This window comes from Notamacropus eugenii, chromosome 3 (genome assembly GCF_028372415.1).
Source record: "Notamacropus eugenii isolate mMacEug1 chromosome 3, mMacEug1.pri_v2, whole genome shotgun sequence".
In the NCBI taxonomy this organism is placed as follows: Eukaryota; Metazoa; Chordata; class Mammalia; order Diprotodontia; family Macropodidae; genus Notamacropus; species Notamacropus eugenii.
Genome location: NC_092874.1, coordinates 134,361,716 through 134,650,073, shown reverse-complemented (window position 1 = coordinate 134,650,073; position 288,358 = coordinate 134,361,716). Strand labels below are relative to the sequence as shown.

General features: G+C 36.7%; 5 protein-coding genes and 2 pseudogenes across 21 annotated transcripts; 3 read left to right on the top strand and 4 right to left on the bottom strand.

Moving 5' to 3' along the window:
- Nucleotides 1-67,753: 67,753 nt before the first annotated feature.
- LSM8 (LSM8 homolog, U6 small nuclear RNA associated) lies at nt 67,754-73,082 on the top strand. 2 transcript variants are annotated; one of them, XR_011976879.1, is made up of 4 exons: nt 67,754-68,653; nt 69,180-69,220; nt 70,857-70,984; nt 72,827-73,082. XR_011976879.1 is itself a non-coding variant. In XM_072652949.1 (4 exons), the coding sequence occupies exons 1-4, from the start codon at nt 68,144-68,146 to the stop codon at nt 72,915-72,917; spliced, it is 291 nt and encodes a 96-aa protein (XP_072509050.1). In that variant the 5' UTR covers nt 67,910-68,143; the 3' UTR covers nt 72,918-73,082. The 2 variants fall into 2 exon arrangements, 1 of the variants encoding a protein (XP_072509050.1); XM_072652949.1 differs by having other exon boundaries at nt 67,910-68,174.
- Nucleotides 73,083-90,818: 17,736 nt separating this feature from the next.
- Nucleotides 90,819-169,406, bottom strand: LOC140533323 (ankyrin repeat domain-containing protein 26-like). 12 transcript variants are annotated; one of them, XR_011976875.1, is made up of 31 exons: nt 169,336-169,406; nt 167,355-167,391; nt 164,315-164,387; nt 156,786-156,846; nt 156,490-156,692; nt 153,618-153,750; nt 152,910-152,971; nt 150,229-150,325; nt 146,321-146,349; nt 146,146-146,227; nt 145,996-146,040; nt 143,224-143,499; nt 141,238-141,314; nt 134,737-135,849; nt 132,013-132,242; nt 128,462-128,632; nt 126,433-126,466; nt 125,724-125,862; nt 123,869-124,082; nt 122,936-123,119; nt 120,970-121,113; nt 118,341-119,297; nt 115,991-116,143; nt 112,903-113,015; nt 110,881-111,010; nt 108,517-108,807; nt 107,482-107,699; nt 105,936-106,164; nt 101,885-102,023; nt 92,315-92,360; nt 91,593-91,672 (listed from the first exon to the last, which is right to left on the bottom strand). XR_011976875.1 is itself a non-coding variant. In XM_072652925.1 (30 exons), the coding sequence occupies exons 3-30, from the start codon at nt 164,345-164,347 to the stop codon at nt 91,566-91,568; spliced, it is 5,571 nt and encodes a 1,856-aa protein (XP_072509026.1). In that variant the 5' UTR covers nt 164,348-164,387; nt 167,355-167,391; nt 169,336-169,406; the 3' UTR covers nt 90,819-91,565. The 12 variants fall into 12 exon arrangements, 10 of the variants coding, with proteins under 10 accessions (XP_072509026.1, XP_072509029.1, XP_072509028.1 ...); XM_072652925.1 differs by lacking the exon at nt 101,885-102,023 and having other exon boundaries at nt 90,819-91,672; XM_072652928.1 differs by lacking the exon at nt 101,885-102,023 and having other exon boundaries at nt 90,819-91,672; nt 128,462-128,629.
- Nucleotides 169,407-169,457: 51 nt separating this feature from the next.
- LOC140533324 (ankyrin repeat domain-containing protein 26-like) lies at nt 169,458-266,408 on the top strand. 5 transcript variants are annotated; one of them, XM_072652937.1, is made up of 25 exons: nt 169,460-169,902; nt 176,627-176,741; nt 176,907-177,080; nt 178,585-178,691; nt 193,830-193,967; nt 194,881-195,011; nt 215,625-215,701; nt 223,373-224,476; nt 225,626-225,858; nt 226,044-226,094; nt 227,476-227,646; nt 229,936-229,969; nt 230,513-230,651; nt 232,683-232,896; nt 233,738-233,921; nt 243,167-243,310; nt 245,076-246,032; nt 248,434-248,583; nt 251,840-251,952; nt 253,903-254,032; nt 256,091-256,381; nt 256,805-257,022; nt 258,403-258,625; nt 265,513-265,558; nt 266,250-266,408. In XM_072652937.1, exons 1-25 carry the CDS (start codon nt 169,664-169,666, stop codon nt 266,264-266,266), a joined length of 5,400 nt encoding a protein of 1,799 aa, XP_072509038.1. In that variant the 5' UTR covers nt 169,460-169,663; the 3' UTR covers nt 266,267-266,408. The 5 variants fall into 5 exon arrangements, 4 of the variants coding, with proteins under 4 accessions (XP_072509040.1, XP_072509041.1, XP_072509039.1 ...); XM_072652938.1 differs by lacking the exon at nt 258,403-258,625 and having other exon boundaries at nt 169,459-169,902; XR_011976877.1 differs by lacking the exons at nt 251,840-251,952; nt 253,903-254,032; nt 258,403-258,625 and having other exon boundaries at nt 169,458-169,902; nt 256,091-256,277.
- On the bottom strand, nt 201,008-201,481 carry LOC140533329 (ubiquitin-ribosomal protein eS31 fusion protein-like; annotated as a pseudogene).
- On the bottom strand, nt 208,738-210,751 carry LOC140533326 (hsp90 co-chaperone Cdc37). The gene has a single exon (XM_072652947.1). It carries the CDS (start codon nt 210,669-210,671, stop codon nt 209,745-209,747), a length of 927 nt encoding a protein of 308 aa, XP_072509048.1. The 5' UTR covers nt 210,672-210,751; the 3' UTR covers nt 208,738-209,744.
- LOC140533327 (pleckstrin homology domain-containing family A member 3) lies at nt 211,379-213,182 on the bottom strand. The gene has a single exon (XM_072652948.1). It carries the CDS (start codon nt 212,829-212,831, stop codon nt 211,932-211,934), a length of 900 nt encoding a protein of 299 aa, XP_072509049.1. The 5' UTR covers nt 212,832-213,182; the 3' UTR covers nt 211,379-211,931.
- Nucleotides 234,724-243,157, top strand: LOC140533328 (probable RNA-binding protein 23 pseudogene; annotated as a pseudogene).
- Nucleotides 266,409-288,358: the final 21,950 nt, after the last annotated feature.

The following is a 288,358-nucleotide window of genomic DNA, read 5'->3' as shown; positions in this document are numbered from 1 at the left end:
AGAACAACAACTGGGAGCTTTCACAGCCCAGAGACAGTAAGAGCATTGGATACCAGGTGAGAAAGAAATTATAGGGCACCCCTTTGTGAGTCCTGGTCAGAGAACCAGGCACCATTTGGCATCTCTACTGCCCATTACCCAATTTACAGCTGCAATTCTGGGATAAAAAGGAGTGCTTACAGTTATAGGGGAGCAGGGTCCCTAGATCCTAGCTCCTAGTTGCAGTTCCAGGCAAAGAAGAGTGTTAGTGCTTGTGTATCACAAGGGAGAAAACTCCCTTCCTAGGTAAAAACTAGAATGCAGACTGGGAGTACAGTGACCACATCTCTCACCAGATTACACCACCTTGGAAGCACCAAAAATTTATAAACTCCCCAAATTAACCATGAACACAAAAAAGGTGAAAAATCCTGATGCTTAGGATAGTGATATACCCCCTATCCCAGAGGTAAGAAGAACCAACTCTTACATAAAATTCAAAGTCAAGAAAAAGGTTGGGAAAATGAACAAGCAACACAAAAAGAACCTGAGCATAAAATCTAGTAAAGTGACAGGGAAGCTCAAGACACAAACTCAGAAGAAGACAACTATGTGTAAACATCTACAAGCAAAAATCTTAAAGAAAAATGTACATTGAACACAATCCCAACAAGAATTCCTAGAAGACCTTAAGAGACAAAACAAGAACAACAAAAAAGGGATTATAAATATCAAATAAGAGTAGCAAAAGAGAAATAGGGAAAAGAAATAAGAGGAATGCAAAAGAAGTGTAAAAAGAGAATGAACAGCTTGACAAAAGAGGCAGAAAAATATACTGAAGGAAATAATACCTTAAAAACCAAAATTTTCCAGATGAAAAAAGAGGTACAAAACTTCATGAATGAAAATAACTTATTAAAAAGTAGACTTAGCCAAATGGAAAAAGAGATACAAAAGCTTTGTGAAGAAAATAATTCCTTAAAAATCAGAACCGAGCAAGTGAAAGCTGAGGACTCCGTGAGACATCAAGAAACTATAAAACAATGTCAAAAGAATGAAAAAGTAGAAGAAAAAGTAAGCTATCACATTGGGGAAAACAAGTGCTCTGGAAAATAGATTGAGGAGAGATAATTTAAGAATTACTGGAATACCTAAAAGTCAAGATTTTTAAAAAAATTTCTAGGAAAACTGCCTAGATATCTTAGAACCAGCAGAAAAACAGAAATTGAAAGAACTCACCAATCATCTTGAAAGAGATCCCAAAATGAAAACTCCCAGGAATATTGTAGCCAAATTCCAGAGCTCACAGGTCAAGGAGAAACTATTACAAACATCCAGATAGAAATAATTCAAATACAGTGTAGTGACACGGGATCACAAAAGATCTAGAATTTACTATGATAAAGGAAAAGAGGCCTTTGAATATGATATTTTGGAAGACAAAGGAGCTAGAATTATAACCAAGAATAACCTCCCTTACCTTTCAAAAGAGAGGTAGATTTGAAAACTGCAGCATAGAGATGTCAATTAAATTTATAGGAGCTGAAGAGATCATCAACTGAAGTAGTATAGAGAGAGAAGAGAAGAGAAGAGAAGAGAAGAGAAGAGAAGAGAAGAGAAGAGAAGAGAAGAGAAGAGAAGAGAAGAGAAGAGAAGAGAAGAGGGCCCAGGATAGAACCCAGAGGGTCATATATATAGTTAGAATGAGTGATGTGGAAGAGGATACAGCAAAGGAAACAGGGATAGAGCAGTCAGATAGCTAGGCAGAGAACCAGAAGAGAAGAAAGCATCAAAGAGGACAGCGTAATCAACAATGTCATGGAGAAAGAGTACTGAGAAAAGGTCATTGAATTTGACAACTAACAGATCATTTGTAACTTTGGAGAAAGTAATGATAAGACCTAGAGGCAGATTATAAGGGGTTAAGAAGAGAGTAAGAAGATAGAAAGCAGAGGCACCTATTTTAAGCCTTTTCAAGGAGTTTATCTACAAAGGGCAAAAGAGATATAGAATTATAGTTAGTGGAGGTGGAAGGATTAAAGTAAGGATTCTACCTTAAGCTTTAAAGCTTTTCAGATGCACCCTCCCTCTTCCATCCAGTTGTTAAACACTTACCAACACTTCCTTGAATGCACCACATCTTCACCATCTCATAATTTATACAAGAAGTAGGGAGCAAAAGACTTCATTGTGCTTATTGTTTATGGATTATAAAAAAAATGATTCAATAGCACAAAAGATCACTTTTACAGGCTTTATAATAAAGTGTCTTTATAACTTTATAACAAGGTGTTTCCTGTTTATACAACAAGATCATTCCAGATTTCTAGAAAAATAAAACGAGAAATAATTCTGGTTCTTTGATAAGATATAAAATAGTTCTCTGATAATTGTTTATCTTTGTTTATCGAAATTGTTAAAGCTTTTAAAATTGTTTATTATTGTATAAATTTTTCTCCTAGTACTATTTCATTCTCAATCATTTTACACAAATAATCAATTATCAATTATATTACTGATTTTCATATTGATAAATCAATCAATATTAATAAATCAATTTGATATTGATAAATCAATTATAATATTAATGTTCTATTTCAGCTCACTTTATGCTACATTAGTCTTACTGTCTGTTTTTGAAATTATTTGTTTTCTAATTTCTTACAGCACAACACTATTACATTCATATGCCACAATTTGTCTAGCTATTTCCTAGTGGATGGGTATTCCCTTATATTCCAGTTTTTTCCTTCTCCATAGTGGGTACCTAATTTATTCCACTGAGCAACCACTTTATTCTTTTATCCAGAACTGAATTGTTCTGATGATTGCCATTTTATAATATAGTTTGAAATCTAGTAATGCTGGGTTGCCTTCCCCATTCCTCCCTTTTTTTTTGTTTCATATCTTGTGTTTGTATTCATAGTACCTTACACACAGTAGATACTTAATAGGTGTTTGTTAATTGGTTGAAAAGTATTTATCAGGTGGAATAAAAGTCCAAACAAATGAGGTTCTCTCACCCTTTCCCTTCCAACTTGTGTCTTCCCTAAAGTCTATGACTTTGATAGATCTATAACTTCATTTATATGGATTTTTTCTTGACCAGATATATATTTTTGTCAATCAATCAACAAGAATTTATTTTTAATGTAATAAATTTATTTAATTTTAGTTTTTAACATTCACTTCCTTAAGATTTTGAGTTTTAAGCTGTTTCTCCCTCGCTTCTCCTGCAAGAAGGCATACGGTCTGATATAGGCTCTACTTATATATTCATATTTAACATATTTTCACATTAATCATGATGTAAAGAAGTATTAGAAATAATGGAAGGAATCATGAGAAAGAAGAAACAAAACAACAAAATAAAAAGAGAGCAAATAGTATGCTTTCATCTGCATTCAGACTCCAAAGTTCTTTCTCTGGATGTAGGTAGCATTTTCCACCGTAAGTCCTTTTTGCCCTTTTTAAAAAAATTGATTCCCTTGATGTTCTTGATGGATGGAAAAAATATCTCACCCTGACCTTTTATTGATCATGTACAAAATTATTTTAAAGTTGTTTGGAGGGGAATGTTGGATGAGTTTGGTTAACATGTTCCCTCTATTCTGTCATCTTGACTCTACCCTCAAAATTTTCTCTTCATTTCGTATAGCACAATAGTATTCCATTACATTCATTTACCACAGTTTGTCCACTCATCCTCCAGGTGATGGACATCTCCTTGGTTTCTGGTTCCTTAGCACCACAAGAAGAGCTGCTATGTATGTATAGATCTTTTTCCTCTTTCTCTTATTTCTTTGAGGCATAGGCTCACCCTTGGTATAGTTGGGTCGAAGAGTATATACAGTTCCTTTATTGTGACTTTGGGGTATAGTTCCAAATTGCTTTCCAGAATGGCTAGAACAATTTACATCTCCACCAACAGTGCATCAATGTACCAGTTTTCTCATAGCCCTCCTCTACATTTGTCATCAGACATCTCTGATTGCTAAAAAGTTTGTCTTACATTGACTCAAAATATGCTCCTCTGTTACTAATCTTAATTCTTTCCTCTGAGCTCAGATAGGATAAGTCTAACCTTACATGAAAATCCACCAAATATTTGAAGATAATTATCATGTTCTCAATCTTCTTTTTTCTAGTTCCCTCAACCAACATAACACAAGTTTGATTCACCTCACCAGTTGCCCTTACTGGTTGCCCTCTTCTAAAGATGATATTATGATCCAATTGTTCACTCAGTAAGCATTTATTAAGAGTGTCCCATGTTCCAGGAACTTTGTTAGATACTAAGAACACAAATGAAAAATAAAATCATATCTCACCTAAAATATGTTACTCTAATGAGTGACATTAATGAACATAATTTTCCATCCAAGGTCTGACCAAAGCAGACTATAGCAAAAATAACACTTCCCTTACTCTGGATTCTATAACACTTTTATTAATGTAGGCCGTAAGTTCTCTGAAAGAATACAATCTCCTATTCTGATATATAAACTGGAATTTTTTTCACCTAGGGAAAAACAGTTAAGCATAGATGGGAAGGGGCTATCACAGGTCCTCTCCACAACAAAGGGTTGGGACCTAAGGATAAGCACCATGTTGACAGATTCTGGAGGAAATGCTTGCACCAATGGTGAAGCTTTGGCGATGAGATTGTAGGGATGGTGGTATGGAAGGCTAATGATGTACAGTGGCCACAGGGTAAAAATGTGTTATTCTGGAGAGGAAGAAAACCTCAGGGAAAGGTTTTGTCACTCTCACCCTGACCTTGGCATCTTCAAACAAAAACTCATTCACCTCAGGCTAATTTAGTCTTAGTTCAAATTAAGTTTGCGCTTTGTTCAAATTTCTAAATCTTTCCCCCCCATTAACTGTTATCCAATTACATCTCCTGTGCTACTACTGATGGGTTTCTGAAGCTAAATGCATGACTTTTATACCCATCCCTTATTTTACATCTTAGAATATAATCAATTTCCATTTGGATTCTAGATGTTCCAAATCCTAGCTCCTTTGAAATTCAGAGAAAGAAAAGGTTATCAAGGTTCTAATAAGGCATGTGCATTTTAGGGCTATTTAGTTAGAGTCAGGCAAAATTATGGTGTCCTGAGTACAGTAAAAAATTCCAAAAGCCCTGAAATAAACAAAGTAAATATATTTTTAAAAGCAATCCCTATATCTGACAGGGATAAATAATATAACACATCAGTGCATTTAAATAATATTTTTTTCCTAGGAAAATAGGTGAAAGAGGGAACTAAAAGAGCATATAGGCTTCTGATAACCTTTAAGTAAAACTATACTTCATTTGCAACTGTAATCTAGATAATCAGAAATCCTTTTGTTCAATTAATAATTAAATATCAGATGTTGAAACAATTCACACAAAATATATTCTTTTTCTTTATACAAGTATTCAATAACACCTTGTAAAAATAAGATCTGTTTATCTGACTGTTATTCTGAGCTTAATTTAAAAATGAAAACAAAACAGAAAATGGATCATTCAGTATTTATAATACAAAAATATATAATTGTATACATTTTCTCATTTCTGGAATACATCTAATAAGTATTAATATAATATAAGGTATTTTGAAATGAATACTAATATATAATATAAAATGTGAATCATTGAAATTGCATTGCAATTGAAACAGCCTAGCTATTTTATTTTTAGGTAAGTAGGTGCTTGCTATTTGCAAAGCTGATTGGTACCTTTGAACATCTAGAACCTCTAATGTAAGAAATACAGGAGTCTTTCATAAATATTTCTAGCTAAGTCCCAAATTGAACTGACGGTTGAACTTCTTAACACTCTCTTCTGGGCTGTCAAGAGACTATTGTTGCAATATATTAATATTAATGCCTATATTCATAATTAAGCAAGTGCTAAATTTTAGTTTAAGGTTAATGAAAATAAAGATGCATTTTTTTTTTCCATCCAGGTTCATGGACCACCTAAAATTTATCCATGAACCCTTTGGGTGTCCATGGACCTGAGGTTAAGAATACCTGATCTAGGAAGTGTAAAGGGGCGTCAGGCCTATGATTCATCTGAAAAATTATTACACATTGCATGTACATGGGGGTGGGATTTATAGTTCATTTTTAGATGGTTTCAAAGACATACAAGGCTTCTTAATCTGAAGTACTTGACCTTGCTTTTAACATATTTTGATAACTGTGTGTAAATACAATTGGTTTGCTTTATAGCCCTTTATGTATCTTATTTTATGTATTTAAAAACATTATTCTAAGGAGTTCAAAGATTTTACCAGATTGACAGAGGTGACTACGACACACAGAAAAGATTAGAATCCCAAATCTCTAGACTAGTTTTAGTCAAAGAGGGCTGCTTACTGCTCGTGAACATACAAGCAAAAGTGTTCTTAACTCAAAATCTGGGAGACTCCTCAGTAGCTTGGCACTTATGATGAGGCAGCAAGGGCTGTTAACTTAAGCCTCTCTGATGCTATTTTGGGAGTTTTCTTCTCCTTGCACTTAGATCCTGAGGGAAGGACCTAGATTTGAGGAAGTTGAAAAATTGGAAGGATTTTTTTTTGTCTCCTCAGCTATCAAGAACAAAAGAGGGGGGAAATGACCAACAGAGGTACACACTCCACCTAGCTCTCACTGGGTGCTGAAGGCTCTGGGGGTTTTTGGGGGTGTGGGGGTTGACAGTGGTAAATTACATACCTCCATTTTAAGGGACAGCCTACTGCTAGAACTGTTCCTTTGTATCAGAATCCAAAGCGGAAATTCATCGTCAGTTTCACTCCCAGTGAAATCTTAAAAATCTTCAAACTGTTTTGCCTCTAGAAAGCTGTTACACTTGGCTGTCAAAATCATTTGTGTTACAGAGGAATGTCTTTTCAGAACTGAAAAAAGAATTAATGGCACAACTGGAAGGAAGGGAATTTCAATATATCCATGCCATCTGTATTCATGTTCTGGTATCCTAATACATGGGTGATGGCACTTTCACTTTACCAACTAGTGGGAATGCTGTGGAAGTATAACTGCCTAACATCCAGTGCAGCTAATTTACTATGGCAAATATGAGAGGGTCCTTTAGGCCTATATATATAGCCTTGTCCCTAAACTAGTGCAAATGCATAGTGGACACAAGGGAAGCCAAATGAGCAGGGCCACACAACCCGCCTATCCTCAGCCCTGAGAAAAAAAAACAAAACTATTCTGCTATTTTAAAAATTATTTTCCATTCCTTCCCTCTATTTCTCCTCAACAATCAATTCAGGAAGGAAGATTTATTGGAAAAGATTAAAGTAGTCTTGAACATGGCCCCAAGAATGATCACTTGTATGTTGAATGAAGAACTTGTCCTAATTCTTTACAACCTCTGTTTTTGTTGCTCTGTATTATTAACTAACTTTACCCTGTTGGAGAGGCAGGTTTGTGTACTCAATTGAACTAAATGTAGTTGCCCCAATATAGCTTCTATGTACTTGAGGAGTGTCTGTGCTAGTCGAGAAAACTGCTCTGGTTTTCTGAGACTAGTCTCTCTGTCTGCTCAATACATGTCTCCTATTTTTAACTAAAATCATTTCCATTTTCTGGAATTTTATATACCTGGAACCTCCATGAAATTATTTCCTATGCATATGCAACCTCTCTAATTGGAAACTCTTTAAACAGGCCTTCACAGAGGTAGAAAATCCATCTGTTCACCTAAACAAAAAAATCCAAAATATGAGTCTCTCTCAAAACTCTCTCTCTCTCTTTCCATCTGTATATCTATTATCTACATATGTGTATATAACTGTATATATACATGGATGTATGTATATATACATTTATTTATACAACTTGGTATATGTATGTATGTGTCTATACACGCACATATTTGGGAGAGAACATTCTTGTTTTTAGTTTAATGTAAAGGAAAGGGATGGAAATCTTCAGAAGAAAAGGAAAATATTATAACATCTGGACCCTCTGGAACAGAGAATGAATTTATCATGAGAATTTCTAGAGTGGGTTAAAAACTCATTAAGAGACATGAATAAAGATCTGGAACCTAGGATGATAGATATACTATCTTTCAAAGATGAGTTTTAAAAGACAAAAATGAGAAACGACATTTTAAAATGGATATAAAAAAATCCTAATAAAGCAAAGAAATGTTAAAGGTAAACAGGCACAAGTGGAAGACAAAAATGAAAGGATACCAAAACAAATAGAGTAAAACTTAAAAAAGCAGTAACAGCTCAAGTGGAATATTTCGATTCTCTACAAACCAAAGAAATAGAACTAGAGGACCACTTGATGAAACAATCTGGAAATTTTAGCTTGCCAAGAAAAATTTCAGAGATACAATGAGTCTGAGCATCAGAATGATCTAGCATTAGAAAAAGTAAAGAATAGTCAATATCAATACACAAACACATGGGGATTATAGTAGATATTTCTTTTTAAAGTTGGCAGTAAATATAGGATTTTTATGTGTTAAACACTAAGCATAGAAATGTAAGAATATTGTCCTTATCTTAAAAAAAAAAATTCATGTAAAATCAAGATTTGGCATTAATTTTATGGCAAAATACTAGAACCTATAAGACTGAAACAAGGATACCGTTATTACTCTCACTATTTATTGTAGTCCTCAAATGTTGTCTATAATAATTACAAGGAAAACAAATTAAAGGAATAAACAAACAAGACAAGATAATCCCTTTTTGCAAATATGAAGCCCAGTCTTTCACACAATGCTTTACTTAGAATATCTTAGAGAATTTACAACAATTTTTAAGTCATTTCAGAAGAAAAGAATTCCTAATAATGAATCCAGAAAATATCATCATGTCTGTATATTAAAAATCTAGGAGTTAACATACCAAGTAAAGCATAACATTCATATAAAGCTGTAAAACATTTTTTAGAGAAATAAAAGAAAAGCAAAATAAATGGAAAGTCAATGTTCATGATTAGGTTATGCCAATCGGGCTAGCAAAAATTGCGATATTGCTGAAATTACTTTGCATGTTTCACATTCAAGAATAAGGAGGTGACAGTATCACTGTATTCTTCCCTAGTCAGGCTATATCTGGAATAGTATATCCAGCTCTGCATGGGATATTTTAGGAAGTTTGTTGATAAGCTGGAGAGTGGCAAGAGGAAGGCAGGCAGGATAATGAAGAACCCAAATGCATGCCACGCGAGGAACAGTAATGAAGACGTATTGAACCTGGAGAAGAGACCTAGTGGAACATAATAACTCTCTTCAAGTAATTTAAGTAATATCACTTGGAGGAAGGGTCGGCTTTGTTCTAATTGTCCCCAAATGACAGAGGTGGGAGCAACAAAAAGAAGTACAAAGGGCAAATTTAGGCTTAATTTAAAGAAAAAGCTCCTAATACTTAAAGATGTAACAGTAGCATGGGTTGCCTCAGGGGGTACTAGGTGTCCTCTCACTAAAGATCTTCCAGAAAAGACTGAAAGACCACATTTTAAGTATGTTGAAGACAGGATATTTTTTCAAGCATGAATTGAACCAGATGATCTTTGAGATCTTTGCACTGTCAGGTTTCTTTACGCATGACTCATTTTGCTATTTTAACAGGAACAACTGGTTTGACCAATATTTTGTATTTACCAGATTGAGCCAAGAGTGCCACTGATAAACCTGAGCTAGGATATAGAATCACTAGCACAACACTCGTAGAATCATAGATTTAGAGCTGGAAAGAAATGAAAGGCTCTCTTGTCCAGCTCTCTTTTTGATATTTGAGGAATTTAAGTCAAGAAAAGTTGTGACTTGCTCAGGAATATACAGCTAAGCATCTAAGGAAGGATTTGAACTCAAGTCTTCCTGACTCCAAGTCCAGTATTTTATCCACAATGCCTTTCATAAAAACAAACAAAACCCCAAACTGTTGCCATAGATGTCTTAAGTACATGGACAGATGTCTTTTTCTCTGTATATTAATGATTCCCTAGTAATTTATGTTCTCTAAATATACTTCCTGTTTATGGGGGAAAAGTTAGCATTTCAATTTTCAAAAGGTCAAATATAAACCTTCTAAACCTTTTGAAGAGGACATTTAGAAATTTGTTTCCTTATTTCTCCTTGCTTCTTTTTCTTCTTCCCTCCTCATCCTCATCACCCCTTCCATGAAAATCCACACAAATTTAGGCTAAAGTCTCAAACTTCAAACATAACTTCTGATAAAAAAGCCTCTGTGTGGGATTCCTGCATCCTAGGAGTCCAGCATTCACAATCATTAGCTTAAGGGCTTTATTCTGAAATTACTTTCCATTACAAAGGGATGCACTTTACTTTCCAAGGGCAGATAACTTGACCTTAATATTCTCAACTTCAAAAATTCTTTTGGACTTCTCACTGTCCTATTTATCTACTCACAGTCCTATTTACTTTTTCTAGGCACTCAAGCGAAGTTTCTAAATTGGGAACCTATGCAGAAAAATATCTATTTTTTACTGTCTGTCTCACCTTATATTATTAATAAAGAACTCTACAGTGTGACTTCCACAAGAAAAAGCAGGTGACTAATTCCTGTCACAAGGCTTCAGGGTGCAAAAGCAAATAAGTTCTTGTGTTTGAATTTAACTCCCCAGTTAATTTTGACCACTCAAAATAACTTCCGTATTAGGGACCTATCTTCACAGAAGAGGCAGTGTAGGACACTGGAGGGAGCACTGAATTCAGAATCAGAGGTCCTACCTGAGTTACCTCAGACAATTCACTTAACTTCCCTAGGCCTTGCTTTCCTATGTGTAAAATAAAGTTAGACTAAATGGCCTCTGAGCTTCTGTCCACCTCTAGATCTATGAGCCAATGATAATTGTCTTTACAAGAAGAGATTAGAAGAAACAAATGTTTAATTATTTAAAAAATATTTTTATCTACTAAAAAATCCAGTAGAATCATGGACTCTAAAAGTTTTAAGGAAATCAGTATCTGAAGGAACCTCGGAGACTCTCTAGTCCATACCTCACCTAATGAGAAACTCCCTATTCTACATTTCACCTCATTTCATTTGAAGATTATTCTAGTTGTTAGGAAGTTCTTCCTTACATTGAATCATGATATTCCCCTTTGAATGCTCTCCCTCCTCTGCTCTGACTACTGACCTCTCTGACTTCCTTTAAGTCCCAACTAAGAGCCTTCCCTAATGCCTCTTAATTTAAGGGCTTTCTCTCTTTTCATTATTTTCTATTTATCCTTTCTATAGCTTGCTTTGTATATATTTGTTTGTATGTTGTCTTCCCTACTGGATTATAAGTTCCTTGAGGGCAGGTACTGTCTTTTGCCTCTTTTTGTATCCCTAGCACTAGCACAGTGTATGGCATATAGAAGGCACTTAATAAAAAAGTGATTATTAAATTGAATTTGATGTCTTTGTTTTTCCCTCTAGAGCCAAGAAGAATAAATCTGTTCCCAATGACAATCCTTCAAACATTTGAAGATTGTAATTATGTTCCCCCAAGCCTTTTTAAAAAACTGTTGACATTATGCCCCAAACTAACAACATTTTCCAAAAAGAGGGAGAAAACCACTAAAGCCATTAAATCTGATTAGAATACCAAGTTCTCATGTTGTGGCAGCCTCTCAGATTTTTCTATAGAAAATAAAGCAGGAAGTTTGAATCTTTGAATAGAAGCTTAATCACAAATAGCTTTACCCATTCCATAAGCCATTAGACATATTGTTTAAAGTCAGACTAAAGGTGTTCTGTAGGTCAGATCTGTTTAATGTACTTATTAGATCCCCAAGGACAGACAACAATAAGAAGAATATTTTATTCAATCTTTTTTTTTCAGAGGTTGAGTTTCAGCAGAGAAGACATGACTGTTTACTCAAATAAATGAGATTCTACATTTATCCCTATTGAATTTCAGATTATTAGACTCAGGCCTCATCCCAGCTCACTGGGAACTTTTTAGATTCTAATTCTGTTATCCAAGATATTTGTCATTCCTCTCAGCTTCATGAAGAAAAGAGAGAGAGCAACTGAGAAAAGGTGAGATGACAGGAAGTTTCAACCTGATAAGCCAGAGATAACATAAGAGGAAGAGGCATGAAATTACTGGTGATATATTTTGCCCAAATCCCCTCCCCCATTCCTCTTTTAAAGATAAAAACTTTGTACAGATCTCATTTACATTGGAAGGGGGAGGGAAAGGAATAATCATCCACCAAGCACCTACGGTGTACCAGGTACTGTGCTAAGCACTTCATAAATACACAGATATTTGAAAAGCACTTAGCCTTAATAATAATTTCATTCATTAAAAAGCGGGGAAGAAATGACAAAGGGAATTTGTATTTTGCACCTAAATGTAACTCATAAGGAGTAAGGAATACTTGATGAAGAAATAAGAAATATTCAAATTAATCCAATTCAATAACAAATTACCATGTATATTTATAATGTGCAAGGCACAATGCTAAATTCTAGGGTCACAAACACAAAAAGAAAATTATCCCCACACTCCAGAAGTTTACAATTTTCCAAACAATAATCAAATAAATGAATGCTCAGGTCATCTTAGAATTTATGCAAGAAAAGCAAAGGGAAGTCAAGAAGAATATGACACCTCAAATTTTGGGTGAGCAGATTTCAAGGTATTCAGCAAAAGGATGGGTAAGACAATATGGACTACAGGTGAAATAAGCCAAAAGGGGGTAAGAATGTCAAGAATAAAAATCTGAAGGCAGGGTCAGAAATATAATGATAAGAATGTTAGCTCCATGAGAGCAGGAATTATTCCATTTTTGCATTTGTATTCCTGGCACATGTTGGGCACTTCATCAGTGCTTATTTAATTGTTGTTGTGTTCCTCCTTCATTGCTGAAGAAGACCATGCCAGTAGAGAAATGATGACATGACTTGCACTTGACTTTGTTTTGAGTGAGGGAGGGCTGTATGGGTCACCAGCCTCACTTCTTCTCCAGAGCCATCTGAACCCAGTGACCAGATATTCATCAGGATAACTGAAGATGACCCAGGATGAGGCAACTGGGGTTAAATGACTTGCCCAAGGTCACACAGCTAGTGAGTGTCAAGTGTTTGAGGCGAGATTTGAACTCAGGTCCTCCTGATTCTTGCACTGATGCTGTATCCACTGCCCCACCTAGCTGCCCTGCTTATTTAATTAAATTTAAGAAGAACTAGTGAACACTTTAATGTGGATACATAAGAAATACATGGACCAAATCAGATTTTAAAGATATGCAGACAAGTTGGAGGCAAGAGCAGAAAACAGAGGATGACCTCGAAAAACTGGGATAGTCCTGTATGTGAAGATAGTGATGAGTAATAAGGATAATCGAAAGAGCTTTTTTGCTGTATTGGTAGGAAAATAGACCTAGAGCTAAAAGGGCCATTTAATCTGACTCCATTATTTTATAAATGAGGAAACTGAGGCCCAAACAGGTTTAATGAGTTTTTCAAGGTCACATAGGTAGACAGAGGTAGATAGAATGTTGAGCCTGAGTCCCTTGACTCTATAGTCAATGCTGTGTCCAAACCTTCTTTTATTTTTAAGACTTAGTGTTGCTGAGTTTTCCCTTACTTAAGTATGGAAGTCACACTTGGGCTCTGTCCTCCCTATCGAATTTACTGTACTAGTTCCTATATAGATCCTGAAGGGAGATTCAAAAACAGAAGTAAAATTCACTTATTTCTCAAAAAACCTCAAAGATCTCTCTGTCTATCTCTCTGTCTCTGTCTCTCCATGCCCCCCCCCCCCCCAAATCAGGGGAAAAAAAATCTTAGGTCACTTCCTGATCATGTCCTACTAAAGAAAGCCCCTTTTCCTGAATTTAATATTCTCTTTACTACCTCCAACTATTTGTATAGGATATAACCTAGGATTTCAATTTCTCCTTATTTTTGCTTCTTAAAATCCTAAGTTTCATTGAAAATTTAACCCATGCACCAGCTCCTATGGAAAGTCTTTCCTTATTCCCATGGTGGTTAAGACTTGATCCTCAAATCCTTATAGATGAACTTTTTTTGTTAACATGTTGTATTTCCCCAATATAAATAGAAGTCTTTGAGGTCAGTGACTATTTCCATGTTGTTTCTGTATCCCCAGCATCTAGCACAGCGTCTTATCCATAGAAGGCATTTAATAAATGATTGATGAATTGTGGTAACATGGAAAGATTTGGAGCCAGAGGACCTTAGTTCAAATCCTAGCTCTCCTAGTGTAACAGTAAGCACCCCAACATACCCGGGTGGGGGGAGTTTGTTATCACAGATTCTTTGATATGCTTTTCTAAAAAGAAGGGCTACTTTTGAGGGGGTTAACAATCTCTCTTAATCAAATACACCATTTTTCATCATATAGAATCTCACTCACTTAGTTCAGGAAATCAACAGACAGCACTTCCAAACTGTCTGACTGACATAAGCAATACATATATCACAAATCAACAGGCAAGTCCAACTGTCTGACCATAGCTGCCAGAGAGGGAAGCACCAACAACTGGGTTTTCAAAGCCAGGGGGCTCTTTAGCAACATCTCAGAGTCTTGTCTGGCACATAAAGCTTCTTCTACAAACTAAGCCCCAAAGTAAAACCTCACCCTCAGAATGTTTATACCTTTTTTAAAGCCAGAGGGCATCCCAACCTTAAGAACTAGTGCCTCATTAACAAAAGGTGTGAGCCTTCCTACAAATCTTCCTTAATCAAACTCCCTTTAATGAGTGGCCCATTAATGGGTGGGAAAGACATTTAATCACATTGACAATATAAATACATATATTGGTTCTAGTTGGGGTGTAGGGTTTGTTAAGGAAGGACCAGGAACTTTGGTATGGTGGCTTCTGACACCATAAAAGAAACATTTTATGTAGACCTAGAGACCCTTATCATCAATATGCCAAAAGAAGACAAGTTTATGATTCTGGGTGACTTTAGTGTTAGAGTTGGCTCAGACTATCAGACTTGGAAGGGAGTCCTAGGGAGGAATGGAGTTGGAAACAGCAATAGCAATGGTCATTTACTGCTGAAGGCTTGTGCATCACATGAACTTCTCATCACCAACGCTATTTTCCATCTACCTAAACGCAATAAAACTTCATGGATGCACCCTTGCAGCAAACATTGGCATCTAATAGACTAGGTGATTGTAAGGAGAAGAGACAGACAAGATGTGAGAGTGACAAAGGCAATGTGTAGTACAGAGTGCTGGACTGATCATAGACTTATCCTTTCCAAGCTAAATATTTGCATTCATCAAAAGCACCACCCCCAAGGCAAAATTGACTACCAGAAGAATTAATGTCAACAAATTAGAATTCTTCTCTGAGCTTGACCAGTTTGTTACTGACTTGGAGGGAAAGTTGAGCCAACACACAGCTGGCAACAGTGGGCAGCTTTCAGAAATTTGGTGTACAGCACTGCATTTGCTCATCTGGGTCAGAACGCTCATAAACACCAAGACTGGTTTGATGAAAATGATGGGGAAATTCAAAAGCTTCTAAATGAAAAATGAGAACTCCACATGATTTACCAGCAGGATAGTTCATTCAACTCTAAGAAGGCAGCATTTAATTCCATCAAAGCAAAGTACAAGTAAAGTTTAGAGAGATGTAGGATTCCTGGCTCAGTAAGAAGGCAGATGAAATTCAATTTTATGCTGATAGTAACAATCCAAAGTGTTTTTATGATTCACTGAAAGCTATTTATGGACCAAAAACCTATGGTGCATCACAAGGACTCAGTGCTGATGGAGCTATGCTGATTAGTGATAAGGACATGATCCTAGAGAGATGGGCTGAACACTTCCATAGTGTTCTCAACAGACCATCATCAATCAATGCTGAGGACATTGACCATTTACCTCAGGTTGAAGTCAATCCCTCCTTAGCTGAGCTTCCAACTGAAGAAGAGGTTTTGAGGGCCATTAGGCTCCTTTCATATGGCAAAGCACCTGGTACTGATTCTATTCCAGTTGAGATTTATAAGGTGGGGGGACCATTGCTCATACAAAAGCAGGTTGAAATCTGCCAGGTTATATGGCAAGAGGAGCTTATCCCCCAGGAGTTCAAGGATGCCTCCATTATCCATCTCTATAAAGGCAAAGGTAATAGATTGTCCTGAGACAATCACATGGGGGTCTCTCTCTTAGTCACTGCTATCAAAATTCTTGCTAGAGTCCTCCTTAATAAATTGATTCTTCACCTGGAAGATAGTCATATACCTGAGAGCCAGTGTGGCTTCAGAAAGGGCTGAGGAACAGTCAATATGGTGTTTGCTGCTTGACAACTCCAGGAGAAATGCCAGGAGCAGAACAGATGTCTGTATACATCGTTTGTAGATATGACCAAGGCCTTTGACAGTGTTAGTCATGAGGACTTATGGAAAATTATGTCAAAATATGGTTGCCCAGAGAAGTTCATCAGTATTGTATGTCAATTCCATGATGGCATGTTTGTCCAGGTTCTGGATAGTGGACGATGTTCTCATGCCTTCCCAGTCACCAATGGAGTGAAACAGGGCTGTGTGCTTGCTCCCTTGCTTTTTAGCATGATGTTTTCAGCCATGTAGTCAAATGCTTTCAGTGAGGATGAACATGGCATCAAGGTCAACTACCATCCTGATGGCAAGTTCTTCAATTTGAAAAGGCAACAAGCCAAAACCAAAGTGGAGGGAGTATTGGTGCATGATTTTCTGTTTACAGATGATTGTGCACTTAATGCAGCCTCTGAAGCTGAGACATAACAAAGTATGGATCAGTTCTCTGTGCTAATTTTGGCCTAATAATTAACACCAAGAAAACAGAGGTGCTCCATCAGTCACCACCATACCATTCATATGTGGAACCATCAGCTACAACAAATGGAGAAGTTTTGAATGCTGTGGATAAGTCCACTTACCTTGGTAGTGTACTTTCCAGGGATGTACACATTGACAATGAGGTTGATGCATACATTGCCAGACCTAGCTCAGTGTTTGGGAGGCTGCAAAGAAACATTTGGGAAAGAAGAGGTATTAGAATGACTACCAAACTGAAGATCTACAGAGACGTTGTGCTGACCTCATTGTTGTTTGCCTGTGAAACATAGACAGCCTACCAGCACCATGCCAGGAAACTGAATTGCTTCCATTTGAATGGTCTTAGGAAGACTCTGAGGATCACCTGGCAGGATAAGATACCAGACACTGAAGTCCTTGCTTGAACTGAACTGCCAAGCATTCAAGTTATGCTTCAGAGAGCACAACTCCAATAAGCCGGCCACGTTGTTCGAATGCAAAATGTATGCTTGCCAAAAGGACTATTTATGGAAAACTCACATGGGACAAGCAATCACATGGTTATCAGAAGAAGCAATTCAAGGACACTCTCAAGGTCTCTCTTAAGAACTTTGGATTTGGCATTCTTAATGAAAAGACCACAGCTGAAAAGAAAATTTGACTTTCAAACACAAGAATGAAGAGAAGCATGAAAAGGTAAACAGCAAAGAGAAGTCATAAGGGACTTATTAAAGTTGAACTGTTTACATTCCTACATGGAAAGAAAATATTTGTAACTCTTGAAACTTTTCAGTATCTGGGTAGTGGGTGGGATTACACACACACACACACACACACACACACACACGCACGCACATACACAGAGACAGAGAGCACAGAGTGAATTGAATAGGATGGGATCATATCTTAAAAAAATGAAATTAAGTGGTGAGAGAGAAATATATCGGGAGGAGAAAGGGAGAAAGGGAATAGGGCAAATTATCTCTATAAAAGAGGCAAGCAAAAGACTTTTTAGTGGAGGGATAAAAAAGGGAGGTGAGAGAAAAACATGAAGTTTACTCTCATCACATTCCACTAAAGGAAGGAATAAAATGCACACTCATTTTGGTATGAAAACCTATCTTACAATACAGGAAAATGGGGGATAAGGGGATAAGCAGGGTGGGGGGGATGATGGAAGGGAGGGCAATGGGAGGAGGGAGCAATTTGAAGTCAACACTCTTGGGGAGGAACAGGATCAAAAGAGAGAATAGAAGCAATGGGGGGCAGGATAGGATGGAGGGAAATATAGTTAGTCTTATGCAACACAACTATTATGGAAGTCATTTGCAAAACTATGCAGATATGGCCTATATTGAATTGCTTGCCTTTCAAAGGGAATGGGTGGGGAGGGAGGGATGAAGAGAAGTTGGAACTCAAAGTATTAGGAACTGTAGAGTACTGTTCTTGCTACTAAGAAATAAGAAATACAGGTAAAGGGATATAAAAAGTTATCTGGCCCTATAGGACAAAAGAGAAGATAGGGACAGGGGAAGGGAGGGATGACAGAAGAGAGGGCAGATTGGTGATAGGGGCAATTAGAATGCTTGGTGTTTTGGGTTGGGGGGAGGGGACAAATGGGGAGAAAATTTGGAACCCAAAATTTTGTGAAAATGAATGTTAAAAGTTAAATAAATTAATAAAAAAATAAAAAGAAAAAAAAGAAAAGAACTTTGGATTCGAATGTGTGACATGGGAGACACTGGCACAGGATTGCTCAGCATGGCATGCCCACAACAAAAAGGGTGCTGTGCTCTATGAACAAAACAGAATTGAGGCAGCACAAAGTAAACATAGGAGTACCCACCCCAAATATTCACAAAAAGTACCTGTGCCCAACCTGTAGTAGAGCATTCCAAGCTCATATTGGTCTAATCAGTCAGTCGTACACATTGAAACTTCACTTTATCATGGTGATATCATTTTAGTCATCTTTGAGAATGAAGGACAACAACCAACCAACCAACCAACTGCTTCTAGTAAAAGAAACTCTTGTTTCTGAACTTTACTCCTAGTAAAGACTTGGTTGATAAAGGCAAGATTCAATCAGAGGCACTTGATTATACTAAAACAAAAAAAAGCAAAAGATCCTACTTTGCTTGCCCTTATACCTACTTATGGTTTGTGTTTCCCTGGGCAAGTCATTTCTCCCATTAGAACATGTTTCCTCTATGAAATGAGGAGGTTGGAATCCATGACCTCCAAAGTCTCTTCCAGATCAAAATCTTTGGATTGCATTGAATACAATAAAAGATGTTTCAGATGTTTCTTTTTATTTTTCACTCCCCCTTACTTAACTCATCCAAAGATCCATGACTAAGGGATTGGAGTTATTTTATCTGTTATTTTCTTAGGAAGTATAGAGCCAAGGGCTTAAAACTGGGTTATATCTATGGTCATAGGCAGTTAAATCCAGAAAAGTAACCTAAATTTTATCCCCAAAGGGATTTATTTTCTCATTCCCTACTCTGTAGCCCAAATATACTAGTTTCAGAAATATTTTATAGGTAGGTCAATTTTCTCAATTTCCTTAACAAGCCTGTGACTGTCCCAGATGTATCTGAATTAAAAATATTAATGCCATCAGTGTATGCTATCACAAAGGACTTCATTCCAGAAAACAATTTCTTGACCAGTAACTGAAAAGCAAGTGATTCCTTAATACTCAAAACAACCCACCAAAATTATACTTTCTTTTAGCTGTCTTTGCCCTACTAAAGTACCATCTAGTTGTCAATACTCTTTGAATAGTTTTACTGCTATCTTCTTAATAAAGCCCCACAGTTTCATAAAAATAATAACTTCTCAGGTATAATAATCTAATTTGGCAATAGCACTGATTTTCCTGCAATCCTTTTCTCTGTCTTGGGCACCAAAATCACTAATGACATATCAGAAATGCGATTATGATTTGGGAAAAATCTGGATTTCAATAAACTATCTACTAATGTTTGCAATGGCTTTGTTATTTTCCTGAAATGTAGGTACTTAGAATGAGAGTGTGGGGTCCCCATATCTATTTCATGAAAGCCTGAGTCTGGTTTTCTTAGTTTTCCCTGACAAATATTTTGTAAAAAGATAAAAATGTCTTTCCCATCCTTTGCCCTCTCCTAGGGACTGCTTGGCAGCTAGATGGCACAGTGAACAGAGTGCCCAGGTCTGGAATCAGGAAGACTCATCTTCCTGAGTTCAAATATGGCCACAAACACTTATTAGCTGTGTATCACTTAACTCTGTTTGCCTTTGTTTCCTCATCTGTAAAATGAATTGGAGAAGAAAATGGCAAAGCACTCCAGTATCTTTGCCAAGAAAGCCCCAAATGAGGTCACAAAGAGTCAGATAAGACTGAAATGACTGAACAACAACAAAGGGACTGCTTAATTTTGTCGGAGTAGTTTTCCTTCTTTGCCTCTATATGTAAAGGAGATGTTATTATTCATTTTAGATACTAGTTCCCAGAATCCATGACCATAAACCATCTCCTAGTTCCCAGGCTCATAGTCTATAAACATCTCCACCATGCTTGCACATCATTATATAATGATAAATAATATAAACATTTGAGTTAAGTTGTAGACAGCATCCTGTGCCTGTGCTATGCTGAATCACCATGCTATTGCTAAAGTTAATGTGAACTTGTGAGGTTATTGCTGGCAAACTGCCTTCTTTGTGTGATTCTCTATAAATCAAGTAAGCATTGGTCAGTAAGTGGGGAATGAAAGCTGGAGGCTTAGGGGGGATTTGTGGAATGTGTGTGCTTGTCTCCATTGGCCCCCATCGAGACTTAAGGGATGCTCTAGGAATTGGTGCTCTTACTCTTATTCTCACCCACCCCTGTAAGAAGAGTGATTAGGGGATCCTGAAGGGGTGGGTGCTCCCATCATCAGTAACTCTCTTGAGAAGAATAAAGCAAATAATCCTGGATTATGTCTCCATTGTTGTCCTTCTGACTGCCTAGCTCAAGAGTGAAACTGCTAGAGGCTGGAGCCCCAAAACTTTTGTCTAACAGGTTCTTAAATCATGTCTAATCCCACACTATTGTCCTCCTCTCCTAGACAGAATATTACTGAATAGAAAACTTTCTCCTGTCTATCAACAACAGGACCATCCATTCACCATTACTGTAAGATTTAGGGAATAACAATAACATACTGTTGCACCTGTAACCTACTTTGGGGCTCATTCCTACTTACCGCCATATGTGGTGTTTAGAATTGAAAATAATGTGTAGTGACCACTCAAAGAGAAGGGAGTATTTTCTTTAAAATATTTTTTTCTTTTAAAGAAAAAGGGCAGAGAAAAATATAGAATAACTAATGAGTTTTTTTAAGGCAAAGAAAATAAGAGATACATCCTGGGAACTATGAGGAGTAATAAATGAATGAATACATTCTGCAAGAAGGAGCACAGAGAAGAATACATGCTGGGAACTGAGGAAAATGGGAAAGAAACCTGGAGAGCAGGAAAAACAGAGTTAGTGACATTGACTGGGAGTAAGAGAACGAGAGGCAAGGAATCCTTGGGTAAAGTGCACCACAGGTAAAAGACCCAGTTGAATAGTAGGGAACCACAGCCTGGAGTCAGACTGAAGAGTGAAAAGGGAACTAAATATACTGCAAGGAATATGTGCATTTGCTTTGATGGACTATGCATATTTATTTCATGGATCCTGTTTTTATTTCTCTCCTTTGAAAACAAAAGCATATCTAATCTCACGTTCTTGCCCTCATCCTCTTCTAAGCAAAATATTACCAGAACAGAAAACTTTCCTGATTTTCTCCTGACTTGGGGTTGGGGAGGATTTGGGAAGGAGAGGAGAGCTAGCAATAATATTGGGAGGAGGAGGAGAAAGAAAGGAGGTCATTTAAACTTTTTTTTTAATGAAAAGAACAGAAAGAAGGTTAGAGGGAAACAGACCATTAAGACAACTTCAAAAATTAACATGGCCAATTTATTTTACACTTTTCTTATAAGCAAGTTGTATATAATAGAGATTTATGTTAACCTTTTCTGTTCTTCATTGTACAGAGTAATATTTTTGTGTTCATGAAATTCTGAATAAAAAAGAAAATGTGAGAAATAAAAATACAATTACAATAAGTAGTAATTAAATTAGAGAAGAGAAGGAATGTTTGGGTATTTTTTTTAAAGAAGTAAATAGCAATTCAAGTATGGGACTATGATCAGTGAGTTTTAGGGGAAAGTAGAAAACAGAGAGAGCAGAGAATTTTAAAAGAAAATTATAAATGGCAAGCTGTTGTGGAAAATGCAAAATGCAAAAAAAAAGATAATTTTCAAAAATGATCGGTATGACAAGTATTCATCAGTGATGTCTGGCTATGCAAAATGCTATTTATGAGAGATAGACATACTTGTAACCCACAGGTCCAATATTAATGTAAATTAATGAAGAAGGAAAGCATGACTGATTTTAATCCAGTAGGGAGCCAGACAGTAGAGCTGTTCTGTTCTTGGTCTATATCTGTGGCTCTCTTCCATGCTGTCAAAGTGTCTGCAGCTTATCACCCCTCATCACCACATGTGATGTCTATCACCACTTCTGTTATCGCTACCAGCATGACTACTAAACTCTGCTACTCCTCTCCTGGTTTTTTTTTCTTTGACTTTTTATTTTTGTTTCTTTCTTTTGTTTTGTTGCTTCTCCCATGGTCCTTGGTTTTTATGTCAAAAGACTGGCTTTTCATGGATCTTGAATCTCAGAGTGTTTCTCTTAATCCTGCTTGGTAAGCCAACCTAATATATAATGTTAAGTGTTGTCTCCAGATCTCCTTATTAAAAGACACACACACAACAGACTAGGGATTGAGGAGAAATCAGAATGCAGAATGTTATCTTTTAGAATAATAATAGTCTAGTTGTTTTTTGATGCTGTTGGGTTCTCAGGAACAATTTCTTCACTGTTAAAAGTATTTCTTTTTCAGCTTCTTTCTGATTTCAGAATAATTCAAGATACTTGAAGATGGCAGAAGGCTGACCACAAATAACTATGTTTTTATTGTATATGAAAGTAGTTAATCAATAAATACTCAGAAGCTAAATATCAAACAGGAAGGAGAAAGCCCTGTTCTACCTCTGAAAAAGGAAAATTACTGTTTTCTAGTTGGAGCAAAGGATCATCACAAAGGACACCTGCCACTAACATGTACATGAATGTACAGAAAATATGGTGCCTGTCTTTTTGGCTTCTGGCAACCATGTGAAGCAAACAGCCAGTGGCTTTATTTCAAAAAGAATAAGAGAAACTGGGTACTTAATGAGAGTTGGATACCAGCTAACAATAAAAAACGCAAGGCCCTTAAACTCTTTTGCAGAAGAAAGATTTTTCAAAACTGAAAGAACTGATTGTATTGATTCTGGTACTACAAACAAACTCCACACAAACCAACAAAGATTTGAAGTAAATACATTTGGCACTTGAAGGAAGGCTCATAGAATTAGAGTTAAAAGGAACTTCAGAAATCACCAAGTCCTATTCCTTCCTGTTACAAATGAAGAAACTAAGACTCATAGAGGTTAAAGGATATGCCCAAGGTCTAACTGCAAAATGCTGTCTCTCAATTAAATTATGCAGTAATTGCTAAAGGTTATTATTAGGACTGAAAAGATCATCACTGAGTTCTTCTACAAATATTGGAATCCTTAAGACTCTGTCTTGCTCTAGGGCACAGCATATACTTTTAACCCTTATTTGAATACAATAGAATGCCAAAAAACCAGTTCAGAAGGCATGAAACTCTGTCCTGGGATCATCATAATCCAGTTGTGCTATTGTGTGAACCTACTTTATTAATCTAAGTCCTGGGATATGTAACAGCAAGCAAAGAAGGATCTTTGTGGTTTTTCTGGATTGAGTTTTAACCATTCAGATATGTGCATGTGGGCTCTAGCCAATCAGATACTGAGTAGAACTGTATATAAAGAGACAGCTGGTGTTGAGAAAGCAGACATGAAGAGAGCTGGCATTGAAGGGGTGAGCCAACCTTGAGAACAAAAGGGCTGAGAGTGGAGAAGAGACCTCTGGGAGCTGGGAGAGGAGACTTCGGAGAGTGGAGATACATCTATGAGAAGGAGGTTTAGCCCCTTTTGAGAGCTGTTAAAGTGAACTGAACTGGTAACACAGAGCCTCTACACTTTGGAAGTGAATTGAGATGATGGTGATGGCGTGTGTATTAATATTGTTGTTGGTCTGTGAAGCTTTGTTTTCCCAGAGGCAGAAACCGCAAAGTGGAACAGTTTCCCTGAGCTGAGACATGGAATAGGAGCAGAGGGCTGCCTACCGGTGAATCCAGGAGAGAGTCAGGAGTGGTCAGCCCACAGAGGAAGAGTCATGGGACTTGGAAGTCAACCTCAAGTTAACACGAAAGAGGACTTTACTTGGACACTTGGTATTGATTAAGGAGATTGTTCTTACTGTGACCTAGGGTGGATAGTGTGGTATGTTGAAAAAGGACTTTACTTGGATATTTGGTATTGATTAAGGATATTGTTATGAATGTTAAGCTTTATTTTATTGAACAATGTTTAGTTTGTTGCTGAATACAGAGTTCCTTATATTATGCATTTAGACCGTTGAAATTATTCATGGCAGTAGTCCTCAGATGTGTGGCTGTGATTGGTGTTACATGACATTATTCCCACTCTCCTCTGAATTCTATTTTCTGTTTGTTTCCTCATGTCTGAATGGATACTGGAACTGTGACCCGTGTCAGTGCAATCATATTCCATCCTTGTCTCTACCATTTGACCTGGTTTGGACTTCAAGCAAATAAATACACTTTGCATTTACCTCTATACCAACCCTGCTGCTTGTCTGTGACTTTAACAGTCAAACACTCAACACTAGCCTACCTAATTCCACTCAGAAACTTGCTTGTGCTTATCAGTTCAGTCAGTCCATAAACTCTGCCTTTGATTTTCCTGGTAACCACCTGGCCCTCTTTTGTGGAAAGGAGGTTAGAAAAAAGGATTAAGGTCAGTGGTTCTGGTGAATAAGATGGTTATAACAACAGAGCTAGCTATTCTATCCTTTTTCTGCTTTTACTTTTTCTCTACAAAGGAGAATAAAATTTAGACTAGAATATAAGAACAAAAATAATGAAGAGAGAATTGAAACCCAACTTAAATTAGAAGGTCGCAAAAGAATATCTAGATGAAGTCAAATCTCCAGGCCCAAATAAACTGTGTCAGAAGGAACTGAGGCAATTTTCAGATGCAATTAACTATCTCTGTGATCTTAGAAAAATCTATGGAAAAAATCTAGAATGAATGAGTAAAGGAATGGTTGTCATTACCTAGAAAAGGAGGCAATGATCATCACGATATCTTCAGTAAGAACAAATGCCGATTAAACCTATTTCATTCACTGACAGGGTTCCTACGTTGGTAGATTAATGGAAAACTGTAGACATACATATACCTGAAATATATACTTGTATTTCAGTCAAGTCATTTTATAGTTTCTTGTGATTCTTTTGTGGACAAGATGAAGCAATGTAGGCTAGACAATGATACTGTTAGGTAGACTTTGAACTGAATAAACTAATGGACCTGAAGTGTGGATTAATGGAACAATGTCAACCTGGAGAAAGTTCTATAGAAAATTGTCATAGGAATCTGTTCTTGTCCTTTTATACATTTCAATCTATTTCTGTTATCATGATTGAGATGAAGGCAGCATGGTACAAAAGAAAGACCACTATCTCTGTAATCAGAAAACCTAGGTCCAATTTTACTTCTCGTGCTTACTACTTGTGTGATCTTGGTGAAATAATTTCCTTGGGTCTCTATATCTTCATCTGTAAAGTGCAAATGGAGGAGGAAATATTTCACTTTGAAAGCTAGGATGTTTGTGATTGGCTTTTAAATGTTTTCAATGAATAAAGGAATATATTTAAAGGGCTCATGATAATTGTAATTATATTAATAACTTTAGAACTTCTGCCATTTGTGCTGATAAAAACCAAGGGAAAAGACCAAGTAAAGATGATGGTATTAAATGATATATTTTAAGCTTCATTCAAGTTCATTTAAATACCCAAGTTTTGGATAAGTTTTAATAACAAGCTTTGGATATGTTTCAGTAATTGTCTTTGGATATCATTAGTAATTGTTGCTAAGGTCTCAAGTTGAATTGAGGTTTACACATATAGAAATGTTTTAGTCATCAAGAAACTTTTAAATTACTATTCCTGGGGGTACATACATTTGGAAAAGAGAAGGAAAATACTTGTATTTCTCAAGACGGTCAGAAATACAGCCCCATGTCAAATCACTCAGTAGGTCTTTATACTTGTTTTTGTTCAGTCACTCAGCTGTTGTCAGTTCCTTGTGACCCCATGAACCATAGCCCATCAGGCCCTTCTATCCTCCACTATCTCTCAATGTCTATCCAGGATCATGAGCATTATTTCCGTGATATTCCATATCCTTTGACATCTCCTTTTCCTTTTGCCTTCAATCTTCCCCAACATAGGGTCTTTTCCAATGAGTTCCATCTTCTCATCATGTGGCCAAAGTACTCAAGCTGTAGTATTTGACCTTTCAGTGAATAGCCTGAATTAATTTCTTTTAAGTACTGACTGATTTGATCTCCTTGCTGTCCAAGAGACTTTCAAAAGTCTTCTCCAGTACCACCATTAGAAAATCTTAAAGAACTTAGCTTTAGGAAAAGTTTTGTCTCAATTTATTAAAGCCTGTACATTAAATGACTTTGTTGTCAATAGCATTTCAGTATGTGCAACATGGTTAAATGGATGTGAAGGTGAAAAAAGTCTGCAATGTAGTCTAATTGCTTGGTTAAAAGCAGCTTTTAAATTAGGACAACACTGGAGAATTACTACTAATAAATAATAGATTTTAATATTGTAACTAAATTTTTATTAAAGCTTCAAATAATTTCTAAAAGAATCATTTTGTATCTATTTTATGAGCTTTTCTAAAATGGGAGAATTATTTTGTCCTTAAAAATTTTTTTCTTTTCTTTCTATTTTTTTCTTTTATTCTTTTACTTCTTTTTTTTAAAAGATTCTTCCTCTACCCTGTGTATAGAAGTATCCACATCATGTATAAGACTCAGGTAAAGATAAGCAGAACAAGTGGTAAAATTATCTAAATTTTCATATAGGTTATACATAGCCTAATTTGATGTTATTCCAATAGCTCTAATGTTTATAAGACCAATTCCATAAGATTTGAATTGACTTTCATCACATGAACTAATTACCAGAAGGCCAATGTGATTATGTTTTTGTCAGATCTCATTAATTATACTGTCTTATTGTTAGCAGGTTTTAAGTAGCATTACCTAGGAAACTTCCATAAGTGACATTGACACTGAAAAGTAGATCTACTGGGAGGAATGTCTGTCCAAAATCTTCCAGGGAAGAAGGCCCATTCTAGGTACTGTTAACAACTCACATCTCAGTTAAAGACACTATGATGTTGATTCAAAGGTCCATGTTTCTGAGTCTAACTGGACCAGACTTTATACTTTGTGGACAGTGGTCAAGGACAGATTCCTTTTGAAACAGAATTTCAAAGAGAAAATGTTTCCCAGAAGCAGACAACTTCATGAGACAGATAGCTAAACCCAAGACAACAGAGTGAAACAAGCTCCTGTTTTAATGGATGCAAACCAAATACTGCACATACATGTTTGCTCAGCACGTGAATTACATTGGGGAGTTAGGAAAGGATCTAGAGGAGATTAAATATGAAGGGATATGTGGCTGGCATATTTGGGGTTTGCTATATATAATACTAAAGATTGTTATTATATTCCTTTAGTTTCACTGTTGTATTCAGTGTTTCCTAATACTTCCTAATTCCTAATCTACCCATAGAAATACTTGTCAGAAAACTTATATTAAGGCATTCAGAGAGATGATCAATGAGATGTATAAGAACATTGAGTGACCTACTTCCAAAAGTAAGACCAGTGAGAAGAGAACTTCTTGCTTAACTTTCTTACTTCCCATTAGTTAAAATGACAAGTCACATAACCAGCTAGAACCTGCAGAATCAAGCTGAGACATCAAACCATAGCTCTGGTGTTAAGTGATTAGCTTGCAAATTCCAGCTATACCCCCAGTGTTTACTGTCTGATGTCCTGTTTTATTTGATACAGATCTTGCCTTCTACCATGTATTCTCTGATGTGTAAATCATTACCTTCCCCTTCTACTTTTTTGTAACTTATCCTGAACCCATCCTTCTATACAAATGAAACTTATATAAGGTTGCTAAAACTATTACTCAGAGCTCACTGATTTTTGAATTTAGTGAGTTTATGTTTTAAGTACATTAAACTACTTATAATCACACCTCAGCATTATCAATGATTATAACCATCAGCAGTATCTATCCATGGATTCTTAGACAATTTCTGTTGCATTAGTAATATATTTAAAAACTTAAAATTTGAAATTTTTAGTGTATCATTTGCACAAGTACAGAAAGGGGAAGTTAAAACTGGGTAACAGTTCCTGTGAAAAAGATCAAGATATTACAAATTTCACATGAGTAGGTTTTATGACATAATATTAGAAAAATGAATGCAATTTTGGACTTCATTCCTATATGTATTGTATCCAGAGTGATGGAAGGTATAGTTTAACTTGATTCTGCCCTGACCTCACACACCTAGATATTGTACTGAGTTCCAGGAAACACATTTGAGGTATGACATTGAAAAGCTATTGAGTGTTCTGAGGTGAAGCACACTGAGAAGACAGGAGATGAAAAGACAATTAAAGAAATTCGGAACATATAATCTCAAAAAAAAGTCAGAAGAACTGAAAGGTGTCTTCAAGGATTTAAAGTGCTTTTCTGTGGAAAGGGGAATAGAGAAGAGAAATAAGAGCAGTGGAAAGAAGCTTTAGAGAAGTAGCTTTTAACTTAATATAATTTTTTAAAACTTGATGATAATTAGGATTAAGATTATAATAGGATACTTCAAAATGTAATGAATTGCTCCTAACTAAAAGTCTTTAAGAAGAGGGCAGAGGACTACTTCTTGTAGATTCAGCTCAAGAAACTTTGAGTAAGCACCTACTGTTAGAAGAATAAAACGCTAGAAATTAGGAGAGATACAGGATTTCAGATGCCTCTGTCCTCAAGGACTGTATTGTTTCTGTCTTTGTATTCCTAGCACCTAGCACCTTGTATTACACATATTCAGAACTTAGTAAAGGTTTGATAATTAAATTGAATGAATAGCTTCTATGTTTCATTGAAACTGTGAATTTGTATTAGCACCTAGGTTAACACAAGGCCCTGCACATAATAGATGGCTAATAAATGTTTGGAGAATTAAACTACAAAAATTGGCCTCCTGGACATAATCTTAATCTCTAGCCTATTCCATTCTAGACCTTCCAAACATAATCTCTAACCTATTTATCCATTCTACGTATTTTATTAGGCAGATTTCTGATCCTTCCTGATCTATCCTACTGTTATGAAACAATTAATATATAGGCATGTGCATTTCTTTAAACATTGCTTCACATTGTCTGTTACCCATTGTGTGTGTCTCTACAAATTTAAATAAATTATTCTAGTTCAAAAATCTATTGATTCTGACAAACAAATAAAGTTCTAGATTCTAATTCCTATGGTTTCTTAGAGAGGTTTAATTTGCATAAAACAATCACTACAATAAGGTATCAAAATAGCGCAGAAATTGCCTAAATAAATTTGGCATTCTATGTCAACCAGTGAGATGTGAGAACCATGAGCAATACCAGTTTTATATCCCCAGTACTTAGCATAGTGCCTAGCAGTGGGTGTTTTAAAAAAAATGTTCATTATAACTGCTTCTGAAAACAAGCAGTTTGCAAAACATTATAGAGGAGGAGAATGAATATTAAAAGAATATCACCTTAAAAAGCAGTTGAAAAAAAAATGAGCCTGCCGAAAGTTTGATATAAGTCCCACATAAGCTGGATAGATCATCCTGAGAATATTTATATAAAAAGTGTAAGGAGCATAACAAATAAATGCAGAACGGCACAGATTTGCTAGCAATCTTATGCCAATGTGTGTTCATCATGAGCATGAAATGGTAATGGAGAGCCTATGGAATCACAACATTTTGTCCAATGAGGAAATGGAAATGGCAATAAAGAAAACAAAATTGGGATGTGAAATTGGTCCTGAATAAATCCCAATAGAGAAAAATCTATATTGTAAATAACATAGTTGTAAAGGTACATGTTGTATAAAAGAAAGATTACAAAATAATGAAAAAGACATAGGTGATATTATTACCCACAAAGACAATAGGAAAACACCAGGAACTACATAATCATGTTCCTACATTCTCATCTCTATAAAATCTTTTAGAATGGTTTCTGCATGTATTTAGAATCTTCTTCATGAAAATATGAGAAATAGGTGGACTTTTACAAACAATTTTCTATAGTAGAAATCTATATATAAACTACATCTTTACTGGCATACAAATGCCTGACGCATAAAAAACACAAGATTTTGTCAATTATCTTAAAAATTGACTCAAAATGAAACACCACTCTAAAAACTCTTTTCCCTTAAATTGTAGAAAGCTACTTGTGCACATGTTAAGATACTGTAAGAGTCTGTAATAAATGCAACCCCAGAAATAACTTTAATCTGCCATAATTTATCACTATCAAAAAAGGAATAAATTTTATATCTAATGTTATTTCATTATGGGTTTATAAAAAAAAGCAAAAGTGTATAGGAAAGCCTGATATATTCCCACTCAGAGAGCTTTACTTATGGGATGACTAACCTTTGGAATCAAGAAGCAGTAGCATCCACACAAGAGCAGAGGCATCCACCTAGAATGCAGAAGGAATAAGTTTCTGGATTTCCAAATACAAATCTATAAAGTCACATCAAATTTCATAATCGGTAAAGCTATTTTTCCTATAAGGTTCTGAATAATTAACTTATATGCACAAATATTTTTCAACTACTGAAATATTCCAAAAGAAAGTTTGTTTTTAAATAACCCAGACTGCTCTTCCCTCAAGTAAATCCAAATTTCTAGGATTTTAATGTAAACACATTGTGATTTTTGAAAATCAGATATGAGTTTGTAATACATAGAGTATATATTATGTGTATACATATATATAGATATGCATATACACATTTTATTTGTATGCATACATATATACATGTATGTATATGTGTGTGTACCCATACAATCTCCAACTGTTTAAAGTTTGGCACTTTTCTTCCCTGTCTGGGAAACATTCTGGGGACAAAAGAAAAAGCAGAAGCAGCTGTATGTGGGAGATTTCAGAGAGAAGCAGGTGCTTGTTATTTTCAAGGTCTATTTAAGAGCATCAGAAAATGGTTTGGTATGTTCATGGAGTGGAGTGATAATGGCCTGGAAATGATGAAGGGAAAAACATGGACTGAGAAGTACATGTAGTCAGAGGGACTTCCTTGAACTGGAAGGACAGTAGTTCTTTAAAGAACTAAAATGAGATTATCAGGACCAGAAGGATTTATCTTAAGGTGTTCACTTTGGCAGTCTGCTTTCCATCTCATTCTTGCTGCCTGAACAACAAGACACACCACCTCTGCACATCTCTGACCCACTGTTCTTGACTTCTCATCCATCAGCCAGAAGACCTCGACTGGTGCCTCAAGGTCACTATTGCTCTTCCTGGTTCCAAACAGCTTCCTCAAATCAGTCTTCTGCTTCCTTCTCCAATAACTGTTGGCAAGTTGCTAGATTCCCAAAAACTTGACCCGCAAACTTTCCAGCTTCACATTATAATTGGCTCTTCAGATAGACAAAACTAGATCTGTGTTATCTTCTCCTAGTACCTTGAGTTTCTAATTCTGTTGGTTAGCTCTTTCAACCTTGTCTTCCTTAGAGCTCTGCTTGGCATCATGACATCTGGGTCCCATAAGAAAAAGAGAAAATCCCTTCTGAAGAAATTATCCCAAAGGAGTCAAGAACAGTCTTCAGAAGTGCTCAGTACTTAGTGGTGTTGACTAATTAGATAGTTCTAGTCATAAAGTTTTGGCAATATTGGTTAAATGTACAGTTATTGACCTGTGGTCAATTAGTTAAATAACAAGTTTGATGAAATTGGCTGGTCATTCAGCCACGCTCACTAGCAAATAGTTAATTAATTAATAACCAAATCATTTTGTGTACATAGAAACAGCTTGCCTGTATCCCCTAAACAGCTCATCTTCCTGACAGTCTCTAATATCATTATCACTGTTGCTTCAGAGTGCAACATCTCCATGTGTACACTTTGGGGAAAGAGAAAAGGAAGAGAGTGGGCAGGGAGAATCAATTTCCATTTACATTTTTAGTCATTATTTGAAAGACCACAGTATTTATTACCAGTCCATATTTATGTGTAACAAAATGTTCTTGCTAGTAGGACAGCACAGCTGAATGTCTCTAATCCACATTGACTTGTTCAGATACTTTTATGTGGGGTTTGAATATTATTAATATGCTTGAAGCCAAATGTACCAGATGTCTAAATTCTCAATTTTTTTTCCTTTTTTTTCCTAACAATCTCCTGCTTCATAAACTAATTTGCAAGATGTGTAGATATTTATAACACTTTGGAAAAACTTAATGATAAGAACTCATTAATAAACTTCAGTTTCTAGAGCTAGAAGTACCCTTAGAAATATAATTCAATTAATGCTTTCATTTTGTAGATAGGTAAACTGAGATTCAGAGTACTAAGGTGAAAGCTACCCCTTCAAAACCACATACCTAACTGGAGGTACAAGTAAAATTGCAACAAAAACTTCCTGACTAGATAAGTGTCCTTTCCATTATTCCAAACTGGTTTCTCTAAAGCCTCATTAAATGTTTAACAATTCCATATATGCTAAGGAATCTTCTATGACCAGCGTAAATATGATCTAATTAGTAAACCTTCTTACACTAGACATTCAGTAGGTTAAGTTAAAGTTTTTAAATGTAATAGACACAGATGTATTCTGTTCTTTTTCTAAGATGATAACCTTGCAGATCACAGAAAATCAGAGTGGCTATTATGGAAGGTAAATTAATTTTTCTTCAACAGGTGAGTAGCCTGACAACCTAGGTTATATCAGATTGCCTGTTCAACCAATCAGTTTAATAATGTGACTACTGACCCACAAATTATGAACCATATTAACACAGCTTTGGTTCTTTTGGTAACATTGAGACAACTAGCATATAATAAAACATAATACTAAAATCTGCATTCAAGAATAACATGGGATGGAGTAGGGGGAAAACCCACCAGACACATATATTCTAATTTAAAGAAAAACTGGAAATGTTAACTCAGATTCAACCACATTCATTCCCACATTTATGTATTAACGTAATAAGATATTCTTATCTTTTCATAGCCAGGACTCAGGCAGGAGCAACACAGACAGATCAAAAGATAAGGGAAAATCAGAACTTTAAATCCATATAGACATGCATGTCAATAAAAATAGTTATTTGTATACTTTAAGGTTAAATAAGTGGGCATTGTAAACTTTAAAGTGTTGTGCAAATAGAAGCTATTATTATCAACATATCTGATAATGGACAAAGCTAAAGCTAAAACTCCCTCTGTCACACACACTTGCACATAGATAAATGTGACAGTTCATCATCCCAGCTCTCAAAATACAGTGTACTCTCTTGTGTTTTCTCAAGCCACGTTTAATATAGTCAAGTAAATTACATTCTATTACTGTGACAATGTATTATTTTGTGACAACTCTAGTCCTGCTCTGATTGAACAAATCTTAATGTAGCTGCTAGCCCAACCCCTTGGATAAATTTTCAAGGAAGTCTATAGAAAACAAAACAAAACAAAACACCATGATATACTTGTATGGAAAGTGCCTAAGGAAACTTTCTTAAAGAATGAGGCCAGTATTTCATGACCACTTGATTATCTATTTCGGGAAATTCTCGAAAAGAATTTTCAGTGTACTTTAAGAGCTATCATTAAACCATTTATTGCTAAGGAGGTGTTGAGTTTCAAAACAATTTCTAAAACCAAAATAATACCATTCTTTTGGAAAGTAAAAAAAAATATTTAAAACAGCATATTCCATATAAGCTGTCTTGTAAGATGTGCTAACACATTTAAGAGGTAATATTAAAGGAAAGGAAAACTAATAAAAAATTAAGTGGTTTCTGAAGAAAGGTAAAAGGATATATGTTACAGCATATCTGAAGCTAAACCAGCATTCATGAGGAAGAGAAGCAATAGGAACAGAAGCTTTACAAATAGCTTCTAGCCATTGAGTCAATTCAGCTTGCCATTTCTGGAAAGGCAATTTGTGAACCATCCTCTCCCTCCATGTCACTAGAATTTAATCAACACTAAAAAATAAATATTGCATTCTTGAATCTAAACACTAGAATGTGACCTTAGGAAGACAGAACAACTGTACATCTTATACATGATAAAGGGTAAGGGAATATGGGCCGGATCTATTATTTCACTGGTGTTAAGAAAACACCCTCTTCCAATGCAGATTGACACCTCACTACTTTGAATCTTAAGAGAGCTGCCTAGATATCTAAGTTATTTGACTTGCCCATGGTCACACAGTCAACATATTTTAGAGGGGGTACTTTTATCTACAGTTTCATGGCTCAGAGGTCAGCTCTCTATCTATTGTTCCATCCTGCCCCTCAACGTATTTTATAACATCCTTTCCAAAAATAACCTTTTTTTATATTTTATTTGAGAAAAACACTGAGTTAAAGTCAAAGGAAAAATGCCGTTTTGAACATTAGGGGAGGCCTACCAAAATTATCATGTAACTAATTTAAAGGGAGAAGAAACTGCTTTTGACTGATATGATTGCTCATATTTTTAGGGGGAAATGCATAGTAGAGAGCTGACCTTGTAGCCGGGAAGACCTGATTCTTTACTGACTGTGTGATCCTAAGCAGTCATTTCTCTTTTTAGTGCTCTAATCTTTCAGCTTTCTAAGTCCATAAATTGTGGATAGGGTACTACATAGATAGGGACAGTCTCTTACCTAGGAATTCCCTAAATCAATGAAATCATAGATGCTGCGGTTAGGAAATGGTTTGCTCCTTTTCTTTTGCCTGCGTTCTTTCCCTTGGACTTCCAAACTGATGAGGGAGACAAATGGAGAGAGGATTTCTCCTTCATCCCTCTGTCACCATTCCTGATGTAGAAGTTTGAAAATCGGAGGGACCTAAGTCAATTTGAGAAGGGAGATTTTTTTTTTTTTGCCTCCACCTCCTGGCTGTTTTCTTCTATCTTACTCTTTCACTTTCCTTTCTGAGTACAGTTAAGAGATTAGCAATCCTGAAAATGGGGATTACAAAATTTGTGAGTCTAGCATGAACTTCAGGAGAGTTTCAGTCACTGAATAGCTGACTTTGGACCTGTTTACATGGCCCTCAATGGGCCTTGTTTCTCATGCCCTTGACTAGGTTCCTAGAAACTTTCCCATGACCCAGATGGTCCAGAGTTTATGAGGCACTTACTAAAGGACAAAATAAAGAGCAAGAATGCCAAAATACATTAATTTTGTGAAGTTTTTTTATTCATCTCAATTCACTTGATCTATTCTCTAAGTTCTAGAGCAGATACAGTAAACAGGTTAATATTCACTGAAGACTTTTTTCTTCAATAATTAATGTGTTGGAATGTCTCGAACTACGAAACAGGCAATCGCTTGAAAGCTAGAATTGGCCCTAATACCATACCTAAATTCCATGTTCATTCCTCTTGATGTATCTCTTTCCAGCCTTTAAATCAGAATTAACTCTGATAATGGAATCCATCCCTTTCTTCTCATTAATTCTCTAAAAACTCACACGAAATGAGACCTCTTTTTCTGACATAAAGCTGTGACCTCAGGCCACAGATAACAAGATTAAATATTTCAGTCTTATTAGGCAAAGCCTATGTCATTTTCATTGTCTTTATCAGAAACATTTATTCAGTGACTACTAACATCCAGTACTGTGCTAGACACCATAGAAAAGGTAATTTACAATTCAAAATGAATGAAAGAAGGGAAGAGAACAAGCATTTATTAAGAACACACTATGCTTCAGGCACTGTCCTAAGAACTTTGTAAATAATCTCATGTGACCTTCACAACAACCCTGGGGGGTAGCTGCTATTATTAACCCCATTTTAGAGTTGATTAAACCGAGGGAGTCAGAGATTCAAGTGGTTTGTCCTGGATCATACAGCTAGTAAGTATTTGAGGCAGAATTTGAACTCAGGTCTATCCGATTCTAGACACTGCCCCACCTGGTTGCCTCACAGCATTTAAAATACACAGTAATCCATTCCCTCTCCTCCCTTCCTTCCTCCAAAACTCTCTATCTCTCAAGGATGGGCCAACAGTTGGTCCCAGGCCAAACCCCACTTAGTCATTTTTTGGTCTTTGATTGATTCAGCATGAAGGTAAATGGGAATTGTTTCTGTTTTGTCCAGAAACCCTGATAGTCTTCCCCTCCCAGTTTGATTTTTTTCTGGACTAGGTTAAAGACCATTCTTTGCCTCATTTTTTTCCTAGCCATAATAATTGAATCAATTCAAACTGAAACCTGCTAAAGACTTTAGCTTTTAAAAGTCAAAGATCTATCATGGCATCTGGGAATATCTCCATTCTTTCTGATGTGTATCTGACCACTGGACCCAGATGGCTCTGGAGGAGAAAGTCAGGCTGGTGACTTTGTACAGCCCTCCCTCAATTAAATCCAATTCACGTGCATGTCATGGCATCACCTCCATGATGTCATGGTCCTCTTAAGGACAGACCACAACAATCCTTCCTCTCCCAAATTGCCACCTGCTAATCAGTTATAGACTTGGAAATTTGCATTCAAATGCAAGATTGGAAAAAAGGTAAAGAAATTGTTGCAGGCATTTTGTGCAAATTAGATGAGAAAATGATATGACAAGTGGCCATAAAACAGGCCAGGGCTTCTTTATACTGGTAAAAAAAAAGTAAAGGTTTCTTATGGTAAGAAGTCATAGGATGTTAGGGCCTTAGGAAAAGACTGGCATGATCCAAGGGATGGAAAAATAAAATGACTTTGATAACTGCTGAGAATTAACTATAAAACAAGGTACCAAAGAAAAGTTTGCAATAGCCTAACCCAATAGATTGGCAATTTTGTGAAGGTGAATCAGATGCATGAACAAAATTCCTATCTATAACAAAAGCAAAGTTCAAATCTGGAAAGCACATCAAGCTTACAGCTCATTTAACATTAAACCTAGGTCTAGAATTCAAGCCTTTACCATACAGTACTACCCCAAGAGAAGTACAGCATTTGGGGGTACAACTACAGTCTATTCTGTCACATACAGGAGGTAGGGAAAGAGTTGAGATCAGTACTGTCTTAAACTCTTATTTCCCAAAATTTCCTATAGAAAATGGTTAGAATATTTCAAATTCTCTTAGACACACTTCTAGTGAGAGTTATCTTAGAGAACCTTGTTCAGGTATGTAGCATACACCTGAACATGAATTAAAGTTTCATCATAGGCTTAAACTTTTCAGTAAGATGACATCAGGGCAGGTACCAATCATTATACACAACCCAACTCTTCCCTGCTCCCAATCGGTGTTCCCAGAAGATCTGTACACAAACCAAATAAAAGGGAAAGGTCATTCAACTGCAGACACATTTTCCAAAATTGCAGCCAGCTCATACACACTGGTAATGGTAATTGTCCATACCCTCATTATTTCAGATGAATGTCACTCCCATATACTATAAATGGTGAAGCAAACACCATTAGAAATATGTAAAATATATTTTAATGATAGAAGAATGTGTGTTTTTCAAAATTGGATATCATCATGTGGAAAACAAGCTCTTGTTATTAAAATTCAATGAAATTAGTTAACATCTTTTGAATGACTAACTTTGTTTCTAATTTAGCATCACAAGACTACATGTTCTAAATCCAGATATATCCTAGAATATATTTTTTTTAACATACTGCATTTACATAATTGAGTAAACCTTGTCTTTGACTCTAACTTAGACTGATAAATTAAGGAAGGGTGAATATTAAGATGCCCAAAAGTGTTGGTATAGAAACACAAAATCTCTTATTTCACTTGAAAATAGTGATATGATTTGAACATGAAAGAAAAAGAAGCATTTATCTTAAATATGTGACACATGTACAGGAAAAATTTCAAAGAGAATTACCACACCACCCTTTTCTTGCAAGTTTTTATCTTGAAAATACTTCTACTTTTCTAGTTAGGCAAGAAATTAGCTAATGTAACAAACTTCATATGCTCTCATAGAAATGAGTGGATAGATATGGGTACAGGTTCCAAGCTGCTACTTCAGTTAATTCAGAGCAGATTCTTCTAGGAGTTCTGTACTACAAGGTCTAGAAATCTCTTTGTTTTAAAATTGGTGTGCATACAGAATACTGAGACCTAAAATGATTTATATTCCATTATTAGCATTGATTTGTTTTTCCACTGCAGTCTAAAGGACTTCAAAAGTAATATGCTAAATGTAGTCTTTTGCTTCCTACAATAATTCTGATTTTCACTGTCTGACTTCTTAGGGTACAGTAAAGACACAATGAAGAGTTTGGGGCTACTGGGGGCCCAGTGGGTAGAATGCTAGGCCTGGAGTTGGGAAGACTCATCTTCCTGATTTGGTCTCAAGATTTGTCCTCAGACACTTACTAGCTATGTAAAGCTGGGCAAGTCACTTAACTTTAGCTATCTCATCTGTAAAATGAGCTGGAGAAGGAAACAGCAAACCACTCCAGGATATTTGCCAAGAAAACCCCAAATAGGGTCCCCCAAAGCTAGACATGACGAAATGACTGAACAACGACAGTTGCTCTCTTCCTACTGTCTATGATTACCTGCTTGAACAGTGACAGATACTTAGGATTTTTGGGTAGCCACTAGAAACCCATACTCATAAAGCATCAGAATGGATCACCTGAATAAATTCATTCTCATAGATATTTGTTACATGCCAATAAAGTATAAAAATATTTCACAAGTTACGATCCAGGGGCACTTTGGGGTCCCCAAGACCCTGTCCATGAGGTCAAAATTATTTTCCTAATAATACTAAAATATTTTTCATTTACTAATATGGTAACTATTGATAGGCATAACTCACAGAAAAGCTCATGGGGAGGCTTCACATGCAAGATTGAGAGAGTCAAGCCTCTTGAGGAAACTTTCCTGCTGGTCCAAGGGATAGGGCGCCTGAATTTTCTCCAAAAGTATACCTATACCCTGGCCAAGGATTTGAGTTGAGCCAGAAATGGAGACAATTGAAACTGCGACCAAGCAATGTCCAGCAAAGAAACCCCTCCCACTGATGAGTAGAGATTGCAAAAAGATTCCTTGATAGAGATGGTATATCATGAGCAAATCACTAAAAGACATCAAGGATCCTGTAGAATTAGAGGTATAAATTGGCCCCTCTTGTACAACGTTTATATTGGTGAGATCTATTTCCCCACTGATGGTGTATAGATATTTATGGGAGAATATGGCCTAGGATTACATGTAGAATATCCTATGACAAATCTCATCATTTGATTTCAATAAATGCCTCTGATTTGGATTGAATGCATCCTCTAGCTGACTGGAGAAAAAAGAAGACTCATTAGCAGGGGCTCATGATTTGTTTTCAGTGGATGTGGATATAGAGAACTTTTAATGTGGGGTAGTCATCCTCAAGGGGACCTCTCCTACAAGTCAGGAATGGCCTGGATACTACATGTAAAATGAGAAGTTTAGAATAGACAGTGCCTATGGTCCTTTTCAGCTCTAAATCCTATGATCTTAAGCTGTGGGAGTCATTTGCAAATCAAATCTGTATAGGTAGATCATCAACTAATGAGAGTCAAAACTGAAAACAAATTAGAAGGAAAGCGCAAAAGTAAGAAACTTTGCATGCTATTAAAATAGCTCAACCTATCCTGGTGACATGATATCATGTGGAGATACATGATGGCCAATGACAAAATGGCTTAATATATAAATTTATTTGAGCATTATGTCCATACAAACCAGGAAGAAGGTAGTAGAGAGGGAAATGAACAAATATTAATAGACTGTACAAAACTATTTTATTCTTAATATTCTTTGCTTACATTTTCAGCACTCTATCAGCATTACTCCAAAGGAAGAAGCTCAAGAGAGAAAACCCTTTTGTATTTTCCTTTGTTTTATAGATTGCCAAGGGTCAAACATTTTATTATCAAGTGACCAAGTTAGTGGTAATGGACCAGTCTATGTTTGGTTAGTTTTACACAATTGATAAGCATTACTACAGTGGAATCTCATATCCTCTATGGTATGACTGTGAATATGCTTCTGTTATAGAAAAGTACTTCTTAAAGTCTTCCTGTTCTCTTCATTTTCATCAAATAGACCTTTAGTACACATGGAAATGGATCTCAAGACTTTTGATAGAGATGGGAAAGTAGGGACATGGGTCTTTAACTTAATTATATTAAAGATATACCCTGGATTGCCTTTGTTAAGTTCTAAGGTCCATTATTTTTTCTAAGAACTTTTCTGTCTCTATAAAATATTTGAGGATAATCTACACACATATTGAGGGTATCCCTGATGAAGGTCTGAGGAGGGACTAGTCAGGCTTTTGCGAATGACAGTTGAAAAAAAGACCATATCTTTAGTCAAACAGTTTCCCTAAAAGGTAAAGAGTATATAAGACCCCACTGAGTTTACTGTTTGACTACTTTAAAAAAGTTTCTGATTTAGAACCAAGTGTCACCCAAGAGTTCTCCTCCAACATGGTATATCCCATGCACACGTTAAAATCATGAGATTAAATTAGAACGATATATAAGCAAAAGAAGAAGGGTCTTTCACGTGATCTATTTTGACATCCAAACAATGTCAAGAAGTCTAAAAGAAGGACCTCAGCATGTTGGCTGGATCCTCTTGCAATGGTAAAGGAATTCGAAGATCTTCCCTGCCCCTTAATCAGCCCATGTGACCTACTTTGAGCTCTGGTCCAACCCAAGCTTGAGTCCCATGAAGCTCATAGTGGGAGGAACTTGCTGGATGGGTGGAGTAGGAAGACAGAGTGAGGCAGAGCTGAGAGAGAGCGCACAGGAAAAGCAGAGCAGAAAGGCTAGTATGAGTGAGAGAGGAAGTGATTTTATCTAAGGAAGTTTGTTTGTGGGGAGGCCTAATTGAGTGAAGGCTTGGGCTGTGGGAAGGGCTATGCTCCCTGCATTGATAATGTGTATTGATTTCTTTGTTACTAATGATGGATTTGGCTTTCTGGTATCTGAATAAATATTTTGGTTTCATCGTTGAGTAAGAGAGTTTATATTTTCCGAAATTACCCTGGAAATACACATGCATATCCAATAGTGGCTACTGTGGGTATCTCATTGGCATTACATCCCTGTGGAAAATTTATGGGAGAACAGCTCAAGAGGTACACAGTATGAGAAGGCATAGGTGTGCTATAATCTGCACTGTTGGAGGGGAGGACATACATTTATAAACTCAGAGATCTGCTCAATTATGTAATAGATGAATTACACAAAAGCACATCATGTATATAAAGCACAAACAGTCTTTGATTTTTAGGTTAAAATAATAAAGATTCCTTGGTAGCTATAATCACAGGAAACTAATCATTTTATTATCAGTATCAGGTAAAATATAAATTCTTTGTGACAGTCCTCTGTCATAAGGGAGACCATAATGCGAAGATGTAGGGTTCCCCTGTTGACTCTCACTTTCCTCACCTGGGCTCACAGTGCCATTTTTCCCTAGTGTAGGTATGGCATCAATAAGCTAAGTCCTTTTGGGGGGATATAGTTTGTGTCTAAGGGAAGGCCTGTGGGTCAGCCAGAGATATTGGTGAAAATATACCCTTAATAAGTTTGGATTCTCAGAATAATGTGTAAAGCAATGAGAATAAGTTCAACGTAAGGCTTTATTGAAAATAGTGGGCAGGGGAGAGAAAAAAATGCATCTGATATACAAATCAGACACATACATAGCATACAACTTACATGAGGTCAGTGCCGTGTTGGGGAGAAGAGAGACATGGGTCCATTCATCAAGGAGGGCACGTGTTCCTGCTAGTAAAGAAGGTGTGCTCTAAAGCTGTGCTTGTTTGCATATATTTGCATATCAGGAGTCAGGGAAAAATATTATTTTGGAAGTTATCAGAAAGAAAAACAAGCTGATGATAGACAAAATATATTTCAGGCACATAGCTGCACATAGCTTTGAAAAATATTATTGTCAATATTTTTCCATGAGTATGTTCTATAAGCTAACAGCTTCACCTAAGGGGAGACTGTCATGGTGGTCTCAAGACCACCAGGACCAATCTTATAACATAGAGGTTCTACATTATCATAGAAAATATTCCAGGCAAAGCCCAAATGGGTGAGAGTCCCTATAAATGGAGAAGTCTTTTAGACGTTCATTTTTGTGGATGACAATGTAATAAACACACTAAGCCCTTGAGCACTAATAGTACCTTCTCAATGAGATCCATGACCTCTCAAGAGACATCCCTATATAAGGAATGCAAACCATGACATATTGCTACAAGCATACCACTGAGTAATCCCACTAGTACCACAATCAAGATCTATACTGCAGACGAACAATTAGTTAGATTTGGAACTGAAAAGAAAGAAGAGAATAGGACAGATTACATTAAATTAAAAACATAGAACTTTCAATTATCCCAAATTCTCTGATACAGACTCATATTTCTAACACTAATTTCTTCCTAATGGTGATTTATGCCTGTGAAAATTATTAAACAAGAATTGGTAAACAAGTATTGAATTTGTATGTTTTCCCATGTCACTATTTCTATATTATATGGCTTTGCTAGAAAAAAAAAGTTTTTAAAGTAAAATTAGGTATGTATAGAGAGATAAATGGAAAGAGATTGAATTCTTAAATGTAGCAAAAGTTGTTTTAAAGGAAATAAATTAGATGGCACTGCAGTCATCAAAGAATCCAAATTGCATGAATCAAAGATAACAGGGAGACCCATGTTATAGACATAAAGTAGATCAAAGCATATTGCTTATAATAATGTATCAAAAGTAGCATAAAAGATATTGCCTAAGAATTGTATAAAATGTGACAGACTGCTCAGATTGTAAGAGCAGGGGATAGCCATTAACCCAAGTTCTACATTGATGCACTTAGAAAATGACTAGTACTAAAAATGCTTTCAATATATTGGGTAAAATCAAATATGGAGGATCCATCAAAGGACACAAATAAAGAATGACACATGAATGAGAAAGTCTGGACAGTTTGTAATCTACCCTGTTGAAAAAAGCACTCAGAATGAGATCAAAGATTCATTAAAGTATTAAAGCATCTCCTTTCAAAAGAAACATGAAGTCTGAAATATTCTTCTGAAGACACTCTTGAGTAGACCACTGCTACCACTTGTACCTTTATACTTAGTATAAAGTACTATGAGTTGACATTCACTCTATTTCAGAATGCTATTTTGTGAAAACAATCTTATTCTACAAAATTGCTTTTGATTCCAACATTGCTTTGCACAAGCTGTATTGATTTAATGAAACTCACTGCCAAGAATGTCTTTTTATCTACTTCATTTCTATGGCAGATCTGTGATTTCTCATTTAACATTCTAGTGCTAAAGTTATAATGCAAATCATCCTCTCCTTTCGTGTCATGCTACCCTCATGAAAATCTCATTAAATGAGTTATTATGTGAAAAAATAAAAATGTTCTAGGAGGTTGAATAATTTAAGACACTCATCTTATTTTGTAACAATATAACATGATGACTTGAAATTTTCTCCTTTAAGTTCTTGGATTTTAAACACAAACGAAAACTGAGGCATCTTCTACAATTTAATTGAAATATAAATACAGATTTAGAAACTTAATGCTGTACAGTCTTGCCATCACCAGGATGCCATTTTCCCTTATCTCCTCTTTGTTCTCCAAGTCTGTCTTAGAACTGATCAGGGTTGATTGGGCAGAGGAAAGACACCACTACTATGGTCACTGTTAACCAATGTTTTTTCATCCATTGATCCCTCTCTTGGGAGGGACCACCTGGAACCCATAAAGGTTTCCTCTCTACTCACATGGCTTAGATAAGACGGAAATCATCAATACTTTTCCTTCCAGTGCAATAGAGGACCATCAGGAAATACCATCTATCATACTATTGCCTTTAACGGTCCTCTAGGCTAGAGGTGTCAAACTTGTGGCCTCCAAAACTCCCAGCATTAGCAGTTTCCTGAATCAATATGCCACAGGGATCCATTTATATTTGAGCTAATGCTACTGCTCTGAGCCTTACCATTTACCCTTCTTCTATATCCTGAAAATTCCCAGAATTTGTCACAAGACAAACCCTAACCCTGCTATTAAGAGAATCCCTGGTTCTTGCCATCTGTCAGTTTTCCAGGCCTTTCCACTTCCCTTGAAGTTGTACCTTTTTGTGTGTGTATTGTCTCCCTCAAATAAAGTTTGAGCTCCTTGAGATCTGGGAGTGTCTTCCCTTTTCCCCAATACTTAGGACAGTACTTGACACATAGCAATAAATCCTCTTTCATTCATCCATTCATACATATAGATATCATTGCTCAAGAGACATAGTTAGGACTAGTCTTCCACCACTCTACTCATAATTTTGCTTAATTTTTTTAGACACTGCCTTTTATTGGAATTCTGTCCCTTGTGTGAGACACCTTGTTGGCCATGTCTATGGGTGACTACATGTTTGTTTTTAAATTTTTGACACAGACATTCTCCAATAAAAATCCAAACCCCTTGAAATACATCTCCTCACCAGAGTTAAGTTAATACTAACAGAAAGAAAGAATATATCCTTTAATTTTGAACTTAAAGCACTATAACTGACCAAGATTTTGCTGCCATTCCATATCAACTTTGCTATAACTATGAATATTCTTCTAGCTTTGCTTTCTTTATTGTGCATCATTTAATATAAATTCTATATTTCTAGGAATTCTACATATTTTTAATTTTGCATGTGCGTGTAGATTTTTATTTTTTTATTATTTGTTTTTAGACTACAACATTCATTTCCACAAAATTTGGAGTTCCAATTTTTCTCCCCATCTCTCCCCTCCCCCTACCCCATAACACCTAGTATTCTGATTACCCTTTCCCTCAATAAGACCTCCCTTCTATCACACCCCACCCTTTCCTTATCCCCATCTTCTCTCTTTTCTTGTAGGGCAAAATAGATTTCTATACCCCATTACTTGTATTTCTTATTTCCCAGTTATATGCAACAACAATTCTAAACATTCATTCCTAAACCATTGTGTTTCAACTTCTCTCCCTTCCTCACTCCCCACCCATCCCCACTGAGAATGCAAGCAATTCAATACAGGCTATATATGTGTCATTTTGCAAAAGACTTCCATAAGAGTTATGTTGTGTAAGACTAACTATATTTCCCTCCATCCTACCCTGTTCCCCATTTATTCTATTCTCTCATTTGACCTTGTCCCTTCCCAGAAGTGTTCACTTCTAATTACTCGCTTCTCTCATTTTCCCTCCTTACTATCATCCCCCTCATCTCACTTGTCCACCTTCTCCCCTACTTTTCTGCAGTGTAAAATAGATTTTCATACCAAATTTAGTGAGCATGTTATTCCCTCCTTAAACCATATGTGAAGAGAGTAAGCTTCACTTTTCCCCTCTCACTTCCTCCCTTTTCTCCTCCATTGAAAAAGATTTTTCTTATCTCTGTTATGAGTGATAATTTGCCCCATTCCATTTCTCCCTTTCTCCTCCCAATATAGTCCTCTCCTCCCTTAATTTTATTTTTTTAAAGATATCATCCCTTCTGATTCAACTCAACATGTGCTCTTTGTCTATATGTGTGTACGTGTGTGTGTGCATGTGTGTGTGTGTGTGTGTGTGTGTGTGTATGTGTAATCCCTCTACCTATCCAAATACTGAGAAAAGTCTCAAGAGTTACAAATATTATCTTTCCATGTAGGGATGTAAATAGTTCAGCTTTAGGAAGTCCTTTATGATTTTTCTTTCCTGTTTACCTTTTCATGATTCTCTTGATTATTATGTTTGAAAGTCAAATTTTCTTCTCAGCTCTGGTGTTTTCATCAAGAATGCTTGAAAGGCCTCTATATCAATGAATGATCATTTTTTCCCTTGAAGTATTATACTCAGTTTTGCTGGGTAGGTGATTCTTGGTTTTAATCCCATTTCCTTTGACTTCTGGAAGATCCCATTCCAAGCCCTTCAATTCCTTCATGTAGAAGCTGCCAGATCCTGTGTTATCCTGATTGTATTTCCACAATTAGAATTGTTTCTTTCTAGCTGCTTGCAATATTTTCTCCTTGACCTGGGAACTCTGAAATTTGGTCACAGTATTCCTAGGAGTTTCTCTTTTTCAGTTCTCTTTCAAGAGGTGATTGGTGGATGCTTTCAATATTTATTTTGCCCTCTGGTTCTAGAATATTAGGTCAGTTTTTCTTGATAATGTCATGAAAGCTAATGTCTATGCTCTTTTTTGATCATGGCTTTCAAGTAGTCCCATAATTTTTAAATTGTCTCTCCTGGATCTATTTTCCAGGTCAGTTGTTTTTCCAATGAGATATTTCACATTATCTTCTATTTTTTCATTCTTTTGGTTTTGTTTCATAATCTCTTCGTTTATTGTTAAGTCATTAACAATAGCCTTAGCCCCACTCTCATTTTTAAAGGACAGTTTTCTTCAGTGAGCTTTTGAACCTCCTTTTCCATTTGGCTAATTCTGCTTTTTAAAGCCTTCTTCTCTTCATTGGCTTTTTGGACCTCTTTTTCCAATTGAATTAGCCTATTTTTAAAGGTGTTATTTTCTTCAGCATTTTTGGAGGTCTCCTTTAGCAGGCTGTTGACTTGCTTTTCAAGCTCTTCCATGGCCTGAGCCCATTGCATATTCATTTTGGAGGTATTGGATGCATTAGTCTTGACTTCCTCTGACAGTATCCATTGTTCTTCCTCATCTGAAAGGATGGAAGGAAATACCTGTTTACCAAGAAAGTAACCTTCTATGGTCTTATTTTTTCCCCCTGTTTTTGGGCATTTTCCCAGCCAGTTACTTGACTTCTGAATCCTTTGTCAAGAGGAGGAGTGCTCCTCCTCACCCCAGGACCATGCTCAGGACTGAGATTCAGGTCAGTTGCTCAATTCCCCCAGGGGTTTTAGGCTGAGTGCTTCAGAAATGGATACTGCAGCTGCTGCTACTGCTGCTGCTGCTTCTGCTGCTGCTGCTGCTGCTGCTGCTGCTGCTGCTGCCACCACTGCCACCTGGGTCAGTGCTGGGGGGAACACTGCTCCACTCTCTCCCAGTTGGAAAAGCCCTCTCACTGACCTCTGAAGCTCTCTTTGGCCCTTGTGGGTTGAGGGATCTGTGACCCTCCCTACTTGGGATTCTGTCCTAGAGGCCTGTTCTGGTCTTGTTCCTTCTGATGCCTCATGGCCAGGGCTGGGCTCTGCTCCACATCCTGTGGGATAGACCTTTCCTGTCAGCCTCTCAGGTTACCTTTGACTGGAAATCTCTTTCACTCTGTTGTCCTGTGACTTCTGCTGCTCTAGAATTCGTTGAGAGTTATTTTTTACAGGTATTTTATGTGCTGTGGGGGAAGAGCTAGAATATGTGTGTCTTTCTACTTGGCTATCTTGGTTCCACCCCTCAATATTTATAATTTCTTATGGCACAGTTAATATTCATTACATTGATTACATAATTTATTCAGCCATTCTCCAACTTTTGAGTGAATATTTTCTCTCCAGCTATTTGTCATCACAAGTAATCATGCTATGAATGACTGAATAAATTATATCAGTATATAGTCATCCCTTCCACGTCAGACTTTCCCCATCATGGTTTCAATATGTCTCAGGTTGGCATAAGAATGCAACAGGAATTTTGAGGGAGTTTTGCAGAAGCTGCAGACAACACACAAAGGCCAGCAGATAATGCAGAAAAAGTTTAGAAACACACAAATGCATAAATATATAGTATTATACAAAATCAATACATTTTTTTTTAAACCACAATAAATTAGATTTCTCCTCTGGTACAAAGGGAGGGTCAAATAATTTTACACAGATTTTCCAGATCCCAGGGGCACTGTATCCCTGACTCACATGACAACTATAATGGAATATTAATTATGCCATAAGAAACATATACGTATGTGTGTGTGTGTTTCCTTTCTTCCTTTCAATATATTTTTGAGATATATCCTAGAATCCCTGCATCTAAGGTTATAAACAACTTATAATTTTTGTGTGTAATTTCAATTTGTTTTCCAAAATGTCTGAGCCAGTTCATAGTTTCACCAACTCAATTAGTATTCCTGTGTTTCCAAAGCTCTACCAACAGTGTTTTCCCACACTTCAGCATCTTTTTTAAGTTGTGTATGAAAAGGTCCCTCAGAGTTGTTTAATTTGCATTTATCTACTTATTTAGTGGTTTTAAAATATTTTTCATGTTATTGATTTGTTTTTTTTTTTAAAGCTATTTGTTCATACCCTTTTCTTGCTTCTCTACTTAGGAACAACTCATGGGGATTAGCATGGTTCAAAGGAAAACTACATGAATGTGGAATCATGGATTATTACTTTATGAGCATGAGCAAGTCACTTAACATCTTTGGTTTTAGTTTTCTCATCTGTAAAAATGAGGGGGTTGGATTAGATTATAAATTCCTTTTCTGCTCTACATCTGTTCCAAAGATTTGTGTCAATTCCATATAGATTTCACATATCAAATCTTCATCACAAATATTTAATGTGAATATGTTTATGTTTTATTCTGATCCTGGCTGCACTGATTTGTTTTTGCAAAAGCTTTTAAATTTTGTATAATTTTTGTCTTTTGTTTTTCACAGTCTCCTATTATGTGTCTAGTCATGAATTATTCCCCTACTTGTAAGTCTGAAATATTTAATTTCCCATTCACCTCTATTTTTTTCTGAAGTGTTCTTAAAACTTTTCAGAGCATTTATCAGTTTCTCATGGTATAAGAAAAAGATGCTCATATGAACAGATACATTTTTAATATAGATTCTTTCCAATTTTGCCAGTAGTCCTTGTTATAAGGTCCCTTCTCCAGTCATTTATAATAGTAAATTATGCTTTTTCATGTATATTTTTCTAAATCTTGCTCATTTAGTGTATTTTACTATTTTAAATACAAATCAAGCAGTTTTGAGAATTACTGAATTGCAATCAAGCTTAAATCTGGTAGCACTAAGCACTTCTCCTTGGTATTTTTTTCATAATCCTTGATATTCTGGATGTTTTTATTAAAAAATCTTGTTATTTTATCTAATTCTATACAATCTATTTGCTAACTTGATTAGGATATCAACATGTCTGTAAATTAGTTAGTATTATCATTTTTACTTCTGCTAGTATGATCCAGAAAAGAAAACTGTGTATCTCTCAAATTTTCTACATCTTTTATTTATGTATTGGCTTTGCAGGTTATTCATACAAATCTTGCTACTTGGATAGTTTCAGATGTTTAAACTATGTGCCTTCATTAAATGGAATTTTGCTTTCTAGATCTTCCTCCTTGACTTCATTAATAATATATAGATGACATATATTGATTTAATTTATAGACTGCACTTTAATTGAAGAAACTGAGTGGCAAGCCAGATGGCAGTGCTTCATCTTTAATCATCTGACAATCCAGATAAAGAACTATGAATATAGATTGAAGCATACTATTTCACTTTTGTTCTTATTCTTTCACAAAATGACTAATGTGGAAATGTGTTTAACATGACTGTACATGTATAACCTATATCAGATTGCTTGCCATCTTGGGAAGAGGGGATGGGAGAGAAGGAGGGAGAAAGATTTGGAATTCAAAATGTTACAAAAATGAATGTTGAAAATTATCTTTACATGTAATTGAAAAAAAAAATACTATCATGGCAAAAAAAAAAAAAAAAGACCTGAGTTTAAATTCACTCTCAGAAACTTATTGGCTCTGTGATCTTGGGCAAATTACTTAGCCTCTAACTGTCTCAGCCTCTTCCTCTGTAAAATAGCGATAATAATGGCACCTACCTCCCAAAGTTGTTGTAAGGATTAGATGATATAATAATTATAATGTGCTTAGCAGAGTGCCTGACACATAGCAATTGCTATATGTTAGCTTTCATCCTATCTATCATGCAAGCTATTCAACCATTGGTTACCTTTCTTGCATTGCTTTTGTATGTTATGTTTTTGTTGCAAAGACACTGCTAAGTTTAGGTTTTCTTAAAAGAAATATTTAGAAGGTCATGTGTTAAATAAAATTCCATACTTTTGCTATAGGATTATTCTAAACTATATAGGATATGTTATTAAGTGATAGCCATTTTCTCTTACTCTCTGACACATCTTATTCCAATCCTTTCTCATTACGATTGTGTTGTGCTATATAATTCTAATGAATTTCTTGGCATATGAGTTATCTCATCCTGATCACCTGTAATGTTTTTGTTTGGATATCTGGGAGCTCTACAGCTTGACCGTTATGATTCTGTTTGAGCTAAATCTTGAGTTTCCCTCTGATGATTATGTGTGGATTCCATCCATCTGAATGTTGCCTAAACAGTGGAATAAAAAGGAAGAGATAAAAAGATGATTATTTTCACTAACTTCTCCTCTATAATACCACTACAGTCACATCAGGGCAGTCAGGCAAGTGTCTAGAAAAAAAAAAAGGTTTCATTGTTCTTGAGCTTTATTTAGCCACTTCAAATTCAAAACCACCTGACAGACTCAGAAAAATTATATTCTGTGTAGAAATGTGCATGGTTCACATTCACTGAGAGGCATTTGGAACTGTACTAAACATAATCAAAGAATAAATCCAGAAAAAAAGAACAAGATTGAATTAGGAGTGAACATTAGAGAAATAGTAGAGAACTTCTGGAAGATAATAATATTGATAATATCCCAGAAGTTTTGCTACAAATGGGTTAACTTCAATAACAACTACAAAATAGATTAAAATCTACAGGGATTTGTAGTTTTAGGTTGGTTAGGTGGCTGAGTATGTGCTGAGAAGGCAAACAGGTAAGAAGCAACAGAAGAGTGCCCTGGCTTTTAATCCATTAGCCAAGGCAAAAATTGATGACTTGCAACTTTCTAATGCATTCATTAATTTAGTGTGTGATAAAAGATGCGTAAAAATTACTATATTTACATAATTTCTTCTCTTTGTAGTTACTATCATACAGATAAATCATAGGATGAATATGGGAGAACTAACTGCAACTGCAGCATTCTTTCTCATCCTACTTTGGGAAGGGAATTGCCCAAGGAAAGAAATATGTGAGTGACTATGTACAATTTCAAATTATGATCATTATGCTTCTAATCTACTGTATTTTATATCCTATGATCAAGGATATCCACCCTATTCTAAATCCACTTAACTATACTAAAACCTAGTCTTTTTCTCTCCATCTTTCCATAAAATTTACAAAAAAGACACTGGCGAATGCTTTGCTAAATCTAGGTAAACTTATCTGTGGCACCCCTCTGATCTCCAGACTAGGAATCATTTCAAAACAGGAAATGAGATAAGTCTGATACAATTTGTTCCTGATAAAAGCCATGCTATCTAACTCTTTGTAACTGCTACTTTCTTTTGTCAAATGATCAGTGGCCATCTATTTAATAATCTGTTCTAGAATTTTGCTAGGAATCAGTTAAGTTCATTGACCTATGGTCCACATACCCTGTCATCTTTAATTTTTGTCTTTCCCTTTTTTTTTTTATTTAACTTTTAACATTTATTTTCACAAAATTTGGGGTTACAAATTTTCTCCCCTTTTATCCCCTCCCCCCCCAAACCCAAGCATTCTAATTGCCCCTGTGACCAATCTGCTCTCCCCTCTATCCTCCCTCCCTGCCCTTGTCTCCGTCTTCTCTTTTGTCCTGTAGGGCCACATTGCTTTCTTGACCCCTTAACCTGTATTTCTTATTTCCCAGTGGTAAAAACATTACATTTGATCCTAACACTTTGAGTTCCAACATCTTTAGCTCCCTCCCTCTCCACCCCTTCCCCTTGGAAGACAAGCAATTCAATATAGGCCAAATCTGTGTAGTTTTGCAAATGATTTCCATACTAGTTGTGTTGTATAGGACTAACTATATTTCCCTCCATCCTATCCTGTCCCCCATTACTTCTATTCTCTTATGATCCTTTCCCTCCCCATGAGTGTCGACCTCTGATTGCATTCTCCTCCCCATGCCCTCCCCTCCATCCTCCCCCCCACCCTGCTTGTGCCCCTGTCCCCCCCCTCCTGTATTATGAGATAGGTTTTCCTATCAAAATGAGTGTGCATTTTATTCTTTCCTTTAGTGGAATGTGATGAGAGTAGACCTCATGTTTTTCTCTTGCCTCCCCTCTTTATCCCTCCACTAATAAGTCTTTTGCTTGCCTCTTTTATGAGAGATAATTTACCCCATTCAACTTCTCCCTTTCTCCTCCCAATATTTCTCTCTCACTGCTTGATTTCATTTTTTAAGATATGATCCCATCCTCTTCAATTCACTCTGTGCACTCTGTCTCTATGTATGTGTGCGTGTGTGCATGTGTGTGTGTGTGTACTCCCACCCAGTACCCAGATACTGAAATGTTTCAAGAGTTACAAATATTGTCTTTCCATGTAGGAATGTAAACAGTTCAACTTTAGTAAGTCCCTTATGACTTCTCTTTGCTGTTCACCTTTTCATGGTTCTCTTCATTCTTGTGTTAGAAAGTCAAATTTTCTTTTCAGCTCTGGTCTTTTCATCAAGAAAATTTGAAAACCCTCTATTTCATTGAAAGACCATTTTTTCTCCTGAAGTATTATGCTCAGTTTTGCTGGATAGGTGATTCTTGGTTTTAGTCCTAGTTCCTTTGACTTCTGGAATATCCTATTCCATTCCCTTCGATCCCTTAATGTAGAGGGTGCTAGATCTTGTGTTATCCTGATTGTATTTCCACAATACTTGAATTGTTTCTTTCTAGCTGCTTGCAATATTTTCTCTTTCACCTGGGAATTCTGGGATTTGGCCACAATGCTCCTAGGAGTTTCTCTTTTTGGATCTCTTTCATGCGGTGTTCTGTGGATTCCTTGAATATTTATTTTGCCCTCTGGTTCTAGAATCTCAGGGCAGTTTTCTTTGATAATTTCATGGAAGATGATGTCTAGGCTCTTCTTTTGATCATGGTTTTCAGGTAGTCCCAGAATTTTTACATTGTCTCTCCTGATTCTATTTTCCAGGTCAATTGTTTTTCCAATAAGATATTTCACATTATCTTCCATTTTTCGAATCTTCTCGCTATGTTCTGTGATATCTGTCTTTCTCATAAAGTCCCTAGCATCCATCTGTACCATTCCAGTTTTGAAAGATCTATTTTCTTCAGTGAGCTTTTGAATCTCCTTTTCCATTTGGCTAATTCTGCTTTTGAAAGCATTCTTCTCCTCATTGGCCTTTTGAACCTCTTTTGCCAATTGAGTTAGGCTAGTTTTCAAGGTGTTAATTTCTTCAACATTTTTTTGGTTCTCCTTTAGCAGGGAGCTGATCTGCTTTTCATGCTTCTCTTTCATCCCTCTCATTTCTCTTCCCAGTTTTTCCTCCACCTCTCTAACTTGATTTTCAAAATTCTTTTTGAGCTCTTCCATGGCCTGAGCCCATTGGGTGGGCTGGGACACAGAAGCCTTGATTTCTGTGTCTTTGCCTGATGGTAAACATTGTTCTTCCTCGTCAGAAAGGAAGGGAGGAAGTATCTTTTCTCCGAGAAAGTACCCTTCAATAGTTTTATTTCTTTTCCCTTTTCTGGGCATTCTCCCCAGCCAGTGGCTTGACCTCTGAATATTCTCCTCACACCCACCTCGCCTCCTGGTCCTCCCAGCCAGCGTTTGGGGACTGAGATTCAAATGCTGCTTCCCGCCTTAGGGCTTTTGGCGGGGGCAGGGCTGCTATTCAGTGTGAGAATTAAGTTCAGATGGTCAGGTCAGGGCAGGGCCGCCTCTCAGGCTCAGTTCCCTCAGGGGGTTTATGCACAGACCTTCCACAATGGATCCAGGCTCCCGCCCGCTTTGGGAGCCCCTGTCTGCAGCCGCCTCTCAGCTTCTATCTCCCGGGGGGGCCCGAGCCATGGGGGTAGCCCACTCCCCTCTCGACCCACCAAAGAGACTCTCTCACCGACCCTCGTCACCTGTGGGTGGGGGAGCTTGTGCCGCCGCTGGAGGTCCCTTCCCTGAAGCCTGCTCAGATCTGTACCTCTCGGAGCTGCGGCCGCCGCAGGTCTGGGCTGGGCTCCGCGTCTGCAGCGCGACGGACCTCCCAGTCCCCGCGCCCAGTCCGCAGCAAGAAGGACCCCCCGCGAGAGGTTTGCAGGTCTCTCCGGAACAGAAATCTCCCTCGCTCCAATATTCCGTGGCCTCTGGGTGCAGAATTCACGGTGAGCTGGTCCCCTCTAGCCATTCTGTGGGTTGTGGGTTCGGAGCTATGTGTATGTGCGTCTTTCTACTCCGCCATCTTCAATTTTTGTCTTTCTCCAATCCTATGATACTTCTGTTTTCTAGGACCTTTCAAAAATGACCAATAGTAGCTTAGCCAGAACATCAGCCTCTTCCTTTAGTCCTCATTAGAGCTTGGTGAATTGAATTTATCAAAGGGTATCAGCTCCCTAGCAGAGATGTTTGTTTTGTCTTTTCTAGTACACAGATCATTCTCCTTCTCAATGAAGTCAGAAGTGAAGTGGAGTGAGAAGCTCTTGCCTTCTTTTTACTACTCTATCATTTTGCTTACCCCAAGCAGCTATGCTGTCTTCCTTAATCCTTCTCCTAAAACCAAGATAAAGAAAATCCTATTTGCCTTAGCTTTCTTTGCCAGCCTCAATACATGATGAACAGCTTAATGTTGTTTTAATTGGAATGAACCCCAATTTTATATTCATCTTCCAGTACTTACCCTTGCATCCAGAATCTTTACATATCTTTTAAAAAATTAACTGAACAAGTTCCCTCCTGTGCATCTATATTGCTCTTTTTAGACTATTCTTCCTTTTCTTCCTCATCAGAGTTGCTTTTTTTAAAATTTTCATTATTAAGACCTCCAATCCCTCCTGAACTGAAATCTGCTACAAAGATTTTAGGCATGAAAGATGTAGGAAGGTTGGTATCTAGAAGAAGAAAAGGAAGTCCATTCAGGCAAGGTATCAAGCAAAACAAGAGTCCATGAAAGTTGTCTGAGAATTTTAAGGCATGGGCAACTTTCTTTGGGCAACCAGTCCTACTACTGATTTTTAGAGTCCTCCTAACATCCCTTCTGCTCCTGATACATCTATTTTAAACCATATGTTCTCTATCATTTGACTCATTCAGGAAATATACAAAGCATTCCATTAGTGATATAAGAGATTCATAATACTCCTTAATTGTGGTTGGCCTCCATAACCTCCACCAGAATTACTATTTGCTCTGCTTTTTTTTTTTTTTAAATAGAAAAGTAGTGAGAGTACCTACATTTTCATGGTTTCTTAAAGGAGAAATCTGTGATTGTTCCTGAACAATTTGTGGAATGTCCTCTATCAACACAGAGCAATGTGTGTAAAGGAGATAAATATCTCTTATCTTTTTACTTAGATAAAAGATGCTGACATCAGCACTAACAGAACTTGGTACACTCAAGAATTGGTTTGGGCATAGAGAAGTAATATTTCAGATTTGTGAATTTTATCCTATTAGCTTTTTCCCCCCAAAAGGCCATTTAAAAATCTATAAAGAATTAAGAGTTTGAAGTACCATTGAGTGGATAACCATGACTATATTATTTCAGAATCCCTTAGAATACACTTCAGATTACATATTTTAACTATATTTGTTTTATCAGAGAAGTATGCTAACAGTTTTCTGGTTTCATCATTTCAGATATATTTTTAGAATTTAAATGCTATACAGCTTTTAGGAAATCATCCATTATATTTACAATAAATGTCAGTCATACGGCACTGTTTGGTTAGACTGAAAATTGTACCATCCATATAAATGTGACATTATACACATGTTAAAACATGTCATCTCTTATTCTTTGATTTTATTATAATTTGAACTGCCAAGAAATAGAATAAGTTTTTATGAATGAAAACAATGTAATTTGAAATAGAAATATTTAGATGAATCTGTAGTCCTATCCATGTTTATATTTCTTCTTTCTGTACAGAACTTAAACCCACCACTCTGTGTTTCTTGTCTATCTTCCATAAATCTTCAAAAAGGATTCACTCAATATATTCACGGTCTTCCTATGGTACGTTTACTATTCAAGGGTACCATTAAATCATCCTAGGGCTATACATTGCCCTAGGTACCTGTTTGAATAGCTTCCTTTTCCAGGTGTAAAGACTAGCATTCTTGTGCTTGTTATAGTACTAAACAACCAGAAAAGTTGCTGCTGCCAGGTACATATGATAAAGTTAGGGATATAGTAAAGAAGAAAGCATAGTTCCCCACAATAAAGCTCTTTGGTCTTGCCCTAGGTTTGGTTTTGTCTCGCTAATCAGGGAAACGACTTTTAGCACCCATGCAGCTCCCACACCACGGGCCATAGGCTAAAAAAGAAATGCTCTTAAATGGAAGTTAAAGGAATTTTCCTGTACCAAGTCAGAGGATTGAATTAAGCCAGCAATTTCCAGTTGGTAACAGGGAAAAAAATAGTTCTTTATTTTAACTTGGAGACTTTTTCTGTTTTTTGCTACTTGCCTGCCTTGGTGTGGTGGCTCATAGTCCTCACTTATATATGAAGAGGTCAACTTACCATCTCATCCTCTTCTCAGAGAGAAGCTTACTAATGTTTATGATTCAGCAGATGGTAGAAAGGCCCTGAAAAAACCTGAAGACCAACAGATAGTAGCAGAAAATAGCACAGTTACCACAAGACAGGCAAGAATGCCCAGTAGCACTGAATGGGCAAGTTGACCAGACCATGAAGGTGCACTGGCCACATGTACCCCTACCATATGCCTTGGCCATGGTTATGCACTATTCAAACATAAATCTAGTATACATCTCTCTTAACTCATTTTCCCTGACCATACATGTTCCCTATATGTTATCTATGTGTCCTCTTTTAGTAGTTGTGAGTGTACGTGAGGGATGTTGTCTTATTACTTAATTTGCTATTCTGTGTGATTAAATTCTTTCTTTTATTTTGAACTGTATCCTTCCTGATTGACAGTAAAAGAAACACTTTGAGGAGTAAGGTAATAATTTTGAGTGGATCTTTATCATTATGACATGAAAACACCAGGGAACAGGCAGGTTTTTTTTTCAGATGCCATTCTACAGCAAACTATTTTTATAATTATAAAAAGTACAAAGAGTGATTTGAAACTGGGGTAGTGTTCTCAGGGTGCTAGGAGGGGTGGGAAGGATTGTGGGTGGCGGAAATGTGTGCAGAAGCTACACAGATGTTATCACTGATATCTTTTACATTACTTCATATGCAAGTCTTCACTGGTCATATGCTACAACTTACGTATATACACCATACCCACCATGCAGTTTTCCATCCTTCTTTGGGTCACCTGCAATTTTTATCGGTACATCAAGCTTATGAAGTTTAGGACAACTGAACACAGAAAAAAATTTCCCAAATGTAATCCAACTTGATGTCTTCCTGCTACTCAATTCTAACCCCCATTTACCATACATTTACAGAATCTGTCCATGGGTAGAGAATCCTTTTATAGTTGCCATTTGACTCTGAGAAAGGATATCCTTCCTCATACAGGCAAACACATAAAGTGAATGTCTTCCTGTTTGCTTTGCATGATGTTAATTCTCAGCAGGTTGCTAAACAGAGTTTAATAGTTTGAGTGGTCTTTTTTTTTCATCTATCACAAAAGCTAGCTTGATTTTAACATATGTGTGGGAGACAGCTTCTTTGAGGACACTGGAAACTGCATTTTGGTCTACTGAGCAAAGTATTACTTTTTAAAAAAATAACAGATAGTAGCAAGATCTCACATTCTCCATATCTCAGTCATTTATACAACTGAAAAGATGGTTTACTATGGAATATCACCTGCAAATTTTGTCTATTCCCTATTATGTTTATATACATATATATAATATATATAATAAAACAGGCCATTTTCCTAAAGATTTAAATTAGATAAGGTGTGTGTGCATGCATATATATGTATACATATGTGTGTATATATGTATGTATATATATATATGTTAGCAGTTGCTGTTGTCTTTTTTCATCTTTATATATGATCTTTTCTATTCTTAAGTTCTTAAGTAACCCCTGAGTACTTGTAATGCCTCTAGCCTGGATTTTTTCTGTTTATATCAAATGTTCTTCACCATTTAGCTAGGGCTACTTCCTTACTTAGTATCATGGGTATCTCAATGGTAGAGTTCAAATATCACAATTCCATCATAGTTGCTAATGAGAATATTTTATAATAGAAGTCCACCTCATAGATCATCTCTCTGATGCTAGTCTGTCCTCATTCTGTTTTGAATATCATTGCCAGAGTAATCTTCCCATAATAGTGATTTCATCTTTCTTTCCCTAAGAACTTCTGAGGGTTTCCTAGCACCCATATACATCATCTAAGCTCATTTTTTTTTTTGCCTGGCTTTCAAGAACCTCTATAATCAGGTCCCGTTCTAGTGACATATCATAAAGTTTCCACACATTAAATTACTAACATAATGCTTATTTCTACAACTATGACTTTGCTTTTTCAGTTTCTCCCACCCAGAATAGTTTCTCCAAATCTTTGAGTTCTGCTTACTAATGGACTGAACTCTATAGAACATGTTTATTACCATTAAATAACTTGGAAAATACTTGGTAGATTAGGAAAGGCATTGACAACAAATGATAATTTGAACTTGTTTCTCTATAAAATAATACAGGGTAGAGTAAAATCACTTGTTAAAGCCAAGGATGGGCAAAGCATTTGAGAAAATATAATAAAATTATAGGTTTTGATCCAGAGAACCTCAGAGTTCAAGCATTTAATTTTTTAAAAATGAAAATAAAATTTTATTGATGTTTTCTTTTACATCATCATAGTATCAGTTCACAAGCTAGACTACAAAGTTGTAAACATGAAAAAATTTAGTACTGGAGAAGAAACTGAGACTTAGTAGAACAGATTAGGTATACAACATATCATAACAAAGCATAGTAACCTAGTGTTTGATCAACCCAAACGTCCTAGCTGTTGGGGAAGAACTCACTACAACAAAACTATTAGAAAAACTATAAAGGAGTCTGGCAGAAACTAGCCATAGGCCAGTGGATTTATAATGCATTTTTGCTTATTATTAATATAATTTTGCTTCTTAATGAAAAGCTTGATTAGGAAGATTTATAGGCCTACACCTTTTGTTAATTTTCTAATGAGGCACTGGTTTTCAAGGGTTGTGATGTCCTCTGGCTCTGAAAAATGAGTAAGTACTCTGAGGTGGAAGTTTTACTCTGGGGCTTAGTTTTTGAAAGAAGGTTTGTGTGCCAGAATGAGACTCTGGAAAACTGTTAAGCAGCCCCTTGGCTTTGAATGCCCAGATGTTGGTGCTTCTCTCTCTGGTAACCATGTATGTATGGTTGAACAGTTATCTGTCTACTGATCTGTGACATATGCATTGCTTATGTCAGGCAGCTGGAAGCCCTATTTGTTGATCTTTATTTCTCTGTATTTTCTCTGAAGTTCAGGTTGCTGACTTTTTCCCCTGAACTAAGTGAATGATATATGTGCTTGATTAAAGTGATTGTTGACCCCTAGAAAGTTGCTTTCCTTTTAGACATGCAGATCTAAGAACCTGTGATAACAGGCCCTGCTGTGTACGTCAGGGTCCTTGCTTTTACAGCCAACATCTCACATTGTATGCCAAGATAAATTCAAAATATGTGCATGATTTAAAAATAAACAGTGATATCATAAGCAAATTAGTATAGTAGGGAAGAAATTATCTGTCAAATCTATAAATGGAGAAGAGTTCGTGACAAAATAAAATATAAAAAGGATCAAAGGAGATAAAATGGATCATTTTGATTACATAAAATTTAAAAGATTTTGCACAAACAAAACTAATGCATTAAAATTAGAAAAAAGACAGGAAAAATTTCTGTGGCAAGGTACAAAGGTCTCATTTCTAAAATAATAGTGAACTGAGACAAATTTTTAAGAATAAGAGCCATTCCCTAATTGATAAATGGCCAAAGGATATGAATAGGCAGTTTTCAGAGGAAGAAATTGGAGGAAGAGACTATTAAGAGACAAATGAAAAAACACTCTAGAAGAGCAGAGCCAAGATGGAGCAGCAAAGGTGCCAAATAATGTTGAGATAATACCTCAAAATGAATTCTGGAGCAGCAGAACCAACACAACATTGGGTGAAATACTTTTCTAGCCCAAGATAATTTAGAAGGGTGGCAGAAAAGGTCTATTTCACCGGGGTGAGAGCGGAGCACAGTTCAATGTAGGCAGCACCCTCCCAAGACAGCAACAGGTCTTAGGGGTGACTGACTTGGCAGTGGCTTCTGGAGTTCTCAGATAACAGACAACAAGGGAGTCAGACAACTGGTCAGAAGGAGATAATAGGGGACTTTACAGGCACTAGAACTGGGACTCTGTTGCACTGCTTATATGTGGTTCCAGATCACAGTCCCAAGGCAAAGAGAAGCCCTAACAGGAGTGGGGTCTCTGGTCACAATTTCAGTCGAAAAGAATACATGTGGTCTCTCAGAGACCAGAGCATAGGACAAGAGAGCAGTGACCACATCTCTCCTTAGATTATGTACAACGGAAGAACTGAAAATGTACAGGCCCCCCAGAACTAGATCTGAAAATAGCAGCAAAAAACAAAACAAAACAAAAAAACAAACCATGAAGCTTGGGACAGTATCTCTTCCACCCTGGGAGCAGAGCCCAACTTTAAAATAAAGTTAGAAGTCAAGAAATAGACTGAAAAACTGAGCAAACACAACAAAAAAAGAACATGACCATAGAAAGTTACTGTGGAGACAGGGAAGATCAAAACACAAACTCAGAAGAAACAATTTCAAAACATGAGGCTACATGCGAAGCCTCAGAGAAAAATATGAATTGGTCTCAAGCCCAAAATGAATTACTAGAAGAACTCAAAAAGGACTTTAAAAATCAAATAAGGGAGGTAGAGGAAAAAGAAATGAGTTATGTAAGAAAATCACGAAAAAAGAATCGAGCTTGGTAAAAGGGACAAAAAATATTGAAGATAATACTTTGAAAAACAGACTAGGCAAAATGTTAAAAGAGACACAAAAATCCATTGAAGAAAAGAACTTCTTAAAAAAGCAGAATTGGCCAAATGAAAAAAGATATACACAAATTCACTGAAGAGAACTGATTAAAACATCAGAATTGGCCAAATGGCAAAAGATGTACAAAAATTCACTGAAGAAAATAATTCCTGAACAATTAAAATTGGAAAAGGAAAAGTAATGATTCCATAAGACATCAATAAACAATGAAATAAAATCAAAAGAATGAAAAAGCAGAGAAAATGCAAAATATCTCATTAGAAAAACAACTGACCTGGAAAACAGATGCAGGAAAGCCAATTTAGGAATTATTGGACTACCTAAAAATCGTGATTTTAAAAAAAAAGAGTATAAACATCATATTTCAAGAGATTAGCAAGGAAAATTGTCCTGACATAATTGAACTGGAGGGTAAAATAGAAATGGAAAGTATCCACTGATTGTGTCCTGAAAGACATCCCAAAATGAAAACTCCAAGAAATATTATAGCTAAATTCCAAAGCACCCAGGTTCAGAAGAAAATATTGCAAGCAGCTAAAAAGAAACAATTCAAATATCATGGAGACATAATCAAGATAACACAAGATTTAGCAGTCTCTATATCAAAGGATAAGAGGGCTTGGAATATGATATTCCAAAGGGCAAAGGAACTAGGATTACAACCAAGAATCACCTACTCAGCAAAGATGAGTATAATCCCTCAGTGATAAAAATGGACATTTAATGAGACTAACAACTTTCAAACACTGGTGATGAAAAAACCAGAACTGAATAGTAAATCTGACTTTTTAAATACAAGACTGAAGAGAAGCATATAAAGATAAATAGGAAAGAGAAATTATAAGGAATTTTAAAAAGTTAAACTATATTCCTACATGAGAATATAAGAACTTTATCATTATTAAGGAAATTAGAAGGAGTACACATCCACAGAGAGCATAGCTGCGAGGTGACTATGATGTGATGATATCCAAAAAGAAAAATAATAATTAAGGGTTGAGAAATAGGGATACACAGGGAGAAGAGGCAAGGGAAAAGTAGAATGTAAACTATCTTGCATAAAAGAGACACAAAAGAACTTTTACAGCGGAAAGGAAGATTGGGGTGAGGTGGGGATTGGCAATGCTTGAATCTTAATCTCATTGGAATTGGCTCAAAGAAGGAATAACATACACACTCAATTTGGTATAGTAGGGAAGTAGGGGAGGAGGGGGTAAAGAGAAGATAGGGGACTGATAGAAGGAAGGGCAGATTGGAGGAGGCAGTGGTTAGAAGCAAAACAATTTTGAGGAGGGGCAGGATGAAAGAAGAGAGAGAAAAAGATAAATGGGGCAAAAGGGAGAATAGAGGTAAATACACAGTTAGTAATCATAACTGTGAATGAGAATGAGAAAAACTCATCCATAAAATGGAAGTAGATAGCAGAGTGGATTAAAAACCAGAATCCTAGAATATGTTATTTACAAGAAACACACTTGAAACAGGGGGAAATACACAGAGCAAAGACAAAAGGCTAGAGGAGAACCTATTTCTTCCTTGCCTTTCCCTTTCCTTCTTTTCTCAGCTTTTCTTTCTTTTGCTTTCTTGTTCTTTTTCTTTGGAATGTTTTTTTTGCTTCTGTCTCTTGTACAATATTCCTCAGGCACTCTACTAGATCTAATTACTTAAATCTATTTATTACTTCCACTTCAAATTCATAAGGGATGTTAGAGACAGTCTTAAAATATTATGGAATACTATTATGCTAAAAAAATGATAAGTAAGATGGTTTCAGAAAAACCTGGAAGATTTACATGAACTCATGCAGAGTGAAGTGAGCAAAATCAGAAGAACATTATACACTGTAATAGCAATATTAAGGAAGATTTATCTGTGAAAAGATTTAGCTACTCTGATCAAGGCAATGATCTAGGACAATTCCAAATGATGCATGACGAAAAATGCTATACACCTCCAGAGAGAAAACTGATAAACTCTGAATGCAGCAGATTGAAGCACACTTTTTTAAACTTTATTTTTCTTGGTTTTTCTTTTGCAACATGGCTAATATGGAAAAATGTTTTGCATGACTTCATATGTATAATCAATATCATATTACTTGCCTTCTTAATGAAAGAGGAAGGGAGGAAGGGAGAAAGAGAGTTTGAAACTTAAAATGTATTTTAAAATTTTACATGGAAAAATGTTAGCTAAAGCAATAAGATAAAAAACAAAGTCAAAAGAATTCAAGTTGGCAATAAGGAAATAAAACTATCTTTCTTTGCAGATGATATGATGGTATACTTAGAGAATCCTAGAAAATCTACAAAAAACTAGCTGAAACAATTAGCTTTAACAAAGTCGCATTAGATAAAATAAACCCAAGCAGGAAGTAAAATGGACAATTTTTATTCCATGAAATTGAAAATGTTTTGCACAAGCAAAATCAATGCAGCCAAATTTTGATGGAAAACAGGAAACTGGCAGGGGGGAAGGGGGTACAGAGAGGGAATTACGGTTTCTCTGATAAAGGAGTCATTTCTCAAAAATATAGGGAACTGAGACAAATTTATAAAATAAGAGTCATTCTCCAGTTGATACATGGACAAATTACATGAACAGACAGTTTTCAGAAGAAGAAATCAAAGTCATCGATACTCACATAAAAATTCTCTAAATCAGTATTGGTAAGAGAAATACACATTAAAACAACTTTGAGGTACCACCTCACACCTAACAGGATAGGACAGGAAAGGAAAGTAACAAATTCTGGAGGAGATGGGGGGCAGGGGCAGGAAGGGACACTAAAGCATGTTGGTAGAATTGTGACCTAACCTAATCATTCTGGAGAACAATTTAGAATTACCCCCAAAGGGCTATATAACACAGCATACTCTTTTAGCCAGCAATACCGCTACTAGGTATGGATTCCCGAAGAGATTAAATAAAGGGGAAAAGTTCTTGTGTATACAAACATTATTACAGGAACTCTTTCTGTGGTGGCAAAGAACTAGAAATTGAGGAAATGCATTGGGGAATGGCTTAACAAGTTATGATATATCATTTTGACGGAATATTATTGTGCTATAACAAAGGACAAGCACAATGCTTTCAGAGAAACCTGGGAAGACTTATAAGAACTCATATAAAGTGCGATGAGCAGAACCAGGAGAACTCTGTACATAGTAACAGCAATAGTGTAACAATGATCAGCTATGAAAAACTTTTCTACTGGGATCAAGACAGTGATCCAAGACAATTCCGAAGAGTCATAATGAAAAATGCTATTTACTACTAGAGAGAGAACTGATGAACACTGAGTACAGATTGAAGTATACTTTTTTAAAGTTAATTTATTTTAGTTTTCAACATCCACTTCCATAAGTTTTAAATTTACTCCCCTCCTCCCTTCCCCCATCCACAAGACAGCATGCAATCTGATACAGGCTCTATGCATATATTCCTATTAAAAACATTTTCACATAAGTCATGTTATATAGAAGAATTAGAACAAATGGGAGGAACCATGAGAATGAAAAAAACAAAACAAAGCAAGAAAATAGCCTGCTTCACTCTGCATTCAGACTTCATATTTCTTTCTCTGGATGTAGATGGCATTTTCCATCATAATTGCTGCAAAATTACAAAGGACAAGCATGGTCCAAAAGAAAGGATATGAGAAAACACTCTTAGCCCACCTCTTTGGAGTGGTGGCTAGTCCATGAGTGTGGTACCTGGAACATATTTTCACAATTTGTCAACGTATTGATCAGTTTTGATGATTTCTCTTTTTTCCATCTCATAAAAATGACATTTGTTATATGGGATGGCTCTCTGGAAGACAGAAGGAGACATTGGGGAAATTTTCGTGATGTAAATAAACATCAATAAAAATTTACTTTAAAAAAGAAGAAGGTAATCTATAAGAAAGACATGCCCTAAGTATAATTGTTCATAAAGTAATTATTCTTGTGGTTATATAAAGAAGTGTGCCTGCAGAAAACATCATCTGCATGGATATCTGAGGATTATCTGTTAAGAAGAGACCCAGATGTTTTAGAACAAAATCCTGGGGCACAATCAAGAGTTGGAGGGGAGTGAGACATAGACGACAATCCAGTAAAGAAGTAATCAGATAGGAAAGAGAACCTAGGGAGATTATCATAAAAATGGGGAAAAGAGATTTTGGAACAGCTTCTGTGGGGAGTGTCAGAGAGAATCAATTAATGATGAGTAAAAAGATTGTATTGCTGTAGGTGAGGGCCCAGTTGAGATCAGATAATTTATATCTGCATTGAACTCGGTCTACATAGTTGAATGACTTTCTCCAGCAGCAGATGAAAAGAAGCAAAGGAGGGAGATGGTGGGAATAATCAAGGGCTGAGGTTTAGCAAGACAGAGGCAACAACAGGATAAAAGGATAAGAGATTCAAGAATAGAGGACAGTAGAGGACAAAGTAGGAAGAGAGAAAAATGAAACCACAGTGCCCTGGAAAACTAGGTGGGAATGAAAGGACTGGAGATCATGGTGAAAACAAAAAATGGGATTAGGAAGATCATAGAGTCTGGAGTTGATCAAGACATCTTAGAGGCCACCTAGTCTCAACCACCTCATTTTGCAGATAAAGAACTATGGACCAGAGAAGTAAAGTAATTTGCCCCAATTTTACACAGATAAAAGTAGCTGAAATGAGCTTGGACCATATCATTCATGTTCCATACTTATTTAAATGCCTTTCTTCTCTATAATGCAGAAGTACAGAATTTGAAAATTTGAAGGAACTTCAGCAGCCATCTAGTGCAATCCATACCTGAAAGAAATCCCATTATAAAATATTGAACAAGTATTTTAAAGACCTCTAAGAAAAGAGAATATTTCCTTATATCAAGTTTAAGTCTGACTGCAACTTTTTAAATTGTGTTAACCATAAGGGAGCATAGTATGCCAGTCTGACCAGGGCAGAGTGGGGAAGAACTACCATTTCCTCATCCCTGGAAGTTATTCCTTTGATGCAGCCCAAAAGCATTTTTTCCTTTTTCTGGCTGCAACCACACTATGGTGACACTGACTCAAATTTCCAGATCTTTTTCAGTCAGACAACCTGCTCTTTAACCATACTTCACCTGCCTTGTACTTGAACTTGTAATCTCTATTGGGGAAGAACTTTTATTTTTCTTTATCCCCTTCAGTTCCTTCTGAACCTTACTGTGCTTTACACAAAGCTGGTTCTCAATAAGTACATGGAGAAAGAATGCTAACTAATAATATACTGTCTCTGGGAAGCCAGCTCTCATAACTGGGTTACATGGCATTGTAGCAAAGGCAGCTAGAGGGCATAAAATACAACCAGACTCTAATTCTGGGTCTCCACTAGTTTACTTTGTAGTTCTGGTCAAGTTTGCTTTACTCTGTCCATTCTTTCAACTGTAAAAGGGGCAAGCTGCATAGAAAAAATGAAGAAAATTAGGAGGTAGGTTATGGAAGAGGGTGCTGGATTCCAAAGTCAGCTGAACCCTTGTCTTTGCCATTTTACTGTCTGTAACGCTGGGCAAATCACTTGACCTCAATTTCTCATCATCTCTAAAACTGAAGGGCTGGACCCAGATTTCTTCTAATATCCCAGTTCTAATCTACTAATCATTGTTTTTGAACGTATGTTGCAAGTATCAGTTACCACCCACATGGTGAAGTAGATGGAGCGCCAAGGACGGAGTCAAGAAGACTCATGTGAGTTCAAATCCAGCCTCAGATAACGAGTTATGCAACCCTGGTTACCTTAGTTCGTTTTCTGTAAATGAGCTGGAGAAAGAAATGGCAAATCACTGCAGTGCCTGTGCCAAGAAAACCCCAAATGGGGCCAGGAAGAGGCGACCATACGGCAATGTCTTTCCCCCTCCAGTAAGACAGTACACTGACTGTAACGCATTAGAATCTGAGGAAGATTGTGCCCGTTTGGTGACACTTTGCATTTCTGCTGCGGGGCGGGGGGAGGACCACAGTCCCTGCAACTCAAGCGTCACATCTGTGCGGTGATGGAGACGGAAAGGGAGGCGGGAGGAAAATCTGCGGTCAGATAAAGCCTGAGACACTGACGGTGCGAGCTGCCCGGGGTCGCGCGGGTAGAGATGGGCACAGGAGCGCCCACCTCCCTGGGCCGCCTGCCCGGGGTCGCGCGGGCAGAGATGGGCACAGGAGCGCCCACCTCCCTGGGCCGCCTGCCCGGGGTCGCGCGGGCAGAGATGGGCACAGGAGCGCCCACCTCCCTGGGCCGCCTGCCCGGGGTCGCGCGGGCAGAGATGGGCACAGGAGCGCCCACCTCCCTGGGCCGCCTGCCCGGGGTCGCGCGGGCAGAGATGGGCCTAGGAGCGCCCACCTCCCTGGGCCGCCTGCCCGGGGTCGCGCGGGCAGAGATGGGCCTAGGAGCGCCCACCTCCCTGGGCCGCCTGCCCGGGGTCGCGCGGGCAGAGATGGGCACAGGAACGCCCACCTCCCTGGGCTGCCAGGGCGAGATGAGATGCAGATGCCATTTGTAAAGTGCTTTGCAAAGCTTAAAGCGTTAGCTTATTAAATTCCTATACCCTTCATGCTTTCTGTGAATAAACCTCTATGCCTTTCATACTTGTAATGCGATGAAAATCTCACTGCTGTTTTCTTTCCTTCCAACTAACTTTTCCTCAAAGCTCCCCCCGTCTCCATTTATTTCGGCTCTCTTCGTTTTACTCCGCCCTCTCCCGCTCCACGTGATCCCCAGGGAACCGAGGCATCCTGGGAGGACACGCAAAGGACGCCTGCGCACGAATCGCTCTCTGCTCCTTGGAGAGGCAAAGGAAGGGAGAAGGCGGGGCGGGTGCCGCGGTAGCCTTTACTCTCGCGATCCTTGCTTCCTTGCCGACGGAAAGCGTCCGGGTGTTTGCAGTTCTTCCGGGCCGTGTTCCTTTTTCCCTTCTCTGTTCTTCTCGGCGCTTGGCGCAGACTCCGGAGCGCGCGGCCCGACCATCATGACGTCGGCTTTGGAAAACTACATCAACCGTATCCTTGAGCTGCCGCCGGGGCGGCGGCTTTGCGCCCCCTCTTCGCGTTCCCCCGCCATGGTTGTGCGGGGCATCCGGAGCGGCGCAGTGTTTTCTGGCCTAGGGAGCGGAGCGGGCCTTGGCGCGGCCGGCCGGGAAGGGGAGGAGCGAGAGATCCTGGCCCGCCTGCTGGGACTCGGGAATCCTGCGCGGGCGAAGCTGTGCTCGCCTTCGGGGCCCGTGCGGCCCGACCCTCTTCGGGGCAGATCTTAATTGTGGTTCTTTACTTCTTAGCAGCCCCCCGCTCCCTCGCCCCCCCAAAAAGGAACAACTTTTCATGGGCCGAGCGGCCATCTCCCTCCTCCCGCCAGCCCCCTCCGTGGCCTTGGCAGCAGCGAGCCGAGCTAGATGCGAATGTTTGGGTGCGGGCCTGGGTACCTCTGGCAGAAAGAAGAAGGAGATCACGTCTAAATTAAAACCAGAAAAAGCCCATTCAAGGTTTCAATCTTTCATTCTTATTGCCTGGTGGGTGCCAGAGTAGAGCATATGGCTTGTGCTTGGGAATCTGCATTTACTGGTAACTTCTGTGGGCTTTCATCGCTAGTTGTAGAGGGAGTTAGGTGAGGAAAGTTGTTTGTAAGGTGGCACAGGGCCAAAAGTTGGAAAAAATACCCTGTAAGAGTAGTTAAACTTTGTAGCTGTTTTAGGGCAGAACACTCGAATCACATAATTGAAAGAGTGATTTTTTTTCCCCAAAGAAAAGCCAAAGGTATGATTGAAATTCTTGTAAGCACTGTTGTTTTCTGGTTTGGTTTGTTGGGTTTTTTTTCTAATGGTATGTTTTTATAGAGTTTTCAGACCTTCAGATCCACCTTTTATATAGGAAATTTGGCATATCTGTGTTCACCCGCTGTGACAGTAATATTTCAGATTTTCTGTCAAATTCAGGTTTTTTTTATCAGGGCTTAAGATTACAGCATTTGGACTTTCCTAAAGAAATACTTCCTTAATCCTGTTTTATCAGGTACTGTGGCTGTAATTACATCTGATGGCAGAATGATTGTGGTAAGTGTTCAGTTCTACACTATTCTGTCATCCCAGAGTGTTTTATTTGTTCAATACCTGTGTCACCATGAGATGGTGTGATATTTTTACATTTACTGCATCAGCTGAGCATTATGGATACAGTGTTGGTCTTGGTATTAGAAAGACCCAGATCCAAACCCTTCTCCCTGACTCTTTTATCTGTTGGACCATAGACAAGTGGCTCTCCAAACCTCAGTTTTCTTATGTGTAAAAGGAGATAATGTATATAAAAGGCTTTCTAAACCTTTAAGTCCTATATTAATGTCAGCTGTTAGACTTTTCTCATAGACTGTTTAACTTATACAACACTTGCCTTCAGCATTCCTCTCACTCTATTCTTAACCTTCTGCAATCTGACTTCCAACCTTATCCAAGTGAAATTGCCCTCTCCAAAATAGCATTTAGGCATGTTCTTTGTGTTCAAAGGAGCTCCAAGTTTATTGAGAATTACAGACTTGACAAATAAATTTCAATACCAGGCTTCTCTTGTGAAATATTTTTTTTTATTTTGCTTACTGACTTTGTTTATTAAATTTTTCCTATATTACTATGTGGATGAAGTAATATAATTTTTTTATGAAAGCCCAAGATAAAAATATTTCTTTGTTAATTTTAGCAAAATTAAAGGAAAAGTATATTTTCTGGAAAATTTTACACACAAAGAACACATAAAACAGCTTAAGCCCATCTTTGGAAATATAGTTCATGTTACTTGCTACATTCAAACATGCCTAAATGCTATTTTAAAAAAGTTATACATGTCCCAATAGGCTCTTTTTTTGTTTGTGATAAGCTAGTCAATAGGTGAATTGGTTGCTAGTTAGTTTTTATTTTTTAAAGCATGATTTCTGCAAACCCTAGATTTAGTTTTCTTCTTTTGGCATTGCTTTAAAACTGAATATACAGAAAATTAATAATAAATTGAAACATTTAACAAGAGCCACGTAAATTTAAATTTCCTCAGAAATTCTGCCAACTCTTTTTTGCTCTTATTTTTTTTGTTTTATTTTTTTTTGCTCTTATTTTAAAATTAAGTTTATTCCATGAAACCTTCTCATCAGGCTCCACTTATTTTATAAAACACAGTACATTTTTCCTTTGAGAAATTATAATTAATCCAGTCCTTTTTTAAAAAGCTTACTATATCATATTTTTATTTGGGTTCATTAGGTTACCTTTAGAATATAAATTCCTTATATTCAGGGACTTTTATCTTTATATCCCTAGCTACTCCACATCATCTTGCACAGAATGAATATTTATCAAACTTAATGGAATATTAGCTCTTGAAAGGTGCAGTGACTGTGTATTGTCCTTCTGTACACTCACAGTAACCAACACAAAAAATATTTTATATATTTTTATATAGCTCTTACATCAGAGCTTTCTGTAGACAGTTGGTACTCATGTATTTTTTTTTCCTTAATAAAGAGTTTTATAACCTGAAATAATGGCAGTTATAGAGGATTTTTTTGTTTTTATTTTTTAGTGTTAGAAAGACTTTTTAATGTGTCTTATTTGCATTTGAGGGACTAGTTTTCTAGAATTACTGTATATTATATACTGAACTTACAAATTGAGATGACTTAAAAACATTTCATTATTCTTTTCGCAGGGAACACTGAAAGGTTTTGATCAGACCATCAATTTGATTTTGGATGAAAGTCATGAACGGGTGTTTAGCTCTTCTCAGGGAGTAGAACAAGTGGTATTAGGATTATACATTGTAAGAGGTGATAATGTGTAAGTATGCATTTTTTTTTAATCTGGGCAAACTCAAGCTATAAGTGTACACAGTAGATAATTTAATAATATATATTAATGTAGAGGTTTGCTTTTGTTTTTCCCCCCTAAAGGGTAATTCTCTATTAAAAGGGATCCCATAGTGAGCCATTTGTACAGTGAATAATAACTGGGTTTTCATACATTTTTCCTGTTTAAGATGAATAAGAGCTGGACTTGGTGGAGTAGTCCTGTAATCCTGGTGCTGGAGAGGCACCTGAGCTGCAGTAGGGTGTCTGCATTGAGTCCAACACTAACATGGGCTAAGTCTCTTAGAGTGGGTTCCATCAGGCTGCTTCTGGCAGTCAGGTCATGCAGTGGAAAGAGAGCTGGACCTGGGGTCATGAAGACTTGAGTTCAAATCCAGCCTCAGTGTCCCACAACCAGGAAATAAATGATGCAGGATTCAGACTTCTACATGAATCCAAATGCAACACTGTTTACTCAGCCACCCAGATGCCATTTTTTGAGGGATAAAACATATCTGCCCTTTCCCTGTTTTTGTAGCACCTCTCCCATATTCCGTGATCATCAGTTCTAAGCAACTCAGAAACCGCTTCTGCCAGTGCTTTAGGTACCTTGCCATTTGGTATTCTTTGTGTGGACCATTGCATACTTTTTAATACCTCCTTGTTTTGCCTAATTTTAAATTCTATTTTAATCATTTTGTTTTAACCTTCCCATTATTCTCCTTGGGTGAAAAAAGGAAGCAAAATAAATTGAGTAGTTCAGCCTTCTTATTGTTGTCTGCCAGCATACCCTTCTACTCCTAGCAGTGCCTTATGCTTTCTGTTATACTTGCCTCAAAAGATAAAAACAATTTTAAAATCCCTTGTAGGCATTCTTGGCTTTAATTTCCAGCTTTACCTCTTTCTGGCCTTTAGTATTGCTGACACTATTCTTACACAACTATACCTATTTTGTTCATCTTCAGTTACTTTCCTTTGCTCCCATTTTCTTTACAAGTCTTTTAAAAGTCTAATTTGGTTGTTAATTTGCTTTTATTCTTTAGATAACTCCTCTAATCTTTAATGGACAAATTCTGTAAGATAAATTCATAAGAAAGCTGTAAGCAAACTGCTAAAATAGAGATAGAAGGGATCCATTCTGTTTTCATTTTCAAAACTGAATTCTTAGGAGCTTATTAGGTATATGTATCCTGAGGTATACATTAGGCTAGTGGCCCTCACCTTCCCTGTAGTTTCACATACATTCCATGTAAGAATTATATCAATAAAACAGGAAAAAATGAGTGCCTCTGTAAATAATATTATAAATGAGGCTTATTAAAATATTATTTTTTGCACTATTTTGTCATCATTATTGAAATTATTCTGAAAGTCACTTTAGTTACCTATTAATTGTTGTAAAAACAGCAATGTTTTTTAATTTTTGTGGAATCTTTGAATCTGAAGTGGGGGGCTAATTTTTTTTGTTATATCACTTCAATATGTATGATACCTGTAGGGTTTGATACAACATCTGCCATCATAGTCTGGTTGGTTTTCTTTAATAATTACCTTATTTGAAATATCTGTTCTGTGTGGGAAAGAATTTGATTTTAAATTATAGGTAAGATCCTTATTTTTAGTTCACAGTTACTACTACAGCATGATTCCCGTTTCTTTAGGTATAAAAATTATTTTATAAAAATACTAAAATTGTTCTAAACCTCATCATCTCCTTTTCCTTCTCAACTGTTTCTGTTTTGAAAGAATTCAGTATTTTTAGAAATTGTCCCCAAATTCTAAAATGTTTTTACATTTTTATGTATTCTCTTTTTTTCCTTACATTTCATTACAGTGCAGTCATTGGAGAAATTGATGAAGAGACAGACTCTGCACTTGATTTGGGAAATATTCGAGCTGAACCTCTAAACTCAGTAGCACATTGATAAACTATATACTTTGGACTTTTGTAAAGTTTTTGCCTGTACAGATCTACTTATTCTGAGAGTAATGTGCAGAATTTTTACAAATTGTGATAACTATCTACGTTTCTACTCATTTTGTGAGTGTTGTAGTTTAATATGTAAATTAAAATATTTCTACATTTTGCATCTTATTGTAAAAATTTTTTTATGTATTTTACAAACATTTAGTAGTGACTAATATTCATAATTTTGGAAATATAATAAACAAATGGTAATTTTAACATTTAACAGTATAGGGAAGGTTATAAACATAAATTTATGCATTACTTATCATACATATTAATGTTAGTGAGTAATGAAAAATTGTCCCTAAGTGAGGAAACATCTACCTAGAGTTCTTCAAATTAAATTTCTCACTGCTAGTGGCATTGGTTTATTTTTGCAGCTGCTGTTTTTTGATAGTTCCTATAGCTTCCTATTGCAGTGGTGAATCAGTCTGGGTTTAATTGAAAGGGAAAATGATGATGGGAGAGAGAAGATTCTCACTTAGATCAGATATAGGGAGTTGAAAGGTATGAATGAGTATGAGGGAGAAGTTACAAGAATTAGAAAGTTTGATATGAATAATTTGCCTGAAGTATATTTTAAATATGGCCTTACTTTGTTTAAATTATCTTGATGTTGATAAAATTGGATCCAATAATTAGCAATTATCATTTTATAAATGTCAGTAAATGAAAATTTGTTTATATCTAGTCAAAGCTTGCTGTCATTGAATAACTTGTAAACAGTTTTCTCCAACACATTGAATGTCAACAGATTATTCAAAGAGTAGTTAATTTTCTACATAAGTGCTTTTGTAATTTATGTGAAAATTAATCATTTGAAGTATAGAAAATCTCCACGTTATAAATGGATTGTGATGCAGAAGTTCTCTTAGTGATATGAAGCTTTAAATAGCTTTTCTCCTAGAAATAATGGATGATACGAGAAGTAGGTTATATTCCTAGATTAGGAATAAAGGGTTGAAATTTATCAGTGGGAAAATAGAACAATATTACATTGTATCTTCAAGAAAAGTCTTGGGGAAGAGCCAAGATGGCGGAATAACAGCACAGGCTTTCTAGAGGTCTCCCCACAAGCCCAGCCAAATACCTGTAAAAAATGGCTCTAAACAAATTCTGGAGCTGCAGAACCCACAGAAAGACTGAGTGAAGCAAATCTCCAGCCCAAGACAGCCTGGGAGGTCATCAGGAAGTGTCTGTCACACTAGGCTAGGAGCAGGGTACAGTCCACTGTGGACCGCGCCACCAGAGAGGGGACCTGAGCAGGCCGTGGGGGGACTGAATCTCTCACACCTGTGGCAGTTTCCAGACTTCATGACCTCAAAACGCTGAGGACAAATTGGAAGGTCAGTGGAAAAAACTTGTGGGACCTGTGTGGGAGAGTAGAGTGATTGGGCCTCAGCCCCAGGGCGGCAAAGGTAGGGAGGGGGCAAAGGAACCCATGGCAGCCACAGCAAGGGCAGGTTCAGCTGCAGCCAGTATTTCTGGAGCTTTAGGCCCACAGATTGTGAGGGGATCAAGCCACTGACAGTATAACACCGACACCCACTGGAAGCAAAGAACTACTTTCACAAAGAGCTCAAAAGTCAAGTAAATGTCTGGAGAAATGAGCAAAAACCAGAAAAAGAGTCAGACTATAGAGTCTTAACTTTGGTGACAAGGAAGACCAAAACATGCAAACAGAAAACAGCAAAGTCAAAGCTCCTCCACCATCCAAAGCCTCCAAGAAAAATGTGAATTGGTCTCAGGCCTTGGAAGAACTCAAAAAGAATTTTGAAAGTCAAGTAAGAGAAGTAGAGGAAAAATTGTGAAGAGAAATGAGTGATGCAAGAAAATCATGGAAAATAAGTCAACTGCTTACTAAAGGAGATTTAAAAAAAATGTTGAAGAAAGTAACACTCCAAAAAATAGAGCAACCCAAATGACAAAAGAGATCCAAAAAGCCAATGAGGAGAAGAATGTCCTGAAAAGCAGAATTGGACAGATGGAAAAGGAGCTCCAAAAGCTCACTGAAGAAAATAATTCCTTAAAGATCAGAGTGGACCAGATGGAAGCTCATGACTTTATGAAAAATCTAGAAATTATAAAAACCAAAGGAATGAAAAAATAGCAGACTGTGAAATATCTCACTGGAAAAACAACTAACCTGGAAAATAGATCCAGAAGAGACAATTTAAAAATTACTAGACTATCTAAAAGCCATGATCAAAAAAAGAGCCTCAACATCATCTTTAAGAAACTATGAAGGAAAACTACCCTGATGTTCTAGAACTAGAGGATAAAATAGATATTGAAAGAATCCACTGATCACCTCCTGAAAGAGATCCCCAAAGGAAAACTCCTAGGAATATTATAGTCAAATTCCAGAGCTCCCAGGTCAAGGAGAAAAATATTACAAGCAGCCAGAAAGAAACAATTCAAGTATTGTGGAAATACAATCAGGATAACACAAGATCTAGCAGCTTCTGCATTAAGGGATTGCAGGGCTGTGAGTATGATGTGCCAGAGGTCAAAGGGCCTAGGATTAAAATAAAGAATCACCTACCCAGCAAAACTGAGTATAATACTTCAGGGGAAAAAATGGGGATTCAGTTCAAGCATTTTTGTTGAAATGACCAGAGCTAAATAGAAAATTTGATTTTCAAACATAAGAATCAAGAGAAGGTAAACAAGAAAGAGAAATCATAAGGGACTTATTAAAGTTGAGCTGTTTACATTCCTACATGGAAAGATCATATTTGTAACTCATGAGACTTTTCTCATTATTAGGGTAGTTGGAGGAATTATTTATATATATATATATATATATATATGTATGTATGTATATATATATACATACATACATATACAGAAGGCACAGGGTGAATTGAATAGGAAGGTATGATATCTAAAAATAGAATTAAGGGGTGAGGAATATATTGGGAGGAGAAAGGGAGAAATAGAATGGGGCAAATTTTCTCACATGAAAGGCAAGAAAAAGCTTTGTCAATGGAGGTGAAGGGGGGGAGGTGAGGAAAAAAAGAACCTTACTCATCACATTTGGGTCTTCATGACTCATACTCAATTTGGTATAAAAATCTATGTTGCACTACAGGGAAGTAGGTGGGAAGGGAATCAGAAGGGTATGAGGGAGATGATAGAACGAAGGGCAAATGGGAGGAGGTGGTAATTAGAAGTAAACACTTTTGAGGAGGGCCAGGGTCAAAAGAGAAAATAGAATAAATGGGCAGAATAGGATAGAGGGAAATATGGTCTTTTACATGACTTATGGAAGTCTTACTACACATGTATAACATAACATTGAATTGCTTGCCTTCTCAGTGGGGATGGGTGGGAAGGGAAGAAGGGAGAAAAATTGGAACTCAAAAGTTTTAAAAACAAATGTTCAAAATTGTTTTTAAATGCAACTGGGAAATAAGATATATAGGCAATGGGGTATAGAAATCTATCTTCCCTCACAAGAAACTAGAGGAGATAGGGATAAAGAAGGGAGGGGTGTGATAGTAGGGAGGGCAGATTGGGGGAAGGGATAATCAAAGTGCATGCTGCCTTGGGTGGGCAGAGAGGAGAGATGGGGAGAAAATTTGGAACTCAAAATCTTGGGGAAGTGAATGTTGAAAACTAAAAATAAATAATTTTAAAAAAGAAAAGTCTTGGACGTGAAGTATCAACAACTTGGACATTTTCAAGAGCTTTAGAAGAACATGGTAACAATGATTGTGTAATTTTGCTTTTCCAAACCTTTTGATGCAGGTGTGTTTATATTCATTTGTTCTTCAAGGATCTGTAATTTTTCTGTATTCAAATAACATCCAGTTGCTGGGACTTGTGCTTAACCTAGGTGTATCGTGACCAATTTGGTTCTGCTGTTCCTGTATTATGTTCCTCCCCAACTTGGTTAGGAACTGCTGAAGCTTGCACTTTGCCTCCAGAGGGTCTGAGGGATTGGACCAACCTCCACAACAAAATAAGGCTTTGGAGTACATAACAGCAAGAGCTCTGGCCTGCTTTATAGGTTCTTAGATCTGCTTTTCTAAAAGAAAAGCAATTTTTGAAGGGTCAACAATCTACTTTAATCAAGATCATACATCATTCACTTAGTTCAAGGGAAAAAAGTCAGCACCCTGAACTTCAGAGAACATTCAGAGAAATAAAGACCAACAGACAGAGCTTCCACCTGTCTGACCATAAGCAATACATACATACCAGAGAGAAAAGCACCAACATCTTGGTTTTCGAAGCTGAGGGGCTCCTTAATGGCTTCCCAGAGTCTCATCTGGCATATAAACCTTCCAAAAACTAAACCACAAAATAAAGCTGCACTTCAGAATATTTATATACTTTTCAGAGCTATGGGGCATGACCCTCTGACCTAGTGCCTCAATAGAAATTGACAAAGGGTATTGAGGCCTATTAATGTGCATAGAAGATCTTTTAACTCCTCCCCCCACCCACCTTTAACCTTAAATTACCATTCAGAGCAAGGCTTGTAATATACTTGACACAGCAATAACTTTGTGGATCACAAATGGAACAAAGAGGATACAGGTTTTTACTGATATATATATATATATATAAAGGAAATGAAGAAAGTGTCAAAGGGGATATATATATTTACTAAAGAAAATTTTCAATATTATGAACTGATCTGTGAGCACTGAGAGAGAATAGTAGAGAACATACATTATTCTCCTTAAGAAAGGAGATGCTAGAGGAACCTTGTGATTCATGTAAGGAGCTGTCCACTCAGGACAGGTTGGTCTCTGTGGAGCAATCATAGTGACCATGATGAGAGATTGCGTGTCAGAGCTTGGTGCTCATGGCTGAGGTCAGGTTACGCCTTTTAATGCCTTGAGAACTGCCCTCAAGATAATTGCAAACTAAAATGGAGCCAAGCAACAAAGAAATAAAGGGAATTGTGACTTTAATAAATTGCATGGTGCTGGCCAAATGTTATATATTAATTAGGTGAGGGTGAGGTGTGCAAAGTTATCAAAGAATTGCAAAAATGTAAACATTCATAGTTGTTAGCAGCTTAACTAACAGTAGACCTAAAGCAACATCAGTAAATTTACCTATCATTGGTAGGAGCAGGGAACCTCTCTCTCAAAGTAAGATTGGACTGAAGACTGTGGAAATTTTAATTACTGAAATGCTTTCTAGAATGTCTGGTGTCTAATTCTGTTGTTCAGTTGTTCCAGACTCTTCATGACTTCATTTGGTGTTTTCTTGGTAAAGATACTGGAGTTGTTTACCATTTGCTTCTCTAGCTCATTTTACAGATGAAGAACTGAAGTGAACAAAGTTAAGTGACTTGCCCAGAGTTACATTGCTAGTAGGTGTCTAAAACCAGATTTGAACTCAGGAAGATAGTTCTACACATCTGTTAATGCTTGTAAGCTTACTAATTAGAATGTTGTATTTACAGATACCAGCATTGATTTGTGAAGTAGTGTGTTAACATTTCTTGCTAAAGGTAATATATACATATATAATAGGATATTTGTAAGTTGAGGCAAATTTCTCAAAATTAAAATCTTGAGAAGTTTCTGTTCCTTCACCCTCAAACCCTGTGAAGTTCAGCATTAATATGTACTGGTCTAAGGGAAAGTTGAAATTCCCTTAAGTGAAGTCTCTATTGTTCTCCCTTGAGAAATAACCTTAAGGTCTTTTTTTACTTTTGGCATTGGTTAGGTTATGTAGAGAAGGGGAAAATTAAAGTAACCTCTTTACTATCAATCAACATTTATTTGGAATCTATTAGGTGCCAGGTCTCATGCAAAGATCTAGGGATGCAAAAAAAGGTAAAAGACAGTCCCTGTCCAATGAAGGAGATAGCAAACAAGCTATAAATAGGAAATAAAAGAGGGAAGGCACTAGAATTAAGAAGAGTTGGGAAAGGCTTTCCATAAAAGGGATGACTTGAGTTAGGACTTGAAGGTAGTAGTAGTGGTAGTAGTAGTAGATTTTGATTGTTTTCCCTTTAACCTATGCAACTTCACAATTTTGCCTCTCATAACCTAAGCTACTGGGAAGATCTCTGATTCCAAAATTATGATAATGTGCACTTCTGTTCAAGTATAAAGTTTATGGCAACCTTACTGTTTTCTTTTTTTCACTGTTCTTGACAACTTTATTCTTAAAGATAATCAGCTTTTGCATCCTAATCCAAAAGGAGGGTGACACCCTACAGCACTCTGCCACACCCCATTCTCACCATCCTGTTCAGCCAGTGACTGACCTAGAAGCCCTTAGAAATAGGAAAACTGAAACCTCTCACGTAGACCATCTGCAAAATAGAAATAACTTAGATCAATTTCACATGGTTGTTGTGAGGTTCAAATGAAGTCATGTAAAGCATATTTATACTTGAAAGTACTAAGGCACCTAACTTCTTAAATGTTTTCTATATTACCAATTAAAACTTCTGTGTCCCAGATGCATGAAATATGCCATCAAGGCTAACAACCAGGTGCAAGTTAGATTCTTAATTTTGTGTATATTTGGGAGGAGGTAGGAAAGGACATGGAGAGGAGTGAGATGATACATACATCTCTGGTAAAATGGTGAGTATATAGTGCAGCCCCTTTAATGAACTCTCCTAAAATAAACCCTTATTTTGCAGTTACAAAAGGGCCAAAATCAACCTCTGTGCTTTGTGACTCAAGATTGAAAAAGGAGAAACATACTATATAACTCAAATTATATTCATTTCAAATAGATCTATTTTTCTGGAATATTTTTCTTAAAACTAAAATGTGGGTATCTTGACAATTAAATATTAAGATAAAAAAATCTCATTTTCTGACTAAAGTGATGCCATCTTAAATATTGTAATTACAATCCTTTGAAGTTGTAGTAATTTGATGTGTTAATTAGTTTTACTTGCTAATAATAGGATTTTGGCCAAATCTGCTATGGAATTTCCTTGGACTAAATGATGTTTAAATACAAATGAGCTGGTAGTAGGGTCAGACAACAGATAGTTTCCTAGGGTGCAACATGTAGGAGGGAGGAATATTTTTAATATTACACTTAGACTATAACTGGTACAGGTTCATTTATTTTGTGATCTGTAAGGTCTTGTCATTAGAGCAGCACTTCTCTAAGCAGCACTTCTCTAAGGGTGGTCCAGGAACCCTTGCAGTGTCCCTGAGACCCTTTCAGGTCAAGAGATCACAACTATTTGAATAATGATACTGCTTTAATTTCTAATATGATAGGAATAGCTATAAACCTATATTAACAAAAATTTTTGGAAAGGTCACAGTTTTTAAGAGTGTAAAAAATGGTCTTGAGACCAAAAAGTCTAAGGACTGATGTGTTCTGAATATCTCTTTCCATCCCACCCCCTCAAAGAGCAGTAATGGCAACTTTAACAGACGATCATAGCAGTGACAGCTTGTGTAAGACCTGACAGAGGAGCTGAAGCTGTTCCTGAGCCCCAAACTGTGATCTAGAGAAGGGGAGATTTTGAATTCACTGGGCAGCATGACTTCATGTTCTTGCTAGAGAAGGGAGATTTTCCAGGCAGCAACAGTTTTGGTAGTTGTTTCATTTGGAACTCAAAGTTCAAGAGTTCATGAATTTGAAAGTTCAAACTTCCAAAGAATACTGGTGTATGTGCACAGGTCTGACAAGAAGGGAGGACTTGAGGAGACCTTTCCCTCTGGGAAAAAGGGATTCATCAAAATGATGAGATGTTGCCTTGATGGCATCTTCAAGTTGTGTGTGGAGGATGACTTTAATAGGTCATTTGAGTGCTTTATATTTCCATACTTGTTAACAGACTCTTGTAAGTGCTCATGCAGTATTTTATGCATTTTCTATGGGTGGTTTCCAAAAGGGCTGTACATTATTTATGTACACTGAAAGTATGTATGGGAATTGGGGTCCATGATTCACATTTGGAGAACAACCTGTATCTAAACTTTATTTTGAAAAAAATCCTGGATTATGTTTAATAGAGGGCAAAGAGCCAAAGAAAGAAACTGATCCTTTGAGATCAGGTCCCTTGTATTAGATCTGTATTATATTAGGCTAGAGTCCTTCGGGAATTCCTGAGCCAAAGGTTATAGATGGATCTGTGATTTTGTGGATATAATTTTAGTCCTTGGAGCTTAATATATCTTTAATTAGGGTTTGTTATTTCCTTTATGATGCATATTGTAACCTCCTCTCATTTCTTATCAATGTCTTGCCATAAAACTCCTCCCCAGGAGGTCCATCCAACATGAATCTTCCTCTACCTCTCTCTCTTGACAGTATAGATTCCAGTAGAACAAAGAATTATTCTTTAGTTCTTCTTTGCTCCTGTCATATGATGTCAACATCACTATCTTGCAAATGGTACAATGTATTACTCAAAGCTAGAGGGATTAAACAGTTTTTTTACTACAATATTCCAGCACTTTCGGGGAGAAGCAATTATCCAGGCAGTTTAAAATCAGTCTATAGGATAAAAACAAAATCTAAGGCTGAAAAGAATGGTAAAAGCAGTCAACAAAGAGGTTTCTGCCAAAATCTCAAAGATTGATTTTACAATCATGAAGGTGCCATGGATGGGCACCAGATAACTCCACCTGGAAGCAGTGTTAATTCCAACTGTCCCAGGACTGTCCCACAATTTCTTCACAACAGTCCCAGCTAGTGTTGTGACATGTCTCTAGTTCCATCAATCTCCTTGCTTACAACAGTACCATTTTATTTCCACTCCTATATCTCTGAATTAACCATACATGGTAGGACAGAGTCAAATGATTAGTACAGACAGCAATTGTTCGTTTTTCATTTCCTTTTATTTTTTTTAGAAATGAAATCTATTGTTTTGAGGAAACAAAAATTTATGGCAATTGATCACTTCCTTCTTATTCAAGGAGTTCTTACTCAAGAAGAAGAAAACTTGTTTTTCATTTTCAAAGACAATGGGGTCATGACTTACAGGATTTGGATTTAAGTGGGGCAAAGTTTCACAAAATTGTCAACCTCTCTCTTCCAGAGTCATCAAAGTCCAGTGGCAAGAAAAAAGTCAAGATGACTAGAGATGGCCCTGGATGCAGTGGATTACCTTGCCAATGGTCAATGGTGGGAGAAGTTAGTGGGCTAGAGATGAGGCATCATGGAGTTGGTGAGACTTAAACTGAATCTGTAAGCAGAAAGTAGAATTGAGCTAAGTGGAGATGGGTGTCATTTTATTTTTTTTCCTGAGAATTTTCTTTAACTATTAAATCTTTCCTAGCCCCAAATATTGTAAGAATACAGCAAATAGAACTGCAAACACAACACAGTCTACATTTCCATAGTTAAGAAATGTTGAAGAAAAATCAAATTCAGAGTTATTTTTAGTTCTAATTCCTGTCTACTTTCTTCTTTTCTTTTTTAATAGTATCTTATTATTTTTCCAATTATATGCAAAGGTAGTTTTTCAGTATCCATTTTTGTAAAATTGAATTCCAAATTTTTCTGTCTCTTCCCTTCCCTCCCTTCTCTCCAAGAAAGCAAGCAATCTGATATATGTTTTACATGAACAGTCATGTTTAACATTTCACATTTGTCATGCTGTGAAAAAAAAGAATCAGAACAAAAGAGAAAAACCACAAGAAAGTTAAAAACAGAAAGTGAAAATGATATGCCTCAATCTGCATTCAGATTCCATAGTTCTTTCTCTAGATGTGGTTAGCATTTTCCATCACAAGTCTTTTGGAATTGTCTTGGATCATAGTATTGCTGAGAAGCTATCATAGCTAATCATTGCACAGCGTTGCTGTTTCTAATGTTCTACTGGTTCTGCTCACTTCACTCAGCATCAGTTCATGTAAGTTTTTCCAGGTTTTTCTGAAATCTACTTCCTCATCATTTCTTATAGCACAATAGTATTCCATTACATTCCTATACCACAGCTTGTTTGGGTATTCTCTCAGTTTCCAATTCTTGGCCACCAGAAAAAGATTAGCTTTAAATATTATTGTATCTCTGGGTCCTTTTCCCTTTTCTATGATCTCTTTAGAATACAGACCTAGTAGTGGTATTGCTGGATGAAAGTTTTATAGTCCTCTGGGCATAGTTCCAAATTGATTTTCAGAATGGCTGAATCAGTTCACAACTCCATCAACGATGCATTAGTATTCCAATTTTCCCATATCTTCTCCAACATTTATCATTTTCTATTTCTGTCCGATGTGACAGGTGTGAGGTGATTCCTCAGAGTTGCTTTAATTTGCATTTCTCTAATAGTGACTTAGAGCATTTTTTCATATGATTAGAGATAACCTTCATTTCTTCCTCTGAAAACTGCCTGTTCATATCCTTTGACTATTTATCAATTGGGGAATGACTTCTAGTCTAACAAATTTGACTCAGTTCTCTATATATATTCTAGAAATGAGGCTTTTATAAAGAACAGTGGCTGTAAAAAAATGTTTCCCAGTTTTTTGCTTTGATGAGTGCCATTTTTAAGGATATAGTATGGGACTGGAGGAATGAATGAACCAAGGCTTTAAACTTTGCTGGCATTCTTACATTCTGATGACAGTATCAGCAAGTGCTACCAGTCCTTATTATTGTCAGTGGATGTGTTTTGCTTTGGTTGAACAGGAAAGAAATGCTCTACACTTCAGGATGGTGGTGTTTAGGGATGATGGCTTTGTCAGCACTTCCACATCTTGTGTACTAATACACTACCATGCCTGGAACAATTTATCTGTAATTGTCTACCCTGTGTGCCATGAGATAAGTAATGAAAATGCAACCAATAGCTTTAACCAAGTTCATACCTCTTAATACTTCTTAAGCAATAGAGATCTCCTCAACTGTCAGTTTAAAAGTTGAGCCATTTTGAATGGAGCCACTCTCTGAGTATAAACAAAGGATCTAGGTAGCCACTAGGGAACAGACTATCAGAGAGCACATTTATATTCTCTGTGCAGGGCTAGATGGAGACAGTGATTGTTGTTGAACCACATGAATTCTAATTGGTCTGTAAAGTAGAAGTCCTGCCAGGGAATACCAATTAACCCTGCATCTTCTCTTAGAAAAAGTGCAGTGGGGATGATGATCCTGAAAACTCTGGATGAACTTTCTTTGAGTGTCACTTGGGAGAAAGCGTTTTGTAAATAGTTAAGGGATATATAACCTGAGTGTAGTGTAATGCTTTAGTAAACTGAGATATTATGACTGAGTAATTGGTCTCTGGGTTTCTGTGGCTAATGAGAGGCAGAATATTCTAGGGGATATTGTGCTCAAATCCCACCCCTGACACATACCAACCGGATAGCCTTTACCTAATCCTCAGTTTCCTCATCTATAAAATGATGAGCTAGGGTTTGATGACTTCTAAGGTCCCTTCCAGCTCTAAATCTATGATCCTGTGATGACAATATTGCATAAACTCATCATCCCCCTCTAAGAATAGACTCCTAACCTTCATCTTAGAGGTTCCTGTAAGAGTCTTTCATAGTGATGCTCACAAGATTACCTCTTTTCTTAGCCAGTGTCCCTGCAAGGTGATCATCTGGCAAGTCTTTCAGGACAGTTAGAACTGCCCTCATGCAAATAAAAGCTGTTCATGTTCATTTTACCAACAGAGAACCTGGGAGTCTGTCCTGCTCACAACCAAGGAGTAGGCTTTCCTGTGGTTTCTTATAGTTCTCTTTGGGGGTGGTCCTAATTTGTTTGCCACATAATTTGATTGGTAGTCCATTAGATGAGCTTCTGATAAAGTTGTTTATAATATTTTACCATTGGTGGTCTGTCCTATCAAAAGGTCTCCATATACTTATCAGTCGTCTATAAGCACATATATGACGATCATAACATACAATTGCTTATGAGATTGATAAAAAACAAAAGGAAATTTTAAAGAAATTAAAATTAATAAAATTAAAACTTAATATAATTCTTCCATAAAATGGAGTCAGTTACGCCAAGCTGACAAACTTATTTCTGTTCTCTTTTTTAAGGTAATAAAATTACTCTCCATGCTTCTTAAGAGTTTGTTTTCTGTTTCCCTTTTCTTTATAATTTTCTAAGAAATATGATTTTCTAAGATAAATATGATTTATCATTGTATTGCTGTTCTATGTTGCATTACCCAATTGCATCAGAGAAAAGACAATGGGGAAATTATCTGGGGCTAGAAATGGGGGAAAAGTGGGAGAAGGCTGAAGTATAAGGGAGGGGAAAGAGAGATTTCATAACTGGTATATACTGACCAGGGCAATTTCTCCTAGTGTGGCTTCCAGCCAAACAAAAGAAAATTGATTCATTTTTTGTTAATTTCCAGAGCAGGGAGAAAAAACAAAGAAACTATTAACCAGGCTCCTTCTAGACAATCAATCAGTTATGTTGTCATTGTGTGCATGTGTGTGTGTGTGTGTGTTTGAGGGATGTGGCAGGAAAGAAGGGAAAGACTGTAACTGAGATTGGAATGGAAATCATCATCATAGTCATTTTTGTCTTCCTATTATTTTCTTATGGCATGTTGAAAGAATACCAAGTCCTCCAGAGCTGATTGTTGTTATGTTTGTCCTTTGTTGCTGATGACCATTGCCATCAGAGAAATGATAACATGACTTGCACTTGACTTTGTTTTGAGTGAGGGAGGGCTGTGTAGGTCACTGGCCTTACTTCTCCAGAACCATCTGAATCCAGTGACCAGATATTCATCAGGATGACTGGAGATGCAATGGGAGACCTTGGTCCCTTTAGGATAAGGTTCATTCAGGTACTCACTTAGGGTAAGGTAATGCCCATTAGGTGAATAGGATTGTTTAAGAAGTAGTCAGGTGATGACTCCTTTAATGAGGCAAAGAAAAATAACTATGTGAGGCTGGGAGGGAAACAGCAACAGTTACTATTGATAATCACTCTTAAGCCAGGAGGTTCAGAAAATAGCCTTTAAGTGGAGGTTGGTCAGGGACCTAGTGTCCAATCTATGAACTTTGGAGTGCAGTAGGTTTGAGGTTTTGGGAGAGGGGAAAAGAGAGGGGAGGGGACAGGAGAGGAGGGGAGGGGCAGGAGAGGAGAGGAGAGGAGAGGAGGGGAGGGAAAAGGAGGGGAGGAGAGGGAAGGGGAGAGGAAGAAATCTAGTCAGTAAATCCCAAGTTAACGGGCATCCTCTGCCCATCCCAATTTACCTTCCTTTGCAGAGGAGAACGAAGGGGATGGGGAGACAGACAGGAGAGGAGGAGCTGAGTTACTCAGCTAGCTGGGTCCCATCAGGCAGCTGCATCTACTGAAATTGTTGTGGTTTGTCCTTTGTTGCTGAGTGAAGCCATTCTCTCATGGCACATTAAAAGAATACCAAATCCACCAGAACTGATACTAGTAATGGAAGGGGCACCTCATTGAATCCATGGAAAACTCTGATGTTTACAATTGTTTCCAGATCCTTCGACTTGAAAGGCAATGAGGCCTATAGAGGTCTGTGAAAAGCACAATTAACAAGCTCTAAGGAAGAACCCTTCACATGGATGAAAGAGAAAACATTTCAAGTAGCAGTAGGCCAGGTCAAGTCAGAATTCTGAAGGTAACCAAATTCTAGGGCTAGGACAGTCAAAAAATGCTTTTATAACAATAGTCCTGAGATGAAGGTAAACAGTCTAAGAAAATGAGTGAAATACACAAGGGAGGGATGGGTAGTGTCAAAACGAGGCTCAAGAATTTCTCTAAGTTACTTTCTATGACAGTTGGATGCTCCCCCCAATCTTCAATATACTGGAGCATGGGGTGTTACTATTTTATTTATATTATGGGATACATGTTATATAGCTTTGGCATCAGAGTTGCCTCCTCTCTTTCTGGCAGGCTTTTCTATCACCAATCTCCATGACTGTACTATCAATTTTCCTATGTCTCCTCAGGTTTTTTTTTTCTTTTTGTATTCCATCTTGGATTATCTTTGTGCTGTCTCTGAAGCCTTCTCTAATAAGCCAAAACGTAGTGTTCCCTCTCTCCCTCTTTATCTTCTTCCTGAGTGGAGGGATCATCCTCTATTTATAGCATACGTAACTAATGAGTGCCAATAGCGAGAAGATAATATAGCAAATACTCTGTAGGGGAGAACCTGTTCCTTTGCCTGTACCTTCTGGGTACCAAAGTGAGCCAGTTGCCCATGCCTTTTAGTCATGTACAGGTTCCTTGAAACCTTGTCTTTAATCCAATTTAGCTGCATCCTCTCCTTCCTCCCTAGCCTCTGTTGATGGACTAAGATGTTAGCAATAAGCAGCAGACTCTTATAGGTGTTAGTATAATCTTCTCTAGCAAGCACAAAATTAAAAAAAAAAATCTAAAAGTAAGTTCCTCCTCATCTTAAATAAGATTCCTAATTGATTTAGCAGTTGGATATCCATAATCAGTAAGCCTGTCTATCTTTTTAATTCAGGTCAATAAGCATCTATTAAGAATGTACTGTTGGGGCAACAGTCTGGAAGACCTGAGTTCAAATCTAGTCCCAGACACTTACTAGTTGTGTGATCTTAGGCAAGACACTTAACCTCTGTTTGCCTTAATCTACTGGAGGAGGAAATGACAAAGTATTTAAGTATATTTGCTTAGAAAACACAATAACAGTATGGTCTGCAGGGTCACAAAGACTGAACAACACTATAACAAAGTAGCTGAGCTAGGTGAGAAAGATGGATGACGAGGAAAAATACACCTACCCTCAAGGAGCTAACTATACATATTTTTCCCCCATTGGATCATAGATCTAGAGTTGGAAGGGACTGCAGAAGAATTTTAGTCCAACATTTAATTTTATAGATAAGAAAATTGAGTCCCAAGGAGCTTATGATTTGCCTAAGGTCACACAAGTAGTAAGTGTCAGAAGCAGGAGTTCTCTGAGTTCAAGGACAGGGTTCTTTTTACTACTGGAGAAACATCATGGTGTATCGGAAAGATTTTTGAATGATAAAGCATGCTGACTACATCTTGTCAGAAATCTAGTGAACTAGTGGAACAGAATGACATATAACAGCAAGCACCCTGGTACACCCAGGATGACCTGGTAGCACAGGTTCTTGGATCTGCTTTTCTCAAAGGAAAACAACTTTTAAGGGGTCAAAAATCTTCTTTAACTACTTCACTAGTTTAGGGGAAAAGTTAGTACCCTGAACATCAGAGAAATTACAAGCAGAGAAATTTGCATAAAGACCAACAGGCAGGGTTCTGACTGCTTGAATCAAAGCAATACTGCTATATACTTTTATACATACCACTGGATCAAGACAGCCTTTACATCTGAGTAGTTGAGGAGTCTGAACATATGGCCACTCAGAGTCTCGACCAGGGAATCAAACAGTTTTTCTCGTAAGTGAACCCCCAAAGTAAAATACCAACTCAGAGTATTTATATACTTCTCAGAACCTGAAGGCATTACAACCCTCATGACTCAATGCCTAATCAATTTAGTACCAAAAGGTGTGCAAGCCTTTCTACAAGCAAGCCTCCCCCTAAGCAAATTCCTCCTTAGGCAAGTCCCTCCCAATGGGCTCCCCATAAGGTCTATTAATGGGCAGGGAAGATCTTATTACCTGATTAATATTACACATGTATTTTCAGGTAAGACCAAAGGGTAATTTTGTTTTGCTTGACTACATAGTTGTTTTGGGGTGAGGAGAATAATGAGTACTGAAAGTGATTTCAAGATGGATAAAAAAGAATATAATGAAACTTTTAAAAATATGTATCAATTAACCCCTCCCCTCCAATTATGAACAATGACTATACAACGATTCCAAAAAATCAATGATGAGACATAATATCCACTGCCTGACATAGAGGTGGTAGCTTTAGGGGGCAGGATGAGAGATATATACAAGACATTTCAAAATTCTTAGTGCAGTTTTAAACTTAAATAACTTTAGAAGGAGAAATGCTAAAAAAACTCAAAAACTTTACAAAACCAACATTGAAAAGATTATTTTTATATATCAATATATTTTTAAAAATTAAACATAATCACTGTCAATGTAAAAACTTCCACATGCTGCTACAGAGTAGCAGGACTGCAAGTGTAAAGGGTTGCATTTGTAATCCTAGTCTTTAGATCATCCTAAGAATGAGGTTTTGATTGATATATGAATTTTGATGTGATCACAAACAAAATAATCTAACGGCGACAGGTCAGATGAAAGAAGTGGCTAAGCAAGAGGACTTCCTCTACTGACTGATCCATCAGTTTTGGGAAGTGTCATCTAAAACTTTAGCACTAGAAATACATATTGGCAGTGTGCCCTGTCTTGTGAAAATTAAAACTGCTTCTTCAAAAACTAAGTTTAAACATTTAAATAAACTTCCAAATTATGGTTTTTTAAAAAAATACATTTGTAGCATTCACATTCGAATTTTATTAAAGCTTAAAGTGGCACTAAAACTTTTGAGACACCCTATATTTTTGTAAACAGCCCATGAGAAAGTTTGTTTTATTTGACTATGCCTATTTGTTACAAGAAATTTTTCCTTTTCTTTTTACCAGTGAGGTAGGGATAGGAGGGTGATAAAACAGATTTCTGTTAATTAAGAATAAAGAGGTCGAGGGGAACTACAGATGTGGAAATTTTGCACATACTTTTAGATGAGGTCAGCACATTTTTGGTTTTGTTTCACTTGGTTTTACTTTATTACAAGGGACCTCTAAATATGAAAATGTAATAAAACATCAATAATACTTTAAAAAGAAAAAATATATATTTCAAAAGCTATATGCAATATTCAATTTAACACATGTCTTTTTTTATTTATATGTGGAATGTTGATATTAATAATATTTATAATTTAAAAAATGTAGAATTTGGGAGTTAAAGAACTTAACTTCAAATCTCAGTTCTTACCCTCACTACCTCTGTAGCCTTTTAAGTGGATAGAGAGTTGGGTATGGAGTCAGAAAGACCCGAGTTCAAAGGTGGCCTCAGAGATTTATTAGCTGTATAACCCTGGGTAAGTTACTTAACTCTATTTGCCTCAGTTTCCCCATCTGAAAAATGAACCAGAGAAGGAAATGGCAAACTACTCCAGTATCTGTGCCAAAAGCAAATGGGGCCATACAGAGTTGGACATGACTGAATAATAACAAGCCTTGGGTAATCCATTTAACCTGTCTGGGCCTCAGTTCCTTATCAGTAAAGTAAGGGCGCTGAACTAGATCAGGGGTCCACAGACCTCCAAGGTATCTGTGGATAGATGTGGCAGATTCTATGAACTTTGATGCGAAAAGCATTGTTTATATATTCACCTACCTTTTCTTTCCTTTGTGTTGTATTCGCTTAAAAATGTTATTTGGAGAAGTCTATAGGCTTCACCAGCCTTTCAAATGGTCTGGTCATGAACTTCTAGACCAGACGACCTTTAGAGGCTTTCCAGTTTCATACCTATGATCTCTTTTCACAGTGTCTTCAGTTCTATTCTATTTGTTCCCTTTGTTAAAACACTTTGAATTCTTTTTTCCCATATTGTGCTGTACCTTTCTGATTACACTTTATACTCTAACTTAGGATAGATGATCTTTTTCTCTCTACAAGACTGTTTGATCCCGCAGGACAAGGAGAACACATCATATTTATGTAGCTATCTCTTTCGGGGAGAGACAGAGTGCCTCTCACAAAAAAGGTAAACATCAAGTGTTTCTTAGATAATTACCTGGACTGAAGTGGCATACAGGGGATGTGTCTGTGCATGCATGTGTATGCACAAGTGCATGTGCATGTCTCTGTGTATACATCTGCACAGATACTTGGCCAAGACCCATGATTTCATCACTGTAGGAAACCCCTGATGTAGAAATTTCTTCTGTGGATAGTTTAATTCAAGAGTGGACAAACTATGATAACCTTGGTATTGTTTGGCTAGAGAGTCAAGAATGTTTTACAATAAATACATTAAGACTTTATTTAAAAAGGTAAAAATCATTCTTAGTTTGCAGTACAAAAATAAGCAGCAGCCAGATTTGACTCTCAAGTAGTGGTGTGTCCATCCCTGCCGAGTCTTAAGAAAGAAATGCATACGGTAAAATTAAGACTTGAATGAACCTAGGTTTTGTGATTAGAGACTTCACAAAGAAAAGCACTATTATCATAAAACTTGCAAGCTAAAAGATATATTTGATTCATTTAAAGTTGGAAAACAAAAGTTTAAGCACTGTAATTTTAAATAACATAAAATACAATTTAAAATACAGTCTATAAATTTCATGGCACGGTTACAGATATATTAAAATTCAAATACTGACAGTAGAAATAATAGCAATATATCAAATAATTCTATCTAAATTTACTAAATGCTTAGGTCTACACACAATGATATTAAATGGAAAATACAGTACAACCTTCAAAGATAGATAACTAAAAAAATTACAATCAATTAGGGGCTTTGAGATTCCTTGCAATAACTAACAATTTGGGGGGCAATGTTACAAAATTTAAAGAAATAAATTTTTACTAAAGAACTATACAGATATATTTACATATGCATATATACACATAATACATATTAAAACTTATGACACAACGCATTTTCTAACACAAATTTTTTCACATTTATATATTTAATGGAAAACTATTAAGTATTGTGTAAACATAGTTCAATTCATAAATGAACACTACTTCTTCCTTTAAAGCATGTAATTCTTCTTTAAAACCTCTAAGTATTCCTGAGTTGCTAGGGAAACAGGATCCTGATTCAGATTTGGCATTCTTGAGGATTCATTAGTAAATCCAGCTGGGGGCAAAAGAAGGAAAAAAATTACATATATATGTGTGCGTAATTTTTTAATTTCACTTGGAATTTATGATTCATCATGTTAAGGAATTCTGGGTGTGAAAAGCATGCAAAGGGTCATTGGTACAACTGAGTTTTAGAGTTTCCTGAGCACTTCGAAGTTAAGTGACTTGCCCATGGTCTCATGGGCAGTATGTATCATAGGGAGGACTCCAACTCAAGTTTTCTTGGAAGTCACCTACCATAACAGGCTTGTTTTAGAGCTCAGATTAGGTAATGTATGCAAAATGCTTCACAAAATTTAAAGTGCTATATAAATGCAAGTCATTCTTATTACACTTAAGATGGATGTTGGTTGTAGAGTAACTCATCAAATTGTTCATGTAATGTTTCTTTTTCATCCTCTGCAGAAGAAGCTGGCATATAAACTGCAATTGTATTTATGTTCATGGTGATCTGTTTATTTATACTCACATTATGCTCTATTTCCTAATTAATTATGTTTGTTTTTGCCTCTGGGCTCACCATGCCAATTATTTGATTTGTCTGTTTGAGTAAAATGTCAACCACACTTCCATTTACCTGCAGCTTCAAGTATAGCATCAAATTATAACATTTTATTTATGAACAATTTGGACATACCTTCATCAAGTTCCCTGGCTATACTTTTTTTCAACTCCTGTCGCATCTGAAATAACATTAAAATAATGTTCAGAACAATGAAGTAAATAAAGGAACTTGAGATAATATACAGAACTCAAAAAATCTTTTAAAAAATTGCAGACATCCAAAAAAATTACTAGTCAACTTGGACACTAGTTAAGTTTGACTTAATCAATAGAAAACATATTAGTATACTAAAACAATACTGTTATTGTATATTGTATATTGTATAAGGACATATCGCAATTAATTATATACAAAGACATATGTGAACTTTGTTAGCATAGTTGTCATGTCTCAGGTTTTGAATATATTTTTATTCTACTCTAAAAAAATCTTTCCCTTTTTGTTTCCATTTTTATTAATATAGCATTTTTCTTTAAAAATAAAATCAATTTCATATCCTATATTTTAAAATAATTAATTTCAAATATTAATATTTTATTTCATTAAGCTACTGACAGTCTAAACATAAAATGAACATCAATTTACAGTGAGCAAAACAGAAAAGAAAGTGTCTGGAAATGATTAAATACAATACAAAAATTCCAAGGATGGTCAAAGGGTATAAAGTGAAAACAGCTCCTACATATTCTGTTACAATTGAAATATTTCTTAATTCAGAAAGAAACTGATTTCATTTGATTTTCTAAATCCATGCTTTGTGGTTATGTAGATTTAAGTAAGAAAGCTAAGAGAATACTGCTTCCTACTGTAACTTGTAAAGAAAGAAGGAAAGACACTGGTTCAGTCCTTTAATTCTTATAACAACTTCACAGAATGGGGAAGAGAAGATGTACTGAGAGAGCACTCTTGATAACGATTAGAGTTGTATGGCTTCCTTTTCAGAAGACAGATGAAACAGGACGGTATAGACGGGAGGTTAATGTTGCAACATATACATAAGGCATGTGAGGCTAGCATAACCATAGCATCCTTATCCTATTTAAATTTACACTCAAGTAAAGATATTTCTCACCAAATTTGTAACACTAAATGCACAAAAGAGAACCCAGCAAACAACTGAGCAAACTGTCTGTTATTGTTCATGATGACAATATAGGAAACTTCTTCTGTCCTGGCAGTGAACTTGGAGGTAAGAGAGGAGGAGTTTGGATCTATTTCCCAGGTTCTCAATTAGATCTTTCTTAAATATTTCTTCGATAGTATCATTATTAGAAGAGGTCTTAGGTAATGAAAAACTTGACATTGGACTAAACCTTTAACTAAAAGATTTTAAGTGGCACAATAAAGATATGCCATGAAAAAGAAAATAAAGTCGATATATTTTTAAGGGAAGATAAATGTTCACTATCATTTATAAAAAACCTCTTTTCATCTGTTTAACATATATGTAAAATATCTTGATGTTTCTCTATATAAGAAAAAGACACACATATATCATACATATTATGTAGAGGGTGTGATCAGCGGGAGCCTAAACTTGACATGGTTGAAAGATAAAGGTTTTGTTCTGAATTTGAAGATGTATCTAATCTATATGGAGTGAATGTTACCAATGAAACTAGGTTTAGCATTATGGTAACATCTTCTTGGGAGGGAATGGTATTTGCTTTAGGTGCCCACTGACACCATACTGAGGAAGCCCAAAGTTCAGGGCATGGATCAGATTCACGCTAGTGAGGTCTCAACCAATCATCATTGTGGTACCAACAGGCCACTAAGTAGTCAGGAAAAAGACATTCCTTATTTTCCAGATATCAGCAGTATCCCAAATACGGTGTCCATGGCCATATTCACACTGTCTTTGGGGGTATAGCTTCAAAGTCAGAACAAATGTCTAACTAAATCTATCAGGTGAATAAGGCTCTTCTGGTGATCTCTCTTTTCCTCTCCTTCTCTGTGTATACATGCACATATGTTTATACTACATATATATGCATGTAAGTATGCATTCAAAGGCATTTGGTGGACAGAGAATGAGAGTTGAACTCAGGTCTTCCTGCCTTCAAATCTAGCAATAATATATTCTTTCTCCACTTATATATGCATATATACATGCATATGTTATGTATTTCCAATTCAAGACTTTATGTTGGTTTAATTAGAAAAAGACTTCAATTATAGAAACTTATGATAATTGTAGTTTCTATGGTTTGATAGCGGAAGTATAATGATAAGACTCCATATGAGGTCACTGAGGCTAAGTGGTCCTAAGGCCCTTAAATTACAAGGGCAGATACTGTCACTTACTCTTCTGACCCTGGGTCAATAGTGAATGATCACAGCTTCTGACTGGAAAATGCTCCTGGCTATGTGCAGCAGTCTGAGTTACTCCTTTCTTTTACTGCCTCTCATAGTCAGTTCAGACCTTCTCCCAATTTCTAGTCCCAACAAAGAAACTCTCTCTTCCCATGCGTCACTCAAACCAGGTATCAATAAATGATCCCAACAACTTCACCACATCTGGGTCTTACTTAGGAATACCCCCTCCCGTCTTTGGCACTGATTACCTCTTCTACACCAAGACCATTTTTAGGGTATCTAATTTCCCTCCTTGTATCCCAGCTCTGACATCTCCCTCTCTTGGGTTGTGGGAAAATTTCTTGCTGTTTGAGGATGGATCTCTGTCTCCCTCTATTGCCACAGAAGGTATCTGTGGGTATGCTTTGTTTCCCTAGGCTTGCTGTGGTACATAGTAATAAAGTTCCTGTTTATATCAGCTTCCTGATCCCCAATTTCCTGTAAAGAGTCAAACTCAGGTCTTCATTTTTACCCAAACTGTGACACCAAATAATGCAAAATTTCATCACATATATAAACTGTTTGCAATAAAAATATTTTTTAAAAAGGTACAGTTTTCAAAAGTGTATAAATAAAAAGCCTTTCTTTTATTACTACAAATATAATAAAGTGACTTTGCAACTTGATAGTTGTATAACCTTGGGCAAGCCTAAGCTATGAACCACAGTTTTCTCATATGTAAAATGGGAATAATACCTGTACTAATACCTTACAGGGTATGCTAAGGATAACACAAGATAATATATGTCAATTATTTTGCTAACTATACAGAACTACCTACAAAGACTTGATTTCTATAGACTCTCAGACAACTCACACAATTTCAGTTTTAGACTTGAGCAGTTATCATACTGACACCCTGACCATTCTTAATCTATTATTATATTTCTCAATAAGGCTGGTAGTATACAAGGGTAGGTTACATCATAACCCATGGCTCTCATTTTGAGAAGGCCTCCTATTCCTATTTCCAAATAGCTTCTCTACTAGACTTTCATGGATGTCTGAAATTCTGTTTCATATTCATTCCTCTGAGTCACGGTAAACATTAAATCAGCATAAGCCTTGAACACTTCAGCATGAATTAGATGACTAAATACTTTACAATATAAAAGGGCTGAGAGCCTGAGATGATACATGGCAGGAGAAGCAATGTGGTGTGGTGGAAAGAACACTGGACTTGGAGTCAGGGGAGTTGTACTTTAAAGTCGTGCAGCTGACCCTTCTTCCTCTCAAGTGGTTTCACCTCTTCTTGCTCACAGCCTCTGTGAATCTATAGCTATAGCTGATCTATATTTGTTCTAGTCAAAATTCCACAGAGAAGCCATGAGCAAGTCACTTAGCCCCTCTCACCCTCAGTCTCCTCATCTGTAAAAGGTATAATAATAGCACTTTATATTCTGTGAGGATCAAGTGAGATGATATGTGTAAAGAAATTTGTAAACTTTAAATTGCTATATAAGGATCAGCTAAAAATAATAGCTTTGTTGTTATTACTTTAATAAAAGTCCAGGGCAGGTATGGGTAGGGTATCTAATAGTGTAGCTGTGAGTGGCTAGCACCAGCATGATGGTCCCTGGGACCATTATGGGTGCATACAAGAAAGGGGAAAGCAGAACAAAGGGAGGTAAGAAGGTACCAACTACAAAGCAATTTGGCATGGGGCTAACCCCGTCTATTGGGGGAAGTTAGAACATAGTTTTTGTCTGAAATTCTGTGACTTTTTGATCTTCCACCAAGTCAAAATCTATTATTAGAAAAGATACTGTTATTATTCTTTTTCTTAGCACATACTCTGAAGAGTGTAGGCTTTGGTTGTTTATAATTAAATATTTTGAAAAACTAAATTTCTAAAAAATATGGTTTATCATTGAAAACTTTTCTGGAAACTACCACCTCTCAGAAAGTTTCATAAGACCTTACTTCTTTAAATAAATCACAGATGAGAGAATGTACTCCATCAATGACTCTTATCTAATATTTTTAGGACTAGCACAGATATATTTGAAAATCCGTATAATCGTTACTACACAGGGTCTTCTGAAGATCATTTCAAAATGCAAAACATTCTTAGCTTTTACAGAGATCTACAAAGTAACTATAAAAATAGACGTGAAATGATTATTACCTTTAAAGGCATTTTATACCTACATCACAAAAGAATGCAGTAACAAATTTATCCAGCATCAGCATACAGAAACAGAGCTAGAAGGGAACTTTAAAGGTCACCTAGTCATATCATTTTGTAGATGAAAAAAATCAGACCAAGGTAAATCAATCAATCAATCAACAAGAATTTAAAAGAGCTTACTGTCTGCTAGGCATTAGGGGCTAGAAGTATAAATACAATAAAAAATGAAACAAAACTGAAATGATCCCTACTCATAAAGTGTCTAATTAGTAAGGTGAGCACTTAATAATGTTTGCTGCCCAAAAGGTTTATATTCTAATAGGAAAACAATAAATACCTAAATAAATATATACATAACATAAAGAGAACAATTACAAAGTACAGTTGCCCCTTCCACATCACAGACCTTAGGGGTGTGGTGACCCTGCAATCTAGGAAATCTGCATAAAATTTTTTGACCCTCCCCTCATACCAGAGAAGATGCCTGAATTTTTTCTTTTTCTTTTATGGGCTGTGTTTACGGTACCTTATTGTAAAATCTGGGTTAAGTATTTGGTCATAGGCTCTGTGTCATCTGCTGGCCTTTGTGAGTCATCTGCGGCTTCCACAAAATTCCCCCCAAAATTCCTATTTAATTTCATATGCTGTGATCCTCAATTTAAAGAAACTGTGATGGGGAAAATCATGATGGGGAAGGGCTAACTGTAGTAAAACTCAAGATACTAGTTCAAAGTTACACAGGTAATAAGTAGCAGAGACCTAGTCTGGATATGTTTTCAACATCAGGAAATGCCCTGATCTTGCTTGGTGAATTTTCCAGATACTTCAGGATTATACTTCCAGATACTTTCAAACTTGGAAGATTAATACTTTACATTCCCCATTTGGTATCTCCCAGTCACAACTGTTTGTCTGGACTGGCCTACACCTTCAAAGGAATTTGATGTTCCGGTCTTTTAGTTTCTAGTTAAGAAGGGACCTATGTGCGTGGACCTATACTGAACCAACCCCCTGAGGTAGCTAAGCAGTCAGTCTTTGAGCAGATGAGCCTCACCATGCTTTACTTCAAAAAAAGTATAAATAGAAGATATGGAGTTTGTTCCATTTATTTTTTCTTAAATTAAAGCTAACAGGATACTGTTTACAATCCGTCATCTTCAATGTGTAAAACTCTAGGAGTGATCACAGGTTATGAGTTATGAGTTATCACAGGTCAGCACTTCCTGACAAATTAAACATGCATCAGTCAAGGTCAGAAGTGGTCTTTTGGTTCTGCTTAGGATTCTGTGCATCCCCACTTCTGGACCCAAAATCCTTTGCAGAGAGCAGTATGACCCTCATGAGCAATTTGTGGAAATTGTTGTCATACTATGTTATGGAAATCTGTCTGCTGGAACTGCCCCAATTGGCTATTGAAGTTGTTGAATCAGGTCACATCACAGAAAGATCTTTACTAAATGGAAGAACTGAACTGAATATCCTTTTGCTAAACATTTTCAGGACAGGGAGCTTGGCCCTTCTGTGGAAGTGGTAATGAGTATGAATATGTTTTCGGGTCAGAGAATGGTTTAAGGCTCAGTCACTGCTAAGGGCTGTGATGATCACAGAAATGGTAGAGGTGCTCAATACCACAGGTAGAAGCAGGATCCGGATCAGTCTAACATTGTGGCAAGTAAGGAAGGCTTTCTGAGACAGAAGGCACCAGGAGCTGATATGGGACATTTTTTGGATGTCTGCTCGCGATAGTGGCTAATTTTTCCAACTTGCAAGGAGAAGTACTTCTGTGAGACCTCACTGTGACACGGAGATGATTCTGGGATCTTGAACGGTTATGCCCATGGAGTACACTATCTCCAGGTTCTACCACAAATCTAAAACCTTCAAGTATTCTGGAAAAGACTGAAGCTGCTGTTGGGCAACGATCTGGCTTCAACACACTTTTTCTGACTTAACTGTATATTTTTTCCTTTCACACACCCTTAAATTCCAAGCCAACTGGCCTACCTGCTATTCCTTATGGAAGACACCCCTTCTCCGGTCACCTCGCCTGGGCCTTTCAGAATCCCCAGTGTCCTCTGAAGGCTCAGCTAAGGGCACACAAGTCCTATCTTGTTCTTCCCTGTACAACTATCTTACTTTGTAGGTACCTGTATTCACTTTGTATTTACTTAGATTCAGACAGGCAGGTTTTTTTTTTTTGTTTTGTTTTGTTTTGACCACAATGGAATGCAAGTTCCTTCAAAGTAGATAATGGTTTGTCCTTTTTTCTCCCCAGTGTAAGCTCAGTATCTGCTATAGAGTAGTTGCTTAATAAATGTTTAATAAATGAATGCCAAAGAATGACCAACTGAGTAAAGTACATAGGGGCCCCTTGTCAGTAGGTTGGCCACTGACAGGTGGAATGAACTCTTAGGCTAACCCATGAAACAAAGAAAAGAAAAAACATAAATGGCTTTTACTCTTCCTGAATGGCACACCCTTCCTCCAAAAAAAAAGGGAGATGGTGCTAAGAATCAATCCTAGTTTTTAGTTGTTTTATAAACATTAACTTAAATGTGGGTAATTTAAATGTCCAGTGACCAAAGAATGTCATGCTATTGGAAGAAATCCATTACATCTACACTGATGAGACTGAAATAAGCTGAAGACAAAACAAAGTTGTAGTTAAACTGAAAGATGGCTTAGAAGTATAGATCAAGTTGAGTTCACTATGTGCTCAAAGGCAACAAGAACCACTGTTCCACATGATATCTGACCATCTCATATAGCAATGTTTATGATAAGTAGCTATAAAAAGACCACCGTGAAGATAATTGTAGCCTCTGTGCCAAGATGTGGTGAAAAGAGCAAAGCAGTGACAATCTCTGAGAAACAAAGTGTTTCTTAACTAAGTCAAAATTAGTTTGATGCTTAGTGACTTTAAAACAAAGATGGGAACAAGAAGGGACTCCAGAAAGCATGCTGGAAAACACAGCCCATCTGTGAGAAATGAAAGAGAACAAAGGCTTTTAAGATGACTTAGAATCTATGTCTATCTATGTGTCTCTCCTGAATATTTTCTTCTTGAAGATTTAGAAGGCAAATGCCAAAAAAAAAAAACCCAAACAAACCCCCAAACAGTAATAACGGCAACAAAACACCCAACTCAAAAACCAAACAAAAACTAAATTGTTATTAAAAGACAAGAACTGATTGGTTTCTGCTTTGGGAGTATCAGAAAAAGCTGAGCGCAGTCTGAATATTGACTAGTTTTTAAAAAGTAATAAAAATAAGTATCAAGTCATAACTGACCAAAATGAGAAGTTATTTTCGTTTATAATTTTGATCTGACCTTTAAGTTGAGATGTTGATACCAAAAGATCAGAAATGGAAAAAAGCCAAGGTGTTAAACTTTTGTGGGACCATGGTGATAATCAAGGTCAATTGATAAAAAAGAGGTGCCTCAATGAAGAGGTTGAAAGAACCAAGCTTTAGCTAGCCAGCATATACTTAAGTTTCTTATTGAAGCTGGGAGACATGGAAGACAACGTGGTTTCAAATATAAATTCACTTGAAAAACACTGAGGAAGATTCATACAACTGAGAAAAGGAAAAACATAATTATAAGAAGCTTATTTATGAAACCCAATTGGGGTTCCTGCAGAGGCAGCAAGACATCAGGGATAAGATGCTGGACTCAGAGTCAGGAAGATCTGGATTCAAATCCTACTGGAGATATTTCCTAGTTCTGTGACCTTGGACAAGTCACTTAACTTCTCTGTGACCTGGTTTTCTCATCTGAAAAATGGGGGTTAAGGGAGAAGCGACTTGATGTAAAGTCTGTTCCAGCTCTAAATCTATGATTCTACGACTTCATGAATATTTACAAATGAAACTGATGGAAGATAACACTAGAAAATGAACACATTTGTCAAGATTTCTGCAACAATCAATTTTTTATAATCATTCAGTCACGCCACCACAACTGGATTTTAGCGTCTTAGTTCCCAATAACAGAATGCAGAAATGGCACTGAAAAATACATCAGAAAGAGTAGTTGAACCAGATCAAGTACGAAGAAATCTTTCCTTGTGTCAATATAATTAAGAAAGCATTTAGGGGCCATTTTATAAGATTTTCCAGTAAAGGAGAAGATAATAGAAGACTGAACAAAATGGCAGACAATATGGTTGCACCCAAGAAAGTTCACTGAAAGGAAGATGATTACTACTGATGCATATGAACACTTATTAAACTTTATAAGAGCTTTATAAGAATATGAAATAGACATATCACTGTATCCTTGTTTAGAAGCTACTATATCAATGAAATTACAGGTCCAAGTCTATCTCATCAAATTTCTGATGCTTCTAAAGAACTACTACTACTGAAGACTTCTTCTCTTTTTATGTCATTTATGGAATTTGTCACTAATGTAAATTCTCTTTTGTTCATTAAGATGACTTCTTTCCCACATTATGGTTTTTTTGCAGTTTCTCTCTACTAAGGTCTCTCAGTAGAGAAGTAAAGCATAGCCCATGCCTGAAGGCTTTCTCCCTTTCCAAATATTACAAGCCCTGCTCTACAGAATATGTGTGGATGCTTTCCTACATTCACTGCATTAAGAAAAGGGAGTAAACTTCCACAAATAATTTTCTGCAGCAGACTACATCTTTACAAAAAAACAAGTAACTAAAAGATGTAGATAATACAAAATCCCATGGCTTGTTGATTCAAAGTAGCATTTGATTCAGTAGACCAAAGACCAGTCTTAATGAGAATCTTCCTCCAGTAAGGAGTCAATCAATCAATAAGTATTTATTAAGTGAATATCCTGTGTCAGGCATTGTGCTAAACACTGGGAATTCAGAGAAAGGCTAAAGGAGTCTGTGTCCTCAAGGAGCTCACAATCTAATGGAATCTTTTGTTCAAATGCTAAGTTACATTTCTCAATAAATGCAAAAACAAAAACTGTAATGTGCTTTCAATGATCATTAGCTGCCTTTGAGCATAAACACTCATCTTCTAGTGATACTGAGTACTTATAAATCTTGGAACACAATAATCTATGAAAAATTAAAGTTATGGGTGACTGAAAAAGCAGTGGTGGGTGATACTAGGTGCATGACATTTCCAATAAGAAATTATGAGCACAAGCTTTGCAATGTACATACCTGAGGAGATATATGCTCAGAATAGGTGATTAACAAGGGAGAGTTAATGGCATATCTGAAGGTGGCACTAGTACCCACAAAATGTAAAAAGACCTCTAAGAAGGCCTCCAGCATGTGACATCACTCCTCAGAAGAGGATCTAAAGTAGAACATGGGCAAGAGTTACCAGAAAGAATAGACAGGAATGAACCTATATTGATGAGCCTGCAGATCTGCTGACATATCTTTTAAACATTCAACTTAAAAATTAACCATTTTGATAGAAATCTTTCTAAAATTTATAATGTGATCTTTTGCCTTAGTGAAAGAGATAGCACAATTTAATGTTCCCTTGGTGATTATGAAGATTAGTCTAATACAATTCTATAATACAGATATATGCTATCAGGATCTATTGAGGCATAAAGGGCTATTTGGGTATTTCTGCTATCTCCTCCTTTGCTGTCACTTCTAGCTTTTTGGTCAATATGCTCTTCTTCTCAGTTCTATTATGCAATCCTCTGTAGTTTAGGAAAAATCAAATACTGCCAGGGGTACCAGTTAATCGCAGAACCTCAAAATGACAGAATATCAGAGCTGAACAGCATCTCAGTAGTTGTTTAGTCCAATCTATAACCTAAAAGGAATTCCTGCTACAATATGTGGCATCTAAGTGGCTTAATGTACAGAGTGCTGGACCTGGAGTCAGGAAGACTCGTCTTCCTGAGATTGATCTTATTTCAGGCATTTATTAGCTATGTGACTCTGGGTAAATTAGTTAACCCTGTCTGCCTCAATTTCCTTATTTGTAAAATGAGCTGGAAAAGGAAATGGCAAACCTCTCCAGTATCTTTGCCAAGAAAACCCCAAATGGGGTCACAAAGAGTCAGACAAAAATAAAAATGACTAAACAACAAAAGTACAATACACCTAACATAACAGTCATCAAACTTTTGAATGAAGTTCTCACATGAGGGGAAATACATTACTTCCTAAGGCAGCCCACTCCATTTATGGACGGCCCCAATCGTGACAAAGATTTTCCTGACATCAAACCTAAGTCTACCTGTTTAAAATGTCCACTGCTCCAGGCTCTATACCAACAAGTCTGTTCCCTTTCCCACACAGCATTCACTGTATTAATACGATTTCTCTCTAATGTGATTCTTCAGTGCTAGTCATTGGCAGCTGAAGCTTTCTTCACAAATACCACATGAAAACTGCTTCACTCCATTACGAATTCTCTTCCTGTGAAATAAGTTATGAGACTGCTTTTTCCATATTTATACTTTGAGTGTTTCCCTGTAGTAAGAATTCTCTGCTGTTTAAATTAGGTATTCCCTTTAGCTGGAAGATTCCCCCACAGTGCTGTTATATAAGGAAAGCACTATCTAAATGTGGGCTGTTATTCACATCCTCCAGTAAGAAAAGTATTCCCAAAGTTAAGGTCAATATAAGTAATCCTTAAAAACCTCTAGGGTTAAAGTTAATTCTCATTTCTGCCAACGGAAACACCAGTTTAGGACAATGTGGATATCTATGACAAACAAGAAAGAGTGGGTAAGAAGTGAAGCTAATGGTGCCAGAAAAGAGGACTCCCTACTTTGTTGAAAAGATAAAACAATTTTCTCTTTGTAAATTGTAAAAAAAAACTTACCAGGCTGACAGTTGTGTAGAAGAGAAGTGCTTAATGGATTATTTATCACTATATTAGGTTTCCCTCGTGTACAGCTTCTTTGAAAATACTGTCATTGGTTTGTAAAACTCTAGATCTTACATTTAATCTGTAACAGTGTCATCATGAAAATTGAATATTGGGGACCCTAAGTTTATTTTAGTTTTGAAAATTCAACAGCCAGAATATAAGCAGGCAACAACAAACAAACAAGAAGAAGGAGGAGGAAGAGGAGAAGGAAAAGAAGAAGAGGAGGAGGAAGGAGAAGGAGAAGAGGGGCCACTTTGACTCTTAATTTTTAAAATTTTGTTTTTTCCTGAAATTGAGACAATTTGGATTTAAAATGCAAAGTGGCTTACTGGATAGACAGGGTCTCAGAACCAGAAAGGTGTCGAGTGCCATCTCTGACATATACTTGTTGAGAATCTCTAGATAAGTTATACAAAACACTCTTTGGTGGTCACCTCCCTAATACTACAGGTTACAAACCAGCCACTGGTCTGAACTGGTAGAGGAAGTTCCTAACTAGGAGCTCCCTATATGGATGAAATCATAGGCCAGATTAGAAATAAAATAAATGCTATGATGGATGCATAAACAATTTTAAAAAAATGAATGCAGACATGAAATATTGCAGAGTACTTGAATACAAATGCACTGCCATCTATTCAACTATAAAATTTCAACTGGGCACATGCCAGGTAGAAAACATCGTGTATTGCGCCCCAAGCAATGCAAAACAAGGGGAGAAACAGTCCTCGACTCCAAGGAGTTAACAATGTATTTTAAAGGCTACTGATTCCTGAAATACTGGCCTTAAAAGTAACAATGAATAGTAGGGTTTGAGGTTCTATGTTGGAAATAATGTTTCATCATCTTTTGAGACAACTGTCATTGAAGTATTTTGCATTCAGTACCGAGCAATATGTTCTAATTAAATTTTTATATTTCTTAAGACTACAGAATGATAGATGTCATGTACTCAGGATGCATTTAATGCCAGATGGTGAGAAGATGCAGGTGATTTATCCAAATGTAACAAAATGAAGTGTTATCTGCTCTAACCATTTCTATATCATATGCTTGATTTAATACACTCAGTTTTCTTTTAAAATGCATTAATATGGAGTGATGCTTTTTTTAAAAATCAGATATTAGACTAAAGTGGTCCAAGCCACAAACAGAGAGCCAATAAGAACATTAAACAATATTGACTACACACTTTTGCACAGATCTAGTGGCAGAGAAGAGAAGGGAGAAATAGTAGATTGTTGTTCAAGGAGCTGAAGAAGTAAGAACATATATAGATCTTACACCAAAAGATTCAGTGAAACAAAAGAAGTCATGAAGATGAGCTAATTACCAAAGGGAAAGAGTGAATATAATGCCTGTATCTGTACAGGTAAAAACAAAGTGGTTAACTGAGAGTCGATAAGGAGACTTTCACATGGATTACTTTACTCAAAATTGCAAAACAATCTGTTTTTAAAATGAATATTTAAATTAAAGGCTTCATAGGGAAGACCTGCTTATTAACTAACATTCATATTTCTTTATCATATCAATATCACTCAAATGCTAACAAGATATTGACCCCAAAAGCTTAATCCTTTCATCTTTACCAAGTGATCAATTCATTTAATATATACATTTTTGAGGGCACTTTAGCAGTGTCTTTAAAAACATCTAAACCTTTACTGAACTTAACGTTGACTTCATTATATTTACTGTGTTAGTGCTGGGAGGTCCTCAGAAATGGGCATATTTCTAAGGTGGGAGAAAGATGCCCAACATTATAGAATCTCTTGAGGTTATAACCCTAGTTTAAGAAAATCTTTATACAAGTATGAACTAACAAACTAAATTAGGAGATAGTTATTCATATTACACGAGTTTGCTTTGCAAAAGATTTCTCTAAAAAATGGGGTGTATTTTTTAGTTTATACTGGTGTTTTAAAAAATTCTGAAAAAAAACCAGAAAGAACCACAGAAAGACTATACGTTAAGCATTAAGATATCATTACTATGGAAAATAAATCAAAGGAGATAAAGGCTCTCTTAAAATACTGGTTGGTGAGAAAATAGTATTCAATTTAAAGAATCCTTATATGAATGTCACTTGTCAAGGGTAGAAAATTGTGTAAAACCACATATGACTTTATCTAAGAAGTTAACGGACTGGTACATATGACAGCTGTGGATCTAAAAAAAACATTTAAAAACTCATTAGCCAGCATTTTAAATTATCATTAGGTAAAAGGATCACTTTCATTTTAATAGATCACAAAAATCAATATGACACATTCAAAAACACTTAAGCAGGAAATTTCACTAAGATGAATATTATTTACATCATATATTTAGCATAAAGGCAGAAAAAAATTCTAAATGACTAACCTTTGCCAAGTAGCCCTCCACTCCACTTTTTGAAGATGGTATATTTCCAGTAGAATATGCTAAGTTTCCTCTCGGAATAAGACCTCTACTGAGGACCATACTGGTATTAACATTCCCAACATGTGGTTGCCCCAGAACTGGACTTGCAGTAAAACTGGTGATTAAAATTTTATTCTTTTCTTTTTCATTCAGGAGTCGGTGACTCACCTCAGCTAGCCTCTCATTAGTTCTGTGAACATTTCAAAGCACAAAAATGGTTAGCATTTTTCTTAAATGGTGTTTTTTATTAATGTTATCATAACTGACTTTTTAAAGAGTAGTTTCATAACTCTGAAAACAATGAAAGTATTTGGGTTATTAAAGTTTTTGCATAATTGAGTTACTTCCATTAAGGTCCTTTTCCAGTAAATGGTATAAAGAAAGTGAGTAAAGAAAAAGTTTTTCAGACTGTCCTGTGAAAATTCAAAACAAAACAAACCACAAAAGATACTTGTAAATCTGGGTTTCCTTACTAATCTTATCATTAAGGAAGCCATTAAAAGAACTTGTATTCTATAAATTTATACTGGAAATCAGTAGTTGTTTTAAGGGCATCAAATATGGGTGATTATCCCAAGTGGTGCTTTTGCAGTCTTTCCCCCAGGACTCAGCCAGTTCATAATACCTATCCACCACTGTCACCAAGACATAAAACAAGAAAGACTGCCCCTTTTTTCTTTAACAGATAATATATTTTGCCTATCCAAGACTCCAATCTAAACCCTTCTGTAATATTCCTTTTCCTTTCCCCTCCAATATTTTCCTCATTAAGCTTTCACCTGTATAGAAAACTGAAGGGATTGGACAGTAGGGGAACTGAGGGGTCTAGTTTGACTTGCTGTGCATCAACAGGATGGCCCTGAGTCCTTCTGTTCTGGTTGTCACCATTAGGAGAAGATAACTTACAATGTTTATATATTGCTATGATTCTGTTACATATTTTCAAAAACACATTTAACATGGTCATTTGTTCAAATGAAAATGTTATTCTAAATTTCAAAATATTTAACTTCATCCTGGAAGGACTAATCTGTAGCAGATAATAAAAAAAAATAATATGACATATCAGTAAGACACATTTGAAAAGAAATAATTTTCACAGGATCACAGATTGAAGACTGAAAGGGATCTCAGAAGCCACCTAACCAAACATTCTTCTCTTGAAAATGAGCAAACAGAGGCCCCCCAGAGGTTAAGTGACTTGCTCAAGGTGATAGAATAGGTAAGCATCAGAAGCAAGATTTGAAATCAGGTCCTCTGCCTCTACAGCCAGCCAGAGTACTATCTCTCCAATGTACCACCCTGCATTCCTTTGTACCTTGTTAACATTTTAAAAAATATTTGCTTAAGCAATATGTATCAAAGTATAATCTCTACAGTTAACCTCATTTCCCAATGAAGTCATAGATTTGTCCATTAAGGATTTGTTAACTTCAAAATGGACAACTTTAAAAGCCATCAGATAAGTTTAAGTACCACTTTCTTAAGTGTCTGTATTTGGGCTTACCTGTCTAATTTGTTTGACAATGATTTTCTGATTTTTAATTCTTCAGAATAAAGCTTTCTGTATCTCCCTAGCTCTGCCTCAGCAGAGTCTTGACGTGACTTTTTCATTTTGGAGAGTTCAGATTCCAGATCGCTAATTCTTTGTTCCATTTGGTTTCTTATTGAAGTATTGTTATTTTCTCTCAATTGTTCTAAGTTCTCTTGGGATGCTGCATGTATCTAAACCAAATGGGAAACAAAGAATTAAGTTAATTAAAAAAAATGCCCAACTGTATCCAGAAAATTATAAGATATTTGTAACCATATTCTGTTAGATTTCATTTTAATTTCAGTCAGTGATTCAGGAAACAATTCTGAATTTGTAATATTAAATTCTAACTTTGGAAGTACTCATTGTCAAGGACAGCTGAATTAAATTTGAACTTAAAAAAAAACCCACCATCACTACCACTATTTCTATTGGATGTTAGTTCACTAGTTCTTATTCTAGGGCTAATATTAGGATCATTATAAAAACAACAGGTATAATTCTAAAAAACTTTTTTAACTCCAGAATCTCCCAGAATGTTTTGATCTAATGAAAATATTTGTTGAATTAATTAAAAACTCAACCTTAAATTTTTTTCTAATTATGTCAATTATTTTTTAAAAGCTCAATTGATATGGATAGAACATTTGCTCTGGAGTCAGGAGGACCTGCTTTGAAATCTGGTCTCAGACACTCCACACTTACTAGCTATGTGACCCTGGTGTCAAGTTACTTAATTCCAAATGCCTCAGAAAAAAACCTCCACCTCCTCACCCTGCCCAAAACCCACCACAACTGACAGTATATATTGTTATTTTCACTTATTATTTCAAAGGCTATTATTCTTTTTTTATAGTGATACCCAGCTTGTGGAGACCCATAGAAAAGAAGGCAGGGGGAAAAACACATTTTTAAAAATTATTCTGGATTTAGAACAGGGAAAAATATCCTATAAACCTTCATTCACATGGAAATTTTTAAAAGTACAGTACTGGTAAATAAAGTAACCTGTAAGAAGAGGTTGACTTCTTTTAGTTTTTCAACAATCTCCAGCCGTGCTCGTTTGTCAATCTCGAGTTTATATTGTTCTATTTCACTTCGTTCTAGCTTAGTAATTTCCAAATGATGCCTAAGATTAGCTACTTCTTCTTCCAGTTCTTTTTTATTCCCTTCCAGCTTGTCACATTTCTTTTCCAAGATTTTCATAGAAAATAATTCTTCTTGAAGACTTTGATTAATTGATTCCAACTGTCTATATTGTGAAGATGCTGCTTCCAATTGCTGTGTAAGGTCTTCAATCTGTATAAAATAACAGTAGCAAATTACACAAATAAAATAAAGGTCTTTCAAAGTAAATACTAATTTGAAATATTAAGATTAAATTATTATAAATTCAGTTGTAATTAAATGTATCATTATCCTTATATTACAGTTATAAAATGAATTTCCTGAAATGATCATTTAGGTAAATAGACAAATCAAAAACAAAGTTAAGGACAAAACAAAGTGAAAGGACAAACCATGAAATTATATTACTAGCTCTAATATTTAGTACTTGATCCCATACTGTCTTCTGTGTTCTCTAATTTTTTCATGTGTCTTTTCTGCCCAGCTTTAATACAGTAAGCAGATATCAATAAAATTCATAGCAGATAGATATCAACAAATCCTTCTTAAGTTATACTATACTGAAAACAACAAATCTTAAAAGGAATTTGGAAAGAAATGAGATTCCTTTTTCTCATCCTAATCAGAACACTGATTCTATGAAGATAAACTTTACTAAGAAAGCAAGTAAAAAAAAAAAAAAACCAAACTTATGCCAATTTGAATGTGACATGGTGAGATACTCAGTTACAGAGCCAGAGAAAATCAAGTCTTTCTCACCTACAAACTCAGGTGACAGTCCCCAGGGCATACACCACATTTACCAGAGATCCTAATTCTACTCTGTAACAGCCCTCTTCCTGCTCCCCAAGTGCCTCAACAGAACAAACCAACAAGCTGAGCAGGACTTCCAACTCTTTTCCTTCAGACCCAGGAGTTAGATGACTGACTGGAACAAGTAATAATACAAAAGTGTGACACCACTGAGTTCCAAAGGATAAAACCTCAATAAATGTTAAGAAGTTGATTCTTTCTGATAAATATTGATGAGAACTGCAAGACAGCAGACATCATCTGGGAAGATTAATGATAGTAAGATAAGATGTTTCTAAGGAGCCATTTGTCATTATAGAAGAAAAATAGGACTACTACTAGTTAGCAATTACATAGCACTTTAAGGTTTGCCAGCATCACCTCATTTGAACACTTAACGATGTTTTTCATCTATCTCTTTAGGACTTTCCTCCAACTTGTGGTGTAAGGTGTTAAGAGTTGGGGAAATGTCTTAATATCGTAAATGCTAGAATCTTAAAAAAAGAAAAGTAGTAGCTACAGATGAATTGGTCAATTTATTATTATTTCAGCAAGGGGAAAAAATCTTTGATTCCTTAAAATAGAAAAGCAACGTATAGGGCATACTGCAGTAAAATGATTTTCACCCACTTAATGGTGGAATGAAGTGAACATCTAGATATCTAAGTACTAGAGTCCTTCCCTCTCTTAAACCAACTAAACTCCTGTTTTTACAGAGAAAATTCTTAACTTTTAGCCATGTATTATATATTATGAAGTCTCTTAACATTAGCAGTGATCACCTTGCAAACTGTTGCTTTATTTGTTGTCATTTTTAAGTCTCTTAAAGAGCTACTGCTTTTCAAATTGCTTCTGCCTATTAGACGTCCTTTCTGGGGGATGGTTTTCATCTTCGGGATTACAGAAGCAGAGTGTCAGAGGGAGCTCAGAGGTTCTAAGATTCCCTGCAAATACTGACCCAAAAAGATTTTCTTCCATTTGATTTCTTCAAACAACCTATTTTGAGATCACTCTGTGACAACAAACCTAAATCTGTGTCTTTGCAACATCCATTCATAAGTAAAACAAGTCCAGTATTTCTCCCACCTGACAATGCTTTTAAATTCTTGAGAAGTGTTTTTTTTTCTTCTGAGAACTGTTCTTAATACAATAAATTTAGACATATTGTATTTTATATGAATTCTATAATGGAACTAGAGGAAATACACAAATTTATACAGAAAGTCACTGGAGTACAGAAGTTTTAGGGAGATATAAAGTCCCCAAGCTTGTGTACTGAGTTCCTAAAAGTAGCAAGAACTGCATGATGAGAACTCGAAAGTGTTGCCTTTTAAGAACGGGGACTTTACATCTTCTCATTGGTGTTGGTGTTTAATGACCTGCTACATGTATCACCATTTCAAAAGGAATATAAAGATGAGACATTTTACATTTTCTAATATAAAGGATTACCTTATTTTTTAACCTACTAATTTGCCTATCCATGTCAGAATGTGTTTGCTTCAGTTCCCCCTCATACACAGTATCTCCTTTTTCATATTCTCTTAATTTCTTTTGCGTTGTTTTCAACAGCTTTTCAAATCTGTGAGAATGAACAAAGTAATTAAATCAAACTTCAGCTCAAGTATTACAAATTTAAAAAGTATTATTTTTAACTCATTGCTTTAAATTATTTTCAATCATAGAAAAGAAAATAGATATAAGAGGAGTTATAGAGGTCACCCAACACAAAGTCGACAATATCTTGTTAAAAGTCTCACTAATCATTTCATCTCTATTCAAAAGGATGTATATTCATTGTCAGCTCTTCAATAATATTGTAGAATATTGTAAAATATTCTCCTTCTGGATACACTTTAATATTTGTAGAAAGGGAGATGCCTTCCAGTAATGTAATCCAAATTTAAATGAAAAGTAAATTTATTTTGAACAAAGTTTTAAGGTGATTTTTGTACTGTTATTTTAATCACAGATCTGTATGAATTAGCTCATGAAGTATTTAAAGGCCCTAGCCCACAAAACATCTATGGTATCATTTTATGTTATTAGAATACAACGTTGCATTTAAAATGTTCCTTTAGTGGATGTAAACATAGGTAGTCCCTAAATTGATAAGTCAATTGGATCTCAAAAGCTACTTTATAAATTGACCAGATGGCACAGAGAATGTGTTTTCCCCCACTTACAGCTGGTACTCTAAAAAGTAGTTCAAAAGGAACCCACAAAAACCTAATTAAACCATAACACAGATGAATTACATGATGATTTGGAGACTCTCCCCTGCCACTGAAAGGACAGCCTCTAGCCTCGACAGTGTTGGCCTCTCACAATATTTGATTAAAATTCATCAATTGGAATTCAATTAAAATTTAATTAGAAAGCATTAAATGCTTACCCCTAATGGTTGTTATAGAATACAAAATTTAGACAGACAATCATACAATTAGAATAAATGACATACATGTTAGATAATTCTGATATACAACAAACTATAAGAGCTTTAGGGGAATAAAACAGAAATTTCGATGTGAAGTCTGATGGTGATGGTCATTCATTACTAACGAGAGAGATCAGACTAGGCCCCAAAGAGAAGCTGCATTTGGGTGAGGATGAGTGCCGAGGCCATAGGTAAACATCACAGGCACAGGGCAAGGACGGCAAGGACATGCTTTGAAGGATACAGAATAGTCCAGTTTAATAGGAGTTTAAGTTGTAGAAGAGGAACTAATATAATTTAAGTGTTTAAAGGAAGGACACTGCCACATTGTGAAAGGCCTTCAATTGTAGGCCAAGAAATTTTGTAGGGTCTAGCTCAAAATCATACCCTTACTGGAATCTTGCTGATTCCACAACGTGAGAAGAGGCCTTTTCCTCCTTCAGTCTCTGACTGCATTTTCTTTAGACCATTCTTAAGTACTTAACACATTCCTATTTGCACATATTATTTGAGTGTATGCATTATCTCTTTTACTAGACTGTAATCACCTTCAAAGCAGGGACTGCAATTAATGATTTCTGTAGCTCTGGGGACTAGCACAGTATTTTTATACAAAACAGATGTTTAATAATATTATTTGATAAAAGAATAAGTGAATAATGAAGGAAATAAATTAGTATGAAGAATACAGAGACCTGTGTTACAGAAATAATGTACATGCCAAAATAGTATACTTAACAAGAGACTGTCAAATGCTGTATAGCATAATTCTGGAAAACATACTTTAAAGTACAGGTACTATATAGGATTTTACTATAACTTCAAAGATGCAGGTCAGACGGTTTGATTTTCAGCAATAATTACAGTCAATGAAATGAAAATGAAAAAGACAAAACTCTAGGTCACTTAGAATTAAATATGCTGTAATTATTCAAGTGTTAATGCATACCATGAATTTATACTTAGGACTTAACAAAATAGTTAAACCTTTGATTACGTAATGTTTGGTTGAAACAGCCAACAAAAAGGTGTCTTACCCACTGAGGTCTTTCTGTAATTCTTCATTTTTCTTTATTTCTTGCTCTAGGCGACTTTCCAGAGATTGCTTTAATTCAATGAGTTTCTTTAATTTTTCCCTTTCAGTATTAAGCTTTGAAAACATTTTTACAAAGAAAATTATTACAAGAACTGAACTGGCATTTCCAGATCCAAGTGTAAATATCAGTTAAATGTAGTTTATAAGATCAAAACAAATAGGGAGAGATTGGAAAATGACTGATTTTACTTAAAATGACATAGCTTTCCTCTGATTTCACTACCAACTATTTCTTTTTTGAAATTAAGATAAATAAAAGTAATGAGTTAGTACATCATTTTAGAAATGAGGAATCTAAGGTCTGAAAAACAAAAACCAAATCTGTCAAAAGTCCAAAGGACTGAGCCAAGACTTAAAACCTTGGAAAAGTCACCTGCAAATGCAGGTTTTTAATAATTTATATTTATTATATTAATATATATTATATATGCTAATATATAATATATGACTAATTTAGCTAACTGGGAATTGTTCTTCCAGTAGAGGTGCTAAGTCAGCAAATCTGCTTAGAGTATTTTTTGTGTTGGGAAGAACAGGACTGGATTAATACCATCTGCTCTCACCTCCAACTACAGTGATCGCTCCCTTTTATAAATACTTCCATGTCTACCATTCACTTAGTAGCTGTTTATATGCTACTCTGTATTATAAGGGAACTTCCTCTATTTTGCACTGGTTTCCTAGTGAAACTGAAAATTCTTCAAGGTGAGAGGGCATGTCTTACACACAGTCTTAGTAACCTGGTCAGAACCTATCACAGGGTAATTCACATAGCTGATGAAATGTTGAACCAGGAAGAAACAGCAATTTGAATTCATTCTTATATAGTGAAAACTTAGTTACTTGCAATGTCAGGGAAATTAGGGAAGAAATGGTGCCAGTTTGCCCTGAATGCCAATTAAGTGAGCTAATGCATCTTGCAAAAGATGGACTCTAACTTATTATTACTTCCTTGCTATACCTTCTAGGGCTCAGTTCCCACCTAGTTTCTTGACTGCAGCCTGAAGCCAAAAGCTTTTGAAAATTAGTATTTTAATCAATATGGCCCAAAAATAATGTGAGGGAAATAAAGAGAATGAGTGATAGGGGAGTTAATTGGGAAACAAAACTCATTTCATCCCAATACTGATTTAAAAGACATTTTCATAAGACTGAGATTGGCCCTCATGATAATTTCTTAGTTAAAACAATTATACTGAAGTTAATCGGTAAGAGAACTCTTTTGCAACATTAGGGGGTGCTTGTCCAAGAGTGAGAGGCAATGATTATTTATATATAATTGACAATGGCTTTTACTTTCTGGAACACAGAAACAAGCGTTTATTAAGTGCCTACTATGTGCCAGGCACTATGTTAAGAGCTTTAAAATTATTATCTCATTTGATTCTCACAACAACCTTGGGAGGTAGGTGCTATTATAATTCCCATTTTACAGCCGAAGAAACTGAGAAAGATTAAGTGACTTGCCTAGGATCACAGAGATTGTGTATGAGGCCACATCTGAAGTCAGGTATTTCTAACCCCAAGCACAAACTTCTATCCATATTTCCACCAAGCAGCCTCTAAGCAGAGAAAATTTCATCATCAAAAACTCTATGGTTGGCTGCTTTGGCACAGATTTCCATTACTTTACCACAGAATCGTTACTAGGTTGAAAACGTATTTTGAAGGATATCAGAAGTACCATTTCTACAGCTTTTGGCTGGTATAATGATGAATACCATAATATAAATATGGGAAAGCAGCCCAGAAAGGAGGAATTCATTTTATAGTATTGAAAGGAACACTTCAGGAGAATATGGTTTTGAAACTATTCTATGCTTAACTTCCCCTTCATTCTAATAATAATAATGATAATAAAATAATTTTATGATGAAGTTCTATTTTGCCATTGGGGGACTCTGGAAAATAGAAAATTTATGAAAAATCAGAATAGAAAGAAACTCAAAGTTGTTTAGTTCAAATATTACTTTGGATTAATTTTAATATTAGCTAAATTTTCAACTCATAGAAAAGTCAACAAAAAGCTTTCCTTTAGCATCTACTACTACTATTACTACTACTACTGAAATAATAACTATTACTTCTACTACCAACATGCTGTGAAAAGGAAGTTTTATGGAAGATAAAGTAGTATAAATAATTCCTGTCCTCACGGAATTACCATCTAGTTAGGGAAACAAGACTTAGATACAGAAAATGATAGTGTGACAACAGATATAAATGCCATAAGGCAAGAAATATATAGTTAAATACTAAATTATATAGTATCAGATGAAAGGGGGAAATCAGAAGATTGTGAAATCAGTAGGTCTGAAAAGTAAAAAAAAAATCATATGGCAAAAGAATCATACTTTTGGAATTCAAAATTGGAATTCAAAAGAACCTTAGAAGTGAAGGTGGTATTTGAGAAGCAGGGTGCTGAAGAATGGATATGTTTTGTATAGGTAGCACAGATAGGGAAGTATAACTAAGCAAGAAGAAGAGCATGACTGAAGGTACAGAAATGGAAATCAATATGGTAAGATCAGTTTGAATAAATTAGAGGATAATAATGAGATTATCCACCTAATTACTTTAATTCTCATTTTCACTTTGCATGCACAATTTATACACTTTCAAATTGTGAAGCAATATCATTTTCCTTTCATTTAAGAAGTAGTTTGAATAAAAGCAAGCAAATAACTTCTACTTCACAGAGCTATTTGGGGGATTAAATGAGATAATGAACGTAAAGGGCTTTGTAACCATAAAGTATGATAGAAATGATTTAGATATTATTTTTACTTAGAAAAATACTTCATTCTTTGTGTGAGGACAGATAAGCAAAATTATCAACCACCCAAAGAGTGAATATAATTATCCCAATTTAAGAGAATAAATGGTAGAGGTTATAAGTCTGGTTCTAAGTCAGTTTAAACGACAAGCAGAGGGTTCAGGAAATATATAAAAAAGGCAAAAAAAGAAATGTTACAATGTAAACACTTTCCATTAATCAGGGACAAATTCCTGATTTTTTGCATACATACTTTACTTTTAGTTTGATCTATTTCCTTCTGTAGTTGTTTTTTTTTATCTTCTAAATCATTTCGATAAACTGATGTAACCTCTAGTGATGCTTCTGTCATGGATTGTTTTTTCAGGGAATCAGCAAGTTCTTGTTGAAGCTTTCTTACTGTAGCCTGATAGAAATATGTCCAAATTATTTCTATTACAGATTCCATAAGTCAATATTAGCTTATATAAAGTAAATATACCTTCAAAATTAATTGACAAATATTTTCACACATAAATAATTTCGTGAACATGTTAATAGTTATAGATTTAGAACTAGAAAAAGTCTCAGGAACTATTTAATACAGCCACCTCATTTTGCAGATAAGAAATCTAAGCCCCAAAGAGTTAAATGAGTTATTCAAAGTCATAACGGCAGTTATTAATAGAGAAAATGATTTCAACTTAGCTCCTGAGACTACAAAGCTCTTTTGACAATATTACCCACCTTCCATTCAGAACGGATCAAATGCTATCTTTCTATTTGCTAAGCATTCTTCTCATAAAGCAATGCATTCAGCCTGATTTCCCCATTCCAACTTTTTGAGAATTCTACCACCTCCAAAGGCACACAGGAGATGAAATTTCTTAGGTGCAATTCACAAGTAAGTGGGGGAATAGGATAGAGAAGAATGTATAGCTTTCTATACTTGATAAGAACTTTAGGGGTTTTCCCTTTCATTTTTCAGAAAAGTTAACAACTTTATTTCTGTGCACCTGCCCTTGTAAGAATGAGGATATCTGTAAGAGAAAGTTGCATTTTCCTTCCACTCCAGGGGAAACCCTGGAGAATGCACTGATATGCTTGTCAGGCTTGGTAAAGGTATCTGAAGTGATTGATTTGCTTTGCTTAAAGCAAAAAAACCCAACAAAAGCCCAATAAAACAACTCAGCTACTATTCACATCTTCAACTGTTTGCCAAGCCTTCAAAGCAGTTTCTTTTTCTTCTATCACAGGAGTTACACTCTTGGTTGCAATCAATTGACAAAAGGAGAAATTACAGAAAATATAGTAGTTCTCCTACTTATGTATACACAGTATGGTGCGAGGTCACAGCTAATGGGTAATTTCTTTTCATTTCATGCTCTAACCTAGCAGGAATACCTATATATGTGTACATGTACATATAACATAATATTGTGCATATTACTAATAGGAAATAAGCCTAAAAAGCAAAAAAAAAATTTTCTCTCTTATCAGATAAGATTAAGTGTCTTATAAAAATAAATTTAAATAAAGTCTAGTAAACTTTATAAAGGAAATATAAGCTAAAAGAAGTCAATGTAAAATTGTAAAATGAAAAATTGGCATAATTAATTGCATTCCTACAAATAAACTAAGTTCCAGCATGAAATGACTAGATTTAACACATGATCATATACACTAAAAATAAATAGCTAAAAATTTTTTATATGAAATTGTTACCCAACACAATATTTGGTAGTCCTGCCACCCACTGCATATATGAAAATCACTGGTAATGAAAACTGCTATTAGACTGTAAAAAACTATTCATCATCAACAAATAAAAGACAGTGATCCCCAAAACTGTAATTTTGAACATAAAGCAAGACATGTTGGCAAAACAATGAAAAAATACCAAGAAAAAAATATATAGTGAGGAAGCAAAAAAGCATTTTTTTAAAATGACACTATTACTACACAAAAAATTAATGCTTAATGCACAATCAGAATCTCTTTGAATAACATTACTGTCTTAAATTTTAAAGGAAGGCAGTTGCTAGACTTTGGAATTTCATTAAAAATATGATCCAGTTTCTAAAATTCTAAATTTGTAAAATTAGTTCAAAGTAATATGAATTAAAACCAGTCAGGCTGATAAAGATATTTAAAAGATTATAAAAAGGGTAACTATCATATCCCACAGGATCTCAATTCAGATGTCTCATTTGAATTGTCAGACTATTACTAGCACAATTTTTTAGGACTTATCTTAAGTTTTAGCATTACAAATAATTTATTCCATTGCAGTATTAAAATGGAATATTAGGCATATTATTAGAATTACCAGTATTTATTTGCACGTGATTAACTCTTGTCTATGTTTATTAAACCAAAACTCTGCCTTTAAAATTTCATGAGCGAGATAATATTTTTAAGCAAAGTGAATCATCTTATTTAAAAGATGGATGTCATGCTGATTTTTATCATGTAATTGTTTCCTCATTCTCCTCTTACATGTCAGTTTTACAATGAGAGTTAATAACATCATCTACCTGCTGAAAATTCAAATTCCCAATTTATCTTTGATTTTCATTTCAAAAGGTTAAATGCTTATCAAATGATATTATTTAAAAACCTACCTCTCTTTCTGCTTTCTCATTTTCATATTTACACATCTGCTCTCTTAAGCGTTCACATTCACTGATTAACTCTTTATTTCTCTCTTCTACCATAAGAACTTGTTTTTCGGTATCAGCACGAAGCTTATTGAAGAGATCAATAAACTCTCCCTGGGCATCACTCAATACCTTTTCCTTAATGATGCCTTTGTTTTGGACATCTTCAAGCTGTTGTTGAAGCAACATATTTTCACTCTGGATTTGGGCTAATCTTTCTTGGATAGATTCATGTTTGACAATATATTTGTTCAGTTTTTCCTTTTCCAGTTGATTTGTGTGTTCAAGTTCCTTTGCTTTATATTGGGCCTGGTTTAATTCTCTCTGTGTGCTTTCTAAAATTAGTGTCTTTTCTCTAAGGGAGTCACGTACATGGTATAGCTCATTTTCTAAACCATTGGCTTTACTTTCAGCTTTAGAGAGCTCTTGAGAAAGAACACCATTGTTCTCTCTTAGACGAGACAAGTCATGATTTAGTTTGTCCTGTAAACGAAGCCACTCATCTCGTTCTCGCTGAAAGGTATGTTCAAGGTCTAGTTTTGATGTCTGACTTCGTTCATGATCACGAACAGCAGAAGTTAGACGGGAACGATAGGATTCTATTTCTGTCTCTAGTCGGTCTCTGTTTTGTTTTGCATTCTCCAATTTAGAGTTCAGCATTGCGTTTTCAGTTGTCAGAACGTTTACTTGTCCACTGTACTGGAATATTGTTTTTGTCAATGCTTCTTCACTCAGTTTTAATTCCTTTTGAAGATCATCAATCTTTTCTTTTAAAACTTCATTTTCTTCTGCATATCGATTTTCTTTTTCCTGATCCGCAAATTTTGCTGTGTCTAGTTCCAGTTTGAGCATGGCAACTTCTTCCTGTAGGGTTTCATTTTTATGCAGGAGATATTTTTCTTTTTCATGACTATTAGGAACCTAAATACAATAAACAGAAAAAAAAATTGCTACTCAAAATAAAATCATGCATTCTGATGCTTCCTTAGTAATAACAAATAACCCCCAAGAAGCATACTGTATTGGAAGAAAAAAGTAAATTGAGGGAGTTTCACTTATTTCATATCTCTGTCTTCAAAACAGATGGGCATTTCACTATATGATATAGTGAATATGATACAGAATACATTTTACAAACCCTGTATTTTTAGGCCCCCACATCTGTCTGCCTTTCAGCATTTGCTGCATCCTTTATGATAAAAATAACAATACCTAATATTTATGGAGGCCTTTTAAAATCTGCTAAGTACTTTTGATAGAGTATCCTACCTAAGCCTTGCAACATCCCTTATGAGGGAAATACTCATGTTATTCTCCCCATTATACAGATTAGGATCTAGGTTAGGAGAAGTTATTAAACAACTTGCTCATTATCATACCTAGTAAGTGTTAGAAGCAGTATTTGAAACCAGGACTCTTCAGACTCTAAATCTAGCACTCTTTTCCAACAGAAAATTTCCTCTTAGATGTTGAACCTAAGCAGTTGTCGCACATTTGGAGTCACTGTGCTGGTAACATTATCTTAGCTGCAGAACAATGAAGTGATTAGTCTTAAAATTTCTTAGTTTATGTCTTGAGGACAATCTGTTCTCTTATAGATCTGTAGCACTTTCATAGCATCACTGATTTAGAACTTTTAGAGGTTATCTAGTCCAAACCTCATCATTTTAGGGATGGGAAAATTGACATCCAGAATATGGTCAGCAGATGGTAACTCAACCCTAATCATCAAATTTTAAAGGAATAATGAAAGTGTCATTGAGGCCAAAATGTAAAAAGTAGTTGCTGTACCCCCATCACAGTAAAACTGGTTTAAAAGCACTGTGCCCATTCCAGCAGCCCTATTCCATGAAATCCTTTCTCTAAAGCCAGGAGGAGGGTATGAATAGGGAGCAGCTGAGTTAAATGAAGCACTTCTGTGCCCTGGAACCAAAGGACTACTATGTGTCAAAAACCAACAAAAAATTCTAAATTTGGCATTTGACAAACTTAAATTTCTATCATGCTGAGCAATGATGAATATGAATGAATGAATCCTTGTAATGAATAGAGCCTTATGTCAGAAATCTAACTGAAAGTTATTCTTGTTGCAAATACTTTTAATCCATCTCTTTCATGGCACATGAGTAAGACAACAATGTGAAATAGACCAAACTATTAACATATCTTTTGTAACCCTTTCTCTCTACCCTGGAAATGCAAACAGATGAAATCACTTAATCAAGGAAGAAAAGTGGTTCGGGTTTGAGGTGTCATCTACCTGGTTGCATTCCTTTCTCCTGCTAACCTAGGAGTTAGTGACCCTGATGAGCTGCCCCTTTCTGATGTCCAGAAAGGGCAGAGGCACTACTGAGAACCAGGCATTTTTTCAGTAGAAGTACCCTTGGGTCTCTGGAGCAATCATTCCACTCAAAGAAAAGAAACAACCATGCAAAACTAACAAGCTGTGCTGATTGTGGTCACCATGTGTGTCCCTACTTGTCTGCTGAGACAGATGGACATGACTGAGGATGACAGATATGTCCAAAAACGAATAACAAAAATTCTGACTTTTAAATATACAATTAGATTTGGAAATAACCAAAGTGAATACCTCAGAAGCCTGAATCATCACCGAAGCTGCTGCTTCCATTTCTTTCTGCTTCCAAAGAAGATTATTCTGAATTCCAGCTTGCAAAGCTCTGGCCCTCAGCTCCTGGGAAAGTTGTCTTTGAGTGTCATTTCGCTCTTCTTCAACCTGGGGACAACAATTTCATAAAATTTCTAATTGTCTTTCTTCCTTCAAAAGTCAGCAAAAACATTTACCTTTAACTGGAATACAGAATCTGAAAAAGGATGGAAAATAGTTGAAAAACAATTAAGAAAAGTAGGCTACTGAAAATAAAAAGCAACAAGAAGGATAGCATTTCAGACTTGTAATGGAACCTCAACAACTCTTCAATCTAATTCATATCCATTGTTATGTTTCTAACTCTTCCAAGTCTCAGCTTCAAATCTTTACAGGTGAGGGAGCCACCATTTCTCAAGGCAACTCATTCTATTTATGGATGGTTCTATTGGTTAGCAATTTTTTCCTGACATTAACCCTAAAAAATGTACATTTTTGCAATTCTGATCCATTGCTCTTAGCTCTGTCCCACAGGCTGGAGCTGAGTAAGCTTCATCTTTCCTCCACATGACTGTCCTTCAGAAACCTGAAGACCTAAGGTTAAACATCTCCAGTTCCTTTCACTGATCCTCAAATGTCATGAACTCAAGGTCCTTCCTCATCCTGTGTGCTGTCCTACCATGATTCTGTAGTAACCACATATGAACCAAAGATTACACATGAGGTCTGATCAGGTCTAAGTACAGAGGCACTTTTACCTCCTTGGTTTTGGAAGCTAGGCTTCTCTGAATGGGATCCAAAAATAACAACACTGACTTAAATTAAGTGCACTATGGTTCCTACATCTTTTCAGACAAAATGCCATCTAATTATACTTCCCTCAGCTTATACCTGTGAAACTAATTTTTTGTACGCAGGAATAAATCTTTACATTCATTTTTCCTGAATTTCATCTTATTAGGAGATTTAGTTCAGTGCTCTGACCTATTAAGACTTTGCCTTTCTTCCATTTAGATAGGCTTAAATAATTTCAATTGTTTAAGTAAAAGCTGAAGATGCTAGAGAACAACAAACTTTTCTGAAAGGCTGAAGGATGTGCGGTAAATTGGAATATAACAAACAGAGAAAGGGATTGAATCTGCAATTTCACTGACCTAGAGCATTTTCAGCTAAGGAAATGCCTCTACCAATGCAGAGGAGTTCTCTGGAACTCACAGTCTTAGAGAGTTGCCTTACAGCGTTGCCTTACAGCAGGGGCATCAAATAGATTTCCCCCAGTATGGTGTTCTATGGGCAGCTTTTAGAGAGCTGGACACCTCTGGCTGGGGTCATGTGAAATGACTTGCCGAGGGTCACAGAGTGAAGATGTGTTCATGGTAATACTTGAGCCAAGTCTTCCTAGATTAGAGGTCAGTTCTATCCACTACAGCAGGTGTGGGGAACCTGTGGCCTCAAGGCCACTTGTGGCCTTCTAGGTACTTGGGTTTGTTCTTTTGATTAAGTCCAAGTTTTATAGAACGATTCTTTTTATTAAGGAGATTTGTTCTGGGAAGTTTGGATTCAGTCAAAGGACTGCACCGGAAGACCTAGGGGGCCACATGTGGCCTTGAGGCTGCAAGTTCCCTACATCTGTACTACACCATACTGATTCTCTACTGTGCGACATACTTTAAAAAGTACTAGCATCATCTTACCTTTTTCATAGCCATATAGCCTATAGTTTTACATTCAAATACTAAAATAAGGAAAACTTTTTCTTTACTGTTCTTTATATCTTTATGAATACCTATTTATGAATGATTGAACCCAACTTACTTATATTAGACAAATGCCATATCCCGTTTTTAGGATGAAAAAGATTTTACAGTAATCACCTCCTCACTCCCAGGGAATTCAGAAATATTCTTAACAAAGAAAAGATGGAAATACTGGCTTTTAAATTCCAATTTACCTGTTTTAGATGATTTCTTACTGTCTTCAGCTCAAGGTCCAGAGTTCTGAGAGTGAATTCAAGCTGCTGCTTTAGCTCTACTTCTTCACTACATTGTTCTTCTTTTCTCCTTAATTGCTCTCTAATTTTTTCAAACAGCATTTCTGCAGTCACTCGCTTTTCTTCCTCTTGCTTCAGTGTAAACCTAGATTAAAATGGCTTGTTTTTCAGTAGAAATAAGGAGTATAATGCCCTTTAAGTATATTCATCTGGATGTCTAAAGGATAAGAACATTAATTTAGAGGGAACTGGATCCATGTAGGGAACTCACCATCAAAAACTCCCTCTACTGACACAGATTGGTCCCTGCTCTACAATTTTAAGCCTTAGAGAATTACCTGTGACACTGAGGCAATATAAGTTGCACAGGTTCACACAGTCAGGATGTGTCAGAAATGAGATATGAAACCATTTCTCGATCCAGGCTACTCCAAGGATTAAACTCTATCAAAAATGTATCCTATATGAGGAAATAACTTTTTCAAAATTTCTGAGTTTTGATACATCTGAAATTTTTAGGTAAAAAAGTTTAGAGGGGGGTGTAGATAAAATTCCTGACTAAAACTAGGTGTGGGAATGATTTCTGCATTTCCCTCATCCATTTTCCCATTACTATTAATTATCCAGAATTGATTTTTCATTTTTCATTTTCATTTCATAATCTCATTTTTGGGAAAAAAAAATGTAATTGTAAGTAATGTGGTATAGTTTTGGAAATTCACTAGAAATGAATCTTTCACAGATGTCCAAAGAGTAAAAAGGATTAAGTAGTGCTCATTAATATTACTTTAAAGATGTATCATTTTTGCCTTCCCAACCTCAACTACTCTGTCACATTTCTTCAACATAAGAGAAATGCTTTCAAGTTTTTATTAAAACTCATGAGTTCCATACCTGAGGCTAGACAGTTCTCTGTCTGATTCTGCTTTTTGATGCTCTAACTGGGATTTCTTTTCCCTTGTTTCCAACAATTCTTTCTGTAATCCAGTAATCTTGTTTTCTAAACTCTTAACTTTTCTGGCAAGTAGAGTACAATGTCCTTTTTTAAGTTCTACTGATCGTTCATATCTAAGAACTGCATCTTGAATTTTCAAAAGGCTAACAGGATCTGTGCAGAGAAAAACACAAGTAAATAAAAATAGGAGTATTTTAAGATCTAAGAACAGTAGCAGAATACTTGTAATTCAGATATTCTGGCAATGACAAGATAGTATCCCACATATAAATCCAAAGAATATGCCAAATATTATTTTGTCAAAAGATTTACATTGAATTTTAAAATAACATTTCCCTTAAAAGAATCTTTAATTTACTTTATTAAAAAAACATGAAACCTCAGAATTCTTCACAATATAGAAAAATATATGTGAAAAGTAAACATTCTGATGTGTACTCTGGGTGGGACAAGTAATAAAATGGATATCTATATATTAATATCTATGTTACAAATATATTGATTTTATAAGTATTTTATTCTAAAGTTATATTCAAACATCGCTTCTTTTTTTGAGAATTATAATATAAACCTATATGTAACAATTATACAAAGACTTCCATCTCCATTTACTTATTGGCCAGACTTCCAGTAACTTTAACCAAAATATAACTGAGACATCAGAAGAAAGTGAAAAAAAAAAAATCTTCTGATCACTAAGGAAAATAGCTGCAACGCAACCTAGGCACTTTATTCGGTAGAGACACATAGGCAAATTTAGACCTAATCCAGAGTCAGAAATGTGTATTATATCAAGTTTATATCAAGTTATTTAACAGACTTGGTTATTGGGTTTCCCTTGGCAATATGGTTATTCTTTCAATGAAGAAGTTCACTGCCTGATATCTTTATGCATCTAGTTACATTAATCTCTTCAATGGTTCTGTATTGTCAATTGAGCTAATAAAATTGATACACCTTTTCTTAGAATTCAATATAAGTAACTCAGATTAAGTAATATAGCAAATACAGTAATACAGCTCACGACAATTCTATGAAGTAAGGTATTTTATAGATTAAGAAACTAAGCTCCAAATTTAAGGCATTTGCCTATAGATACAAAGCCAGGCCCTCTACAATTATGTAATCCTCTACCTTTCCATACTTACTTCTTACTGCTATATATTGTCCAGTAAAACTGGGTTTTTCAACTGTCATTTTTCTGCCTCTTTGCTCACAGCTCCTATGGTTGAAATGCTCACTTCAGATCCCTATACTCCCAAGATCTACACCTAAGTTCATACCCATCCTTTAAAACTCAACTCAAATGGTACCTTCATATATAGGTTATTTGGATTCTTGACAGATCAATTAATGTTCTTTTCTACTTTGAACCTCATATAGCAATATGACTGTGCTTCTCAAGTATTTATGTAATTTTTAATATTACAGCTATCTATATGGGCTGTATCCCCCTAGAAGATTGCACACTCAATAAGGACAAGGACTGCATCTTGTCTACACTTGTATTTTGCACACAGTAGATACTTAGTAATTCTTTCTGAATTGAAATAAATAGTACGTCATCTACTGTAGCTGAAAAATTCATCACCTTGCAACCAACATGATCCTTTGGCAAGGCTGGTCAGAGATTAGGCTCCAATGTTTGAGACTCCCAGAACCCAAAGTCACCTCTATTTTACTATGAGTCAATGGGATAGGACTTTGGTGATTATCTTCTTGTACACACACACACATATCTTTGGTTTCTGTTTAACACTAGTATTCTGTTAGGAAATTTAAAAATATTCTTACCTTTGCATTTAACACTAAGTTGTTCAATCAATAACAAAACATTCTTATAGTTTAAGGGAGGTAAATCATAATCTTCTGTAGCTGCATCAGATGACTGAGTGAGGTCATCAACATCATCTGAATCAGTCTCTACTTTATCCTATAAAATACATAACAGCAGGATAAAATAATAAAAACTTAAAAATAATAACAATGGCTACCATTTGTGCATCACTTTATAGTTTTCACAACACTTTATACACATTATCTCATGGCATCCTTACAACTACTTTGTGAGATGAGCATTACTCATAATTATCTTATAAATGAGGAAACAGGCTAAGAGAGCTTAGGTGACTTGTCCAGGATCATACAGCTAGCTAGGAGCCCAAGGATGGATTCAAACTCTCATCTTCATGACTCCATCTACTATGCCACTAACTACTAGAAGTTGAATTATTTAGGAACGTTATGAAAATTATCATAAATAGTCACAATATCCCTTATAGATGATAACTAGTCTTCATTTTATTTAGGGAGGGAAATCAGGGAAAATTCAGCAATATCATTAGTTTCCTAGCATTTACAGTGGGCACATTTCATTAGGAGACTATTTCTACAAGTATCCATTTTCAAATTAAAGACTCCTATACTATAAAGATCCTATCTGTTCACTGAAACATGCAATATCTTCTAAACCAATTTATATTTCTGGCATTTTTTACAGTACCTTATTCTTTTTATTCCATATTTTCTTTGCAGGCCTAAAAAACAAATAATTCTTCTTAGTGTGAATATAAATAGATAAAATATACATAAAGTTTGTTATCATTGTAACTGTTTGATTTAATATTTACCTACTTGAAAATCATATGCTTTTTCATGTTTCAAGCCAGTTACATAAGAAACAGTAAAACAATAGTATTCAATCTGTAGCCATAATTTATAACATATGCTTAACTTTCCCTCTTGATAAGTTTTTAAAAGAAACAAAAAACTTCTTATGTAACATCTGAATTTTTTCCCATAAATAAAAAGTTTGAGGGATTACTTTCAAAGTAAATGTCAGCCAAAAACCTTAACCTGTGATATAGTAACAATTTATTTTTTTCAACTGTTCATATGCCAAAGTCTCTATTATTAAGATTCTAAAATAACATGAATTTGGGAAGAATATTATAATGACTGCTGGTAGGAAGTGAGTTATCAACAAATAATAAATTATGCCCATAATTTTTGACTGTATTCTAAATTTTAGAAAATATTATATATAGTAACTCACATAATTATAATTTTAAAATTCAAGTTATATGTACATATGTTCTATTTACTATATTGTAAGTTCCAAGGGGTCAGAGACTGTCTTATTCACCATTCTGTCTTTCCCAGGACATGGCATAAGGCTCTTCACATTGTATGTGATTAGTGTTTTTTAAACAAGTTTACCAGCACACTGGATGGACCCTTGTGGAAGAAATAGGAGAGGATGTGGACATCACTCTGACAGGGTGAGGAGCCACAACCTTCCCCTCTAGAAGAAGTACCCATATTCATGAGGCCATACACAAATCCTCCGTAGTACTGAAATATCAAACCTCAATATGATGGAATAATATAGTAAAATTCAGAGATAAAAATTCTATGAAAGAATGATTGGGTCTTTCTAGGAATTTAAAAAATAACAAGATATACAAACATCAGTGACCGAACCAGAGAATATTCTATAAATTAGAATTAGACAAAAAGCAGAAGTAAGTAAAATCTGGGTTTAGGGGAAGAAACTGGTTTCTATTGCTTCCCAGGGGCTTAATCAACTCTTAAATTCACACAATCCGAAGTTAAACAGTATACCGTGTACCCCACAATCTACAGCTAAGTAGTTCCATGAAGTATGATCTGTTTCAGGGAAGACTAAGGTAACAGCAATCATTAGCAGAGCACTCTGCTACACAAGAGGAAAATAATACATTTATTGAATAACTACAGTTCATATTTCTACAGCACTTTACAAAGAACTTTCCTTACAACAATCCTATTGATAAGGCAAGTATTATCACGCCGTTCTACCAATGTGCGGTACGTCCCAGCTCCCACTGCTAATGCTGGCAGTGTGGTACAGTGGAAAGTGGACTGAATCTGGAGTCAGAAAACACAGGTTCAAAGCCTGACTCTGCCTCTTTTTACTTGTGTGATCTTAGGCAAACCACTAATCTTTTCTGAGTCCACTTTCCTCATCTCTAAAATAAGGAGGCTGGACTAGATGATCCCTACAGTGCCTTCCAACTCTAAATCTATGCTATGACAGCAGTAGAGTAGGAACTTGAACCCTTATCTTCTGACTCCAAGTTTGGTATTCCTTCCACTAGTGCTTCGGCATGGTGAAAACAACTTTCTTATTGACTAAAGTCCATCCTGCTGTGTTCTGTCACCACAATGAGAAAATGGAGTGCATTATCACTGGGACTGTTTTGCTATGCTGGGGAAAACAAGGACTTCAACTGGGCAACAGTGGGAAATAGTGTGCTCTGTATATCGAAGGGAGTCTGGGCCTCCCAGCTTTACCATAACAGCTAGCTTTTCTGGCATTTGGAATATAGTTGCCACCAGTGAAAGTGCTATTCTGCATATGTCTCAGCCATCAGGCATCCAGAAAGAATAGTCAACTGTCAGGACAAGGATTAACAGGACATCAGTCTTCTACAACTATAACAATACACATTGCTAATATTTTTCCATGAGAAAATACAGTAGCATTTTACCTTTCTTCATCATGATCTGCTTCACTTAAATTGCTGTCTTCAGGACCACGAAGTAGGACATCAATTGAGGCATTCACCTTTTCACAAGATGAATTAATACCAGGATCCTCTGAAATCCATTTATCCTTTGGAGACGTTTTTACTTCTTTCTTTTGCATGACAGAATCACTGCTAAAAAAAAAAATTCCATTGAGGGATAATCAAAATGTTCTTTATTGAAAACTGATAAGATAACAATGGGGGAAATTAAGTGAAAAGGAAACAATAGGGAAATTATTATTCCTTCTCTTTAACACTTACTATGTAGTGCTTCCAGATGACCCTTTCTTAAATATGACTTTGAGAATATTCCCCAGATGACAAAGCTTTAATAGCAACCCTCTTTTGTAGTGCATCATATCTGAACTATCTGGCTGTGAAGTTATATTCAGGACTATCTTGTTTATCTAACAAAGGTTCTCAACTCTACTTTTCAAAATACAAGGTAGATTCGAGTCAGATTTGTATCTTCTCTAGTCTAGGAATAAGCTCTGCTCCAAACCTCCATTTAATACATTTCCTTCACTTAAAATGTTCCCCATTTCGTGCCTATACTTGGGCTAAAAGATAACAAATGCAAAAAACCCCAAAACTGAGAAGTTCTGAATAGACAATTTGGGTGCAAAATATCTGAGAGTCTGATAGAAGGTAGGTTTGAAATGAGCCAAGAATGCTAGGAGAAAATCCAAAAAATTTAATATGACTGTGGGTTGAAATCTAAGAGATACAGAATCCAGAAGGTGGGAGTTGATAAATTTCCTTATACTATGCCCTGGTCAGAATATATTTGCAGAACCTTGCTCAAATTCGAAGAAATTTGTTCATGTCTGGGAGACATATTTTAGGAAAGACAGTAAGAACTAAGAATATGTCCAGAGGAGAAAAAACAGGATGGAGAAGGAGGAAGATTATGTCAAATAAAGTGCTGCTTAAGACATTATAGAAGTTTATCCTAGAGAAGAGAACATGAGGAGCTGGAAGGATAGGGAGTGGTGTATGTATTCAGATATATGAAGGGCTATCAAGTTTAACTGATCCCCCAAAGGGTAGGACTAGGGGCACAAAAGCACATTTAGGATCAATACATGAAAAAAGCCAAACTCCTAAACAACTACTTATTTAAAGAGGAATGGACTGCCTTAGGTGTTAGGGCATTCCGCTGTGTGTGTTTGTGTATGTATGTCTACATGTGCACCCACACAAACCAGTGAACAATTAGGCATCACAGATGTGTGAAGACAGTTCTTTAAGGATTCCAGCTTTAATGGACCTCACAAATGTGCCGGGTGCTCTGTTGACAAAGCCCTTAGGTACCTTCACTGTCCCACTCTGACAAAATATCAAAGAAGGATTTTACTGGAGAAAAGCAAATAAACATCTGACAAATTTTATAATCATTCTTGTTTCAATTCGTTCCAGCCCCTGATCTTCTTCACAGATTTCAGAATTTGATTAGAATGTTCCCTTGCAAATTAGCCTGCCTCAATTAATTATGTCAAAACTTTTCCAAAGAACGGTCATTTCTCTAGCGCTTTAGAATTATTTCTCTCTCCCACTGCTAAACATGTAGCCTCAGTGAGGTCAGTTAGTCAATGGCAAAAACGGTCCCAGATACACCAAAATATTCATAGCAACACTTTTTGCAGTAGCAGATAACTGGGAATGGTTTACTGGGGAATGGCTAAACAGACTGTGATCAAGTAACATAATGGAACACTACTGTGTGTGGTTGGAAATGAAGACCATATAGAAGCATGACAATATTTACATGAATGAACGCAAAATAAAGGACAACTGGGCCAGCAACATCAATTACGACAGCAATAATGTAAATATTAAAGCAATAAAACAAGTGAGAATGAATGCTGCGGCATGACAATGACTAAGCTTGGTCTGGATGAGAAAGCACCTCCTTCCCTTTACGCAGGTGGAAAACTATCAGTGTACAACACTGCATGCAATGTTGACGTGGTGGTTAGCTCTGCGGAACTCCATTGTCCTTTTCATTTTTTGTTTTAAGGCATGTTTCTCTGGAAGGGTGAGGAGAGATGTATTGGGAAAAGAGGCTGATACAAAAACAGAAGATGACAATTAAAACAAAAGTATACTTCCTCTCAGCTGCCCATGGCTTGACCGTCTCTCACGAGTGAGTTAACGTTAACTTTTCGCTAATCAAGGGAAAAGTAGACAACATTCTGTTTTTGCCATGGAGGTCACAATGAAGAGACTGGCATCGAGGCAGGGAAAGACGCCCTTTTCAGTGCCTGTCAAATAGGTTATGCTTGTATAAATCTTGTCTTCTTGAACTTATATAATTTTTGCTCCTGCAATTCATTATCCTACAATATGCTGAAATTATTTGTTATCAAGTTCATGAAAGTAAATCTGAACTTACTTTTCTACATTCTCTACTTTCTAAATGTCAATCCAGAACACTTCCAGATTCAGGCTAGTACAATCCCATCTTGAAATGTGAGTCCACATCACCACATTCCTGTCAGGTTGCCATCTATCATCTCATGGTCCTATGAAGTTTTTTTCTTTGTGGAATAGCAAGTAGCAGTTATCCACTTTCTGCTCTTCCTCAGCCTGTCCAGAACCCATCTGAGCAGTAGAGGGACTTATAGAACAAGTGCTATATGGCTGCTTCTCTCTACTTTTTTGCCAGTTCCCCCTTTTTCTTCCCCTATCCTGGAAGGTACTAAATCTCTTTCTCCTGACCCTCTACTATTCCCCTCCACCCACTCCCCACATGGTGGTGGGTTGGTGGGTGGTTCTTTTTATATTTTGCATATCCTCAAATAAAAGTGTGAACGTCTTGAAAGTCTAGGTTGATTTTTTTTAATTTGTATTTTCAGTGCTTGGCACATGATAAGCATTTAAATTCATTCAATTATTTTTGTAAGGAAAGCTTCATTTCTTTCAACTTAATATTTTTTTTCTAATTACATGTATAACATTCACTTTTATAAGAATAACAATTCCAATTGTTTTTCTCCCCTCACCTTCCCAAGATTGCAAGCAATCTGAGATAGGCCATACATGTACAAAACACATTTCCACATCAGCCACGTTGTAAAAGAAGAAACTGAGTTATTTTTGAACACTTCTAATGATGGAGAACTTTCTACCTACTAAGACAGCCGATCTCATTTTTTGGTAGCCATAAGCATATTTTAATATCTTATTAAGCCTTATTATTTATACATTTGAAAGCTATCTTGATTTACTCCTTGCCACCCATATTTTATATAACAAGTTATTCTTCTGAATCTCATCAAAGGCTACCTACCCTCCTTCAAAAGATGCTGATGTGACAGTCCTAGAATAAAAGAAACTGAAAGCAAAAGAGAAATATATATTCACAGGACTTGAATTTCTTTCTTGGAAAAAAAAAAAAACAAGACTGAAGTTGATGCACATTGAATCTGACTCCAGATTTTTTGAGCTAATTGAACTTAACCATTAATATCTGATGATAATATTCCTATTACATATTTTGACAAACTTACCCCTTTAAAAGATGGAGCACAGGTGCTGAACTTTGCTTGGAAGAAATGCTCATTATTGGAATTTCTGCTGCAGGGATTTTATTTTCCTCATCATTACTATGTTGATTGCTCTCTATAGAAAATAACTCATTAACTTTGCCAATCTTTCTATTTTCAGTTAATTTATCACCATCAGTTTCCTCCAATGTTTCCATTTCATTGTGTTGATGTTTTTTCTTTTCCTCTTCAACCTAAAAGGAAAGCTTAGCAGTTAGTATAATTCTCATTTTATTTAAAAAATTATATGTTTTCTTAGATAAGTGCTATACCTGTGTTTTAAATAGTATAAGGAGCTCTTAAAAGAGAAAACTCCCTCTACCAATGCTGGTCCGAGCCTTCTTGGCAACTTATAATTGTAGAGAGTTGTCTAGAACCCTGAGACGTTAAATGACTTGCCTATAACATACGTCAGAGGTTGGATTTGAACTAAGTCTTCCTGGCTCACTATCCATTAAGCCATTCTGCCTCTCAAACTCCTACTTTTATATTGAAATATACACCTAAATATCCACATTATTTTCAATTATTTTTATTTTGGAAACAAAAATTGTCATAAAGTTTTTTGTAAATTTTGTTTGAAAGAAGACAAATTACTCAACTTTCAAAATGATAGCTCAATTCCTATCTCATTATGTTCTCCTTTTTTCATGTTCTTTTCTCATTTCCCTTCTTTAACAAGCAGACAAAGGCAAAAAGATACAGTAACACACACTTTCAGACTCATTTTCAGCCTTTCCACCTTGACCCCACAACGAACAGACAGACCAAGCTGAGGATTGACATAATTACCCTTCATAATTTTTCACCATACAATGGAATTCAGGGAGTATAAAAACAAAATAAAACTGGAGGCAGCCACTGAAATATTGGATCAACACACATAACAACATAGGAAATTGAACAGAGTAGGATTTAAGCAGCATGACTGCTGCTACATTCTGGAAAATCAATGTTGTTCACTGTGCCCATTCACAGAAGCACAATCTTTTTTAGATTTGGAAAAAATCTTAGTCTGGTGCTATCATTTGATAGATGAGGATCCTGAAGCACAGCAACATTAAGTAACATGGTCAAAATCATACTGATAAATTAGTAGAAGAATCCAGTACAGTGCGTGGGGGTCCCCACAGCTGATTCAGAATGAAGTGCACTATTTAGTACTTAAAAAATATAGGAGAAGTAGCATTGAGCTTGTTGTCAGAAACTTTAGGGTTAAATACCAATTTGGTCCATTTCCTGAAGTCATTTAAACATTCTGAGCTTCAACTTCCTGGTCTGTAAATATGGGTCACACCTACTTCGTAGGAATAGTAATGAAGATCAATGAGATAATGTCTAGAAGATATTTTTGTAATCTGAGAGTTAATAAAATGCAAATTATTGTTGTTATTTTTGGACAGGACCTATGATTTCATCAGTGTAGGTAACTCCAGATATGGAAACTCTTTGTAGAAACGCACATCAGTCCCTGCTTCTAATCTCAGGATTGACTGGTAAGGTAAGCTGACTTACCCAGGCTAATACAGCAAGTGTGAGTCAGAAGTAGGACCTGAACCCAGATCTAACAATGAGTTTAGCGTTCTATCTACTATCCTCTGCTATAGCTTGAGTTATTACTGTAAAAGCATAATTATAAGGCAGACATGTGAATGTATAGATGAGCCAAGAGACCTATTCATAAGATTTAACCTCCCCCAATCCTAAAATTTCCTCATCCAAAACAATAATGGGGTTTGACTGGATGAATGCCAATGCTCCTTCCAAAAAATAAAACTCAATAATTAAACAAACTGTGCCAGTCTGATAGTATCTAAAGTCAGTCAATGTTTGAGTATATCAGGAGCCAGTGTTATGCCATTATTTTTCCATTCTTTGCTGACATTTTATATTATCTCTATGTGCTAAAATGATAAATATCTATAGCAAATGAAAATATTTTAAAAATAATTAAATTCAAAAAGACAGACATTGAACTTGTAGTCAGAAAGTCTAGGTTTAAGTCCCAACTCTGTCATTTAATTGTGGAACAAATAGAGAAATACTGTATTAATGTCTTTTTGAAAATTGATACAAACTGAATTAGCAAAAATGTTTGTTTCATTTTGTTTTGATGCAAAAAAATTAAAGTCTAAGAATTTTAGTAAAGTCAGTAAAGATGAACATAGCAGATCACAATAAAAGTATTAGTTCAATCAGGGGGATTTGTCAGAAATTTCTTAATGTTGGTCTCTGTTTTCAATATTTTAAGATACAACATCTTATAATTGGCTAAGAAAATAAAAATATTCATAGAAAGAAAAATTATTTCAAATGTAAAATATTACAGGCACTTGCATAAAAGAGAACTTTTACTACATTTCTTTAAGGCCTGTGCCTTAACTATCTTTAGGCTTGTCCTTGTTCTTTTGGCCACATAGTCTAATACTCCAATTTGCATGTCTGCTTTAGAAAGTTTGTTATTTACATGCAAAATAGTTTGGAACCTGATGGAGTTACTTAGATGATCAAAATAAAGACAATAAAAAAGGTTTTCTGGATATTTTCCTTAATTCAGTTTTAAATTTACCCTTAATAAATAGCAAGCATTTAAACACAGTGTTTTCATCACGAGAAATCAAAAAAAAAAAAATGGATGATTGAAGAGAAAAAATAAATAGAACGTAGAGTGGCAACAAGTGAATCTACCTCTTTCTGTAGTTGTATTTTTTCTTTCTCCAAAGCCAGGAATTCTACTTGCAATATTCCTAACTCATTTTTAAATCTTTGCATATCTTGATTTAATTCTTTATCCAGGTGCATTTTTGGCATTTTGTCACTACATGGAAGGGAATGTCTCCAATGTCTTTGCTCGTTTGTAGAGTTATTGGCATTGTGATCACTATTCTGGAATAAGCTTTCTCTTTGTTTTGTCTTCCAATTAAGTTTTGTTGCAGTAGTAAGTTTGGGTTTCTTTTCTTGGATGATTGATTTCATATCATCAGAGCAAGTATGCCAGACACCAAAATGGTTTCCCAGAACACTTGATTGTAACAAATGTCCTGAACCTGCTCTCAAATTTGGGGTATTTCTGTTCAGACTTCCTGCCAGTTGCATACCAAATGCTCCATCTTCCTTCATTTCATTTACTGCTATTTGTGAGTTGGCTATTTTTGTATTTTCTGCATCATACGCAACATCCTCTTCATTTAAATTGCAAGTACATTCAATTTCTGGCTTATTATCATTCTCAAGCTGTAGGCTGCTACTTTCTGAGCATAGATTAGAAGATGACTGAAGAACATTTTCTTGGAAAGTGAGCTTTAAATTCTGTAAAACAGCATTTTCCAGACTGTATTCCCTTTGTTCAGGAAACGGCTGAACTCCTACATTGAGAGGGCCTCCATATTTCTCCACTGCCTCAGTATCACTTGAGTTATTTGCTATATTAGGGGATGCTTCCTGTAATTGTTCTGATTCCTTTTCAAAGCCATCTTGTGGTTCTTCTTCATGTAGTTTCTCTGGAGGCTGAGCAACAATTTTGTTCTTTTCAGAAATTTCACCAAACATCTGCTTTAACTCAGTTGTAATGATTTTAAAATTCTTTTTGACTTCCATTTTCTCCTTTGCAACCCACATTTTTTCATACCTTTCTTCCCAATTTGAATCTTCATGTAAATACACATCGCTACTATGAGATTCCTTATTGGGTTCCAGTCTTTGAGACATTCTTTTCAAAGAAAGTGGAAAATTAAGTGGCTTTACTGGTTTCTTAGGTGCTGCTTGTTCTGGCATGTTAGCTGTTTCTAAAGTAACGTTATCCTTGGGTAATGAAATATGCAAGAAAAAAAGTAAAGAATAAACAATTGTTAAAATTAACCTTTTAAGCTTAAGATCTTACCTAGTCCCAAATCACTGTGTTTTAAAGGAATGTTAAAAAATTATTTAAACTTTCCCAAAATGATAGAACAAATAAAATTTCAAAATAACTTTTATCTAGGGTATTTTGGATTAGGTAAGTGTATTGTTATGCATGTGCCATACTGTATTGCTAACAAAACAAACAGGAACAATTTCCCATTTCATATCGTATGCTTTTTATGGTCTTATAGTAAAATACTTTTCAAAATCAGTTAAAAAGATACAATTTTAAATAGTTAAAATTAAACACATGTTCTGCCTAATGAAAAAACCTAACCAAATAAAATAAAAACTTGGGATGGAACAGAAAACTCACCTCACTATTCCTTTTAAGTAGTGAGATTCTTTACTACACTTTTTTATTTGCCTGTTTTAAATTTCTCCAATTATAGGTTAATTATAGGTGTAAAAATAGTTAAGTCTAAAAACTAGGACATGTCTACAGGTAATCAGAATGTGATTTAAAATAATTCTATTGTCTTGTGATATACCTGTATGGAGTGTCCACTTCTGAGTACAGTAATAAAAACCACATCTCTGATTATTTTAGTAACTAGAGTGCAGGAATTAGCAAGAGCAGGGAAATGGTTTTTGTATATAATTCAGAACAAGAAAAAAGAAATGACAACAATATACAGCTCAGATTCATCAACATTATTAATGGGAATTATGGGTAGGAAATGACTGCTTCAAAACAGCCAAGTAAGACATGATTCTCTGAGCCCAGTACAGGTAAGAACCATGGATCCAACTCTAAAAGTAAGATTCTCCAAATGTTCAGATGTACTGGAATTATAGTCCCATAATTAGTTTGGGATGAACCACAGTACTGACAGTCTACACACAGACAGTCTAGGACAAATTATATAAAAAATGTTTACGCGATAGAATCACATTCTATTATTGACACATGCCCACAATCAACTGTTTTTGTTACTCAGTCACAGTCAACTCTTTGTGACCCCAGTTGGGGTTTTCTTGGTAAAGATACTAGAGTGGTTTGCCATTTCCTTGTCCAGCTCATTTTACAGATGAGGAAACTGAATCAAAGAGGGTTAAGTAATTTGACCAGGGTAATACAACTAGTAATTCCCTGAAGACAAATTTGAACTCAGGAATATTCCTGAGTTCCTGAATTTTTCTGACTCCAGGCCTGGGACTCTACCCACTTTGACATTTAGTTGTCCATACCAAAATCAACTACTTTACATTATCTACAATATCATTTCCCCAAAACTGGACATTTTAAAAGCCATAATTTAAACAAGATGGCAACATTTTATTCAACTAATTTTCACTATATTCCAAATTCACAGATTCACTAAATCTCTAAGTCAGAAGGAAATTAGTTCATTAGCTCTGGAAAGAAATCTCATCTACAATATCCCTAATAAGCTGACAGTCAGCTTCCAGCTGGGCATATCCAGTGGTAGTGAAGGAATCCTAATAAAGCTACCCCCAGCCCCAATATTCTAACTTCCTTATAGGCCCCCCTTCACAGCAGGTCCACTACCCCTCCCAAGCCACTTATCTCCCCGCCCCATCCAACATACATCCTAACTTCTTCATCTATGCTTCACTGCTCACTAGAACAACAGGTGTGTCCATAAACTCATAGTTCTCACAGAAACAGTAGGTGTGGGAACCTAGCAACTGCTCCTACCTAGGTACTGCCTCCAGACCCATTCCTCATATTTCCCATAGAAACAGCAGGTGTGTCCATGTACTTAACCACAACTACATCCATCTAGTCTCAGACAGGACCACAATAGTCATTCAGAAAGCAGCAGCACCAGAATGCCAAAGCAGGATGTGGACCCCAAAACAATAGAAGGGACTTTCCCCAAGTAGGCACCTGAACAATAAAGGTAAAGAACTGACCTAGAATAAAATTGTCATAGAAAGGCTTATTATAATATCATTATCATAATGCATTGTGGGTAACTGCATGCATATTTCCACTGTGGCTGAGAGCCCTCCTCTATTGCCTAATCTCTTAACAAATGCTATCTAGCTTTTTAATATTCATAATTTCTGTTACATAATTGAATCTTTACTCTATAAAAATTCAACCTTCCTTCTCTGAAGCTGCTGGTTCCTCTTGGAACTTAGCCTGCTTCATGAAAGGCATCAATCTCAATAAATGCCTATACTTGGATTAGAGGTAGTCTGACTGAATTCTTTGAGATGGTTCTACCACAACACATCATGGAACCCTAACAGTTTTTGATGTCTCAAAGTCAACCTCAATAGTAGGGTACATATCATCTTCTAAAGCAGTTATGTTCTTTATTGCTCTGTTAACTACTGACAGAGAAAGCTATTGTTTTAATGAAGATAAAGTGACAGAATTATAATCATAACCACTACTGCATATCATAGCTACCCCTTGAACTGAAAATCTAAGCATTCTACTGACTTGCTGATGACTGTGGTACTATTTGGGTAATCCTCAGATTAAAGTTCTATAATTCAAATGAAGATAATTCATAAATGACAAATTTAGGATTATTAGGAAATCACATTGGAAGGGTGATTTCAATAGTTGTTTATAGGGCAGTGATATAATGAAGAAAGCTGTGTAGGCTAGGCAGAGTATAGTATTGAGGGCTCTGGTGACTGTGTGACCTGATTCATCTTTCACCCCATTCTTGCTGCTAGTGGGGAATATAACAACTAAGTGAAACATGATAAGAAGACTCTAAGATCAGATTCTCGCTTGCACAGCACATCTGAAACATGGGCTTTGGAACTCTTATTTCTGTTAAAGAAGACATTGCCAGGAGGCTCGAGAGTATGGGGCACCCAAAATCATCCTCACTGAGTTTAAGAAATATGATTAGGATGAGCATCTTAGGGCACTGAAACTAATTTGGATACAGGGTTAAAGAAGAGTTTTCTTAATTCTTTGAGTAGTTAGTTACAGTTTATCAAGGAGTTTCCATGGGACTAGAAAAAGGTAAATTGTCATGATTCCTGGTAAATTCTAGCCTGAATTATCAAAGTAAGAGTTTGCAAATACTTCAAAAGAACAGTGTCAAGGCAGGGATAATTAAGAATTGATATGAGTTCATTAAAAACAAGTTATAAATAACATACACATTCAACTGGGTATCTTACCCTACAGGAAAGTAAGGGGGAAAGGGATAAGGTAGGGTGGAGGGGATAATAGAAGGGAGGGCAGATTGAGGAAGAGGGTAGTCAGAAGCAAACACTTTTCAAAAGGGACAGGCTCAAAGTTGAAAACAGAATAAGGGGGGGAGGTATAGGATGGAGGGAAATAGAAGTAGTCTTTGACAACATGACTACTATGGAAGTGTTTTGCATAACTACACAGGTATAACCTATATTGAATTGCTTGCCCTCTCAATAAGGGTGGGTGGGAAGGGAATAAGGAAGAGAATTTGGAACTCAAAGTTTTAAAAACAAATGTTAACAAGCACTTTTACATGCAACTGGGAAATAAGATATATAGGCAATGGGGTATAGAAATCTACATTGCCCTACAAGAAAAGCAAGGGGAAAGGAGATTGGGGGGGGGGGGGTGATAAAAGAGAGGGCAGACTGGGGGAAAGCAAAATCAGAATGTATGCTGTGTAGAGGTGAAGGGGAGGGGACAGATGGGGAGGAAACTTGGAACTCAAAATTTTATGGAAATGAATGTTGAAAACCAAAAATAAATAACATCATTAAGAAACAAGTTATGCTAGTAGTAGACTACAGAATAAAAGACGAGTCAAGGAATGTCAAAGACACAGTGTGCCTGGATTTCAACAAGTATTTGAAAAAGGTTCTCACAAAATCTTTGTAGACTACATGAGAAACATGGATGGCATTAAAGGAAAATTAGGTAAGTTTGGAGCAGCTTCATTGGGAAGACCCAAGGAATACTAATTTAATCTTGAGAGCAGTCAATAGCTTTATCTTCAGTCTTGTTCTATTCAACATTTTAAACTGATAGTCAGGAGGAAGTGATACATGGAAAACTTACTATCAGTTTTGTACATGCTATGGAATTGGGCAAGGCTGCCAATAAAATAAGTCACAGAACTGAAATTCCAAAGGATTTTGATAGATTGGAACAATAGGCTGGTGCTAAGAAGACACAGTTTAAAGGGGATAAATGTAAAACCTGGACTTGGATTTAAAATAAAAACTACATATGTAAACAACAGGAGAAACAGTTTTTTAAAGTTCTTGAGAAGACCTAGAAGTATTTGTTAGCAGGCCATAAGTTAAATAAAAGTTTAATACTATATGGTTATCAAAAGGGATAATGCAATCTTTGTCAACAGCAAAAGTAGTATAGCATCCTTAGGGAGAAATGTGACAATCCTCTGCTCTGAAAAACTGTAATGCCTTCAGAAGAACCAAAAGAGAGCTTAGAAGTCATCCATGATTCATATCACAGGAAAGTGTGTTAAGCAACTGGAGATATCTAGTCTGTAGGAAAGAAGATTTAAGGGATGCTGGGAAAATAGTCATCAAATATTTAGGGGATTAGAATGCAAAAGGACTTGACTTGTTCAACTTTAATCTTTAAGTCAGAACCAAGAACCCACAGCAGATATTATAGGAAGGTGAATTATGGCTCAATCTAAGGAAAACATCCCCAACAATTAGGACTGTTCAAACAGACAATGGGCTGCTTCATGTGAGTGGTAAGTTTTTAGTCACAGAAGATCTTCAATGACTTTTGGCAGGGGTATTACAAGCAGGATTGGTTATCTGGGTTAAGGATAGGTTAATTTTGATCATCAATGCTAAGATTTTATTAGTATAGCATTTTAATGCTATATAACCTTATAAAACACTGATAGAATATAATGTACTTGTCCAAAATGATATACGTTCCCAGATATTGACATTCCAGGTTAATATCTTGCCACTGGTGACTAATAATTTTAGCCTGGCTATAAGAAAGAAATCAGGACTCAGATACTCTTTCACATGCATCCATGGTAATTGTTATTGCCATTATTTTGTCTACTAAGGGCAAAATAATTATATGATCAATCGTCTAAATTAACTTCCTTATCATGTAAGAAATTTATAAAAATGACAGCAATAAAAAGTATACAGGGACTCTTCCTTTACTCTATTGCTACACAACCAGTAATGAAGTTTTGCTATTGGTCCCTGTACTTGCAAAGAAAATTTCAACTCCTGAAATCAGACAAAAATGCATTTAGAAATAAACAAAGTTCCGAAAAACTTCCAATAAAACTAGCATGAAAGGTACTTTTACTGAAGTAAAATATCAAAAATTTAAATATAATTTTTACATACCTCTTCTGGGTCACTTTTATCAAAACTTTCTTGGCTTTCCTCTGATGATCCTTTAAATTCCAATTCTTGTGTTAAATCTACATTAATATTCAAGTAAAAATTTATTTTCCTTAGAATTACTTTTCTTATATGAATGAAATCCCCCCATTAATGGTAATGGCAGTTATGACAGCTATAACTCAACTATTGAAATCCACTTTAAAATAAGGCATAAGATGTAAGAAATTTCTATTTTAATAACTGTACATTTAGCTGATTATCTTGTAATATCAATCTACTGCTACATTTTAAGTTTCTTCTGAGATGCTCATTTCATACCAGATCACAAGAAGCTGTGAAGATTGATTTATATCTTTAATCTAGATGAAACTGTTACAATTGAAAATGAAACTGAGAGAAAATGCCCTGTGCATGACCAATTTATTAGTTAGGCTAGCAGTAACCAGTAAATCGGGTCATTTGTCTTTCTCCATTATCAAAGACAATGAAGTAGGGATTACTAGCTTTCATAGAGTTTGGGGAAGTACAAGAGAATAATACAGAGTTAGGTAGTGGGAAAACAATGAGATAGGTTATGGAGTGAACAGCATCCTGGGAATTGAGGACAACATGACTGACCGGAAATTGGTAATGAACAATTAGCAACAAACCCTTCTCTCCTGTGACTAAGAAATGTTCTTACAAGGTTAGACACAATGGACCAGATTTCTCTGCAGAACAAGTCAGACGTCCTTGAAGGACAGCTTGGTGGTATATAGATACTAGACCAGACTCCCTGGGGCTCACATGTCTCCTTCATGGGTAACAGATTTCCTTGACACAAGAATAGTTAAGTGATTAACAAGAGAACTGAATTTCTAAATTTAACTCATGACAGGGCAGATGAATTTCTGAACTAAAGTCAGAGACAAAGAATCATGACAACCAGTCAGAGGACAAAATCAATTAAACAAAGACAAACTCAATCCGATTATTTCAAAAAATCCAGAGAGCACAAAACCTAAATCTTAATATGTAAAACCACTGGCCAGGATTGTATTAAAAGATGTAGGGAAAAAAAGTCCTTTTCCTTGATGACATACTGCATAGGGAAGCAAAAGTAAATGAGATCTGTATCATTTAGTAACTCTACAAGCTACTTAGATTAAGCCAAGAAACATGAAAACAAGATATGCAGGTAATACTCCAGCAGTTAATTTGAAAGTTACTTTAAGACTTTCAGTTTCCTCAGAGCTAGGTTAAGTATGATTACAGGGAGAGAAATTCATGGAGGTGAAATTGGTTAACAGAAAATTGATTAACAGAACTTTTAAAGATCAGGAAGAGATGACTGTATATGCCACAGGTCAAACAAATCTACTGAAGCAAAACCAACATAAACAGTTAAACTTAAATATGACACAATTATCTTAATTTACAGAGCTTCCAATAATAGTATTAAAAAAAATTCCGATATAGTAATTGCATTCCATTCAAACCAATGCCAAGGAAACAATTACTGGGAAGCATCAACTAATCAGGTAACTTAATACTATGGAAACGTTAAATCAATTACATTTAGCTTTGGGGAAAATAGCTATAAATAATCCAAAAGGACAGGAAAAAAACCCTTCATATGTGGATTTTACATATAAATATAAACCTACAGAAGCCTAATGGTTTTAGGATTTGAAACACTAAAAAAAAGAAGTAGGAAATCATAGTTAATTAGAGAGGAGAAGCACATAAGCCTAAACTTCCCCCTTTCAGTGCTTTTGGGAATATAATATACTGATTAGAGGAGAAAATAGAAATACTTCTTTAAAAGACACCTACTAGATTCTAGATTGCATGAGAAGAGGAAAAACAGGCAGTGAATTTTGTCAATATGTGACTTTATCATTTATTTTGCTTACCTATACTAATAAGGATTGGAATGTAACACAATGAGCAAATAATCTACCTAGGGAAAATTCAGAACGTTAACTCTACATGCTTCTTCATTACCTTCCTCTTTTTTTAGAGGGCACTGTGGTTCACACTGCTTCTGGGGGGCTGGTTTTTCTCCCAGAATCACAACCTTAAACCCAGTCTCAAGGCCACTTCCAGTTCCAACTACTTCATCTTCTTTGAAAGCAATCTTTCCGAACTCTGTGGATCCTGACTGATTTTTGGTCACTGGCAGTGACTGGCAAGGGTAATTCCCAGTAAAATTCAAATCCTTGGAACTTCCATAACTTTCATTTTTCTGAGAAGTACTGGTAGAATCCCAATCAGATGCATCTGAAAAGGAAATATTAGAGTTAAATAGTACATCAGATTTATCTACCTGACATATTATTTAATTTTTTTCATGAGATGTCACTCAAGTCACTACCTAGCTTTATGACTTTATTTTTTTTCCTTATGCATCCTATATTTTATAGCTTAGGTAACATGAAGGAAAAAAAACAACTGTTTTCTTTCTTTCATTCAGCCTACCTTCTTTTTCTTGGATTATCAGCTCTTACTCCCTCATCAAAATCTATCTCAGACTACACTCCTCAATATGTATGTAGTCCCAAAGATTTTATTAGTAAGATCCTTGCTTTTCTTTTGTGATAACCTTTTAAAAACTTGTACATCTGACTTTTCAATTAATTTAGCGTTAGGAAACAGACTCTGAACCTGTGATCTTTAACCTGTGATTTTATTTACAGAGAACTCTCAGGTGAGAAAATCCCCCTCTAATAATGTAGGCTGGTACTTTCTCTGCAACTTATAGCTGGCTAGGCCACTTAGAGGTTAAGTGACTTTCCCAGGGTCACCTGACCAGTATGTATCAGAGATGAGACTTTTTGAAACTATGTCTTTTTGGCTTTGAGGCCAACACTCTATACACCATGCTAAAATATTTTTGCAAAGAAAAAGCTTACAATTAGAATCACTTCAGTGCCTGTATTTTTTTTAAAAGCAAAGAACACCCATTTGTTCTGAGCATAATTGCATCATTTTAAAAAATGTGAACTACTTTAATTTGACTAGAAGATAGCTAGATAGTTAGAATAACCTAACTTCTTGAAGATTAATCTTTAGCATGAAAGGGACAGCTCATAAAGTTTAAATATCCCCTTTTGAAGTATGACAACTACTTTTATAGTAGTTTCAAAAAGTGCAACTAAAGGACAATGATGTATGAAAGGGATAAACACCAGAATATACAATAAATGTTTAATTTTCTGGGTCTCTAATTACTAGAGTTATTTATATTCACTCGTCAAACCCTTTCATTTGGCTTTGGGCCTAAAACTGTACTGAAAACTGCTTACTCCCCAATTATCAATGATAACTGATAAATCTGGTAGCCTCTTCTCAGTCTTCATCTTTCCTGACCTTACATAGCCTTAGATATTGCTGAAGTCCCTTGCCTTAAGGATAATCGCTTTTGATTGTATTTGTTGGTGATCTCATCCTCTCTCATGATTTCATTGGAAAGTGGTAAGACCAAGTCTTACCAGACTATCTTCACCTTTTGACAGGGTTACTAGACTGAATGACCAGGGGATTATAATCATTACACTTCACCTAAATTTCAGCAAAGCTCATATCATCTTTGTGGACAAAAATGACAAACACAAGTAAAAACACAAGACAGAAGAAGTACAGAGAAATGTTTGTCAGAATTTGTTGGATTTTGTCTGATTATAGCTCAATATGAGACAATATAGTGGCCATAAGAGTTAGACCAATTTCACATTTTATTAAAAGAGAAACAATGTTCAGAGGAAGGGAGATGTTAGTCTGGCTGACCTCTGCCTTGGTTAGACCACACCTAAATACTGTGCTTAGTTTCAGACACCATATTTTAGGACTGGCTCCTGGACCTCTTATGTTGTGTGTCCTCCTGAACCTTCAAATTCAACATGAACAAGCCTGAACTCATCATTTCCTTTCCATCCCTCCTCTACCTCTGAAGTCATAAAAGCTCTAATATTTCTTATCTGTTAGAGATAGGCTATCTTCTCAGTCATCTTTGACACTACTCATCCAAATACATATGCGTGTGGGCATAGACACATACATATCCAAAAGTTGCTAAGTCCCTTTGATTCTACCTCCATAAAATCTATCATCCTCCCCCTTTTTTCATGAACAAATCCACACTCCTACTTCACAAACTCATCAACTTTTACCTGGATTTTTGCAATATATTACTAACTGGTCTTCTTATTTCTGTTTCCAACCTTCTCTGGTCCATTCTGCACAAAGCCATCAAGTAATCTTCTGAAGGTACTTACCTAGGTCATTCTCTTGCTCTAAAGGTTTCTGTGGTACTCTATTGCTTCAGTTCAGCGGGCATTACAGCTATGAAACCTTGTTTATACAATCGTTACCCTCTGTCATGCTGTCTTCCTCCTCAATTTTCCCAAGAGCACTTTTATCTCTCTCCCTTACCTCCTTTACTCCAGACCTAACATATTTATCTGTTTACATGTTGTGTCCCTTCATAGAAAATAAATTCCCTGAAGCAAAAAAAAGTTTGTTTTCATCATTGTATTCTACAGTAAAACAGTAAAACAGCAGACACTTAACATGCACATGATACATAACAGTTACTTAATGTATGTTAACTTGAATTGGGAGAATACATACATAACTGGATTTATGCACCTTAATGCAATATAGAAAAAAGTGAGTAAGTAAAAACCTGAAGACAACAGGTTACATCTTTTATCAGGTATGACTTTAAAAAATTAACTTATTTTCATACTCTTAAAGAAGGAGAAAAAAGGAAAATACCATCAATGTCATCTGCATCATCTAAACCAAATTCTTCCATTAAATCTGCAATACAAGTGGGGAGGAAGAGAAGAAAAAAGAAATATGAATATTAAAAATTCTTTAAAATATACTCCTTTTCTTCCTAAATTATGTAATTATGAAACTTACTTGAGTTTTGATTTCCCTGAACTCCTTTTTCTACTTCTCGGTTTGTGAAATAGTCTTTCATTTCAATAGTGGGTTGGATGGGCTATGAAACAAGATAATTAAAAATAACAAGATAGTTATATTTAAAGTATTCAGTAAATATTGCATAATAAATTAAAAGTAGCGATGTCATTACCTTCAAATTAGGATGTCTCACAAGATAATCTGAAAAATGAATACCAGGTTTCTTATCAACAGTATTTAAACAATGTAATTCAATCACAACTTCATGGAAAATAAATAGGCTTGTTGGATCCCTTTATAGGATTTAAAGAATGAATGTTTTAATTTGGTATATTTCTTATTATGGCATTTGCATGACAGTAATTGAAATCAGTTGTTAGAACTTAAGTAAAACAAGAATATAGTTTTGGTAGAACATGCAATTTACATTTCAAACAGATCAGATTTCAAGGGGCTCAAATACATATGTGTACATATACCAATACATAAGCATGCTCATCAATGACACACATAAAAGTTATCCTTTATAAGAGATAGATAATCAAGCTGTACAGGAGGTTAATTAGAAAGTGATGCTCTCATGCAACAGCATATCTTCCAAGCAAGGAGTGTGATTAATGCAATTACACTACAAATGCCCCTAGTGTGGATGATTCCTTAATTAGTTATATAATCTGCAGAATCAGGCAATATGCAAACATTAAAGATAAAACAGAATTTAAAATAATCTGTAAACCATATTCTTATCGCAGAACTAAAGAGCTAGAAACAAATGTTCTGAACACATCCACTTAGATGTGTGCTTGTAGAATAATAGTTAATAATGCATTTTCACTTCTTTGCATATCCACACTGCCTACTGGTATGCCTATACTTCCTGTAGCCATTAGTTTATCAATCTTAAAGTTTCTTGATTCATTTATGAAAAAGGTATGTTAAATAAATCTAAGAGATAATACACAAAACCTTTTTATTTTCAGTTATTTTAGAAAAGCAAAATTGTCTTCATCATCTCAATTACTAATTCAATGTTATTAACACACACAAAACCATTTCAACATGTAATTTAACATTAATGGAAAACAAAGCTATTTACATACTGACGATAAATTTCAGAAAATAAAATGTGAAGTTCTGAAAGCATTGTGTATTTTATAATACTGAATTAGTTTACTACGTGTCAATCCTAAAAAGTGTTAAGAAATTGTTTACTGTGCAAAGTTATAAAATTAGGATTACTATATATCAGTCCACAAAAGTATTAAGAAATTGATGAAATTTTAAAATAGGTACTTCCAAAACAGCACCAAGCACATTGCTTTACCTCTTGTTTATTCCATATGCATCAGTAATATAAGCATTATAATTAATATCTGTGTAAATGTTTGTACTCACTCAACTAGGATAAAAAGGATACGAATTATCCTCCTGTATAGAAAGAGGTTAGACAAACTGCCTACTATGTCTCTAACCTTAGTTCTCTTTTTCTTTATACAGGCAGAGGAAGAAAACACTCCAACTAATACTGACAACTGGAACACGTGTTTAATCTCTAGGAGAGAGGGACAGCCTATGCTGCTAGAGGTAAGCAATGCTTGTCCTTATGTGTATATTCTGTGTGGGCAGCATTCGAAGCCTGGCAATAAGGTGATGGTTTCTGTTTCTTGCTTTTTTGCCTCAGAAATGAATGAAGAAGACTATATATAACTCAGACAAGGTGGGGAGGGGAAGTGGCCTCCATCTGTATCTGTTTCCAGAGCATCTTGACCATAGTCTAGACCAATGAACTTATGGGTCCTTGGGGTAAGTGAACATTTACGTAGCATTCTTTTTGTTACTATTTAACATTTGTTCTAAGTTTCCTTTTATGAAAAGTTCAGAAAGAACAATGGCTGTTGGATCTAAGTTTAATAAACCTTGGGATGGATTACAGTGTCATGTATGTAGTAGTAGGTGCTCTGTAACATCAGTTGATAATGTTTATAATAAGTATACCTTAAAAAAAAAACCAAAAATCAATATATTGGGAAATAACTGTCAGGAAGACTAGTAAAATCTAGGAAAGTTTCCTGGAGTTTACACCTGAGAAAGTTTCTGAAGGAACAGGGAGATTTCAACAGATGTCCTGGATGGACACAGAGCAGGACAATATACAGAATATCTAATAGAACAGTTTGGCTTAAAATTGAAAGTGAAGATGAGCAAAATGAATTAAAACTGATTAGAGTCCTACTATCAAGGGACTTAGAAGCCAGCACTCCTTCATCTCCTAAATGTTTCTGGTAGGTGAGTTTTTCTGCTGAGCTATTGGAATTTTGTTTTTAATTTGTATTTTATTCTATGGTGTAATGTTAATATAAAGTTAATAGTGGATGGCGGAAAGAATTAAAGAACTTCCCCACCCATTAATAGGCCTCAATACCTTTTGTAAACTTCTATAGAGGCACTGGGTCAAAGGGTCATGCCCTCCAGCTCTGAAAAGTGTATAAATACTCTGAGGTGAGGTTTTCTTTGGGGCTTATTCGTTGGAAGTGTCTGCTTGGCCAGATGAGATTCTGGCTACCCACTAAGTAGCCCCTAGCTCTGAAAGCCCAGATGTTGGTGCTTATCTCTCTGGTAACTATGTATGTATATAATGGTCAGACAGTTGGATTTGTCTGTTGATCTGCGATGTATGTATTGTGTATGGTCAGAGTTGGAAGCCCTGTCTGATGGTCTTTATTTCTCTGTTTCTATTTTCTCTGAAGTTCAAGGTGCTGACCTTTACCCTTGAAATAAGAGAATGATATATGTGCTTGATTAAAGCAGATTGCTGACTTCTGCAAAAGTTGCTTTCCTTTTAGAAAAGCAGAGCTAAGAACCTGTACAGCAGGCCCTCCTGTGCATGCTAGGGTCCTTGTGGTTACATATGGCCACCTCATTTTAACATCCATACACTATGTAACTAAATGCCAACATGCAGGAATATAAGCCAAAAGTTTCCAAGAATGAAGAGTGCAAAAAATACAATCTATTCTTGAAAACATGAATTTATCTGTGTAAAGTAAGTATTAAGAACTCCTGGTACTGACTGAGACCCTCATGCCCTACCTAGCAATTTAAATTTATGAAAGCAACAGAGTCTTTGGTTGTTTTCTTTTCCTTGCTCCAATGCAGCCATATTCTACTATCTATATTTCTGACTTCCTGTTGCCTACTCTTTTTGCTTCTGTCACCATTTGCTGCCATCTGCCTATGGAATCTCCTGCCTAAAGTTACAAATGTCTGAATGTAAAAATCCTTTAATAAGCAGATAATTAAGATTTTTAAAAATGAAATTTATAACACATTTTCTTCACTTTGCATTTTATCTGATAGACACAGAGTAAATAACTGAAGGTTTCAGAGCTGGGGCAGGAGAAACACCAGTGGAATTTAAGATGCAACATGGATGGAAAGCTGGTCCTAGAATGAAGAAGGCTTGAACCTGAGTGCCCCCTCTCTGATTTTGATATTGGCTATGTCGTTATTAACAAATCACTTATCCTTTCAGTGCTTTAGTCAATTCTCTAAGACTCTTAGTTTCAGAGAAGGTGCTAACCTGCACTGGTAAAGGGAGTTACCTCAAACCAAAAGAATACAGGTCTAGTCTATCACTAAAAAGAATTGTGTGACATGGGCTTATATCACAGGGAAGACATTTGTATAACCAACTCATTAAACTGAATTGGAGCTCGTTCTGTTTCCTAAAACTAGCAGGCAAAGGCTGGACAATTATTAACGGAGGCAATTACTAGGGCCAATCTGTCACTCCATTTCAAACATACCTATTTCTCCTCTCTCCTTTCCACTGAACTCTTCCCTTCTCCTTCTAATACCTCTCCTTCGCCATTTTTCTCCTATTATATTCCTTCTTTATGTTCTCTTTTTCTGATTTTGTTCAGGTAAGCCTTCAGTGATACTGCTTAGTCCTGTTGGTGGCAATAGGACTTCATGCACTTTCTTCTCTTCTACATATTTGATGAGTCTTTTCCCACCTACCCACTCCCAGATGCCACTTTTTTTAAAAAAAATAAACCTAACTGTATAATATAATCTTACCTTCACATTGTCCCATTGAAATACTGTCTTTTATTGTCTTATTTGTGGCTGCAGGTATATATCTGGCAGATTCTTTGGGGAGACTTTCAGTGGCACACTTATCAAATGGAAAGACCAACAACATTGTTAGCAAGCTCACTGTAGAAAGAAGCACTGAATGCTTTCTGCTGGCAAATTGTGAAGTTTCCACTTAGAAAGAAATGAGAGTTCTACAGAAAATAAAATGTTTTATAAAACATTTTCTTCAAAATAACAACCTTATGCTTACAATTTTCAAGTTTATTATTCTGTCTTTTGTCTTGAGATGAGATAGCACTGATAAATGTTGTGGTGAAGGCTGTAGTACACTTTTGCATACAGAAATGGCTTACTTGTAGCTAATGATAACATTTTAAGTCAGGATATTATTGCTATGACAGTTATATTTTATAGTACATTTAAAATACTATTTTCCATATGCTAACAATATGGGAGAAGAAAATAACATTTGGGGCCAAATGTACACTATATAATCCCCTTAGAAAAGGTGGCACATTTGGTAGAGGTCCTAGGCTTGAAGTCAGGAAGATTCAATGTGTGACTGTTTGCCTCAGTTTCCTTGTCTGTAAAATGAGCTGGAAAAGGAAATGCTAAACCACTGTAGTACTTTTGACAAGAAAACACCAAATGGGGTCAGGAAAAGTCAGGCACTACTGAAATTACACACATCTATGGCATTTATGACAAAATGACAGAAAATTTTAGCGTAATCACACCAGCCATATCTACAGTACTCAACAATTCATTGTTGATAGTAAAGTATTGAATACAGGTGCCACCTTCTCTAGAGGTCTCCCACACTTGGATTATGCTTTTTTCTCTTCATTTAATTTCCTGGTCTCATGCTGGATGTCTAATACATATGATAGCCTCTGGTGCATCTTGATTTTTTTAATTTCTCTGGTACCTGGTAATAACAGTCTCCACTCAACATTTTACATAAGCATACTCACTGGCCTTTTCTTGTCTTCACACTTCATGCCTCTGCCTTTGATTATTTCCAACATAAAGCTGAGAGTTAATCCCTTCAACTCTGCCTATCTGAATTATAAGAGAGATTCTTGGGTGACCCAGATTTCTGACCCCCTTTTGCCAGAAGACAAAACCATCTGATTTTACTCTCAAGTTCCTAAAATTCTAGCAATTTATGAGACAAGTCCGTTTAAATGTTTCCTGAGAACTAACAAATTAAAAAATTACCTTAGTCTGTCATCAAATAAGCCCCCCACCCCTTTCTAACTTCCTTGTCTCTATTAGTGATCTACATTTTCTCAGGTCTTCAGTCTTAAAAATTCTTTGCTCTCCGTAGCCAAGTAATCACTACATACTGCGGAATCTTTCTCTAAAATAAACAAGTTATTCTTCAACCTTTCGTATTTCTAAAATCATTCCAATTTATTTCACTACTTTCCACCTATTGAAATGACATCTTTTGACTATAACACACCTCTGCTTCAGTTAATCTTCCGCACTGATCACCAAAAGCTTTCTTAAAACACAAAATTTCAAAACATCATTATACTGCACAAGAAGTGATAACGGCTCCCTAATGCAAATCATATCCCAAATTCTAAAGCTATCATTCAAGGCCTCAACTCGCACTATCTTATTTATGGAAAATAGTTTATGTTACTATCTCTTATAGCTAAACCTCCTTCTTTACATTCCTTGCAATCATCTTTACTTCTCTCTACCTATCCTCTCTTGAAATATTTTCCTCCTTCCTCTCTGCCAATCAAAATTGGAACCTACCATTAAGCTCTAATTATCATCTTTGTCATGAAGATTTTCCTGATTAACCACCACTTACTCTGTCATTCCCCTTTCTGTATTGCAAGTTGCGTAGAAATCTGATAAAAGATGGCCATATAAATCACCTCATATGTGCCTATTTTCCATCCCATCACTTAAAGTAAAGCTACTCATGTTGTAGAGAAGCAGAACTGTATATTAAGTCTTTGTCTAAAGTCTCTTACTTTACTGAAATATATCTTAATACCTAGAATATCATATGGTACTGTGGCATTTGTTCACTGAATGATTGACTGGCTAAATGAATGACTAACATTTTGAAATTGGTAAGATATTAAGGGGGAGAGTGGAAAGTTAGGACCATTGTGAGACCACAGGCAAGTTACCTGACTTCTCTGGAGTTCAGCTTCGTCAGGGGTTAAATGAGTATTTGGACTAGACAATTTTTTCAAATTAATAATTAATTAATTTTTCGTTTTCAACATTCACTTCCATAAGTTTTTGAGTGTTAAATTTTCTCGCCCTTCTTCTCCTCCCCCCTCCCCAAAATGGCATGCAGCCTGATATAGCCTCTACTTACACATTCATATTAAACATATTTTCACATTTTTTATGATGTAAAGAAGAATTAGAATTAATGGGAAGAACCGCAAGAAAGAAGAAACAAAGCAAAACAATAAAAGAAAAGGAGAACAAACAATGTGCTTCCATCTGCATTCAGACTCCAAAGTTCTTTGGATTAGCTTATTTGTAAGGTTCCTTACACCTATAAAATTCTGATTCTAATTCCACCTAGGCAATTGCAATGATTAGTAAATAAGTAAATCTGAAACATAATTTTAAAGGTGACAATCAATACTGAAGTTTCAAAATAACTTAAGAGAAGATACCTCTGAATCCCAAAGTGATTCTGCTTCTTTTTCCTCTTCCAGTCCTAAAGCTGACATCATATCTATAAAACACAGGCAAAACCTCCCCATGTAAATAATTAGAATGTGCTACTAAGAACATGAAAACTGTTAAAATATATCTATTTATAATTGCTTCAGCAAAAATTAAATGAAAATAACAACAGAAAAAATCCAGGAGACAAAAACAGAACAAGAGTTGGATTTAGGCATTATGGGCAAAGGAGGGTCCTTCAAAGCAAGAAGTTTTAGGGTCTAAGAGGTAATTTTATACAAGATCATATAACAAAATTCTTTTCTAAAATATATTTAATATTCTGGGTAAAAACAAGAAAGACCATTTATATTTAACACACCCTGGACTTAGGTCAATACCCAATAAATGTATAGGTTTATAATGGCATTTTATAAAAAGAAAATTTTGTAAGCATATTCTACAACTTGAGGGGTAGCACAGCACAGTGGATATGAGACCAGTTTTGGAATTAGGAAGACCTGGGTTCAAGTCCCATTTCTGATATACTGGCTATGTGATCAGGAGCAAGACACTGACTGAACTTCTTAATGCCCTAGGCTACTGGGTAAGACTAGAAGCTGTGGAACAATTGCCAATCTGCATTGGTAGAAATTTCCTCATTGGAAATTTCCTACAATCATGAAATCACGGGTCCTATCAAAACAATAACTTACCTTTTCTGACAGCACAATTCACTGATGTACTGTGAGCCTGAACTTCATTGGAAAGATACGGCGTTTCAGGAAGTTTTTGTTCTCTAGTACCACCATCTTCCTTTGCTTCCTCCTCTAATTCTGTTGAGTCTTCCTATAATTAATGAGAATGAAATATACAATGTCCCCAAAACTTTTCTTTAATCTATTGCTAGCATGAATGTGAATCTATTTAACCCACAATAATTGCCTGATGTTGATGGCCCTAACAGTCAAATCATGCAAAGAATTAAATTTTTCCACTTATTTTAGACAGTTAATTTAAAGAATAGAATAGAAATATCTAATTTGTAGAATTATATATGCTGATGAATGTTTTAATTCTTACTTTAACAAATTCAAGTATTAGAAACTGTGAAAAATAGTAGAATAAAAAGTTCTTATGCGCAAGTACTAATATAGAAGGAAAGATAAGATACCCTCTGATTGGAGGAAAGAGCCATGAACTCCAATACCTCCAATATAGGAGGGAGCCCATCGCAGATGACTCCTCATTTCTCCCCACAACTTTAGGATTTCTCCACTAGACCCTAGGAATTTTAGGTTCAGGAAGATCTCATCATCCTGCAAAATTCCATCTACCTAATCCCTAACTAATGCCCCCATGACTGGAAGAAGAGCCAGGAACTCCAAAGCCTCCATTGAAGGACGGGGCACAGCACAGGTATTTCATTTCCCACTCTGCTACGCTACTTGGGAGTTCTCTAACTTCTCCCCCATGTCCCAGCATCAGGTAACTTCTCCAACCCCCAAATTATGGATTTCCTTTGTTGTTATGTGCTGTCTTCCTCAGTTAGACTGTAAGATCTCTGAAAGCAGGGACTGTCAGTCTTTTTTTATATTTATCTCCCTGGCCCTTAGCACACTGTCAGGAATGTAGCAGTTATTTAATGAATGTTTACTAAGATATAAATATGAGAGAAAGAAGAATCTGTGAAATGTATTAGTAAATTACAAGGAGCTAAAAGACTTTAGAAGGACCAGTGAAAGTTTTTTTATAGGTGGTATTGTTTGATTTGGGCCTCGAAAGATAGCTACTACTTCAGGTAGCAAAAAACATTTTCAACAGTGTAAGGAAAGGTGTTGAGGGAGGCAAAGATCAAGGTACATTCAGGAAATGATGGGTAATCTAGCTTGACTGAAACAGAGGTACATGAAGAGGAAGTAGATTTAACTTGAGTTTCATTTAAAATATGAATATTCCAAATACTTCAAGTAGATTGATTAATAAAACTGTCAGTTTTAAACTGACTTTTTCAATAGCTATGAAAAACTAAATTTATTTATGGATGACTTAGATTCACAATTAAATTGTACAGTACATGATGGCAGGTACTGAGTCTTCCTTGTTTCTGAATTCCATATAACAGAATGCCTTACAAAGAATAAAATTTTAAAATGTGCAATAAATTGTTGTATTAGAATTTGATATTATGACTGATATTAAAATATAAAGGAGAAATTGAAAATGAAATTTTGGAATATGAGATTGCAACATTTTTTTGTCCTGCTTCTGTATAATGTCACAATGCCATGTGAGCTAATAATATATGGAAGAGCAATCAAAGTTTTGGAAATGAGATTTATTTTTAAAAAAGGTTAGAATACGTAGGAATATAGTAAGATTATTATTCAAATTCTGATTCATATTCCTTTGCCATATGTTAATTGTTACCTTAAATAACCAGTGTCCATCTGAAGAGCAAAGGGAGGTAAGCTTAAAATTGGTCACAAATAAAAAAGGATATTCCATTTCAGGATTTTCCAACTCTTAACATATAAAATTATAAAGGTCTGATTAAAATATTCTGGAGTCATTTTTCCTGAGTGCTGTAAAAATAGAATGTTAGGGATGTTACATACACACTCTAAATAAGAGCAAATATCCTTACTGCTAGAACCTTTCAAAGTTCCTTCTCTTTTTATAATTCTATTCTTAGTGGAAACTTTTTTTAGCTTATGATGAACTAAAAATTCCATTTTCATTCATTTTATGTATTTAAGTAAAATATGTGGTAGATACTTAGTTTTTTAAAGTTGTTGCAGCCTCAAATATTTTTTCACCTATTTGTCTCATTCTGTTTTATCCATGAGAATGGAAGAACTAAATTTTAGAACTTTAAAATTAAGGGATTGAATGGACTAGGTAAGCTGTAAGGTTCATTCTAGATCTAAATCTTGCACTTCTAAGCAAAACAGTTTGTTGATTAAACAAAATATTTGGTCATGTTTTACCTTAAGAGAAGTGGAATATAAGTTTGCATCTAAGTGTTCATAAATATCCATCAAAATTGGCATAGGAAATTCTGTAGGAATGTTCAGTATTTGCTTTTCCTCACCTATTTTAACATTTAGCTTCATTTCTTTCATATTTACTAGTATGAAGAGATTCTGCTGGTTACTCAAACCCTCTTTTTCTTTCACGTTTTCAAGATTTTCCTTATCTTCACTTTCTCCTTTATCCTCTGTACCTCCATGTTCTTATCCTTCCTCTCCAACTATTACTTCTTGGCTATACTGACTGAATTCCTCCTCCTCATCTTCCTCACTTTCTTCCACCTCTGCTACTTCATCTTCATAATCTTCTCATCATCCTTCATCTTGGCTGCTTTCTAATCCTTCTTCTTCCTGATAGTTCACTCATGAACTGTCTGGACCCATCAGCATTTTATCTTCAATATGTAAATTTCCCTGAGTTTTCCTTTGATGTGACTGTTGAGGACGTCCATTTCAAGAATCCTTGCCATCTTCATGAAGTTGGGATAAGTGTGGGAGGAAACGACAGAGGGTGAACAAATATGGAAAGGACAGGAACCATAGCCAATATAATTACCTTATTAATGTCAAGAAGAGTAGTCATCTCCTGGGAAAACCTTGAAAAGGAGCCAAGTGAGGGATGGACAGAATGAGGGGAGCTCTGGGCTCGTGATGAAGGCTTAGGAAGGGTATCTGTCATATCTTCTTTTTCACTCTCTGATTGACTGTGCCCAAGAAAAGCTCTATGTTCTGTATTAACAGTGCTACTCTTTTCATCTACTATATTAAAACAAATAAAGAATACGTGAACAAATCTATCATTTCAAGGTAAATAATTATAATATGAGAGTGTAAATTCCTCAAATAGCTTACATTTTTTCCTTATTTGCTGAGAAGCATTTGCTATCTTGATTAAGTTTGACTTGGGTAGTTTCTGTCAAAAAAAAAAAAAAAAAGATCATAAGAATAATGTGGCAATTTCTAAAAAATATTGACATTTAGTAGCCCACATTTCTCAGAGGTTTACTATTGTAACGTATATAATCTGATTATTATATAAAAAATAAAGCCTTCTGGAGTATTTTATTCACCAAAAACCAATACACCAAGAAGTGTACTTTTACTCTTCAACAATTTGTCATAGCACTGAAATACACTAGGTTTTAGGAATTAGTATTTCAATGGATCACCCAAATCACTAATTATAACCAAGAAAATTAAAGTCTCTTAGTTTTTTGTTTTAGCTTTTTAATGTGTTTTGGAATAGTAAAAAATTAATCTGAGCTACTTCTTTTGTCAAAACTAAAGACGGGAAGAGACACCTGAATAAAGGTCTCAAGATTGGGGAAACTAGGGAAATGTTGGTGTGAGGCTCACTTTTTCTAGGTCTGGTTGCTAGGTTCACTGTTTGACACTTTCAGCCAGAAGAAATCAAAATTTCCTGCTAGCAGAATGCCACTATATTGAAAAATACAGGCTATAATAATTATAGTTCACACAACATTTTGAGTGCCCTCATTGTACTACTGAGAAAAAGCTGAGATCTTGAGTTCAGGTCATATTTTCTTCTAAGGATTAGAACTCCTGAATATATACTGAATATCAACTGCAACTTGTGTTGTATGGTTTAAACTTTTTTGTGTTGTATGCATGTACTTGGAAGGACTTGGCTTTACCCTCTAGAAACTATCGGGGTCTAGGAAAAACCATGAAGGTGATGGTGGATACATTATTATGTACTGTTATTCTGTACTACAAAGAATGAAGTATTATATACACCTGACAAAAAAAAAAACCCTTAAACAAGAGATTCTTTACATTTTTTTGTTTGTATCATAGGCCTCTTTGGCAGTCTAGTCAAACCTAAGGACCACTATTCAAAGAATTGTTTTTAAGTGCATGAAATAAAATATGTAAGTTTAAACAGGAAACCAATTAAAAAATTATGCAACCATTCTGACTAGGACCATAACAAATTTATGTTATATAACCTCAATTGGATATTTACTGCTTCTAGGCAATCCTAGCATACCTCCCTTAACAATTCATTATCCTACTCGCCACAGCTGCTCTTCCACACCTTTCCAACCCCTCTCAAACCTTTCATGGTTCCCTCTTCCGCCATAATTTCAGTTGAGAAAGCTGCTCCATATTTTACAGAAAAAATGCTATCTGACATGAGCTCCCTCTTCTACATCTCTTATCACTCAGATGCCTTCTGCCACTATCTCCTTCACCCCTATGTCACATGATGAAGTGGCCTTATACCTTACCAAGGCTGAGTTCTCTACTTGTTCAGGTGATTCCCGTCCATTCCCATCTCCTCTAACAGATTTACCATCTTTCTCATACTGACTCTCATTTATTTTTTAATCCCTACCATCTACTAGGTCATTCCCTACTACCTACAAATATGTCCATGTCTCCCACATCCTGAAAAAATCCTCACTAGATCCTTTCATCCTTGCTATCATAAGTCATTGCCACCACATCATGCTGCCTCCTTACCACAAGCTGACAGAAATGTACACATCATGTACCAAGGAAGAGACATAATCAAAATGAAATTGGAACACAATATTTACAAAATAAAGAAATATGAGTCACAAACTTAATATTATCTACCAAATAAAACTCAGTATGTTCTATAAAGTAGGAGGTGGATATTTGAACAAAAATAATGGACAGAGCACCTAGCCTACTGTCAGAGAGATCTGAGTCTAATCTCTGCCTTAGACCTTTACTACCTGTGTGACTCTGGGGGCAAGTCACTTAACCACTGTTTGGCTCAGTTTCCTCATTTACAAAATGGGGATAATAAAAGTACATACCTCACAGGGTTGTTACTTGAATCAAAGAAGATAATGACTGTAATATGCTTAGTACAGCAACTGACACATGGTAAGTGCTATATAAAAGTTAGCTATTATTATTATTAACTACATAGAGACCCTTATTAATACTGCCTATTCACTTAGAAAAAATGTCAATTCATTCAACTCATATTCTTATGTTTAAGATATTCCACTAAATTCAATGGGAGATAAAAGAGATGTTCCATTCTCAAGGAGCTATGAAATATTTACACCAAGAGGTATAATATAAAACAGTGTGATAAATATGGGAAATGTGATGCAACTTAAGGTGTTAATGGACATCAAAAGAGGGAGAGTTACTTCCACATATGAAGAGATAAAGAAATGGGATGAAGGAAAATTTCATGAAACAAGTAGCATTTGACCTAGACCTGAAAGCATACATGAATTCATGATCTACAGTGTCAAAATGGTAATGGCAGAGAAAGAACTAACTATATGAGTAGTCTGGGAGGTTGGAGAGTAGAAGGCATAATCAGAGAAGAGTAGTAAAACTTCTACAGTACTTAGGATTTCTTTAGACAAGCAGTAGAAAGTAAGGTTTTAGACTTATACCTCATTCCAGACACTATAATAAATTCTAACTATATTATTAATTTAAATATTTAAAATTAAGAGCTGTAATAAATAGAATAAAAATTTTATCAACAATGGAGGATATCTTTTATAAAACAGAAGAACTATCAGAGACAAAATCAACAGATTTGATTATAAAAAGATGTGTTTAACCAAAAAAAAGATGTTTCTAAAATTAAAAGAACAGAAAAAGGATGGAAAGCATCTTTAAAAAGTACACAGATTAAGTTGGATAATGACAAAATGTAACATATTATAGTCAATCCTTAACATTTACACGTTTTAACTTTTGCAACTTCAAGCATTTGCATGATTTAATTAGTAACCTCACTTTCAATTTCACATGGACAACCTCATACACAGTAGAGAAAAAGTGAGAGGCACAATGATGCAAGTTTGTGGAGTAGCTGGTATCCGTTAGGCACTTCACTGGTCTTGTTTAATCTACCTTTGTAGATTAAAGAATTTTACAAGCTTTAGTTTGTACAGTTTCATTGTTTGCCTTTAAAACTGAAGTTTTGTGACAAACACCAAAGACAGCTTCAAAAGTCAGTAAGAAAGCTCTTTGACCTGGGTGAGAAGGGAGCCAGGTCTGGCCTCAGTCCCAGCCCCACGGTGGCAGCAGTCACTGCAGCAGCAGCACCCACTTTTGGAACCCTCGACCTAAGGATCCTGGGGAAATTGAGCAGCCTATCTGGGTCTCAGTTCTGAGTGGCAGTCCTGAGATGAAGAGGAGAACTGGCATGGTGGAAGCTCATGGTGGCTGTGGAGAGGGAAGCCTACTCTCAGTCCCAGGGCACAAAAGAGTGCTTGTGGTTGCTCACAGACTAGAGTGCAGGCCAGGAAAGGAGTAAACTCCTCTCCCATGACTGTGCCACCTTGCAGGAACTGAGAACTTACAGGTCCTTGAGTATACCTTCCACTTGACAAAGGACTCAAAAGTCAAGTAACTAGGTGGGGAAAATGCCCAAAAAAGAGAAAAAAATAAGACTACAGAAGGTTACTTTCTTAGTGAATATGTATTTTCTTCCATCCTTTTGGATGAAGAAGAACAAAGTACACCATCAGAGGAAGACATAAAAGCCAAGGCTTCTACATCCAAAAAATATGCAATTGTCTCAGGCCATGGAAGAGCTCAAAAAGGATTTTGAAAATCAAATAAGAGGAGTGTAGGAAAGATTGAGAAGAGAAATAAGAGCAATGCAAGAAAATCATGAAAAGAGAGCCAACAGCTTGCTAAAGGAGACACAAAAAAAATGCTGAAGAAAATAACCTTTAAAAACAGACTAACACAAACGGCAAAACAGGTCCAAAAAGCCAATGAGGAGAAGAATCCTTTAAGAAGCGGAAAGAGCCAAATGGAAAAGGAAGTTCAAAAGCTTACTGAACAAAATTAGAATGAAGCAGATGGGAGCTAATAACTTTATGAGAAACCAAGAAATTACAAAACAATACCAAAAGAATGAAAAAATAGAAGACAATGTGAAATATCTCTTTGGAAAAACAACTGACCTGGAAAACAGATCCAGGAGAGATAATTTTAAAATTATGGGTCTACCTGAAAACCATGATGAAAAAAAGAATCTAGACATCATCTTCCAAGAAATTATCAAGGAAAACTGCCCTGATATTCTAGACCCAGAAGGTAAAATAGAAATGGAAAGAATTCACCAATCACCTCCTGAAAGAGATCCCAAAAGGAAAACTCCTAAGAATAGGGTAGCCAAATTCCAGAGTTCCTAGGTCAAGGAGAAAGTATTACAAGCAGTCAGAAAGAAACAATTCAAGTATTGTGGAAATACAATCAGGATAACACAAGATTTAGCAGCTTCTACACTAAGGGATCAAAGGGCTTGGAATATGATATTCCAGAGGTCAAAGGAGATAGAATTAAAACCAAGAATCACCTACCCAGCAAAACTGAGTATAATACTTCAGGGGAAAAAACAGAATTTCAATGAAATACAGGACTTCCAAGCACTCTTGTTGAAAAGACCAGAGCTGAATAGAAAATCTGATTTTCAAATACAAGAATCAAGAGAAACATGAAAAGGTAAACAGGAAAGAGAAGCCTTAAGGAACACATTAAAGTTGAACTGTTTACACTCCTACATAGAAAGATGCTATTTGTAACTCATGAGTCCTTTGTCAGTATTAGTGCAGTTAGAAGGAACATATATATATACATGTATATATATATATGTAGGTATGTATATGTATGCATGAATGTGTATGTTATATATGTGTTGGCATGTATATGTGTGTACACATACATACATATATGTATATACACAGAGGGCACAGGGTGAGCTAAGTATGAAGGCAGAATATCTAAAAAAATAAAATTTTCTGTTGAATGGAATGTGATAGGAGTAAGGGAAAGGGAGGGATAGAAGGCAGCAAATCATCTCATGTGTGTGTTCCTCCTTTGTTGCTGAAGAATACCATGTCAATAGAGAAATGATGACATGACTTGCACTTGACTTTGTTTTGAGTGAGGGAGGGCTGTGCAGGTCACCAGCCTCACTTGTCTTCCAGAGCCATCTGAATCCAGTGACCAGATATTCATCAGGATGACTGGAGATGACCCAGGATGAGGCAATTGGGATTAAGTAATTTGCCCAAAGTCACACAGCTAGTGAGTGTCAACTGTCTGAGGTGAGATTTAAACTCAGGTCTTCCTGACTCCTGCACTGGTGCTCTATCCACTGTACTACTTAGCTGACCCAAATCATCTCACATAAAAGAGAGAAGAAAGAACTTTTACAATAGAAAGGAAGAAGGGGGAGATGAAAGGAAATAACTGAGCTTTACTCTCATGAGATTTAGCTTAAGGAAGGAATAACACATACTCAATTGGATATGGAAATCTATTTTACCCTGCAGGAAGGCAAGGGGAAAGAGGACAGGAGAGGGAAGATAACAGAAGGGACAGCAAACTGGGGACAGGGATAATCAGAAGCAAACACTATTGTGGGAAGACAAGTCAAGGGAGATAATGGAATAAATGACGGGCAGGATAGGACAGAGGGAAATGTGATTAGTCTTTTACAACATAAATATTATGGAAGTGCTTGGCATTGTTATACATGTATGACCTATATTGAATTGCTTGTTTTCTCAATGAGGGTAAGTAGGGAGGGAGGGAGAGAATATGGAACCCAAAGCTTTAAGAATGAGTGTTAAAAATTGTTTTAGCATGCAACTGGAAATTAAGCTACATAGATGTATAGAAATCTATTCTGCCCTCCAGGAATACAGAGGTGAAGAAGGGTGGGTAATAGAAACTCTGGAGGAAGGGGGTAGATGGGGTATATGCTGTCCTGGGGTGGGGAATGGGGAGAGATGGGGAGAAAAGTTTGAATTCAAATTCTTGTGGAAGTGAATGTTAAGAATCGAAATAAACTACATATTAAAAAAAAAGAAATTGAAGAGAAAAAAATTCAAGTTTTGTGTTACAATTATGCTCCCCAAATTTAGTGCAAGTCTCATGAGGTCTTTCAAACAAGAACATTATATAAATATATCTCATTATCATAAAGAACTTTAAGTAGATTAGGACACACAGAAATGGAAATTTTTTTAAAGACAAATTCTAAACACAACCTTTACAAATCATACTACAATAAAATTGGACAAGATTTTATAGCTTCAAAAAGAAACTTATTCAGAATTTGGTATGTGTCAGACAGGGTGGGAATACCAATATAAGCAACAGGAAAGGCAGTCAGTCCCTCCTCTCCAGGAGTTGAGATTCTAATGAGAAAACAGTATGTAAAAAGAAGGCTGAAAAGGGGCAAAGGAAAGGTATCCACCTGGAGGGGTATGGCAGAAAATTAGTCTAAAGAGTAGTGGGCTAAACTAGATTAGAAATGGCATTTTCAGCAATCTCTAGTGGTTATGGGAATGTAACCCCTATTCCCATACGTGTGTCCAATATATACACAAAGTATATACATTCAAGCTTTTGAGTTTTGTGGCATTTTCTAGGAATGTTACCTCCACAAAACTGAAGACTGACTATATCTGATACATATCTCTAAATCTGGTAAAGTACCTCCAAATGAAGCAATGGCTGAATAAAAATATTAATTAATTCATGAAAAATGTTCCAATTTCCCAATAATCAGGAAAATGTAAATCAACACAAGTTTACTATATCCACTAGAATGTCAAAAACTGCAAAAACTGTAAATTGGTGGAGTTGTGAGAAATTCTAATACACCACTGGTGGAACTGCACATTAGCACAAATATTTGAGAGGAAAACATACAAGAGTCATACAAGTGATCATATCTTTTGATTTCATTGCTATGATTCCACTGCTATGAATTCATCCTAAAAAGAGCACACGAAGGAAAAACAGACCTAGCTGTACAAAAATAGTCAGAGCTGCTCTTTTTGTAATAGTTAAAAAATTGGAAGCAATCTCTACACTCGGCATTATATAACAGATCGTGGATTTAGAATTAGAAGAGATCTAAAATATCATCGAAGAAACAAGGACTTCCCCAAGGTCATATATTTAAGAGTGGCATTGATGGGATATGAAGCCAGCTCCTATGCCTCCAAATCAAATACTCTTTCCAGTGTGCAGATGAATACAAAGCTTAGAAGGAAATATGGAAAGTGATAGCAATATCAGCAGACAATAAATTGTACACACATTGATTTTACCTAAATTTACCTAAATTTTCAGTAAAGTAACAAACTAGAGGTGGAGAAACTTGAAAGAAATCTAAAGCCTGACAGAAAACAAAAACCTTTTTACTTTTAACTTATTTGGCTCCGAATGCATTGATGTTAAATATGAAGGATATTGCTTAAAATTTTACTTTTTGTTTCTTTTTGTTGATGGTTATTATGCTTACAATAAATTTTTTTTACAAAGCAAAGCACTCACCAAACTGAAATTTAACGCTAGGAAATAATTCCATAAAGAAACTTTACCTTAGTACTAAAATCTATTTCTTCTTCATCCATGGTTGGCCAAGAATAATCAGTTCCAGGTTTGTCAGAATGTCTTTAAAAAACACACACAGACACAAGAATGAGTAGCTTTATTTCCAGAAGAGAATCATCAAAAAGGCTTTTTAGTTGCTGTCAGTGCTTTACCACCAAATGATATATTACAAAGGATTAGATTACTTAATAGAGAAGGGTATTTAAACTATTCCTACTTCAAAATTCAATTTGGCAGACAAGAAAATGTTACAGAAGCCACCAATTGGTTTATCCTCCATATTAATCTCACTTCCTATTTTTATACTCCTCTAACATTGACAGATTAACACAATGGGACATTACAAATCACACAATCACCAAAAAACTGCAATGTACTTGGAGAACGTCATTACTCTCTGTACCTTTCTTAGTAGTTTCTGACAAACACTTTCACAGCGAGTCTCTCATTTTTCTTGAAGTTACCGTCTGCAGATTTCAACTCTAGATAAGACATGTATTTATTGTTCTTTGGTTGTTTCAGTCATGTCTGACTCTTTATGACTCCGCTGCAGTTTTCTTAGCAAAGGTACTAGAATAGTTTGCTATTTCCTTCCCCAAGTCATTTTTTACAGATACGGAAACTGATTTGTCCAGGGCCACCATGCTAGTAAATGTCTAAGGCAAGATTTGACCTCATTAAAGATGAGTCTTCCTGATTCCAAGTTCAGTGCCCTACTCACAGTGTCACCTAGCTGCCTTCTAGATATGTGAGTAGGTTATATATTCCAATCTCATAAAGGTACTTATTACAAGAGCAACTATTCCTGGATGTAATATAATCGCTGATGAATCTAGTCAGATAATATTATAGAAGAGAATAGAAACCATTTGCAGAGCAAATTAAGTACTCATGATGTCTTTTTGCTTGGGATGTCCATCTGCTTATCTACTACCAATTAATTCGCATCACTTTTCCCATTAATGCAGGTGATTAAAAATTTTATCTGGTTCCCCATAAGTGCAAGAGGTAAAATTGTTAGTGTTTACCTTTCTAGCTGGTAGCACTTACAACTGCTTTCAGGGAGTTTTAACTCCAGGGTTCTTACTCTACTCACCTTTTGAGGAGTTGGGGTGGGGGTGTGGATTCAAGGAGGGTCAGGTGTATGACTTATGATTTCACTGGTGCAGGGAACGTCCAGGGAGGAAATAACATAGATTAGCAACTGTTCTGTGTCAGAGAGCTGCCCAGGAACACTGAAGGATTTAATGACTTGGTTAGGTCCCCAAAACAACTATGTGACAAAGGGGGAACTTGAACCCAGTTTATCCTCACTCCCAGACCTACTCCCTATCCACTACTTCCAATGCACTCATCTCAGCTCCTTAGGATTTGTTAATACCAAGACAGCTTTTTATTCTTTTTTAGCTCTTCTTGATTTTTTGATAAGCATGCCCAATTTCCTTTTTCGTCTTCAACTTGCCAATTTGTTTTAATTACTTGGTCTTGTCTTTTTAAATCCTTCTTCTACTTCTCCTTCAGTATGATTCCATCTCCACCTCCTGCTCATAACCTTCACATTGTCTTCTTTATATCCTCTTCCACCTCTTCATATCCTTCTCCTTTTTTCACTTTCTTTTCCTTCTTAAGGTGGAGACTTTCTCCTTCAGTTCAAGTCACTTCAATTTCTCAAGTCCTCCTGAAATTCTTCATATTATTAACTTTCAATATCTGATGTTTTTCAAAATTGTAAAGGGTTGCCAATCATCCTCACAATTCCTTCTCCTGAAGTTCAGGTCCTGCTCCTGCTCCCTTTTTCACACAATCTCCTTTGGACAAAAGAAGAAAGGCTCCAAATATTCAGCTTCTCTGTGTCACATGACTCTTCCCACCAACCTCCTGGCACACTCATTCTCTTCCCCTTTGCCTATTGGAAGTTCTTTTTTTCTTTATTTTTTCGAAAACTCTGTACAATTTCTCGGAATACTTTATTCTACTTCATCATCTGGAGAGTGGTAAGGCTTTTCTCCAGTCTTTTTCACCTTCTTATACATTAAGACTAACTTTTGTCACTGGCAGCAACTCAAAGAAAGCACAAAATCTGCAGGTTACTCACTGCAAAATAACTTGTGCTGTGTCAAGACGAACTCACTGAAAATGAAATAGTTAGTCCTTAGTTGCTCCAGTTAGTGGTCTTTACAGCTAATGCATGACCATGTCTATGTGCCTCCCTGGCAGCTCCAGGGAAATGATGTCCTTTTGACAGGCTTGCCAATTCTTCTCAGATACAATGCCAGTTTGCCTGGATATCTCAAATTGGGAAATGGAATGTTCTTTCAAAGTCTCAATGTGAGAAGCAGCTTTCTATCACTGTTGTTCACAAGTGCACCAAGCAGAAGCCACTTCCATCTTCTTTCTATTGTTTCTCTCCTTCTTGCTGAGAAATTTCTATTACCACTTCCTGTCTAACTTAGGACCCTGTCCCCAGTAACTAATCCCCACTCCTGGCTGAAAACCCCTGAGCACTTAGATAAATTTCCACAAGTATAAGAAGATACACATTTGTAGATATGCCTTAAAAGGCTTATTAGGAAACCATCCCAGGTAGCTAATACATACTGTGGCCATATGGAAGAACACAACTTGGTCATTCTTCATCCATCTAACTACAATTTATTAATAGCTCTCTTAGGGGACTGTGGATAGGGAGTAGGTCTGGGAGTAAAAATATACTAGACTTAAATTCTTCTTTTGTCACATACTGGTTTTATGAGCCCAAGCACGTCACTTAATCTCTCACTGTTCCCAGGCAACTCTCTTAACACACAACAGTCACCAATATGCTTAATACATAAATACACTAAGATGATGTTTAATAAACATAATTCTATACAACATAATAAAGTAAAAACGAGTTAATGTGATGGTTGGAATTGGTTAAATCAAAGATATGTTATTCTGGGGGGTGCTTGGATAGAAACACCCATTGGAGGATGGTCCATGTGAACTAATTAATTAAAAGAAATATTAACCTGCTATGAAGCTTACCTGCTTATAGATTCTCCTAGGGAACTTTGTGACTCTACTGGAGAAAGAAGTAAAAGGCCATTAAAACATAAATACCAGTATGTGACATTAATATTAAAAGTATAATTTATGAAGCTTTACCACAATGTGTTTTTTGAGACATGACAAGGATCCATTATACAAATGGAATTATTCTAAAGATAAGTGTCTTAAGTATCAAGGCTCTGAGGGTAGAAAGAGGTCTTCCTCAAGTATCATATCTTTCAGCGATTTGTTTACATCAGCCACTACACCAGCATACTCTTTCATACTGACATCATAACATCACTATGATATTATAGCTTTAATTACAGGACATTATAGGATTAATCTGGGCTTTTTTATGTAGGTAGATTAAGAAACATTATCTTTGTTTCATCTTTCTCTCCACATACTTCACAGATGGAATGTTTAGAACTATAGTACTGCCACATTTAGCGTGACACAGCATGACCTGCTTGGTCTATTCCATAAGTTAGGGCAGATCTAGAGATTGCTCTGTTTAGTATGACATAACACATTTCTTGCTCTTCTCCATGGGCAAGATTTGCAGAAATAATATACCTTGCATAGACCTCTACAATCCCTAGAAGGAAGAGGCTGATGAGTTGCAAACCAATATATTTTTTCTTCTCAAGCCTTTCTGGGGAGTGATGCTAAAAACAAAAACAAAAAACTAATGTTGTAGAATGTATGCCTGTTATTTCTTCCGAGCTTCTCCCTCAAAATAAAATAAAGATACTCAGATGGGCCATGAAACAAGTACTTTTTTTCTATCAACCTATCACACTAGTCTAAGGAAAGCAATTAAGAAGTGACCATTTGCCCATTCCACTGGATGCACTATTTTATTACGTGATTCATAACCATTCTCAAACCTTTCTCCAATCCATCCAACAAGAAGCTGCCAGATATGTTCAACCAGATATGAGATTTTAACTGTATGGAACTCATAGAAAGAAAAATTACCTCCACTGACAGAGACAGGCAATTTTGCTGTAATTATAGTCTTAAGAGTTAGTAACTTAAGGCAGTGAAAGGTTAAGCAACTGTGAAGAGTCAACCACCCAGTGGGCACCAGAAATGGGTTTCAAACCCATGACTTCTCACTGTAAAGACCAGCTCTCCATCCTGTCTTTCGAACTTGCTAAGACCTGAAGCAGCGTTCACGTTGTCTACACAAACTGAGAACTGAGGGGATGATGAATTTTAGAGTAAGGCATCAGTATAGCGCACAATACATACCCAGTACCTAGTAACTATCTTATTATTACTTTTTCATTGTTTCTCCCCATTAAAATGTAATTAAGGCAAAAATGCTACGCCATCCTGCAAGATAAAACGGTCTTTCCTAAAGTGGAGCGTGAGAAAAAGTAAGCTAAATTCCTACAGAACGAAGTCTCTAGTTCTCCTCCCTCTTAGGGATGATCAGGAAAAATTTCACCAAGGTGGATTTAAAAAGCGTAGAGCTTTAATCCACTCAAAGCTGGAGAGCTGGCACCTGGCCCCCAAGCTCCTTTCCTACCGCAGACAAGACACGAGGAGGTGAAATTCACAGCCAAGTAGGAGAACCACGCTTCGTGGGCTTGGAGGCTGCTCCCTCTCCTGAGCCTCCCGTGGGGCAGGACATCAAGCGACCTGAGGGCAAGAGCTAGACTCTCATGCAACCTACGCGACGTCAGGATTGCACACAACTCTAGTACAGTTCGCTGTTGCACGGTCACACAGAAAACAGAATAAAGGTCCGAGGAGGTGCAGGTTCCTAGTCCTCCCCTTTCTGTGGCACGTAAGCAATTCACTTGAACTAGAAACAGACAAAACAAGACAATTCGCAAAGCTATCTGATTGGCTTATCTCTTTATACATATTATGGAGTGGAATGGTAATAGTAATACGTTATATAATCAATATGAACACGAGTAGAATTAACTTAATCTAATAAAGAACGACAGAAGAAAATTACCAGGAAGCCACCATCGCGATCTCGAGCTTTGGACTCCTCCCACAGAGAGCTAACTGACCTGGCACATGCGCACTGGCCCGTGCGTGCCTACCGCGGGGCCCATGCGCGTGACCCGGGCGATCAGCAAACGCATGCGCAGTTCCGTCTTGTCGCCGCGGGCGCGTTGCTAGGGTACAACGATTTCGAGGGCTGAACGGTTGATAACCGTTGCCCGATCCCGAGTTCCTTCACCTTCTGCCTCCACAGTTGCCTTTTACTGAAGCAGAGGCGAGAGCCCTGAGAAGGCTGAGAGGGCAAGGGAGAACCCCTCGCTCTGAAGGCCGCCAGAATGAAAAAGATTTTCAACTTCGGCAGCAGGAGAGAGCTGTCCCCAGGTCGGTCCTCTTTCTCCCCCCATCCCCGGAGGGACAGCGGGGTCCGACCCTTCGGCCCCCAAGCCGGATACGTCGTCAAAATGAAGGAGCTCGGGAAGATCCACAAAGCTGCCGCGATCGGGGACGTGGCGAAGGTGCAGCAGCTGCTGCTGCTCGGCCTGGCAAGCGTGGACGATCTGGATAAGGAGAACCGGTGAGAGGGCGGCGGGGGAGAGAGAAGGGAAGCCCCCTCCCCCCAGGGGCAGCCTAAGGCATCCCCCTCCCCCGCCTTCCCTCCACGTGGGTACCTCGGCTAGCCCTTGGGCAGAGCTCTTCCCCTCAGCACCTGGGACAGGGCAAGGACGGGCTCAGCCTCCTGGAGATTGGATCCCAAGTCCTGACCACTGGCGTCTTCTCACCATCCTGCCTGCCTGTTTTTAATGTAGGGGAAACTCCTTAATTCTACTTTTAGCCAGCGCCCGGCTGACTTACTCTTTCTAAATGCCAAGGTGGGAGCACATTCCCCCTCTTCTAGTGAAATGTTTCTTGGAGTCTTTCAGTTGTGCCCGATTCTCCGTCAAGGCGTTTGGGGGATGCTCTTGGCACAAATACTGGAGTGGTTTGCCGTTTCTTTCTCCAGCTTCTTTTACAGATAAGTAAATTGAGGTAAACATGATCAAGTGACTTGCCCAGGGCCACAAAACTAAGTATCTGAGGGCGGATTTGAACTCAGGGAGATGAGTTTTCCTGACTCCAGGCCCAGCACTCCTATCCATTGGGGCACCCAGCTGCCCCATTTGGTGAAATATGGCCATGATGTGTGGAGTGTAAAAGCATCAAGGCAGAAAATTAATTTCTGCCTTCATTAAGCATTTTCTGTATATGTCAGGCACCCAGCTAAACACATCAGATATAAAGAAATGGAGGAGGGGAGTGGGGATTGTCCCTACATTCTAGGAGGTAATCAGCAAGTGAGACTGAGAAGGAGAGGATGAGATACATAGGAAGAGAACCAGGAAAGAGTAGTGCTACAAAACCTAGAGGGAAAGGAATATCAAGGAGAAGAGGGTCCTAGTTTGAAAGGCTTCAGAGAAGTCAAGAAAGATGGGAATTGAGAAAATGGTGTTCCATTCCACCGTTAAGAGAGCATTGGAAGAGTTTGGAAGCTCTTAGCATTTAGGCAGAAAAGACATGAGACATGTGGGATGATAATGGGGACAGATTGATCAAGTGAAGTTTTTTGGGAATGGAGGAGAAGATGGGCACATTTGTAGGCAAGCACTGAAGTAGCCAGTAGGCAGGGAAAGAGTGAAGATAAGTGAGAATAGGAATGATAGAAGGGACAAACTTGAAGTAGATAAGATAGAATGATATCACTTGTACATGTAGAGGAGTTTCTTTGGCAAGGAGAAGGACCACCTCTTCATCTGAGATGGGTAAAGGAGGAGATAGTGGCAGAAGGCATTTGGATGAGGTTAGATGAGGAGGGGGGAACAGGGAGGTCCCAGGTTATGGTCTCAACTTTTTCACTAAACTATAAGCAAGATTTTTAGCTGAGAAGGTGCAGAGTGAACCACAGGAGGTTTGAGGAATAAGAAAAAGGTTTGGAAGAGCTGCTGTAGTAGGGAGATAGATATAAAAGGACTGCCTTGTAGCAGCAAGAGCCCATTTGAGATTATATAACATAAATTTGTAGTGAACCTAGTTCCATGATTTTCTCCACCTTTATTGAGTAGTATGTGGTTAGGAGCAATGGCAGTACATGGTAGGAGTGATTCAAGGTTGAGGGATGGCAGGAAAGAATTGACTAGATGATAAGAGGGGCAAGGGACTCAAGGGAAGACAGTGTAGACTTGAAAAAAGCATATTGAATGGTTCACCAAGGAGTCCAGATGGAGAAAGGAGAGTGTAGCTACAGGAGTTATGGCCTAAGATTAGAGGTCTTGGTGTAGATGAAAAACAGTTTAGGTTTGCAAAGCAGAGGAAGAGGTAGAATGACAATAGACTGATCAGATTAAGAGAAATTAAGAATGTGCAAGTATGGCAGTGGTGCATTTCTGGGTAATCAAAGGTGCAACCATCTTTGGAATTGGCTGAGATAGGATGGAGAAGTGGATCATAGGAAAAGAGAAAGTTGGGGAACTGTGAAGTATGAGAGCTTTAGCATGTATATTGAAATATTATGCAGTGGAGAGGAGAGAAAGATTGTAAGATAACATAGGTGAAAACAATTTTGTATAAACAAGATACATACAAGATACACTGGGAGTAGTCCCAGAGGGAAAGCACTAGTTTTTTTTTTATTTATTTTTTCTGTCTTTCCCTTTTTTTTTTTTTTACAATTTTTTTATTAATTAACTAATTTTATTTATTTTCTGTGTTCTACAATAGCTACCATATAACTTAGATTATTATTTTCCCCTCCCTCCCCCTTGTCTCTCCTCTCCCTTCCCAAGACAGCATACAGTTTTGTATAGGTTCTACACATACATTCCTATTAAATACATTTTCACTATAGTCGTGCTGTGTTTAAGAATTAAAATGAGTAGGAGAAATCATCTAGCAAACCAAAATGCAATACACACACACACACACACACACACACACACACACACACACACAAAATGACCTGCTACATTCTATGATAGAATTCCATAGCTCTTTCTCTGGATGTGGAAGGCATTTTGCCTTAGAAGACCACTGGGAATTTTTTTAAGTCCTTGTATTGCAGTGAAGTTCCAAGTCTACCAGAAAAACCTCTCGCACACTTTGCTGTGGTCATTGCTGTGCACAAAGTTCTCCTGGTTCTGTTCCTTTTGCTCAGTATCAGATTATGTAAGTCTTGTCAGGCCTCTCTGAAGTTTTCCTGTTCATCATTTCTTATAGCACAATAGTATTCCATTAAATTCATATACCATAATTTATTCAGCCATTCCCCAATTGATGGGCATCCCCTTGATTTCCAGTTTTTGACAACTACAAAGAGTGCTGCTATAAATATTTTTGTATATGTGGGACCCTTTCATTTTTATGATCTCTTGGGTATACAATCCTAGAAGCCTATTGCTGGCTCAAAGGGTATGCACATTTTTGTAGCCTTTAGGCATAGTTCCAAATTGCTCCCCAGAATGGTTGGATCAACTCATAGCTCCACTAACAGTGTATTAGTGTTCCAACTCTCCCATATCCTCGCCAACATTTATCATCTTCCTGTTCTGTCGTGTTTGCCAATCTAATAGGTGTGATGTGGTACCTCAGAGTTGTTTTGATTTGCATTTCTCTAATCAAAAGTGATTTAGAGCATTTTTTCATATGCCTATAGATATCTTTAATTTCTTCCTCTGAAAATTGCCTGTTCATATCCTTTGACCATTTATCAATTGGGGAATGACTTGTATTTTTGTACATTTGACTCAGTTCTCTATATATTCTAGAAATGAGGCCTTTATCCCAGAGATTAGCTGTAAAAATTACTTCCCAATATACTACATCCCTCCGAATTTTGGTTGTATTGGGTTTGGTTGTGCAAAAACTTTTTAGTTTAATGTAATCAAAATTATCCATCTTGTACTTCATAATGCTTTCTATCTCTTCTTTAGTCAGAAATTCTTCCCTTCTCCATAAATCTGATAAATACACTATTTCTTGCTCTACCAGTTTGTCCATGGTATCAATCTTTATACCTGGATCGTGTACTCATTTGGATTTTATTCTTGTGTATGGTGTCAGGCATTGGTCTATGCCTAGTTTCCGCTGCACTTTTATCCAGTTTTCCCAGCAAGTTTTGTCAAGTAGTGAGTTCTTATCCCAGAAGCTGGAGTCCTTGGGTTTATCAAACAGTAGATTGCTATCTTCATTGACTACTGTGTCTTGAGTACCTAGCATATTCCACTTGTCTACCCTTCTGTTTTTTAGCCAGTACCAAATGGTTTTGATAATTGCTGTTTTATAATGCAATTTGAGATCTGGTAGCACTAGACCACCTTCCCTAGTATTTCTTTTCATTAGTCCCCTTGATATTCTGGACCTTTTGTTCTTCCAGGTGATTTTTTATACTATTTTTTTCCAGCTCTAGAAAATAATTATCTGATAGTTTAATTGGTATGGTACTAAATGAATAAATTAATTTAGGTAGAATTGTCATTTTTATTATATTGGCTCAACCTATCAACAGCAACTGATGTTTTTCCTCTTACTTAGATCTGACTTTATTTGTGTGAAAAGTGTCTTATAGTTGTGTTCATATAGTCCCTGGGTTTGTTTTGGCAGGTAAACTCCCAAATATTTTATAGTGTCTACCCTAGCCTTAAATGGAATTTCTCTTTCTATCTCTTGCTGTTGGGCTTTGTTACTAATATATAGAAATGCAGAAAATTTGTGTGGGTTTATTTTGTAACCTGCAACTTCACCAAAGTTGTTCATTATTTCAAGCAGTTTTTTACTTGATTCTCTAGAATTTTCTAAGTATATTATCATATCTGCAAAGAGTGATAACTTAGCTTCTTCTTTGCCTATTCTAATTCTTTCGATTTCTTTTTCTTTTCTTATTGCTACAGCTAACATTTCTGGTACCATATTGAATAATAGTGGTGATAATGGACATCCTTGTTTCACCCCTTATCTTATTGGAAATGCATCTAGCTTATCCCCTTTGCATATAATGCTTGCTGAAGGTTCTAGGTAGATACTGCTTATTATTTTATGGAAAGTTCCATTTATTCCTATGCTCTCCAGCGTTGTCAATAGGAATGGGTGTTGTGTTTTGTCAGAAGCTTTTTCTGCATCTATTGAGATAATCGTGTAGTTTCTGTTAGTTTTGTTGTTGATATGATCAATAATGCTTATAGTTTTCCTAATATTGAACCAGCCTCACTTGGCTCCGCCCGCCCCACCCCCCCCACCCCCAAACACTAGTTTTAAGAGAGATCTAGAAAGACTTCTTGTATATGGAGAGACTTTGGTGAGACTTGAAGGAAGCCAGGAGATGAAAGCGAGGAGGGACAGCATTCCAATCATGGAGATAGCCAGTAAAGACACTTTGTGTCAGGAGATGGAGTGCTATGTGTGAGGAACAGTTGGTCAATAGATATTAAGTGTCTGCTATGTAAGTGACACTGTGCTAAGAGATGAAGATATAAAGTTCCTTTCACAATCTCCATAATCAAAGGCTTCATGTCATCTCCCCCATTTTCTAAAAACTTTTTTCTTCAAGCATTAGCATCCAATATTTTTAAGAGATACAAAAGTATTATTCAATATTGTTTTTCTCTTTTATTTAATTAGTAATTTAAGATAATATTGTCTTGTCAAAAAAAATTTTCAACTGTGGATAGAGTGCTGGGCCTTGAAGGTCAAGAAGGCCTGAATTAAAATTCAACCTCAAACACTTTCTAGTTGTGTGGATCTGAGCAAGTTACTTAATCCCTGTTTGTCTCCATTTCCTCAACTATGAAATAAGGTTAATAATAGCACCTACTTCCCAAGGTTATCACAATGATCAAATGAGATAATATTTGTAAAGTGCTTAGTACAGTGTGTGGGACATAGCAGACACTTACTAGATGCTAGTTTCCTTCTTTCTCAGATTTCATCCAGTCATATCATCATTGCAGCTGGGAGGATGGGGAAGGAAGAAATCTCTCACCTCTACCCACCTGAGGCAATCTGGAAGAAGGCACGAGGGAAAAGACCAAAAGAGAGTCCTGAAGAGTGTGAAAAAATGAAAACTATACATATATGAATATCGAGATCTACATTACTTCAGGAATACATGATTTTATTGGTGTGGATATTCCCTCCACCAATACATATCATGACCTCCTTACGACTTGGTAGATGGTTAGCCAGGGATAATAGATTGCTGGGCCTGGAGTCAGGAAGACTCATCTTTGTAAGTTCAGATCTGGTCTCTGACACTTACTAGCTTTGTGACCCTGGATAAATCACTCAATCCTATTTGCCTTTGTTTCTCCATCAGTAAAATGAACTGGAAAAGGAAATGGTAAACCACTCCAATATCCTTGCCAAGAATACCTCAGATGGGGTCATGAAGAGTCGAACATGATTGAAAAGACTGAACAATACAGCTGGTCTTTTAGATTTGCTGTTGATAAACAATTCATCCTCCTTTGACCAACCTTGTGATATCTTTATGAGCTTAATTAGATTGGTCCATGGACAGCAGATATACTAGGTTCTTATTTCAAACCTTGGCAGCATGGTAGAACTACCAAAACTTGCAATCTTCTGGGATAGCCTGTAGCAACACAGAGCTCCTTCACCTGTCTAATGCTGCATTGCAGTAAGGCTTAAGTGGAGAATGCACACACATGTGCACATGTGTTTATGCAAATATACAATATATAAATATGTAAATGTTTTTCTGAGGCAGCTGCTTTACTCAATATTTTGTAATTATGGATACTTTTAGTGGAAAGAAGTTGTTATTAGGCTTAATAGCCAGGCACAGTGATGCATACCTGTGGTCCCAGCTACCAGTGAGGCTGAGGCTGGCTGATCTTTTGAACTCAGGAATTCTGAGCTGCAGTGGGCTACGCTAGGGGGGTATATGCACATAGGTGCATCAGTGTGGTGAGTCCCAAAATACAGGAGGCCTTCAAGTTACCTAAGGAGAGGTGAAGCAGCTGAGGTCAGAAACAGCAAAATTCCCATGCCAGTTTCTAGTGAAATCTTCCTTTACCTGCTATTATTCTGTCTCTGACAGTTTGTCCATCATATCCAGCAATAAAAGCTAGTACATATTTTATATTTTTTTTCAGGTGGCAATAGTGGCCACATATTAATTTTGACAGTGATTTCACTTAAGGAATAAAAATAATAATACATTTTATGTTAGAGATCTCACTAAGTAGTAACTGAAGAATTTTGATTGTTGTAGTACATTATCAGGCAATCATATAGTTTTCTCATTTCCATAGGACACCTTTACACCTAGCCTGTGCACATGGATTTCCAGATGTTGTGTCTCTCTTAGTAGAGAGAAAATGCAAATTAAACCTTCGTGACAGTGACAGTCTAACTCCTTTAATTAAGGTATGCACTAGTTAACCATGCTGGTCTATGTAATGCATTTTGATTTCTCTCTTTGATTAAGAAAATATGGTTTACTAACTTATTTAAATATCACTGATGATGTTTTAGTATACTGAATTTTATTTTGGAGTATTTACTGTCTCTTTTGCTCTATTTTATTGACAGTCAGTACAATGTCAACAGGAGGAGTGTGCAGTTATCCTGCTCGAACATGGGGCTGATTCTACTCTTGTGGACACCAACAACAATACCGCACTTCACTATGCAGCCTCTGGACTGAACATAGCCATAGCAGCAAAGCTGCTTAGACATAAAATGGATATTGAAGCAAAAAACAAGGTAGAAGCTTACCTCTTGTATAATAGTGTTTTATGAGCTAAAATGTATAATCAGGCAGAGTTCAATTCACATATTTTATAATTCATATATTCTTGGAACCATTTCTTTAATGCAAATAACTTAAAATGATTCTAAAGTCAAAGTTCATTGGCCTTTAGAATTTTCTAATGGTGGAGGGTGGAGGGGAGATGAGTAGGAGATTCACATTGTAACTCCTAATGAGGCAACTCCCTCTAGACCAGGGCCTGCTCTATGATTTAATCTTATAGTGGGGATTCTTAACCTGGAATACATTAACTTTAATAAAGCAACAATAAATTTATAGTTATTTCAATGTAATTGGCATCCTTTGCATTCCATATATTTTGGGAATTTGAAAACATTATTCAGGAAAAGAGTCCATGACACAAAAAAAAAGTTAAGAAATCCCATCTTAGGGAGTGACCTGGAATACTGAAATGTTAATTAAGTGACTTCCTGTAGTCACCCAGCCAGTATGTGTGGGTCAGCAACAGGCCTTGCTTCTAGGTCTTACTGACTTTGAGGCTAGCTCTCCATTCCATTGTAGATGTCTCCCCAGAATTTTCTTTGTACGATATATTAGATCTGCTTCCCAGAATGCAATATTTGCCTACAATGTCTTTCTACATTTAGACATTTACTTTGATAACACAGTGTTAATTTGTCATGTAAAAATGCCATAATTTTTTTTATCTTTTTTAACATTTGTTCCTACTAAGTATAAAACTATATAGGCACAGAATTTTCATAACAAATTCTTAAGTGGATTTGTTTTTTTTTCTATTTCCTAAAAAGTATATCTTTTCCTTTCTAGAGTTACTGCATAACTCCTGATTTTTAAGAAAAAGGTTTTACTCTTAGTCACTGCCACTTGAGAGAGAAAAAACATGAACTAGGAGCATTGGAAAGAGATGGAAAATGCCAGGAGAATGACTTTCTTCCAGGTTTAACCACTTCTAGGCAAGATTTTCTTGAGTTTTGAGGTTGGCTATTAAACTTAACGTGAATGGGTAAAGAGACCTACTCAACTTTAAAACTGACCAGGGTATGGCCTTAGCTTGGCAGAGTACTGAGGAAATAAGGCTGGCTGCATGCAGACAAATAATTGATCATGACATGAAGATAGCAAGAAAGGAAGATTCTCCTGAAATAATATGAAAGTCTCTTGCAAATCCTGGTTTTCTTTGTTCTGACCACAAATTAATACCTGGAAGGAATTCCAGCGGCTATCTAGTTTCATTCTCTCATTTTATATATGAGGAAACTAAGGCCTAGAGAAGTGAAATAATTTGCTTATGATCACAGAGGAATTAACAGAAGTAGGGTATATGCCCCATTCTTCTCACTCCAAAGTTCCATTTTGCCATACTTCCTTTAGATGCCATTAGAAGTTCACAGACTTTTCAGAAAATGCCTTCAGCTGAATTGGAATATACATAGAATTCTTGCATACTGTAACTATATCTTTAATATGATTTTACAGGAAGGCTATACACCACTTTTGCTTGCAATTACAGAAAATAACCAAGATATGGTAGAATTTTTCTTAAAGAATGGAGCAAATGTGAATGCCTCGGATAGGTTTCAAAGGTACGGTAATTAAAGCTTGAAATAAAACAAAAAAAGAGAAACATTTCTAGAAGAATAAGAGCAACAAATCATATTACACTTAGTGAACAGCAATAATTGAAATTGATTATCATTGTGAAAGGCTGAAAATGTCCACAAATATTCAATACAAAAAGATAAGATATTATTTATGACTCTGCAGCAGAGATGCAGTTCATGTGGGCATGTCTTCCACTGTTAATGAGTGATTTTTATCTAAAGTTATCCCATAGAAGTTTTATACTCTAGTGATTAAGTTGATTCTCTTTATGAAATAATGTTCATGCCACCCATGTGAATTGTAGTGTGTTTTCTCCCCCTTCTTCTTTTGTTTTTCCTTAAGAATATGAACCTTGACCAGAACAATAATAATATGATGAAATACTTTCATCTTCTTATTGTGGATACTTGTGCCACTGATTCAGATTTTATTCCTTCCTTACCTTCTTGATTTTTATCCTTGTCATTCCATAAGTTCTTCATAGAATATCTAGGAAATGCACTGGTTCTCTTAATATTTGAGGACCAGTGTAGCCAAAATGCTCTCTGGCTTTTATTTTCAATACAAGATTAGCCCACCTCTTTTTCTGTCCATACATGTCTTTGATAATGTCTCTCATACCACTTACTATATCAATGTCATTATTGCCTGAACCTCCTTATACTGACCATGTATTTCCATGGTGTTTTGACTATCAAATTTTGATCCCTCTGAGATCATGTTTTGGTTTATTGGATTTTTGAATTTTAAAAATCACTATGGCTACATAGCATTCCTGAGCGAATATTGGTTTTTATAAAATGAGCTTTTGTGGCAGTGGAGTCACTGGAAGTGCTGTTTCTCAAATGAGATCCAGTTAGATCTCCTTTTCCCAATAATTATGAGCCCAGTGAACTGCTGTTTTTCAGTATCCATACAAGCAGTGTGTTTATGTATATCTCTATACATATAAACACATTTACAAAGATGTAGGTAGACCAATTAGATGGGGCTGCCCTTTGACCTCCATGGAATCTAGGAAATATTTATTTTTCATCCACTATTTCAGCGTAGATTCTTAGACCAATCTCTTTTGACATCAAGGAATCTTCTTAATGTTCTAAGGCTTGATACAGTTAGCACAATGTCATCCACAAATAAGAGCATTTGGGAACCTTTGCCATAATATACAATCTCTGTTCTCTTTGGATTTTGTGTAGGATATCCTACATAGCATTGGCAAACACCTTAGGTGAGCAAATGCCTCACTATTTACATCTAGCTTAATGCTGATACTCATTTATTGGACACAGTTTTCCCTTTGGGTAGTATGGGTCATGGAGTCTTGTATGATTTTAAAATTTACATGGAAGTAACTGGTTTGATATCACCACAATTAAAAAAAAAAACAGAACTGATATTATCCTAAAAGACAAAAATGACTTATTAACATTGTTAGAATAATTTCTGAATTAGTTGTCTATGTTCATTCAGATCATTGACTAGCCGGAATAAAGGTCAAAATTAATACAAATGAGAAAAAAGATAAAGATGAAAAACATACAGTGGTTACAACAATTGTTGCCTCTTATGAATATACAAGGTATCAACTGCCCAATATGAGAAATGGACATATCAATCGTCCATTTTACAATCATGAGTTAAGCACTGCTATATGGTAAGCACTTTGTTAGGGAGTAGACATATGTAATTTCTCAGAAGTTTAATTAATACAAAACAGTTGCCCCAACGAGAAGACCAGAAATGAAATCAGAGGAGAAACATGATCTCTGTCAGAAAGAGAACTATTATGGCTAAAGATTAACTCAGGTTTAGAATACAGTTTGCAAAAAATGAAAGAGAAAGAGGATAGCAAATGAAGACCAGTGACAATGAACAGATAGGGAATAGAACAGAACTTTGTGAATCTTTCTGTTTCCACTAACACCAAGAGTGGAAGGTGTGAATTCGTTCGGCTCAGTGTCTGCTTCTCTTCCCTGGCAGGCAAGGGCAATGGTACTTACAAGTCTGATTCAGGAGGAGTGGCTAGACCTGAGCACATGCCTATAGAAAAAAATCTATGACAAATTATATACAATTATAAAGGTCCTTCAGAATCATTTTTAAGGATAATTGAAAGAAGGAAAGATTCCAATCAAATGGGAAAAATCAGTTCCTAATGAAATAAAAATATACAAATTTTGAAGAGTAATAGATTAGGTTTTTCATTGAGTTGAGATTTCAAAAGATGAGTGGTATTTTTTTGAGTCTTCATTTCTGAATGTTAACTTTTTTTATAGAATTTTTCTCACATGTCAACTTAATTTTTAGCATTCCATTTTACAGGATTTTGAGTTCCAGATTTTTCTCCCTCCACTCCTTTGCCTTTCCTCTTCTAAAATTGATAAGTAGTTTGCTATGGATTATGCATGCCCTACCAGGTAACTATATTTCCATATTAGTCATAGCCAATGTCAAATAATTTTTGGTAATTTGGTTAGTATGGCACTGAATAAGTAAATTAGTTTAGGCAGAATTGTAATTTTTATCATGTTGGTCTAGCCTACCCATGGGCAATTGATATTTCCCCCATTTTTTAGGTCTGACTTTATTTGTATAAAAAATGTTTTATAAGTGTGTTCATACGGTTCCTGGGTATGGTAGACTCCAAAGCATTTAGTATTGTTGCAGTTATTTTGAATGGGATTTCTCTTTCTGTCTCTTGCTACTGGGTTTTTTTGATCTTACAGAGTATTGTTGATGATTTATGTGGGTTTATCTTATATCCTGCAACTTTGCTAAAGTTGTTAATTATTTCAAGTAGTTTTTTAGTTGATTCTCTTGGATTCTGTAAGTGTACCATCATATCAGGTGCAAAGAGTGATAAATTTGTTTCCCCACTGCCTATGCTAATTCACTTCAATTCCATTTTCTTCTATAGCTAATATCTCTAGTACACTATTGAATAATAATGTTGGTAATGGGCATCCTTGCTTCACTTCAAACTTACTGACAAGGCTTCTAGTTTATCCCCATTAGAGATAATGCTTGCTGATGGTTTTGGATAGATACTCCTTATCATTTTAAGGAATGATCTCTTTATTCCTATGTTCTCCAGGGTTTTAAAAATGAATGTGGTCTGTATTTCATCAAAAGCTTTTTCAGCATCTATTTAGATATTCATATGATTACTACTGGTTTTGTTGCTGATATGATCAATTGCATTGATAGTTTTCATAATACTGCACCAACTTTTCATTCCTGGTATAAATCCCATCTGGTCATAGTTACATTATCCTTGTGCTCTTTTGTTGTAATTGCCTTGATAGTATTTTGTTCAAAAGTTTTGCATTGATATTCATTAGGGAAATTGGTCTATAATTTTATTTCTCTGTTTTAGCTCCTCCTGGTTTAGGTATCAGCATCATATTTATGTCATAAATGGAATTTGGTAGGACTCCTTTACCAATTTTTCCAAGTAGTTTATATAGTATTGCAACTAATTGTTCTTTGAATGTTTGGTTAACTTCACTTGTGAACCCATTTGACTCTTGGGATTTTTTTCTTGGGGAGTTTATTAATGATTTGTTCAGTTTCTTTTCCTAAAGTGGGCTTATTTGGCATTCTGTTTCCTGAACTATTAATCTGAGTAATTTATATTTTCATAAATATGAGTTGATTTAGCTCAGATTGTCAGATTTATTGGCATATAATTGGGCAAACTCTTTCCTAATGATTACTTTAATTTCTTCATTGGTGATGAATTAATTTCATCTTTTCCTTTTTGATAGTTTTAATCTGGTTTTCTTTCTTTTTAAAAAAATCAAATTAACAAATGACTTACCTGTCTTATTGTTTTTTTCATTGTTTATTTTATTTTTCATAAAACCAGATCTTTGATTTATTTATTAGCTCAATAGTTTTTTAAATTACTTTTAATCTTATTAATCTCACCTTCAATTTTCAGAGTCTGGGATTTGGTACTCAATTGGGAATTTTTATTTTGTTCTTTTTCTATTTTGTTGATGTAAAAAGTTAGAGTAATGACTTTTCCTTGAAGTATTGCTTTTGCTGTACCCCTTAAATTTTGGCATGTTGTCTTATAGGTCTCATTCCTTTTAATGAAATTATCGATTGTTTCTATGATTTGTTCTTTGACACACTTATGCTTTAGAATTAGATTATTTTGTTTCCAGTTAACTTTAATCTCTGTTTCCATTGCCCTTTATTAAATGTGATTTTTTATTGCATTATGATCACAAAAAATATATTTAATATTTCTTCCTTTCTACTTTTGATTTTGAGGTTTTTATGGTCAGCTTTTTGTGTATGTGCTATGTGCCCCTGAGAAAAGGGTATATTCTTTTGTCTTTCTATTCAGTTTTCTCCAAAGGGCTGCCATATATTACTATTTTAATAATCTATTTACCTCCTTAGTTTCTTTAGTGTTTATTTTTGGTTGGATTAATCATGTTCTGAGAGGAGATAATGGAGGTCCCCCACAAGTATAGTTTTACTGTCTGTTTCTTCCTCTAACTCACCTAACTTCTTTAAGAATTTTGATTCTATATCACCTGGTTCATACATATTTATTATTGATATTGCTTCGTTGTCTATGGTATCTTTTAAGAAGATATAATTTCCTTCCTTATCTCTTCTTTTTAACACCAACTTTGTATCAATAGGAAGGCTATAGCTACATCTACATATCAATAGCATATACATATGCAAACCATCCCCACACAGAAGCATGAGGAATTATAATATTTAAATACCCAATTCAAAATAAAGCATGTTTTAGTTATTACCTAATAATTAAAATATTTAAACCATACACATGATGATATTTCATTGTTCATCCTTTAGGAAAGCCAATTTAACTCAACATTACATAATAAAAATAAATTATGAGCACATAATAGGGGTCTTCAAATATTTTAAGGTTGAACAGAAAATGATTAGCATATTTTGCTTGTCCCAAGTGGGCAGACCTCAGATACAATGAAAAGTTAAGGTAGATAAATTGAATGAGTTCGTTGACGCAATGCCATTAAGAGCATGTTGAATTATCATGCAACAGAGCTATTATACAAGGTTGTCCAAGAAACCTTAGTGCTGTTTTAAGCTTTAATAGTTTCATAAATATACATGCCACAAACTTACAAAAAACATTTGAAAAGTTAATAATTTATAATTTAAAATATTGATGCTTATTAAAATTCAATATAACCACCATCTTATGTTATATATTGTTCTAGTCATTTTTCAACCTTTGTGAAAACTTTCATTAGCTGCTGCTTAGTCTCATACTAAGAGAATCACATTTGTAATCCTTGCCGTAAGATCATCCAAATAATAAGGTTTTGATGCATATACAACAGTTTTGATATAACTCCACAAAAAAAGTCTAATGGAGACAGATCTGGTGACTGAGATGGCCATTCAAGAGGACCTCCTCTACCAATCCACTGATCTGAGAAACTGTCATCCAGAAACTTGTGTAGGCATCACATGGTAGCAGGATGGCCCGTCATGTTGGAAGATGGTGCTATTTAACAGATGTAACCTCTGCAGCTCAGGAATGAAAAAATTCTGAAGCATTACTAAGTAGGATTCTCCACTGCCTGTAGACTCTTCAAAAAAGAAAGGACCAATAATGCACACCTTCCTGATGGCACACCAAACATTAACTTTTGGGGAATCTGTCTTGTATTTACAGACTTCCTGAGGCTTTTTTGTGCCCCAAATACAGCAATTATGACGGTTAATTATGCCACTTATGTGGAAAGTGGCAGCATCCGAAAAGGTCAATTTGTCCAGAAGGTCATTGGAATTTTCCATTTTTGATTTCATTAGTTGACAGAAGTTTAACCTTACATAGCCAGGGCATGGCCCCTTTAATGAGGCCAAAAAGGAAGACATCAGGCTGGGAGGGAAACAGCAACAGTTACTGTTGATAATCACTCTAAAGCTAGGAGGGTTCCAGAAGAGCCCTTATGCAAGGGCCCATTGGCGTCCCAGCTTCAGAGTGCAGTAGGTTTAAGGTTTTGGGAAACGACAGGAGAGGACAGGAAAGGACAGGACAGGATAGGACAAGACGGGACAGGAAAGGAAAGGAAAAGAAAAGAGAAAGGAAAGGAGCCAGTAAAACCCAAGTCAACTGGACATCTTTTGGCCATCCAAATTTACCTTCCTTTGGAGAGAAGAAGGGGAGGGGAGGCAGACAGGAGAGGAGGAGCTGAGTTACACAGCTAGCTGGGTCCCCATTCAGCCAACTGCGTCTGCTCACAGGATTGTGTTCATCCTTCGTTGCCGAAGAAGATCATGCCATCAGAGAAAAGATGACACGACCTGCACGTGACTTTGTTCTGAGTGGGGGAGGGCTGTGCAGGTCACCAGCTTCACTTCTCCTCCAGAGCCACCTGAATCCAGTGACCAGATATTCATCAGGATTATCATCCTGATGGTCTTCTTCGGTGACAAAGGTTGAACACAACTTTGCCCAGCAATTTTCTTGCAGCATCTGAATAGTTGTAACTTTGTAAGCATACTTGTGTGACCTCACAGTTAGTATCCTATGCACAGTGGTCTTTGGAATGTTCAATTCAGCAGATACCCAGCGCACTGATTTTTGGGGATTCTGTTCAAATTTCAGTTTTCATTTAATGTTCTCAATTTCACAGTTTCTTCACTTGCTCTACCTTTCCCAGACCTAGGCTTGTCGTGAATTGAGCCAGTTTCCTTGAATTTTTTCATCCAGTTGTTAGTTAAATTTCTGTGGGGAACTTCCCTCTTATAAAGGGAGGCAAATTTTCTTTTTACAGCTGTTGTGGACTTGAGTTCAGCTAACCAAAGAACACAGTTGGTTTTTTCTTCAATGTATGCCATCTTCAATCTGAGGGACTTTGCTACAGGGCTGGCTCGCTGACAGATGTGCGATTCGGCCAGTAGCAGCAACTACTTTGCATTATGGGCCTGGGAGAGGCGGGCGTGCAGCTCCCTCCCTTGGCCACCCTGCCTCCCAGCCGGTGGCCAGGCCCCTTATCTCTTTTAATTAGGTCTGCTTTTGCTTTTAATTTTTCTGAAATCGGGGGCCGAGCCAAGATGGTGGAGTGAAAGCAACGACTCACCTAAGCTCCTGGACAAACTCCTCTGGATATCTCTGAAAGGAGAATCTGACCAGACTTTGGAGGTATAGAATCCAGTGGGTGACAGACTTTGACAGATTCAGAGCCCAGGTTGGACTGGAAGGTCCACGGGAAGGATCTGTTCTGTGGGGGTAAGCCCCCAGCGCACAGCGCAGCGTGGTCAGCACAGCGGGGCGGAAGGGACCTGAGAAGCCCGAGAGTGGCGGGCGAAACCAGCGGAGCAGGAGACAAGCCAAACCGAGCCGGTGAGAGCCGCTGAGCACCAGATATCAGCGCAGCAGCCCTTGAAACCTTCAGCCTGAAGACTAAACTTCGGTAAGTCACCTACTTGAACTTCCGGGAGCCAGGATGGCGGAGTGATCAGTAAATGCTCTCTCCTCCCCGCTGATGACTGTGAAAGAACCATAAAATACTTCCCCAGATAAATCCTGGATCAGCGGGAACAGCAGAAGGGGGCAAATAGTCTCATAACACCAGAGGCTAGAAAAATAGCAAAGGGGGATTCTTCCTACTGTGGCAGAGGCGATCTGGAAGGACAGATGACCCAGGGCAGAGAAAATTCGCACTGAGACCCAGGCAAGCCTCAGCACCAGGAGACAAGCCCCAGGAGGGGTGGGAACACGCATTAGCTTCTAGGCGCGCCCCAGCCCTCCAGGGGAAAAGGGAAGACAATAGGGAAGCTGGGATCACCATCCCCTGACCTTGCCTTTGCCTCAGGTCAGCTGAGGAGATCTCCTGAGACCGGACCACCCCTCCCACACACCTAACAAGCTAACCCCAGGGTTGATCTGGGAAACAAAAAACAAAAGCCTGCTTTTAGCCTAGACACACATCAGCTCAACTTAAAGATCTGTACCTTCTGACTGAAAGAACCAGAAGCTACAACACTCAGCCAACATCATGAATAGGAAAAAGCAGAAGAAAAGTGAAAAAACCATAGAATCTTTCTATGGGGATAAGGACCAAAACACAAACACCAAAGAGGTCAGAGCTGAGACTGTACTTCCATCTGAAACCTCAGAAGGGACTATGAATTTCTCGCAAGCACAACTAGATTACCTGGAACATCTGAAGAAGAAAATAAAAGAAAAACTGGCCAATGATTTTAAAATTATGAAAAAAGAATTCACTGATGAGAACATCACTCTGAAAAGGAAAATTGAACAAATGGAAAAGGAAGTTCAAAAATTAACTGGAGAGAATAATTCCCTAAAAGGAAGAGTTAATCAAATGGAAAAGGAAACCCAAAACCTAACTGGGAAAATTGATCAGATGGAAAAGGAAACACAAAACCTAACTGGGAAAACTGGTCGAATGGAAAAAGAAGTACAAAAATTAAATGGAGAAAATAGCTCCTTAAAGGGAAAAATTGGTCAGATGGAAAAGGAGATGCAAAAGCTAACTGAAGAAAACAATACGATGAAGTTTAGAATTGGGCAAGTAGAAACTAATGACTCAATGAGGCAACAAGAATCAGTCAAACAAAATCTAAAGAATGAAAAGATAGAAGAAAATGTAAAATATTTAACTGGAAAAACAACTGACCTGGAAAATAGATCCAGGAGAGAAAATTTAAGATTTATTGGCCTGCCAGAAACCCATGATGAAGAAAAGAATCTGGACAATATCTTCCAGGAAATCATCAAGGAAAACTGCCCAAAAGTACTAGACTCAGAGGGCAAAACTGTCATCGAAAGAATCCACCGTTCCCCTCCCGAAAGGGATCCCGAACTCAAAACCCCAAGAAATATCGTTGCCAAATTCCAGAGCTATCAAGTGAAGGAGAAAATACTACAAGCAGCCAGAAAGAAACAATTCAAATATCAAGGACATACAGTCAGGATCACACAGGACCTTGCAGCTTCTACATTAAAAGATCGAAAGAATTGGAACCCAATATTCCGTAAGGGAAAGGAGTTGGGACTTCAACCAAGGATCAACTACCCAGCAAAGTTCAGCATAACATTTTAGGCAAGGAGAAAGTCATTCAATGAAATAAGGGATTTCCAGAGCTTCCTGACCAAAACACCAGAACTCAATAGACAATTTGATCTTCAAATGCAGGTCTCCAGAGAATCATAAAAAGGTAAACAGAGGGGAAAAAACAAAAACAAAAACTTGCTACTCAATTAGGGCAAACTGTTTACCTCCCTATAAGGGAAGATGATACCTGTTAATCTTGAGAACTGTGCAGCTATTATGATAAAAGGGATATATGTAGAGGGAACGGGCATAAAGTAAATGATGTCATGTCAAAAATATGATTTAAGTATGAGAAGGGATTGTAATAGGAGGTGTGAAAAGGGGGAAGCAGAAAATGGCAAATTATATCACAGGAAGAAGTACAAAACTATAGTAGAGGGAAGGAGGGGAGGGAAATGAGCATTGTTTGAGAGGTACTGTCATCTGATTTGTTCAAAGGAGGGAACAATAATCTTAAGTAGATAATCCTAACTAGCTCTATAGGTAGTAGGAGGGGAAGGGGGAAGAAAGGGGAGGGTGGCTAAAAGGGAGGAAAGAAGCAATAAGAGTAAAGGAGAGTAAAAGGGAGGGGGGCTAAAAGAAGGAGGGGAAGGCTGCAGGAGGAGAGGGAGAAAAGTGAATACTATTGAGGAGGGGAAGGGAGACGGGAGAGCTAAAAGCACAAATGGTGGGAAAGAGGTTGGAGGGAAATACACAGATTGTAATCATAACTGTGAATGTGAATGGAATGAACTCTCCCATAAAACGGAGACAGATAGCAGAATGGATTAAAAGCCATAATCCAACAATATGCTGCTTACAAGAAACACATCTGAAACGGGGGGATACACATAGGATAAAGGTCAAAGGATGGAGCAGAATATATTGTGCTTCAGCTGATGTAAGAAAGGCAGGAGTAGCAATCCTAATCTCAGACAAAGCAAAAGCAGAAATAGATCTAATCAAAAGGGATAAGGATGGAAACTATATCCTGCTAAAAGGCACCATAGACAATGAAGCAATATCATTACTAAACATGTATGCTCCAAGTGGTATAGCATCCAGATTCTTAGAGGAGAGGTTGGGGGAGTTGAAGGAAGAAATTGATAGCAAATCTATACTAGTGGGGGACCTCAACCTCCCCCTCTCTGAACTTGATAAATCCAACCTCAAAATAAACAAAGAGATTAAGGAGGTAAATAAAACTCTGGATAAGGTAGATATGATAGATCTTTGGAGAAAATTAAATGGGAATAGAAAGGAATATACCTTTTTCTCAGCGGTACATGGAACATTTACAAAAATTGACCATGTACTAGGACATAAAAATCTCACAATCCAGTGCAGAAAGGTAGAGATAATCAATGCATCCTTTTCAGATCATAATGCATTAAAAATTACATGTAATAAAAGGCCATGGAAAGAGAAACCAAAAATCAATTGGAAACTAAATAATCTAATTCTAAAGAAGGGTTGGGTTAAAGAAGAAATCATAGAAACAATCAACAATTTCATTCGAGAGAATGACAATAGTGAGACAACATACCAAAACTTATGGGATACTGCAAAAGCAGTTATTAGGGGAAGTTTTATATCTTTGAATGCTTACATAAATAAAATAGAGAAAGAGGAGATCAATGACTTAGGCTTGCAGTTGAAAAAGCTAGAAAAAGAACAAATTGAAAATCCCCAAGTAAATACCAAATTAGAAATACTGAAAACCAAAGGAGAGATTAATAAAATTCAAATTAAGAAAACTATTGAATTAATAAATAAAACCAATAGTTGGTTTTATGAAAAAACTAATAAAATTGATAAACCTTTGGTCAATATGATTTAAAAAAAGAAAGAAGAAAATCAAATTGCTAATATTAAAAATGAAAGGGGTGAACTCACCTCCAATGAGGAGGAAATTAAAATAATAATTAGAAACTACTTTGCCCAACTTTATGCCCACAAATTCGATAATCTAAACGAGATGGATGAATATTTTAAAAAATACAAATTGCCCAGATTAACAGAAGAGGAAGTTGAATACTTAAACAACCCCATCTCAGAAAAAGAAATTGAACAAGCCATCAATGAACTCCCTAGGAAAAAATCTCCAGGGCCAGATGGATTCACAAGTGAATTCTATCAAACATTTAAAGAACAGTTAATTCCAATACTACATACACTATTTTTGAAAATTGGGGAAGAAGGAGTCCTCCCAAATTCTTTCTATGATACAAATATGGTTTTGATACCCAAACCAGGAAGAGACAAAACAGAGAAAGAAAATTATAGACCAATTTCCCTAATGAATATAGATGCAAAAATTTTAAATAAGATTTTAGCAAAACGAATACAGCATCTTATCACGAGATTAATACATTATGATCAGGTAGGATTCATACCAGGACTACAGGGCTGGTTCAATATTAGGAAAACTATTAGCATTATCGATCACATCAACAACAAAGCTAACAAAAACCACATGATTATCTCAATAGATTCAGAAAAAGCTTTTGACAAAATACAACACCCATTCCTACTAAAAACACTGGAGAATGTAGGAATAAAGGGAACTTTCCATAAAATAATAAGCAGTATCTATCTAAAACCTTCAGCAAGCATTATATGCAATGGGGATAAGCTAGATGCATTCCCAATAAGATCAGGGGTGAAACAAGGTTGTCCATTATCACCACTATTATTCAATATGGTACTAGAAATGTTAGCTGTAGCAATTAGACAAGATAAAGATATTTAAGGAATAAGAATAGCCAAAGAAGAAACTAAGTTATCACTCTTTGCAGATGATATGATGATTAACCTAGAGAATCCCAGAGATTCAAATAAAAAATTACTTGAATTAATAAACAACTTTGGCAAAGTTGCTAGTTACAAAATAAACCCACACAAATCTTCTGCGTTCCTATATATTAGCAACAAAGTCCAACAGCAAGAGATAGAAAGAGAAATCCCATTTAAAGCTAGGGTAGACACTATAAAATACTTAGGAGTCTACCTGCCAAAACAAACCCAGGGATTATATGAACACAATTACATGACACTTTTTGCACAAATAAAGTCAGATTTAAGTAAGTGGAGAAACGTTAGTTGCTCATGGGTAGGCCGTGCCAATATAATAAAAATGACAATTCTACCTAAATTAATATACTTATTTAGTGCCATACCAATTAAACTATCAGACAATTACTTTCTAGAGCTGGATAAAATAACATCAAAATTCATTTGGAAAAACAAAAGGTCCAGAATATCAAAGGGACTAATGAAAAGAAATGCTTGGGAAGGTGGCCTAGCGCTACCAGACCTCAAACTCTACTATAAAGCAGCAATTATCAAAACCACTTGGTATTGGCTAAGAAACAGAGAGGTAGACAAGTGGAATAGACTTGGCACTCACGACACAGTAGGCAAGGAATACAGCAACCTTCTGTTTGATAAACCCAAGGACCCCAGCTTCTGGGATAAGAACTCATTGTTTGACAAAAATTGCTGGGAAAACTGGATAACAGTGTGGTGGAAATTAGGCATAGACCCATACCTGACACCGTATACAGGAATAAAGTCCAAATGGGTACATGATTTAGGTATAAAGATTGATACCATGAATAAACTGGAGAAGCAAGGAATAGTGTATTTATCAGATCTATGGAGAAGGGAAGAATTCTTTACTAAAGGAGAGATAGAAAGCATTATGAAATGCAAAATGGATAACTTTGATTACATTAAACTGAGAAGTTTTTGCACAACCATACCCAATGCAACCAAAATCCGGAGGGATGTAGTAAATTGGTAAAGAATTTTTACAGCTAAGCTCGGGGATAAAGGCCTCATTTCTAGAATATATAGAGAACTGACTCAAATGTATAATCATACAAGTCATTCCCCTATTGATAAATGGTCAAAGGATATGAACAGGCAATTTTCAGTGGAAGAAATTAAAGCTATCTATAATCATATGAAAAAATGCTCTAAATCACTATTGATTAGAGAGATGCAAATCAAAACAACTCTGAGGTACCACATCACACCTATAAGATTGGCAAACATGACAGAACAAGAAAATGATACATGCTGGAGAGGATGTGGGAGAGTTGGAACACTAATTCATTGTTGGTAGAGCTGCGAGCGCATCCAACCATTCTGGAGAGCAATTTGGAACTATGCCCAAAGGGCTACAAAAATGTGCATACCCTTTGACCCAGCAATATCGCTACTAGGACTATATCCCCAAGAGATCATAAAAATGGGAAAGGGTCCCACATGTACAAAAATATTTATAGCAGCACTCTATGTAGTTGCCAAAAACTGGAAGTCAAGGGGATGTCCATCAATTGGGGAATGGCTGAATAAATTATGGTATATGAATGTAATGGAGTACTATTGTGCCATAAGAAATGATGAACAAGAAGACTTCAGAGAGGCCTGGAAGGACTTATATGACCTGATGCTGAGTGAAAGGAGCAGAACCAGGAGAACTTTGTGCACAGCAACGACCACAGTGTGCCAGAGTTTTTTCTGGTAGACTTGGAATTTTGTAATAAGGCAAAAACTTCTTATAAAAAAAAAAAAATTCCCAAAGGTGGTTCTCAAGGCAAAATGCCTTCCACACTCAGAGAAAGAAATATGGAAGTCACTCACAAAATGTAGCAGATCATGTTTGTGTATGTGTATGTGTTTGTGTATCATGTTCTGATTTGTTATATGATTTCTTTCATTTATTTTAGTCTGACTACATAGCATGACTATAGTGAAAATATACTCAATAGGAAAGTATATGTAGAATCTATACAGAATTGTATGCAGTCGTGGGGAGGGAGGGGGGTAGCAGGGGGTAGGTGCAGGGGGGGATAAAATCTCAATTGTATGGCAGTGATTGTTAAACATTAAAAAATAATTAAAAAAATGAGAAGAAAAAAAATTTTTCTGAAATCAGGATTGCTACTCCTGCTTTTTTTTTTTTTTTACTTTTTTATCATGATAGATTATGCTCCAACCATTTCCCTTTACTCGGTGTTCATGTCTCTGCTTCAAGTGTGTTTCTTGAAAACAGCATATTACAGGATTTTGGTTTTTAATCCATTCTGCTATCTTGTTCCATTTTATAGGAGAGTTTATCCCATTCCCATTCACAGTTATGGGTATCAACTATGAATTACCCTCCATCGTATTTTTCCTTCCGTTTGTTGTCTCTCTCCTTTCACCCTTTCCCTCCTCACGAGTGTTTTGCTTCTACCACCTCCCCTGAAGTGCCCTCTCTTCTGTCAGTTCTCTCCCACCTCCTGCCTTTACTTAATCTCCTTCTCTCCTACTATCTTGTTAGGTAAGGTATATTTCAATATTCAGCTTATTGTGTATATTATTCCTTCTTTGAGACAATATTGATAAGAGTAAAGTTCAAGCAATGCCCAGTGCCCACCCTCCCATCTTCTCCTCTAGATTTAACATATTCTGTCCTTTCCTTTTGCCCCCAGGGAACTATATCCATAACCTCTGAGTATGTATATCCCTTCTAGCTGTACTATTAGTGAGAAATTTTTTTAAGAATCACAAATATCATCTTCTCATGCAGGGATGCAAACAGTTTAGCTTTGTTGAGTCTCTTATGTTTTTCCTGTATATGCTTCTCTTGGATCTTGATGTTGGAGCTCAAATTGTTGGTTTAATTCTGATCTTCTTATGAAAGCTGTGTAGGGTCCCTAGAAGAAAGTCCTTAACTGTTGCACACAAGTGGCTTTGACATACTCCCTTCTTGTCTGTTTTAAAGCCTTAAATTTGACAATCCCTGCTAAAACTTCATGGGGGAAAAGATCCTCTCTTTCCTATCTTTCATTCTAGTTTTAATTTCCATTTTTCATGCTGCACATGAGCAGTAAAATTGCTTGTATCCATCGCTAAGTGTTTATGCTCCACATGTATAATAACTTTAAACAACATGAGATATCCTCTTATTGAAACACATCAGGAAAAATCTGATTAAATGTGACTTCTTTAAGTTCTTAAATGTTTCTTTGTTATTAGAACAGCCCTGATGATTGCTCTCAGTGATGAACCAACTGGCATAGTCAGTCTTCTTCTTCAATATGATGTTGATCTCTCTTGTAAAGATACATATGGATGGACAGCTGAAGAATATGCTATTGTCAGTGGTCATTCTATGTAAGTACAAACATCATAGCTCTAATTATCTTTATATAATTACATTTAAAAGAACTTTTCCTTCATATAACTGAGACTGCCTGGGACTTTTACAGTTGCATAATGTAGCAAGCATCTGACAAGCATACTTCAAGGCACTTAGAAGAAATTGGGCAAATGGCCAAGTTAGGTCATCCAATTTCAGGAGGACATAAGCAAGAGACAGGTTGTACAAAGAAGAATCAGGTAACCTGAGATTGGGATTTCACAAGTAATAATAATGATGATGATAGCTGCCATTTTTATAGTTCTTTAAGGTTTTCCAATGTTTCCATAAATTTTATTCTTTGATCTTCACAAAAGGTCTGTAATTTCCTTATGCCATCTGATTTAGGGAAGCAGTTGCTTTTTTGTTTGTTTGTTTTTTAACCTTTACTGACAACTCACAATTATAGTACACCTAAAGTTAGTTTTAGGGAAAATCACATTATGTCTTGGACACCTTCAAATGAGTGATAACTAGAAAGAATAAATCATAAATACTAATAATCAACTTTAGAATTTAGAGAAAGAGTGCTCAATTCAGAGTCAGAGGATCTGGGAGAGATCATGCCTCTCACTATATGTGTGACCTTGGACAACTGTTACCATTTCTGGGACTCAGTTACTTACTCTATAAAATAAAGAGATTGGAGTAGATGACCTATATAAACCCTTTCAGTTCTAAACCTACAACTCTATAATACAGCGACTCTGAGTATAAGTGTATTACATTTAGATTAGTTATTCTCTATATACTTTATCAAAACAATAAAAACATTTTGGGGTGATAAGCTGATTATTTAAGGTTTGAGATACACAAAGAATTGATGCATATAATTTTTATCTTGGTTGATGTAGACTTATTATGTTTTATATTTTATTTTATACTTAGTCATTACCAACTAATTAATCAATATGGAAGACAGAAGGCACTTAATCAGCCCCTTCCACCCAAAATCAGCAGTTCAGAAAGGGCTTCTGATCCAGAAAGTACTTTGCGTGTACCTGCCATGAACCAAGAAGGTAGGACTGGCAAATCCAAAGAAATAGTTAATTTAAAAAAATAATGAAAGAGCAATCGTAAAATTCATATGTACTTTTTTCCTATTTCCATTTTATATTTTATAGGAATAGGAACTGGTTTACTTTTGATTAGTTACTTAATGGTTCAGTATCCTGAAACTGTTTACTTAAAATAGCCTCAAGATCTTTTATGTTATTATTTTCTTCTTTATTCAAAAATTTCTTTATGTAGCCTACAATAACAATTTTCAGATTTCTATATTGTTCTAAATGTTTTAAATCATGTGAAAACAAACAAAAAAAATATGAAAACAATATCATTTATTTCAGATTCTTAAATATGGGAAAAATAAATAATACATAAAAGGGCCTTCTCTAAGTGTTGCATGTACACACACACACACACACACACACACACACACACACACACACACACAGACAGCTGGACTTATCTGATATATGAATGTGGAAAGTTAGAACAGTAAAAGAACAAGAGAACAGAGCCCTTGTTCTTTTTTTGGAACTCTGTGTAAATCACCAAGCTTTGAGAAAATATACATTTTATATGTTTCCAAAATTTTAAAATGTTCATAAAGCTTTTGCCTCACAAATACCAAAGAGAATATAAACGTCATAGCTAAGAATTAGGAGGACCAGGGAATGGAGGTTTGAAAAGTAATGCATATATCCTAGATTTTCAGTTGGTATTTGCATACCTGCCCATCTCCAACAAGACTCTAGGAAGACTTTCCAACCTCCCTATTCAGGCAGGTAAACCTTAAAAGAGAGAAGATTTTTTGACTTATCTCGTAACATTTAATCCTACCATCTGAGCCATTTGGAATCTTAAATGACCTGGGCTTATAATAATAAATTCATCTCACGTTTATAAAATTTTTTTTTCAAATCAATTGACCCATTACCTTGTGAGAAAAGTAGCATGGGTATTCTGTTTACTCCCATTTAAATGGGGATGAAACTGAGGAGCAGAAAGCTTATATGACTTGCTCATGGTAACAGAGATCCAAGGAAAGTGTTGTCATCTACTTCTAACTACCATACATTACACTATACATCTGAAAGAAGTAAGCTACGTAAACCTTTCCTTAGAAGAAATGAGAAATCACAATGAAAGAAAATTAGTATTTAATTTTAAGTATATCTTACTACTACCTAAAAAAATGTCCTTTGCCAATAAAATATTTTAATTTCCTGTAGCTAGTCAGGTGACAACTGAACCTCTCTTTCCCCATTTTATTCGTTTGTAAAGTAGTATATCTCTAGCTCATTAAAGCAAAACCTCACCCTCACTGTCTATACCCTTTTTAGAGCCAGAGGGCATCACATCCCTTGAGAACCACTGCCTCATTAACAAAAGCCTTGAATCTTCTTACAAATCTTCCCAGGCCCTACAATGGGTGGGAAAGATCCTCCCCAGACACATTGAAATAGAGGCAGTATACCTCTTGATTGTACTGAAACAGAAACAGCACAAGAATTCTTTACTTGCCATTACACCTCAGGAAAAGCCTTGCTTGAGTCTCCTTCTGCCACTCTTGCATTGCATGATAATGAAGTAATGCTACCAGCCACAAAATAGAAAACTGATACATATCCTTGACTTCCCTATGAATCCAATATTTCCTGTGTGATCTTGGGACAAATCCACACAGAGAAGATAAGTAGTTGAACTGAATGAAATTGTTATGACAAACATTGAAGGGCAAAAAGATGAAGTTGTATTCTTCGATAAGAAGTATTTTTTTAATCATGTTAACTACATATATAAATTTTAAGCATAAATCTTTGAAAATCCCTAATTCAATTTTAATAAAAGTAATAATACTAAGTAATCTGACAGTTGTAACCTATAATATTTTCCATACAAGCCAAAATCATAGTGTATGCTTTTAATTTTAGAATTTTAAAAGGTTAAAGAAGTAGGGAGAAGAATAAGAAGAAAAGTTATAGTGATTTGTTCTTATAAAATAAATATACTTTCCTTCAATACTCCTCTTTCATCATAAGACATTTATTTGTTGCACCTTATTTTGTGTTCATCAAAATGTTGGTAGAAATTCATCATTTGATAGGTAAGTGTAGTAGTAATGGTCAAACCATCAAGGTTTGACCCGAAGGGTGATGGTCTTCCCAGTCAAAGTCTTCACAAACATCTGCATCATGGTACTGGGTCCACCTGAGGACAGAGGAAAGGTAAAAGGAAGGGTTAAGGGCAGTGGGTGGGAAGTAAGGAGGTTCCTCCATGGAGTGCAAAGCGTGCACATACTTCTATATTTTAATTCTTAAAGGGATGTTGTGGCCCTATCTTTTACCCTAGCTTTTGGCACCACCATGATGCCTGCAGTGGATAAAGCACCAGTGCAAGAGTCAGGAGGACCTGAGTTCAAATCTTACCTCGGACACTTGACACTTATTAGCTGTGTGACCTTGGGCAAGTCACTTAACCCCAATTGCCTCATCCTGGGTCATCTCCAGTCATCCTGATGAATATCTATGGTCACTTGATTCAGATGGCGCTGGAGGAGAAGTGAGGCTGGTGACCTGCACAACGCTCCCTCACTCAAAGTCAAGTGCAAGTCTTGTCATCATTTCTCTGATGGCATGGTCTTCTTTGGCAATGAAGGATGAACACACACACACCACATAAATACTGGTCTATGGTATGACAAATTCTCCTTTAATTGTGCATTTTTTCACTTCTGTGACTTTTCTCCATAAATGCATGCAAAACTTTAATAGTAATTTGTAAATCCCTTAGGTCATAAATACCACTTCAATTCATTGCATAGGAATTGAAAATATGTCTAAACTACTTGCAATAATAATCTATGCAAGGTAAAGAAACATATCGGGGGGCGGAGACAAGATGGCGGAGTAGAAAGACGCACATACACATAGCTCCGAACCCACAACCCACAGAACGGCTAGAGGGGACCAACCCACGGTGAATTCTGCACCCAGAGGCCATGGAATATTGGAGTGAGGGAGATTTCTGTTCCGGAGAGACCTGCAAACCTCTCGCGGGGGGTCCTTCGCGCTGTGGACTGGGCGCCGGGACTGGGAGCTGAGTGCAGCCCTGCAGCGGCTGTGACACCGTGAGGAAAAGATCCGAGCAGGCTACGGGGACGAGATATCCTGCGGCCACGGGGGTCCCTCCACCCACAGAGGGACCTGCAAACCCCTCGCAAAAGGTCCATCGTGCTGCAGACGCGGAGCCCAGCCCAGACCGGCGGCGGCGGCGGCCACGGCTCCGAGAGGTACAGATCCGAGCAGGCTTTAGGGACGGGATATCCAGCGGCGGCACAAGCCCCCCCACCCACAGGTGACGAGGGTCGGTGAGAGAGTCTCTTTGGCGGGTCAAGAGGGGAGTGGGGTGCCCCCATGGCTCGGGCCCCCCCGGGAGATAGAAGCTGAGAGGCGGCTGCAGACAGGGGCTCTCCAAGCGGGCAGGAGCCTGGATCCATTGTGGAAGGTCTGTGCATAAACCCCCTGAGGGAACTGAGCCTGAGAGGCGGCCCTGCCCTGACCTGACCATCTGAACTTAATCTAACACTGAATAGCAGCCCTGCCCCCGCCAAAAGCCCTAAGGCTGGAAGCAGCATTTGAATCTCAGTCCCCAAACGCTGGCTGGGAGGACCACGAGGCGAGGTGGGTGTGAGGAGAATATTCAGAGGTCAAGCCACTGGCTGGGGAGAATGCCCAGAAAAGGGAAAAGAAATAAAACTATTGAAGGGTACTTTCTCGGAGAAAAGACACTTCCTCCCTTCCTTTCTGACGAGGAAGAACAATGCTTACCATCAGGCAAAGACACAGAAATCAAGGATTCTGTGTCCCAGCCCACCCAATGGGCTCAGGCCATGGAAGAGCTCAAAAAGAATTTTGAAAATCAAGTTAGAGAGGTGGAGGAAAAACTGGGAAGAAAAATGAGAGGGATGAAAGAGAAGCATGAAAAGCAGATCAGCTCCCTGCTAAAAGAGAACCAAAAAAATGTTGAAGAAATTAACACCTTGAAAACTAGCCTACCTCAATTGGCAAAAGAGGTTCAAAAGGCCAATGAGGAGAAGAATGCTTTCAAAAGCAGAATTAGCCAAATGGAAAAGGAGATTCAAAAGCTCACTGAAGAAAATAGATCTTTCAAAACTGGAATGGTACAGATGGATGCTAGGGACTTTATGAGAAAGACAGATATCACAGAACATAGCGAGAAGATTCGAAAAATGGAAGATAATGTGAAATATCTCATTGGAAAAACAACTGACCTGGAAAATAGAATCAGGAGAGACAATGTAAAAATTTTGGGACTACCTGAAAACCATGATCAAAAGAAGAGTCTAGACATCATCTTCCATGAAATTATCAAGGAAAACTGCCCTGAGATTCTAGAACCAGAGGGCAAAATAAATATTCAAGGAATCCACAGAACACCGCATGAAAGAGATCCAAAAAGAGAAACTCCTAGGAACATTGTGGCCAAATTCCAGAATTCCCAGGTGAAAGAGAAAATATTGCAAGCAGCTAGAAAGAAACAATTCAAGTATTGTGGAAATACAATCAGGATAATACAAGATCTAGCACCCTCTACATTAAGGGATCGAAGGGAATGGAATAGGATATTCCAGAAGTCAAAGGAACTAGGACTAAAACCAAGAATCAGCTACCCAGCAAAACTGAGTATAATACTTCAGGAGAAAAAATGGTCTTTCAATGAAATAGAGGATTTTCAAGTATTCTTGATGAAAAGACCAGAGCTGAAAAGAAAATTTGACTTTCTAACACAAGAATGAAGAGAACCATGAAAAGGTGAACAGCAAAGAGAAGTCATAAGGAACTTACTAAAGTTGAACTGTTTACATTCCTACATGGAAAGACAATATTTGTAACTCTTGAAACATTTCAGTATCTGGGTACTGGGTGGGAGTACACACACACACACATGCACACACGCACACATACATAGAGACAGAGTGCACAGAGTGAATTGAAGAGGATGGGATCATATCTTAAAAAAAAAATGAAATCAAGCAGTGAGAGAGAAATATTGGGAGGAGAAAGGGAGAAGTTGAATGGGGCAAATTATCTCTCATAAAAGAGGCAAGCAAAAGACTTATTAGTGGAGGGATAAAGAGGGGAGGCAAGAGAAAAACATGAGGTCTACTCTCATCACATTCCACTAAAGGAAAGAATAAAATGCACACTCATTTTGATAGGAAAACCTATCTCATAATACAGGAGAGTGGGGGACAGGGACACAAGCAGGGTGGGGGGGAGGATGGAGGGGAGGGCATGGGGAGGAGAATGCAATCAGAGGTCGACACTCATGGGGAGGGAAAGGATCATAAGAGAATAGAAGTAATGGGGGACAGGATAGGATGGAGGGAAATATAGTTAGTCCTATACAACACAACTAGTATGGAAATCATTTGCAAAACTACACAGATTTGGCCTATATTGAATTGCTTGTCCTCCAAAGGGAAGGGGTGGAGAGGGAGGGAGCTAAAGAAGTTGGAACTCAAAGTGTTAGGATCAAATGTAATGTTCTTACCACTGGGAAATAAGAAATACAGGTTAAGGGGTCAAGAAAGCAATCTGGCCCTACAGGACAAAAGAGAAGACGGAGACAAGGGCAGGGAGGGAGGATAGAGGAGAGAGCAGATTGGTCACAGGGGCAATTAGAATGCTTGGGTTTGGGGGGGGGGGGAGGGGATAAAAGGGGAGAAAATTTGTAACCCAAAATTTTGTGAAATAAATGTTAAAAGTTAAATAAAAAAAAACCATCATAATTAAAATAAAGCATACTCTAGCCTTACCTAGATTCTTTAAAAATGTCATTTTGCTTTCCAATCAGTTCTCACATCTGTACCTTTTTTCCTCTACAGCAATGAGTTTTTAATAAATTTTTCATGATACATAGAATAAGACAACCTGTATTTTAAATCTTTTGTAATAGCTGACTTTTTAAATTAACACTTATGCATTTACTTGTCTTCTGGCTTATTGAAGCAGCAGTTTAGATAACATTTGGCAAATTAATGTCTGTCAAAATGGCTAGCCATAAAGACTCCAGCACCACATTCATCAGAAGAGCATTCTTGTCAAAGGCGGCTAATCTTGCCATTCTCATCAACCTTATAGTACTTCAGAACAACAAGCTTAACCTTCTTTTTCTTATGCTTGTTCTTTTTGGGAGTGGTGTAAGACTTCTTCGTTCTCAGCACTACCATGATACCTCAGAATAAGATATAGGGCAATCTCCTTCTGAATGTTGTAGTCAGACAATGTACATCCATATTCTAGTTGCTTGCCCACAAAAATCAATCTTTGTTGAGCAGGGGGAATACCTTCCTTGTCTTGTATCTTGGCCTTGATGGTTTGACCTGAAGGGTGATGATCTTCCCAGTCAAAGTCTTCACAAACTTCTGCATTGTGGCACTGGGTCCATCTGAGGACAGAGGAAATGTAAAAGGAATTATCAAGGGCAATGGATGGAAAGTAAGGAGGTTCCTCCATGGAGTGCAAAGCGTGCAAATACTCCTATATTTTAATTCTTAAAGGGATGTTGTGGCCCTATCTTTTAGCTATTTCTTAATTCTAATTTTTCAATTAAATTTCTTTCTGATTACATAAGACATAGATATAATACATTTGTCAGTCCTATCACCCTCACTCTAAACCCCTTCCCCACCAATGCTATCCTTTTATCAAGAGTTTCTAAGACTATTGAAACCCATCTATATTATGTGACAAACAAAGTTACATTCCTTGCTTGTTTTTTGAAGAATCTTTGAACTGCTTCTTACCACACTAAATAAGTCTAAGAAAAGCTGCTATCAAATCAGAGCCTTCAGCTTGTAAATTGGAACTGAGACCTACATGGCCACTACTCTAACAATCTGTTTAGGCTAAGGCTGAAGATAGAGTGCTATGTGCCTAACAGCTGGAAAATATTCTGTTATACTAATATTTTAAGGGAATCAGGCTCACTCTAGTAGAAAGACCACAGATTGAAGTCAGAGAACCTAGTCTGAAATCCCACCCCTCATACTCGCTGTATGAATGTGGACAAATCACTTGACATTCCTCAGCTGCATTTTTCTTCTCATCTCTAAAATAATGGGATTGGACTAGATGTCCTCTGAGATCCCTTCTAGTTCAAGGTTTATGATTCTAATATTTTATTGCTCAAAATAATGGGATCACTAGTACAATGAAAAGTGCCACATATCAGCAGCTACATATATGGCAAGGAGAGTTTGAAATTTGTTGAAATGAACGTAATGTAAGCATTTTAGTTGTTTAATTCTTTTGTATTTTATTCTCTTTTTTCAGTAACAATAGTAACTCAGATAGTGTTATAATATTTTCTTTTTTTCTTAGTAGTATTTTTTTCCAGTTACATATAAAGATAGTTTTCAACATTCATTTTTGCAGAATTTTGAGTTCTAAATTTTTCTCCCTTCTTTCCTTCCTTCCTCCCTCCCCATGATAGGGAGCAATCTGATATGAGTTATATAGGTACAATTATGTTAAGCATATTTCCACATTAGTCATGTTGTGAAAAAATAATCAGAACAAATGGGAAAAAGCTACAAGAAAGAAATACCAACAATAACAAAAAATGAAAATCATGTGCCTTGATTTGCATTCAGACTCTATAGTTATTTTTTTGGATATAGATGGCATTTACCATTGTGAGGCTTTTGGAACTGTCTTGGATCATTCTGTTGATGAGAAGAGCTAAGTCTAAGCTTAGTTAATCATCACTCAGTGTTGCTGTTGCTATGAACAATGTTCTTCTGGTTCTGTTCACTTCACTTGGCATCAGTTCCTACAAGTCTTTCCAGGTTTTTTCTGAAATTTGCCTGCTCATCATTTCTTATAACAATACTATTCCGTTACATTCATATGCCACAACTTGTTCAGCCATTCCCTAGTTGATGGACATTCCCTTAAGTACAAATTTTTGCCACCACAAAAAGGGCTGCTATAAATATCTTTGTACATGTGAGTCCTTTTGCTTGATCAAAGTGTATATGCCTTTGGGCATAGTTTCAGATTGCTCTTCCAAATGGTTGGATCACAACTCTCATCTCACAACTCCACCAACAATGCATCAGTATTCCAAATTTCCAGCATCTCCAACATTTATCATTTTCCTGTTTTGTCATCTTAGCCAATCAGATAGGTGTGATGTGGTACCTTAGAGCTGTTTTAATATTAGTTTCTCTAATCCATAGTGATGTAGAGAATTTTTTCATATGACCCTAGCTAGCTTTAATTTCTTCATCTGAAAACTGCCAGTTAATGTCCTTTGACCATTTATTAATTGAGGAATGACTTCTATTCTTCTGAATATGACTCATTTTAGAAAGGAGGCTTTTATCAGAAACACTGACTATAAAAAGATATTTCTTGGTTTTCTGCTTTCCTTCTAATTTTGATTGCATTGGTATTGTTTGTGCAAAGACATTTTAATTTAATATAATCAAAATTATCCATTTTGCATTTTATAATGTTCCCTATCTCTTGTTTGGTAATGAATTCTTCCATTCTCCATAAATCTGACATGGAAATATTCCTTGCTGTCCTAATTTGCTTCTGGTATCATTCATTCTTTATGTCTAAATCATCTACCCATTTAGCCTTATCTTGGTATAGGTTGCAGGAGTGGGAGCCTGTGACCTCAAGATTACATGTGGCCATCTAGGCCCTCAGATATGGCCCTTAGACTGAATCCAAACTTCACAGAACGAATCCCTTTAATAAAAGCTTTTATTCTGTAAAATTTGCACTCAGGCAAAGGCCATACCCGAGGACCTGGATTTCTGGCCACACATGGCCATGAGGCCATAGGTTCCTCACCTCTGGTTAGGGTGTAAGATGTTGGTCTATGCCTAGTTTCTGCCATACTATTTTTCAGTTTTCCCAGAAGTTTTTGCCAAATAGTGAATTCTTATCCCAGAAGCTGCAGTCCTTGGGTTTATCAAACAGTAGATTACTGTAGGTATTTCCTACTGTCTTGTGAACTTGATCTATTCCCCTGATCCCCTACTCTATTCCTTGGCTAGTACCAAATAGTTTTGATGGTTGCCACTTTATAATATAGTTTTAGATCTGGTACAGCCAAGCCGCCTTCCTTTGCACTTTTTTTCATTAATTCCCTTGATATTCTTGACCATTGGTTCTTCTCGATGAATTTTGTTGTTATTTTTTTAGCTCTATCAAATAATTTTTTGGTAGCTTGATACGACAGTGAATAAGCATATGAATTTAGTTAGAATTGCCATTTTTGTTATATTTGCTTGGCCAACCCATGAGCAACTGATATTTTTTTAGTTGTTTAGATTTAACTTTATTTGTGTGAAAAATGTTTTTTTAATTGTGTTCATATAGGTCCTGAATTTGTTTTGGCAGATAGACTCCCAAGTATTTTGTATTCTTTACAGTTATTTTGAATGGAATTTTTCTTTCTATCCCTTGCTGTTGAGCTTTGTTGGTAATATATAATAGTGGTTTTATCTTATAGGCTGCAAGTTTGTTAAAGTTTTTAATTGTTTCAAGTAGTTCTTTAGTTGATTTTCTAGGGATCTCTAAATATACCATTATCTCATTTGGAAAGAGTGATAACTTTGTTTCCTCGTTGCCTATTTTAATTCCTTCAATTTCTTCTCTTACTGATGAAGCTAACATTTCTTGTACACTATTGAATAATAGTGGTGATAATGAACATCTTTTTTTCACACCCTGATGTTAATCTTAATTTTTTTAATGATCTGATCTTAATTTTGTCCACAAAGATGACATGAGGGAATTTGTGAAGTGCTCTGCTGAAATTTAGATAAAGCATAATGACAGTAATACCCTGGTCAGTCAGTGTAGCAATTCTGTCAACATGTGAAGATAGTCTGGTATGACCTGTTTGAGCCACTTCCCAATGAAATCATGAGAGTGGGTAAGATCAACGAAGACTATCAAAACATATTATAGTAACTGCAATAGTATCTGAGGCTATGTAAGGTCAAGAAATAAGGTACGCTAAGGAAAAAAAAGCCTTTCAAATTTAGCATTTAAGATACCACTGATAACCTTGGACTAAACCATTTCATTAGAGTGTGAGGTCCAAAGCCAGATAAAAGGGTTTGACTAGTGAATATAACTGTAGTAACAAGACAGGGAGGGGGAGATAATGGATAATAATAACTTGAGGGGATGCCATGAAAGATGGGAGAAACTTTAAAGACCTAGAAAATATTGTATATTCTGGTGTTTATCCTTTTCATACATCATTGCCCTTTATTTGTACTTTTTGAAATGAGTATAAAAATAGTTTAGTCATATTTGAAAAGGGAAGGCTTCTACTCTCTAAAATGTCATTTTCATGCTAAATTTGTAATGTATATTGAAAGCTAAAAGATTAATCTTCAAGAAGTTATTCTGAAAAAAGCTGTCTTCTAGTCAAATTAAAGTTGTTTATATTTGAAAAAAGTGATGTAACTATGCTTAGAAGAAATGGGAGTACTTGTTAAAAAAATACAAGCACTGAAGGGATTCTAATTGTAAACATTTTCTGTGGAAAAATATTTCAGCCTGGTGTATAGAGAGGGGGCCTCAAAGCCCAAGAGACATGATTTCAAGTCTCATTTCTGACACATAGTGGCTAGGTGACCCTGGGCAAGTCATTTATCCTCTAAGTGCCTGCCCTAGGAAATTCTCTAAGACTATAAGTTGCAGAGAAGGTACCAGCCTACATTATTAGAGGAGAGTTTCCTTACCTGGGAGTTCTCTATAAATAAATCACAGGTTCAGAGTCTATTTCCTAATCCTAATTGATTTGAAAAGTCATATGTACATGTTACTTTTAAAAGGTTATCACAAAAGAATAACTGAGATAGATTTTGATGCCAGGGGTAAGAGCTAGTAATCCAAGAAAAAAAGGATAGATTGAATAAAAGAAAGAAAATGATTGTTGGTATTTTCCCTAAGAGATAAAATACAAGAAGTAAAATAGAGTCATAAAGCTAGTTGGTAATTTAAGTGACATCCTGTGAAAAAGTTAAATATTATGTCAGGTAGATAAAACTGATGTACTATTTAACTCCAGTATGTCCTTATCAAATGCATCTGATTGGGGTTCTACCAGTACTTCTCAGAAAAATAAGTGTTACAGAATTTCCAAGGATTTGAATTTTAATGGGAGTCATTCTTACCAGTCATTGCCAGTGACCAAAAGTCAGTCAGGATCCACAGTTTCTTTTTTTCAAAGAAGATGAAGCAGTTGAAGCCAAAAGTGGCTCTGAGACTGGGTTTAGGGTTATGATTCTAGGAAGAATCATAGAAACAGTGTGAACCACAGCTCCCCCTAAAAAAAAGAGGAAAGTAGGGAAGGTAATGAACAAGCATGTAGAGTTACCATTCTGAATTTTCCTTAGGTAGATTATTTGCTCAATTTGTTACATTCCAATCTTTGTTGGTATAGATAAGCAAAATAAATGATAAAGTCATGTGGTGACAAAATTCGTTGCCTATTTTTCCTCCTCTCTTGCAGTCTAGAATCTAGTAGGTGTCTTTTAAAGAGGTATTTTGATTTTCTCTTCTAATCACTGTAACATATTCCATAAAAAATGAAAGGGGATAGTTTATGCCTGTGCGATAAATTAGCCTTCTGTCTAATTAATTGTGATTTGCTACTTCATTTGTTTTAGTGTTTCAAATCCTAAAACCATTAGGCTATATTTATATAGGCTCATATTTGCATATAAAATCATTTATGAATGATTTTTCTTTTTTCTTTCATTTTGGATTATTTATAGCTATCTTCCCCAAAGCTAAATATAATCAATTTAACTTTCCCCAAGTATTAAATAAACCTCGTTAGTTGATGCTTCCCAGTAATTACTTCCATAACACTGGTTTGAATGTAATATGATTGCCATACTAGGGAATATCTTCTCTTTTAAAATAGTTATTTATTTTTAGTTTTCCATGTTCACTTTTATAAGAATTTGAGTTTTAAATTTCCTCCCCCTCCTTCCCCTTTTTTCTCCCTAAGATGAAATGCAATATGATATCGGCCATATGTGCACAACCATATTAAACCTTTTCCATGTTAGTCATGTTGTAAAGAAAAATTAGAATCAAAGGGAAAGCCTCGAGAAAGAAGAAACAAAAAAAGAGAAAATAGTATACTGTGAGCTGCATTCAGACTTCACAGTTCTTTCATTGGATGTGGATAGCATTTTCCATCATGATTCTTTTGGAGTTGTCTTAGATCCTTGCATTGCTGAGAAGAGCTAAGTCTATCATCAGAGTTGGTTACACACACATGGTGTTACTGTTGCTGTGTAAAAAGTCCTGGTTCTGCTCACTTCACTCAGCATCAGTTCATCTAAGTCTTTCCAGATTTTTCTGAAGTCTTTCAACATTTGTTGAACAATAGTATTCTATTACAATCATATACCACGACTTGTTCAGCAATTTCCCCAATTAAGGGGCATTCTTCAGTTTCAAATATTTGGCCACCACAAAAAGAGCTGCTTATAGCAGCTATAAAATGTTCATGATATTTTTGTACATGTAGGTTCTTTTCCATTTTGTTTTTTATTTCTTTATGATACAAACATAGAATTTCTCTTTCTACCTCTTGTTACTGGACTTTGTTAGTAATATATAGAAATGACTATGATGTATGTGAGTTTATTTTATATCCTTCCATTTGCTAAAGTTGTTTATTATTTCAAGTAGTTTTTTTAGTTGATTTTCTAAGTATACCATCATATCATCTGCAACAAATGATAACGTTGTTCTTTGCCTTTTCTAATTTATTCAATTTCTTTTTCTCCTCTTCTTACTAAAGCTAACATTTCTAGTACAATATTGAATTACATTGATGATAATGGACATCCTTGTTTCACACCTGAGCCTACTGGAAATGCTTCTATCTTATCCTCATTACATATAATGCTTGCTTATGGTTTTAGATAGATGCTACACATCATTTTAAGGGAAACTCCCTTTATTCCCGTTCATTCTAGTGTTTTTATTGGGAATGAGTGTTGTATTTTGTCAAAAGCTTTTTCTGCAGCTATTCTGATAATCATAAGATTTCTGTTTTGTTGTTTGTCTACATGGTCAGTTATGCTTACAGTTCTCCTATTATTGAACCACCTCCACATTACTGATATAAATCTTACCTGGCCATAATGTATTATCTCTGAGATAAGTTGCTATACTATCTTTGCTAATATTTTATTTAAAATTTTTGCATCCATATTCATTAGGTAGATTGATTCTTAATTTTTTTGCCCTCTGTTTTGGCTCTTCCAGGTTTAGCTATCAGCACCATATTTGAATTACAAAAATAATTTGGTCAGTTTTTCCTAATAGATTATATAGTTTTAGAATGAATTGTTCTTAAAATATTTGATAGCATTCACTTGTAAATCCATATAGCCCTGGAGATTTTTTTCTTAAGAAGTTCATTGTTGGCTTCTTCAGTTTCTTTTCTAAAATGGGATTATTTAAGTATTTTATTTCCTCCTTTATTAATCTGAGCGATTTATATTTTTGTAAGTATTCATGCATTTCACGAAGCTTGTCAAATTTATTAGCATACAGTTGGGCAAAATAGCTCAGAGTTATTGTTTTAATTTCTTCTTCATTGGTGGTGAATTCTCCCTTTTCACTTTTGTTACTGGTAATTTGATTTTCTTTTTTCTTCTTTTAATCATATTAACCAAAGGTTTATCTATTAATTTTTTCATAAAACCAGCTCTTAGTTTTATTTATTATTTCAGTAGTTTTCTTAATTTCAATTTTATTAATCTCTCCTTTGATTTTCAGAATTTCTAATTTGTTATTTAATCGGGGATTTTTAATTTGTCCTTTTTCTAGATTTTTAGTTGCATGCCCAGTTCATTGATCTCCTCTTTCTCTATTTTATTCATATAACCATTTAGAGATATAAAATTTTCCCCAAGAATTGCTTTGACTGCCTCTCATAAGTTTTAGTATGTTGTCTCTTTGTCATTCTCTTACTTGATAATTTCTTTTTTTTTCCTCAAAATCTTTTATTGGAAGATGTTTGCCAGTTACCCTCACCTCAAAAATAGACACAACAGCACACTAACGGGTTAATAACAGTGCCCAGAGCCATGCCTACAACCCTAGTCAGCTCTAAGTCCCAACCAAGCACCTTCCCTCAAGACCCGGTACCAGCTCCCACTCCTACTGGGCACAGGGCAAGATAATGACTGATGGGGGGAAGGGGGCAGTGATGGTGGTACACAGAGCCATTTGGAAGCCCCTTCACACTCAAAGCAGATATCTGGATCAGAGCTGGGACAGAGGGGGTGTTGGGAGGAATGCCAGCACTGGGGATTTGGTGTGGAAAGCGAGCAGGAGACTCAAAAGCTCACGGATTTTATATATTCTTATATTTGTTGGTTTTGTCATCTTAAAAGAGAGTCTGGTATAAAGTTTGCAGCAGGGGCGGGATCAGACGTTGCCTTTCTCCTCTTCTTCGACCCTGCCCTTCCTGGCCTCACCCACAAGGTCTGAAGCTGGGGCTTCATCTTCTCCTTTCTCCTGCCCTCCGGCTGCCTTTGCATTGGGGACCCAGAGGCCTGAGTCGATGCAACGCTACATGTGATATTTTGCTTCCGCAGGGTCCATTTTGCTGATGGTGTCTTGAAGCATCTGTATGTCCTTAATGTCAAATCATTTCTGGAGCTCCACAGGCAGTGCCTCATAGACCTCCACGGGGTCTAGACCCCCGGGGCCCAGTCGCTTCTTCCGCTCTTCCTCCTCATACTCCTTCATAGCTTTCTCAATCCGCACTTTGGCATGGCCTCTCACCCGCTCTTTGAAGGACTCTAGCTCATCTGTGAAGCCTTCCATGTACTGCTGGTCGGCTGTCTTGATTTTGGTGAAGAATTGTCTGAAGCAGGCGCGGGGATCCACCTTTAAGCTCTTGGCCAGCTCCAGAATGAATTGCATAACAATTGTCTGATGAGCCACTTGCTCCATGAGGGCACATTTCTCTTCCACTTCTAGGTCAATGCCCCAGATGACCAGGTAGTTGGCAGTTTCCTCGCAGACCAGGTGTGGGTTTTCAGATAGGTACTTCTGGCTGTCATCCCAGCGCCAAAGCATGGCAAAGTGCTTAATCTGCTTCTCATGCTTCTCTACAAAGGTCTTGTGCTTCTGTTCTTTCTGTTCCTCAGAATCTTCCTCCTTGTCTGGCTTAATATTGAACACACTTTTGCTGAAGCCATCCTTGCTCAGCGTGTCTACATTCCACGGCATGTTTTTCTCCTTCTTGCGCAGTTCATCAAGCTTTTGCTCCCAGCTCTTTTCCTCCTTCCGCAGCTGCTGGGCCTCTGCCTGGAGTCGCTGTACCTCTGCTTGGCCACCTTTGGGCTTGGCCACCTCCAGCTCCTTCAGTTTCCGCTGACATTCGGCCACTTTCCGCTTACACTCCCTACATCCTTTATCTAGCTCCTCCTTCTCCTTCTGAAATTGCTCCATGCGTTCCACTCGTGCCTGGTGCTGCCAGCGGAAGAGGCTGGCCGTGTCGATGTTGGGGTGCGTCTCGTCCTCATCGTCTGACACCTCGATGTGGTCCCACACGCTGTAATCCACCATCTTGGCGCCAGACCGATCCCGCCTAGCTCGGGTTCCCTGCGGCTACGGCGCCTCCGGCCAGACCCCTGCTCGCTCCATCCTGGCTCTCCTTGATAATTTCTTGAAAGATGCTGTTGAGGCTCTTTTTTTTTTTGATCATGCCTTTCAGGTACATAAATAATTCTTAAATTATCTCTCATGGATCAGTTTTCTAGGTCAATTGTTTCTCCAGTGAGATATTTTACCTTTTCTTCTATTTTTTTCATTCTTTTGATTTTGTTTGACTAATTCTTGGTGTCTCCTAGAGTCATTAGCTTCCACTTGCCCAATTCTAATTTTTAATGAATTGTTTTCTGCAGTTAGCTTTTGTACCTCCTTTTCTATTTGGCCAATTCTTTTTAAGAAGTTTGCCTCAGTGAATTTTTTTACCTCTGTTTCCATTTGACAGCTTCTCTTTTTTTTTTTTTTAGCACAAAAAAAAAGAATTTTATTTGTTTTAAAATGAGCAAATTCACTGCAACATTAACCTCTTTTTCCGATACAATGCAAGTAACAACAAATGTACATCTTAAATTTGGTTGGTCACAAATCAGAATGCTATCCTCTCTTTTTGATGCAGCAGAAAGTAATAAATAAGTGAAAATTAAATACTTCATATCAACAGTTTGGTATCAACAATTCAGCAGCACCATCCCCACACCTGAAGGACAGCACCGTCTGGTTTTATAAAAAAATACTTGATATGTCACGTCACTTGGGCTAAAGATATGTTAAGATATTAGTTGTTCCTTTTGTTCTTCAAGGAAGACAATGTGATCACTGTCCACCGGTGCAGTAACACATTTTTAACAGGGGCAAGTGACCAGTTGGTCCATGGCACAATCAAATAATTCACACCTCTGTCAGAATGAAACCTGTGCAAAAGGCTCCGTGTTTATAAGCGACAATACAAACTGACGATGCCGTCAGTCCTTCACACTTTTTAAAAAAATATCTACATTTATCCTCATAAATGCCTAAATGTTAAACCATCATTTGTTCAAAGAAAGAGATGCACATTCATACTGTGAAGTTATTAGGAAAATACTCTCGCAAATAAACTATATAAAGATAAAATACACTTCAAAGGTTTTTTTGTAATTGTTGGGTTTTTTAAACATTATTCTATAAAGTGCAGAGAAATCCTTCTAAGTAAAGGGAAAAAACTACTCCCTATAACAACAATATAATTACAGCAGCTTTTGCATAGCAATACTTACAAAGTTGAACACTTCAGTTTCCTCAGGAAGAGAAGGATGGAAGAACATCTTCCAATTCAGATCTTTTTTTGGACACGGTTCTGTTTTCTTCGGGAATGGTTGCTGACGCCAAATCTCCATTAAGAATATTTCTTGAACAGTGAACAGGTCTATCTGGGTCTTCAGGGGGAATATCATTGTAGTCTGTATCTGAATAGGTTCTTCTGCGTCTCTGGGAGATCCGGTGAAGTGAAGGCCCTGGTTCTTTTACAGTGTGACTAGTCCTCTCTGAGCTGTAAGAACCAGGATGGCTGATGGAACGCTTCATCATTTGAACTGGTGAAGGTGATACAGGAGAAACCAAAGGATCTGGATGAGGCAACTGAAACATCTCTGGTTTAAACTTGGCATTTGCTATCTTCACACATTCCTCGAGTGTGGTGATGAATGTGTTACATGTGGCACTAAGCAGAGATGAAGCTTCATTCATATTCTCTACACTGGGGGATGAATGACTGTCATCATGATGGACGAATTCTTGTATAGTATGAACTTGCTGCATTAAGAGGTCACAGTAGAGGCGAAGTTCAGACATTTTGGTTTTCAGAGATTCATTGGTTTCACTTATTTCTTTTTCCTTTTTTGCTCTAGTGTCAGTCAAACACGCTTTCGCACTGCCCAGAGCGACTAGCCACCTCTGCCTCTCGGCGGCATTCACAGCTTTCATGTAGAAATGCTGCTCTCCTGGAATGATTAATTCCATTCTTGTATTGTCTGCCGGGTGGACTTTAATTTCACAAACTGCCATCTTTATGCTTCCTTTGCTCCCTTTGCACACATCATCCTGTGAATCATAATAGGATAATATCCCATTATCTAAAACAAACCAGCGAGGTTGCCAACCTGTGAGATAATTGGTCCACTTGTACAGAACCCCCTCCATCCTTCAGATCCCGGCCCGCCGCATCCTCCTCGCGGGCGCCCCGGGCTCGGCCTCCTCCTCTCCGGGCGCCGCTGCTCCTGCTCCGGCGGCCCCTCCGCGGGGCCTGCGCCTTCGGCCGGGGCGGGAGTGGCCGCGATCACAGTTAGCCCCTGTGGAGGGGGCTCCCCGCGCCGGGAAGGCGTGCGCGGTCCCGGTCCCGGCCCCGGCCCCGGACAGCAGCGGCTGGGCAGCAGCGGGGCGCTGGCCTCGTCATTCCCCGCCGGGGCTCGCGGGCGGTGGGCGAGCCGAAGCCTGAGCGTGCGCCGCCGGCAGCTGCCGCGTGCCCCGCGCCGGGCTGCCCTGGCCCCTTCCCGGCTCTCCCGGCCTGGCTCCTCCCCTCCTTCCCCTCGGGCTTCTCCGACAGCTTCTCTTTTTTAAGGAGATCTTCTCCCCAGTGTACTTTTGTACTTCTATTTCCATTTGACCAGTTGTACTTTTAAGGAGTTATTTTCTTCAGTCAATTTTTATCCTTCCTTTTCCAAGCTGTTGACTTTCTCTTGCATACTTCTCATTTCTTTTTCCAATTTTTCTTCCACCTTTCTTATTTGACTTTTAAAATCTTTCTTGAGTTCTTCCCAAAAGGTTTTTCGGACTTGGGACCAATTCATATCCTTTTGAGGTTTTAGATATAGGTATATTAACAACATTGTCCTCTTCTGATTTTCTGTTTTGTTCTTCCCTGTCATCATAATAATTCTCTATGGTCAGTGTTCTTTTCTTCTTTTTTCTCATTTTGTTTGCCTATTTCATGGCTTTTAAATTTGAACTCTCCTGCTGCAGCACAAGGGGTACTGTCCCAAGGTCCTTGTGCTGGGGAACCAGACATCTAGTCATTTGCTTTGTGTGCTGGGGCCTCAGGTGTTGGCAGCTGGGAACTTTAGGCATCTGGCAGTTTAACTGGTGCTGAGCTGGAGTCCTAGGGAAGGTGGTTGGTCTGTGTTGAGGTCAGGTGGGGTTTTTCTACTTTTTCCCTGGGCTACACTAAAGAACATGGAGGTTCCACTGCTGGAAGATGCCTGCCTGCCTACGGCTGTGCTAAAGCATATGGAGGTCAGCTTCTGGAGGATGCTTGCCTGATTTGGGTGATGCCAGAATACATGAGCTTGAGTCCACTGTTTCCCCTGGCTATGCCAAGGTACCTGGTGGGTCCTGGTATTGATATTTGCCTGCTTCACCACCCTGGGGCTCAGAATTTCTCACTGGTTTGCTGAGGTGGGGCTTGATGCTGGCTTGCTGGGATGCCTCCTGTCCTGCACTACACTCCCCATTTTACCCAAGTGAAATGGACCTCCAAGTTTTCTGGGCTAAGTCTGCTTCTCCCTGTCTTTCTACTGTCTATACTGTTCCAGGATTTTCCTGGGATGCTATTTTTTAGGGTTTTTAGAGGTCAATAAGAGAGAGTAATTCACTGCATACTCCACCATCTTGGCTCCTGGAAGTCTGGAATGTTTTTTTAATACTATTGTTAGAAGCTCCATAAATTAAGATAATTGTGTCATATTCAGGTGCAATTGTTTATGTTGGTTTGGTTTCAATAGATTTATTTGACCTGTGGCATATATTGTTATCTCTTCCTAATCTTTAGAAGTTCTGTTAATCTTTTCACATCTGTGAATTTCCATGTTATCATGCTCTATCTCACTCTGAGGTAACTAAACGTTTTACAGTGAATTTCAAATTAACTATTGGAGTATTATCTACATAGCTTATTTTCATGGGTTTTTTTTTCTTTTGGGCTTATAGAGTTACTTAATAAAAAAGGTCTCATTTGCATTTATTTCCCTATGCACCATGATACTAAGGAAGAAGACTTTTTTTTCCTACTTCTTATAAGACAGTCCTGGCCAGTGGATTCACATATTAAGCTTTAGGTTTTCTTCTCTCTGTCTTTTGAAATAGTCGGATTGTCTTTTTTTAATTGTTTTTATCCTTTCACTGCCTAAGTCATGATTCTTTTTCCCTGAACTTAATATACCATCTGTCCTATCATGAGTTAAATTTAAAAATGAGTTCTCTTGTTTTCTCACTTTTCCATTCTTGTCTCAGGGAAGTCTGTTATTTTTGAAGGAGGCATGTGAATACCAGGGAGTCTGTTCTAGTATCTTTATACCACTAAGCTTTCCTTCAAGGATGTCTGGCTAGTTATCCAGAGAAATCTAGTTCATTGTCTCTAACCTTGTAGATGTCTCAAGCAGAGAACATTTCGTAGAAGAGAGAAGGAAGGAGTTTTTTCCACCCCTCGGTCCCAATTTCCAGTCAGTTATATTGTCCTCATCCTCATGATCCTGTCATTCTATACCCTATCTCAGTATTTTCCCATCAACCCAGATCTGCTCTTTGTTCTCTTGTACTTCCCCAAACTCAACCTCATGGTCTTTGGTCATGGAGAAAATTACTGCTAGCCTAACTAATAAATTGATCTTGCACAGATCATTGTCTCTCAGTTTACCTTTCATTTTCAAATGTAACAGTTTCAACTAGATTAAATATATAAATCAATCTTCACAGCTTTCTGTGATTTGGTGTGAAATGAGCATCTCACAAGAAACTCAAAATGTAGCAGTAGATTGAGATTACAAAATAGTCAGCTAAATGCATAATTACTAAAATTGAAATTTCTTACCTATTTTATAATAAATTATAATAGATAAAATATAGCTGTGATGACTACCATTAGCATTAATGGGGGAATTTCATTCATGCAAGAAAAGTAATTCTAAATGAAATATTTTTTTTACTTAAATATTCCTATAGATTTAACACAAGCATTGGAATTTAAGGAGTCATCAGAGGAAAGTCAAGAAAGTTTTAATGAAAGTAACCCAGAACAGGTATGTAAAAATGATGTTCAAATTTCTGTTATGTTACTTCAGTAAATCTTTACTTCAGTAGCCTTTCATGCTAGTTTTATTAGAAGTTTTTCAGAATTTAGTTTACTTTTAAATGTATTTTTGTCTGATTTCAGAAGTTGAAATTTTCTTTGGAGGTACAGGGGCCAACTCCAAACCTCATCCCTAGTTGTATAATAGTAAAGAAAGAGTCCCTGAAGAGTGTTTACTGCTGTCATTTTTATAAATTTCTTCCCATGATAAGGAAACTAAATTATACTACTTGATCAAATAATTATTTTGCCCTCAGTAGGTAATATAATTGTGGTAACAGAATTGCCATGGATGCATGTGAAAAAGTATCTTAGGCCTGATTTCTTTCTTATAGCGTGGCTGAAATTTTTAGTCACTAGTGGTAAAATAATAACCTGGAATGTCAATATCTGGCAATGTATATCATTTTAGACAAGTGCACTAAATTCTATCAGTCTTTTACATTAAAATGCCATACTAATAAAACCTTAGCATTGGTGATCAAAGTCATTCTAGTCTATCCTTAACCCAAATAACCAATCCTGTCTATAATACCCCCCCCCCAAAAGTAGTTGAAGACTTTCTATGACTAAAAACTTACTACTCAAATGAAGCAGCCCATTGTCTATTTGAATAGTCCTAGTTGGGGATGTTTTCCTTAGACTGAGCTATAATTCACCTTCCTATAATGTCCACTGTGGGTTTCTGCTTCTGACTTAAAGAGTAAAGTGGAGCAAGTTAAGCCCTTCTTCATATTAATTCCTCTAAAGATTTGATGACTATTTTCCTAGCATCCCTTAAATCTTCTTTCCTACTGACTAGACATCTCTAGTTGCTTAGCAGACCTTCTTGTGATATGAATCATGGATGACTTTTAAGCTCTCTTTTAGTTCCTTTGAAGACACTGAAGTTTTCCAGCGTCCTGTCTAAGCATAATAATACAGATGTGGTCTGACCAGGGCAGAGTTGTGGATTGTTATGTCTCTCACTAAGGATGCTGTACTACTATTGTTGCAGACAAAGATCTCATTAACCGTTTTGATAGCCACATCAGTATTAAACTTGTGGACCCCTAATAAATATGTCTAAGTCTTTCTCTCAGGAACTCTTTTGAAAAACTTTCTCCCATACATAGTTGTTGTTGTTTTTAATCCAAGTCCAGGTTTTACATTTATCCCCTTTTAACCTGTATCATTTTATCACCAGCTCATTGTTCTAATCTATCAAAATCCTTTAGAATCTCAGTTCTGTGACTTATTTTATCAGCAGCCTTTCCCAATTCCATGACATCTACAAATCTGATAATAAGCATTCCATATATTACTCCATGCTGATTATCAGTTTAAAATGGACAGAACAAGACTAAGAATAAAGCTACTGATTGCCCTCTAGATTAAATTAGCGTTCCTTGGATCTTCCCAATGAAGCTGCTCCAAACCTACTTAATTTTCCTTTAATACTGTCCATGTTTTTATCTATTCCATTTTTCATGTAGTCCACAAGCATTTTGTAAGAACCTTTTTCTTTTTTTTCTTTTTTTTCTTTTTCTTTTTTCTTTTACTTTTTATTTATTTTTTTATTTTTTAATTAAATTTATTTATTTAACTTTTAACATTCATTTTCACAAAATTTTGGGTTACAAATTTTCTCCCCTTTTATCCCCCCCCCCAAACACCAAGCATTCTAATTGCCCCTATGACAAATCTGCTCTCTCTTCTATCATCCCTCTCTGCCCTTGTCTCTGTCTTCTCTTTTGTCCTGTGGGGCCAGATAGCTTTATATACCCCTTTACCTGTATTTCTTATTTCCTAGTGGCAAGAACATTACTTGACAGTTGATCCTAACACTTTGAGTTCCAACTTCTTTAGCTCCCTCCCTCTCCACCCCTTCCCTTTGGAAGGCAAGCAATTCAATATAGGCCAAATCTGTGTAGTTTTGCAAATGATTTCCATAATAGTTGTGTTGTATAGGACTAACTATATTTCCCTCCATTCTATCCTGTCCCCCATTACTTCTATTCTCTTTGATCCTATCCCTCCCCATGAGTGTCGACCTCAAATTGCACTCTCCTCCCCATGCCCTCCCTTCTATCATCCCCCCCCACCCTGCTTATCCCCTTATCCCCCACTTTCCTGTATTGTGAGATAGGTTTTCATACCAAAATGAGTGTGCATTTTATTCTTTCCTTTAGTGGAATGTGATGAGAGTAGACTTCATGTTTTCTCTCACCTCCCCTCTTTATCCCTCCGCTAATGAGTCTTTTGCTTGCCTCTTTTATGAGAGATAATTTGCCCTATTCCATTTCTCCCTTTCTCCTCCCAATATATTTCTCTCTCACTGCTTGATTTCATTTTTTAAGATATGATCCCATCCTCTTCAATTCACTCTGTGCACTCTGTCTCTATGTGTGTGTGCGTGTGTGCATGTGTGTGTGTGTAATCCCACCCAGTACCCAGATACTGAAATGTTTCAAGAGTTACAAATATTGTCTTTCCATGTAGGAATGTAAACAGTTCAACTTTAGTAAGTCCCTTATGACTTCTCTTTGCTGTTCACCTTTTCATGCTTCTCTTCATTCTTGTGTTTGAAAGTCAAATTTTCTTTTCAGCTCTGGTCTTTTCATCAAGAATACTTGAAAATCCTCTATTTCATTGAAAGACCAATTTTCCCCCTGAAGTATTATACTCAATTTTGCTGGGTAGGTGATTCTTGGTTTTAGTCCTGGTTCCTTTGACTTCTGGAATATCCTATTCCATGCCCTTTGATCCCTTAATGTAGAGGCTGCTAGATCTTGTGTTATCCTGATTGTATTTCCACAATACTTGAATTGTTTCTTTCTAGCTGCTTGCAATATTTTCTCCTTTACCTGGGAACTCTGGAATTTGGCCACAATGTTCCTAGGAGTTTCTCTTTTTGGATCTCTTTCATGCGGTGTTCTGTGGATTCCTTGAATATTTATTTTGCCCTCTGGTTCTAGAATCTCAGGGCAGTTTTCTTTGATAATTTCATGAAAGATGATGTCTAGGTTCTTCTTTTGATCATGGCTTTCAGGTAGTCCCATAATTTTTAAATTGTCTCTCCTGGATCTATTTTCCAGGTCAGTTGTTTTTCCAATGAGATATTTCACATTATCTTCCATTTTTCCATTCTTTTCTCTTTGTTCTGTGATTTCTTGCTTTCTCATAAAGTCCTTAGCCTCCATCTGTGCCATTCTAATTTTGAAAGAACTATTTTCTTCAGTGAGCTTTTGAATCTCCTTTTCCATTTGGCTAATTCTGCTTTTGAAAGCATTCTTCTCCTCATTGGCTTTTTGAACCTCTTTTGCCAATTGAGTTAGGCTAGTTTTCAAGGTGTTATTTTCTTCAACATTTTTTTGGGTCTCCTTTAGCAGGGAGCTGATCTGCTGTTCATGCTTTGACTTCATGTCTCTCATTTCTCTTCCCAGCTTTTCCTCTACCTCTCTAACTTGATTTTCAAAATTCTTTTTGAGCTCTTCCATGGCCTGAGCCCATTGGGTGGGCTGGGACACAGAATCCTTGATTTCTGTGTCTTTGCCTGATGGTAAGCATTGTTCTTCCTCATCAGAAAGGGAGGGAGGAAATGCCTGTTCACCAAGAAAGTAACCTTCTATAGTCTTATTTCTTTTCCCTTTTCTGGGCATTTTCCCAGCCAGTGACTTGACCTCTGAATATTCTCCTCACACCCACCTCACCTCCTGATCCTCCCAGCCAGTGTTTGGGGTCTGAGATTCAAATGCTGCTTCCAGCCTTAGGGCTTTTGGCGGGGGCAGGGCTGCTATTCAGTGTTAGATTAAGTTCAGATGGTCAGGTCAGGGCAGGGCCGCCTCTCAGGCTCAGTTCCCTCAGGGGGTTTATGCACAGACCTTCCACAATGGATCCAGGCTCCCGCGCTTGGGGAGCCCCTGTCTGCAGCCGCCTCTCAGCTTCTACCTCCTGGGGGGGGGGAGCCTGAGTTATGGGGGCACCCCACTCCCCTCTCGACCCGCCAAAGAGACTCTCTCACCGACCCCCGTCACCTGTGGGTGGAGGGACTTGTGTGGCTGCTGGAGATCCCGTCCCTGAAGCCTGCTCAGATCTGTACCTCTCGGTGCCGCAGCTGTGGCAGGTCTGGGCTGGGCTCCGCATCTGCAGCGTGACGGACCTTTTGCGAGAGGTTTGCAGGTCCCTCTGTGGGTGGCGGGACCCGCGTGGCCTGCTCAGATCTTTTCCTCTTGGTGCTGCGGCCGCGGCAGGGCTGTACTCAGCTCCCAGTCCCGGCACCCAATCCGCAGCGTGAAGGACCTTTTGCGAGAGGTTTGCAGGTCTCTCCAGAACAAAAGTCTCCCTCGCTCCAATGTTCTGTGCCCTCTGGGTGCAGAATTCGCCGTGAGTTACTTCTTTGTAGTTGTTCTATGGGTTTTGGGTTCGGAGCTATGTGTATGTGCGTCTTTCTACTCTGCCCCCAAGAACCTTTTTCAAATACGTATTGAAATACAGGCACATTGTATCTTTGACATTCCTTGAATCTAGACTTCTATTCTCTAGTCTGCTGACAATTTCAAATAAAAAAAAAACTAATAAGTTATCTAGCATAACTTGTTTTTAGTGAAGGCATAGAAATTCTTAATTATCTGTCCTTAAAATATTTTTCTTTTTTTGAAGTATGCATGAACTACTACTTTGAACATTCAGGCTAGAATTTACCAGGACTCGAACATTCATTCACCTTTTTCTAGTCCCATGGCAGCTCCTTGCTAAACTGTAACTACTCAAAGATGTAAGACAAAGATTCTTCAGCCCTCGATGCAAATTAGTTTCAGTGTCTTGAGATGCTAATTCTAATCATGTAACTTGAACTCAATGAAGATGGTGTTGTGATGCCCCATACTGTAGAGCCTCCTGACAATGTCTTCCTTAAATGAAATTAGAATTCCAAAACCATCATTCACATGCTCTATAATAGGGAGAATCTTATCTTACAGTCTTGTTATCATGTTTCATTTAGTTGTTATATCCTGCACAAACAGGAGGCAGGAGGGGGCGTGAAAGATGAATTTCATCACAGTCTTACCCTCCCAGAGAATCTTTCTAATACCAGGTTCCAGTTCATAACCAGGGCCTTCAATCTTATACTTTGCCTACCCAGCTTTCTTCACTATATCACTGCCCTGTAAATGACCCTTGAAATCACCATTTCAATGTTATTTCCTAATAATCAGAAATTTGTTATTGTATAACTTGACTTCATGAATATATTATAGACCTATAATCTAATTATTGCCCAAATAACACCACAATCATCAACAAATCACTTGGATAAATAATTTCTTAGAATGCATAGATTTCAGCTGAAGGAGTAGCTATGATATGCAATAGAAAGTGCTTATGATCTAGAACTACAGTAACCTTTTGAGCCCTTACTATTACATGAAATGATTCTGTCATTGTGTTCATTAAAAAAATAATGGTTTCTCTATCATTAATTAATAAAACAATAATTAAAATAACCACTTTAGAAAGTGGTATGTACCCTAACACTGGATGTCTCCACCTGGAAGCAAGCTGGGATATTGTAGTTAAGATTTCTGTCCAGAAGTCACGAACTAGTTTCCGTCCAGCTTAGAGATTTGGTAGATCTATGAATTTGGAATATAGTGAAAATCAGTCAAATAAAATGTTGCCATCTCATTTAATGAATTTTCAAATGTCCAGTTTGAGGGAAATGATATTGTAGGTAATTTAAAGTAGTTTATTTTGGTTTGGACAGCTAAATGACATAATAGAGAGAGTGCCAGGCCTGGAATCAAGCTGACTTCAGACAGTCACTACTTGTATTACCATTGTCAAGTCACTTAACCCTGTTTGCTTCAGTTTCCTCATCTGTAAAATGATCTGGAGAAGGAAATGGCGAACTACTCTAGTATCTCTACCAAGAAAAAGCCAAATGGGGTCACAAAGACTTGGCTATGACTGAACAACAGAAAAAGTTCATTGTGGTTATTTGTGAATGATAGAATGTGATTCTGCCATGTAAACATTTTAATATAATTTATTCAAGAATATTTATATCAATACTGTGGTTTATCCCATGTAAACTAATGATGGGATTATAGTCCCAGTACATCTGAACATTTGGAGATTCTTGTTTTTAAAGTCTGATCCATGGTTCTTACTTATAGTAGGGTCATGGAATCATGTCTTACTTAACTGTTTTGAAGCAGTCACTTCTTACCCCATAGTACCCATTAATTCTGTTGATGGATCTATCTTGTACATTGTAATTATTTCTTATTTCCTGTTCAGAATTACGTACAAAATCACATCCTTCCTCCTGCCAATTCCTACCCTCCAAGTTGTAAAATAATCAGAGAGGGGGTTCTTACTGGAACCAAACTTAGATGTGCACAGTCTATATAGGTATATCTTGTGACAATACAGTTATTTTAAATCACATTTTAGTTACCCATAGACTTATGCCATAATTTTAAGTTGTTATTTTTACACTTATCATTGACCTTCAATTAAAAAAATGTAAAAGTCAGAAATAGGTAAATATATAAATGTAGTAAAGAATCTCACTACTTAAAAGGAATAGTGAGGGGAGTTTTCTATACCATCCCAAGTTTATACTTTATTTGGTTTGATTTTTTTGATTAGACAGAACATATCTTTATTCTAATTTTAGACCATTCAAATTTTAACCTATTTAACCTAATTTGAAAAGTATTGTAAAAAAACATCTGAAATGGAAAATTGTTCCTGTTTGTTTTGTTAGGAATATAGTATGGTACATTTGCTCTAATCCAGAATACTCTGGATAAAACTTACTTTGAAATCTTATTTGTTGTGTCATCCAGGGAAAGTTTAAATAATTTTTATCATTCCTTTGAAATACAGTGATTTGGTAGTAGGTAAGTCCTAAGCTTAAAGAATAATTTTAACAATTAGACTGTAGGTCTGGCCTTGCCGCAGAACAGCTACCATAATATTACAGACACAACCTGTTGAAGATCATGGCATCATTGATCTAGAAAGCATCGTAAGATACGGAGTCCAAGGGGTGCTCATCAGTTGGGGCATGGCGAAACCAGTTTTGGTACATGATTGTAATGGAATATTACTGTACTATAAGAGATGATGAGCAGGCAGATTTCAGAAAAAACTTGGAAGTGATGCGAAGTGAAGTGAACAGAACCAGGAGAGCATTGTACATAGTAACAGCATTACTGTATGAGGAACAACTGTGAATGAGTTAGCTATTCTCAGCAATACGATGATCTAAGACAATTTCAAAGGACACAAGATAAAAAATGCTATCCACCTTCAGAGAAAGAACTAATGAAGTCTGGATACAAATCAAAGCACACTGTTTTTCATTTTCTGTGTGTGTGTGTGTGTGTGTGTGTGTGTGTGTGTGTGTGTGTGTGTGTATTCCCTTTTCATCTGTGTCTTCTTTCACAACATTACTGATATGGATAGAACGTGTATAACCTGTATAAAATTGCTCACTGTTTCAGGAAAGGAGGAGGTGAGGGAGGGAGAGAAAATTTGGGGAGAAATAAAATATCATGAAAAAAAGAATAATTTTAACTATTGTTTGTTTATTCTTTAATATTTCTTCTTCTATATTTCATTACTCTAGAATAACGTTACTTTGGAAGCAACCAACATTCCAGTACAAATAGCACCTAAGAAACAAGAAAAACCACTTAATTTTCCACTTTCTTTGAAAAGAATGTCTCAAAGACTGGAACCCAATAAGGAATCTCATAGTAGCGATGTGTATTTACATGAAGATTCAAATTGGGAAGAAAGGTATGAAAAAATGTGGGTTGCAAAGGAGAAAATGGAAGTCAAAAAGAATTTTAAAATCATTACAACTGAGTTAAAGCAGATGTTTGGTGAAATTTCTGAAAAGAACAAAATTGTTGCTCAGCCTCCAGAGAAACTACATGAAGAAGAACCACAAGATGGCTTTGAAAAGGAATCAGAACAATTACAGGAGGCATCCCCTAATATAGCAAATAACTCAAGTGATACTGAGGCAGTGGAGAAATATGGAGGCCCTCTCAATGTAGGAGTTCAGCCGTTTCCTGAACAAAGGGAATACAGTCTGGAAAATGCTGTTTTACAGAATTTAAAGCTCACTTTCCAAGAAAATGTTCTTCAGTCATCTTCTAATCTATGCTCAGAAAGTAGCAGCCTACAGCATGAGAATGATAATAATCCAGAAATTGAATGTATTTGTAATTTAAATGAAGAGGATGTTGCGTATGATGCAGAAAATACAAAAATAGCCAACTCACAAATAGCAGTAAATGAAATGAAGGAAGATGGAGCAGTTGGTATGCAACTGGCAGGAAGTCTGAACAGAAATACCCCAAATTTGAGAGCAGGTTCAGGACATTTGCTACAAGTAAGTGGTGTAGGAAGCCATTTTGGTGTCTGGCATACTTGCTCTGATGATATGAAATCAATCACCCAAGAAAAAAAGCCTAAACTTACTGCTGCAACAAAACTTAATAAGATAACAAAACTAAAAGAAAACTTATTCCACAGCAGTGAACACAATGCCAGTAAGTCTCCAAATAAGCTAAGACACTCCCTTCCATGTAGTGACAAAATGCCAAAAACGCACCTGGATAAAGATTTAAATCAAGATATGCACATATTTGAAAATGAGTTAGGAGTGTTGCAAGTAGAATTCTTGGCTTTTGAGGAAAAGAAAATACAGCTACAGAAAGAGGTAGATTCACCTGTTGCCACTCTACATTCTGTTTATCAATCATCCAGTGTAACTGATTTTTCACATGAGGAAAATGCTGTGTTTAAATGTTATATCTAAATGTTAAAAGTTATATTTAAAATTGAATGAAGGAATATATCCAGAAGCCTTTTTTTTATAGTATTTATTTTGGTCATCTAAATTACTCCATCAGATTCCAAAATATTTTGTATGTAAACAAGAAATTTTGCAAGCAGACATGCAAATTGGAATATTAGTCTATATGGCCAAAAGAACAAGGATAAGCCTAAAGATAATTGGGGCACAGGCCTAAAAGAAATATAATGAACTGAGGTTCTCTTATCCAATATCCTGTAATATTTTATCCTTGAAATAATTTTTCTTTCTATGGATATTTTTATTTTCTTAGCCAAGTGTAAGATGTTGTCTTAAAGTATTGAAAATAGAGGCTAACATTAGGAAATTTCTAACAAATCCACTTAACTAGATTAATTCTTTTATTGTGATCTGCTATGTTCGTCTTTACTGACTTTACTAAAATCACTAAGCTTTATTCACGTTTTTTGCATTTCAAAATAAAATGAAACACATTTTTGCTAATTTAATTAGTATCAATTTTCAAAAAAAAAATCATTAGTAGAGTATTTCTCAAACCCACAACTAATATATGACAGAGTTGGGCCTTAAACCTAGATCTTCTGACTAGAAGTTCAATGCTCTTCTTCTTGAATTTAGTAGTTTTTAAAGTATTTTCATTTGCTATACATAGTTATCGTCTTAGCACATAGAGATAATATAAAATGTCAGCAAAAGATGGAAAAATAATGGCAAAACACTGATGTCTAATACCACTTGAACATTGATTAACTTTAGAGACCATCAAAATAGTACAATTCATTTAATCACTGAATTTGATTTTTTTGGAAGGAGCATTGGTGATCATCCAGTCAAACCCCATCATCTTATAAATAAAGAAATTTTAGGTTAAATCACATGGCAAGGATCTCTTGGCTCATCTGTACATTCACATTTTTTCTTCTAAGAGCTCCTTGGACTAGTTAAATAGCAGGTCTAATACTTGTCCCTAAGTAAATACAATTTTTTAAAAATAAAGTGACAATTATACTAAGTATTAAGCTTTACTTTTAGATTGAAGAGGAACAGAAAAAGCATCAACACAATGAAATTGAAACTTTGGAGGGAAAAGATGATGATAAATTAATTGAAAATAGAATTATTGGCAACATTAATGAGCTGTTTTCTGTGGAGAGCAATCAGCATAGTAAAGATGAGGAAAATAATATCCCTGGGGAAGAAATTCCAGTAGTGAGAATTTCTTCTTTCAAGGAAAGTTCAGCAACTGTCCACCATCATTTTAAGGGGTAAGTTTGTCAGAATATTTAATAGCAGTATTATTATCAAATGTTAACATTAATGGCAAGTTCAATTTGCTCTAACAATCTGAAATCAGATTCACTGCCTCAACTTCAGTTTTGTTTTTTGCCAAGAACGAAATCCAAGTTCTATGAATATATATATATAATATGTATTTCTCTTTTGCTTTCAGTTTCTTTTATTCTGAGACTGTCACATCAGCATCTTTAGAAGGAGAAGGAGGGTAGGTAGCCTTTTATGAGATCCAAAAGAATAAGCTGCAATTTAAAATATGGGTGGCAGTGGGTAAATCAAGATAATTTTCAAATGTATAAATAATAAGGTTTAATAAGATATTAAAATATGCTTATGGCTGCCAAAAAATGAGATAGGCTGTCTTAGTAGGTAGAAAGTTCTCCATCATTAGAAGTGTTCAAAAATAACTCAGTTTCTTCTTTTACAACATGGCTGATGTGGAAATGTGTTTAATATAATTATACACGTATAACCTATCTCAGATTTCTTGCAATCTTGGGAAGGTGAGGGGAGAGAAGAGGGGAGAAAAGAAATTGGAACTCATTCTTATAATAGTTAATGTTAGACATGTAATTAGAAAAAAATAAAATATTATTAAGTTGAAAAATGGAACTTTCCTTACAAAAATAATTGAATGAATTTAAATGCTTATCATGTGCCAAGCACTGAAAATATAAATTAGAAAAAGTCAACCTAGACTTTCAAGACATTCACACTTTTATTTGAGGATATGCAAAATATAAAAAGAACCACCCACCAACCTACTCCATGTGGGGAGTGGGTGGAGGGGAATAGTAGAGGGTCAGGAGAGAGATTTAGTACCTTCCAGGATGGGGGAAGCAAAAAGGGGAACTGGCAAAAAAGTAGAAAGAAGCACCCATATAGCGCTTGTTCTCCACAAAGAAAAAAACTGCATAAGGACCATAAGATGACAGACGGCAACCTGACAGGAATGTGGTGACGTGGACTCACATTTCAAGATGGGATTGTACTAGCCTGAATCTGGAAGTGTTCTGGATTGACATTTAGAAAGTAGAGAATGTAGAAGAAAAGCAAGTCCAGATTTACTTTCATGAATTTGATAACAAATAATTTCACCCAAATTGTCTATTCAGAACTTCTCAGTTTTGGGGTTTTTTGCAGTTGTTATCTTTTAGCCCAAGTAGAGGCAGAAAGTGGGGAACATTTTAAGTGAAAGAAACGCATTAAATGGAGGTTTGGAGCAAAACATATTCCTAAACTAGAAAAGATACCAATCTGACTAGAATCTACCTTGTATTTTGAAAAGTAGTGTTGAGAACCTTTGTTAGATAAATAAGGTAACCCTGAATATAAAGGAACTTCACAGCCAGACAGTTCATACATGTTGCACTACAAAAGAGGGTTGCTATTAAAGCTTTGTCATCTGGGGAATATTCTCAAAGTCATATTTAAGAAAGTGTCATCTGGAAGCAATACATAGTATTGTGTTAAAGAGAAGGAAAAATAATTTCCCTATTGTTTCCTTTTCACTTAATTTCCCCCATTGTTATCTTAACAGTTTTCAATAAAGAACATTTTGAGCATCCCTCAATGAATTTTTTTTTTAGCAGTGATTCTGTCATGCAAAAGAAAGAAGTAAAAACGTCTCCAAAGGATAAATGGATTTCAGAGGATCCTGGTATTAATTCATCTTGTGAAAAGGTGAATGCCTCAATTGATGTCCTACTTCGTGGTCCTGAAGACAGCAGTTTAAGTGAAGCAGATCATGATGAAGAAAGGTAAAATGCTACTGTATTTTCTCATGAAAAAATATTAGCAATGTGTGTTTTTATAGTTGTAGAAGACTGATGTCCTGTTAATCCTTGTCCTGACAGTTGACTATTCTTTCTGGATGCCTGATGGCTGAGACATATGCAGAATAGCACTTTCACTGGTGGCAAATATATTCCAAATGCCAGAAAAACTAGCTGTTATGGTAAAGCTGGGAGGCCCAGACTCTCTTCCATATACGTAGCACACTATTTCCCACTGTTGCCCAGTTGAAGTCCTTGTTTTCCCCAGGACAGCAAAACAGTCCCAGTGATAATGCACTCCATTTTCTCATTGTGGTGACAGAACACAGCAGGACGGACTTTTGTCACCCGGAAAGTTGTTTTCACTGTGCCAAAGCACTAGTTGAAGGAATACCACACTTGGAGTCAGAAGATAAGGGTTCAAGTTCCTACTCTACTGCTGTCATAGCATAGATTTAGAGTTGGAAGGCACTGTAGGGATCATCTCGTCCAGCCTCCTTGTTTTAGAGATGAGGAAAATGGACTCAGAAAAGATTAGTGGTTTGCCTAAGATCACACAAGTAAAAAGAGGCAGAGTCAGGCTTTGAACCTGTGTTTTCTGACTCCAGATTCAGTCCACTTTCCACTGTACCACACTGCCAACCTTAGCAGTGGGAGCTGGGACGTACCGCACATTGGTAGAACGGGGTGATAATACTTGCCTTATCAATAGGATTGTTGTAAGGAAAGTTCTTTGTAAAGTGCTGTAGAAATATGAACTGTAGTTATTCAATAAATGTATTATTTTTCTCTTGTATGCAGAGTGCTCTGCTAATGATTGCTGTTACCATAGTCTTCCCTGAAACAGATCATACTTCATGGAACTACTTAGCTGTAGATTGTGGGGTACACGGTATACTGTTTAACTTAGGATTGTGTGAATTTAAGAGTTGATTAAACATTCCCAAAGGACTCTTGAGGCAAAATGCCATCCACATCCAGAGAAAGAACTATGGAATTGGAACGCAGAATGAAGCTCTTGTGTTTTGTTTTGTTTTTTCTCATGGTTTCTCCCATTCATTTGAATTCTTCTATGCAACGTGACTAATGTGAAAATACGTTTATTAAGAATATATGTGTGTGGAACCCGTATAAGATTGCATGCGTCTTGAGGAGAGAGCGGGGAGGGAGGATGAGAAAACCTGACTTCTGGAAGTGATTGTAGAAAACTGAAAACAAATTAATAAAAAAAAGAGTTGATTAAGCCCCTTGGAAGCAATTGAACCCATTTTTTCCCCCAGAATGAACTGCTTTTTTTTCTACCTCTTAATTTATAGAATATTCTCTGATTAGGTCACTGAAGTTAGTATCTCTTAATTTTTAAATTCCTAGAGAGAGCCTATTATTCTTTAATGGAATTTCTATCTCTGAATTTTATTATACTATTTAATGATGTTGAAGTTTGATACTTCAGGACTGCAGAGGATTTGTGTATCGTCTCATCAATATGAGTACTTTTTCTAGAGGGAAAGATTGTGGTTCCTCATCCTGTCAGAGTAATGTCCACATCCTCTCCTATTTCTTCCACAAGGTGTCCATGCAATATGCTGGTAAACTTTTTAAAAAAGCATTAATCACATACAATATGAGGTGCCTTATACCAGGCCCAGGGAAAGATAGAAAGGTGAATAAGACAGTCTCTGACCTCTTGGAGCTTACAATATAGTAAATAGAATACATATACATATAACTTGAATTTTAAAATTATGATTATGTTGGTTATCATATAATATTTTCTAGGATTTAGAATACAGTTAAAATAGTAGACATAGTTTATTATTTGTTGATGATTCAGTTCATACTAGCAATCAGTATAATATTCTGCCCAAATTCTTGTTATTTTGTAATCTTAATAACGGAGACTTTGGTATATGAACAATTGAAAAAATAAATCTTTGTTATTATGTCACACATTAAGATTTTTTTAGCTGACATTTATTTTGAATGTAATCCCTTAAGCTTTTTATTTATGGGAAGAAATTCAGATGCTACATAATAAATATTTTTTGTTTCTTTTAAAAACTTTTCAAGAGGAAATGTTAAGCATAAATTATAAATTGTGGCTATGAGATCAAATACTATTATATTCTATATCTTGTGTAATTGACTTGAAACATGAAAAAGCATATGATTTTCAGATCAGTATATATTAAATCAAATAGTTGCAATGATAACAATCTTTATGTGTATTTGATCTATTTATATTCACACTAAAGAGCATTATTTGTCTTTTAGGCCTGCAAAGAAAGTATTGAATGAAAAGAATAAGGTAGTGTAAAAAATTCCAGAAATGTAAATTGGTTTAGAAAATAATGCATATTTCAGCAAACAGATAGGATCCCTTTTTTGCATTTTAAAGTGTAGGAGTCTTTATTTGAAAATGGATACTTTTAGAGGTATTTTCTCCTAGTGAATATTGCTGAACTTTCCCTCATTCCCCCTCCCTAAATAAAATGAAGACTAGTTATTACCTGTAAGAGATATTGTGAATATTTATGATAATTTTCATAAGGTTCCTAAATAATTCAGCTTCTAGGTAGTGGCATAGTGGATAGAGTCAAGAAGATGTGAGTTTGAACATATCCTCGGGCTCCTAGCTAGCTGTATGATCCTGGACAAGTCACCTAACCTCTCTTAGCCTGTTTCATCATTTGTAAAATAATTATGAGTAATGATTATCTTATAAAATACTTGTGAGGATGCCGTGAGATAATATATGTAAAGTGAAAACATTAAAGTGCTATAGAAATGGTAGTCTTTGTCGTTATTTTTAAGTTTTCATCATTTTACCCTGCTGTTACGTATTTTATAGGATAAAGTAGAGACTGATGCAGATGATGTTGATGACCTCACCCAGTCATCTGATACAGCTACAGAAGATTATGCTTTACCTCCCTTGAACCATAAGACTGTTTCATTATTGATTGAACAACTTAGTGTTAAATGCAAAGGTAAGAATATTTTTAAATTTCCTAACAATACCATTGTTAAATAGAAGCCAAAGAGGTGTGTGTATACAAGATATCACCAAAGTCCTGTCCCATTGACTCATATAGTAAAATAGAGGTAACTTTGGGTTCTGGGAGACTCAGACATTGGAGCCTAATCTCTGACCAGCCTTGCCAAAGGATCATGTTGGTTGCCAGGTGATGAATTTTTCAGCTACAGAAGATGACCTACTATTTATTTCAATTCAGAAAGAATTACTAAGTACCTACTGTGTACAAAATACAAGTGTAGACAAGATGCAGTCCTTGTCCTCACTGAATGTGCAAGCTTCTAGGGGGATACAGTCCACATAAATAGCTCTAATATTAAAAATTACATAAATACTTGAGAGGCACAATGATATTGCTATATGAGGTTCAAAGGGGGAAAGAACATTAACTAGCAAGAATCTAAATAACCTATGTGAAGGTACCATTTAAGGTGAGTTTTTAAAGGATGGGTATGAATTCAGTACGTGTAGATCATGGGAGTATAGGGGTCTGAAGTGGGCATTTCAATCATGGGAGCTGTGAGCAGAGGCAGAAAAGTAACAGTTGAAAAACCCAGTTTTACTGGACAATATATAGTAGTAAGAAGTAAATATGGAAAGGTAGGGGATTACATAATTGTAGAGCCTAGGTTAGTGTCTCTAGGCAAATGCCTTAAACTTGGAGCTTTAGTTTCTTAATCTATAAAATAACTTACTTCACATTATTGTTATTGGGGAATGGATTTTATAAGCTTATATGTTCTAATTACTTAATCTAAGTTATTAATATTGCATGCTAGAATAAGGTGTATGAATTTTATTTGCTTGGTTGACAGTAGAGAACCATTGAAGAGACTGGCAGGACTAGATGTATGAAGAGATATCAGACAGTGATCTCTTTCGTGGAAAGAGTAGTGAACATATGAAAATTTTTCACTAAATGGCCAGAAATGTCAACAATCTTGCAAATGTTCTGCCTAGTTTTTTACAATTCTTCTGTCAGCATGGCATATAGGATCATCTACTGGACATGATGTCATGAATACCTAGGTTAAAATTTTACTTTTTACACCTACTAACTGTAAAAATCTTCACAAGTCCTTTAACTTCCCTGTGCGTCGGTTTATTTTTTTGCTTTGAATCTTTGAGCTTATGATTTCCCTTACTGTCAATTTCACTGCCTACTACAATCAGTGTTTCTGCCTCTAACAACTTCTCTCCTTGTTGCTTCAGTTCTGCTAAGCACTGAAATATTTAAAGAATTGAAAGTTGCCAAAGGAAACTCAATAACCAAGTCAGTTGAATCTGTAACTTGATATAACACACATTTCTAACTTTAGATTAGATCAAAATATTGCTACATATCCCTCTGAAGAATAAAGTGCCTGTGTTTTGTTGCAGCTACTTTCCTTAATGCTCGGAAGATTTTTTTTCACTTTCCTCTGGTGTCTCAGCTGTATCTTGGTAAAAGCTACTGGAAGTCTGGCCGATGAATAAATGAGGGTGGATGTTATTGTATGAATGTTACATACAGATTTATAAGTCTCTAAAGAAGAAGCAGTGGTTACACATAATTTTTTTTAGAGTAAAATATATTTATGATACATGTAAAATAAATCAATATGTTTGTAACATATAGATATTAAATATATAATCCATTTTATTAATCTTATTTTTAATCTTTGCCCTACCCAGAGCACACATCAGAATATCTACTTTTCACATATATTTTTCTCATATTGTGAAGAATTCTGAAGTTTCATATAGTTATTTTTATAAAGTAATGTGTAACTTAGAGATTTTTTAAAAATTGTCCTCAGTACCCATAAGGAAACAAGTTATTTTCAAATTCAGTGTAAGCCTTTTGACAAAATATTATTTTGGTATATCCTTATGTGGATACTGTTTTGTCATTGCCAGAGTTTCAGAATTCCAAGTATACTTCTACTCTCCTGCAGACCTTACATACTCACACTTTTATTGACTTGTGTTTTTCTCTGCACAGATACTATTAGCCTTTTGAAAATTCAGGATGCAGTTCTTAGATATGAACGATCAGTAGAACTTAAAAAAGGACATTGTACACGACTCGCCAGAAAAGTTAAAGGTTTAGAAAACAAGATTACTGGATTACAGGAAGAATTGTTGGAAACAAGAGAAATGAAATCCCAGTTAGAGCATCAGAAAGCAGAATCAGACAGAGAACTCTCTATCCTCAGGTATGGAACTCAGGAGTTTAAATAAAAACTTGAAAGCATTTCTCTTATGTTGAAGAAATGTGACAGAGTAGTTGAGGTTGGGAAGGCAAAAATGATACATCTCTAAAATAATATTAATGAGCGCTATTTAATCCTTTTTACTCTATGGACATTTATGAGAGATGCATTTCTAGTGAATTTTCAAAACTATACCACAATTACTTACAATTTTTCCTCCAAAATGAAGTGAAAAATCAAGTCTGGATAATTAATAGTAATTGGAAAAAGGATAAAGCAAATGTAGAAATCATTCTCACATCTAATTTTAGTCAGGAATTTCATCTACATTGCCCTCTACTCCCTCAGAGTCATTCAGATGTATCAAAAATTGGGAATTTTGAATAAGTTATTTCCTCTAGCGCCTCTGTAGTGTAAAGTCAAGAAGGCAGGCAGGGAAGGAGGGAAGTACATGGATATATGTATCCAATTTATGGAATTTCTGTTCATTGAATAAAAAAAGCCAAAGCACCCAAAGAACTATATGATAGAGTTTTGATCAAAGTTTAATCCCTGGAGTAGCCTGGATAGAGAAATGGGTTCGTGTCTCATTTCTGACACATGCTGACCGTGTGGACCTGAGCAAGTTACATAAATCTTCAGTGCCCCAGGCAACTATCCAAGGCTCAGAGTTGCAGAACAGGAATCCATCTGCATTGGTAGAGGCAGTTTCCTAATGGTGAGTTCCCTACATGAATCCTGTTCCCCTCTGATTAATGTTCTTTTCCTTTAAAGGTCCAGGTGAATATACTTAAAGGGCATTGTATTCCTTATTTCTACTGAAAAACAAGCAATTTTAATCTAGGTTTACACTGAAGCAAGAGGAAAAAAAGCGAGTGACTGCAGAAGTGCTATTTGAAAAAATCAGAGAACGTTTAAGAAGAAAAGAAGAAGAATATAGTATAGAAGTGAATCTAAAGCAGCAACTTGAATTCACTCAAAGAGCTCTGGATGTTGAACTGAGAAGAGTAAGAAATCATTTGAAACAGGTAAATTGGAATTTAAAAGTCAATATTTCTGTCTTCATATTTATGGGTTCCCTGGGAGTGGGGAGGTGAATACTGAAAAGTCTTTTTAAAAGACCTCAGTCTCTTTGCTTACTGGTGGCAGCATCGCAATCCTGTCCTGAACTGTGACTGTCCTGAACTGACTTCTGTGGCCTCTGCTCTGTCTAGTAGGTGGGAGGCTTAAGGAGGAGAGAATGATTCCTGTACTGACAACCAGTCCCTAAAAGAGTCATCACAGTCCACTGGCAAGGACAGAGTCAAGATGACTGGTGATGACTCAAGAAGAAGTAGATGACCTTGGCCTCTTTGATATCTAACCAAGCTCTAAGCATTCCACAGCACCTGCTTCATCTGCCTTCAGGGCCATTGGAACAAATTGTTATCATGTACCCATTCCACCAGGGGACATCTTCACATGCTTAGGGTAGACAAAACTCTAAACTTACCAACTGGTTTGAAACCTCTTGGTAACTCTCAACCTGGTTTAGCCCATCTGCTGGGTGTGGCTGCTGCACATGTTACAGCTTTTTGGAGCCATAGGAATCAGCCACATTCAGTGATGTAGCTGTGGAATTCACCAGAGAAAAATGGGTACTATTGAACCCATCTCAGAAAGAGTTGTACAGGGATGTGATGCTGGAAAACTATAGGAACTTGATCTTTTGGGGATTTGCAGTTTTCAAACCAGATGTGATCTACCACTTGGAAAGCAAGGGAGCATCTTGGATGCCAGAGGCAGATGTTCCAGGAAGCAGCTGTCCAAAGATCTGAGCATTTACTGGAGATAAATCTCTTGAATGTAATGAAAATGGGAAGGTCTTCTGGAGCAAGAAACATCTTCCTGTGCATCAGAGAATTCATGCTGGAGAGAAACCTTGCAAATGTAGTAAATGTGAGAAGTCTTTTCTCTAAATTCAGAACTTGTTGCATATCAAAGGATTCATAATGGAGAGAATCCTTATGAATGTAGTGAATGGAGGAAAGCCTTCAGGAGTAACTCACAGCTTTGAGTGCATCAGAGAATTTATACTGGAGACATTCTGTATGACTGTAAGGAGTATGGGAAGGCTTTTCTCTCCAAATCAGAACTTATTCAACATCAAAGAATTCACACTGGAGAGAAACCTCATGAATATAGTGAATGTGGAAAAGCCTTCTTGACAAAGCCAGAGCTTACTGTACATCAGAGAATTCATACTGGAGACATCCTTAATTAATGTAAAGAGTGTGAGAAGGCTTCCCCCTACAACTCAGATCTTATTTGACATAAAAAAATTCATACTGAAGAGAAACCTTATGAATGGGGGAAGACATTTAAAGTGAGGACACAACTTACTCAACACCAAAGAATTCATTCAGGAAAGTAACCTAAAGAGTGTAATTGCATGTAGGATGGCCTTTATATAGAGGATACTACTTTATGTCCATCAGAGAATTTATCCAGGTGAGATTCCTCTCATGCATACAAGGAGTATGAGAAGGCCTTCCATTGCAATTCAGATCTTATTAGACATCAAAAATTCATGCTGGAGAAAAAGTTTATGTATGTAATGAATATGGGAAGGTCTTCATGGAGAAGCCACATCTTACTGCGTATCAGGGAATTCATACTGGAGAAATTCTTTATGAATGTTAGACGTGTGGGAAGGCCTTCCATCACAAGTCAGATCTTTCTCAACTTCACATCATTCATACCTGATGTAGTGTACAAAAGAAGGCCTTCCATCTGAATGTAGCTTTTACTCAACATCAGAGCATTCCTACTGGAGAGAGACTTTATGAATGCAATGCATGTGGGAATACCTTCAGTCTGAAGAAACAACTTGCTCAATATCAAAGAATTAATTCTGTAAAGAAACCTTTTGAGTTTGGGAAGGCCTTTAGACTAAGAACACTACTTTATGTCCATTAGAGAATTCATACTAGATTCTGCGTGATTGTATGGAGAATGGGAAGATCTCCCAGCTGACTAGACTGATTCTGAGTCCCTACATGCAATTCAGAGAATCCTTATTTAGGCACCATGGGAGAAAAAGATATCTCTCCCCTATGTAGAAGTCTCTAACGGAACAAAGATTTAGTATTATCCTCCCATGGACCGTCAGGGAAGAGAGGTTATGATGGCTGAGCCAGAGGTTACTGAGTGGATGGTAGTATTAGGAGATCCTTAGTATTAACTTTGATCCCTGGGCATATGACATGGAAGATTCTTGGGGATGATCTCTTGGCCATGAGATGAGCCTGAGCCTAATGTGTGATGAATAATTTTTGACATTGTTTGAGGAATATTTCATAATCTGAGCTGTGTTCCTGATGTTACTGGTGCTGCTTCTGCTCTTACTCATTTGGGTAGCCACTGTAGACCATACAGACTTGGAATCACCTCAATTAAAACAAAGCATCACAAGGGCCTGTGGCAGATGTTGATGCAATGTGATTTCTGCCCAGTGCTCTGAATGTCAAAGGGAAGAAGCTCAATGCAATGCAGGTAAACAGTAGGCTTAACTATGATCTTCTTATCTAATTAGTTATCTATTATCTTGTCTAATATTATAAATTATCTTATCTAATTAATGACACACATGAAAAGATGTATAAGATTCCCATTATGCTTATGGAATATAAACAGAGTTTTCAAATGAAGAAATCAAAGTGATCAATGGTAATGGAAAAGTTCTCTAAATCACTATTGATTAGATAAATGCAAGTGAAAACAACTTTGAAGTAACACATCATACTACCTCAGATTGACCAACATGACAGAAAAGGAAAATGACAAAATCTGGAGGGGATATGGAAAAATAGGGATACTAATGCACAGTTCAGAACTGGTGCAACCATTCTGGAGAACAATTTGGAACTCTGCCCAAAGGGCTATAAAACTGTGCATACCTTTTGATATAACAATACCTCTACTAGGGCTGTGTCCCAAACAGATCAAAGGAAAAGGAAAAGGATTTATAGTGGGATTTTTTGTGGTGGCAAAGAATTGGAAATTGAGGGGATGACCATCAGTTGCTGAATGACTGAAGAAGTGGTTATATAAGATTGTGATGCAATATTATTGTGCTCTAAGAAATGAGGGATGGGCAAGTTGGCCATAGTCGATGGCCTAGCAGGACTTTCATCAGTGAGGGCTCTGAAAGAGGGATTATGACACGATGGCATCAGATCCTTTTGATATAGTGATTGAAGTCATACTGGACTTCATCAGGACAATGTCATCAATTTTGCCAAAGAGTTTCAAAGATGTTCCACAACATGTCCTCAGTGATCCTGAAGTATAGGAAACCAACATAGAACTGCATGGGACCACCACTACCCTTCTGCAAAGGAAGAGCAAAGGAAGCAGGTGAAAAAGGATAGCCCAAGTAATACCATTACCAGCACTGGCAACAGCACCAGCAGCACTAGTGACAGTAGAGGAGGGGGCACCAATGGAAGCAGCACCAGTGGGGAGACAAGCAAGAAAAAGAGGAGGAACGCAATGCTCGCACAGTCTTTTTCATGCAACTGGCTGCCCACATTTGGCCCGAGATCTAGAGGATATTTTTTCTGCTGCTTATGATGTGCATCTTGTCTCAGACCAAAATTCACGTCACTCTAAGAGCATTGCCTCCGTGGAGTTCTGTGAAATCCAGTCAGTGCCACTAGCAATTGGACTTACAGAGCAGGAGCTGCTGGGTGTCCTCATCATTGTGCAGGTCTTTCAGGCTGAGAAAAACTGCTTGGTAGCCATGGCCAATGATTTGCAGAAGGGCAGTGGTGGTCCCATGCGGTTCTGTGGTGGTTCCCTATACTTCAGGATCACTGAGGACATGTTGTGGAACATCTTTGAAACTCTTTGGCAAAATTGATAACATTGTCCTGATGAAGGACCCAGATACAGGCCACTCTAAAGGCTTTGGATTCTTAACCTTTTCTGGATCAGAATGTGCTCGGTGGGCATTTGAGCAATTGAATGACTCTGAGCTTGCAGGGTGACCTATGGGGGGGGGCAGGGTGATGGAGTGACTGGACGTTGGCACAGATATTACTTTTCCTAATGATGGTGAGGAGCTGGACCTGGGTACTGCTAGAAGGTGGCTGCAGCCCATGGCCAAATTGACTGAGGGCTCTGATATTCAGCTCCCAACCATAGCTGCTGCTGCCCAGGCTGCTGCCCTGCAACTGAATGGAGCTATTCCCTTGGGAGCCCTGAACCCTGCAGTCCTGACTGCTCTTAGTCCAGCCTTGAATCTCACTTCCCAGGCCATTGCCTTGTGGTGCTTCCAGCTCTCCAGCCTTTATCCCTGAGACTATGTAAGAGCCTGGCACTGCTTCCCGGTGCCTCTGGGTTCTGCCACTTCTTTCTCTGTGTCTATCCCTCCACAGACCCCTTCTTCCCAGTCCCTCGGACCATGCCAGTCTGCGGGTACGGGCCTTGGCTCTGGGGCAATTGGCGACAACACTGGACACCAGGAAGAGCAGCTGCCCCATGGTCCCTGGGGATGGACTCTGTACTGAGCAAAGCCCCCAGCCTGGGGGAGCAGAATCTGTACTTACATTGCATACAAGTATCTCTCTGTGCATCGTCTCCTTGGGTGCCTTTCATTGCCCTTTCCTTATCTCTAATCCTCTTTTCCTCACTTGTCCCCCATAGTGGAGGATGTGGGGGCCACAAATGAAGGTACCACCCTTCTCTTCTTTTCCCCTTCGCCTCCCTCTTGGCCTGTCAGGGAAAGTTCTTAGGCCTTCTGGGTGAAGAAGCCTTTGGAGTTTGTGGGGGAACCTTGTAAATGCTGGGATGCAACAAACAGGCCTGGCAGATGGAAGTGGATTTGTAAAACCTTATAATAGCAAGTAAAATAGGATCTTTTGCTATTTTTGTTTTACTGAAAGTGCCTCTAATTGAATAATATGATTGGGGAGGATTTCTCCTACTCATTGATGGGCCTGCCCAGTGTGGGAAGCTTGATTAGGGGAGTTGTTTTGTAGGAGGATTCCAAATACTTTTTATTTTTTCTATTGAGGCACTGGGTCAGAGGTTTATGCCCTCTGGTTCTAAAAAGCATATAAATACTTTGAGGGTGAGGTTTTACTTTGGGGTTTACTGACTGGAAGTGTTTGTTTGGCCAAAGAGACTCTAGGAAGCCATTAAGGAGTCCTCTTATCCCCATTAAAACCCAGAGGTTGATGCTTCCCTCTCTGGTCACTGTGTGTATATGTAATGGTCAGACGTGTATGTATGTAATGGTCAGGCAGTTTGGAAGTGCTGTCTGTTGATTTATTTTTGATTTATCTGATACCTGTGCTTGATTAAAGTGATTATTAACCCCTTGAAGGTTGCTTTCCTTTTATGAATGAAGATCTAAGAACCTGTTGTAGTGGGCCCCACTGTGTATGTTGGGTTGTTTACTGATACAAGCCTATAGCCTCAAGTTGGTGCATCCTGAGGCCGGAACTACTTACAGTAGTGTCCTGCTGGATGGTGCGTGAGACATCTACCCATCTAAATATTCTGGATGCCTTGACTCCCCCCTGCCCCCAGGAGTTGAGTGCACTATGGGATGCTTTTCTCATGCCTTCATCTTATCTTCCAATCCATCATCATCTCCTTGGCCCAGGCAGAGAGGAGGGAAGGGAGTGAGCAGCAGCATTGCCTTCCTCTTGCCCTGTGTCTCCACAGCTGGCACTGCCCTCATCTCTGCCACTTCTTCCCAATCCCATCCTGGCTTACTTGATCCTTTTTCACTTAATTTTATACCCTTGCGTCTGTGTATATAAATATATGTAAACTTTGTACAAAGGGTAGCCCCCCAGTAGCAGCAATTGCTGCCCGCATGTCTGCTGTCTCAGTCGGTTGGTCAGTCTGTCTCTGATTTTAACTTCTCACGAGTCAAATCCACAGATAGTTCTAGGGATAAAAGTTTGTAATGTAATTGCATTTTTCTTTTCTTTCCTTGACTTTCTCTAAAGAAACAAAAATAGACAAAAGGTTTTCCCTGGGCTGGGTTCCCCATCTGTATCCATGTTGTAGCTCCAAGGCTATATTAGGCCTTTTCCTACACCTTTACCGCAATCTTAATGCTCTTAGTGGGTTGTTGTTGTTGTGGTTTGTCCTTTGTTCTTGATGAGGACCATGGCATCAAGATGATGACATGACTTGCCATTGACTTTGATTTGAAAGAGGGAGGGAGGGCTGTGCAAGGTCACCAACCTCACTTTCTTCTCCTGAGCCATCCAGGTCCAGTGGCCTGATATTCATCAGGATGACTGGAGATGACCCAGGATGCAGTATGAGACCCTGGCCCTTTCAGGCTAAGGTCATATCACATTCTCACTTTGAGATACACCCATTCAAAGAAATAAAAACAGACAAAAGGTTTTTCCCTGGGCTGGGTTCCCCATCTGTATCTGCATTATAGCTCCAAGACTGTTAGGCCTTTTCCTACTCCTTTACCCCAACTTTAATGCTCTTAGTGACCAATTAAACCCTGACCCCTTTCAAGGCACTCTAGACTGGATCCTTCCCTTCCACAAGGTGGCAGTGTGGCAGTGTTTCACTGTGTACCTCCTAGGCAGGGTATGTGGAATCTTGGTCTCTAGACTTAATAGTCCCAGAAGACCCTCTTAAAGCCTTGGCACCTTGCCAGTCAGTGGTGTCTGCACTGTGAACTGATAGCTTAATAACCAAAAGGATTATAGAAATTTCCCTGTTTTACAGGGTCAACTTAACTTGGTAGCCAGTGTTCTTGGTCAGATCCCTTTAGGTGCTCGTAGGTTTGCTACCCATAAAACAGCATAGTTTAGGATTTGGAATTTCTGGTAATATAGGTTGCTTTAAGATTTGTGAAGTAGTGCTTTAGAAATGTTACCTCATTTTAACTTCATAACAGTGCTGAGAAGTGGATGCTGTTATCCCCATTTTATAAAGGAATTGACACAGAGGTGAAGTACTTTGTCTAGTGTCATATAGCTAGTGAGTGTCTGAGGCTAGATTTGAACTCAGGCCTTCCTCACTTCAGGTCCAGTTGCGACTTTGCTGCCTCTAGTCATGCATTGTTTGAAAGAAATTAGTTTTTCTGAAGGTTTTGAGGAAGGGAAGCCTCCTTATTTATTTAAGGTATAGCTAGGATAGTCTCATAAATACGAGGACCCTAAGGAGCCCACTTATGAGAAATGCCTTAATTTACTGCTTTTCTAAGCTCTATGGCAACAATGTTTGAACTCCCCATGTCACCAATCTAAAAATACAAGTAATTGCTGTGTATCTTAAAAAAAAAAAAGAAATGAGGGAAATGGTTTTGGCAAAACCTGGGAAGACCTATATGAACATATACAGAGTTAAGTAAGCAGAACCAGGAAGTCCTTGTATACAATAACAGCAATATTGTAATGATGATCACACAACCAACTGTGAATCTTAGCTACTCTGATCAAGAAAATGATCTAAGACAATTCAAGAGGACTCATGATGAAAAATGTTGTTCACCTATAGAAAGAGAACTGACAGACTTAGTGTCAATTGAAGTATATTTGTGCTACTTTTTAATTTTCTTGCTTTTTATGACATGGCTAATAGAAATATGGTTTTCCTTATTTTACATGCTTAAATGACATAATGCTTGTCTTCTCTATAGCTGAGGGAGAGATAATTTGGAACTCAATTTAAAAAAGAATGTTTAAAATGAATTTTTTTTAAAAAAAAATCCTAACAAAGGGCTATAGTATTTATGTCTAGTGTAAGCTGGGTCCATCATTCATAAATATATAAAGAAAATTTTGCCTTATTTTAGTATTTGAATATAAAATTACAGGCTGAGTAGCCATGGAAAAGATAAGATGGAGTAAGTAGTTTTAAAAATATGTTTTACAATAGAGAATCAGTATAGTGTAGTGGATAGAACTTGCCTCAAATCCAGAAAGACCTTACTTCAACGTTGCCATTGACATATCTGGACTTTGTAACACTGGGAAGGTCATTTCACATGACCTCAGGCTGGGGGGTCCAACTCCTCAAAAGCTGCCCACAAAACTCAGTACTGGGGGGGATCTATGTGACACTAGTACTCTAGATAACTCTCTAAGACTGTGACTTCCAGAGAACTCCTCTACATTGGTAGAGGGAGTTTCCTTAGCTGAAAATTCTCTACACCAATGAAATTGCAGGGCCAGTTCCTTTCTCTGGTGCTTATATTTTACTTTACTATGCATCCTTCAGTCTTTCAGAAGTTTATTGTTCTCTAGCATCTTTAGCCCCCTCTTAAACAATTAAAATTATCTAATCCTTTGTAAAATGGAAAAAAGGCAAATTCTTTATAGGTCAGAGCATCGGACTAAACCTACTAACAAGATGAAATTCAGTAAGAATGAATGTAAAACTTTATAGTTAGGTACAAAAACTTAGTTTCACAAGTTTAAGTTGGGGGAAATAGGATTAGACAGCATTTTGTCTGAAAAGATGTAGGAGTCTTTAGCGAGCTCTAAGCTTAACTGGAGTTAGTCCTGTTGTTTGACAACCAAAAAGCTAACGTAATTTTGGATCCCATTAAGAGAAGCACAGCTTCCAAAACAAAGGAGGTAAAAATACCTCTGATCAGACTTCACCCGTACTATTTAATTCCCTTGTGGATGCCACAGAATTATGGTATCTAGTAAGCAGGACAGCAAACAGGATGAAGAAAGGCCTTGCGTCCGTAACATTTGAGGGTCAGTTAAAGGAATTAGAGATGTTTTTATCCTTGAGAAGACTCCAGGGCCAGGATTAAGTGTCCTCAAGTATTTTAAGACAGTCATGCAGAAGAAAGCTTGCTCTCCTTCAGCCTAAGGGACAGAGCTGAGAGCAATGGATAGAAGTTGCAACAATGTACATTTTTAGGATCAATGTCAGGATAAAATTGCTAACAACAACAACAACAAAACCCATCCATAAATAGGAAAAGCTGCTTTGACAGATGGTGGCTGCCTCCATCTGTGAAGACTTCAAGCCAAGGCTGAGTAAAGTCTAGTAAGAGTCAGGTCCCTAAATAATGGATCTGGACTGCATAGTTGTTGAGGTTCCTTTACAAGTCTGAAATGCTATCCTTTGTGTTCCTTTTCATTTTCAGTAGCCTACTTTTCTTAATTGTTTTTCAGCTATTTTCCATCCTTTTTCAGATTCTATATTCCAGTTAAAGGTAAAATGTTTTTGCTGGCTTTTGAAGGAAAAAAGATAATTAGAAATTTTATGAAATCGTTGTCCCCAGGTTGAAGAAGAGCGAAATGACACTCAAAGACAACTTTCCCAGGAGCTGAGGGCCAGAGCTTTGCAATCTGGAATTCACAATAATCCTCTTTGGAAACAGAAAGAAATAGAAGCATGTGCTTCCAAAATGACTCAGACTTCTGAGGTATTCACTTTGGTCATTTTCAAATCTAATTACGTACTAAAATGTCGGGATTTCTGTTCTTCATTTTGGACATATTTATCCTCAGTCATGTCCGTCTGTCTCAGCAGACAAGTAGGGACACACGTGGTGACCACAATCAGCACAGGTTGTTAGTTTTGCGTGGTTGATTCTTTTCTTTGAATGGAATGATTGTTCCAGAGACCCAAGGGTACTTCTACTGAAAAAATCCCTGGTTCTCAGTAGTGCCTCTGCCCTTTCTGATCATTTTGGGCAGCTCATCAGGGTCACTAACCTCTGGGGGAAAAAGGGATGCAACCAGGTGACAACTTAAACAAAGACCTTTTCTTCCTTGATTAAGTGATGTCATTCGTTTGCACTTTCAAAGGCAGAGAGTAAGGGTTACAAAGATATGTTAACAGTTTGGTCTGTTTCAAGTTGTTGTCTCTCTCATGTTCCATGAAAGAGAAGGAATCAAAGTATTTGCAACAAGAATAACTGTTAGATTTCTGACATAAGGCTCTGTCCATTGCAAGGACTCATTCCTTCACATTCATCATTGCTCAGCATGATAGAAACTCAAGTTCCTCAAATGCCAAATTTAGGATTTTGCATTTTCTTATTTTTTTCAACAGTGGTTTGAAGTAAATCTTTGGGTTGTTGTCCCTTAGTAATCCCCTGGTGCCTGGGCATTGGAGTGCTTCATTTACTCCAGCTGCTGCCTATTCATACCCTCCTCCTGGCTTTGTAGAAGGGATCTTATAGAATGGGGCTTCTGTGCTTTTTGATGTAGCTGTTTCCACCAGTCCTGATGGGGCCCAGTGCTCCTGGACCAGTTTTATTATGATGGAAGTGCAAGATCAACTTTTTATACTTTGACCTCATTGATGCTTTCATTATTCCTTAATCTGATGATTAAGACTAGGTTACCATCTGCTGACCATACTCTAGGTCTCACTTTTCCCATCCCTAAAATGAGAGGTTTGGACTAGATCACTTCCAAAAGTTTTGAGTCAATGATGTTATAAAAAATGCTACAGAACTCTCAGAAAACAGATTGTCCTCAAGATGTATACTAAGAAGTTTTAAGACTGTTGTTATCACTTCACTGGTCTGGAGCTAACATAATTGTACCAGGACAATGGCTCTAAATGTAGGACAAATGCTTATCTTCATTCAACACCTAAGAGGAAATTACCTATTGGAAAAGAGTGTTAGATTTGGAGTCTGAAGAAACCTGCATTGAAATAATGCTTCTAATACTTACCAAGTGTGACAGTGGGCAGGTTATTTAATAACTTCTCCTAACCTAAGTCCTAATTTGTAAAATGGGGAGAGTAATATGAGTATTTCCCTCATAAGGGTGTTGAAAGGCTTAGGTGAGATAAAGTATTGAAAGTACTTAGCAAAGTACCTTAAAAGGCCTGGGTAAATATTTGGTATTGTTAGTTTTTATCATAAATCTATAATTAGCCAGTGTGGGATAGAATCTATACAGCAAAGGACATCAAATATGCTGAAAGGCAGACAGCTTTGGGGGCTTAAAAATACAGTCCATATCTTCTGATTGATGAAGCACTCTTGAGACTTTTTATTTGGGAAAATTGAGTCTGACAGAAATGTGAAATAGGTGAAAGTCCCTCAATTTACTTTTTCTTTGAATACACTATGCTTCTTGGCACCTCCAGATTTATTTTGAACTACTAAGGAAAAATCAGAATGCATAATTTTATTTTGAATAGCATCTTTTTCCTGTTATTATGTTTAGGTTCCTGATAGCAATGAAAAAGAAAAATATCTGCTGGATAAAAATCAAATCCTACAGGATGAAGTTGCCATGCTCCAAGTGGAATTAGACACACTAAAAATTAAGGATCAGGAAAAAGCAAGTCAATTTACAGAAGAAAATGAAGTGTTAAAAGAAGAGAATGATGAGCTTCAAAAAAAATTACAACTGAATGAAGAAGCATTAACAAAAATCATATCCCAATACAGTGGACAAGTAAATGTTCTGACATCTGAGAATGCAATGCTGAACTCTGAATTGGAGAATGCAAAACAAAACAGAGCCAGACTAGAGACAGAAACTGAATCCTATCGTTCCCGTCTGACTTCTGCTGTTCGTGATCATGAACGAAGTCAGACATCAAAACTAGACCTTGAACGTACCTTTCAGCGAGAACGAGATGAGTGGCTTCATTTACAACGCAAACTAAATCATGACTTGTCTAGTCTAAGAGAGAACAATGCTGACCTTTGTCAAAAGCTCTCCAAAGCTGAAAATAAAGCCAGTAGTTTAGGAAATGAGCTATACCATGTACATGATTCCCTCAGAGAAAAGGTACTGTTTTTAGAAAGCACACAGAGACAATTAAACCAGGCCCAACATAAAGCAAAAGAACTTGAACACACAAATCAACTGGAAAAGGAAAAGCTGAAAAAATATGTTGCCAAACATGAATCTATCCAAGAAAGATTTGCCCAAATCCAGGGTGAAAATATGTTGCTTCAACAGCAGCTTGAAGATGCCCAAAACAAAGGCATCATTAAGGAAAAGGTATTGAGTGATGCCCAGGGAGAGTTTATTGATCTCTTCAATAAGCTTCGTGCTGATACCGAGAAACAAGTTCTTATGGTAGAAGAGAGAAACAAAGAGTTAATCAGTGAATGTGAACGCTTAAGAGAGCAGATGTGTAAATATGAAAATGAGAAAGCAGAAAGAGAGGTAGGTTTTTAAATAATATCATTGATAAGCATTTAACCTTTTGAAATGAAAATCAAAGATAAATTGGGAATTTGAATTTTCAGCAGGTAGGTTATTATTATAACCTGAATTGTAAAAATTCTGATGTGTACGAAAGAAGAATGAGAAGCAATAACAAGATAAATATGATAATAAAATAATGTATAATAAAATAATAAATAATAAAACAATTTAATGCAATATAGATAAATAAATAAATGAAAATAATTTTAAATATAAAACTAATAGTATAAAAATAAAAATAAAATTATGAAAATAAAATTTTAAAAATCATCTTTTAGGTAACCTGACTCACTTTGCTTAAAGAAATTAAGTAGTCCATGAAATTTTGATTTCATAAATATGGATAGAATTAAACATTTGTGCATAAATACTGATAAATTTATCATTCTAATAATATGCCCAACCATTTTAATACTGCAATAGAATAAATTACTTGAAATGCTAAAACTTAAGAAAAACCCTGAAAAATTATGCTAAGAATTATGTAACAATTCAGATGAGACATCTGAATTGAGATGCTGTGGAATATTATAGTTACCCTTTTCATAACTGCTTAAACATGTTTATCAATCTGTCTAGTTTTAATTCAAACTACTTGGAACTAATTTTAGAAATATTAAACACTGGATCATTTTAAATGATATTCCAAAAACTAATCTTTACTTTCCTTTAAAATTTAGGGCTGTAATTCTCTTCAAAGATGTTATATTGTGCATTAAGCGTTAATTTTTTGTACATAAATAGTGCCATTTAAAAAATGTTCTTTGCATCCTTACTATATATTTTTTATCTCGGTATTTTTTCTCTGTTTTACTAACACTTCTAGCTGAATTGCAATTTCTGGGATCACTGCCTTTTATTTTTTGAAGATGGCTAACTTTTTGCAATCTAATAGCAGTTCTCATTATCTTTGATTTTCATATATGCAGTCAGTTGCAGGACTATAATACATTGTACTGGGTAACAATTTTGTACAAAAAATTTAGATTTCATTTTTAATGTATATGATCATGTGTTTGAATCTAGTCACTTCGTACTACAACTTAGTTTATTTTTAGGAATTAAATTCATTATACCAATTTTTCCTTTCACAATTTTACATTCACTTCTTTTAGCTTATGTTTCCTTTATAAAGTTTACTAGACTTTAGTTAAATTTATTTTTACAGAATACTTAATCTTATCCAATAAGATAGAAAAATTTTAATTTCTTTTGCTTTTTAGTTTTATTTGCTACTAGTAATGTGTACAATTATTTACTTTGCTCTATGGTGAAAGTGAATAGGATTTTTATAGCATATCTGTATATATCTATGTAAATACAAGTGTGTATTTGTGTTATGTGTAAATACGTACATATATGTATTTTCATATATATATATGTATGTATGTTTTCCTGCTAGGTTAGTGCATGAAATGAAATGAAATGACTTCCCTTTAGCTGTGACCTTGTACCATACTGTGTACACTTAAGTGAGAGAACTACCATATTTTCTATAGTTTTCCCTTTTTCTGTCCATTGACTGCAGTCAGGAGTGTAATTCCTTTCCTAGCAGAAAAAGGAACTGCTTTAAAGGCTTGGCAAGGACAATTGAAGATGTGAATGGTAGCTAGCGACCTTTTTTATTTTTTTTGGCTTTCAGAAAACCAAATTAATCACTTCAAGTGTTTTTACCAAGCCTGACAAGCATATCAATGCATATATTCATTCTCCAGGGGAAACTGTGAGAGGAAAGAAAATGCAAATTTTTCTTATAGATGTCCTCATTCAAATAAGGTACTTAACTCTTTTGAAAAATGGAAGGGGAAACCCCTAATATCAAGTATTAGAAGCTATATATTCTTCCTTCCCCATTCCTCTATCCTCCATGTGAATTGCACACAAAATTATTTTATGTGTGGTTTTGGAGGTGTTATAAATCTCAAAAAAAGGTAATAGGGAAATCCGGCTGAATGCATGGCTTCATGAGGAGTCTACTTAGGAATTATGAAGGTAGCATTTGATGCATGCTAAATGGAGGGTGAGTGGTATATTCAGAGGAGCTTTGTAGTCTCAGGAACCAAGTTCCAATCCTTTTCTCTATTAATTACTACCTTTATGACCTTGAATAACTCATTTGACCTCTTTGGGGTTTAGTTTTTCTCATCTGCAAAATAGGTGGTTGTGGTTGTTGTATTAAATAATACCTAATATTTTTCTAGTTCTAAATCTATCAATCATAACTATGAATACATTAATGAAATAATGTTGCAAGTGAAAATATTTATATCAGTTAATTTTGAAGGTGTATTTATCTTATATAAGCTGATATTGATTTATGAAATCAGTAATAGAAATAATTTGGATATATTTCTATTAGGCTACACTAAGAAACCTTCAACAAGAACTTGCTGATTTAAAAAAAACCCAGTCTATGACAAAGGCTTCACTAGAGGATACATCACTTTTTCGAAATGATTTAGAAGATAAGAAAAAGCTACAGAAGGAATTACATCAAACTAAAAGTAAAGTATGTATTCAGAAAGCTCTTAACATAATGCCTGGCACATAGTAAGCACTTAATAAATGTGAGTTTCTCTGCTCCAAAAACATAAAGGCCATTGTCAATTACATACAGATAATCACTGCCTCCCATATTTTGGTAAGCACCTCCTAAAGTTGCAAAAGAGTTCTCTTACCAGGTTAACTTCAGTATACTTGTTTTAACTAAGAAATGATTGTGAGGTCCAATCTCATTCTTGTGAAAACTTCTTTTCTTTTGTATGTGTATGAGTGAAAAATTTTCTAGGTTTCAGAAATCGGTATTGGAATGAAATAAGTTTTGTTTCCCAATTAACTCCCCTATCACTCATTCTCTTTCTTTCCCTCACATTCTTTTGGGGCCACATTGATTAAAATATTAATCTTCAAAAGCTTTTGGCTTCATACTGCAGTTAAGAAACTAGGTGTGGACTGAGCCCTAGAAGGTATAGCAAGGAAGCAATAAGTTAGAGTCCATCTTTCGCAATATGAATTAGCTCACTTAATTGGCATTCAGGGCAAACTGGCACCATTTCTTCCCTGTCTAATTTCCCTGATCATGCAAGTAACTAAATTTTCACTGTATAAGAATTAATTCAAATTGATATTTCTTCCTTGTTCAACTCTTCATCAACTAGTGAATGCCAGTTATGTGAATTACACTATGATAGGTTCTGACCAGGTTCCATAGACTATGCATAAGACATAGCCTGTTTCCTGGAAGAATTTGCAGTCCCACTGGGAAACCAATGTAAAATAGAGGAAGTTCCTTCACAATATAAGGTAGTACATAAACAACTACTGAGTGAATGGTATGTAAGTATTTATAAAGGGGAGCGATCACTGCAGTTGGAGGTGAGAGCAGATGGTATTAATCCAGTCCTGTTCTTCCCAATACAAAAAATACTCTAAGCAGATTTGCTGACTTAGCACCTCTACTGGAAGAACAATTCCCAGTTAGCTAAATTAGTCATATATTATATATTAGCATATATAATATATATTAATATAATAAATATAAATTATTAAAAACCTACATCTGAAGGTGAATTTTCCAAGATTTTGAGTATTGGCTCAGCCCCTTGCCATCCATATGACTTTTGACAAATGGATTTCTGTCTTCAGGCCTCAGCTTCCTCAGTTAAAAAATGATGCATTAACTCATCACAAGGGTCCCTTTTTGCTCTAACTCTCTATAGTTCCAAGTGACTGAACTGCAGTTGCTTATCCTTATTTTCTCATCTAGTCAGCTCTCCAAAATCTACAATTAAAAAATATTTCATGAATTCTTGCTATGTCCCTATACAGTGTATCACCATTAGACAGTGAAATAATAAAGAACTAAAGTGAGTGGTGGTACAAAATTTAGACACTAACTAGAATGGCATATTCACTGTATGCTGCAGATACAACTACCAAAGAATGTAGTGAAGAAAAGGATCATTGTTGCAAGATAACCAAGAACAGCTTTGAAGAAAGGTTAGAACTTTGAGTTGCCTTTGAGACTTGTGAAGGTATCAGTAGGATAGGAGAGCAATAGAGTCCAGGAAAATAGAAAAAGTACAGGAATGTGAGGAGAGTTGCTATAAAGAAAATGGAAGTAAAAGTTGGAAAAAATAGGATGAGGTTATATTTTAGAGGAAAGAAGGCAGAGAATTTTAGCGTCAATCTGGTAGCCCATAGCAGTTCCATTGTAGGTTCCTGAGTAAGGCATTAATATAATCTAAAAAGTGTTTTCTAATGGTTTGCTTAGCATCTTGTAGTAAGGATTAGTGTGGGGGTAAAACTAGGACAGACCCTGTAGGCATTTTGTTTTTAATTAAATTATTGGCAAGTGACTTAATATCACTGTGCTTGTTTCCTAATCTGTAAAATGAGAAGGTTGGACTAAAATGTCCACCCTTCCCCCTCAATTTTTGATCCTCTTCTTGAGGTCATGGGCCAGGACTAAGGTGGTAGGCCTGAGATAAAAGAGGAAAGAGAAACACTGTGAAAGGATAATTTATAAGGTTAATAAATAATAAATCAGATAAGGGAAAGAGGATCCTCTGTTTCAGTGAAGTCAGAGACTAAGAAGAAAGGATTTGGGGTACAGATATAACTTCTGACTATTGAGAATGAAGTTTTAGTATACTAGTAGGGAGGAAATCCAGATTTCATGAGAATGAAAAAGTTTCTATGTTACATGCATCCAGTGCTACCCTCAGATTCAGGTAAACATGGGTTCAAATCCCAACGCTGACTTAAATGGCTTTTAACCTCTTAATGCCCTAAGTTATTCACTAAGACTCTTAGAGTTGCAGATTCTAAATTGCAGGTTGAGTGCAGGGCCTATTTGCATTGATAGAAGGAATTATTTCACTGAGAATTCTATGCACCAATTAAATCACATGCATATGAAATAAATAAGCAAGCAATCATAGATAAATAGATGAAAGAAATGGGAATAAGAGTTGAAGGAATGACAGCTGTGGTAATCATTTACTGGAGAAGTGTGGAAGCAAAGAGGAGAAATAGGAATAAATTTAGAAAGGGCAGCAGAATTCAGGAGAATGGGAAGGGTTCTTTCTTCCTTCATAAGATACAGAAGAGCACTGGAGAAGGGAGAAGTTGAGAACCTTGAAAGGAAGTTGACAAGAGGATAGGTCATTTACCTGGCTCATAATCTGGAGCAATAGATTACCACTCAAGGAGAATTTTTAAAAAAAAAACTTGAATTTACACAGGTTGCAATTCAGCCAAATACAAAGAGATTTGGAGAACAGTTTTGTAACTTTGCTTAAGAACACATATATAGACATTTCAAAATAGGAAAGCTATGGGCCAGGCGTGCAAACACACAGGGGGAAAGGGAATGAAGGGACCATTTCCATTGGCTATAGAGAAAGGAGGAAGGCCAGTGTTCCTCCAGGGTGTGATGTGTTGGCAAAGTTGGCCCACTTTCTATTCATTCCTTTCTATTTCAACCATTTTTAAATTTATTAATATCATTAATATAAGTGATACTTATATTGAAATCAAATGAGAACTTTCCTTGATCTAAATTTCAAAAAAAGAAATAGTTTGTAGTGAAATCACAGGAAAGCTATGTTATTTTAAGTAAGAGCAATCATTTTCAGATCTCTCCATATTTGGTTTTATACTCTGTGCTTAAACTGATATTTACAATTGGATCTGAAAAGTATCCTTTTTAGAAATGCCACTTTGGTTGTTGTAATATTTTCTTTGTAAAAATGTTTTTAAAGCTTAATAATGAAAGGGAAAAATTAAAGAAACTCATTGAATTAAAGCAATCTGTGGAAAATCGTCTAGAACGAGAAACAAAGAAAAACGAGGAATTACAGAAAGACCTCAGTGGGTAAGACTCCTTTTTGTAGACTTTTTCAACCACACCTTAAGTAAGCAAGGACTTAACTATTCTGTTAAATCTTAAGTACAAATTCATTTTATATATTGACGCATGGTTAATTATAGCATGTATAATTCTAAATGAACAAAGAGTTTTTTCACTAAATTGCTGCTGAGAAACAAACCTTGTGACCTGCATCTTTGAAGCTATAGGGAAATGCTGTATAGCACCTGTACCTTAAAGCATGTTTTCCAGAATTATAGTGTACAACATTTGACACTTTGTTAAGTATAGCATTTCTACATATAAATGTTTCTGTAATGTTTATGTCTCTTTGTTCTCCATTCTAATTTATTTCCTTCATTATTTACTTAATTTGTTCAATTGTCATTCATTCAAAAAGTATTATTAAACATCTGTTGTATAAAAAGTACTGTGTTAGTCCCTGGAGTGAGAGAGATGAATGAGTAATATGCAGTCCCTACTTTGAAGATAGCCTAATAAAAGAGGTAATGTAAGGAATCAAATAACGTGTAAATAAGAATGTGGTAAGTGCTTGAGAATGATCTAAAGAAAATGTAGTCACAGACTGAAACAGGAAAAGTCCTCTTCTGACTTTGTGAGATCAGCAAGATGCCATTAAGGATATGACTTTTGAGCTAGACCCTACAAAATTTCTTGACCTGGAATTTAAGACCCTTCACAATGTGTCAGCAGCCTTCCTTTCCAAACTTAAATTATATTAGTCCCTCTTCTACAACTTAAGCTCCTGTAAAACTGGACTATTTTCTGTCCTTCAAAACATGCCCTATGCTTTCCTGCCTCTGCCCTGTACCTGTGATATTCACCCATGGCCTCTGCACTCATCACACCCAAATGCAGCTCCTCTTTGGGGACTACTCTGATCTCTGTTGCTGATAACGAATGACCTTTGCCACAGACTTGACATCAGAATTTCTCTTACACTCCTCCAAAGCTCTTACAGTTAGTTGTATATCATAATTATCTACACATATAGCTTATATTCCACTTGAATGAGAGCATGGAATATGGTCTCTCTAAATTTTGTATTCTATCTCAACCTTTAAGGAAAAGCACTTAATGCTTTCCAATTAAATTTTAATTGAATTCCAATTGATGAATTTTAATTCAATATGGCAAGAGGTCAACACTGTTGAGGTATCAGATCCTCTGACCACAGGCCAGAGGCTGCCATTTCAGTGGCAGAGGAGAGTCTCCAAATCATCATGCATTTTCCAAGACTATAATTCAGCCATGTTATGGTTTAATTAGGTATTTGTGGGCTTGTATTGAACTGCTTTTGGGAGTACTAGTTCTAAGGGGGAAAAATGCCTTCTCTATTCCAACCAGTCAGTTTACAAAATAACTTTTGAGATCCAGTTGACTTTTCAAGTTAGGGACTACCTATATTTACATCCACTAAAGGAACATTTTAAATGAAACTTTGTATTTTAATAATATTATTTGTGTTTTGTGGGCTGGGATGGTTAAATACTTTACTAGCTAATTTGCACAGATCTACAATTAAAATAATAAAGGCAAAATATATCACTGTAAAACTTTTTTCAAAATAAATTTATTTAACCTTTAGATTTGAGATTGTATTACTGAAAGATATCCCTCTTTCTACAAATATTACAGCATAACCAGAAATCATTTGGGAAATATTCCACAATAAAGTTATATTAGTGAAGAGCTGATAAGGTGTATATACCTTTTGAAATAGAGATGAAATGATTAGTGAGGCTACTGCTTCTCTGGTTTTATTTAACAAAATATTGTTGAATGAGTTGGGTGACATCAAGAACTCTTTTTAGATTTATTTTCTTCTCTATGATTGAAAATAATTTAAGGTAGTGGGTCAAATATAGTATGATTTATATGTGTGATATTTAAGCTATAAAGAATTTAACTTAATTGTTCTGTTCATTCTCACAGATTTAAAAAACTGTTGAAAACAACAAAAAAGAAATTAAGAGAATATGAAAAAGGAGATGTTGTTTACCAGGAGGGAGTGAAGCAAACATATTCTACAATAGAGAGAGAAATTAATGTGTTAAAAAATAGGGTAATCCTTAATATTGAAAAATGTAGAATGACATCTTTATATTCCTTTTCAAATAGTTCCAATACATAGCAGGTCATTGGATATCAAAATCCTTGATATTTACATCTTCCCCATGCTTGGAAGTCAACATTTTCTATTTAAGGCCTAGTCATATCTTGGCTATTCTTAGGAACTCAGTAACCAAGCTTGGGGACTTTATATCTCCCTGAAAATCCTGAGCTCCAGTGACTTTCCTATCTAAATTTGTATTTTAGAAATTTTTCCTCTTCTGCCATTAGAGAATTCATATCAAATAGTGTGTATCTTTAAAAGTGTTTGTTAAAAGTGTGTTAAAAGCTTTGTCAGGTGAGAGAAATAGTAGACTTGTTTTGCTCATCAATGGAAGTTGCAAAGACACAAATTTAGATTTGATGTAAAGAAAAGTTTTCTCACAATTAGAGTGTTCCCAAAGGAAAATAGGCTATTTGATGAAAGGAAATGCTAGAAAGCCTTTTAGGGGCAGTATTTGCAGGACCTCTTAGAAATTCTGAGCTCCCTCTGATACTCTGCTTCTGTAATCCTAAAGATGAAAAAATATCCCCCCACAAAGATGACTAATAAGCAGAAACAATTTGAAAAGCAGTAGCTCTTTAAAAGATTTTAAAATGACAAAAAAACAAATAAAGCAAAGTTTGATTACACGGTAATTACTGCTAGTATTGTGAAACTTCCTAATACAACATAGAGTTAAAAGTTAAGGACATTTTGTGAAAACAGGACTTGAGTTGTTTTAAGAGAAGGAAGGACTCCAGTACTTAGGAGATTTTCATTTCATTCCACCAGTAAGAGGGTGAAAATCATTGTATTGCAGTATGGCCTATACACTGCTTTTCTATTTTAGGGAAGCAAAGATTTTTTCCCCAGCTTAAAGAATAATAAATTGACTCATCTTATATTCTTTCTTTTTTTTTTTCAAAATTCTAGTATTTCATAATATTGGGACATTTCCCCAACTCCAATATCTTACACCACCACAAACTGGGGAAAAGTCCTAAAGACATTTTGAAAAACATCCTAAGTGTTCAAATGAGGAAACGATGGCAATCCTTAAAGTGCTATGTAAATGCTAACCAGTAGTAGTACTATTTTCTTCTCCTTAGAAACATTTTTTCTTACTATCATTCATTTGCCTAGATGATGTCTGCTGTCCTTCAGTTCTCATCAATATTTCTCAAAAAGAATTAACTTTTTAACATTTACTGAGGTTTTGCCCTTGGGAAGGCAGTGGAGTCACACTTTATTTGTCACTTATTTCAGTCAGTCATCTAACCCCTGGGTGTGAAAGAAAACAGGTAGAAGTGCTGCTAAAGCTTGTTGGTTTGTTCTGTTGAGGCACTTGGGGAGCAGGAAGAGGGCCATTATACAATAGAATTAGAATCTCTAGTAAACATGGTGTATTCCCTGGCTACTCTCACCTGAGTTTTGTAGGTGCGAAAGACAAGATTTTTCTCCGACTCTGTAACCATACATCCTACAATGTTGCATTCAAGTGGGCATAAATGTATTTGCTTTCTCAGTAAAGCCTATCAACAAAGAATTGGTGTTCTCATTAGAATGAGAAAAACCAATTTCATTTCTTTCCAAATTCCTTTTAAGTTCTCTTGCCAACTTAGGCCTGACATAACTGAAAAAATTTGTTGATCTACATGTATTGTGAATTTCATCGATATCTGCTCACTGCACTAAAAACTGGGCAGAAAAAATTAGAAAAAATTGCATGAAAAAATTAGAGATCATAGAATATGGGATCCAGTACTAAATGTGAATTATACAGAGAATCAGAGCTAGTAATATAAGTTCATAGTTTGTCCTTTCAATCTTAACTTTCTTTTTGATTTATCAATTTACCTAAATAATCGTTTCAGGAATACATTTTGTAACAGTAATATAAGAATAATGACATATTTAATTACATCTTTATTAAAAAGAATTTAATATTAATAACTTTCATTTAGCATTTAAGTTGAAAACCTTTATTTTGCTTGGATAATTTGCTAAAATGATATTTTGTCCAAACAGATTGAAGACCTTACACAGCAATTGGAAGCACAATTTTCAAAATGTAAAAAATTGGAATCAATTAATCAAAGTCTTCAAGAAGAGTTGCTTTCTGTGAAAATTTTGCAAAAGAAATGTGACACGCTGGAAGGGAATAAAAGAAAATTGGAAGGGGAAGTAGTTAATCTTAAGCATCATTTGGAAATCAGTAAGCTACAATGCAGTGAAATAGAACTATATAAAAGTGAGATTGACGAACATGCAAGGCAGCAGATTATGAAAAAGCTAAAAGAAGTCAACTTATTCTTACAGGTTACTTTATCACTACTATGCTTTTATAGTATTTCTATGTAAATGAAGGTTTAGGATTTTTTCCCTGTTCTAAATCCAGAAAAAACATTCTGGAGGATTCCACAGTTGAAGAAAACTTTTAGAATTATACATAGATTTTTACAATGATGCTAATATTAGCATTAGGGTAAGAACCAACTAAGAACTAATGAATAACATTCAGTAGAAATAGTGTTTTTTTATTTCAGATTTAATTCAGCTGACCTTTATAATAAGTACTTTCAAAGTTAGAATCTATTTTTAGAAATTCAGAATTGCTTTTTGAATCACTGACTGAAATGAAAAGGAAATCTAACAGAATGTGGTAGCAAACATCTCATAATTTTCAGGATAGAGTTGGGCAGTTTTTTCTCACCTTAATTCTTTGTTTTCCATTTGGTTTAGACACAAGCAATAGAACAGGACAACTTAGAACAATTAAGAGAAAATAGCAATGCTTTAGTACGAAACCAAATGGAACAACGAATTAGAGATCTAGAATCCAAACTCTACGAAATGAAAAACTCACATCAAGACTCTACCGAGGCAGAGATAGAGAAATACAGACAACTTTATTCTGAAGAATTGAAACTCAGAAAATCACTTTCAGACAAATTGGACAGGTAAGCCTCAACAGAGACACTAAGAAAATAGTACTTTAGTTTATCAGATTGTTTTTAAAGTTTTCCATGTTGATTTTAACAAATCCTTAATGCAAAAATTGATGACTTCTTTGGGAAATCGGTATTAACCATAGAGATTATATACTTTGATACATATTGGTAAATCAAATACTTTTTTAAAATGTTAACTGGGTAGAAAGGAATGCAGTGTGGTACGTAGGAAAAATGGTGCTCTGGCTGTGGAGGAAGAGGACCTGACTTCAAATCTTGTTTCTAATGCTTACTACCTTCAGCAAGTCACTTAACTTCCGTGGCCTCAGTTTTTTCATCTTTAACATGAGCATGTGTGATTAGGTGGCTTCCAATATCCCCTCAATATATAATTCTATTAAATAATTTATTTTTAAATATGCCATATTATTTCTTTTTACTGTCTGTTACAGATAAGTCCTTCCAGGGTGATGTTAAATATTTTGAAAATTGGAATAATATTCTCATTTCACTAAATGACAATACTTAAAAGTTTAAAGTATGTCTAAAAATGTATGACTGGATTATAGCAGTATATAACTCATTATAAGTAATCTTCTCCTAATGTTGACAAGCAGAACTGAAGGACACAGGGCCATCCTATTGACCCGCAGCAAGTCAAACCAGGCTTCTCAATTCCCCTGCTACCTGATCCCCTTCAGTTTCTGTACAGGTGAAAGCTCATTTAAGGAAACTATTGAAGGGGGAAAGAAAGAAAGCAAATATTACAGAAGGTTTTAGGTTAGTTTTGGATAGCCAAAAGATGCTATTTGTTAAAGAAAAAGGAATGGAGCAATCTTCCTTGCTCTTGCTAGATCTTGGTGACAGTGGTGGGTGGGTATTTATGGACTGACTATATAGTTGAGAGCCTCAGGAATATTTTTAGCCTCAACTGAGTCACCTCCTTTCCCCCAGGAGACTGCGTCCCTGAGTCATTTGGCTGCTACCTGAGACCTGGGGGAAAAACTGCAAAAGCAATGCCTGGGATAATCACTCAGATTTGATATCCCTAGGAACCACTCTACCAATTTCCATATCAATTTATAAAATCCAAATTTAATGGTTTCTTTAAAATCAGGTTAGTAAATCCCAGATTTACAAGTATCTTTTGTGGTTTGTTTTGTTTTTAATTTTCTGAGGACTCAGTTTTTTTATATCATCTACTGGGAAAAGGATCGAAATGGAATTAACGCAATTATGGAAAAACTTTCATAACCTACATACTTTAATTATTTTCAGAGTTAAGAAACGACTCAGGGAAAAATCACAATTATGATAGCATTAATTTAAACCCCCCCCAAAATTTAAGGAAAATACTAACCATTTTTTTTTATTTTGAAATGTTCACAGTACTAAGGAGAAGCTAGCTGAAGTGAGTCACCAACTCCTGAATGAAAAACAAAAGAATTTAGTTTTAATCACCAGTTGTACTTCAAATCCAATTCTGGAGCCAGGGCATGTTAGGAATAATAATATGCTCCTCAGTGGAAGAGTCATTCCAAGACAAAATTTAGTATGTTCTACTGTAAACACAATATCTTCAAAAAGCAGAGTGGAATCTTACTTGACAAGGGTTAGTCTTTTGGAATTGTTTTCTTCCTTTATATTAAAGATGTAATGTAAAATATTAATCTTAATGAAATTTCCTGCTTAAATATTTTTGAATGTGTTAAAACTGATTTTGTGATGTATGAAAATGATTTATTAAATGTGGTCTTATTACCTAATGATATTTTAAAATGGTAAATATTAGTTTTAAAATGTGTTTTTACATCAGCGACCATCATATTTACCATCTGTTAACTTCTCAGATATATTCATACCTAGTTTTATACAATTTATGTAACTGTGACAAGTGACATTCATATAGGATTCTTTAAATTGAATACTATTTCCTCACCAACCAGTACTTAAAGGGAAGTTTTATCTCCTCTGATTTATTTTCCCATGGTACTGGCATCTTAACACTTAAAATACAGTCTTTCTATGATTCTTCTAGTTTTTTTTTTTCCCAGAACATCTTAAAGACCTATATAAACAAAAAAAACCATACCCATATAAACACACCCTTTTGCAAAGCAGTCTCATGTAATATAAAGAATTATCTCCTAATTTAGTTTTTTAGTTCATATTTGTATGAAGGTTTTCTTATACTAGGGTTAGAAACTTAAGAGATATTGTATATCTATGGCATCTTTCTCTCCCTTTATAAAATATGCCCATTTCTAAGGACCTCCCAGCACTGACAGGATAAACGTAATGCAGTCAACATTAAATCCAGCAAATGTTTAGATTTTTTAAAGACAGTGCTAAAATGCCCTAAAAAATGTATATATTGAATGAATTAATCACTCAATAAACATGAAACAATTAAACTTTTTGGGTCAATATCTTGTAAGCATTTGGGTGATATTGATATGATAAAGAAATACAAAGATTAGTTAATAAACATGTCTTTCCTGTGAAGCCTTTAATTCATTTTAAAAAGTTTTGCAATTTTGAGAAAAATATTCCATTTGAAAGTCTCCTTATTTGCCCTCAGTTGACCACTTTGTTTTACTTGTACACAGACAGAAATTATATTTACTCTTTCCCTTTGGGAATCAACTTACCTTCACTACTTTTTTTTGTTTCATTGAATCTTTTGGTGTAAGATCTATACATGTGTTCTTACTTCTTCAGTTCCTTGATCAACAATCTTTCTCCCTTGTCTTGTCTACAACCAGATCAATGAAGAGGTGTGTAGTCAGTATTGCTCAATGTTCTTATTTGCTCTCTATTTGTGACTTGGGGCACTTTGGGCATCTATGTGACTATTTAAGGCATTTATGACTAGATGTTTATTTTTAGGAAAAGTAGCCTTTTTTCAGACTGTACTGTGCTGATTGTGATAACATTTCCAGTAACCAATCATTTTCTGTCTTTTAATAACCAATTTCATTTCTTCTTTGTATGCAGTTTTGTTTTGTGTACTAATTCAGGAGAGACAAACAGACAGACATAGATTCTAAGATCTTAAAAGCCTTTGTTCTCTTTCATTTCTCATACGTGGGCTGTGTTTCCAGCACACGTTCTGGAACCCGCTCTGGTTCCCATCGTTGTTTTGAAGTCATTAAGCATCAAAATACATTTCGACAGGAATAAGAAACTCTTTGTTTCTCATGGATTGTGTCTGCTTTGTTCTCTTCAGCAGATAATTGGCAGGGGGCTACACTTATCTTCATGGTGGTCTTTTTATAAAAATTTATCATAAACATTCCTGTGTGAGATGGCCAAATATCATGTGGAACAATGGTTCTTGTCTTTGAGCACATAGTGAAACCAATTGTGATCCTGCCTTCTACCCCATCTTTCAGTTTAACTACAACTTTGTTTTGTCATCCTGCCTATTTCAGTAACATGAGTAAGAATGTTATGAATTTGTTGCAATAACGTGATGCTTTATCAGTCATTAGATATTTAAGTTATGTTTATAAAACAACTAAAACTGCGATTGATTCTTGGCACCATCTCCTTTTTTGGGGAGGAGGGGTGCCATTCAAGAGGACTAAAAGCCATTTATACTTTTTCTTTGTTTTCTGGGTTAGCCTAAGAATTCATTTACCACCTGTCAGTGGTCAACACACTGCAAATATTTAAATATTTCAAGCAAATATTTAATAAGCACCTATGCTATAATCATTGTACTTGCACTGGGGAGAAAAAAGGACAAAACAGTCCCTATTCTAAAAGAGCTTGTATTCCATTGTGCAAAACAAGAACCACCTACCTATTTATATCTACGTAAATACAAAGCATACACAAACTACTTACAAAGCAATTATTGGGCATACCAACTGGGACAATCAAGTTAGGACTTGTATGCACTTGAACTGAGCCTTCAAAGGATACTGGGGAGTCTGCAAGATCCAGGTAAGGCTGGATTACATTCCTGGTATGGGATGTTGTATTGATGGGATAGGTAGTGTAAAAGCCTAGAGACAGGAGATAGAATATCTTTTATAAGAAACAGCAGATAGGCCATTTTGCTTGGAACTTAAGTGTGTAAAAGGAAGAAATATACAATAAGTCAGAAAATGTATGCTGAAGCCAGATTATACGGAACCTTCAATGCCCAGCAGCAGCTCTTTTTCTAGAATACTTGAAGCTTTAAGATTGTGGTAGAACCTGACAGATACTGTGTTCCATGGGCATAAGCTTTCAAGATCCCAGAATCAGCTCCATGTCACAGTGAGCCCTCAGAGAAGTACTGCTGCTCACAAGTTGGAAAAATTATCCACTATCATGAACAGATATCCAGAAACTGTTTCTCTTACCCCCTAGTGCTTACAAAGCCACCAGTAACTTACTTGTGCCTTCTATCTCAGAAAGCCTTCCTGACTTGCCACAATATTAGACTGATCTGGATCCTGCTTCTACCAGTGGTATTGAGCGCCTCTGCCATTTCTGTGATCATCACAGCCCTTAGCAGTGACTCAGCCTTGTACCATTCTCTGACCTGAAAACATATTCATACTCATTACCACTTCCACAAATGGGCCAAGCTCCCTGTCCTGGAGCTGATTTTATACCTGAAAATGTTTACCAAAAGGTTATTCAGTTCAGACAATCTTTCTGTGATGTGAACAAATTTAGTAGCCACTTGAGACAGTTCCAGCAGACAAATTTTCTTAGCATAGTATTACAACAATTTCTACAAACTTCTTGTAGGGAACTTTCAAAAGATCTTCAGCCAGTGTTTCTACTGACCATGATTATGCTTTGAGTCCAGAAGTAGGGATGCACCAAATGCTAAACAGAACCAAAATAGCATGGGGCAAGCTAGCACGACCTCTGACCTTGACTGCTACATCTATTTAATTTCTCAAGAAATGCTGACCCATAAAAACTTGGTCACTCCTCAAGCTTTGCACACTGAAGATGAAGACTTGAAAATAGTATCATGCTAGATTTAATTTTTTAAAAATGGAACGACCTCCATAGCTTCTATTTATACTTTTATGAAGTAAAAGACTGGCTGCTTAGATATTTCAGGGAATGGTTCAGTACAAGGATAGTTCAGGACACAGCCATGCACGTTTCTTTCCAAGAAATGGAAGCGCTGGAGCACCAAATGCCTTTGAAGATGTAGGCCAGTCCAGATGAACAGTTGTGATTGGGAGATAATAAACTGGGAAATATAGAGTACTGATCTTCTGGGTTTGAAAGTATCTGGAAGTATAATCCAGAAGTAACTGAAAAATTCACCAAGCCAAACCACGGCATTCTCTGATGTTGAAAACATATCAAGATTAAGTCTCTGCTACTTAATTACCTGGGTAACCTTGGACTAGTAGCCTGAGTTTAACTACAGTTATCCCTTCCACATCAGAATTTTCCCCACCAGAGCTTCCATAGTTTGAGGATCAGCATCTGCAATTAAATAGGAATTTTGGGGTAATGTGGAAGGCACAGTTGACACACAAAGGCCAACAGATGACACGGAGCCTATGATCAAATACTTAACCAAATCTTACAGTAAGGTACTGTACACAGCCTATAAAAGGAAAAGAAAAAATCCAGGGTTCTTCTCTGATATGGAGGACCAAAAAATTGTATGCAGATTTTCTAGAACTCAAGGGTGCCATACCCCTAACCACTGCAATGTGGAAGGGACAACTGTACTTTGGTTCTCTTTACATTTTACATACACACATACACACACACACGTATACATATATATATATATATATATGTACATATATATATATATTGTCTTCTTATTAGAATGTAAACTTGTTGGACAGCAAAATTTTTTTGTAGTAGACACTCTGTGAGTAGGGATCATTTCAGGTTTGTTGGTTTGTTTTTATTTTATTTATACTTGTAGCCCCTAGCATAATGCCTGGCACACAGTAGGTACTTATAAATTCTAGCTGATTGATTGATTTACCTTGCTCTCAGTTTTCTCATCTGTAAAATGAGAGAGTAGGACTAACTAAAATTCCTTCCAACTCAGTTACCATATACTGATCCTGGATAAACTCGTTCTTGCATTCTTTTGAAATAATCATTTCACATCTATTTTTATAACTACTTTGTACATCTCTGTAAAAACTAAGAGTGTTTTACATTTTGAAATGATCTTCAGCGTCTTCTCTGTGTAGTGGTGATTATATGAATTGTCAAACACACCTGCGATAGTCCTAAAGATGTTAGAAAATATTCATTGATGAAGTCCTTCCTCCCATGTGTGATTTATTTAAAGAACTAAGGTCTTATAAAACTTACAAATTATAAGGTGGTAGTTTTGAGAAAATTTGTCAAACATGATGATCTTTTTTGAAGTTTAGTTTTTCAAAATGTTTAATCATAAACAGCCAAAGATGTATACGTTACAGATTATGTGCTAAGTAAAAGAATTTTAACAATACCTTTCCTAATAACAGATTTTGAATTAGTGGAAAAACTCAGAATCAGATCAAAAAGGAACAGAAAGACTACATTCTAACTTACCCCCAATAGAAAGGGCTAGCCCCATGCCAAATTGCTCTGTAGTTGGTACCTTCTTACCTCCCTTTGTTTTATACTTTCCCCTTTCTTGCATGCACCCATTTCCCTGAATACCCAGGGACCATCATGCTGGTGCTAGCCAGTCACAGCTGCACTATTAGATACCCTACCCATACCTGCCCTAGACTATAATCTTTATTTTGATAATAACAATAATAGTGCTGTTATTTTTAACTAATAGTTATATAGCAATTTAAAGTTGACAAATTTCTTTATACGGACCATCTTACTTGATCCTCACAAGTAATGTAAAAATAAAGTGCTATTATTATAACTTTTTACAGATAAGGAGGCTAAAGGTGAGAGGGGCTAAGTGATTTACTCATGGCTACTGTCTGGAGCTTTAACTAGAACAAATCTACATCAGCTATAGCTATAGATTTACAGAGGCTGTGAGCAAGAAGAGGTGAGACCACTTGAGAGGGAGAAGAAAGGTCAGCTGCACACCTTAAAGCAGGACTCCCTTGACTCCAAGTCTAGTGTTCTTTCCACCACACCACATTGCTTCTCCTGCCATGTATCATCTCATGCCCCAAAGAGAGATGCTCTCAGCCCTTTCGTATTGTAAAGTATTTAGTCATCTAGTTAATACTGAAATGTTCAAGGCTTATGCTGAATTAATGTTTACCATAACCCTGAGGAATGAATCTGAAACGGAATTTCAGACATCCATGAAAGTCTAGTAGAGAAGTTACATATATAAGCTTTTTTCCCCCTTTTTCAAAGCATATCTTTAATAATGTACCACTTAAAATCTTTTAGTTAAAAGCTTTATCCGTTATCAAGTTTTTCATTGCCTAAGACCTCTTCTAGTAATGATGCTGTCAAAGAAATGTTTAAGAAAGATCTAACTCGGAACCTGGAAAATAGATCCAGACACTCCTCTCTTAACTCTAAATTTACAGTCAGAACAAAAATAAGTTTCCAATATCATCATCATGGAAAATAATGGACAATTTGCTCAGTTCTTTGCTGGGTTCTCTTTTGTGCATTTACTGTTACAAATTTGGTGAGAAATATCTTTTTCTTGGGTGTAAATTCAAATAGGATCCTATATATAAGGATACTCTGTTTTTGTTTTCCCCACATGCTTTATGTGTATGTTGCAACATTTACCTCCTATCTCTCTATACTATTCTATTTCATTTGTCATCTGGAAAGGAAACTATACTACTTTAATCATTATCAAAAGTGAGCTCCCATTTCATCTTCTTTCCCCACTTCTATGAGTTGTTATAAAAATTAAAGGACTGAACCAGTCTCATTCCTATACTAGGAAGTAGAATTTATCTTACTAAAATCTACATAACCACAAAGCATGGATTTAGAAACTCAAATGAAATCAGTTTCTGTCTGGATCAAGAAATATTTCAATTGTAACAAAATATAGGAGATGTTTTCATTTAATGCTCTCTGCCCATACTTGCAATTTTTGTGTTGTATTTAATCATTTCCAGACACTTTCTTTTCTGTTTTCCTTACTATATGTTAATGGTCATTTTGTGTTTAGATTGTAACTTAATGAAGTAAAATAATAATATTTGAAATTAATTGTTTTAAGGTACAGAATATGAAATTGATTTTATTTTTAAAGAAAAATGTGATATTGATAAAATGGAAATAAAGAGGGTACAATTTTCTTAGCATAGAAGAAAACTATATTCACAACCTGAGACATGACTACGTGCTAGCAACGTTCACGTCTCTTTGTATATAATTATGATAAATTCTTGATTCTGTTCATAATAGTATTATTTTATTAGACCAATAGATTTTCCCATGAATGACTAAATTCAAATTAACTAATGTCTAAGTTTATTAGTAATTTATTTGGATGTCTGCAGTTTTTTGCATTCCTTATTCTTCATTTATTTCATTGTTCTGAATTGTATTTTAATGTTATTTCAGATGAGGCAGGAGTTGGAAGAAAGTATAACTAGGGAACTTTATGAAGGTATGTCTAAATTGCTCACAAATAAAATGTAATTTGATGCTATGCCTGATTTTTATATATGCAAGAACACTCCCACAAAGGTGCTGTTTCAGTGCCATCTCCCTCTTCTTCATCACTTTAACCATGGATTCTTCTATGGAGGTGAAGTGCAAGATTTAGCAGGTTCTTTCCAATAAGCTTGTGTCTGTTTGCAGAAGACAAGCCTGGTTAATTACAGAGAGGCTTAGATGCGGAAGGCTGGTCAGTAGTAATGGCCACAGCATCCCATGAAACAGAAGGATGATTGGTCCTGTATTCTATGTAGCACCTTCTGACCTTCAGATATGAAGTTAGTCAGCCACTTTTGGGGGATACAGTCAAGAAGACTGCTGTTCAAAGATTGTTTGAACTGTAGAACCATTGATTTGAGTTTTAAAACAACCCAGTATGGTATATGACTTCCAGGAAAACTTGAGTTCAAATCCTCCCTATGATATGATTCATGCTGCTCATGACACCATGGACAAGTCACTTGACTTCAAAGTGCTTGGGAAACTCTTAAGACTAAGTTGGACCAGTGATCATTTTCATGCTTCTAATACCCAGAATTCCTTAACATAATGAATCATTTGTCCGTGTGTGTGTGTGTGTGTGTGTGTGTGTATACATATATACTGTGAATTGATTTTTTTCATCTTCCTTTTTCCACCAGCTACTGATAAACTTTAGTTTAGACCTTGAAGGACTTGTCCAATAGTATCAACTAATGAATCCTCAAGAGTGACAACAAAGTGGAATTCAGAAAAATACATGCTTTAAAGGAAGAAATAATGTAAATTTATGAAATAAACAACAGAAATATGTTTAATAATGTTTAATGGTTTTCCATTAAATATATGAATGTGAAAAATCCTAATATATTAGAAAATATGTTGTGTCATGTTTTAATGTGTACTAGACATATATATGTATATGTAAATATATTTGTACAGTTCTTTTTTAAAATTCTAATTAATTTATTTTTAGTTTCCAACATTCATTTCCACAAGATTTTCAGTTTCAAATTTTCTCCCCATTTCTTCCCTTGGCCCACCCCAAGACAGCGTACATTCTGATTACAGTTTCCCCCAATCTGCCCTCCCTTCCATCACACCCCTCCCTTGTCTTATCCCCATCCCCTCTATTTTCTTGTAGGGCAAGATAGATTTCCCTACCCCATTGCCTGTATATCTTATTTCTCAGTTGCATATAAAAACAATTTTTAACATTCGTTTTTAAAACTTTGAGTTCCAACTTCTCTCCCTTCCTCCCTCCCCATCCATCCCCACTGAGAAGGCAAGCAATTTGATATATGTTATACATGTGTAGTTATGCAAAACACTTCCATAAAAGTCATGTTGTGAGACTAACTATATTTCCTTCCTTCCTATCCTGCCCCCAATTTATGCTATTCTCTCTTTTGAACCTGTCCCTCCTCAAAAGTATTTACTTCTAATTACTCCCTCCTCCCATTTGCCCTCCCTTCTATCATTTCCCCACACCCCACTTATCCTCTTCTCTCCTACTTTCCTGTGGTGTAACATAGATTTTCATAGCAAATTGTGTATGCATGTTCTTCCCTCCTTAAGCCATATGTGATGAGAGGAAGGTTCATTTTTTCCCTCTCACTTCCCCTTTCTTCCCTTCCATTGAAAAAGCTTTTTCTTGCCTCTTTTATGTGAGATAATTTGTCCCATTCTATTTTTCCCTTTCTCCTCCCAATGTGGTCCTCTCACCCCTTAATTTTATTTTTTAGATCTCATCCCTTCCTATTCAACTCACCCTGTGCCCTCTGTCCATATGTATATAATCCCTCCAACTACTCAAGACTGAGAAAAGTCTCGAGTTATAAATATTATCTTTCCATGTAGAAATGTAAACAGTTCAACCTTATGATTTCTCTTTCCTGTTTACCTTTTCATGCTTCTCTTGATTCTTGTATTTGAAAGTCAAATTTTCTATTCCACTCTGATCTTTTTCATCAAGAATACTTGAAAGTCCTCTATTTCATTGAATGGCCATTTTTCCCCCTGAAGAATTATACTCAGTTTTGCTGGGTAGGTGATTTTTGGTTTTAATCCTAGCTCCTTTGACTCCTGGAATATCATGTTCCAAGCCCTTTGATCCCTTAATGTAGAAGCTGCTAGATCTTGTGTTATCCTGATTGTATTTCCACAATATTTGAATTGTTTCTTTCTAGCTGCTTGCAATATTTTCTCCTTGACCTGAGAACTCTAGAATTTGGCTACAATATTCCTAGGAGTTTCTTGTTTGGAATCTCTTTCAGGAGGTGATCAATGGATTCTTTCAATATTTATTTTGCCTTCTGGTTCTAGAATATCAGGACAGTTTTCCTTGATAATTTCATGAAAGATGATGTCTGGGCTCTTTTTTTTTTTTGATCAAGTCTTTCAGATAGTTCAATAACTTTTATATTATCTCTCCTGGATCAGTTTTTCAGGTCAGTTTTTCCAAATAGATAATTCAATATTCAATGTCCAAATATGTGGAGCAAAAAAGTAATCAGAAGTAGTGTCGTAATCATTTAAATTTGACATGTAGGATTATCTTATTACTTTCTCAGAAGTTTCCACTCTGTTTCCATTTCCTTTAGGAAGATCACATTCTATTGGGAATTCAATCCTATACATGAACATATAATTAACAACATTCTCTAGCAGGTAGAAATTTTCCACTCTTGCGTTCAATAGTTATGTGAATGAATTTACTTATAAGAAGTTGACTTTACTCCAACTATGACAAAAGACTTGAAAGGATACTTAAGCTATGTTACCTCCCTCAACGAAAAATTAATTGCCTTGAAATTCCCTTTCCCAAACCAAAGTAAAGATGTTTCTGACTTAATTTCAGTAATTAATAGAATAACCATTTTGTCCTTCAATCAGTTGTATCAATACCCAACTATTCTTACATCATTTTGAAACATTTAAGGACCTTATTTCAAACATATATATGTATGTGTATGTATTTATATATATATATATATACATATATATGGGTGTGTATGTATGTATTTATAATATTTATTCACATACATACATGTATATATATATATACAATATGCATAAATACATATAAACATCCATCCATATATATGTGTGTGTGTATATATACATATGTATATGTATATATATATATAAAACCACATCTAGTAACAGGTAGATGACTATGCCAATTACTCATTTACTATGATGTTTAAGATATAGAAAGGAATATAATTTTAGACTGAATAACTCATATCTTAAATAGACATTTTATTTTCCCAGCCTTATCTGTGGGATAATAATTGAACATTGTATTTGTACCTTTGTTTCACATCTTCTTTTTCCTTTGTCTAATTATTCCCGTATCATTCAGAAATAATGTTCTGTTCCAGAGATATAATCTTTCACATGATTATGCAGGCAGAAAGATGACAAGCCTCAGTGCCAATATACCTAGTTGTTTGGAATATGGAGTAACTATACATATAGATCAAAATAGCAAGATCTTACATACTTGCATTTTACTCATATCTTTTAAAAACCTCTTGCTGTGATTATAGAAATTTGCTATAAAAGGAAAAAGCAGGGATGTGATGGTATGACAGGACAGAACATCCTTAGCTCTGTTTGAATTCAGATAAGAATCACAGTTTTCCAGCCATGCAGTATTAATTCCACCTCATAGTCAGACTCAGGAATAGTCAGGTGAGAATTACTCCTTTTCAAAGGAACACAATGTGGAAAATGATCTGGTGGATCCCACCTTAGATTTAGGATAAGGTTGTTTTCTGGACTTTTCCCAGAAGCAAATTTCTACCTGGAATAGTTCAGGATCACATTCCCTCTCAGTCACTTATACTATGTCTTGATTTAGTACAGAAAACTATACCCAAATTCAAACTCAAAACAAAATTAGTTACACTCCCAAGAGCTTTTACTTCAAACAGCAAGTTTCACTAATTACAGCTTGAGGTTAGAATTATTTTTAATCTCACAGAGTTGCAATTTACCCGAACTCACATCTCAAATTTAAATTTGTCTTGGTGTAAAAGCCAATCATTAGTGATTATCTACATAAATTTGCATATTCTCAGCAAGCCATGTTCAATTGTTTAGAAACCCCATAAACCAAACAAACTCTTTTCCTAGGGCTGGTAAGATAACATACCTAGTTTTAAACAATTTTTCCACTCTCTTTTAGTTTCTTTCATTTCATACTCTAATAACATCCAAGTTATGAAAAGTTGCTTAACATAACTGATACAAAAAGTTTACCTATTCAAACCTTGAAACAAACCCATTACTAGTCAAGTGACTTTAGTCTTGTAGAATGCATTTCTAAATCATCACATATAAAAATTGGTAGGTTGTTCTTACCAGAAATAGAGGCTAGCTGACTTCTTTTCTCTTACTGCCTTGACCCACCCTTTCCTCTCTCCCCATGGCTGCTGATGCTGCTTTAAGCTGCTGAAGAGGTTGAGCAGGATGTCCTAGGTAGCTGGGCTGCAGGATGCCCAGTAGATCAATGCTACTGCCAGTAGGACTGACTTGGTTAGGGATGCTCTAACCCCCAAAATGTCAGGGTACAAGGTTGTGTCACCTGGAGTGAATTCATGTACTCAAGCCATCTTCCAGTGAAGTGGCAAAGTTTTATTGAAAGGTTTATATAAACTGGCTGTGACACTTTTTACTGTCCTCTCTTAATCTGATCTGGGATGATAGAGGTTAACAGGATAATATGGGGTTGTTTGCAATCCTGACACTGAGATACCCTCTTGATTCAGGGGAAGGGAGTAAGGAATGCTATGTGATAGGGATTATGAGCTGTTTCAAAAGGGAGTGAACTATGGAATTACCCCAAAATCTCAGGAGTTTTCTCCTGAAATCTTAAAATGGTCGGTTTCTAAATACCTTAATGATTCCTCTCAAAACCTCCAGAATTTGCTAAGGTGTTTTTAGCTAGTCTAACTTTTCACTGTAGCTTCAGCCTGGTCAGAGCTGGGACCACAGGGAAAAGAATTTTGAGAATTTCTTTTGAACTTTTTATTCAAATAAACTTCATTTCTACAGAGTGAAGGCAGAGTAGGGCACTGAACCTGCCAGACAGGGGAGTTGGGACTCTGGAAAAAGATCCAGTTGGTGCCTAGGCCCTTTTCCCTAATACTGGAGAACTCAAGCCTTCACTTGAAAAAAAATATTTCATTTTAGTTTACAACATTCAGTTTCACAAGCTTTTGAGTTTTAAATTTTCTTCCCCTTCCTCCTCTTCCCCTCCCCACCCCCAATTCTGCCCAAAACAACATGCCACATGATATGGGCTCTACATATACATTCATATTAAACATAATTTCACATTAGTCATGATGTGAAGAAGAATTGCAACCCATGGAATGAACCACGAGAAAGAAGAAACAAAACAAAAGAGAGAGCAAATACTACGCTTAGATCTGCATTCAGACTCTATAATTCTTTCTATGGACATGAATAGCATTTTCCATCATGAGTCTTTTGGAGTTGTCTTAGAAACTTGCATGGCTGTGAAGAGCAAGGCCTATCAAAATTAGTCATCTCACCATGTGGCTGTAACTGTGTACTATATTATCCTGGTTCTGCTCCCCTCACTCAGCATCAGTTCATAGAAGTCTTTCCAGGTTTTTCTGAAGTCTGCCTGCTCATCATTTCTTTTAGCACAATAGCATTCCATTATATTCATATAACACAACTTGTTCAGCCATTTCAATTGATGGACATCCCCTCAATTTCCAATTCTTTGCCACCACAAAAATGGTGCTATAAATATTTTTGTACATGTGGGTCCTTTTCCCATTTCTAAAGGTTTCGGTTTTAAGACATCTCTTTTTAAGATCTTGTAAGTCAAATTTATTCCCACTTAGTAGGAGACTGCCTAGTTAGAGTCACATTACACAAAAACTTTTTATGTGAGGCAAGAAATGGTTGTGTTAATCTGCCTCACTTTGGTTGGATGGGAAAAAGATTCCTTCCTTTTTTTTAATCTGTCTCTCCAAATTCAGAACCTGGCCAGAGTTATGGAATGTATTTATATGTGTGTGTGTGTGTGTGTGTGTGTGTGTGTGTGTGTTTGTGTATACATACATATGTATATTATGTTTGTTCTTTGTTTTTGAAGAGGGCCATAACATCATTGAAATGATGACATGACTTGAAGTTGACTTTAATTTGAGTGAGGGAGGGCTGTGCAAGGTCACTAACCTCACTTTCTCTTCCAGAGCCATCTGGATCCAGTGACCAGATATTCATCAAGATGACTGGAGATGGCCCAGGATGCAGTGGGAGACCCAGGCCCTTTTAGGCTAAGGCCTTTTCAGGTGCTCACTTAAAGTGAGGTAATGCCCATTCAGGGAATAGGCCTTGCCTCTTTAAGAAGTGAGTTAAGGATTGGCCCCTGTAATGAAAAAGAAACAAAAACCAAAAAATCAAGCTGGGAGGGGAAGACCCTCTGGGTTGCTGTTCCAAAGAGAAACAGTTACCATTGACATTCACTCTAAATTCACTCAAAGCCAGGAGGGCCCAAAATACAGCTGTTAAGTGGAGCTGGGCAAGGGACCCATTTTGGTAGAATGAGTTTCAGACTGAATTGGGGGGAGGGAGGGAAGTAAAGGAAGGAAAAAAGGGGGCAGGTAGGTAGGTATGAAGAGATCTAGGCAGTAAAGTAAGGTCTAAGAAGACTGGAAAGATAGGATTGGGGCTGGATTATGAAGGGCTTTGAAAACCAAACAAGGCATTTTTGTATTTGATCCTGGAGACAATAGGGAGTGGGGGTTTACATGACTGAACTGCGCTTTAGGAAAATCACTTTAAAGTGACCTTATACCTACATGGAGAGATGATAATGTCACCCATATGCAGCACCACTTCCACGTTTGTACAAGCACTCTAAAATTCCTTTATCTAATCACAGCTGTCATTCTTCCTCTGCTTTGAAATGCCAAAACCGACAACATGACCTACAAATCTCTTGATCTCTTAGTTCTTTCCCAGACCATCATCCTTGCACTGGCTATGTTCTCCTCCCTTCCCCATCTTGACCCCCTGCTGAACCAGTTGAACTGTACACTGTATTCATAAGCCCCTTACCCTACCAAGACTCAGCCCCAGATCTACAAGGCTGTCTACTACTTTCTGCCTTTGCTCCTATTCACATGATATACAAATTTATGTTATATAAATACAACCGGGCACTTGGCAAGGCAATACTTTCATGCCTTCTAACCATAGAGGCACCCAGAAATTTTCATTCCTCCTCCTGTAGCTTCCTCTCCTCCCATCCATTCAACTGAGAACCTGACCTCATACTTCACTGAAAGAATAAAGGTCATTTGCCAAGAGCTCCCTCTTCTTCCAAATTGCCCTGTCACTGTAGTTTTGAGTCACCCAGGTTTTCACAACCTTGGTTTAATCTTTGATTCCTCACTTTCCCATATCCATATCTTGTCATTCTACCTCCATACCACTCACACTTCTCTGCTTTTCTCTACTCATATAAGTTAACTATCTTAGTTCAAAAGCTTTCATCATAGAGGAAAATTTCAAGAAGAGTGTGAAAGAGTAGAAAAGTAGAGAAGTCAGGATGAATAAGGGTCAAGAAAAGGTCATTTAAAAAGGCCATTAAATTTTGCAGTTAAGAGATCATTTTCAACTTTGGAGACAGCTGTTTCAGTGAAACAATGCGGTTGGAAGCTGAATTGTAGAGAGCTAAGAGATTGAGAGGAGATGAAATACAGGCATTGATTGTAAAGAGAAGAGATATGGGATGGTAGCTAGTGGGGATGGATGAATCAAAGGAAGATTTTTTTTGAGAATGGGGAAATGTGAGCATGTTTGTAGGCAGTAGGGAAGTATCCAGAAGACAGGGAAGAGACTGAGGATAATTGAAAGAGTGAGGATAGAGGGGGGCAATCTGCTAGAGAAGACATAATGAAATGGAATCACTTGTGTATGTAAAGCAGTTTACTTTGGGCAAGAAGGGTCACATCTGTGAGATAGGGATGAAGGAGGATAAGCATCTGGGTAATGTTAGAGAAGGATATATAATATGTACATGTGTATATGCATGTATGTGTCTATATATATACATACATGGAGAGAATTTTTACCAACAACTTTTTCTTTTCAAGAAAGCTCGTCAAACTTTGCAGTCTGGCTACAGCCCTTAGAAGTATCTCTTCCTGACTGGCTGCATTTTAAATTCTATAAGGTGTCAGATTACACACAGGCATTCATTCACACCATACAGAGACAGAAACAGAACAGATTTACTAAATAGTGATACAGATAATGGCGGAGAAAGTCCAAAAGCTTAGAGAAGTTTGTCAGAAATCCCCTGCACAAATCAGACAAATTTTTTCTTGATCCTCTATATCTTATTGAAACCAGGTACAAGTTAATCCTTTTTAAGGTCTTGGAGACAGAGCTTTTTCCAGTTCTGTAAAAAATAACCTAGGGGCAAATCTCGGGAAAGTCCTACTCCTCCTGAGGGAGGGAGTAGGGGATGGGGGCTTTTGAACAGTTTAGCCCTAGCTAGGTGAGGACGATGCAGTAGGCATGGTGAATCATTAAGGAGATTCCTGCAGTTACTTTAGGTTCCTCTTGGGATCAGATCATATGGTAAAATAAACATTCTTCACACCAAAGTAAGATCAGTGTAACATTTATTGTGCACACAAGGACAAGCAGTATTAAAGAAATATAGAAAAAGAAAAGGCTTAATAGAGTAAGAGAAATATTTACGTACATCACCAAATCGAGGAAGTGCCAACATCTGGGTTCACAAGCTGGGGGGCCCCTTGATAACAGCTCCCTAGAGTTCCTGCTGGAAATCAAAATGCCTCAGGGGAAGCATTCTTCCCATGAAGAATATCAATTTCCCTGAATATATATACAGATTCAAACAAAGAAAAAACTGGTGTGGCATTGCTTAGCAACTGATAGGCTCAGCACCAGAAAGTGCCATAAACCATGTGACTTGGCACCTGATTGACTCAGAATCAGTGCCAGGGAGCTATATGATTCAGCATAGGTTGTACTGTAGCTGTGGAGTGGGCCACAATTCAAAGGAGCAAGACATCCATGATTGGTAAGGCAAAATATCTGTGTTCTAATAGACACAGGATTGATTCCATATGGTTCTAAAAGTTGGACAGTCCTTTAAGGAAGAATAATCAGCTAGGCATACTCTCACCCTTAGTCCTGGGAACAAGGCCCCCATTCCAAGGAGAAAGGAAAACATAAGTCATATAGGCCTATAATGGTACAGGGAAGATCTTTATGTATTTTATTAACTCTTCATTCAGCCCCAGGATGTTACATGTTCATTACATAGGCTGAAGGGATTTACATATTCCTTTCAAGCAGTCTGAAACAGAGAAATCAGAAATAAGGTATAAGGTTATATCATAGACACTGGATGAGTGATCCAGTAGACAGGGCTCCATCTGTCTAGTGATCATAGTGCACACTTTTCCATTGCTAGTAGGAATATAATCAGCTAAAAAATGAGTATCATTATAATGATCAAGATAATTCCCATATGTAGGAGGTATAGCAAAATAACAGTGCAAAAGGAATAACATAAAATGAATACAACATATGAGATGAGAAGATCTGATGTGTTATAGCTCCTACACAATAAGTATCTTCACACTTGAAGTTCTATAATTCTAATGAGATCCATTTGATCTTTATTATATATAGGGAAAACATGTCATAATTTTTTCATTTTGTGAACTCAACTGTTTTTGCTCTATATTAAGGTGTATACATACATACATTATATATATATGTGTATATATATATATACATATATATATATATTTGTAGTGAACAACCAGTCCAATTAAGCAATTTAGAAACATTTATATTTATTCTCAAATTAGTTAGCAAGTGAACAATCAGAAAAAATCCTTCTGAAAATCTAATGCACTTTGGTGGGGTAGGATCATCCACCACTGTGCACTCTCTTTCTCCAGGAGCATGGTGAGTATTTAGGGAATGTGATGTTAAGATGTAATATGTGAGACTATACTTGTTTAAGGTGACAAAATACATAATAATTGAAGAATAATAGAACAATAAACAATATATGATCCTAGGGCTGGGGTCTGAGCACAAGCACCCCTTCATTCTATCTCAAACAAATGGGACCCAAAATCTTTTGGGATAAGGGATGAAGGCCTCGAATTCTGAAACTGCTTCCTACTGAGATTGGACGTAGAGCTGCCCCTGCCTTGAGAGGTCCCATTCAAGGGGTTGGTTCTTTAGTCAGTGTCAATGCTAGGTCCAGACAGTGATGTGTAATGGTCTCAGACAGAGGGTGATATACAGCCAGAATGGTCATCTGCAAGTGGAGGGCACTAAACCTGGAGGAGACAAATTTTGCAAGGAGGTTAAGCAAACAAAGGACAAAAAATGATCAGAAGGGGTTAAATAGGGGGATGGTATCCTTCAGGTAGGGCCATCTCAAATTTGATTGAGCTATTATCAAATTAAGTTTACATTATTTTTCTGTCTTCTGAAAATATTTCCCCATACTCTCTCAACATACTTACACCATCTGAGATGGGTACAAACGTATGCAGAGCAACTATCTGGGGACAGGAGGTGCATGGATGACCCCCATTCATCCCAAACCTTCTTATCTGCCTTCCATATTTTCAATCAAACCTTTATTTATCTTTCCAAATCTCTTGAATCCATTATTACTGGACCAGATCTGTATGTGCTTGCAACGAGGAAAGAATTTCTCACAGGGGCCCAATAAGACAGTGGGTTGCTTGCTTTGGGGTCCAGGTCCCATCATCCCATCAGTACTGGAGAATAAACACTTAATGAAACTCCAAACTCCAATGCAGTTCAGGATCATAGCACATTAGAAAGCTGTGCTGTTAGAAAAGGGAAGTTATTGTTTTGACAGGACCCATGATTTCATCATTGTAAGAAATTCCCAATGAGGAAACTTCTACCAAAGCAGATCAGCAACTATTCTACAGCTTATAGTCTTACTGAGGAAGCTGAGGCACTAATACAAATATTGTCTTATTTGATCTTTAAAACAATCCTGGGAGATTCTGGCTTGAGAATAAATGGGAAGACAACATATATAGACTCAATCTAATACAGACAGAATCTATATAGTCTTAAAAACAGATGGGGAAAAGGGCACATATTACACATATGTGTTCAATAAAAAGGAAAACCAATAAGAAACTTCATAACACATGGCTTTATTAAATTTCACACACAAAGAACTGAGTTTAAATCTAACCCCTGTCATTTATTATTCCCAAACCATCAAATGGAGATAACTGTACTTAAACTGCCTATTTCATGGGATTTTGTTGTAAAAACAGAGATAAAATATGTAAAGTGTTGCATGGACTGCAAAATACTAGGTACATGGGTGCTATTAGTATCACCAATAAGAAATGGAAGAGGAATTATTTGTCCATTTTCATATAGTCTATTTCCATTCTCCATTTTCATTAAAAACTCATGAAATATTTTTTAACTTCCACAACTTTCATACTAGGTTTCAGTAAGTCATGAGGTTTTAATGAATGATTTGCCTCTATATTTGAAGTATTAAACTTAATTTACTAATTTATTCTTCCATATATATCAGCTAGTTTTTTTTTTGTAGCACATACATTGGCCCTCTATCTAAAAAGAATATATATGTATATATACATATATAATAGTAATTCAATGCACTATTCATTTTCTGGCCACAAATTATACACAGTATAATATGTATATAATAATGGAGTCTATAATTTGCTACACAGTACTTCTAACTAGTCAAGTCACAGTCCAAATATAGTCAAAGTACTAGATCATGACACTAGATGGCAGAAAATGTTATTGAACATCATATTCCATTTAGAGAGCACTGCAGTTCTGCAGGACATCAGTTATGGTAGATACAATAGAAAGTCTATCCCTTGATAACAGATCATGGCACAAGTACAACTAACAACATACAGATCATCTGATTTACACAGTAGGCCACAAACAGTCCACTGAGAGCAAAAGACCTTCAGGATGAGCTTACATTTTGGTTGTTTGGATAGAAAAAGAAAAAAGCAGCAATAGCACTTAGTCACCAGGGTAGGCATGTCTAATTTTTGTCCACTCAATTTCAGTGATTCTGGACCTGAATGAACAATAAGAACACTAATTGTGCAGAGAATGCACTTCACATCATGAATGGAAAGTAGCAGAGGAGAAAAGAGGGGAAGGGGAGCCAAGGCTAGTTAGATAATAGCCTATTCTACTCCCCTTCTGCTTTGAGGGTCAAATTAATGTCAATAAACAAAATACTTTTTTCTTCTGCTCTACATTATATGTACCATAAAGACAAAGCTAACTGTAATGATCTATTCTAATGGAAGCCTGCAACAGTGTGATATAAACTGAGTCAAAATATCATCGTTGGAAGGGACCTTAAAAATCATGGAGTCCAGCCGCCCTGAAATCAGTGTAAGAACTGTTCCGCGTCACAGTCAAGACAGCTTCTACTTGAAGGGAAATGTCTCAAAAGTAGTCCTCCACTCCATTGCTCTAAAGCTGGTTTTTCCTTGCATGACTCAAAACCTGGCTCTCCTCACCACTAGTCTGAGCAATCTATTCTAGAGAAACTCCAATCTATGCAACTGGAAAGCAGACATCATGCCTTCCCTTAGCCCCCTCTTGTCTTAAGTATTCTTAATTCATCCATATCTCCTCTCCGAGTTTTTCAATGTCTCTCCTAATATGTAGCATCCATAATTAAACACAATACTCCAGACAGGGTCCCTTCAGTCCAGAGTTGAACTGGACTATTAGCCGCTGTCACTTAAACCCTACGTGTTTAACTCTTTCAGCAACATGTCCACTAAAGTTGACACACCTTTTCCCAGTGAACCACTGTACCCGCCTCCTTCCCATTAATAACAGCATCAATAGGGCCATTGTAATTCTGCAGAGGCTGGGCTTGAACCCAGGGCTTCCTGGCTAAGGCAGCTCCACGTCCCCTGGGCCAGGTTCTCTGTCCCAGAGGAATCATTGCCCTCCTCTCCTTAAGGGAGAGCCAGAGGAAAGAGGAACCCAGGCTGCGTTTGCCCCAGGGCATCCACCAGACATCAGAGCACCAACGAGGTGCTCGTTTTCAGTCTGGCCTTCACAGAATCACTAATGGCTGGAAAACACTCGGGGGGGGGGGGGGGGAGGGGAGGTTTATCGAGGCCCAAGTCTTCATTTTACAGAAGAAGAAACTGAGGCTCGGAGAGGAAGTGCTTTGCCCACCTTGACAAAGGGAAACAACAGAGCGGGTCCCGGATTCCACCTTCGAACCCAAATCCTCCCAATCCAGATGCCCCACCCTTCCCATTAGGTCTGACCTCGCCCCCATCCCCGCCCCGCAGTCCTGCTGTCACAGCGGGAGACTCGAAAGAACCTCTAGCACTGGAAGCAGCCAGCCTTGGGCTCAGCCACCCTCGCGATCTCGAGCTTTGGACCCCTCCCGAGGAGAGCTAACTGACCTGGCACATGCGCACTCACCGGGCTTAGCTTTACCGTTGGGCCCATGCGCATCACCCGTGCATCAGACGGCATGCGCACTTCGGTCCCCCTCGCGGAGGTATTAAAGGCTACAACCATCTCCATTATCTTTGTTCCTTTATAACTGTTGCCAGTTTTGGACTCGTTTCCCTTGGAACCTTCTGGCCGTTGAAGTTTTCTGGAGCAGAAGCCTGGACCTGGAGAAAGCTAAGACACCAAGGGAAAACTCCTGGTGAGTTCCCCCAACAATCTCTGAGACTCCCTGCCAACATGAAGAAAATGTCTAACATCTTTAGGAGGGAGCTGTCCCCATCTCAGTTTTCCGTCTCCCCCAGGAGGGACAGCAGGGTCCGACCCTTGGTCCGATGCCTAATACGTTATGAAAGCGAAGGACCTCCATAAGATCCATAAAGCTGCCTCGACTGGAGATGTGGCGAAGGTGCTGCAGCTCCTGCTACTCTGGGGCAAGCGTGGACGATCTGGACGTAGAGAAATTGGATTGGCATTGGCCCCTTTAATGAAAAAGAAACAAAAACCAAAAAATCAAGCTGGGAGGGGAAGACCCTCTGGGTTGCTGTTCCAAAGAGAAACAGTTACCATTGACATTCACTCTAAATTCACTCAAAGCCAGGAGAGCCCAAAATACAGCTGTTAAGTGGAGCTGGGCAAGGGACCCATTTTGGTAGAATGAGTTTCAGACTGAATTGGGGGGAGGGAGGGAAGTAAAGGAAGGAAAAAAGGGGGCAGGTAGGTAGGTATGAAGAGATCTAGGCAGTAAAGTAAGGTCTAAGAAGACTGGAAAGATAGGATTGGGGCTGGATTATGAAGGGCTTTGAAAACCAAACAAGGCATTTTTGTATTTGATCCTGGAGACAATAGGGAGTGGGGGTTTACATGACTGAACTGCGCTTTAGGAAAATCACTTTAAAGTGACCTTATACCTACATGGAGAGATGATAATGTCACCCATATGCAGCACCACTTCCACGTTTGTACAAGCACTCTAAAATTCCTTTATCTAATCACAGCTGTCATTCTTCCTCTGCTTTGAAATGCCAAAACCGACAACATGACCTACAAATCTCTTGATCTCTTAGTTCTTTCCCAGACCATCATCCCTGCACTGGCTATGTTCTCCTCCCTTCCCCATCTTGACCCCCTGCTGAACCAGTTGAACTGTACACTGTATTCATAAGCCCCTTACCCTACCAAGACTCAGCCCCAGATCTACAAGACTGTCTACTACCTTCTGCCTTTGCTCCTATTCACATGATATACAAATTTATGTTATATAAATACAACCGGGCACTTGGCAAGGCAATACTTTCATGCCTTCTAACCATAGAGGCACCCAGAAATTTTTATTCCTCCTCCTGTAGCTTCCTCTCCATAATTAAACACAATACTCCAGACAGGGTCCCTTCAGCCCAGAGTTGAACTGGACTATTACCCGCTGTCACTTAAACCGTACTACTGTAGGGCGTCTTTAACTCTTTCAGCAACATGTCAACTAATGTTGACACACCTTTTCCCAGTGAACCACTGTACCCGCCTCCTTCCCATTAATAACAGCATCAATAGGGCCATTGTAATTCTGCAGAGGCTGGGCTTGAACCCAGGGCTTCCTGGCTAAGGCAGCTCCACGTCCCTTGGGCCAGGTTCTCTGTCCCAGAGGAATCATTGCCCTCCTCTCCTTAAGGGAGAGCCAGAGGAAAGAGGAACCCAGGCTACGTTTGCCCCAGGGCATCCACCAGACATCAGAGCACCAACGAGGTGCTCGTTTTCAGTCTGGCCTTCACAGAATCACTAATGGCTGGAAAACACTCGGGGGGGTTGGGGGGGAGGTTTATCGAGGCCCAAGTCTTCATTTTACAGAAGAAGAAACTGAGGCTCGGAGAGGAAGTGCTTTGCCCACCTTGACAAAGGGAAACAACAGAGCGGGTCCCGGATTCCACCTTCGAACCCAAATCCTCCCAATCCAGATGCCCCACCCTTCCCATTAGGTCTGACCTCGCCCCCATCCCCGCCCCGCAGTCCTGCTGTCACAGCGGGAGACTCGAAAGAACCTCTAGCACTGGAAGCAGCCAGCCTTGGGCTCAGCCACCCTCGCGATCTCGAGCTTTGGACCCCTCCCGAGGAGAGCTAACTGACCTGGCACATGCGCACTCACCGGGCTTAGCTTTACCGTTGGGCCCAAGCGCATCACCCGTGCATCAGACGGCATGCGCACTTCGGTCCCCCTCGCGGAGGTATTAAAGGCTACAACCGTCTCCATTATGGTTGTTCCTTTACAACGGTTGCCAGTTTTGGACTCGTTTCCCTTGGAACCTCTGGCGGTTGAAGTTTTCTGGAGCAGAAGCGAGGGCCTGGAGAAGGCTAAGACACCAAGGGAGAACTCCTGGTGAGTTCCCCCAACCATCTCTGAGACTCCCTGCCAACATGAAGAAAATGTCTAACATCTTTAGGAGGGAGCTGTCCCCATCTCAGTTTTCCGTCTCCCCCAGGAGGGACAGCAGGGTCCGACCCTTGGTCCGATGCCTAATACGTTATGAAAGCGAAGGACCTCCATAAGATCCATAAAGCTGCCTCGACTGGAGATGTGGCGAAGGTGCTGCAGCTCCTGCTACTCTGGGGCAAGCGTGGACGATCTGGACGGAGAGAGCCTGGTTGGACTCTGGCAACCCAGCCCCAAGACCACATCTCTGGTAGTAACCCATGAATGGGCCCCAGTGAAGCAGTCTGTCTCCTTGTTACAAGACAGACTGACGTCTATAGAATTTACCTTGTTTAAACAGGACTGCCTTGGACTGACTCCCTCAGCCACGGCATACGTCCTAGACTTGGTTAACAGACAGGACGCCGTAGTTGATCAGTGACCGTTGCAGGTCCTCCCCTCAGGAGCCCAGCCCACCCCCACCCCTCCTCGTAGTGCATTCTGGGCAAAAAAAAAAAAGCACGTTCCTTTCAGAACTACTCCCCAATCCCGCCCCACCTCCTAATTAGCATATTTCCCGATTTGCTATCCAATGTCCTGGAGGGAAGGACCCTGACCCTGACCGGAGCTCCGGCTTTGGTGGAGCATGGTAACAATGGCTGCGTGATTTTGCTTTTCCTCACCTGTGGTAGAGGTGGGTTTGTATTCATTTGTTCTTCCAGGACCTCTCACCGGACCAATTACGATTACTCAGTGCTGGGACGTGTGCTTAGCCTGCACGGAGCCTTTATTAGGTTCCACGGTTAAGTACCGCAGAAGCTGGCACTCTGCTACCAGAGGTTCTGAGCGAGTAGGCGAGCCTCCATACCAAAATAAGGCTTTGGAGCAAGGCATGGGACCAACTTGAGACAGAGCAGTAACTTTTTGGACCACAGAGGGAACAGAGGGAGGGGTTTTTGCTGATAGAAGCAGGAAACTAAGAGTGTTAAAGTGGATGTATATTTACAAAGGACAGTTTTCAGAGTTGTGGACTGGTCTGTGAGCACTGCGAAGATACTAGAAAACATGTATTATTGCCTTAAAAGAGAAAGGAGTGGGTGGAGGTTGGAGGTTCTCGAACTCCCATAAGGCCAGGTAGTGAACTTGGCGATTGATGGAAGGAGCTGCGCACTCAGGACAGGTTGGTCACTGTGGAGCAACCACAGTGACCATGATGGGACAGCCTGTGTTAGGGCTTGGTGCTCATGGTTGAGGCCAGGGCTAGGCCTTGTAATGCAAGCTATGTGCTTTGTAACTTGGGAACTGCCCTACAGATAATTGCAAACTGAAACAGTCAAGCAACCAAAAAAACTAAAGGGAATTGTGGCTTTAATAAATTGCATGGTGCTGGCCCTATGTTATATATTAATTGGGTGGGAGTGAGGGTGAGGTGTGCAAAGTTATCAAAGGATTACAAAAATAGAAACATTCAGAGTTGTTAGCAGTTAAACAGCAGTAGAACTAAAGCAAATTGAATTAATTTACCTATCATTGGTAGGAGCAGGGAACTTGCTCAAGGTAAGATTGGACTGAAGCCTGTGGACATTTTAATTGCTGCTACTCCTGTTCTTCAGTTGTGTTCAACTCTCCATAACCCCATTCTGGGGTTTTCTTGATAGAGATACTGGAGTGGTTTGCCATTTCTGTCTGCAGCTCATTTTACAGAAGAACTGAAGTGAACAGGCTTGGGTGACTTGCCCAGGGTCACACTGCTAGTAAGTGTCTTAGGACAGATTTGAACCCAGGAAGATGAATCTTCCTGACTCCAGGCGCATCACTGTACCATCTAGCTGTCATCTCTGATTATTAGTTGGAGTGTCTTTTTTGCAAGTACCAGCATCTGTGAATGTAGATAGTGTATTACTATTGTTTGCTAAAGAATGTGTGTATCTATCTACCTAATATATATATATATATATATATATATATATATATATATATATATATATATATATATATATATATATATATATATATATGTCAGCATTCATATGTACTCAGCACTGTTCTAAGGGAAAGTTCTAATTCCCTAAAGCAAAGTCTCTGTTGTTTTTGCTTGAGAAATAACCATCAGGTCCTTTTTTGACCTTTGGCATTGGTTAAATTAGTTAGAGAATGGGGAAATTACACTTTTAAAGCAATCAACATTTATTTAGCATCTATTTGAGTACTTTATATTTCCATACTTGTACACAAACTCTTGTACTTGCATACCCAGTATCTTATGCATTTTCAATGGTCTGTCCCATACCCATTATTCGTGTACACTGAAGGTATATGTGGGACTTGGGGTCCGTTATTCACATTTGGGAAAACCTTAACATCTACAACCTGTATCTAAACTGTATTTTCATTTATTTTTATTCCCTTATATCAGACCTGTATTGAGTGAAGCTAGAGTCCTTTGGATATTTCTGAGCCAAAGTTTACAGATAGATCTGTGATTTTATGGATGTGATTCTAGTGCTGGAACTTAATAGATCATTAATATTAGCTTATTGAATAAGTACTCCCTTATGATGCAGGTCATCCATGTTACTTTAAATCCTTCTCAGGAGGTCCATCCAAAATGACTCTCTCAACACAACATGGATTCCCATAGAACAAACACCTATTTATTTTAATGTTTATTTATTTTTAGTTTTCAACATTTCCACAAAATTTTGAGTTCCAAATTTTCTCCCCATCACTCCCCTTCCCCCACCCCCTAATGCCTTGCATTCTGATTGCCTCTTCCCTCAATATATCCTCCCTTCTGTTACATCCCTCCTTTCCCTTATCCCCATCTTCTCTCTTTTCTTGTAGGGCAAGATAGATTTCTATCCCTCATACCTGTATTTCTTATTTCCCACTTGTATGCAAAAACAATTCTAAAAATTCGTTTCTAAACCATTGTGTTTCAACTTCTCTCCCTTCCTCCCTCCCCACACATCCCTACTGAGAAGGCAAGCAATTCAATATAGGCTATATATGTGTAGTTTTGCAAAAGAGTTCCGTAATAGTCATGTTGTGTAAGACTATATTTCCCTCCATCCTATCCTGGCCCCATTTATTCTATTCTCTCTTTTGATCTTGTCCTTCCCATAAAAGCGTTTACTTCTAATTACTTCCACCTCCCATTAGGCCTCACTTCTTTCATCCCCACCCACCCCTCTTGTCCCCTTCTCCCCTACTTTCCTGTAGTATAAGATAGATTTTCATACCAAATTGAGGGAGCATGTTATTCTCTCCTTAAGCCAGATATGAAGAGAGTAACCTTCATTTTTTTACTCACCTCCTCCCTTTTCTCCTCCATTGAAAAAGTTTTTTCTTGCCTCTTTTATGAAAGATAATTTTCCCCATTCCATTTCTCCCTTTCTCCTCCCAATATATTCCTCTCTCATCCCTTAATTTTATTTTTTTAGATATCATCCCTTCTTATTCAACTCATCCTGTGCTCCCTGTATGTGTGTGTGTGTGGGTGTGTATAATTTGTTCAACTACCCAAATACTGACAAAAGTCTCAAGAGTTACAAATATCATCTTTCCATGTAGGAATGTAAACAGTTCAACTTTAGAAAGTCCCTTATTATTTCTCTTTCCTGTTTACCTTTTCATGTTTCTCTTGATTCATGTGTTTGAAAGTCAAATTTCCTATTCAGTTCTGGTCTTTTCATCAAGAATGCTTGAAAGTCCTCTATTTCATTGAATGACTATTTTTTCTCCTGAAGTATTGCACTTAATTTTTCTGAGTAGGTGATTCGTGGTTTTAATTCTAGTTCTTTGACTTCTGGAATATCATATTCCAAGTCCTGTGATCCCTTTATTGTAGACGCTGCTAGATGTTGTGTTATCCTGATTGTATTTCCACAATACATGAATTGTTTCTTTCTAGCTGCTTGCAATATTTTCTCCTTGACCTGGGAACTCTGGAATTTGGCCACAGTGTTCCTAGGAGTTTCTCTTTTTGGATCTCTTTCAGGCGGTGATCTGTGGATTCCTTGAATACTTATTTTGCCCTCTGGTTCTAGAACATCAGGACAGTTTTCCTTGATAATTTCATGAAGGATGATGTCTAGGCTCTTTTTTTGATGGCTTTCAGGTAGTCCCATAATTTTTAAATTGTCTCTCCTGGATCTATTTTCCAGGTCAGTTGTTTTTCCAATGAGATATTTCACATTATCTTCCATTTTTTCATTCTTTTGGTTTTGTTTTGTGATTTCTTGGTTTCTCATAAAGTCATTAGCCTCCATCTGTTCCATTCTAGTTTTGAAAGATCTATTTTCTTCAGTGAACTTTTGAACCTCCTTTTCCATTTGGCTAATTCTGCTTTTTAAAGCATTCTTCTCCTCATTGGCTTTTTGAATCTCTTTTGCCAATTGAGTTAGCCTATTTTTTAAGGTGTTATTTTCTTCAGCATTTTTTGGGTCTCCTTTAGCAAGCTGTTGACCTGCTTTTCATGCTTTTCTTGCATCTCTCTCATTTCTCTTCCCAGTTTTTCCTCCACCTCTCTAACTTGATTTTCAAAATCCTTTTTGAGCTCTTCCATGGCCTGAGCCCATTGAATATTTATTCTGGATGTTTGGGTTACAGAAGCCTTGACTTCTGTGTCTTTCCCTGATGGTAAGCATTGTTCTTCCTCATCAGAAAGGATAGGAGGAGATATCTGTTCACTAAGAAAGTAACCTTCTATGGTCTTATTTTTTTTCCCTTTTCTGGGCATTTTCCCAGCTAGTGACTTGACTTCTGAGTGTCCTTTCCACACCCACCTTGCCTCCAGATCCTCCCAGCCAGTGCTTGGGGTCTGAGATTCAAATGCTTCTTCCCAGCCTCAGGGCTTTTGGTGGGGGCAGGGCTGCTATTCAGTGTGAGATTAATTTCAGCTGCTCGGGTTGGGGCAGGGCCGCCTCATGGGGCTCAGTTCCCTCAGGGGGTTTATGCAGAGACCTTCAACAATGGATCCAAGTTCCTTCCTGGTTTGGGAGCTGCCCCCGCCACTGTCTCCCGAGGGGGCCCAAGTTATGGGGACACCCCACTCTCCTCTCGACAAGCCAAAAAGCCTCTCTCACTGACCTTTGGGCCTGTGGGTAGAGGGACCTGCGCAGCTACTGGAGAATCTGTCCCTGGAGCCTGCTCGGATCTGCTCCTCTTGGTGCCGTATGGCTAAGGCAGGGCTGGGTTCTGCTCCGGGTCCGGGGTGCAAGGGACATTTCGCGTTGGTTTTTCAGGTCTCTCTGGAACAGAAATCTCCTCCACTCCATTGTTCTGTGGCTTCTGCTGGTCCAGAATTTGTTGGGAATTCTTCTTTACAGGTACTTTATGGGCTGTGGGTTTGGAGCTAGTATATGTGTATCTTTCTACTCCACCATCTTGGCTCCTCCCCCCATTTTTCATTTTCAAAGAGGGTCCATGACCCCACAGGCTGATGTTGCACATGAATTGGATTTAAGTGACTCAGAGTTAAACAAAGTTGTCAGCCTCTTTCACTGAGAGTCATCAAAGTCCAGTGCAAGAAAAAAGTCAAAACAACTAAAGATGGCCCTGGATGCCAATGGTCAAATGGTGGGAGAAGGCAGTGGTCTAGAGATGAGGCTTCATGGAATTGGTGAGACTTAAAGCAACCATGTATGGAGAAAGTAGAATTTTTTAAAAAAACATTTCTATTCTATTAATTTATCTTTAGTTTTCAACATTCACTTCCACAACATTTTGAGTTCCAAATTTTCTCCACGTGTCCCTTCTGCCCACCTCAAGAATGTGCATTCTGATTACCCCTTCACCAATCTACCCTCCCTTCCGTCACACTCATCCCTTCTCTTATCCTCTTCCCCTCTCTTTTCCTGTAGGGCAAGATATATTTCTGTCCTCCATTGCTTGTATGTCTTAGTTCCCAGTTGAATGTAAAAACAATTTTAGCATTCATTTTAATCCAATTTCTCTCCCTCCCTCCCCACCCACCCCCATTGAGAAAGCAAGCCATTCAATATAGATTACACTTGTATAGTCATGCACAACACTTCCAAAATAGTCCCTCCATCCTATTCTGCCATTCTGTTCTCTCTTTTGACCTTGTCCCTGCTCAAAAGTGTTTACTTCTAATTACTTCCTCCTCCCATTTGCCCTCCTGTCATCCCTCACCCCTCACTTATCCCTCCCCCATTATCCCAATTACTCTCCTATCATCCCCCAGGCCTGCTTAACCCCTTGCCCCCTACTTTCCTTTAGTATAAGATAGATTTTCTTACCAAATTGAGTGTTCATGTTATTCTCTCCTTAAGCCAAATCCAATGAGACTAAGGTTCACTCTTTCTCTCTAACCTCCCTCCTTTTCCCCTCCATTGGAAAAGCTTTTTCTTGTCTGTTTTAATGTGAGAGATTTTCCCATTCTTTTTCTCCCTTCCTCATCCCAATATATTTCTGTCTCACCCTGTGCCCTCTGTCTATATGTATATAATCCCTCCAACTAATGTAAACAGTTCAACTTTAGTAAATCCCTTATTTCTCTTTCTTCTTCACCTTTCTTGTTTCTCTTGATTCTTGTATTTGAAAGTCAGGTTTTCTATTCAGTTCTGGTCTTTTCATCAAGAATGCTTGAAAATCCTCTATTTCATTGAATGACCATTTTTTCCCTGAAGTATTACACTCAGCTTTGCTGGGTAGGTCATTCTTGGTTTTAATCCTAGCTCCTCTGACCTCTGGAATATTATATTCCAAGCCCTTCGACCCCTTAGTGTAGAAGCTGCCACATCC

What these genes read in the sequence shown, in the direction of transcription:
- LSM8 (XM_072652949.1), top strand. Translation starts at nt 68,144, where the DNA reads ATGACGTCGGCTTTGGAAAACTACATCAACC. An exon ending in CTGATGGCAGAATGATTGTG is followed by an intron (nt 69,221 to 70,856) that starts GTAAGTGTTCAG and finishes TTCTTTTCGCAG; the next exon opens with GGAACACTGAAAGGTTTTGA. An exon ending in ATTGTAAGAGGTGATAATGT is followed by an intron (nt 70,985 to 72,826) that starts GTAAGTATGCAT and finishes ATTTCATTACAG; the next exon opens with TGCAGTCATTGGAGAAATTG.
- LOC140533323 (XM_072652925.1), bottom strand. Translation starts at nt 164,347, where the DNA reads ATGGATGAAGAAGAAATAGATTTTAGTACTAAG. An exon ending in CCCTCTAAAAAAAGAGGAAG is followed by an intron (nt 141,315 to 143,223) that starts GTAATGAAGAAG and finishes ATATTAATGTAG; the next exon opens with ATTTAACACAAGAATTGGAA. An exon ending in GTGCTCCATCTTTTAAAGGG is followed by an intron (nt 128,633 to 132,012) that starts GTAAGTTTGTCA and finishes TTTTTTTTTTAG; the next exon opens with CAGTGATTCTGTCATGCAAA.
- LOC140533324 (XM_072652937.1), top strand. Translation starts at nt 169,664, where the DNA reads ATGAAAAAGATTTTCAACTTCGGCAGCAGGAGAGAGCTGTCCCCAGGT. An exon ending in TATTGAATGAAAAGAATAAG is followed by an intron (nt 229,970 to 230,512) that starts GTAGTGTAAAAA and finishes CGTATTTTATAG; the next exon opens with GATAAAGTAGAGACTGATGC. An exon ending in TGGAATCTTACTTGACAAGG is followed by an intron (nt 258,626 to 265,512) that starts GTTAGTCTTTTG and finishes ATGTTATTTCAG; the next exon opens with ATGAGGCAGGAGTTGGAAGA.
- LOC140533326 (XM_072652947.1), bottom strand. Translation starts at nt 210,671, where the DNA reads ATGGTGGATTACAGCGTGTGGGACCACATCGAGGTGTCAGACGATGAG.
- LOC140533327 (XM_072652948.1), bottom strand. Translation starts at nt 212,831, where the DNA reads ATGGAGGGGGTTCTGTACAAGTGGACCAATTATCTCACAGGTTGGCAA.